This window comes from Pinus tabuliformis, chromosome 5_1 (assembly GCF_031772625.1).
Source record: "Pinus tabuliformis cultivar Carrire ecotype Pingquan chromosome 5_1, CPIR1, whole genome shotgun sequence".
In the NCBI taxonomy this organism is placed as follows: domain Eukaryota; kingdom Viridiplantae; phylum Streptophyta; class Pinopsida; order Pinales; family Pinaceae; genus Pinus; species Pinus tabuliformis.
The window spans coordinates 203608986-203897343 of NC_142305.1; the positions used below are offsets into that span (position 1 = coordinate 203608986).

Consider the following 288358-nt stretch of genomic DNA (forward strand, 5'->3'; position numbering starts at 1 on the left):
CCCTAATAAACCATGTGGGGTGGTAATTGAAGTAATAAAGGGTGGCGTATGAGGATGGGTTGTTGCTGGCTGGTCTTACTCACTAGGATGGCTAATGAAGAAGGGGGAGGTGGCCGGGGATGGTAATTTCTACTTCATGAACCTGGCCTATCGGGGTGGTAGATTCTACGCCAAACAGTGGTAATTTCAAGAGTGAAAAGGTAGCTATTTTAGTGAACCTTCAAAGAGCGAGCAGGTTAGGTCCGGTCAGGTGCGAGGGTAGGTAGGTTCATTATAGAAGAAAGCCAGGCAATAGAGATGGGGAAGAAAGCTAGGTTTCCTTTTTGTTCGCTGCATAATAAGGAGTTTGCTTTCCAAGGCAGATTCCAATTAGCATATTTGATTATGCCGAAACCAGTCCCAATGCTCTCCATACCCACCAATACAGTCGAGGGCCCAAGACATGGGGAATTTATACCGAGGGGAGACAATACGAGGGCAGTCCTATGCTTACCGAGAGCTGGCATGCATACCGAGGGATAATGCCCCTTACTTTACGTTCGTGAAATACGAAGTAGTAGTGCGTAATGACATATATATATATAATGAGATCTCTATTTTATTGTATACGATATTATGAACATATTGACTCTACTAATTTCGGTAACTAGATATAATAAAGAGAAAACATATTGCTCAGTAAGGTGCTCCGCTATAGAGAAAGAGTGCTGGGCCAACCATAGCGTAAACCCGCCCGGAACAAAACTAAAGGTAACACGCCCGCTATTTGGCTAGGTAGGAAAGTCTTGTTCTTCACCCGGCCACACACTGGAATATTTCCTTGGCCCTCTATACTATATATATATGCTATTGATCCTGCAATCTCTCTCTTTTTCTACCTGGATTATTAGACAGTATTCAGCCTCTTGAAGGAGCATATTTAGGTACTTAGACTTATGTTATATAGATGTAGACAGTTACATATTTTATGAAATTGAAAGAAGTTCATTTTCTGTACATCTTTTTGATTTTTGTTGGGGCATGTAGTATGTAAGGAATATTTGTTGGTAGATCAAGCCAAGATAGCAGTTATAGTGGACTTACCTCCTCCCACTTCTATGAAAATGCTACACGTGACACTGGGGCATATTGGGTATTACTAGAAATTCATAAGGAACTATGCTAGAATCACCACACCATTAGAGAAGCTGCTCAAGAGGGATGCTCGGACACCAGACTTTCAAAAAGATTTTGATACATTGAAGGAGAAGTTAGTGACTGCAACTATTTTTATATTCCTAGATTGGCCCCAGCTCATTCTTCCTCCTAACCTCTACCATGATATTATCAGACACCATTCGAAGTTGGGCAGGGGACAGATGAAAAGGCTAGTCCTCATTCAAGAATACTTCCTCCTCTTTCATTTATTCCTCCTTTCCCATCATTCCCCATTATTATACAGCTCAACAACGAATTCGTTAGATTTTCTCCAGAAATGCCCATTATTCTTAAGATGGGAGGGCCTTCTTCTTCTTTCATCTCGGAATTAAGGCTTCGCCCTCTATGAAATGCTTTATTAGGGGGTGGAGAGAAAGATTTCACGGACGGAGGAAATGGTTGGTTTATCACTCACTCGATCAGGGGAAAGGGAAAGGATTTCTACTTCTTCTGGAGGGGCCCGGGGAAGGGAAAAACGAGTGTTTTAGTTATATAGTCTATTTCTTTATTGAGAGTGCGACAAATAGTTGGTTCCCATTTCTCGTTGCACAGGCCCCTCTTATGAAAAACATTTCAACCGCCTACTCGAAGAAATCTGGAACGACTCAATCTGCTGCTCTGCAGAGCCCCGTAACATCCCGGCCTCCCTATAGTGGTGACTTGCTAAAGTGAAAGTGAGGTGTCAACTCTAGAGAAGTTGATCAATTGAATTCATGGAGATTGTTCCGGAAACGAGATATGGTATAGATGCGTGCATGCCGCGAGGAAGAGTAACAAATTCTACAGTAGATCTAGTAGCAGCAGAACTCTTCATTGGAGATACAGGTCCAGTTCACCGAGATGATGAACAACCATGACCCGGATGCTTGAGCTGCGGTTCAATACATGGTTTTCCCCATAGAAAGAAATAGCGCTTCCACACTATATATTAGTGCCTATCCGATTCATCACTATTCAATAACCAGGCGCGCACCAACCTTACCACCTGTGGGCTTTGTTCACTGGGAGTGAGACTCCATTTACTTAGGAAATTGACAGGTTATGGCCGATAATCACCCGAGACTATTGAACCGAAGGAATTGACCAGGTTATGATAGCGAGTAGATTCATCATAGGCATGATAGGTAGAAACAAAAACTAAGGTGGAGGTAGTAGTGTAACCATGTAAAGATGAAGTTCCAGATGATACAGAGGCAAAGGCTGCACCTCGCCTAGTGTACCTTCCATATCGAAACCCTAAAGCGGGGAGGGTAGCATGGCTAACAATAGTAGAGGTGGAGACAGGAGAAGCTAGGGTGGAGGCACCGTGGTTGCATTTGACCGAGTGGTTGACCTTAAATCAGAGGCGAAGGGAGCAAAGAGAGCATTGGTTTTGATTCAATCTCCACCGCAGCGACAGGACCAGGTTCAGGTTATACGGATCCAGAGCTACCAGCATCATATTGAGATCCCTTGCCATTAGTTTGACCGCGTAGCAGAACCGGTCCTAAACCCTGAATAATTACTGTTTGCTTTGCTCACATCGCATTCGTGGGCTTAATAACGAAGCTAGGCAACTACGGGCAGTGAAAGTTTGATCAGCAGCATCTGAGCCAGGTACATATCTAGATGCGGAGTCTGCATCCCCGCCAGTTCTACTATTGCACTTAATATCTAACATACTATGCCATGTCTGGTGCTTCTAAGATAAGGTCTTCATGGGTTGTTGGGCATTCATATCCTGATGAAGCGGTAAAGAAAGTCAAGAGTAAGGTCGAATGATCAATATATCAGAAAGGGAAGGAAGGAGACGAGGAATAGAAGTAGGGGACCTATATACCTTACCTTGTTTCTACCCGCTCACCTGCAAGGGAGCCCTAGACCAGGAATGCACGTAGTTAGGAGAGAACGTTATGAGCCCTTACCTTAGAAGCAATGAATGGGATGAGTTGATACCTTACCTTATGTCTAGAAACGTCATTCACTGTTTGCCATATGCCCTAGTGTAGTGGTGTTCCCTTATCCTTCCCTTACTGCCCCACACATAGCGTAGTAGAACCATCACGTAGCAAGTACATGTTTTCACACAGATGCTTGATTAGTTGCCATTCCTCACCCTATCAGCCCTATCTGCGCTTGATTAGTGCCATCCATCTATCTAGTTTGCTCATCCACATCCTGGGGTAGGGGGCCCCTATCTGTCTGCCATCCCCCTTACCCTATTAGTTCCATCTATTCAAACAATCTTACCAATCTGCAATTATCCACCTGCTCGAATGAATAGGGCTTGAACGAACTATCTGTCTGCCATCCCTTACCCTATTAACTCCCATCAGATAGGTGAACCATATCCAATATTGATTGGCCTTTCACCCCTAGCAGCCACGGATTCATCCCCGTCTTTTGTCACGTACGTGGGTTCGGTCCTCCAAGGCATTAAGGAGCTCGCTTCAACCTCTCCCTATCGGTCGTGCACTCTGTTCCTATCACACGGCTCACTAACTCTGCCCCAAACCCAGAACTACTCAGTCTGCTGTCGCTCTCTGCACTTCGCTCGTCTTTGGCTAACTAACCCTGCCTCAACCACGGAATGGCTCACTAACTCAACCCCAACCTAAGAACGGCTTTGACACGGTTTCCCTATCAGAGGATATCCAGGGTGGATCACGGACGGTATATCCCATTTACTGCTCTAGCTCTAGGTTCTCCAATGAATCGTTATTACATACGTAATATGACTTGCTCCCATTCACTCATCAGCCGTAGTCATTCGTATCATAGACATATTGATACGACTGACTTAGTTCGCTGTCGCTAGGGGTCTCCTTTTCCTGGGGCCCCAAAGGCGAATTCGGTCATCATCCATGCTGTTTTCTAAGAAAGTAATGGTATCAGCTACTACGGCACTAGCTTCGAGGAAGAAAGAATCCCTTTAGGGTGGCCGGGAAGGAGTTCAACAGGTAGGCCTCCTATCATGATCCGGGTAGTTAGGCTTAGGTTCTTATCTTCCATGATCCGGATTCGTGTAATAGATCGGGATGGTTATTCCATGATCCGGGTAGTTGGGCTAGGGAGATCAGTCTTCATGATGGATTATAGGGAGATTAGGATTTATTCCACTAGGCCAGGGAGAATCACTAAACACTGAATTGATTCCGATCAAGTATTGTTACTCACACAGATTGATTCATGGAGAGAAAAACATATCTAAGGGAAGGAAAAGGTCTACTTTAGAGGAATACTTATTTTCTCTAAGGGTAAAGGATCTTTCTTGCTTTGGGATGTGAAAAAAAACTGGCATTGGGTTTATTCTATCCTAACCCACTGGTTGATATCTTATATATCAACTTGACAGGAGCAACTTGACAGCTACGGATTGCATGCCGGATTACAAGGGCTCTTCCCCTTGGGGCTTCCTTTACTCCTTTCGAAAGCCACTTGCCCACTTCAAACTGACTGCCTGATAGACCTTGCTGCCTGCTGATACTGCCTGACTGCTGCTTTCTTTGACCTTGCCAATTTACTGCTTAGATATAGACCTTGCCAACTAACGACTGCCAAGACCTTAGATCTGACGACCTGCCTTCATCGAACTTCGACCTGACCTGATATCGACGACCTCGATTGATACTCGAATCTTGCTACCACCCGTATCTCTCTTCTTGTCACCTGACTTCGATATCTTTTGCGACCTTACAACGATGAAATAACTTTACGGAGCTGGCTTGCTTTGATGCTAGACCCTCCACCCCGGTTGGTTATTGCTTTCTTACTCGCCTTAGCCCACCAAATGATCATATACAATCACCAAATAACACCGTGGATTGCCCCCCCCTAACTCCACCTGGTTTTTGTTTGCTAGCAGCTATATTTCTATGTCGGGAGGACGCTAGATCTCACCTTTATTCTTAATGATCACGGGGATTATCCACAAAGATTCCTCGATAGGGAAGACAAGTCCTGCCTTCAACATCTTATAAAGCTCTAGTCTGTTGACATCGAATTCATTCAAGTTCCCGAAAGGTCTTGCAATCCCCATTCTGAATCATCAAAATAGCCTATTTGATTAGCACTTTCGTATCTCATTCCCCCTGTCCCCTTTGCCCAATTGGACAGCTTGGTGAGATCGTTGAACTGCCCGACCGATTCATTCTCTACAGCCATAACTTCAGAGACACGACTGGTCAAACTTGGATTTAAGAATACTTTTCGTAGCTTCCCATGCTCTCCCAATTCTGGATGGCACGACTGGCTGGATGGTTGAGTAGCCCATAGTTTTTTCCTTTATAACAATTCTCATGCTGGATAGATGGATGCCCACACCGTGCCTTGCTGAAGCCAGGAATACTTAGTAGAGGGGGGGTAGCCCTATATTCTCTTTTTCGGACAGGCCAGGATAGTCTATTTAGGATTTATTACGGCATTGCTAGAATCTTTAGATGCTGGATTCATCTTTGTGCCATGCTACTAATCACCTGGGCTTTTTACTAACATAGACCGGCTGACCTAAACTTAGATAGATATTTGACAGGCTTGCTTGGCTGGGTGGGCACGAAGAACATTGCTATTTACTTTAGATACCTACGTTTACTATGTTAGTCCCTTCTTGCTACTAACCACCTGTACTATTTACCATAGGCTCACAGACCTGAACTTAGAGATTGCACCGATTTCCCGATCCACCTCTTATCTTTACTTTAACTCCCTCACCTAACTTTGTTATTTGACACGTTGGACAGGCTCACTTACCTTAACTTTTAGCATTGTACGAGCTTGGGTCGGCACTTACAGCATTCGTATTGACCAGCCTATACCAAGACTTTCTGTTCGGACCTATACCAACAACCTGGCGTCTTAACAACCCTTTCGGCAGGCTCACTTACGAAACTTAGAGATTGGGCTTGGAAACAAACCACTTGCACGATTATTACTTAGCGGAAAGATCATCCCAGAAGCCCGCCCAGGAGCATTGTTTGAATAGGTCCTCCCAGAAGCATAGTCCCAGTATTAGTTAACCCTATCTGGGAAGGTTATGATCCACCAGTTAGTGCCCTAGCGGGAAGGGCAGAACCAGTTACCTGGCGGGGGGATGCCTTCACACCACCCATAGAGAGCTTTAACACAGATTGATTCTCTTTTATTACGATTCAAGGTACAGATCCGTGCATTTGTTGTTTGTTTGAGGGGAATAAAGAAAGCATTTCCTATCTATTTCACCGCCCACGAACCTAATTCCTATCACCTTCCCCTCCACGGGTGCCCACCTGACTACTCTTTTCCCCTACCTGGATAACCGCCACCTGGATAACTCCTTCCTGGAGGGAAAGATTGATCTCAAGTCTTCTTTCACTCTCGTTCTCGTCTGGAACGTCTTTTGTGAAGTTTTTTTCACGATGAAATCAATCTTGCCCTCGCCTAGGAAAGGTACTTCGGCTCTTTCCAATTTCGAACCATAGCGCTTTTTTATGCTGCTTATGGTTGTTGAAAAGCGCCAAATTCTCCATGCACCTATCCATTCTTTTTCGCTTCAATGCTCTTATCAGATCACGAGCATTCCAGCACCAAAAATAGAAACAGAGGTACGCCACCATCTTTCTATTAAAGAAAGAAATGATATGGTTCTCTTCCTTTTGGCGGAGAGCAGCAGGAGTTCACTTTGAAAGTTCTTCTTTTGTCGGGTTATATGGCCCGGGAGGACCCATTTTTTGGATTCTGTTATGGATTCTGTCCAAGGGAGCTGTGAGATTGACGTGTCCACCCTGTTTTATCAGGACACGAATGACTAAGAATATGAAGGGTTTCCCTACTTCATATTGTTTTCTTTTCAATTTCAAACTCCTATCATGAATGGATTCAAGAAGGTGCGAAGCCGCCAGAGAAGAAATAGGAGGGGCAAGGAATTCGTTTACCTGTTGATCAGATATCTGGTTATCCCTCGGCTCAGTTGCACAGATGCCTATAAGGAGATCGTCGGCATATCGGGCATAGTGGACTTCCAGATAGGTAGCACAAAAGCGATAAATCACCAGATCAAAGGAGTGGATATAAATGTTGAGTAGCACGGGAGAGACGGAACATCCCTGAGCAATCCCTCACCATATGAATAGTGAGTGACCCCTAAGAAGTAAGGGCCCTTTCGATTCGATCGAATAGTTGTAATTTCTTCTATTCCTATCGAAAATGTCTGCTTGCAGAAACGATTTGATTATATCCATGACTCCTTGATCATCTATACAGGATTGAACTGCGGCCAACAACTTGTTATGAGTGAGGTTATCATAACATTTCACTATATCCGCTCCTATGAATCGATCAACAGGTCCCCAATCTTTCACATCCATGAATAGGGTTTCCACGCTACGCTTCTTACGGAACCCATGCGAGCTCGTCAAAAAGGTATGACGTAAGAGGTCATTAAAGACCTCGGACATAGAATCCATAACAATCACATCCAAAACATGTGGAATTGTGATAGGATGGAGTTCCCCGGGTTTGTTGGGCTTTGGTATATAGGTCCGATGCATTTCATTGAACTTGAAGGACTTAATAAGGAGAGTTTCCATTATCTCTATGGCTTGAGGTTCAGAGATCTCATATTTACTTTCATGCTCGCGGAACAATAAGATAACACGAGCGGCAACATGGGGAAGTATATCCGTGAATCGTCCGTCCTCCGCTATCCTATAATTAATAGCTGGTTTATTCATAGCTTTCTTTTTCTTGCTATTAATGTTAGCCTTCGTATGATCATGAAATGCGGCGTACCTTATATACCCATGACCCTTCGAACCAGGAAACTCCATTACAAACTTATGGTTCCCCAAGTTGAACCTAGGTGAATTCATTCGGTTTCACCGTGTTTGCATAGGTTCGTGGACAGATTGACATTCACTGCTGAGAGAGATACACTGGCCATGCATGGACAGATATCATCATCCCATCCATTCAATGCATCCTTCCATCCATGGGATCTAGGCTTCCACTAACAGAGCGGAGGAGGGAGGGAATACAGTCTAGGCTAGCAAGGGATACACTCACACTCCTATAAAGGAATTCTAGCAAGGGATACACTCACACTCCTATAAAGGAATTGAAGGAGGGATAGACCTATAACTATCAACGAATGGAATGAATGAAGCACATCTATGCTCTGTACACTGCTATCACGGGATGGATGGAAGGAGGGAGATACTATCACTATAAACGAATGAGGGATATACGAATGGTTACACAGCTACAGAGTGGGGATGGATTCTCACCCCCTCCCGAACAAATGAGAGGATACATTGTTGGTGGCCACAACTCCTATGAGTGGAGGTCCATATCTGTGTGCTGGGATACTAATTCGTATGCGAGGAATGCATTTCATAGTGATAGCCCGGGTGATAGCTGCATCTGATGAGGTGAGGGGCCTCGATTCTTATTGATTCCGATCATTCATAATACCAATCATAGATTCTGATGACTAGTGCCTCGGGATGGATCATCATTATCAATGTTGTTCTGGGGACTCTATTTTGAATTAGAACATAGTTAGAATTCCTTACACCATAGGCCCTGAACTACGTGATGGGCATATTGTTTCAAATAACTCCCATCATATATAATGCCGATGGTTAGGGTTCACAATCATAGGCTGTGATCCGATGCCGAGGCAGATAGTGAAACACACCATTATTTACGATGCCACCTTCCCCTCCCCCGTAGGGCTATCCAATTCTTTCTAGTTATTGTCTGACAGACTGCGCTCGCTTCGCTTTGGTAATGTAAATAAAAAAAAAGAAACCATATATATTCGGGATGGGTAAGATCTAACTAAGACGAACGGATGGCAGGGGAGGATCCCACTAATGGTATCAGTATTGGTATCTGTCCCACTGCATCTGTTCTACTGTCCTAATAGGTATCCGTCTGTTGCATGCAGTATGAGGAGTGCTATTGAATGGGGTATTCTAAGAGCTATTGAGATGCTAAAGGTTGATCGGTAGTGGACTGACTGTGTCTAATGCTGGGTGATTGGTTGTATCTCTATAGAGATATAATGGCATGGTATTAGTGTAGGTAGGTGAGGTATGAGATGGGGTATACTAATCACAGATGAAGGGTATACGAATGCGGGTTAATGCATCTATTCTATGGCAGGGTGAACAAATCCTATGGATAAATGGGAGCATGTTCCCTCGTAGAGGTGGTTGTTATTTGGTATCTAGTGTATAAGTTCATGTTCTTCATATAGTTTCTTGCTATATAGGAGCTGGGTTAGGGCGAGAGGCACCAGAGCACTGATAGTGATTTCACCCCTTCGCTTCGCTCGGCTTGGGTTTGATTCCCTCCGCCTCGTCTCTGGTTGCCTCTACTACGGTGACTGGGTAGCGTGGGCTGTCCTAAATATGGCAGTGCAAAGGATAAGCCCGAGGATAGCCATAAATGGGTTCAGGGCTTACAGCCTCTAGCCTAGTCCTCACCTCGTGTCAGTCAGCCACCGGCCTTAAGATAGCAGGTATCCTTGCTTTGCTTCTGTTCGCTGGGAGAGGAGAGGACCTTTATGTACTCGACCATAAGGACCTTTAGGTGCTCGACCATAGGGAGAGGATGCGTAAGCAGGCTCGACTGTTAAGGCTACCATCACCTTTAGGTGCTCGACTGTTAAGGATGCGTAAGCAGACTCGACCAAAAGGGAGAGGACCCTCACCATATGAATAGTGAGTGACTCCGTCCCTTTAGGGGGCTCGACTGATAAGGAGAGGAGAGGGAGAGGAGAGGGAGAGGAGAGGACCCTTTAGGGGGCTCGACTGATAAGGAGAGGAGAGGAGAGGAGAGGTCCGGCAGGGAGAGGTAACGAACGCTCGACTAAAAGGCCGCCATCGCTATGCTTTAGCAGAAAATGCATAATGACATATATAATATATGCTCGGAATCTCCCTCATTCAGAAACCGATATGAGATTTCATTACGCTTTGGTTGACCAGCCCTCGCTCGGTTAATTGACCAGCCCACCTCTCCCTTTTGGTCAAGCATCTAAAGGTCCTCTTCTGCCAGCCCTCGTTTTCGACCAGCTTCGAGTGATTTCGTCAAGCCTCTCCCTTATGGTCGAGCCTGCTTGCGCATCCTCGGGTTGAACCAGCAAGCGAGAACAGGCCCTTGCACTAGGACCCTTTAGGGGGCTCGACCATTAGGATGCGTAAGCAGGCTTGACTGTTAAGGAGAGGACCTTTAGGTACTCGACCATAAGGGAGAGGGAGAGGAAGCGCAAGCCCCTCCGGGACCTTGGTTCATCGACCAGCCTTTTGAATTGAGGGGAAGAAATCGATCTATCATTCATGGCATAATAACATATATAATATATGCATTCACGCTCTCTCGATCGAATAATGAATTCGATAGCGTAATTACATATATAATATATGCACTGTGTCTGCTCGAGAAAGTGTCGAAATGACGATCTAAGAAGAGCGACAATGACGTAGAGAATGGCGGAGATATCGCCAACCAAATAGAATCTCGTCATCTCGCAAATAGAATCTCGTCATCTCGCGCGGTGCATTTCTCGAACCATGTATCCACACATTTAGTAATAGCCCAAAGCGCTGGCACGAAGATCTGAGATGTCTTCCCGGGCGGGCTCATTGTCAGACGGGAAACACACCCGATCCCATACCGACCTCGATATGTGAAATCGTCTTACGCCATATGTACTGATCTTTCTCGGGAGACATGGTCAAAGCCCGCTCTGAGATCTGAAACTCAAAGGATGCGTAAGCAGGGTCGACTGTTAAGGAGAGGACCTCACCATATGAATAGTGAGTGAATCCGTCCCTTTAGGTACTCGACCATAGGGAGAGAAAGCGTAAGCATGCTCGACTGATAAGGAGAGGTCCGGCAGGGCTCGACTGTTAAGGATGCGTAAGCAGGCTCGACTGTTAAGGATGCGTAAGCAGGCTCGACTGTTAAGGAGAGGACCCTTTAGGGTGCTCGACTGATAAGGACCCTCACCATATGAATAGTGAGTGACTCCGTCCCTTTAGGGTGCTCGACCATAAGGGAGAGGAGAGGAGAGGTCCGGCAGGGTGAGCCTGTCGAACTCTCGACATATGGGAGAGGTAACGAACGCTCGACTAAAAGGCCGCCATCGCTTGACCAACCTTTAGTTACTTATTTGAGAGGGGCCACCCAATAAGCATCAAGGAAGTACGCCTATAAGAAAGCGTAATTACCTATCTCATTCAGGCAGGGAGATCGTCATGACCGTAATGACATATATAATATATGAATATGAAGGCTGCCGGCATTCGAAAGGCCCTATATTATTTAGGGGTCGCTCACTCATTCATATGGGTGAGGGGCATTTGATGCTCAAAATAGATCATACTCAAAAAAAGAGTTTGATCCTGGTTCAGAACGAACGCTAGCTATATGCTTAACACATGCAAGTCGAACGTGGCTTGCTTCCCCATCCATCCACGTGGGGGCAGAAGGGCAAGATGAATGGCCCCCTCCTAGCGCGTGCTCACTCACTCAAATGATATGCGAGTGGTGTGCTGGGCGTGGGGCACAACAAGCAAAGTGGTGAACGGGTGCGTAACGCGTGGGAATCTGCCGAATAGTTCACTCCAAATCCTGAATAATTCATAAAGCAAGCTAATTCGCGCTGTTCGATCAGCCCACGTAGTATCAGGTAGTTGGTTAGGTAAAGGCTGACCAAGCCAATGATGCTTAGCAGGTCTTTTTGGATGATCAGCCACACTGGGACTGAGACACGGCCCAGACTCCCTCGGGGGGCAGCAGTGGGGAATATTGGACAATGGGCTCACGCCCGATCCAGCAATATCGCGTGGGTGAAGAAGGGCACTGTCGCTTGTCAAGCTCTTTCGTCGAGTTTTGATCATGACAGGACTCGAGGAAGAAGCCCCGGCTAACTCCGTGCCAGCAGCCGCGGTAATACGGGGGGGGGGCAAGTGTTATTCGAAATGACTGGGCGTAAAGGGCACGTAGGCGGTGAAAAGGGTGGAAAGTGAAAGTCGCCAAAACACTGGCGGGGTGCTTTCTTGACCATTTCACTTGAGTGAGATAGGGGAGAGTGGAATTTCGTGTGGAGGGATCAAATCCTAAGATATACGAAGGAACGCCAACCACGAAGGCAGCTCTCTGGGTCCCCACTGACGCTGGGGTGCGAAAGCATGGGGAGCAAACAGGATCAGATACCCTGGTAGTCCATGCCGTAAGCGATGAGTGTTCGTCCTTGGTCTGCCTGCCTACTAGGTAGGATTAGGATCAGGGGCCCAGCTAACGTGTGAAACACTCCACCTGGGGAGTACGGTCGTAAGACTGAAACTCAAAGGAATTGATGGGGGCCTGCACAAGCGGTGGAGCATGTGGTTTAATTCGATACAACGCGCAGAACCTTACCAGCCCTTGACATATGAACAAGTGTGCCTGTCCTTAACGGGATGGTGCGAAAATTCATACAGGTGCTGCATGGCTGTCGTCAGCTCGTGTCGTGAGATGTTTGGTTAAGTCCTATAACGAGCGAAACCCTCGTTTTGTGTTGCTGAGACATGCGCTAACGGATCAATGTCATCGCCCCTTCTCAAGGGCGAGGGTGAGTAAGCGAACTCTCGGAGGCAAGCGCCTCTTTTTGATTGATGACACTCCTATGAAGGCAGGTGCGTGCTGCACTCACAAGAGACTGCCAGTGATATGCTGGAGGAAGGTGGGGATGACGTCAAGTCCGCATGGCCCTTATGGGCTGGGCCACACACGTGCTACAATGGCAATGACAATGGGAAGCAAGGCCGTAAGGCGGAGCGAATCCAGAAAGATTGCCTCAGTTTGGATTGTTCTCTGCAACTTGAGAACATGAAGTTGGAATCGCTAGTAATCGCGGATCAGCATGCCGCGGTGAATATGTACCCGGGCCCTGTACACACCGCCCGTCACACCCTGGGAGTTGATTTCGCCCGAAGCATCAGACCAATGATCACCCTATCTATATATGTTCCACTAGTGTGGCCCACTATGGTTGGGGTGGTCTTATTGGCGCATACCACGGTGGGGTCTTCGACTGGGGTGAAGTCGTAACAAGGTAGCCGTAGGGGAACCTGCGGCTGGATCGAATCCCTCTCCTGGACAGTCGAGTGTGCTAACGCACCCTCACCATATGAATAGTGAGTGACTCCGTCCCTCTCCTCTCCCTCTCCCTCTCCTTAACAGTCGAGCACCTAAAGGTCCTTAAGGTCGAGCAACTAAAGTTCCTCTCCTTAACAGTCGAGCCTGCTTACGCATCCTCTCCCTATGGTCGAGCACCTAAAGGTCCTTATGGTCGAGAAACTAAAGTTTCAATTTACTTATTGGGTGGGGGGGCTCGTAACCTCGGCCGAGTCGATGGCGACCTTATGTCGAGAGTTCGGCAAGCTCACCCTACGGGCCTGTTGTCGAGAGTTCGGCAAGCTCACCCTCACTGACACACTCGGGTTCTGGCTGAGCTTCCTATGGCGGAAAGCGGACTTCAAGCGTAAGGCAAGGGTCCTAAGGCAAGGCTCGTTCATAGGTCCTAGGGCAGAGGCATTATGTAAGAGTAGTGTAAGTCAGGTCCCAAGGAGTAATTCCAAAGGCTATTTCCCCAAGGCTGTAGGGAGTTAACCAAGAAGAGTTTCAGGAAGGTATCCCAAGGCTGAATCAGTAAGGCAGAGTTTCAGTTCCCAAGGCGTCTGATGATAGGTTCCAAAGGCTGTTCCAAAGGCTGAGTGTCAGGATCCCAAGGAGTAGTTATATGAGGCGGCCCCGTAGGTATGAGGCAGAGGGTCCCAAGATAGATAGGGATGTTTCCCAAGGAGTAGTTCTGATGCGTTACCAGGGCTAGTCCACCACCACAAAAGGCAGTAGGTATTAGGTTACCATATTCCACCCAAGGCATAGGTAATAGGCAGAGGTTCCAAAGGCGGAGTTTAAGGCATTTCCAAAGGTTGTTCCAAAGGCTGAGTGAAAGTTTCCAGGGATGAGGGCATAGGGTGTTACCAAGGCAAGTCCCGCGCAAGGCTGTATGTATGACCCAAGTAAGGCTGATAAGTATGTTCCCAAGGCTGAGTTTGATGAGGGTTCCAAGGATGAGTTTAAATCGAGAGTGTATACGTCCAGGTCCGGTCAGTGGTAACACGTCATGCCTGGTAGGGTTGTAAGGGTAATCACTTTTCCCCTTTCATTTCGTGGCTCACCCCACTCTTTATTCTGAAGATGTTGGCAATCCAATCTCTTTCTATCTCTATATATCCAACAGCTTCCACCAAACTAAGATTTCTGTTGGTGAAAACCCGCCAGTGTCTTTATTTCCCCTTTGATTCAATCAAATTCCTTCTGCCCCTGGTACTTTCCCCGTACCGTGTGTTGTCCTGTCTTGTGCTGGATGTGAGAATACGCCACTAACATAATCCCATTCATTCAATCAAAGCATGCCCCTAGTTAGCTAGTTTCGTTTAATTAAGCACAAGCCATCCATGCATTATATATGTGCATATCCCAAACAAAAATAAGCTAAGCACAACCTGACACTCCTTAACTTCTTCCGTCCCCTTTGGCCGGCCACTCCTCTGGGCCAGCAAGCATCATTGTAAGAATCCAATAAGTATTGGTGCCCCCACCTAATTCACACACTTGGTTTCTGTCTGCGAACTTCCTATGGCGAACAGAAAACGGACCTCATACTGACTTATCATACGGGCTCCAGAAAGCTAGACAGACAGATGACCGTAGACCGGTTCTTCCGTTGGATAACTGGTATTGGGATGTAGCACCTGGTGAATAAGGATCGGAATGTATTATTGGAATTGGTCCAACATCGGAACGTCTTATTAGTGAATCGGACTTGATTGATCTCATTGATTGGTAGATCGTTTCGGTGCATGGTATATAACTGAGCTCGTTGGTTTGCAGCATGGGCGGCCCAGTGGGTGGTGCGCGGGAGCAATGCGCGATCTACTTACTGGCATTAGGACCCCGCCCAGTGAAGCTCGGTAATAACCTTAGTAGGATTAGGCCTAGGTTGCGCACAGTAAGCTGATGATGGGATCCGTAGCGAAACTCTATTGTCGCGGGAATGGGTGGAGGAACCTAACTTGCCCTGTTACGAGCCATTGGACGGTCGGTTTGGAACACATCGGAATCCTGCCTGTGTCTCCGGAGCAAATGCGCTTGGCGATCGGGAATGCTCGCCTTGGTGAATCGGCGATTGGTATCTCGCTCAGGGTCGATAGCTATGCAACTGGTGTTGGATCGATCGACATCAACTGGGACTGGATATAGATCTGCGGGATCCACTTTTGGCCTTGGGCAAGTAAAGCAAGTCCCAGCAAGTTGGAGTTAGTTGGTCGTTTCCAGGCAAGCTCGTAAGCAGTTTGAGTTTGGTGGGAGTTTGAACTGAGTAACGATGAGTGTCCAGGGTGGGATGGAAAGCCAGGTCAATGCTACCTACTGGTTGGAGAGGTGGTTGCTCTTTCTGGTCTCTTCCTAAGACCTCCTAATCTGGCCACTCAGTAAGGCCAGGCAGCTCTCTATTCGTTTTCAACCCCGATCATTATGCCCTCCCTCATCCGGGGGTCCATGGGGTAACGGCATCTCTCCCTCCCGTATCGTGTGATGGTGTAAATGGGTGTTATGGCTCGATCGGTTGATTTCTTCGTCGAGCCAGTGTTCGCCTGGGGTTGGGCTCAATGGGATGGCCCGCCCTTGGTGGTATGGATGGGTGTAATCGATCTAGCAATCAATCAAAAACAAATGCAATGAGAAAAGATTGATTGATTGCAACTAGAAGATATTCGAGCAACATTTGTAAATCAAAACAAGCACATAGAAGCTCTGGGTGTAGCAACGTATGCGATGTTGTATCTTCTTCTTGGTGGGATGGTGTATATTCTCTCCTGTTGTGAAGGTTGGATTAGCTCTTTCTTGGTGGGCTTGGTGTGAGGTTGGCTCTTCTGGTTTGGGTAATCCTCATCCAGTGGTCGAGCCGCGCATCATGATTGGATTCGATGTTGCTATTATATATGTCATTATGGTATCGCTGATTGAATGACGATCTCCCTCATGTATAATGAAATGTCTCTTTGTATACGAGATTCTTTTCCAGTTTCAATTTACTTATTGGGTGGGGGGGCTTTAAGATAGAAGGGAGGCTGGCAGTACTATCTGCATCACAGGAACATTCGCCAAAGTGTCTAAGCAGATCCAGTAGATGGACCAGTTAGATATCGATACCCAGCAACATAAGTTTCACACGTAGCAAATACTAGGAGTGCAGGAGCAGAACCAAGAGCAAAGACAAAGCCAGTCGTTTACCTTTACTAAGTAGATCCAGAAGCTTATACGGGAGTAGCTACACCAATAGTAGATTCTCATGATCCAACAGCAATAAAGCACGCAGACCCAGATCCATAGCTAGCAACATACCTTCCATTTATAGAGCCCGTAGTAGCACCCCTTCTTATAGCTCCATTTCGTGATCGAGGTTCAGAGTCAGTCACTTGCCTTGATGAGCTAGATCAAAACCCAACCTTATCTGTTTACCCATATCCAGATTAAGACCCAGTGCCAGTAGTTTCTCCTGTTGATTAAGCAGTTTAACCCATTGACCCGGGAGATGTAGCGATAGATTAAGCTGTTGATTCATCAGTTGATCCAGTCAATGAACCAGAAGCATCTATTGAACCAGAAGCTAAGGTAGCTAGAGAACCACCTGTAACAGGGAAGGTAGTCGTTTCTGACCCAGCAGTAGATTCATATGTATATTAAGAAGTTGGACCAGTTGATCCACCTTAAGCACTAGTCCCAGCAGCATATCGAGATGGAGACTTCGAAGTAGCCGTATATAGAGAAGCGGCACTAATGGCAAGGGAATGAGATCCGGTACCAGTAGATCCAGTGACATAGGTAGAAGAGAAAGTGGACCAAGCATAAGTAGAGCCAGTAGCATATCCAGTAGTTGACCTTGTTCCGGGTTTATGCACATCCCTACCTATTATATAGCTAGTTACAGATCGAGATCCATACCCAGTTTACCCCGAACCAAAGAAAGCATCACTAGCAGCATAGGTATAGAGTTTCTTATTTTGACCTATAAGCAAAGGCAGCATATGTATATGAGTCAGCCGAGTAAGTTGATTCGGTTTTTTCCGTTTCAGCTGCACGAGCACTTCCATACCCAGTTACACCACCAACAGTAGTGACCGTTGTTGAATATCCGTAAGCACAAGTTGGTCCAGCAGCATCCCTTCCAGTCTTTAGTCCTTGATGCTGCAGTAGTCGATTCATTCTTTTCACCAGCAGCATAAGTAGCATTTGAACCAGTTGTCCTAGTCGAACAATCAGTTGATCCACTAGTTTACGTCGTTGAAACCTCTATCTTTGCGTGTGCCTCTGCTACTATGGGTGAGGGGACTGGATCTTTATCTGGGCGAGATGGTGGCTTTGCTAATGCTTCTGGAACTGAATCTGCTTTTGCTGGCTTGGATGCTTTCACTTATATAAGGTCCAAGATGCTGCGAATTAAGCCCTACGCCTGCACGCTATCCATGTGTTAGAGATAGAAATAGCTCCCTATTCAAGCCAACATCAAGGTAGTGCCCCGTAGTGACAAGGTTGGGGATCCGGCCCATAGAATAGTCCATGATAGCGCTACGTCCAAGCGAGAATCCTACTATACGCTCATGTTTTCTGTACAATAGAGTTCCTCGTTTGTTAGGAGTTGAACCGAAACAATCGAGCGGAGGGTTCCTGCTATGGGTAATAACATGATAGGTGTAACGCATGCTATAAAGTGTTTCCAATTTTCTCTGGTGTATTGAGAATTGCAAAAATCCAGTGAATTTGACGGGTCGTAATTCCTGTAGTTACGCAGGCTACCCACTAGCTATAAATCCATCTCCCTCAACTGAATCCACTGGATCAACCGCACAATCTGCTGGAACTATATCTGCTGGATCGAAGGCTGCTGGACCAGGAACTACTGCTATAGGATAGGATATAGGATCTACTTACCAAAGCTACAGAAACCACCACCCTTGCTAGTGCTTATGGCTCTGCTCCTGTCTTTCCCGCTGCTTCTCCCTATGTCTCTACTACATAAACTTAGGGCATATGGGGTAGCACGAAGATGAAAGCATGGTGAGCGCTACATTCATTTGGGCATACATAGCGCACTTCTTTGACCTGAGTGCTGCCTTCCTTCCACTTACACCAGAGCAGCTTCCTTACCCACCGATAGGTATTATTCTACCGCCTTTATAGCTGCCAACTATGTCTTGACTATTGACTCGGATACTGATGGTGTTGGATCAACAGATGAAACAACTGCCTCTTCTCGCGCTCGGGATTACGTATTAGTAACTGCTTCTTCCGTTGCGAGGCGATCAACCACCGGTAGTAAAGGCGGAACCGGAGCCATTTGACTTTGATCCCATTCCAAAAGCAAATCGAGATTGAGTTCCAAGTCCAGTCGTTGGCCTTGAATCAGTTGATCCCACATAGGTAGCAGCATTAGTGGTAGAGCCTGAAGCAGTTTAGATCCTTAAGCCATAGAGGCAAGAGTTTCACCATTACCAGAGATAGAGGAAGCATCTCGCCCAGCGTCCTTTATAGTTTGAGATCGAGCAGATCCAGTTGTTTCCTCGATAACTATCATCTTCTCTTCGATGTAAGTAGGACGAGTTCATACCTAAGCAGGAAGACTTGCACCTGCCCAAAGTCTGAATCTAGGAATGGTTTCCCTTGAACGAAGGAAGGCAAGAGTAGTTCGCCAGAGCTGAGAATCCTCTACCAGCCACTGAGCTCTCGAGAAAGGTAAGGAAGCCTCGCACAAGCTGGAAAGCCCCAACTTTGAGTGGGCTTCTTTCCCTCGCTTTTAGGAAGATGGACTCGTCTTGGATTTCAGTCAGCATGGAGTTCAGGTATCAGTCTGAGCTGTAGCTGCACGATAGGCTAGTCAGAATGCCAGTTGTAGGTCTTTTATGGTCGTCAATCTCCTTCCCTGATTACAGGAAAGCGCCCTCTGGGTCCTTCTTCTTCGGATTGAATTAAGCGGTAAACTACTACTAGTAGCTATCGACCAATTAGAACGGCCTCACTCAAAGGTGACTCGGCGGGGAAGAAGAGTTCATAGTGGTTGGTACCCAGCAGTATCTGAAAGCAAGTGTTCTGGAAGCTGTAAAGCTAATGGCGTATAGGGGGTACCTACGTGATGGTGTTAGTAATAAGGGTAAGGGTTGGTTGGTCGATCCATCCGTACACTTCCAGCATTAGAACATGGGGTTGCTTAGTTAGTGGCGGCGTTCACATCCCATGAGAGTGCCCTACGGGGGCGAACCAAGAGCAGAGCAGTTATGGCGCATAGCGAGCGTGGAAGAAAGAGAAAGCCATGGTTTGGTGATGATGATCCTACCGCTTGCCCCCTGGTTGGGTATTTTGAGCCAATGCTTTCATGATACCCTGCTAAGAAGTCTTCCCCTGGCTTAGCACGTGTATGTATGCTTTCATTATTTCCTTTCTAGTGCGATACTGTGTGCTAGTGCTGTAGTTGTTAGCCATGTGCCATAGTTTGCCGTCCGTTGTACCGCCCCCCAACTGGGTGGTATGTGGAACTATGGTAATTGCGCTATGGGAAGTTCTCTACTGGGGAATGGGTAGTAATTGTGCAATGTGTTTCGGGCTTAACTATGTACTTGTGCTCAGGGAATGTATTGAAGACGCCTCCTATCAGCATTGATGTCGAACCTCATCAATGAAGTGGGCTAACTTCATAAGATCCATTGTCCAACCCAACCCCAGCTTCGTTGCTAGTCCTCCGGTCTGCAAGTATATAAAGCAATGAACCATGAAGATATAGCAGCAGGTGAGAAGAATATTAAGTCACTCTGCATGCATTCTTTAGCTTGTGTATTATATATAGCAATTATGCAAAATGACTCATTGTATCATTCTGTGTAGGATAGTGTGCCTTGTGATTAGCACGTGTATGTATGCTTTCATTATTTCCTTTCTAGTGCGATACTGTGTGCTAGTGCTGTAGTTGTTAGCCATGTGCCATAGTTTGCCGTCCGTTGTACCGCCCCCCAACTGGGTGGTATGTGGAACTATGGTAATTGCGCTATGGGAAGTTCTCTACTGGGGAATGGGTAGTAATTGTGCAATGTGTTTCGGGCTTAACTATGTACTTGTGCTCAGGGAATGTATTGAAGACGCCTCCTATCAGCATTGATGTCGAACCTCATCAGTGAAGTGGGCTAACTTCATAAGATCCATTGTCCAACCCAACCCCAGCTTCGTTGCTAGTCCTCCGGTCTGCAAGTATATAAAGCAATGAACCATGAAGATATAGCAGCAGGTGAGAAGAAGATTAAGTCGCTCTGCATGCATTCTTTAGCTCGTGTATTATATATGGCAATTATGCAAAATGACTCACTGTATCATTCTGTGTAGGATAGTGTGCCTTGTGATTAGGCCCCTACCTCCCAGTGTGACCCTCCTGTTCTGTTGGGTAAGTAGTTTCTGGGTATTGTCTAATTGTGAATGGGTACTTGCATCCTGGGCCTGATGTCCTCTCGGCTGGCGTGTACCGGTGGTAATGAGGGGCAAGGTGTCCTGGGTATGGGCAAGGGGTTCTATCTCTTGTCAACCAGAAATCGGCGCTGACTAGGTCCCGATCAACTATAGTAGCACCTGGATATGCACCTGGAATGGGCTATGGCTCTCCAACGGGCACTGTATATCAATCTGTTGTATCTGCTTCTAGGTCTTGCAGCCCATTGATTAAGTTGATCCGCCACCACCTCGCTTGCTAGTAGCTTATATGCCAGTGCCGCAATAAGCATAAAAGACAGAGGCAGAGACAAGGGCAGAGACCACATAAGAAACAGAGGTCAAAGCATCAGAATAGGTAATCCCGCAACCAGCGGTTGGGGATCAAGATCAATAAGTAGATCCACCATCCCAGGCATTAGAGATAGAGGTAGTTTCAGCTGACCGAGTACCAGTAAATGATGTCAGTGACCCGGATGGAAGGGATGATTCGTGGCGTTGCCCTAGTCGTTTGGTCTATTGCCCATTTTCGATTTGACCACGCCACCCTGCTTACCTCGGAGCTTCGCTGGGCCTCACTCAACGCATTAATAACTCAGTCGGGCGGGCTCAGTTTGTAGTGTGTCCCAACACTTCTTTCTTGTTCGAACCAACGCGCCTCAAATCTTGGATCTCAATCACCAGCTGGAATCACGAAATCAAGTTTTATCCACTCCTATCCTGATATTTCTTATTCTTATTTTGGTCATTTTTATTACTAATAGGAGGATCAGGTGCTAAACGCTTCAATAATAATAGGGTGGAAATTGATTCTATTATTTATACATATACCCACACCCCCTTTCATAATGGCTCGACCGGCTGCGGGATGGATGCACAATCATCAACGATGTAACATCCATAATATGCATGCGATCACATGATGCTCCCTCCTGTTGACTTGTATGGGATAATAGTAAATGAGTTTGGGAATGGTGTACGTCGCCCGTAGGTTCCTTTTCTCATTCAGCATGCCTGATACGTTCGCTCTGAATCATTGGGGCGGATCAGATGCCTCCCTGCTAAATCAAGTTAGGGCCCTTCGTGGACACCTGCCTGATACATGTATCCTATGATGGCTTTTCTCACCGTAGGATACATGTGGCATGCTCCGCGGGACGTTATTCACAGAAAGCACCTTTGCTCGAGAATACTCTAAATAATTCATTATACTTGGCCTGAGGCTTATTATTTATTGGCCTTGGCCCGAAGTGATGTCCCTACTACTGACTGGGAAACTCTCTTCCATGAAACTGACACGTAGGTATGAGTGCAATAGAAGCAGCCCCACCTGGATCTTTTCATAGGTTTCCCTCCGACCTGAGTGATAAAGTGATAAGCAAGCCACTTACTTCTGGCAGCAGCGACCCCGTGATATGAGCCAGACCAGCCAGAAAGAAAGGGAGATCGGAAACTTTGAAGTGATAGTGAAAGAAAGAGCTCCCGGTTAGAAGCTTGCTATCCGTCTTGTTTTACTAGGTACCCCCGCTTCTCTTGCGACTGAAGCTGGCCTTGGGTCTGGGTTTCGATCTGGAACAGCTGCTACTAGTGGGGGTGCTACTAGTGAGGTTGCAGGTACTGGATCGACTGAGTCAACTGTATAATTGACTGCTGCTTATCTAGTCTTTGCTCTGGGTGTTGCTTCTTCTACTGAATATTCTACTTAATCTACTCAATCTACTGAACCATTTCAAGGGGCTTAACCGACAGAATCGACAAGATAAGCTAAATATACAACTCCATCAACAGCAGAACCAACTGAAGAATCGACTGGATCTACTACTGGTGGGTCTCTAAAAGGTAGGGATGCTGGTTATGGATCAATAGGATCTGGGAAACAAACTGCTACTGGTGCATTTTGATATCGATCTGGAATTTTCCACTTATTCATTAATGCTTTAACTATTATGGAGAGGGGGTGCTTCAATAGCTTCAATAGATACTGCTGCTAGCTTTGTTACTGATGCCGGCTCTGAAACAACAAGCATAACAGGATCACGCCCATCATCATAAGGATCTGCATCTCGGTATGGGTTGGGATCATCGGCTAAGCCGCTCTCGACATGGAACTGGAAGGTATGCTACTGATGCTATTGGTACTGCTCTTGTCATCATTGGTAGATATGCCTCTGTCTCTACTAGCGGATATGAGTGTGTATCTACTGCTGTTGGTACTGGGTAAGCTTCTGGATATGTTTCTGCTTCTACTGGTGCTTATGGATCACGAGCTGGATCGACTGCTTCAATAGGGTATGTATCTACTAGCCCTACTTCTGGGTATCGATATGGATCTGATGCTGGTGGAACTACGTGAAGGAAAGATGCCTTTGTCTCTATCTATGATGCTTGCTTTGTTGCTGGCGTCCTGATCTTTATATAGAGAAATAGGTGCTGCTGCCTCTGCTCCTTCTACCTTTGCTTCTCCTGCTTTTGGTGCTACTGCTGGGTATGGATCTTACTCTGATGCTGGTGCTGCTTATGCTACTGTCTTTGCTTATGCGACTGGGTCTGGGTAAACAACAACTAGCTTGACTACTGGCATTGGGTTTTAAGATGGTGCTGGTCAATATAGAAGGCGATGATGAAAACAGAAAGGTGGGTAAGTGATAGATAATAAAGAATCAGCATCTGGAATCTGGAAATAAGCATTATGGATATTCAATCAATCATTAAGTAGATAATAAATCCATTAAGCTATCTTCAGTAATGACTTTCCCTCCCTGGATCCCATAGTTCCGTGCATCTCTCTGTCTTTTGGTTGATTCTGAAGAAGCGGTGTGCGATTTTAGCCCGCACTGGTATTCCCCCCTGTCCGGTAGGGCTAGCTATGGGTGTTGCTTGTTTGCGGCACCATCAGCAACGTCTTTGGACCCGGTGAGATAGTGGGATGAAGGTCGTCCACGTCCTATCCTTACCCCATACCCAAATTTTCACGCTCATCCTGCACCCGCATAACTTTATTCACGCTTCACACGCTCAACCTTATTCTCATTCACACACCAACCAATCTATAGCCTCGATAAAGTAACATTCATCCAGATCGTCCATGAAATAGTAGCAACCTTACTCGTAAGCATAAAACAAAAGCTGTAGTAAATACCTATGCAGTATCCCCGGTCATGCACTCCCATACCACCGCCTCTTTATAAGCAGCGATAAGTAATCTATCAGTAAATACCAATGCCCTACCAAGAGCAGTAAGACCCGTAGCTCATGCCATAGAATAGACTCCCATAGTTACAGCAATCAGGACCACCACTATCAATATGACTGTCCCCCTGAAATCAAGCCCCTATGAGATGAGAAACAACAAGTACCGTCATTGTTGCAGCGAAAGTGAGTAAAGTAGAGTACTAGTCCTTAGGTATCAGCAGCAGGACCAGAGATGGGAGTCAGTTTGGTAGGATTAATAGCAAACCTGTCAAGTATATATTCAATATGGTGTGTGATGGATGATGTTTCCCATACTTCGATATTTCATGCTCAGTTGCTATCTTTTGGACGTAAATATGAGTGTTCAGTAGGAGTTGGGTCAGGTTTGATTGTTGTTCCAATAACTGGAATTGAAGTTACGTTTGATCATTGAGAGTGCGATCCGACCTTTATGCGTTTCCGGAACTTCCATACTCCCGTGCTAGTTACCCATTGCTTATTACTATTTGTAGGTGCTTATACGGAGCTGTACTAGTGAGCTATTACGCTTGGATCGTAGAGACTATGCGAGCTACTTATGGTGTGCTTTTCAAGGTTATCCCTTTCTCGAGCCTATCAATCTCATAAACTAGTATTATAATTGCTTTGATGAATTACTTTAGCCCCTTAGCCCCGATACATTCTAGGTACTATACAAACAAAGCTGGACCAGAAAGTGAAGCTATTGACGGGAAAAGACTATAACCACAAGACTACACCCTAAAATGATATGTACTAAAGCACTTTGTTTTTTCCATACCATCATATATGCGGCCATTGCCAATTACTGAGCCAAAATCTAGCACAATTCTAATGGCTTTATACAATAGCCAGCATGGTCTAAGCATTATGTGATAGTGTCCCTATCACTTCAGTGCATTAATACGTGTTCTTAGTAAAGTAATAGACAGCTTCAGTAGCACCAATTTCAGTAGCATTTGACCCAGAACCAGCAAAAGATCCGGTTTAAGGTGCAGAAGCCAAGGCGGAGTTATAGATATTTGAATCACCAGTGAATGTACCAGTGCGAGTTCTTTCTTCCCCGCGAGTCAAGTATGGGATCTGCACATGTTTCTATGCTCAGACTTGCCCCAGCCGTATCCATTAATTGATACCGATACATCTATATCCGTATCTGCAGCACATCCAAAAGAAAAAGTACCTACCGTGTCCAAAACACAATGTCTATCATCAGGCATAAACTGGTTATTCAATTGGATAAACTGGATCTCGACCTGGAGGGAAGGGTGCTCTACCCCGGTGGTACCTATACCTCTATCCTTGCCTTTGTTGATGGAGAAACTGCTTTTCCACCTTCTACTCCAACTGGATCAGAATCTAGCCAGAACAGGATATGAAACTACGTGTGCATATGGGTCTGTTACTGGCTATGCTGCTTGCTTTAGTGCTGCTCTCTCAGGGTCAAAAGGTTGACAAAGTACTACGTATTATGCTAGTTTTCGAAATGTCATTAGTACTGGAGCTGAAACGACTGATGCTCGGTCAACTACTCCTCGATCCATAAATGCATATGAAACCCTAACTAGTGGGGCTTGAACTATGGACTCTACTATTGGATGATTTGGATCCTGGCGAGGTGCTGTCTATTCTACTATTAGCTTCGAACCCGCGACTGGTGGTTATGGATCCACTGAATCAATGGTTGCTTCTGACTAAACTCGGTCAACTGCTGGCTATGCTCTCTATGCTACCTTTGCTTCTGTCTCCATCTCTGTAACCTTCTGTAACCTCTGCTGGGCCCTGCTCCTGCTTATGTAACTTAGTAAGCTACATCTCGAACTATTGCTGGTGGAACTACTCGCTTTGGTTCTACACATGACAAAATGGTTCCCCCCCGGAGCTACTGCTGCTGGAGATACTTTTAGTCTACTGCCGGTACTGGATCTGCTGGATATAGGTCTGGATCTGCTGGATATAGGTCTCGATTTACTGGATATAGGTCTGGATCACGCTTACTAGCAGTAGGCTCTGAATCTCGCTTACAAAAAGCATAAACTGGCGGATATCGTTCTTTACAATCATAATATCGATCTCGATCACAAGCATCATAAGTAACTGGGTCCCACTCATCATAAGGACCTTCCTCTAGAGAATCTAAGTCTGGATCTTGATCTTGTAATGCCTCTGGCTTTCGTGCTGGTGCTTTCACTGGATCAGCTACTTTACCGACTGCTTCTTCATCTACTGGACCAACCGCTGAACCATTTCAAGGGGCTACTTCTGCACCACGAATGCTGCTACTGAGGCTATTGGTGGATAAGTGGGATCTACTGCCGCTAGCTATGGGTATGGCCCTGGAACTATTGACTCTCGTACTGATGCTGCTTATATAGATAGCTATGATGCTCCTATCTCTGCTACAACTGCTGGCTTTGGATCTTACTCTTGATCTCGCTCATGAACTGGATCTCGTGTTAACGAACCTGGCTTTGCTGCTACCTTTCCCTCCTTTGCTCCTGCTTCTACCTATACCTCTGCCTTAGACGCTGGTGGCTCAACAAATTGATAGGGAATCTTCCGCCTCGATACAAAAGAGGGGGGGGGGACTGGCTATAGATGAAGTTGAGGTGCGTAGAAGAAGGAAGGAAAGGCAAAGGGCACTTTATAGAGTAGAAACGAAAGTGTTTGTATGCGAATGGAGAGTTCTTGTTCTTCGTATCGATAAGTGAATCTCGAGAGCAGACCACCGGGCTTAGCTTTCGTGCCTGCTCTGGATCCGATCATCTTGTCGCGTAAAGATGGCAGGCAGAAAGGACAAGCTTGTTCTCGTAGGGGGAAAATAAGGAGCCTGTTGCGATCAATGTAGGCGAGGATCTTAAGGGAGATCATCAACGACGATATGATATTGTTGCGAATCGATTGAGTGGGCGCTCCGCTCATACTCATCAAATAAAGAATACTCAGATCGTTGTTTCTAGCTTCCAAGCTTGTCCTCTTGCGAGTAATACCCGCCCTTTGCGAAGGTTGAGCTTCAGGCGAAGGAAAGTTGCCCCTTGTCCATGAGGCGTGCATGGCGCTGGTATATGTTCGTTTGCGCCATACATAAGCTTTTGAGGCCCCTAGTCTCCAATCCATTAGAGAGAATGAGGAGGTCGTCCATTAGCTAGCTTAAGGTAGGTGTTCGCCGACGGAGCATCTTTACCGCGTGTCGAGCAGCTACTGCGTGGTATCGGGCACGAGCACACTATTTTTCTCGATCGACGGGGGCCATTCTTAGGTTGGGTCCGTCCGTATAGAACCAACCCTTTAGGGAGCTTTTATAGGGCTTTATCCGACACGTACCGGGATCCGGTGACCGCTCTTTTTCTTGTTGATTCCCGCCCGGATTGAAGATTTCCGGATTGGTTGAACCACCTAATCTTTGCTCTTGTTTATTCGCGGCTATGGGTATTCACGCATAGGTAGCTCCGGTGGTGGGTCTAAAGTGAAATATGTTTGGTTAGGTGCGTGTCTCTTTCGGTCCGTGGTTGGGTCTCGCTCGGGGTGGTTCGATCGGTCATTCCATCCCTGCAAGTGGCTAGTTCGTCCCGCTTCGTACCTCGTCCCCGTTAGGGCATGAAATCTGTTGGCAGTGAATAACTCTCAAAGGCATATCTGTCACAATTCATTGCCCTGTCCGCTGGGCACGACACCCCGCCAGGTCTCTATCTGTTGGCTTTCAATCGTCAAAGCATCTCCGTCAAAGGTAGGTAGGACCACTCTTTCTCTTCTTGGTTAGTCCTGGCTATTGGAGGACGAAAGCGAACGGGAAGGCTGGTCAACCAAAGCGTAATGAAATCTCTCATATCAGTTTCTGAATGAGGGAGATTCCGAGCATATATTATATATGTCATTATGCTTTAGCAAAAAATGCATCCGGTCCTCTCCTCTCCCTCTCCTTAACAGTCGAGCACCTAAAGGTCCTTATGGTCGAGTACCTAAAGGTCCTTAACAGTCGAGCCTACCTCCGCATCCTCTCCCTCTCCTCTCCCTATGGTCGAGTACCTAAAGGTCCTCTCCCTATGGTCGAGTACCTAAAGGTCCTCTCCCTATGGTCGAGCCTGCTTACGCATCCTTAACAGTCGAGTACCTAAAGGTCCTATGGTCGAGCGCCTCCGGTCCTTATCAGTCGAGTCACTAACGTACCTGGGCATGGTGGTAGTTAGTTATATATGAGCATGTAGTAGTTTAGGTTCAGTATGGCGTAATGACATATATAATGATAGTGATTTCCTAGCTAGAGAGAGAGAGAAAGACCAGTCATTGTTATATATGAGCATGTGGTAGTTGCGGTAGAGATAGAGATGTGCACCTCGGCGAGATGGTGTAATGACATATATAATGAATGAATGCATAATGACATATCTCGAATGACGTAATTACGTATATAATCAATGACTGGAATCACTGGTCGAAATGAACCAAGGACCCGACAAGGGGCTCTACTGATAAGGAGAGGAACTTTAGTTGCTCGACCACCGGGAGAGGTCCTGGAGGGGCTTGCGCTTCCTAGTGCAAGGAGACACGAACTAGTCCTTCTTCTCCCCGTACGGATGGTTGAGCCTTAAAGCGTAATGACATCTATAATATATGCATTGTCTGCTAAACCGTAATGACATATATAATGATAAGATCTCTTACAATATTCTTCTATTGATGAAATCACAATAGCTATTGGGTTCAGGCCCTCGCCCGACGCGGACAAGCGACTCCGTACCTCTTCCCTCAAATAAAGCTAATCATCCCTGGATCAAAACCTCCCACTAGTTTACTCATAACCACACGCAAGACCTAACAAAGTCCGTACCTACGTCACTCAATCAAGCACCGTACCACTTTGAACCAAAAACCACGAAACGCACATCCTCACCACAGGATAATAATGCAATATACCCCAGTAGCCTCCGTTGAATGATCTCGGTCGGATGGCCTTCTTTCCTTTCACAATGCCTCTAATCCTCTCTTCTATCCATTCCCCTATCATCATCGCATTCAGCCAGCCTTCTCCCTAACGGCCATAACCAGATGCTCATCCAGCCAGCAGCCTTCCCCTTAATAGATACAACGAGAAAAAGATGTTGGTCCAGCACTACCCCCTTTAGAACATATTCCACATTATCCAACTCTTCATACTTACTCACTTCATTGCCCACATTTCAATAACTCCGTACTTCATTTTGACAAATTCGACCTTGCTCGCTTTACTTTGAACTCGCTTGCTTGATTGAGACCTTTACCTTTAGCATAATCTTGATACAATCACCACATCGACTCGACCAATCCCGTTAGGCCCAGGCGTGCATTCTCCAATAGTGCCGCGAGATATGATTCTGATTATATATATGGTTCCCTTTTTTGCAATAGGTTCACTTCTACATTGGGGTGCCGCTCGTTCGGGAGCTCGCCCCACATCGACTTGACCGGAATCTGCGGGCGGGACACTCCAAAATGGATATGGGACTAAAGACCCTGGAACTGGATCCGTTACTAGGAACTCTTAAACACTGGATGAAGCAACAAGAGGATCTGAATCTGTACTTGGAAATGGAGAAAGAGAAAATGGTTTAAGGTCCTAAGCTAAATAAACAGGTGTGGGACCGGAAATAACTGCCTGGTATCCTGCTACGCTTGGGCGCGTCTTATTACTATATACCTACAGCAGCTAGTACGTATGTTCCATACTACAGTAACACTCCGTTTCACCCTTTCACTAATTCATTTCCCAGTTTTTCTAAGTTCAATGGGCAATGAAGCATTCGCAATGCCACCTTTGAATACTTCATTTACCATCTATTGGGCTGGTGGGCAGGTCACCCTTTCACTAGTTTATTTACAACTTGGTGGATAGGTCCGATAGGTCTTTATAGGCCCTTTCCATAATAAGTGTTTTCAGACAAGTCCCTTTGCATATGAAACAGAAGATTCCGGTGGGCAGAATTAGAAACTAAAGATGAGGAGCGGAGCCAAATCTAATCCTATTTGATAAATCTGCTATATTGGGGTTGTTCCGGTCGAGAAAACCCCTCCGCGTATTATAGAAAGAAAAGATTGGTTTTGAGGGTCCTAGGCTATGATCCCCCATCTGGGGTAAATAACTAACTTTTTGTCTAAAGTAAACTGAATTCTTTAATAACTCCACTACCTTCCTAATTAGTATCTCTCCCGCCCCAAGGAACGAAGTCTGCGCTGAACTTCCTCTTGACACGTTCGTTCAGCAATAATCCCAGCCAGCAGCTGCCTTGCCATGGACCAAATAGAATGAGGGGCTGCTGCCCCTATCACTGATAGCCATCCATCTTTTCTCCTTCGAACTACCGGGCGGTAAAAAGGAGAAATCGCGGGCTCGCGAAGGAAAGAACCCCCGCTGGTTATTGGAACACACTCACATGGTAGCGCACATCCATTTCTTCTGAGGGGCAGCTATAAGCAGGCGGGTAAAGTCAAAACCTACCTCTTATATTCCAAGGCCATTGACGCACGCTGTATCCCCACTTTCAACTTCGATAGGGGTTGGGTCTCAAGCAAGCTCGAAAGTCTCTTTATAAGGCTATATTTGTACGCTGTAGCACCGACCCATTTCATAGGGTTATCCCTCTCCTATCGTCGAGAGTTCGTCCCTCACCCTCACCCTCAGACCCATCCCAGCTGTCCCAGCAATCCCAGCCGTACCAGTAAGCAAGACCTCGAGCCATCCATCTCAGCCAGCGTTCGAGGAACCTTCCAGTTCTGCTTGCGATTGATTGATTGACGGCCTACCTAGTTGGGGGGGAGCACCTTCCCTTCGACCTTGACTGCTTCTTTCACAACTGGCGTTCCTCACCTTCCCATTGAGGGTTATATTATTGATCTCCACTCTAGGTGCAACTATATTTCGCCTTGTTTCCTCTTGGACAAAGTTGTCCAAAAGATTTGAAAAAGTTCTAGTGTTATTACACATATAAAGAATGACTGGAAGAACAAATTGTTTCATATGGGGAGATACTTGTATTCAGAAACTGATTATGGATATTGGTGGGTGGGTAAAAATCATATCCATAATAAGGTTATCAAGAAGAGTCCCGTCTAATAGAATCCTCAAGGTGAGGTGGGGTGCTCGCTAAAGAATAATAAACAAAAGGCGGGTTCTAAAGAAGATCCCCATATCAAACTCCGGTTTGGGCTGTGTAAAATATATTCGTGAGTGCTGAATCAAAAACTCAACAACATAAGTACTACAGGTAGTAGTCCCGAAGCCCATAATAATAACAATATACGTTGGCTTTCTTTGGCGATTCAATCTCTCCATTGGCATAATCGATATACGTACGTGTGGCTTTCTTTGGCGATCCTATCCATGAGCTTCCCAATCTCTCCTGATGAGTATCCCGAATCCCGGCACAAGAAGCAATATCCAAGAAGCGCTATCTGGGTGTGGTGGTGTGGTCTGTGTGCTGTAAGAAAGAATCAATGGTATCCCGGGCTTCGCCCGGCCCAAAGCCCGGGAGGAATGACCAAAGGTGGGAGGAACGACCAAAGAAGAGATAATGAGGTTTTCACTACCGCTTGAAAGAAGGAAGGCCCCGCTACCAATTGTGATAATAGGAACTCCCTCCCTGAAGAGAAAGAAGCCCAGGAGCATTTTGATATGAAGGACTCCTTGAAACCCTGGAGCAAGGGAAAATAGAAACTCACAGAACCAAGCATAGTGATTACCATTCAATGTAGAAACCAAGCTTACTCCTACCAGTTCATGAAACCTTGTATGTAAAGGTCATGCTGTATTCACACCTTAATAAGCTTCCATGGAAATCATAGTATCAATAAGGTGACTCATTCTCTTAGCTCATCACCATCAAAGCAGCTTACTATCAACCTGTATCTACCCACGGGATATCGAACGGATAGATTCATTAATATGAAATAAGTTTCCTTCCTTCCATTCTAAGGAACTTATTTCCCTCACTCTTCAAACCAGTGCAACATATATAATGATATTTGGTGATTTCACTTGCCCATAGAAGCTCAGTCTGCCAAATACAAGGTAAGGTTATCACTGTCAAGATTGAGGGGAAGAAATATAGGGTGAGGGTGAGGTAACGTGTGAGGAGACGAACAACTCTCTTTTGGGGTGTTTATTTGAGTAATTCGAGATATTATATATGTAATTATGCCTTAATGTTAAGGATGCGTAAGCAGGCTTGACCAAAGGCCCGGTAGGGTGAGGGTGAGGTACGTTAAGTGACTCGACAACAGGACCCTTTAGGGGGCTCGACTGATAAGGAGAGGATGCGCAAGCAGGCTCGACCATAAGGTCCGTCAGGGGCTCGACCATAAGGGAGAGGGAGAGGACCCTTTAGGGGGGCTCGACTGATAAGGATGCGTAAGCAGGCTCGACCATAAGAATGCGTAAGCAGGCTCGACCATATTCTTTTTGATCAGCTCCCTTGGCGGAGGTTTTGGACATTCTCCCTACTAATTTGGCCATTTTAGCTTGGTGGGGGTTTTCAAGATTATCCTCTCCCTCTCCTCTCGATGACGGATCCACTGATAAGGACCTTTAGGTACTCGACCCCAAGGACCTTTAGGTACTCGACTGTTAAGGACCTTTAGGTACTCGACCATAAGGGAGAGGAGAGGGAGAGGATGCGCTGATAAGATTAGGGCGCGGAACCACTCCCCGCGCTTTTCGACTTGATCCACTGCTCAACTGATAAGGATGCGTAAGCAGGCTCGACTGTTAAGGAGAGGACCCTTTATGGGGCTCGACTGTTAAGGAGAGGACCTTTAGGTGCTCGACCATTAGGATGCGTAAGCAGGCTCGACTGTTAAGGAGAGGACCTCACCATATGAATAGTGAGTGACTCTGTCCCTTTAGGTGCTTGACCATAAGGACCTTTAGGTGCTCGACTGTTAAGGACCCTTTAGGGGGCTCGACTGATAAGGAGAGGAGAGGGAGAGGAGAGGGAGAGGAGAGGAGAGGATGGAGACGGAGGACGGAGATGAGACGGAGGACGGAGATGGAGACGGGTCCACTGATCAGGATCCATTCCCCTTTCTCTCTCTCAGCCTAACTGGATCCACTCCCCGCGCTTTTCTCTGAACCGACTGGATCCACTCCCCACGCTTTTCTCTCTGACTGGCTGGATCCACTAGATGCGCTTAACTGATAAGGCGCTGACGCTAGCGCTTTCTCTCTGAACCGACTTGAGCGCTGATAAGATTAGGGCGCGGAACCGACTGGATCCACTCCCCACGCTTTTCTCCCTCTCTGAACCAACCGGTTAGGGCTTCGCGCTTAACCGACTGGATCCACTTAGGGTTACGGAAATAGCGTATATAAAGACACGACGTCGAAATCAAAATTCGTGCGGCTGGTTAGTGACTCGACCGTAAGCCCCCCACCCAATAAGTAAATTAGTTGGGACGTAGTCGCTTGTCCGCATCGGGCAAGGGAGAATGTCCAAAACCTCCGCCGGAACATAAAGCACCTGGACTTGAACCAGGATTTCCCACCCCGATGAGCAGGATTTCCCGATGAGGGGGTGTCTTTCCATTTAGACGATGCCTTAATCGGCGGACCCTCAGCTCAGGGGTCCTTATAGGCAACTTAAGTCTAGGACTTAAGAGAGAGGACCGGTAGGGACGGAGTCACTCACTATTCATATGGTGAGGGGCTCACCATTCCGATGGTGAGGAAACAACCGCCTCTCTAATCAAGACTTTAATGACCGCTGACAATGCATAATGACATATGCCCATAGCAGCATTCACTCTCTATCGATCGAATCTGGGAGTGGTGGAATTCCTTGCCCCCCCGGAGGAACAAGCGGCTTCGCACCTTATTATTGTCCTTATTAATTTGACAACTTGAAGTGGGCTGGTATTACAATTAAGAAAGCGGGACAGGTAGCTTTCCCTACATATGTCACACTCCGACCCCCCGTTTACCTTTTTTCTACGCAGCAAGGAAGCATAAACTGACAGCCTACCGGACAGAAGGATTGCCTGCTCAGTATGTTTCCAGATCGATCGCGCATCATACAACACTCGGTGGTACCGTTTGACTCCACTTCAGCTGGCACAGAAATGTGTATTAGGGCCCACACTTCAAGCTTAGAGCCATATAAAAAGTCTTCCCCATCAATGAGAAATAATCATACTTCTGATCTATGCCAGATAGGTTATCCCCTTTCCGGAGCGACCGTTGAAACCAAGTCAATCAGCCATGCGACGAATTCAAGAATGCCATAACTTGTTACAGTACTACCAAAATAGCTAGTTAGTCTTCCCATTTCCAGATGGATCCTTTCCTTATTCAGCGGCCGTTGGGATCTTTCCAATTCGTCATTCATTCTCATCACGCCATTGACTCGTGCCGCTCCATCTATCATGCATGTGCCGAAGGTCAACCTTTCCTATCCATTCTACACGGATCTTTCCTTCTCTGTATGGTGACCCATGGTAGTAACAAAATGACCAAAATTCCATCTATGTTTCCCATCCCTCGCGCTCTTTACTCTGTGTACCAACAGCTCGCACTCTTAAGTATTGAGCCGCCTTCACTTCTTTTTTCAACTTTGTACCTCCAACCCATCCACTCTTTGAACCATTCAATCCTTTTATTTCACTCTACTCATTCGACCCACTCCACTCCAGCCTTCTCTACTTCACTTTGCTTCGATATGGTCCCATATATCTCTGGACTCAGTTACCATCGGGGTGTGAGTGCAGTGAACCGAGCCACCCAAACTGGTTATGTAAGTCGATCGGGCAGTACTCTTATCGTGGTTGTTCTACATAGGATGGCTGTGCTTCTGACCTAAGACAGAGAGAATTGATGTTCCGCAGTTTCCACACACTATAGGTAGTACTTCATGTGGCGACTCACCCAGTTTTTCTTTTCGATCCTCTCGCTATCAGATCCCTACACACGAGATTCACTAGATCTTCGGCCGTCGGCCTAAGACAGAGCGAATCGATGTTCCATTGTTCCAAACCTTTTTGCCTCATTGTTTTGACCCTTCGAAGCATTGAAAGTGGCGCCTAAGCGTGGTCATTTTCGTGCCAATGGAATGCGGTTCTGGTAGTAGAGAATCAGTCAAGAGGCAGGTTCAAATGCCTTCCCAATGATTCAAACTCCGGTTTAGGGACCTTAATAGATGCACTCAATTTTCTGGTGAGCTCAACCTTTCAGATCAGGCAGATAACATTTGATAAAGAGAAAGTAATATATTCCTTCCCACTTAAGAGCGAGAGCCGAGACCAGTAAGGTCCATAGCCGGAAGATGCGCCGCCCTTGGAGATGATGAGACCATGGCGAAAGAAAGGAGGTTTCCCGATAGCCCTTCTCAAGATCTGGGGTTACGTCCAAAATCAAAGGTATCCTTTCCTCGACTTACCGGTTGAGCGCTTGTCATGATCGAACGGAAAATAGGGGTTTGGGCGGACGGAGGGCAAAAATGAAGTTTCTCTCTTAGCTTTTAGGTCGGGCACCTTTTCACCGGCCTCTTTCGCAAATGCTTGCCCCATACTAATGTTTTTTCATTTCGTCCTGCATTGAACTAGGTTTCTCTATCACAGGCACTATCTTAAGAACCTACTGACTCAAGTGACACTATTATATATGTGAAAACCACTACTTATCCCCTCGGCCTATCAATTTGACCTACCTTATCAGGCATGTCATCTACTGAATTGAGCCGCCTATCTGTTGAGTCTTCTGAACTGGGTCTATTATTTCCGTCTTAACCTGACGTAGGGAGATTGCCCTTTCCCGAAGAATAAGATTCACATATGGAAGAAGATCATTTCTTCTTAGTAGGCATTGAACGGGCAGGTCGGTTGCTCGAATGTTCTTTACGCCGTTCGGGTTGTTTTCCCACTCCCCTGCAATAGGAACTTCCATCAGATCCCCGAAGGGTGGATACCAATCGATCGGGTGAGAACGTCATAGAGCCCTCGAACCTTCCAATACGGCTTTCAGAATAAGCCAACAACAAAGTGTTTCACCTTCCTATTGATTCAGGGGTGCGGCTCCCAGATAGCCCTTACGTAGCTTCCCCGATGGCTTGAAGATTGAGGACAGAAATATTCCTCTCCGATTGCCCGGGACCCAGCCCTCAATAAAGGATAGTTCTTCGAGTGACCCTTAATTGATAAGAGTTGACAACTTGAAACCCATTTCCCCGCATTTCCCCGACTTTCTCTGCGGGTACATCTACCGCAGTGAGACACCTTAACTAGTTGGTCAACCTTGACTAATTCTCTTTCGGGAGTGATTCTAGCCTTGAAGTCTGAAAATCTTGTTCTGCTTGGGCTTAAGAAGAGCCTGCTTTCTCAGGTGGGGAAACGGGGGGCTTGCTCCCTTCCATCAAGATATTGATTCCTTCCAGCCGTTGTTTCGGTTCTGGCGGAGGTTTTTCAAGATTCCCTACTATTATAGCATTTTCAGGATGCACAAGCAGGCTCGACTGATAAGGATCATTTAGGGGGCTCGACTGATAAGGATGCGTAAGCAGGCTCGACTGATAAGGAGAGGACCCTTTAGGGTGCTCGACCATAAGGGAGAGGAGAGGAGAGGAGGCGGAGGTTTTCACATATTTCGATGGCGGCCAGTCGAGCATGCTTACGCATTATACTAATTTGGCCATTTTAGCTTGTTAGATAAAGCGCCCGTAATCATAGGAGCAACAGCGAAGGTGGCAACAACCGGGATGGAATATGATTCAATCGTGGAAATGTAATGTCAGGTGCACCTATAATATACTGGTAAATTCATATACCTACGTCGGCCAACAAGGTAGCGCATAAGACGGGTTCCCGATCCCGCTATTAATGAGTAATTTTGCCTACTTCCTTACTTATTCACGCTAAGCTCCGATCGCACTATGAATCCATAATTCACCGGCACTAGAGGTTCATAGAGGGATATGGATACCCAACTGCACCTACCTACGAAGGCCCTCATATATACTGCTAGCCTGCACCAACTAGATTCCCTGCTATCCTTGGATGCTTCTACCATTCATCGGTCGGGACGGGGACTTCGTCGTCGCACCAGTTAGATCGATCCTGCTTCCATGCTTAGGAAGCCGTAGACCAACTAATGCAACTCCGCAATATTCACAAAGTTTTACGTCAATGTCGCCGCTTTCCCATGTTGGAACCTAGCCAGTCGCTAAGACCAAGGTAAAACGTAGCCCATTGTACGCATCCTACATACATATCTGATTCGATTCGGATGTCACGCATATGCCACGCCAAGCTTCTCAGTCACCAGCTAGTGTCCTATAGTTGCGACTCGCACCACCTGTTACAGAATGGAAGCCTTACTTACTACGTCCAACCAACACCGACGAGGGGGTCAAGAACGGAAAGCATGGGAGATTGTATCAAGATCCTTTGTATACGATATTATGCTTACTTCGATCTTATCTCTTGAGACCCATATTGCTCTCTTCTTGCGAACTTCCGGCAATCAACTTCGTATTTGTTGGTTGGAGGTCGACGGCGTATCAGGAACGATAGGATGAGGCAAGCTTAGGAACGGTGGTGGGATACCCCGAAGATAGCAAATTACACTATTCACCATTACTGCTTCCCTTTAGACTGTTTTGGGGTGCCCGAGGTTGCCCCTTCTGTAGGGGGCCGGGAATACCTTCTCCGTTTTGTTACCGGATCGTAGGTATAGGGCACGCCTGTCCAATCGACCTTGCTCCCCTCGGGGCTTTTAGGCTTTCGATCGGGGGAACGGGTTTCGCCATCATGGTTAGCGGTGGATATATTCATTCCCAATATGACGAGATCATATTGAGTCAAAGTTCTTCTGCGAGGAAGATTGAGGGGCTTCATCTGTCCAGCCATAGTAATAGTAGTTAGGAGAGCGGGAAGGCCCGATCTAGGTTCTGTTCTCCCCAAGTTCGCGTCCTACCACAGGCTACTGCACGCTGTATAGCCACTCCTAACTTGCCTAATGAATAGGTCTCAGTTAAGCTATGCATTCATGACTGGAAGAAACGAATGGCAGAAGTGAGCGAAATCGATCTATCATTCATGGCATAATGACATATATAATATATGCATTGTCATCGGTCGAGTCCCTCACCTTTCTTAGGTCAGGTGAGCAAGAAATCCCTCACACATATGAATGTATGAGTCGATGGCGGCCTTCTTCGCGTTCCTCTCTTTTGGGGGAGGGGCCCCCGCCATCAACTTGAAGAACTAAAGGCCGCCATCGCTCGTGGTGAGGGAAAGACTTGTTATTGCCGAGCGGGAGGCAGATAATGCATATATTATATATGTCATTACGCTTTTCAATTGACTTATTGGGTGGGGGCGTTGCTCAATATTGCAAACCTCCGCCAAGGGAAAATGGCTAATCTCGTAGGGCCAAAGCATCAAACCTCCGCCAAGGGTGAGCCTGTCGAACGGGAGAGGCAAAACGCCAAATGGTCAAGGTTTTTCAATATCTGGTCACAAAAACAAACAACGACTGGGCTTGGGGCTCTTGGCATGACCACCCTTACTTACTTACTCACCTCACTCACGAACTTACTGGGCACGTAGTAACATGGTCCTCAACACCGACAACCAATAGTAGGGTAGAAATCAAATCCCCATCTAAGAGGTACTTATAAGAGCGATGGCGGCCCGATAGAATAGCACGGATAGGGCCTTTCGCTGTCGCTCGGGGACTTAAGCTGAGCGAGACGGGGTGAGTAGTAATATACATAATATTCCAGATGGGCATGTGAGTTAGCTGTGTTAGTGAACCAGCCTAATTATAGGTGGGGTTAGCGGTGGTTGTACCAGTGCTAACATACGTGCATGTCGTAGGGTTGGTCGGCTGTGTTAGTTGTTAGCTAGGTTAGTGCACCAGTCTAGTAGCAGTGGTTAGCAGCGGTCGTACCAGTACTTTATAGATGTGCATGTGGTTAGCTAGCTTAGTAGCATTGGTTGGTTGCCCCAGTGCTAACATATACGTCAGTCAATTCGCTAGATCAGGCTTAGTTCTAAGCTTACATACGCACATGTGTCTCTTCCTTTCCCTTGCAAAGTAGCTTAGTTAGGTTCAGAGTGTTTGGACCTTATATATTTGCATGTGTCCCTTCCTTTCCTTTTAGGGTAAGACCAAGTCCTCAGCCCTGGCTGAGCATGCGGGGAAGACGATGCATCATGTATGTATAGAAGAGGATCAAGTCATTGCCATAATGAGGTCGATAGCGGTAATATAAGCAAATACGACTTTGTTAATAAAGATCTAATATATAAATGCAATAATTTAAATAATGAAGTCGATAGTCCGAGTGATGAATTTAATAAGGTAGATTGTAATTCTAGTGGTAATAAAGGGTTAGATGGGATAGATAACCTTAATTGTAAGGTTGGTATTAATGGTCTGTCGGTGGGTAGTTCTAGTTCCCTCCCTCAGGAAAATAAGGTGGTGAATTTGTCTAGTTTTTCCTTTCCGCCTGCGGTTTTTAGTCTCTTAAGGAAAGGTCTTAATTTTGCCTTAGCACCCAGAAAAATCCCTGTTGAAGACATCATTTGCGATGTAGAATATGGCATTAAGAACCTTCCTGATAAGATTAAAGACACAATTAGGCAGGATTGTGCCGTTACCCTGAGGAGGGCTAAGCCTCCCCGTAGCAATATCAGCAAGGTTGAGTTTGAGGCTTTGAAGAGCTTAAACGAAAATCGTGACGTAGTGGTCTTAAAAGCTGATAAAGGTGGGGCTGCCGTTATCCTGGATAGAAAGGATTACAGAAATAAGATGCTTGACCATCTCTGTAATAGTGGGAGTTATAAGAAGCTTTCGAAAAATCCCCTCAAAAAGGTTTCTAGAGCGGTCGCTCTTGCGATTAAGTCGTGCAATTCCACGATTCCTCTAGCCCAGAAACTTATTGAGGGAAACCCCATCACTCCTAGGATTTATGGTCTTCCTAAAATCCATAAGGATGGGGTCCCCCTGAGACCCATTGTCAATACCATTGGTGGTCCGACTTACCTCTTGGCCAAGTTCCTCGCTGCAAAGTTGAGACCCTTGGTTGGGCAGACTGAGTCCTTTGTCAAAGACTCAGCTTCTTTTATTGAGGATCTTAAGAGAGTTAATCTTGAGCCCGAGGACATTCTGGTAAGTTTCGACGTGGTCTCTCTTTATACCTGCATTCCTATCAATGAGGCCATGATGGTGATTAATAAGCTAACTGACCCTGATACGGCTAAGTTAGTTGAGCTTTGCCTTACCTCCACCTTTTTCAGCTTCGAGGGAGAATTCTATGAGCAGACTTGTGGGGTTGCCATGGGCTCCCCCCTGTCCCCTGTCGTCGCCAATCTCTTCATGGAAGAGTTTGAGTCTAAGGCTTTGGCCTCCTCTCGTCTCTTACCGAAGCTTTGGAAAAGATTTGTTGATGATACTGGTGTTGTCTGGTCTCATGGTCCTGACGAGCTGGATCGTTTCTTCAATCACCTCAATAACCAGTCCGCCGCCATTAAATTCACGATGGAAAAATAAGTTAATGGTTGTCTTCTGTTCTTGGATGTTCTCATCTCTAAGAAGGCGGATGGTTCCTTTTCTCATCAGGTGTTTAGAAAGAAGACGCATACTGAGCAATACTTGCATGCGTCTTCGCATCATTTCCCAGCTCAGAAGTTAGGGGTTCTTAGCACGCTTGCCACCCGTGCTGTTAGAATTTCGGATAAGGAGAACCTGGAAGCGGAGAAGACCCATCTCCTTGATGTCTTTGAGAAGAATGGTTACAATAGGCACCTTGGTCGAAAAGCCTTCCTGAGGGCCAGGAAGGAGCCTTCAACCCAAAGGGTTCCTAAAGATCATATCTCGGGTGTAAACCTCCCTTACATCCAAGGGACCACACACAGGATTGCAAGGATTCTGAGGAAGTACAATGTGCCCGCCTCTTTTAGGCCTCTCATCACTATCCGTGGCTCCCTCAGGTCTGTGAAAGACCCTATTGACCCTAAGGACATGAAGGGCGTCTATGTCATTCCCTGTTCTTGTGGGACCCCTTATATTGGTGAGACTGGTCGCTCTATCAATCAGCGGATTAGTGAGCATTCGGCAGACTTAAGGCATGGTAGGACCAAGTCCTCAGCCCTGGCTGAGCATGCGGGGAAGACGATGCATCATGTATGTATAGAAGAGGCTCAAGTCATTGCCAGAGTAGCGCAGTTTCACCATCGCAAATTTAGAGAGGCCCTGGAGATTGAGAAAAGGCCGAACAATCTTAATAGGGATGATGGCTGGAAGATTAGCAGTTGCTGGGTCCCAGCCTTGTCTTCCTAGCCTCCTCATTCCCCTTTTGTTAGGTTTTAGGGTCTCTGTCTTCCCTCTCCTTAAGGTGTGTTTTTGGCGGATTAATCCTATTATTATGGAGTGTATGGGTTATTAATTAGTTATTTAGCATTTTCGGGCTAAGTATTTTCCTTATCCCGTTTATGATTCTAAGGGGTTTATTTCCTTTAGATTAGATTTTTTCTCCATTTTTATGCAATTTTATTTATTTCTTCCATTCCTTTAAAATTTCCCTTTATCTAATTTCTTATTTATTTGACTTTTAAACCCTTTTTTAAACCTTATTAGTAATAATCTATTTACCTAATGTCATAGTTATTCTTAATATCTTTTTAGTGAATTAATATTACTTATTTAATGAATATAGATTATTAATATAAATTTTAAGAAATAATAATTTGATATAATTATATGATATACCTATAATAGTGAGTGAGTTTGAGTGAGTTATATTTTTTGGATAATCTATTATGGTATTTACCTAGCGTAACTAAATAATAAAAATTTAACAAGAATGCGAATTTAAAAATATTGGAATTATAAAGATTATTTAATAAACATAAATTACTATTTTATTTTCGAATGGGCCATTTTGATATAATTAATTAAAATAATATATTTTAGGGTTTACCTTTGGACCTTAGCTTTAAACAATTAGTATTAATTTAATACACTATTCACCTATATTCTATTATTAATAAACATATACTTTAATTATGTATTTACCTAATGTAACTGTATAGTAAAAATTTAATAAGAATATTAAATTAATGATATTAGAATTATAAATTATATAGATGATTTGATTATTACTTTTATAATATATTGAAGTTTACCTTTTTTATTAAATCAATACACAACTTACCGAATGTAACAAAATTTCTTAATGTAATAATAATTTAATACTAAATAACATTAGAATGATATTATTTAATTAAATATGAACGATTATACATACCATTATGTTTAAGAATGGATTATATAAATATTATATTATTCATACTCAAAATTAACATAGGAACTCTCTTAGTATATAAGTTAATAATAATAATAATAATAATTAAATATAATATTATTATAATATTAATATAATATTTATAGAATTATATAATAATATATAGAAATAATTTTGTTGTTAATATTTGTATACTTATTAATAATATTTGGTTATAATATTATAGTAATATTATATTATTGTTATATTATTATTATAATATATAAGTATAATTATTATTATAATATAGTATAATCAATATTATTATAATAAGAACAATAAAGAACAATTATTTATTATTATTATTATGCTTTAGTATTTTAATATTTATGTTAGGGCTCCAGATCTCTTCCAGGCTCGACTGCGGCTCTATTCCTTTGGTCTCGGCGGCTCTCTGCGGGACTGTGGCTCCAGAACTCCTCGCCCTCGTCCTCATGTTAATGCTTTGTGTTAAAAACTCATATCCATTCCACACGTTTCTCGCAACAAAATGAGGAAATGAGACAGCCTCCTGCGCAGCCGGTTCAAGCTTGTTGCAGTGTGTTACGCACGGCAAATCTCACGTGCTTCTGTGTATTGGAAAATAAGTATCCCTGGCTTCTTTACATGTCCGACATCGACCCAGATCTAGCGAAGGCTTTGCCTGGAAAGTGCAAATTAAATCCTTTTACTGGATGTTACCTGAAAGTTGACCCTGGGAATTAGGTTTTCATTACTGATCATCTTGATTTGTCTGCGTTTTCTGTAATGTGTGGCGTGGCTCGATGTGGCAATTTATGCTGTAACGTAGATTGTTTTTCTCTAACGCAAGAGCAAGCTCGGTGCTCTGCTTACATATAAAATCAGATCCCAGATCCCTGATCTCAGAAGTCTCGGTTCCGCGGAGATAAAAAGATTTACGTGATTCATCTTGAAGTCAGATCTCAGATCCGCGGATCAGATCTCATAAAGTCTCGGTTCTCCTCTTATGCGCATCAGATCTCAGAAGTCTTCGGTGGCTCAGATCTCAGAAGTCTCGGTTCTCCTTTTCCTCTTCTGCGGATCTCAGAAGTCTCGGTCGCTCAGATCTCGGCATTTGAGACAGCTATATATTCTTGACTCCTCTCCAGCAGCGCTCCTTTTCTCCTCTCTTGAGAAGTCTCGGTTCTCCTGAGCAAGTAAAATATGGCTCCGAGCTTCGCAAAAATAACTGGTGGCTCATCCGCCTCTGAAGGGCAATCTCCTGCCCATATCGTGAGTGAAGCCCCAGCTCCCACTATCCAAGTGGTCCAGGACTCACTCGATGAAGCTTTGAAGTTCTCCGAAAGTGCCCTAATTTGCCGGTTCAATGGTTTTTGGCCGCGGCTGATAGCACTCCACAATTGGATCTCGGAGGTATGGAAGCCTATAATTTCTGATGAAATTAATATCTACCCCTGTGCTAGAGGTTTCTTTATAGTAGATTTTGAAAATCCTGAAAGCAGACAATGTATTCTAGACTCCGGCCCTTGGTTTTGGGAAAAATCAGGCCTATTCATGAAGCCATGGAACCCATCATTCGATCCCTCTACAGCAGTGATAACCTCAGCACCAGTTTGGGTGAGATTGCCAAGCCTACCCTTGCATCTCTGGAATCTCTCCTCGCTAAAAGCCATCGGAAATGCAATTGGGAAATTTTACTGCAGGTGCCCAGAAACAGAAGAATATGCTAGAACCACCTATGCACGCATCTGTGTGGAAATGGATTTCAGCGCCGGATTCCCAGCTGAAATAAACCTAACAAGTAAAGACTATGTGTGGAACCAGAAGCTTGATTACGAAAGTGTCCTCTTCAGATGTCGATCGTGCTTTGAGACGGGGCATCTAGCAAAAAATTGCCCAAAAGCCTCTGAAAAAAATTTTGCTAGAAAAAACCACCACAGATCTACATGGTGGGAAGGAGCACAAAAAGAACACTACACTGTCATCAAAGAAGAAGAATATTCTAGAGAAAATGAGTCACAAGAAATCAAGGAAGAAGGAAGCAACTCTCAAAACAAGCAAGGAGAAAGCCCGCCCCAACAAATCAACAGTTATGAGGATTTGAATACCGCAGAAAATAAATCTTCATCTAACAGCAAAGCAGATCTCCTAAACCAAACTTCTTCTCCGACTATTTTCAAAAGAACGAACACAATAGATCGCGAAGCTAAGACACCAATGTCCCAAGAACCAGAAGAGATGAAGGAGATGCAAGACAAAGGAAGTTGGAAGACTGTAGAGAAAAGAAAGAAAGCTACAACACCAATCTCACCAAGAAAGACGAGGAGCCAGACAAGTAAAAATTAAGAAAATTGTAGGTCCGATAGACCAATTTGGTCTGAGTGGACGTTAACCACCATCATCATCATCATCATACATAGAGTTAATTATTAGCAGTATTTAGGATTATTAATAAATATCTAAATATTACCAAAAGGTTTTAGAATAATTAATAACTATACAAATAATAACAACTATATTATTATATAATTATATATTTGTGATTATTATATTAATATTATTATAATAATATAAACTAGTACTATTATTATTATTATGCTTTAGTATTTTTAATATTTATCTTAGGGTTTGTATACATAGGGTCAGTATTTAGGATTATTAATAACTATATAAATATTAACAAGCAGATTATTTATATATATTACTTTATAAATATTATATTAATATGATAATAATGATATAAACTCCTAATATATATTAATTAATAATAAGAATAGCTCATAATAATATTAGATTATCATTATATTATTTAAATAATTTAATAATATAAAATAAAAAAAAATTAATAAAAATTATATTCTATTATAATAATAATATAATCAATATTATTAGGAGTTTATATTATTATTATAATATTAATATAATAATATATAGAAATAATCTCGTTGTTAATATTTATATATTTATTAATAATATTTGATTATAATATTATAATAATATTATGTTATTATTATATTATTATAATAATATACAAATATAATTATTATTATTATAATAATATAACCAATATTATTATTGAATGTCGCAGTCATCCAAAGGGAGGAATGAACCTTGCCCAAAAGAAAGAGTTATATACGATTTTGTAACCGGACCCGAAACCTTATCAAACGTAACCAATTACCTTATCGGGTCCGTAAGGTAATCAGGGATCAGTGCATTCAAGTGGAAGGGGTCTCGCTGAAGGAAGTGTCGATTGCCGATGGCCCGATACTCCGATGGCCGATATGTAGTATATTGATATGCCGATAGTGATAGGAGCGATCAGGTTTTGGAGGTCGGAGCACTGCGGAAAAGTAACAAAGCTACGGACTCGACGATTCATAGATTCGAGTTCATAATATTTAAGATCCGGCTTTGTGTTTCGGCCGATTTTTCCTTTGAATTTCCCGTATTTCTGTCTGTTTTCGATATTTTGTTGTCCCGGAGGGTTTTTAAAGGAAAACCGAAATATTAATGCTCCCGATAGTGTAAAAGGCTCTCACAGGGTTATATGGGCATGTTTGTGAAGTCCGATAGTTAATCACATGTCGGGTGTGGAGGAGGTGTGTATTATTGTGAACTGTGGAGGAGCCAATACCCGATTGCGATAAAGGTGGAACCTCAAAAGACGTGCAAAGGTCGTATAAAGAAAAAAGGCATGTTTTGTGGCATTTTCTTTGTAAAAGGTTTTATAAGGAAAATAGTGCTGATAGAAGATTTTATGCGATAAATATATATTAACCAAGCCTAAAGAAAGGAAAGGTTATATATATGCGGGTAAAGAGATAATGAAGGTTATGAGGAGGTTTAAAGTCCCGATAGGAGGTTTAAGCAGGGTGATTGAGTTCTGATATAAAGGAACTGATGAATAGGGCCTTAACCATTCATGGTTGAAGATTTGACTCATTAGAGAGTTAAATTCCTGGGAAAAAAAGGTGTCCATGCATTTTACATGCATACTGTGGGTGTAAGCGGGGGTAACCCTACCATCAAAACCCCAAGGGATTATGAACCGAAGAAAATAATGTTAAACCCAAGGGACTAATATTATAAACCCAACATTGGTAAACCCTAATATAAATATTAGAAAGACAAAAATAAACATGGTTTATTTTCATGGTGAGAGAATCCTTGTCACAATGTCACATTCAACCATGGTTGGCCATGGTTGCCTATGATTGACAATGGTTGACCATGATCGATATTATAAACCTAAGCGAATAATAAACCCAAGGCATTGATATTATAAACCCCAAGGAATAATAAAACTAAGGTATTAATACGAAAACCCCAAGGGATTATGAACCCAAGGGAATAATATTAAACCCATGGGACTAATATTATAAACCCAAATATAAACATTACAAACACTAAAATAAACATGGTTTATTTTCATGGTGAGTCAATCTTTGTCAAAATGCAACATTCAACCAAGGGACTATTATTATAAAACCAACATTGGTAAACCCAAATATAAATACTATACTAAAATAAACATGGTTTATTTTGACGCTGAGACAATTCTTGTCACAATGTGACATTCAACCATGGTTGACAATGTTTGGCTATGATTGAGAATGGTTTACCATGATTTATATTATCAACCAAAGGGAATAATAAACCCAAGGGATTGATATTATAAACCCAAATAAATAATAAACACAAGGGATAAATACAAAAACCCAAGGGATTATGAAGCCAAGGGAATAATATTAAGCCCATGGGACTAATATTATAAACTTCACATCAAGTAAAGGCAAATATCAATACTACAAACACTAATTATAAACCCAAATTAATAATAAATCGAAGGGAGTAATACTAAAACCCCAAGGGAATATGAACACAAGAGAACAATATTAAGCCCAAGGGACAAATATTATAAACCCAATATTCGTAAACCCAAATATAAATATTACAAACACTAAATTAAACATGTTTTATTTTCACGGTGAGACAACCTTTGTCAAAATGTGGCATTCAAGCATGGGACTAACATTATAAACCCAAGATTGGTAAACCCAAATATAAATACTACAAACACTAAAATAAACATGGTTTATTTTGATGGTGAGACAATTGTTGTCACAATGCGACATTCAACCATGAATAACCATGTTTGGCTATGATTGACAATGGTTTACAATGATTGTATTACAAACCAAAAGGAATAATAAACCTAAGGGATTGATATTATAAACCCAAATGAACAATAAAACATGTTGGGTTGTGTTATATTCTTTCCACGTAGTTAACATGGGGTTTGAGGGGTACCCGTAACCCCACTTTATGGGGTCTGAGGCAGTGCCCTGGAAAATTTTGATTTTGGACCCTATGTTAGGTTGGGCAGACCCACCTAAGGTTTTGTGCATGATTTTTGCACATGTGTTTTGGACGCGATGGTTTTCTGGTCCATGGTATTGGACGCGATAGTTTTCGGTCCATGGTATTGGATGTGATGGTTTTCGGTCCATGGTATTGGATGCTTCGGCATGTATAAGTATGTATTATAACATTGAAAGGAACATAATGAAAAATCAAGCTAGTAGTCCCGGTTTCGGGATCCAGGGGAAAATCTCTGTGTATATGTGTTTTATGTGTTATGGTCTTGCATTGTTTATTTTCTGTGCTTTAGAATTCGTATGGAGGTAATTTCGGTACAGGATTAAAACCTACATTTGGTATCAGAGCTATTTTGGCTTCAAGGGGATGCCTTTGTTGCTGAGGGGTTTCGCTCGGGCCTGTGGTAGACCCTATTCAGTGTGAGATCTACGAGATCGATTCTGGTGGTGAAAGAAGATGGCAAACAGTGGAAACATAGAGATCGAGAAATTTAATGGTCAGAGTTTTGAGTTGTGGAAGCTCAATATGGAGGATCTGTTGGTGGATAAAGACCAGTGGATCATGGTAGATCCAGGTACTAAACCAACAGGAGTGTCCGATGAAGAATGGAAGAAGTTGGATCGAAAGGCAAAGAGCACAATAAGATTGTGTGTCTCAGATTCAGTATTGCTAAATGTATCAGGGGAAGCTACGGCGAAGGCTTTGTGGGACAAGTTAGGGACTTTGTACCAATCTAAGTCTCTGGTGAATAAAATTTTCCTGTGGAAAAAGTTGTATAACCCGAGGATGAAAGATGGAGACTCGGTGACAGAGCATATGAATGCATTTAATACTGTGGTAAGTCAGTTAGCATATGTTGATATTAAAATTTCAAATGAAGATAAGTGCATCAGTTTGTTGTGTTCTCTACCAGATTCGTGGGATAGTCTGGTTATTGCAATAGGTAGCAATGCAACTGCCTTGCATTTTGATGAAATAGTCTCATCCTTATTGACGAAGGAGATGAGACAGAAAAATATGGAGAGCCAGAATGGTGATGCCTTGTCTGTACGAGGACGATCCCAGAACAAAAACAAAAATAAGTCATCGAGTGGGAGATCTAAATCTAAAGGGAGATCTAAATCTCCACGAAAACCTGTAGAGGTGGTGTGCTGGAAATGTGGAAAGGGAGGGCACTACAAAAGGGACTGTAAATCCAAAGCTCCTGATAAAGGAAAGGGATCTGATGAGGCTCCTTCTGCAGGGCGAAAACCACCTCAGATGAAGGTGGGGATGTGTAGTTGGCTTCTTCAAGTACACATGTAGATCATGAGGCATGGTTGATTGACTCAGGTGCATCCTTTCACTTCACTCCCCATAGAGAGTGGTTCTGCGAGTATGAGAAATATGATGGTGGTGATGTCTTCTTGGGGGATGACAGGAAGGCTATAATTGTTGGTCGCAGAAAAGTAAAGTTGAAGTTGCAAGGTGGAAGGGTTAGAACACTTCCAGGTGTTCTACATATTCCTGCATTAGCCAGAAATCTAATTTTTGTTAGCAAGCTGGATGATGCAGGTGTAAAAACAGTGTTCGAGAAGGATACCTGCAAGATGGTTTGAGGAGCACTGGTATTGATGCGGGGAGTTCGAATTGGAGCTCTGTACAAGCTGCAAGGTAGCACTGTTATTGATGGGTGCAATAGTTCTGTGGTTCCTGAAAGTGGAGAAAAAAATTTAGTGGTCTCTGGAGAGAAGACCATGTTGTGGCATCAAAGGCTTGGACATATTGGAGAAAAGGGCCTTTGGATACTTCATGGTAAAGGTATGGTAGAAGGTATGAGTAATAGCTCTTTGGATTTTGATTTCTGTGAAAATTGTGTATATGGGAAGCAGAATCGGGTGAGTTTCCCCTTTGGTAGTAAGAGGGTGAAATAGATATTAAAATTTGTTCATAGTGATGTGTTTGGACTTGTGAAGGTTTCATCACTCGGTAAGTCTGTGTATTATGTATCATTTATAGATGACTTCTCAAGGAATACATGGATATATTTCCTTAAGAAGAAAGCTGAAGTCTTTGACAGGTTTAAAGAATTTAAGGCTCTGGTGGAAAACCAGATAGAGAAGAGGATAAATGTGCTGAGGACAGATAACGGTGGAGTTTTGCAGTAAGGAATTTGAAGAATTCTGTAAGAAGTGTGGTATAGCACGACAGAAGACTACTCCATATACACCTTAGCAAAATGGAGTTGCAGAAAGAATGAATAAGACGTTGATGGAAAGGACAAGAAGCATGCTCAGTGGTGCTCGGTTAGGATAGGAATTCTGGGCAGAGGCGGTGGATACTGCATGTTACCCAGTCAACAGGTCACCTTCATCACCGTTGGAGGATAAGACTCCACAAGAGGTATGGACTGGTAAGAAACCCTCTCTTTCACATCTGAGGGTATTTGGATGTGATGCATATGTACATGTTCCAAAGAAGAAACGAACCAAATTGGATAGTAAATCTGAAATGTGCATCTTTATTGGGTATAAGGATGGTTTAAAGGGTTATAAGCTTCGGAACCCAGTCACATGAAAGGTTTTGTACAGCCGAGATGTGGTGTTCAGAGAGGTGAAAGATGTTATTAAACAAGAAGTGCAACAAAAGGAACATGAGAAGATAGAGTTTGAGCTAAAGGAGGAAGAATCAGACTCTACAGTAGAGGAGAAATCATAAGATGAAGAGCCACAAACTCCGGCTGTGAGAAGATCAGTTCGAGAAAGAAGGCAGCCTGAAAGGTATAGTCCATCTGCTTTCTGTTCAAATTTTTCTTTATCTATTACTGATGATGATCCCAGAATTATGAAGGAAGCAATAGATTCAAAGGATGGAAAACTCTGGAAAGAGGCCATGGTTGATGAAATGGCATCTCTACACAAAAATGAGGCTTGGGATTTGGTGGAGTTGCCGGCTGGAAGGAAACCCATTGGCAGCAAATGGGTGTTCAAAAAGAAGACAAATGCAGAAGGAAAAGTGGAGAAATACAAAGCTCGGTTGGTAGCAAAAGGTTATTCCCAGGTGTCGGGAATTTATTTTGGTGATATTTTTTCTCCTGTTGCCAAGGTAACTTCTATTAGATTACTTGTATCTGTTGCTGCTGCTTTTGATTTTGAGGTAGAACAGATGGATGTGAAGACAACATTTCTTCATGGGGATGTGGAAGAGGAAATCTACATGAAGCAACCTGAAGGCTTTGTAGTGAAGGGTAAGAAAGAACTAGTATGCAAGTTAAAGAAGTTTCTATATGGGTTAAAACAGTCACCAAGGATGTGGTATCAAAAATTTGATACATTTATACGGGGACTTAGCTTCACCAGAAGCAAAGATCTCTGTGTATATTTTAAATTAACTGGTGACTGTGTTATTTATCTGGTCTTGTATGTGGATGATATGTTGTTGGTTGGAAATGACAAAGAAATTATCCAGGATTTGAAGACCCGATTGTCCTCCAAATTCGACATGAAAAATCTTGGTGTTGCAAACTATATTTTGGGCATGGAAATTAAAAGAGATGAGGCAAAGAAGAAGCTCTAGTTAAACCAGAGGAAGTATGTCAAGACAATACTACAGAGGTTTAATATGCAGGATAGTAAACCGGTGAAGGTTCCTATTCCTGTAGGTGTGAGGCTATCTGCTGAACAATGTCCCAAGACACAAGAAGAGGAAGAGGACATGTCCTGTGTTCCATATACAAGTGCAGTCAGTAGCTTGATGTATGCAATGGTTTGTACTAGACTAGACATTGCATATGTAGTGGGAGTATTGAGCAGGTTTATGTCAAAACTAGGAAAGGAGCATTGGACAACAGTGAAGCGGGTTTTCAGGTATTTGCGTGGCACTAGTGATTATGGTCTATGCTACCAAGGAAGACTAGGATTGGACATAATGTTGGATATTCGTGGCTTTATTGATGTAGACTAGGCTGGAGATCTGGATCAAAGAAGATCTACAAGTGGGTATGTGTTTAACCTATTTGGAGGTGCAATCAGTTGGATGAGTAACAAACAATCTATAGTGGCACTATCAACTACAGAGGCAGAATACATGGTAGCCACTCATGCAAGCAAGGAAGCAGTTTAGTTGCAGAGATTGTGTTCAAGTATGGGGTTAGTACAGGAAGCTATAAGGATAGCCTGTGATAGCCAAAGTGCAATTTTCTTGGCAAAGAACCCTGCATATCATTCAAAGACAAAGCACATTGATGTTCAGTATCACTTTGTAAGGGATATGATAGAAGACAAAAAGGTGTTACTGGTAAAGGTGGACACTTTGAAGAATACTGTAGATGCATTGACAAAATTTGTGAGCTCTGAGAAGTTCTCCTGGTGTAGAGAAACAATGGGTGTTTCAGGGCTGGAAAAATTACTAAGCTTTCCTGTGGCCCCCTGTGGAAAGAAAACAACAAGTGGGAGAATGTTGGGTTGTGTTATATTCTTTCCGCGTAGTTAACAAGCGGTTTGACGAGTGCCCATAACCCCACTTTATGGGGTCCGGGGCAGTGCCCCGGAAAATTTTGATTTTGGACCCTATGTTAGGTTGGGCGAACCCACCTATGGTTTTATGCATGATTTTTGCACATATTTTTTGGACGCGATGGTTTTTTGGTCCATGGCATTGGACCCGATGGTTTTCGGTCCATGGTATTGGATGTGATGGTTTTCGGTCCATGGTATTGGATGCTTCGGCATGTATAATTATGTATTATAACATTGAAAGGAACATAATGAAAAATCAAACTGGTTGTCCTGGTTTTGGGATCTAGGGGAAAATCTCTGTGTATATGTGTTTTATGTGTTATTATCTCGTATTGTTTATTTTCTGTGTTTTAGAATTCGTATGCAGGTAATTTCTGTATAGGTTTAAAACCTATAAAACCAAGGGATTAATATTGAAACCCCTATGAACAATAAACCCAAGTGATTAATACTAAAACCCCAAGGGATTATGAAACCGATGGAATAATATTAAACCAAAGGGCCTAATACTATACATCCAATAATCATAAACCCAAATGTAAATATAAATATTACAAAGACCAAAATAAACAAGATTTATTTTGATGGTGAGACAATATTTGTCAAAATGGGACATTCAACCATGGGACTAATATGGTAAACCCAAATATAAATATTACAAACACTAAAATAAACATGGTTTATTTTCATGGTCAAACAATCTTTGTCAAAATGCGACATTCAACCATGGGACTAATATTATAAACCCAAAGCTGGTAAACCAAAATATAAATACTACAAACATCAAAATAAACATGATTTATTTTGATGGTGAGACAATCCTTGTCAGAATACGAGAATCAATCATGGTTGACCATGATTGATATTATAAACCTAAGGGAATAATAAAACCAAGGGATTGATATTATAAACCCAAAGGAATAATAAAACTAAGGGATTAATACTAAAACCCCAAGGGATTATGAACCGAAGGGAATAATATTAAACCCATGGGACTAATAATATAAACCCAATATTGATAAACCCAACTATAAATACTACGAACGCTAAGATAAACATGGTCTATTTTGATGGCGAGACAATCCTTGTCACAATGCAACATTCAAACATGGTTGACCATGGTTGGCTATGATTGACAATGATTAACCATGATTGATATTATAAACCTTAGGGAATAGTAAACCTAACCTATTTACATTATAAACCCAAATAAATAATAAACCCAATGGATTAATACTAAAACCCCAAGGGATTATGAACCCAAGGGAATAATATTAAGCCCAAGGGATTAATACTAAATCCCTAAGGGATTATGAACCCAAGGGAATAATATTAAGCCCAAGGGACTATTATTATAAACCCAATATTTTTAAACCCAAATATAAATATTACAAAGACTAAAATAAACATGATTTATTCATGGTGAGACAATCCTTGTGACAATGTGACATTCAACCATGGTTGACCATGATTTATATTATAAACCTAAGCGAATAATAAACCCAAGGGATTGATATTATTAACCCAAAGGAATAATAAAACTAAGGGATTAATACTAAAACCCCAAGGGATTATGAACCGAAGGGAATAATATTAAACCCATGGGACTAATAATATAAACCCAATACCCCGGATGCGGGTGATTAATGGAGTATTTAATGACGGTGGTACAACACTGCTCATCTGGGCAGGCAAGTGGTATGGTCACATGGCCACCCGCGTTGCTACCAAGACGCTCACCACCATTATTTATGGCATTTTAATGCTACCTGAAAGCGAAAATACTTTAATGATGGGAGAGAGCCAAGGCTACCTACTTCTGATCCTTAAGATGGAGAATGCAGATTACCTTCCCCTTGTGCTACCTCCTTTGGCCTGTAATTGCCTCCCCGCTGCGGTAGAGCTAAGCTCTCGAACAACCACGGGGGGAAGATGCCAGCTCTTGTGCTGCATAGAGATGATTGAAGGTGCCCACTTCTCTCACAACCCACTTCGCTGCTACAGAATTGCCTCTTTGGCCTTCAATTTCACCTCTTGTAATCAAATTCCTCACTCTCCTATCTCCATGAGCCATTCCATGCCATCTCCTGCTCCTCCAAGCACTCGACGTAATGAAATTCACTAAGCAAATATGCCCCACTTGAGGCACAAAATGAGAAGTCGCAGGGGTAGCAGCAGAGGGAGAGCAATTTTCCCTCCCTCGATGTCCTCGTCTGACTCAACTCAAGCGGACTCCTCTTCCCCATCAACTGCTGCTCAAGGCACAGATCAGTATCCCAACACTCGCAGTGGCAGAGGGCATACCCAGGCGGCTGGCCCTCGGAGTGATGCGGAAGCCTAGCATTCCCTTGATGACTCTGTGCTAATGATGAATCCCGTTCATTCCACCCAGTTCTAGTTCAGGTGCACCTTGGAACACCCCTGTATTATCGCCACCATTTTTTCACCTTCAGAGAGGAGCCACAACGCACTGTCATCCCAGCTAGCATCACTCCGGATAGGACTGGCGCTAGTTGGCAGAATACTCATCATAGAAGCTCTCAGGGTGATGCTCTGAACAGGACAGATGCTGCTCACTTTGATCCGGAAGCTCTAAACAAGACGAACAACACTCCAGGTGGTAATGGGAAGATGGTAGCCGAGACGAGCACTCCAGATGGCAAGGCGCAGATGGAAGCCACGACAGGCGGACAACAACAAGATGCTGAAGATTTGTATGCTTACGGGTGTCTCATCGTGGAAGAACCTCTGCCACCTACTAACACGTAGCAGGCTTTGGTTCATTTTTAGGTTCTTAGACACCCGATCACCATCTCTGGAGTCTTTTTTGTAGTTTTTTGTTGTATGTGTTGTTATTTGGGGTCATTTTTTATTTTTGTTTTGCTCAAAAAACTCTCAAACATGGGCTTTACAGGCTGGTTCCCCTGCGTGGGCAGCTCACACCATGATTTTTGGACTGGTTTCCCCTTGAGGGCAGTCTCCTTTTCAGTTATTGTTTGTTAATACTTTGTAAAAACTCTGAGACAGGTTCAGCAAAGGCCGATGCCTCCATGTATCACTATTTTTTGTATCTTCAATAGATTTAGTCTTATTCAGAAAATAAATAAAATAAAAAATAAAAAATAAAAAATAAATAAAATAAATAAATAAATATATATATATATATATATATATATATATATATATATATATATATATATATAGATATAAACCCAATATTGATAAACCCAAATATAAATACTACGAACACTAAAATAAACATGGTTTATTTTGATGGTGAGACAATCCTTGTCACATTGCAACATTCAAACATGGTTGACCATGGCTGGCTATGATTGAAAATGGTTGACCATGATTGATATTATAAACCTAAGGGAATAATAAACCCAACCTATTTACATTATAAACAAAAATGAATAATACTATTTGTATCCTCAATAGATTTAGTCTTATTCAGAAAAAAAATAAAAAATAAAAAATAAAATAAAAAATAAATAAAAAATAAAAATAAATAAATAAATATATATATATATATATATATATATATATATATATATATATATATATATATATATAAACCCAATATTGATAAACCCAAATATAAATACTACGAACACTAAAATAAACATAGTTTATTTTGATGGTGAGACAATCCTTGTCATAATGCAACATTCAAACATGGTTGACCATGGTTGGCTATGATTAACAGTGGTTGACCATGATTGATATTATAAACCTAAGGGAATAGTAAACCCAACCTATTTACATTATAAACACAAATGAATAATAAACCCAACACATTAATATTAAAAACCCAAGGGATTATGAACCCAAGGGAATAATATTAAGCCCAAGGGATTAATACTAAAACCCCAAGGGATTATGAACCCAAGGGAATAATATTAAGCCCAGGGGACTATTATTATAAACCCAACATTTGTAAACCCAAATATAAATATTACAAAGACTAAAATAAACATGATTTATTCATGGTGAGACAATCCTTGTGACAATGTGACATTCAACCATGGTTGACCATGATTTATATTATAAACCTAAGGAATAATAAACCCAAGGGATTGATATTATAAACCCAAAGGAATAATAAAACTAAGGGATTAATACTAAAACCCTAAGGGATTATGAACTGAAGGGAATAATATTAAACCCATGGGACTAATAATATAAACCCAATATTGATAAACACAAATATAAATACTACGAACACTAAAATAAACATGGTTTATTTTGATGGTGAGACAATCATTGTCCCAATGAAACATTCAAACATGGTTGACCATGGTTGGCTATGATTGACAATGGTTGACCATGATTGATATTATAAACCTAAGGGAATAGTAAACCTAACCTATTTACATTATAAACCCAAATGAATAATAAACCCAACGGATTAATACTAAAACCCCAAGGGACTATGAACCCAACGGAATAATATTAAGCCAAAGGGATTAATACTAAAACCCTAAGGGATTATGAACCCAAGGGAATAATATTAAGCCCAAGGGACTATTATTATAAACCCAACATTTGTAAACCCAAATATAAATATTACAAAGACTAAAATAAACATGATTTCTTCATGGTGAGACAATCCTTGTGACAATGTGACATTCAACCATGGTTGACCATGATTGATATTATAAACATGAGGTAATAATAAACCCAACAGATTGATATTATAAACCCAAATGAACAATAAACCCGAGGGATTAATACTAAAACCCCAAGGGATTATGAACCCAAAGGAATAATATTAAACCCAAGGGACTAATATTATAAACCCAACATTCGTAAGCCCAAATATAAATATTACAAACACTAAAATAAACATCATTTATTTTCATGGTTAGAAAATCCTTGTGACAATGTGACATTCAAGCATGGTTGACCATGGTTGGCTATGATTGACAATGGTTTACCATGATCGATATTATAAACCTAAGGGAATAATAAATCCAAGGGATTAATATGAGAAAATGATAGGAATAATAAAATGAAGGGATTAGTACTAAAACCCCTAAGGGTTATGAACCCAAGGGAATAATATTAAACCCAAGGGACCAATATTATAAACCCAACGTATATAAACCTTAAGAAAAAAATTATAAACATTGAAATAAACATGATGGACCATCATTGATTTTCATATTGAGACAAACCTTATGACAATTCCATGTTGGACCATGGTCCACATCATAATAAACCATGTTTGACTTAGGAATAATAAACCCAAGCTATTGATATTATAAACCCAAGGGATTAATACTAAAACCCCAAGGGATTATGAACCAAATGGAATACTATTAAACACAAGGAACTAATAATATAAACCCAAGGGAATAATAAACCCAAGGGATTGATATAATAAACCCAAGGGATTATTATTTATTTTCATGGTGAGACAATCCTTGTCACAATGTGACATTCAAGCATGGTTGGCTATGATTGACAATGGTTTACCATGATCGATATTATAAACGTAAGGGAATAATAAACCAAAGGGATTAATATGAGAAACTCGAAGGAATAATTAAACGAAGGGATTAATACTAAGACCCCAATGGATTATGAACACAAGGGAATACTATTAAATCCAAGGGGCTAATAATATAAACAAACCATCATTGATTTACAAATTGAGACAATTCTTCTCAGAATTCCATGTTGGGTCATGGTCAACATTATAATAAACCATGTTTGACTCAAGAATAATAAACTCAAGCGATTCATATTATAAACTCAAGGGATTAAAACTAAAACCCAAGGGATTATGAACCTAAGGAAATATTATTAAACAAAAGGGACTAGTAATATAAACCCAAGGGAATAATGAACCCAAGGGATTGATATAATAAACCCAAAGGAATAGTAAACCCAAGGGATTGATATAATAAACCCAAAGGAATAATAAACCCAAGGCATTAACACTAAAACGTGAAGGAATTACGAACCCAAGGGAATAATATTAAACCCAAGGGACTAATATTATAAACCCAACATTTGTAAACCCAAATATAAATATTACAAACACTAAAATAAACATCATTTATTTTCATGGTTAGAAAATCCTTGTGACAATGTGACATTCAAGCATGGTTGACCATGGTTGACTATGATTGACACTGGTTTACCATGATTAATATTATAAACCTAAGGGAATAATAAAATCAAGGGATTAATATGAGAAACAAAAAGGAATAATAAAACAAACGGATTAGTACTAGAACCCCAAGGGGTTATGAACCCAAGGGAATAATATTAAACTCAAGGGACCAATATTATAAACCAAACGTATATAAACCCTAAGACAAATATTATAAACATTGAAATAAACATGATGTACCATCATCGATTTTCATATTGAGACAATCCTTATGACAATTCCATGTTGGACCATGGTCAACATCATAATAAACCATGTTTGACTTAGGACTAATAAACCCAAGCGATTGATATTATAAACCCAAGTGAATAATACTAAAACCCCAAGGGATTATGAACCAAAGGGAATACTATTAAACAAAAGGGACTAATAATATAAACCCAAGGGAATAATAAACCAAAGGGATTGATATAATAAACCCAAAGGAATAATAAACCCAAGGGAATAATAAACCAAAGGGATTGATATAATAAACCCAAAGGAATAATAAACCCAAGGGATTATTATTTATTTTCATGGTGAGACAATCCTTGTCACAATGTGACATTCAAGCATGGTTGGCTATGATTGACAATGGTTTACCATGATCGATATTATAAACCTAAGGGAATAATAAACCCAAGGGATTAATATGAGAAACCCAAAGGAATAATAAAATGAAGGGATTAATACTAAGACCCCAAGGGATTATGAACCCAAGGGAATAATATTAAATCCAAGGGACTAATATTATAAACATTAAAATAAACATGATTGACCATCATTGATTTACATATTGAGACAATTCCTATCACAATTCCATGTTGGGCCATGGTCGACATTATAATAAACCATGTTTGACTCGGGAATAATAAACCCAAGTGATTGATATTATAAACCCAAGGGATTAATACTAAAACCCCAAGGGATTATGAACCTAAGGCAATATTATTAAACAAAAGGGACTAATAATATAAACCCAAGGGATTGATATAATAAACCCAAAGGAATAATAAACCCAAGGGATTAACACTAAAACCTCAAGGGATTATGAACCCAAGGGGATAATGTTAAACGCAAGGGACTAATATTATAAACCCAACATTCGTAAACCCAAATATAAATATTACAACCACTAAAATAAACATCATTTATTTTCATGGCTAAAAAATCCTTGTGACAATGTGACATTCAAGCATGGTTGACCATGGTTAGCTATGATTGACAATGGTTTACCATTATCAATATTATAAACCTAAGGGAATAATAAACCCAAGGGATTAATATGAGAAACCGAATGGAATAATAAAACAAAGGGATCAGTACTAAAACCCTGAGGGGTTATGAACCCAACGGAATAATATTAAATCCAAGGGACCAAATTATAAGCCCATCGTATATAAACCCTAAGACAAATACTATAAACATTGAAATAAGCATGATGGACCATCATTGATTTTCATATTGAGACAATCCTTATGAAAATTCCATGTTGGAACATGGTCGACATCATAATAAACCATGTTTGACTCAGGAATAATAAACCCAAGCAATTGATATTATAAACCCAAGGGATTAATACTAAGATCCCAAGGGATTATGAACAAAAGGGAATACTCGTAAACAAAAGGGACTAATAATATAAACCCAAGGGAATAATAAACCCAAGGGATTATTGTTTATTTTCATGGTGAGACAATCCTTGTCACAATGTGACATTCAAGCATGTTTGCCTAAGATTGACAATTGTTATGTAACCAGCTCAAGAAAAAGATAGAAAAGATAGATCAATGCCTTAGAATTCAGCCTCTTCGAGGGGGAAACCTCCTTTACATTACATAAATGAACAATTCTTCGATGATTCAAATGACAAAACATCCTTTGTATATATAGGAGTCTAAGGAGTCACAATATAACCCAGCCGACCTAACAATAATAATATAAAGTCACAAAAATAACAATAGAGGGATTCAATGGGGCACAGTAATAACAATATGGGGACAATAGGGGCACAACAATATTAATAAGGGGTATAACTACAATACTAATGGGGTAATCACTAGTATTATAGGGACCCAGCATGCCCCTCTCCTTCAAAAAAGTGTTTTCCTCAACGCTTGAGTAGTTCTGGATACTTCTGTATAAAATTCTCATCCTCCCATGTGGAATCTTTAGCGGATAAGTTCTTCCACTTGATAAGATACTCCAAAATTGATCGATTTCATAGCTGTCGAGTTCTTGTTTCTGTGACTGCTTCCAATTCCAATACAATTTTTTCTTCCTCGTCAAGTTCTGGCAATATAGTTTGAACTGGAAGCTTGTCACCTATAACCTTCTTTAAACATGAAACATGGAAAACTGGGTGCAATCGAGAAGCTGCAGGAAGCTCCAATTTGTATGCCATAGTACCAATCTTTTGCAACACCTTGTATGGACCATAATACTTTGGTGATAATTTATTATCCTTATTAGCTTGCTTGATGGACATTTGCTTATATGGTTGTAGCCATAGGAATACCTAATCAGCTACATCAAAACTTCATTCGCTGCGATGTTGATCTGCTTGTTGTTTCAATCTATTCTGTGCCAACACGAGGTTATCCTTTAAGAGTTGGAGGACTTGTTGTTGATGTTCAATGAGATGTTCCACTGCCTGAACCTTAGAATTTTCTCTTAAATATGATTTGATGGATGGTGGCTGATACCCATAAAGTGCCATAAATTGGGTCATTTTTGTTGCTGTATGGAAGGAAGTGTTATACCACCATTCCTCCAGAGGCAACCATTTGACCCATTGTGTCTATTTATCAGATACAAATCAACGAAGATATCCTTCCAAACATTTGTTTACTATCTCAGTTTGCCCATCAGATTGAGGATGATAAGATGAGCTATGAGCTAACTGAGTACCAAGACAAGAAAATAATTTTGTCCAAAAATTTCCAGTGAAAATGGGATCTCTGTCACTTACAATAATCTTTGGGTTTCCATGTAGCTTTTGAATTGTTTCCATAAATGCAGTAGAAACTGTACTGGCTTTAAATGGATGTGATAATGCACAAAAGTGTGCATACTTGGTAAGTCTATCAACTACCACCATGATGACACTCTTTCCCTCAGACTTGGGTAAACCTGTGATAAAATCCATTGAAACCTCCTCCCAACGTTGGCTTGGAATGGATAAAGGTTGTAATAGACCCGGTGTCTTAATTGTTTCAACTTTATTTTGTTGGCAAACCAAACATTCCGCCACAAACTTTTGAATATCTAATTTAAGGCCATCCCAAAAAAATTCCCTCTTAACCCTGTGGTAAGTTTTTAAAAATCTTGAGTGCCCTCCTAAGGGAGAAGTGTGCAATTCCATAAGAATTTTTTTTTTTAGTTGGGAATTCTTACAGAGGTATAAGTGATCTTTGTACCATAATGAATCATTTTGCCAGCTAAATGTATCAGACGTACTGGAATCTTGTTGTAACTTTCGAATAAGTGCCCACACTTCTTCGTCATTCTTCCATTCCTCCATTGCTTCGTTTATCCAATCTGGTTGGATAATAGAAATGGCACACAACAATGCTTCCACATCCTCATCCTTTCTTGAGAGTGCATCTGCCACCACATTTTGCTTCCCTTTTTTGTAGATGATTTCAAAGTCATAACCCAACATCTTTGTGACCCACTTTTGTTGCTCTTCAGAGGATAATCTTTGTTCTAAAAAGTATTTAAGGCTATCATGATCCGTTTTTACCTTGAAGTGTCTTCCCATTAGGTAGGGTCGCCATTTCTTAAGTGCATGGAGTATTGCCAACATTTCCTTCTCATAAATAGCTTTGTGTAAAAACTTTCCCTTGATTGGACGACTTTCAAAAGCAATGGGTCTTTCATCTTGCATTAGAACAACACCAATTCCATTTCCTGAAGCATCACATTCCACAATAAAGGTTTTTGTGAAGTCCAGTGTAGCTAAGACCGGTGCTTGGCACATTGCCTCTTTAAGATGTTCGAAGGCCTTTGTTGCTTCCGGAGTCCATGAAAATGCATCTTTCTTCAATAATGTTGTTAGAGGTGCTGCTATTCTCCCATAATTCTTAAAAAACTTGCGATAATACCCTGTCAACCCGAGAAATCCTCGCAGATGCTTTATGGATGTGGGGATTTTCCATTCCTTAATGGCTTTAATTTTTCTAGGGTCTACCTTAACTCCTTCATGAGATACAATATGACCCAGATATTCCACCTCTTGGACTCCAAAGAAACATTTGGATCTTTTTGCATATAATTGTTTCTCCTCCAATAGTTGTAGCACCCTGTCAACATGTTCAACATGATCCTTCCAAGACTTGCTGTAGATTAGTATATCATCAAAAAATACTAACACAAATTTTCTAAGGAATGGTTTGAAAATTGAATTCATCAAACCTTGAAATGTTGAAGGTGCATTGGTAAGGAAAAAAGGCATGACCAAAAATTCATAATGACCCTCATGAGTTCTAAATGTTGTTTTCAGAATGTCTTCAATCTTCATTCTGATTTGATGATATCCTGAACGAAGATCCAACTTGGTGAAGTAAATTGATCCATGCAATTCATCCAGTAATTCATCAATGACAGGAATGGGAAACTTATCTTTAATAGTGAGCTTGTTGAGCTCCCTATAATCCGGACACATGCACCATGATCCATCCTTCTTGTGCACCAATACAGCTAGAGCAGAGAAAGAACTTTGACTCGGTTGAATTATACCAGCCTCTAGCATTTCTGCAACCATACGTTCAATTTCACTCTTTTGGGCATAGGGATATCTGTACGGCCTGATGTTTGGAGGAACACTTCCTGGAATCAGATGAATAGCATGATCATGATCACGCATAGGTGGGAGACCTTTGAGAGTCTCAAATACCTTGGAATGATTGTCCAGGACTTTTTGGAGATCTTGAGAAATAGATGATTCCGATGTGGAAGCATCTAGTGAACATAATTGTGCAATTACACCTCCTTGTTCCTTTTTTTGAAGCTTTGTCATACCATTAGAGCTGATTATCTTTCCTAGTTTCCCTGCAATACCCCTTAATTCAACTTCCTTTCCTTCCGCTTGATGAAAAGTTCTTGAAAATTAAAAGCTATTGTACCCAGGGATTGTAGCCATTGGACTCCTAGTACAACATCACACCTCCCATTGGAATGGAAAGCATTGGGCTAGTCAATACATATTCTCCCATGGATAGCTTGATATTATGGCACTTTCCAGAGCAATTTATTGTTCCTCCATTTGCAATCATCACTTGACACTCTGGTGCTGGATATAGGAAGCAATTCAATTCTTTTGCTACCTTACAATGAATAAAATTGTGGGTGCTTCCTGAATCAATCAACACTATTGCCTTTTTCTTCTTGATTTGTCCTTCTATCTTGATGGTTTGAGGAGTGGTAATTCCAGCCAATGCATTACAAGATATGGTCAGATTCATTTCTTCTTTATCTAGGCTTTTTTCTTGGAGTATATCCTCTTCTTTTGACCTTTCTTGCTCCTTTTCTTCTTCCTCTTCACAATCTATGTAGAATAATTTCTTCTCAACACACTTATGACCTTTAGTGTATTTGCTATCACAATTGTAACAAAGTCCTTTTGCTCTTTTCTCTTCCAATTGTTGTGCTGTCAACCTTATAGGTTGTGGAAGACTAGGGGCAACAACACTTCCGTCTTTATAGTTGTGAGTGTTATGCTTCCTGGTTACCATAATTTTGCTTTCCATTTTTGTTGCTAACCTGAATGCCTTCTCTAATGAATCAGGTTCCCAAAGGCGAACATCATGTTGGATATTATCCTTTAAAGACCCTATGAACACATCAATCCTATGCTCCTCTGGAATATCTTTTACCCTTATGTTCAATTTTTTGAACTCCTCAATGTGCTCCATTATTGAACCCTTTTGTTTGAGACTTATCAATTGACTAAAAAAAGTGTTGCTTTTTGTATCCTCATAATGTGCTATCGATTCTTCCGTAAAAATTGCCCAAGTGATAAATTGTTTACTAGAGCAAAGCCATTGATACCATACAAACTGATTTGGTTCCAAATATAAAGTTGCAATACGTACCTTTTGTGTGTTATGCACATTATTGAGATCGAAAAATTGCTCCATCGGTAATATCCATGTTGCGGGATCCTTGCCATCAAACTTCCTCATATCGATTTTTGGAATATGGTGGGTCTTCGATCCAACATTAGAGTCTATGGAATCATGATTAACATTTCTTTTGTTGTCATCATGAGTTTCCTTTACTACCCTTTCACCATTAGTGACCATTTCTTGTAGCAACTTATTCATATTTATCTTCAATTCGTCCATGTCTGTCTTCAAATCTATCTTCAAATCGTCCATCTTAGCTTCTACGCCTTTCTTTAAACCATCCATATTAGCTTCTACATCTTTCTTTAAACCATCCATCTTAGATTCTGTTCCTTTTTGTGCAAGTGATAATTGTTGCACTTGGTCTCGTAATTTTGATATATCATGTTGCATTTCTTCCTCTTCTTCATGGGTCATGCTAGAACTTTCAGGTTGCCTACTAGGTGTTTGCATTTTCTTTCCTCGGGGCATCAATTACCAATAATAATGCTTTACTATGCCCTTTGAATTCCTTCAAACTAATTTTTCAAACCAATCTTATGCAAAATTTTAAAAAAACTACACACCTTTTTTCACTTTGTAGGTGCCTGATATTGAATCTGTTGTATCTCTGTAATTTCGGATCATCCAGTCCTAAAATTACGATTTGTGGTAGCCCTCTTTGTCCTCTTTCCAATGCCACCAGTCTGATCCAAATTGGATTATCCAAGGAAGAGTTATACGAAATCTCCCACAGTGACCAGATTATAGACTAGTTCAGTAGAGCGAACTTGTATGACGTGCCACGAGTCACAGTTTCAACCTGTAGCTCTAAAAAACATCTAGAAGAAACTACAGTCCGTTCTCTTTCTGCACCTTCTTACGAAATTTCAATCCAATTCTCAGAGAAAAGGTTATGACGATTTTCCCCAGGTCACCTTTTTGGAATGCAATTCAGGAGTCTACAAAAAGCCCAACTTCCTCAGATCATATCTCCACAAATATAGCGCAAAAAGCTCTGAAATTAGGACCTGAGATTTAGCACGATGTCTTCTCAAATGGGTTTTTTTTCAACTTCTGAAACGTCGCAGAAAAAAAGTTATAGCGAGAATGCCATGATGACCTGTTTGGAGCAGCGAAACCCTAGAATCCAAAGCTCTGATACCAAATGTTATGTAACCAGCTCAAGAAAAAGATAGAAAAGATAGATCAATGCCTTAGAATTCAGCCTCTTCGAGGGGGAAACCTCCTTTACATTACATAAGTGAACAATTCTTCGATGATTCAAATGACAAAACCTCCTTTGTATATATAGGAGTCTAAGGAGTCACAATATAACCCAGCCGACCTAACAATAATAATATAAAGCCACAAGAATAACAATAGAGGGATTCTATGGGGCACAGTAATAGCAATATGGGGACAATAGGGGCACAACACTATTAATAAGGGGTATAAATACAATAGTAATGGGGTAATCACTAGTATTATAGGGACCCAACAACAATGGTTTACCATGTTTGATATTATAAACCTAATGGAATAATAAACCCAAGGGACTAATATGAGAAACCCAAAGGAATAATAAAACAAAGGGATTAATACTAAGACCCCAAGGGATTATGAACCCAAGGGAATAATATTAAATCCAGTGGACTAATATTATAAACATTAAAATAAACATGATCGACCATCATTGATTTACATATTGAGACAATTCCTATCACAATTCCATGTTGGGCGATGGTCGAAATTATAATAAACCATGTTTGACTCGGGAATAGTAAACCAAAGCGATTGATATTATAAACCCAAGGGATTAATACTAAAACCCCAAGGGATTATGAACCTAACGCAATATTATTAAACAAAAGGGACTAATAATATAGACCCAAGGGAATAATGAACCCAAGGGATTGATATAATAAACCCAAGGGATTAACACTAAAACCTCAAGGGATTATGAACCCAAGGAATTTTTAATATTAAAAAGTTGAAGAATGAAGAAAACCAATAATTTGATATTATAAACCATTGGGAATTAATAAACCCATGGGAAAAATATTAGAAACCAAAGGGATAAAAAATGGAAAGGGATTAATAGGAATTAATTTTTTTAAAGCGAACAGATTGATCAACCCACGTGACTATGAATATTATAGACCTAATGGATCAATAAACCCTAGGGATTGTTAATATTATGAAAAAAGCACATCAATAAATTGAAGGAATAGACATTGTAAATGTAAGGGATTAATATTAAACCTTATGACTATTATTTAAACCTTAATATTGGGGATTAATAAAACAAAGGGAATAAATGATAAACCGAAGGAATTATTAATATTACAAACTTAAAGAACAAATAAACCTAATCATTTAATATTATAAACCCAAGGAAATAGTAAACTAAACCTAAGCCCTAAATCCATGGCATCAATATATAAACATAAATAATGCTATAACACAAAAAAATAATAAAAAACATAAATGAAAACCAATATAAGAAGCACATTGCAAACCATAAAGCACTAAAACATGATAAATCATCATTACATTAATAATAACACATTTATATCACTACATTATAAACAATAAATAGAATTTAAGCCATAAATACATTGATATCAATACATGAATGTACTAATAGTATAAATCTCAAGAATATTACATGAAATCCCAACAATAATATTATAAATTAAAACCGTGAAGAAAACTCCAAACCCATAGTGGAAACAATGAAAATAGCGTAAAGTCAAAGTAAAAAAGGGACGAGCGGAGAAGTGAGGCATTGCCGCATAGTAGATCTCAGTGATCAATGGTCCATATTAAACAACAGAGTAACTTAAAGGAACTATCGGAACCGTCTGATGGAGTAGATCGACGGTCATCGCATATGGAAAAGCGTAGGAGTTAAAACAATAAAAAGGTGGGTTTATAACCTCGAGTGGTATTTCGGGCAGCAAAGCAGTAGTAAGTGGTATCAAGATTTTTGTCTCTGATTCCACAAATCAGAGGACACGTAGCAGCGGAGGAGTGTGGGGAAACCGCTTTATCAGGTGGTTAACCCCCGTGTGTCTTGTCAACCCAAAATCTACTGTGAACCGTTGGATCTTTCGGGAGAAGATCAACGACAGAGAAGTAATGCGACATACAAAGGAGCGGACCCGACGGTATTATATGGTGTAGTTAATATGTTTTGAGTTCCGAGGTTAATTGCATATCAGAGGAGATGGGAACCACATGTTAATGTGACCACAGACTATGGAGTTTAGCGATAAAGATGGAACCTCAAAATTCATCCGATGGAGTAGATCGACGGTCATCGCATATGGAAGAGTGTAGGAGTTAACATAGTAAAAAGGCGGGTTTATAACCTCGAGTGGTATTTCAAGCGATAAAGCAGTGGTAAGCAGTATCGAGAGTTTTGGCTCCGAGTCCAAAAATCAGAGGACATGTAGCAACAGAGTTGTGGGGAAACCACTTTATTGGGTGTTTAACCCCCGTGTGTCTTGTCAACCAGAAATCTACTGTGAATTGTTGGATATTTCGGGAGAAGATCAACGACAAAGAAGTAATGCGACATACAAAGGAGCGGACCTGATGGTATTATATGGTGTAGTTAATATGTTTTGAGTTCTGAGGTTAATCACATATCAAAGGAGATGGGAACCACATGTTAATGTGACCATAGACTATGGTGATTGCGATTAGCGATAAAGGTGGAAGCTCGAAATTCATGCAGAGGCCGTATAAAGCGGAAAGGTATGTTTTGTGGGCATTTCCTCTGTAAAAGGTTTCTAAAGGAAAAGAGCGCCGACGAAAGGTTTATGTGTTTAAACATATATAACCAAGGTATAAGAAGGAATGGTTATATATATATATATATATATATATATATATATATATATATATATATATATATATATATATATATATATATATATATATATATATGGTTAAGGGGTAACGAAGGTTTAGAAGGGTAAAGAAAGTCCCGATATTAACATATATAAAGGTTAATGAGAGGATTTTAGATAGGAAGGATTTAAAAGAAAGGCTTTAATAAAGTCTTATTTGAAGGTTAAGGGGTGATTAAAGTCCTGATAAGTGAACATTGTATGTTGGTTAGCGTATTTTGATTAATAGGGCCTTAACCATTGGAGGTTAGACATTTTGACTTCTTAGAGGGTTAAAATACCTGGGACAAATGGGCTGATGCATTTCACATGCATACTGTGGGTGTAAGCAGGGGTAACCCTGCATCACCTTGTGACAATGTGACATTCAACCATGGTTGACCATGATTAGTATTATGACCTAAGGGAATAATAAACCCAAGGGATTAATATGATAAACCCAAAGGAATAATAAAACGAAGGGATTAATACTAAGACCCCAAGGGATTATGAACCCAAGGGAATAATATTAAATCCAAGGGACTAATAGTATAAACATTAAAGTAAACATGATCGACCATCATTGATTTACATATTGAGACAATTCCTATCACAATTCCATGTTGGGCCATGGTCGACATTATAATAAACCATGTTTGACTCAGGAATAATAAACCCAAGCGAATGATATTATAAACCCAAGGGATTAATACTAAAACCCCAAGGGATTATGAACCTAAGGAAATATTATTAAACAAAAGCGACTAATAATATAAACCCAAGGGAATAATGAACCCAAGGGATTGGTATAATAAACCCAAGGGATTAACACTAAAACCTCAAAGGATTATGAACCCAAGGAATTATTAATATTAAAAATTTGAAGAACGAAGAAAACGAATAGTTTGATATTTTACAAACCATTGGGAATTAATAAACCCAAGGTAAAAATACTTTATTAAAGCCTTGCTTTAAAATCCTTCCTATTGGGACTAAAACCCTCTCATTAACCTTTATAAAACCTTCGCTAACCCTTTAGCCACACATATATAACCTTTTCCTCTTAAAACCTTGGTTACATATATATTTAGTGCATAATCTTTCTATTGGCGCTATTTTCTTAATAAACTATTTACAAAGGAAATATACGCTTACCACACCTTTTCCGCCTTGGTACCGCCTTGGCACGCTTTTTGAGATTTACCTTTTCTCTTATTACAATCGCGATTCGCCACTGGTTTTGTTAACAAAGACCTCTATCGCATCCGATATATAATAATGTGATATCGTATCTCAAAACTTATTAACTGTGCCACGTAACACCATCGGGATTGCTCCTTTGTATGTCGCATTAATTCTCTGTCGTTGATCCTCTCCCGAAAGATCCAACTATTCACATTGGTTTCGGGTTGACCACACACACAGGGGTTAACCACCCGATAAAGCATTTTCCCCACTCCAACTCTCTGCCACACGTCGTGATATGTATGGAATCAATTGATCAACGCTCAAACCATTTACCATCTTGTCCTCGCTCGAAATATCACCTAAGGTTATAAACCCACCTTTTCTTTGCATTAACTCTTGTGCTCCTTCATTGTGCGATGATTGTCGTCACATTGTTGATCTATAAGATCCAATGGTTCCCGTATACTGAAACCACACTTCTTTGTTTGTCCCTTTAAATTGACTTCAATTCATTCTTCAATGTTTTCTCTGTGTTTTTGGTTTTCCTTCAGGGTTTATCTCTTCAACTATTCTACTGCTCAATTCTCTCAATCCTTTGCAAATTCCCACTTCACTTCCTCTCTAGAGCTTCGTCTGATTCTTCAGCTAGATTCCAAGATCCCTAATGACTCCTTTGAATCATTCTCTCCTCTATTGGGACTTTAGCGCTGGAACCAGGGGCACTAAAGGGTAGAGCTCACACTGTAAACATTTTTAAAAAGAACAAAACTTCATGTATAAGTTCTGGGACTTGAGGGCTGGAACCACGGGCACTAAAGGGTAAAACTCACACTGTAAGTATCTCGAGATGAGTGGTCTGGGCTTACAAAACCTTTAAGTTTTTTTAACAAGTTTAAGATTATCAATAGAAATATGTTGTATTGTTCAAACTAAACAATGATTAATAAAATTATAATTTTATAACATTTTTAAAATAACGATAAAATAACCTAGAAAGGTCTTCTATTTATTAAATCATCTTACAATAACAATATTTTCATGTGTCATGCCTATGTTGTATAACTCAAACATGAAACCTTGAAAGAAAAATCATGTTAATGATAGTTATTAAGTAGGCATTAATATGCATGCACTGACTAGTCAATAAGTATTGCTTTTAGCGATAACGATTACTTTTACTTTTACTATGAGCATGCATAGAGAAATTGTCATCGTATTTTATGAAAAATAATAATAAATGAAAATTATTATTATACATGTTTAGATTGATAATAAAAAAAGGAGAAAATTCATAAACACAAGAAGGTTAGAAGAAAGAGACGATCTAACATAAACATTTGAATTTTACATACAATGTTTAATTCATAGACTCCCACTCTGTAGAGCTATACATTCCTTGGTTTATCAAGATGCGTCATCTCATTCAATAAATTAATAGAGAATTGAGCGCTTTCTAAACCGAAGTCAATTAATAAAAAATATACTGAAACCCTAAATGTTTTATAAAGTGAACCTTTAGAGAAAACCTAAAATGTTTGACAAAGAGATGGTGTCCACCATTGTTAAACAATGACTATGGGTAAAGAAACTGTGATCAATACCTAACAATTCATTGCCGAAAGAGCTGCGTAAAAAAATAGGCCCAGATTTCACTAAAGTCAGGTGGCTACTATTGTTAACCGCTGAAACTCTTTCACACGAGGGGCACATGGTAACGGTTGACGCAGGCCTGAGAGGTGGCGACATTTTTAAAGCTTTCAGTTTTTCCAGCTCTATGTGAAGTTTTCTGTTCTCATCTGTAAGTGCCTCATTATATCTCTTCAGAAGCTCGCAGTCCATTTCCGTTTTCTTAAGCTTCATCCTGAAACAAATTCATAACATTTAATTAACCTATAACATAAATGAGTCAATAAAACTGTCAACACAATAGGATCTCCATCGGATCAAAAGTTTTCCGAACTATAAATTTGCACAACAATTGATTTCCAAGTCATTCTTCATAGTTACAGGCCAAATTATGTAGCTGTTGATTCCAAAATGGAACTTTCCATATGAATTTTGACATGCAAAATACAATGAATCAATAAAGTACTGGAGCTAACCTTGCTTGCCTATTCTAGAACCACACCTCAACTTGTCAATGGTAGAGATTCAACTGTAAGGCCAACGCATGCTTTTCCTTATGCTGAAGAAGAAGAAGAAGTTACATCAGCCAAAAGCATGATGAAACACAAATGATAGAGTAGTAACCTGTAAGTGAATACTGTGTATAGAAACTTACAGGTTCAGGCACCCTGTTCTTTCTGAAGCTTTCTTCCAAAACAACACATTGTTCTCTGGACAGTCTAAGCTTCTTCTTGGAACAACCCTCCTCTTCTACATCGCTAAGCACCCTTGACCAAACTCGGTCATTCTCCAACTCCTCGCCATCATCCCATCTTCGCTTGATCTCCGCATAGCCGTTCCCGAGGTTAATCGCCTTGGAATCCACGGTGTTGTTGGGCAACGACACATCAATGCCGCCTGCATCTTTGTTGGATAAACAGGACACTGCGCATTTGCTCGCATCGGTTCAGCATGACATTGAAACATCTGCTTGGAGGAGGCCAATTGAAACGGTAAGTGATGGCTATATGAAATTGAAACTGTTAGTGATTGCCACGGTAAATCAATGCCTTACATCCCTCTGGACACATTTTGTATAGGAGAATTGAAAGGGTGAGTGATGTTAGGAAGAATTGAAACTGTTGGTGTTCCTAAGGTAATTGAAATGGATGGTGATGGTGATTTGTACATTTCACAACCATTTTTAATCTTTCCACTTCGTCTTAATCATAATAGGTGGCGATTAACAAATGGTATGGTAAATTTTTAATCATGGTATGGTAAAAAATTAATTTAAGTATGCTTTAAACAAGTGATTTAGACATTCAAGTTAGTGGTGTGAATTCTATCCATTGATATAGTGGCAACCATGAGAATATACTGGCATCTTTCAATTTAGGCCATCCGAACGAAAAGATTAATTAAGAAAATGATTATAGTGGGAAACTCCAATAGGAGGGACACCTATCAGCGTAATTAAAAAATTAAAAAATATATATTTGTCAACTAATATATGTATATGCAAGAGATGAGATGTTGTACATAAAGTTACTTTAAATAAATAAATTATTTTTTCTTTATATTTGTAATTTAAAAGCAAACTAACTCAACTATAAAATTAGTAGGAGTGAACAGTGTTTATAAATATTGGGTAACTTATAATATTGTAATATTATATTTTATGTAATATTTTCCCTCACCCAATTCACATTTTACAACCAAGTATAGGGCACATGTGTACATGTAATGTAAGTAAACATTTGTAATGTCGCCTCAATTGTAATCAATATATTTGTAATAATTAATAGATTTGTTTCATCTATAAATTTAATTAATAAGTCGATAAAAACTTAATATTTAAAATATGACAAGATTTTTAATCATGAATATTTACAATGGATATTGTTAACTTCTAAGTAGGTTGTTTTAAATTACCATGGGCCATCTAGAATTTTTCTTATTATGTTATGGATCTAGCCTTCTAATTATTATGTTACAATACCATGTATCATCAATACCACATGCCCAAAAACCATAATTTATTTCAAAAAAATCAAAATATTTTACAAATAATCTATTTTAATTTATATATACATATGTGAAATTTATATAATATAAATAATATCATAAATAAATAGCATAGATGATTTAACCAAGGATCTAAGCAAAGTGAGAAAGCAAAGTGATTAACGATGATAGGTGAAAGATAGTGCACGATTCTTTTAAGCTTTTTATTATTGTATTTTCTTTAACATGATTTATCCAAAATATAGGTTTAATATTTTACAACCAATTATGTTTTTTTTTTTTAAATTTAGATACTTTATTAAATACAATACAATGGGATCATCTTTAGGAAAGAGAGTGAGATGGAAGGGCGAATAGAATGGGGAAGAGAGACATAGAGGTGGGAAAGAGAGTGAAAGAGAGAAAGGAAGAGAGAGAGGAGGGGAGAGAGGGAGGGAGAGAGATGGATTTGGAGGGTTAAAGAAAGGGAGTGAAGAACAAAGACATTGAGAGATAGGCATGGAGAGAGAGAGGGAGTGATAAGGGAGAGATGGAGATGGAATGAGGGAGAGAGGGGATGAGGGAAGAGAGAGAAAAGGAGAGGATAAAGATAGGGAAAGAAGGGGAAGGGAGAGAAAGGGAGACATATATATGGAGGGGGAAGATATTTTCCAGTAGCAACAATGTATGTAGTGTGACTTTCCTCTCATTAATGTCCTTCGGGATATTTGCCTTGCCTCAGCGCAGAGGAATGTATTCAGGAAGTTTAGAGATAGGGTCTGACCCCTCAACGTCAATGTCTTCTGCTCCCATGTCAATATCTTCCCCACCCATATTCATTTCTTCAACATCCTCTTGAGGTTCCAGGTCGACTACCTTGCCCTTCTACTGCATGGTGAGATTTTCCTTCTGCAGGTGTTTTCTGGGTGATGCGCGCACCGATGGTGTCACTTTCTGCTTATCTTTCTTTGTTCTCGGACCCTCCTTGATCGGCAGAGGCCATGGCCTGGGCGACCTCAGTGATTTGGGTACCTTTGCAGTTTCTTCGACACTTGTGACCTCTAGGGCAACTCCCTCAGCTTCTATTGCTACCTCCGGGCCAACCCCATCAGCTACCATTGCTTCTCCATCATTCACAGTTTCTGCGAGCACTGACATGATGCTAGTAAAAAACTCCTACATTTCCTTTAGAAACCTCTCAAATGATGAAATCATTATCAAAGCTTCAAAGTAATCATGGTTCATACATGCCTAAGAGCTCAACACCTCAATTCTCAAAATGCCAAGTGTTTTTTGTTGGGAAGCCATCTGTAATTTATAGGCATTTTCAAATTCAAATCCGACCCTTCCCCCTAAAATTTGTTCATAAATGCTAGATTGGCAGTAGATTTTCAACGATATTTCCCTTAAATTCTGACTTAAATGTCACCCCCCCACTCTATTTAGCCATTTTTGCATTGTCAAATCATGAACAGTGACCGTAAGGGTCACTTTCCGACTACCTTATGTGGTACCTTATTCTATAGTGCAGCTCCCTGCGCGTTTCTTCTGACATTGTGACATTCCTTCGTTCTGTGCAGTTCTCCAATCATGTAGTTCCATAACCCAGGCAATGTAGTTTATAGTCCTGCACCTCCTTTCAACTGCCTAGAGTGCTAAGATTGTGCTCCCATCATGTAGTCATCTAGCCAGCTTGTCGTTGTATGGTTTCAATCAGCTGCCATTCACCTTCCCTCGGAAGGGTTCTCCATTTAACTTTACCAACTGAATTTCTCCACCGTTAGTAATCTCCTTTATGACATATGGCCCTAGCCAATGCATCCTAAATTTCCTAGAAATTTGTCAAAATTGCAGTCATATAATAAAAATAAATTATTTACCTTGAAGGTGCACAGTTTGTGTTAACACCCAGGTTGTTCCCTATGACTCCCAAGGGAATACGGCCGAGGTAACCACTAAACAATCTTTGGGTTACAGTTTCTAGCCAAACTGTAATCAGAGAGGGCTCTCTCTTTATGATTTGTCTCTGTTCTGATAGTATTTTAGGCTAGCTATGATGTTCAAGGTTTTGTTTTTGGAATGTGTTTGGTGATGATTCCAGTCAATATATATAGGTGCTTACTAGCATGTCTTAGTCCATTGGGCATGGAGTCAGTGGTCCTTTAGTTTGTTTGATGTGCTGTGTGGTGATGAAGTGATGCTGCAGAGCCAGATTAGTGTCTGAGAAACAATTTTTTTAAATGGTGATTGAATGTGGTGTGTCCAGTTTATGCAAGGCAATTAAGAATCTTACAATAAACTGCTAAAGAAAGACAGTGAGAATATTATTCTGGAAGCAATGAAGAATTTCTAGATAACATTCATACTTATAGAATTAATAGAAACATGAGCAATTAAGAATTCATGTCCATGGTTAATTCTGAAGACAAACATTTACAGCAGTAAAAATTGAGCGCAAGGTGTAATAAAAAAAATCCTGCACTATTCTTTTTCTTTACTTCTAGTTTAGTGTAACATGAGTATGATTTAATAAACATAAGAAGACAAGAATAGAGATTGAGGAAAACTTGTTATTTCATCAGGCAGCACAGGAATTCTACATCAGAACTCATAGCATCATCCAGACATCAAATATTTCAGGAAATCACTGAGCTGGTCCAGCCCTTTGTATTAGATAAACTGAAAGTATACAATAGATTTGCCTTAGAGTCAAAATCACCAACCCCTAATGCATTGCCAAGGGGGGTATATATACAAAATTTACATAAGAAAAATATTAGAGAATGAGTTAACGGCTCATTTATGTTATGCCAACTCCTGGAACATTGTAGCTAAGAGAGTTAATGCTGAAATAACTCTTTAGTGCCTTAGCTGTCAAAAATGGTCAGAAGCAGTTAGTTTGGCGGCTGTTGGAGTCGGCTGAGGATACGCTGTCAAAATTTGCGTATTGTCTTATCCCTTAGGCTAGCTGTCATTTTCCATGTGCTGAGTCACCTTTCAGCTTCCTTTAATGCTGACTTTGTCATGCTGTTTGTTTTGTAGTGACCTGGAGCTGGCAGTGGCCGAACAACTGAGGCTACCGTGGCAAAATCTGAAGCATTGCTTGCCACCAATCCTCCTTAGGCATTTGATGTCTCCGAATCTTTATCAAGGTCTCATCGGCTTCTGTATATCTATAAAAGTTAGGAGGAGTTTCAAAAAGATGATTTACCTCATTTTCAATAAAGAACAGGCCTTCAAGTTTGTCATATAAGCTCTGTCCTGTAGGAGGCCCTGTTTGCTCAGATGCACTGCCAGATGCAGTGATCTGATTTTCAATGAAAGTTGCCATTCTGTTGGCAAATTGATCTCGGGAGATCAATCTTCCTGCACCGCTTAGGAGGCTAGGCAGGCCCTTTGCTTGCAGCACTGCCATCTTGAGTTTATATTCCTCCACATCACCCTGTATCTCATAGCACTTCCTCTCCACTGTTTGTACATAATTCCTGAGAGTTAGTACCTTCTTGGCAGTGAGGACAACCTCTGTTCTGTTGGCAATGCCTATGGCTGCCAGTTCCTCCTTTTCTTGCCTGTTCAGGAAGTCTATCATTCTGTTGGCCTGTTCAGGTCTGTCTCCCAGTAATGTTTTGGCCTTATGGAGTTCTGCTTGTGCTTGGCCCATCAAGTCCATCTGCTCATGTATTGTTTTGATTGACCTCCATTGTTGAGTGATGGATTGGCCAATTTTGGCCCATAGAATTCTTTTTATATCAGCCATGGCAGTTTCTAGATTTAGCTCCTTCTCTAAGGCCTTTATCTTTTCTTTTAGGGCCTTTATTTCTCTGCTTTGCTCTGCCACAGTCACCTTTGATTTATCATACTTGGCATCCAGTTCTGCCAATTTTTCCTTGGCCTTCTTTATCTCATTTGCCTGGAGCTCCATTTCCTTGATGGCCTTAGTCAATTCTTCTACACTTGTGCTGGCATCTGGAGCTGTTGTTGTTCCTGCTGCTTTTGTTGTGGGGGCCACTGCTGCCCCTGTAGTTGTTGCTGTTGTTGAAGCAGTTGGAGGAGCTTGGGATGTGGATTCTCCCTGTTTATCTTGTAATGCTCCTTCCAGCTCTTTCTCCAAATCCAGGACCCTCTGGTTTAGCTGCATTATGAGGTCTAGTTGTTCATCAACCTGTTTTTCCTTCTGTAGCTCTGCCGTTTGAGGGTGCTCTGTTGGCAGCAACTTTAACCTCTTCTTTAATGCATTTAGGTCATCTTCTTTCTTCTTCAGAAGGGCCTTTACACCCTTTGGATCACTAGGATCATGTCCTAGATCAATAATGATGTCCTCAAGTGACTTTATTCTATTGTCTTTGGCCAGGGAGGACATTCTCTCAAAATCTAACTGTGTGTTGGTATTTTTCAGGGACTCCTTTAGCTCATGGGCCATGGTTGCCCTCTCCACCAAGGTTGCATAAACCATCTCTCTAGCTTGCTTGTGGAGTTCAATTTGGTCCATGGGATGGATGTCTTTGGCCATGACCTCCACCCTTGTCTTCACAAAATCTGCAGCTGACTTAGGCTGCGGTATTGTAGGCTTAAAGTGACTGAGGATGAGTTTTTCCTCTTTAATGTCATATACAGACATTAGCCTTTCTTGCTGGGCTGGTGTTGCATCTAGAAATTGTTTGTACACCTCTACCCCTAGCAAGTCATTCTGTGCCTTTATTTGCTTGAAAGAAGCCTTAGTGCTTTTAGGCTTCTTGCTCTGTTGAGAGGAGGAAGACACCTCCAAACCAAGTTGCAATCCTTGCTCCTCCTGAAAGGAGCTTGTCCCTGTGTGCTGTCTACCCTCCCTGTTTTTCCTTGAACTGTCAAGGAATTCTTCAATGATGTCTTCTACCTCCAGGGAATCAGCTCTTGGCCTCTTGGTCTGGGGTTGCTGGGAGGATCCTCTAGCAGGAGTGGACTCTTCTCTGGCTCTTTTCGTACCCCTCTCCTCATGTGCTAGGGTCTGCAAAATTGGAGTAGCCAATGGCTCAGTTTGTGGAGGTGGAGTTTGCATTGTTGGAGCTGCCGGTAGCTCCGTTTGTGGAGGAGCAATCTGCTCCTGTTGCTGTTCTGTTTGCTGCCCTTGTTGGGGCTCTTGCTTCTGCTCATTTGAAGGGGCAGTCTTTTCTTTCACTGTTTCTTCTTCTGCACCCATTATCCCTTTGCCTTTGTCTGTAGCTGGTGGTGCTGTGGAAGGTGCCTGTGCGACTGGTGCAGTCCTTGAGGCTGAGGTCCCTTCTCCTGCTAAATAAGGCCGTTTGAAAGGTACCTGCTGCACAGAGTCTAGGTCAATAGTTTTTTCAAGCTCTTTTACATTCTTTAGCATTGTCTCTTCTTTAGTTAGCTTTTCAACTAGAGTACCCTGCTGCCATTCTTGCTGGTTGGCATATCTTTCAATGTGTGGGTATTGACAATGCCTATAACCTAGAAGCCTGTACTTGGTTCTTCTAGTAGTAATGAAGCCTTGAGGGTCATAAGGGACCCACCGAAAACTATATGACAGCTTGTATTTATCTTTGAGGATTAGGTCGGCATCTTCCCATCCTTCTTTCTTATTCATGATGAAGGGGCCCAACTGGTGTTTGAACATGAGGTGGGCCTTCTTTTTGGAGCTGTGGAAGTGGGTGAGGTCGGACTGAATCAACTGCCTGTAATACTCCAAGGCAAATAACCTCATAGGCACATATTTTGGGAGCCTGTATGGACAGAGCTCACAACCATAGACTCTGATGACTGTATGATTCTCATATAGGTACCAATCACCTATTTTGTATTTTTTGGAAAGCTGCAGAGCTTTCTATATCTCAGTTGATATTCTGGGAGGAGGGGACCTCATCAATAGGCAAGAGACTGGGTATACAAATTGGTCAACAAATTCACAATAGGAATAGGGTGAATTTGAGACTTTGTGATAGACAGAGGTCCAGAAGATAACAGATCTTCTTTCCCCTCTATAATCCAGCTTTTTGATGTAGCAAGGAAAAACCTCAGACTGATAGTACATGAAAAGGTGGTAGATATAGGCCGAGTACTTGAAGACACCCTATCTATCCACTCTGCTTAACTGATCATGAATCTTGTTAGCTATGAACTTAGCAAAGTTGTACTTGCGGGCAGGGGGCTGGCCTGGGCTGTAAGCAGCTAATAATACCAGCATTGTTGCATCCACATGCTCACTGGTTTTGTACCCCAACACATAGGCAATCATGTCCAGCAAAAGCCTGCCTACATCAGTGAAAAAGACATCCAGGTAGGGAGGTGGCCCTGTGGGCTGGCACTCAGGCCTCATAAATGTCTTGGTGATTCTTTGGATCTCTTCACTTGTCATCTTGGCGCCATTGTCCAGCAGATAATTCATGGAAAATGGGAACAACAACTCAGTTTGATCAAAGTGGAGCATCTTATTGATGGTTTCAGGATTGATGTGAAAGAGGATGCTCCCAGATGGAGACTTAATAGCTCTTTGCTGCACATCATAGTTCTCAGAACATAGGCGAATAATCTCCGGAAAAACATTTACAGAGGGGAGACAGTAGTATGGCAGGTTTGACTCCCATATCCCATATGTATCATGACCATTCAGGTAGTCCTCTCTTAACTTCCTGAAGGTCTGCAGAAAGTCCCTGTTACCCACAAAGTCTTCAATGAGGTAGTCCTTGTCAGCAAAGGGCAAGGCTTCCAGGTCTTTATTAGGTGGATTTAATGGAGCTACACTGAGGGCTGAGGGTGCAGGGGCAGCCATTGTATAATCTGATTTTGAACAAGGTGAGTGCAATGGATTGCAAGGTTCCTCAGAGCTTAAGTGATAGACTCACTGTAGACAATGTTTGAAATGTTTTTCTCAGTGGAAAAGGCAGGCTTGTTTTTGCAGTTTTTGGTAAATTCACAGGGATTGTGAATTGCTGGGGGTAAATTGCAGAGGGTATGTGAGATGTACTCTGGTAAGAAGCTGCAGCTGGTCTACACCCGGCAAAAGGGAACAATGTTGGGCACCTGGAGGACAAATTTACAATTTTGGTCCGCGAATTGACTGTTTCAATGTCGAATTATAGTGCTGGGGCAATGCAGGTTTCTTTAGCTCTCATTTAAGTAGCAGACAATGCTTAATTATGGAACTTGACAGGTGTTATAATGGTGAATTTGCAGAGAAATGGTATGCATGGGCGAAATGGGAGAATTATGGTGAATACCTGTATAAAATCGCTTAGAAAGCCTGCGGGCCGAACTGTGAAGGTTGAATGTAGCTGAGTTGATGAGTTGGCACGGTCGCAAGTTTGAATTTGGAGGTCTGGAGGCGATTTGGCAGTGAACCAGCGGCAACGGCTATGTATTTTTCGCTCGAAAATGACATAAAACGACCCAAACCGTGACTTTTAATGACGAATTCAGAAAAAATGAGTAATTGGCGCCTTTCCACCGATGACGTCAGCATGACATCATGGCGGGCCCGGGTACGGAGGGTGACGTGGCTGCTGAGGTGTAGGCCAGCGTGGCCGGACACGGTGGTGGGCGGATAAGGTGGCAGGGCTACGTGGAGGGCCACACGGCGCGGGGGCGGGAGATGGTGCTACTTCATGATGACGCATGAATGACATAAGGGGGAGGTGGTAATGGGGATGGTGGTAAGCGGTTTCCCCGCACCACCTTTGGGCAAAGGCGGTATCGGGGAGGGGGGCTCCGAAAAACCCTGCCGCCTACCACACGTCCCATGTACGAGGCGGAAAACCACCGTTCCCCGGACGCTAAAGGTCGGCAGATCCAAATCTGAAAATACCCGCCCACCGTTGGATCGGGGGTGGCAGATGACGGACGGCTGGCGGGCCTCCCGACGGATCGTGCATGTTGGGGGGGTCCCGCCGGCATATTAAAATATTCAAATTAATATTTTGGGCGTAGAACTTTAGGTTTAAGGCTTTTTTGTGGGTTTTTCGGGGCAAGGGTTAATATGAGGGGGGAAGAAGGGTTAAAAAGTGGGTTTTAAGCAGAGGGAAGGGATTTTTGTGGAATTCTTGAGCAGAGGTGAGGTGAGGGCTTAGGGGGAGGTTATCACTCCAACCAGAGGTTAGAGCAATCCCATGACAGGGTTGACCATAGTCCCTGGTGGACTAATGTCTCCCTTTAGACAAACTTATTTAGCTATAGTGCTAAAAAGGGAGGATATTTATACAAAGCTAGGGATTTATACACCATGGTGTTATAATAGTAGGGAGAAGGTAACATAGGGGATTTAGATAATAGAAGTAAGGGGTTAGTATGGATGGAAAAGGTGAATGAGGAGTGAAATCACTAAGTTTATGTGCAGATAACTTAGCTTAGGGAGTAGATCAAAATAAAAGGATTTTTAGACAAGAAATGTGGCTTTTACAGGAGCAAGAACCAATCATAAAACCTTAAATTCTTCCATGAATCTGTAATAATGAAGGGATGTTAGTAAATGAATGTGAAAGGGGAAAATGGGAAGTTAGACATGCTCCTTTGTTTTGCTGCAACATGATGGAGAAGAGAACCTTCTCAATCCACTGATATTCCTTTGCAAACATGTTATCAAACACTCACTTGAAAGGAATGAGATTTCTGCAACCCCATTTACTTACCCATCTATTTCCTAGCATTTTTTGTTACTTCCTGGAGGGTGCACTTAGACTTGCAGACCCTTATGTGCCTTTTCTTTTCTTTGGCTTTTTCTTTTGATTTTCTATCTAGAACTACCCTTATTGCTTCCAAGGTCCCAGATTAAGCAGTTGGGAACCTTACTTCTCTACCTAAGCTACTTGTCTGCCAAGGTTAAACAGTTTGGACAGACTTCTTTCTCTATTTTACAACAGAAAATTGAAATATGGTATGATCCAGATTAGGCTGTTGGACCACCCATCAAAATTTAGTCAACCTCAAGCTATGTACACACATTGTTTTCTCTTGGAAATATGGGATCTTTGCATCACCAAAGCAGAGCATATTTGGACCTTTCTTTGCCAATCATGAAATATGAAACCTATTGGTATAGGTAGCTTACAGTTTGAAGTGTCGATCGTGCCAAGCCTTTTCGCGCCCCTTTTGAACTTGTTGATGGAATCTAGCTAGAAATCTATCATCTTCAAGCTCTATTAGCTGCATGAGACTCTCCTCCAGGGCTCCACGATCTTCCATTCCTGTGAATTCCACTATGCGCGGACTAGGTACAATGTACTCCATCGGCATCATAGCTTCTACGCCATAAACCAGCTTGAACGGTGTTTGTCAAGTCAACTTCTTATAAGTCATTCTATAAGCCCATATCACCTCGAGTATGCGCACATCCCAATCATTCCTTTGAGAATTGCAAACCTTTGTCAGCGTGCTCTCCAAGATTTAATTAAATGCTTCCACCGTCCCATTAGCCTACGGATGATAAGGTGTACTTTTTTATGGTAAACCTAAAATTCCTCCGTCAACGCGCTGATCGTTTCATCAAGAAAATGTGTACCATGATCACTCATTAAGTTCTTTGGATACCCAAACTTGGTCAGCACATACTCAAAAATAAACTTTGTTGTTGTAGCACTTGTACAATCCTTCACAGGCTGTGCCTCTGCCCATCTGGTTAAATAGTTGGTCACGGTGATGATGTACCGTGCACTTGTCTTCTTTCCTGAAAGCTGAATCAGTCCCACGAAGTCAATCGCCCATTTATCGGAGGCCTGCAATGATATTTGTGGATTTAGCGACATTTCATCCCTACAAGAGGGTCTGCCAGTCCTTTCGCTTGCATCACATGCCCTAAAATACACCTATGAATCCTTATGCAGTGTCGGCCACCACAACCCAGTGCGTAGAATTTTTTGCATTGTTGCTTTTCCCACATAATGTCCTCCCACGGCTCCTCCACGAGCCTTAGTGAGGATGTTGTTGTTCAAACTCTGGCACATAAGGTTGCAGTATTTCATCTGATCACATTTTGTACAAGTTCCCTGCTATGACAGAAAAGTCTACCACGTGCACCACCAATTCCTTCTTTTGTTGGTTATTATATCCTTCTAGGGTCGCTTCCGTTGTTACGAAGTGTATTATATCTTCAAATTGACTATCTTTGACGTGCATCACAAAAAGTTGCACGTCAGGTAGTACTTCCTCCAAATTAGTAGGCTCCTCTCCTGTTTCAATGCGCGACAGATGATCTGGTCCAACATTCAAGCATCTTAGTTTCACAATAACTTCAAAATCTTATTCTTGAAACAACAACATCCATCTACATATTTTCCCCCCCAATAGAGGCTTGTTGACTAGGTATTTTAATGTAGAATGGTCTATATACATATTGAAATATCTGCCCAACAAGTAGTGCCTAAACATCTGGAGCATGTATACCATAGCCAAACCTTCGCACTTTGTCATTGAATAAATTTTCTTTGCTTTGGACAGCTTCCTACTTTCAAATGCTATAGGATGATCCAAGTACCCCTCACTCGCTTCTGTCAGTATTGGCCCCAGTGCAATACATGACATGTCCACATGCACATGAAATTCCTTCTTCCAATCTGGGAAGACTAGGATCGGTGTGGTGACCATTTTTTCATTTAGCACATCCAAGCTCTTCTAACATTCTTCATTCCAATAGAACATAACATCCTTATTTAACAGTGTTTCCATTGGCGTGGTGATCTGGGCATAGCTCTTGATAAATTTGCTATAGTATCCTATATGCCCCAGTGTTGCGCGCAACTGTTTCACACTCCTTAGTGCCTCCAAATTGATTATGACAATGATCTTCACAGGGTCTACCATCAAGCCTTGTCTACATACCACATGACCCAGCAAGATCCCAAAAGGGACACAAAACAAACATTTCTTTAGATTGAGCGCCATTGGGTACCTCCGACATGTATCTAGCATCAAGCACAGACTTTCCACATGGCCCTTTACCAATCCAAACACCATCCATTCTTCAAGTTATAATTCCATAAATTTATGAATGAAGTCCTTGAATGTTGCGATGACTACACATGAAAATATCATTGGCGCATTCTTCAACCTAAAAGGCATTACAATATACTGGAATCATCCCCATTCAGTCGTGAAGGTTCTCTTACTTCTATCCTCTGATGTGATCCTGATATGTTGGTATCCTGAGAACCAATCAGTAAACAAATATGCTTCTTGGCCACCAACATTATCCAGCACCTCATCGGTGAATGAAGTTGGGAAGGGATCATGCATGTAGGCATCATTGAACTTCCTGAGATCTACGCATATCCTTATTTCATCCTTCTGTTTCTTTTCCTGAACTATTATTGGGCTCACCCAATCAGATTCTTCCACTGGTTCAATAATACCTGTCGCAAGCATCTTATCCAACTCTAACTGGACCCTTTCTTTATATGTCAAACTAAGGCGATAAGGCCTTTGCTTAACTGGCTTTACATCTGGTTTTAGAGTGATCTTTATGACACCCAAGTCCCCTATTATCCCTTTTAGATCTGAAAACTTTGTGGGAACAAATATTGATATTCACAAGGTAGTTCAGCGACCTTATCTACTGTCACGTCGTCCTAGTAATCCCCAATCTTCGTAAACTTTGGTTTTGCCTCCATGCCAATGCTCACCTGTCTCGTTTTTAGTGGATCGGTTATGTTTGGGTCCTCTAGTTGCGGTCCCTCAACTTTGCGATGACCTTCAGTCTTTGTAATATTAATATTCCTTGGATCTTCGACTTCTTCTTCCGATGTTACATTGTAGGCTGTAGCACTCCAGCATGTGGCTCAACTGGGTAGTCCAATCAGGCTTAATCAAATCTAGAGGATCTTGTAGTATCCTGAGGATCATTGTCTTAACCTCCTGCAATGCTTTGTCGATACATTCAAACCCATCCTCAAAGCTAAACTTCATAAAAAATCCTTGGCGCAAAGCATCCCAGTCTTCAGGGCCATGGCAGATTTTTGTCTCCCAGTACCAATTCATCTGTATAACATCAAAGGTATGAAAAAATAGATGGACCCACTTTGGCTGAGGATTCACTCCATACACTTCAGTCCATTTGGCCAAATCGTCGCGTGGACCATTTCTCTTGTCATACTTTTATGTTACCCCTACCTTCGGATGACCAAAGCGTACCCTCAGCATCCTCCTATATTCACGCCAATCATCAAAAATATCTTTTTTTGTACCCCACCATATTGTGGGCATAGCGCGCAACACCCGATCTAAGGCCTAAAAGCGATGCTTCTCTGGCACTTCTCTTTCAAAGGCATCAAAAAATGCATCAACATCAGTCAAACCATCATAATATGGAATATTTCTTACCTTTGATGATACACAGTGCAATGACTTGGTCATCATATTACAGCACAACATAGACACTTCATGGAGTCGATTATGTTAGTGCTCCAGTTCTTTATCTGAATCTAATGTGCAGGAACTCTCGCGGTCCCATGCAATACGTCTGTCTACTGTCGGATTCACCCAATTCCGATCTCACGTCGTTATCTTGTAAATCTGGTCCAAATCATCATCACTTTCATAATCGCGTATCGGTTTAGTATAGCGCGGTCCTTCTGTAGGGTCCAGTGGCACCACTACGCAGTGTGATTTCTTCTCATATATCATCTTTCACTTCTTTAGATTGATCACCCCATTCATGTCAATGCCCCAATCGATCGCAAGGAGCACAGGGTAGGGATTGCTGTCATCCATAATCTCTATCACTTCAAAATCAGCTAGTGTGCATGCGCCTTCAATATCTACAGTTACCCCCTAAAATCTCCCCATTGGGATGATTTTTAGTTGATTCACCATCCTTAACTGAATCAGAGACCACTATAGTGCAAGTCTCCCCATTCTCTCCCATGTTTATTTCGGCAAAACGTTCATGTCCGACCCCAAATCTAAAATAACTTGATCCATCGCATATTCACCTATCTGCGCAGTAAACCACATCTCATGCCCCATTGTCGTCTTATGCCTGCCAATCGTTCTGACTACACACGGTCTCTCAGTAGCATTTTCCTTCCCAGCACACCTATTGATAAGCTCCTGTAGTCCCTTCACAGCCTTTCTATTGCATAGGAGTTTCATGCAAGTCTTTAAAAACGTGGTAATCAGGGATAGGTCCATTTCTTCAGTAGGCTTCTCCGGAATTCCTGAGGTAGAGGCCTCAACAATTTTTTTTTTCTCTTCCATAAATGTTTCTTTTGCGCATTGTAGATCAAACCTGGTCTCCCTTTATGGCAATTTATGGACCCATTCACCTTTCTTAGGCTGCTTCCCCTTATCTTCACCAGTCGTTGCCCCACTTCGCAACACAATATTTACCTTAGGATCTTGCTCACGAGGCTCAACCATCATCATTTGTAGGTTCTGAGTCGGCTGCTAAGGGCGTGCCCCTCTTTCGCATGTCTTAGCTAGAAATATAGGGCAATCCTCCATTGCATGGTCAAACTAAGTACAATAGCGGCATGACATATGTGTCGGATTTAGGCAGTCTCGCGCGTCATTTCCTGATCCTATAGAATTGTAAGAAATAACTTGCCCTCGACCTCTACTAGGTCCTCCTCCACCTCGGCCTCGTCTGTGCCCCTGATACTCACCTTGTGCTCCTCTAGCACCTTGGTCTAGAGGTTTCGTTTCTGCCTGCACCCTGTATGTAGGTGTCTTGTCTATTATTAATTTGTAACTCCGTAAATTGTGCTGATCATGACCCATCGATTGACAGAACTTGCAGAAGTTCTGTTGCGGTGTCTGTACGAATTTTTGCAGAAAATGGAAGTTGTGTGTCACATTTTTTCCAGCTACCTGACAGATAGCACACCATAGCGTGGTCCCTATATTTGGCCCTTCTACAACTTTTGGCCTCAGAGGCATCATTCCCCCTGCTGTAACATAGTTTGCGAAAACTGGACAATGATCATTGTCACGCCCCTGGCTTTTTCACTTTAGGCACCAAACTTCTTCGCCCACCTCTGGCCAAACTATTCTATCATTCTTCAAACTTTTCATCTCCAGGAAAAGGTTCTGCAACTGCGTGTGAATCTGTTGAAACCCTATATTATCATCTTGCATCGGTGTTTCATGCAATTTCATCACAATCTCGAGAGCTTCCGCTTGGGTCACAATCTTGTGTTGTGATAACGCAACCCTTAGACCAGGAAGGAGTGTAGCCACAAACCATTTGTGGTGCTTGGTGAGCTCTAGTATTGCAGCAATGATGCTGCAACTCTTGGGACTCCCTTCTTTACTTTTATCAACCCAGTTGTTCGTAACAAACTTGGAAGCGACCGTGCTATATGCACAAGTACTAGCTCTTGCCGCAGGATGTCACTTGATCAGCTGGCACAAGTCCGCTAGGAGCTTAAGCCAACTTATATGAGCTCTTAGAAGAAGCTTTTAACTGTGATGGATGAAAGATAACTCAAAAGAGGCTAGTCTACTTGCAGAAAGAAGCTGAAAGATGAAAGGAAATGCAAACCCTAGCAAACTCTAGTTTTACCGACTAACCCTACTGGTGCAAGAAAAGAGATGAAAGCTGCGGAAATGGATGCCATTAACTCTTGGAAAGGTAAAATGTAGGTGACTAAGCTACTTCTGAAGGAGAATATGAAAAAAACATCTTTTTGTATTTTTGAGTAATTTTGCAGAATCATTATGCATGAGCTTTAACTATTTTTGACTGCGCAGAGGTTTATTGGCGAAATGAAATGGAGTGGGGACTTGCAGGAGGTTGGGAAGGTGAGAAGAGGACCTAAGGTGTCCCTAGCATCCTTCCAAAGAGTTTCATAGTGATCATATCTCGAAAAACTTCTCACGTGAACTTCTACAGGAAGTCTGCAGGGGTTCTACAGGATGTTCTACAGGAAGTTCTACAGGAAGAGCCGAAAGAGGATTTTAGAGGGTTGATGGTGGAAAATGGTGGGAAAGTGGAAATGGAGGATGGATGAGGATGTGAAGGGGTCTAAGACCTGGTAAATGAAGCTAAGTAGTGATGAAGGTGGTTAGATTTGTTCAGGGATGGAGGGAGCAATGCTGCACAAGAGTGTAGAAATTAGGGAAAATTAGAAAAGTGTGGCAAATGAAGGGAACAAATCTTGGATTAGGGGTTGGAGCAGGTTGTATGATGGAGGAAGGATAGGCAGGGATGTATTACAGGTGTTCTGCACATTATTTTCCAAAACTGATCGAACAAAAAGACTAGAAAAACCATAGATCTATCTATTTTGACCTAATCTGACCTAAAAACCAAAAACATGATGAACAAAAGTTCATAGACAGGAAATCATGCAAGATAACTATGGAAAATAAGTAATAATAGATCTAAACATGCAAGTACAACTGGTATCAACTTTTCCAACTAAAAATCTAACACTAGCAATTGCATGGAAAGGCAAAAACAATGTTTTTTGTGGCAGCAAGTATTCCTTGGTCTCAGCTCATGGTCCCAAGGAGGGAGAGATGAGATCAAGGATTGCTTGATGGCCTTTTTTCAGATCTTTTCTATTACCAAACTGTCAAATCAACTTGAAGCATGAAAAGCTATTTTAATCATCAAAAACAACCTAAGTAACAAAGCAAGACCTTAACCTAAATAACAGAAATTATTCTATGAATGCAAGGAAAACACATAAAAGTACACAAAGGAGGTACTAGCACTTGGGTTGGGCCCAACCCCAAGAGCTACAGCCTCCTAAGAAAGCTCAGAGCTGGTGCAAAGTGAAATTTATCTCCATTACTCAAAAAATAATCATGTCACAAAACTGTTTATAACAAGCGCTCGAAAATGAGCTGATATGCAGAGCTGCACTAAAGTGCGAAAAACAACTATTCAATAGCTAAACTACCAAGGCTTGAAGCCTTCCTACTTATGCACCACGAGGACTCCCAACAGTCCTACTTAACTTTAGGAGCTTGGCTGCTCAAAACTGTAGTTAATCAGCCACTTCAAAAAATCTTCTCAGCTGCCTCTTGAAATCATCTTTGGTGGGCTGTTGCACTCCAAGCTGATGGTGGAGAACTCAAGGAAGGGGTCATTTAGTGTAGGAGACACCCTTCCTACAAATCCTCAGCCTTGTTCCTTCGTATTTGGCTGTCAACTTGCTCATAAATGCTTGACCTTGGTCCAAAAGATGTCCAAAAATTTGCAATAAGCACGTATTAGACTTTGTGGTCAAGTGACTATTCTCATTCATTCAATTAACATAAATATATTCAAAGGATTGCATAAAACTATGAAGAATGGTGGATTAATTGAGAATAATAGGCAAAATGAGCCAAATAAGTTACCCATTTTTGGGGCTCGTCATCACCCCCCTGCTGATTGTGTTGCACATCCTCTGAGCAACTAATCCAACTCATCATCTTTGATTGCTTTGACTGCCTCTCTGACATCCTAGGCTTCCTAGGTGATGTCCTCTTATCGATCATGAAGCCCTACTTTTCTCTCTACTTCCTCCTATTTCCTGTGTTCTTCTTCTTCTTTGACCGCTTCTAGCAGTCCCAAAAGCAATGGAGGACTGAACTTTAGGCCAATCTAGTTGGCCTTCAGATTTTGCATTGACTGTTTGTAAAGTGGTACTCTGGCCAAAGCCTCCCGCATCCTTGTTGGGGAGTGGTACTCTCTTATTTTCAGACTGTGGGACAATGTGTTCCATCTCCTTGTGTAAGCATGAATGCAGTTATCACCAAACAGTCTTTCCATGTCCTCAAAGTGAGCAATGGCCTGAGCTTGCCTTTCAATGTAGTCTGGGAGAACCTGAGGGTTGTTGCCAAGTGCTGATGGGCATACACTAAAGCTGAGGGATCTTCTGGTTTTGCTCTGATCTTGAGTGGCTCACTTAGCTCTCTGTCCATAACATTCCAAATTTCTGCTGCCCTCTTTTCCTCATGGTTTAACCAAGAGGCCATGGCCATGAGTTGCACATCTCCCAATGCAGCATTGGGGTCCCATAGATTCATGTTTGGAAGTACCATGTTGTGTAGATAGAATTATGCTAACTTGGCCTTATCTTTAACTGAGCTACTATCAAACAAATACATGAACTGATTGTAATTCTGGAATGGAATGGTGCCCCTTTGGGCCAGTGTGTTAATTTGAAATTGCAACCATTGATCTTTAAGATATAATGCATATGACTTAGCAAGTTGCCTACATTGTATGGCCTCTACTGCCCAGTTGGCCATGCAGGCCATTTGCGCTTCTTTCTCTTACACCTGTTGTTTTAAAGCTTGTATTTCTTCTGCTGCCTGTGACTCCTTTTCCTGTAGCAGTTTTGTCAGCATCTCAACATCAGCTTGCAACTTTTCCTCTCTCTGCTGTTCCTCGGTTGTTTCCTTGTCTGCTAGAGGTCCTTCTTGCTGCTGCTACTCTCCCACAATGGACGGCCTATCTTCCTTATGACCTTCCTGTAGCTGCAACTGCTTTCTCAGCAGCTCATTCTCTTCCTGTAATTTGGCTCTTTGACTGCTTTCCATGTGCCTCACCATGGCCAACTCTTTTCTTGATTCTTTTAGCTGTTCTTCCAGGTGGCCTATGTCTACAACACCCTTGGATTTGGAAATCCTCATCCAAGTGTGAGTCCTAACCCATTCTTGTTCCAATGCAAAGAAAAGTGGTACAACAAACTTTTGTGGGATGATCTTCCCACCTTCTAACAGGTTGTAATATGAGCCCAAGCTAGGCTGAGGGCTTGGTTCCAGTATCTCCTCGGTCTTTTATTCTCCCTGTGATTGTTTGGCTGCCTTCTCCTCCAGTTTCTCAGTCTCTTTTAACTTAGCTAGAGTTTCCTGTAGAGATGTTTCAGCTTCCTGTAGAGCTATCTTTGAGTCCATCATCCTAATTCTCTCTCTCTAGGTGGAGGTTTTTGGGCTTCCTCTTTCATAGGTGATAGATATCTTTGAAGGAGACTCTTCTTTCAGTTTAGTGGTTGTGTCCTCAATGACAATTGGTTCCTTTGATTGTGGCTAGGGCTTGCCCACTTTGATCCTTGTGCTTCTCCTAGCTTTAAAGTACATGGAGGTTTTCCTCTTTCTCTTTCCTTTTTGTTTTGTAGGTGTGCTTAATGCAACAAGCACAACTGCTGCCTCCCTTGCCAACATCTCAGGGGATTTCTCTTCCTGCTGGTCTTTTTCTTCGCTTCCTGTAGAAATCTCTGTGTCCATTGTTTCTGTCTGTATGACTGATATCTCAGGGTGTGCCTTTCCCTTTTCTTTCTGGGTGCCTGCTTTGGCTGTGGCAGCCTTCATTTGGGTTTTCTCGGCCTTTTCCTTTCTACTTTGTATCCTCTTTTCCCTTGTTGTTTTTGCTGTTGTTTCTTCCTCTGTTTTAGGCTCAGCAGTCTTGCCAAATTCTTGTTTTCCTTCCTCTGTTTTGCCCTCTGCTTGAATTTCCTGTGCTCTCTTATCATTGTTTTTCTCAATTTCTTCAGTTTTCTCCCCCTCCTCACTGCTAGATGGGGTGATGTTTTTAGCCAAAGTTCTAATGTTATCATCCCTGGACATGTTTCTGAAGATTTCCCAAAATATGGGGACAATATAGGTGTGTAAAGCATCTTCCACCAATAGTTTGATGAGCCCATGGTGGGCCAACTGATCTGGGATCCCTTCATTTAGCTTTGCACCACATTAAATTAAGGACTGAAGAAGGAAATATGGGATGCTCAGTTTCTTGGCTAGAGGCAAGTCAATCCCATGCCTTAATTCATGTAACAACCTGAAATGATATCCATAGATGATGCTAAACCTCCCTTCACATGTGATGTACTTCATAATTTGATAACTAAATTCACTCCAGAGATGAGGCAAGCTTGTCCTTCTAACTTAGTTTTTGTCTTCTACAGGATGCTCCTTGGGTAGGAAAAATGTTTTCTTAGCAAGCTGTCCCAATGATCTCTCTTCATTGCTCCAAGGGAGCCCCATTGGTAGACCAGTAATTCTACTAATGAGCTCAGGGGTAAGTTCTAGGGTTAAACCCCTAAAACTAACTGTGGCATGTGTCTTTGAATGTGGTCTTAGGGACATTAAAAACTCTTCAGTTATCTCCTCATCATAACCCTGAATTTTGTCAAAGAAGGATATCCAATTTGCTCGGGTGAAAAGGTCCACCACCTCAGGGTGCTCGTGCAACTTGCTAGAGTCTGAGGGTTCTTTCCTTATGAATCCTCCTGGCATGGTGTTGAGTGTTATTTTTATGTTTTAACCAGAAGAGAAAATGCTCATGAAAAAAAACAACCAATCACTGAAACAAAGGATAGCTGAATCTGGTTTCTTCTGAACCCAAGAAGGAATTTCTCGTGTGTTCCTTACAATATCAAATAGCAATAATTCCCTTGTTTTAAGACTATTGTCACCCAAAATTTGACTGTCTGTTTATGAAAAGAAGAATTTTGTTTTTACAGAACAGAGCATAAGGACACAGGTTCTCTTCTCAGCACATAGATAGATATGTAAATTCATTTTTTTCACACACACAGGCTGGCCTCTACTGCTGCATGTATCTTCCTTACAGGAGAATTAAAAATGATGAGGAGATTTCAGAATGCAGAGGAAGAACTGGGTAAACTCAGTGAAATATGCAGGCAAACTTTCACGTTTTTTCTCAATGCACAGGCAGACTTTTACTCTCGTTTTTCAAACTGATGTCGTTCAATTCACCACCTTGCACAAACAAATCATGCACAGAGAAGTTTTCTTGAGCCTACCTCGTTTGGAGCTTGAAATTCGATGAAAATTATAGGTTTTCCTTCTGCAGAGTTGTTCTCTGCCTTTTCTGTAGAACCCTTCCTGTAGAATGAAACTGTGCTTCCGATAGAGCCCGATAGGCAGGAGATTTTCAAAACCAGGCAGAAAAATTGGTGGAGGATGACTGGTTAACTGTTCTGGAAGTGGTGGATACGTACTCCAATCGAGAACGTTGTGAGTGCAGAATGAACAGAGGGTGGTGCATGTTTTGACTGAGCATCTTTTAACTGCAGCATGATTTGTGGTGAGGGGATGAGGTGGCCAAACCAGACCGTTGATCCAACATCACAGCCATAATGTTTCTGCATGTTTCTAACCATCATCACCTCCTTTCTCCCGTTATCCACTGCCACCACGACCAGTCCCGACGATTTCTCCCTGAATGGACACTCCACACGTGCTGGCCGCACATCTAATCGGCAATTTTGAATGTAATGGGGCTCATTTGGATTCCACGAGGATATGTAACTAGCCGAGGCTGGCCATTTGACTAGCCACCGATTCCACTCAATCCAAACCATTCCCATAGTCATGCAGTTTTAAAATATGATTTATGCAATTGAAGAATGAGTTTAGGCACTTACCTGCGTGGTCGCGGCCGTGTTATGCAGATTTCGGGTTTTTGAACCCATTCCTTCATTTGTTGTTGCCGTATGCACACTGCATGTTTGGCCTCAGCTATTGTTGATGTTCATATGTTCAAGTAGAGCTCCATGCATGTCTCTTCTACCATACTTTGTTGTCCCTGTCTCTGGAGTATGTCTTTCAGAGGGATCAGCTGCTACAGGATTCCTGTAGGATGTCCTGTAGCTGCTTCTCCTCCTGGAATGCAAGCTAGAATGAGCAGGGCTATACTGCTGACAAGGGTCTCAGCTGATGAGGAGTCTAGATGGAGGGTAATAGGTATGGTGAGTGAAAAACTGCTGCTTGATTTGTCATTAAAAAGTTTTTGTTGGCAGTATGAAGAAAACAGGATTTCTGTGTGTGACTGTGCAGGAACATAAAAAAATGAGTGCAATGGAGGTGTACAGAGATGGAAAAAGAGTGACATATGGCGATGGATGGAAATAAGGAGGTTTATAGGCCTCATAGATAGATTCCCAACCTTCAGTTCCTCTTCTGAGATCGATTTTGGCTTGTCTGTAGGTTCTATAGGATCTTCTTGTAGAAGACACAAAACTTTCTGTAGAAGGTGAAATCTTAGCCCGAATGAGACCAAATCTTAGGAAAGGGTAGTGGTCATGGAGGAATGGATTATGAAGGATGCTTGCAGCCTGGTGGTGACCTCTGCTTTTGTTTTTTGCGATCCTCCTAACCTACAATGTCCTTCCTGCAACCTGCAATTTATTCAACAGAAATTAGGTTTATTTTTATTTTTTTTTTTTATTTTTTTTTAGTCTGAGACAGCTGGGGCGCCTCCAGGAGGTTTTCACCCTCACTGTCTGCCCTAGGCGCCTCCAAGAGGTTTTCACCCAAGGATCTTTTATTCTTTTTCTTTTTTCTGTTTTTTCCTTTTTTTTCTTTTTTTTTCTTTTTTGTGTTCAAGGTGTGGGTGGAGTGGAGACAGGGGCCTGCTCAACTACCAACATTGATTTATCTAGAGTTTCAATGAACTTCTACTTAGAAAGGGGCTTCTTGTAGATTTTCAATCGATGCCCATTGACGAGCATGGGGATGGCTTCTTCATCAATGGTCCTAATAAGGACTGAACCATTGTCGTTGCATTTCTCCACTGTATATGGTCCCAGCCATCTTGTCCTCAGCTTCCCTTTGAAATCCTTGTATGTTGAATCATATAACAGTGCCCCATCTCCTAGCTGAAATTGCTTTTCTTTAAGGTGACGGTCATGCCATATCTTCCTTTGAAGTTGGACCACCTCTGAGTGAAGAAGGGCCTGCATTCTTTGCTCATCAAGTCCATTCAGTTGAAGTAATCTTTCCTGTTGTGCATTGCTAAGATCTAGGTCCAGCTGAGCTACCAACCTCAATGTGTTATATTCAAATTCTATGGACAACAAAGCCTTCTTCTCGTAAACCAGTTCATAAGGTGTGAAACCTGTTGTAGTTTTCCAAGTAGTGTTGTAGGCCCAGGTGGCCTCAACCAAGCGATCTACCCAAGCTTTTCTGCTGCTGCTCACCACTTTAGTCAAAATCTCTTCCAAAGCTCTGTTAGTGACTTCCACCTGTCCATTTTCTTGCGGATGATAAGGGGTGGAAGTTCTATGCTTAATCTTGTGATGAGCAAGCAGGTCTTCAATTAGGTTAGAGGTAAACTGACTTCCTTGATCTGTGACTAGTTCTTTGGGGTAGCCAAACTTGTAGAAGATATTTTCCCTCAAAAACTCAGCCACTTTTTCTTTTGTTGCTGCCTTGATTGCCTTTGTTTCTGCCCACTTGTCAGGTAGTCCATGCACACAATGATGTAAGACTTTTGTTTTGCAGGAGGGTTGATAGGACCCATAAAGTCCATGCCCCACTTCTCAAATGGCTCGAAAGTCACTTGAGGTTGGAGGGGCATTTCATCCCTTGGAGTCGGTTTCCCCATCCTTTGACATCAGTCACATTGGCTGATGTATCTCCTAACATCTTGATGAAGAGTGGGCCAATAGTAGCCTACCTGTAGAATTTTGAAGGTGGTTCTTTTTGTTGCAAAGTGGCCTCCACAGGGCCCATCATGACAGGTTAGGAGGATGTCAAAAACTTCCTCCTCCCTGACACAATGCCCCAAAATTTGATCTGGGCCGAGTTTAAATAGGTTGCCCCCAATCCAAGTGAATGGGGTGCTTTTCCTCACGATCTTGCTCTTCTCTTTTGAGGATATGTGTGGCGGGAACTGTACTGAAACCAAGTAATTTGCTATATCAGCAAACCATGGAGAGAGTACTGAAATAGCAAACAGGTGTTCATCTGGCATTTGATCATCCACCATCCCTTCTTCACTTGTAGACAAATCTAGTCTAGACAGAAAATCAGTAACAACATTTTCCTTACCTGGCTTATCAACAATGGTCAAATCAAATGGCTGCAATAAAAGTAACCATCTAGGGATACGAGCATTTACATTAGGTTTATTCATCAAATACCTAATTGCAGCATGATCAGTGTATACGAATGTTTGATAACAAGTTATGTAGTGTTTGAACTTATTTAGGGAATGGACTACAGCTAGGAGCTCTTTCTCGTTTACAGTATAGTTTAACTCTGCCTTGAGCAGGTTTTTACTGACAAAATATATGGCATATGGTAGCATCTCTTCAACTTGTCCTAAGGCTGCTCCTATGGCCTTGTTCAAGGCCTCTGTGTGAATGTGGAAAGGTAGGGCCCAGTTTGGACCTCTCAAGATTGGGGTAGTTACCAACTTACCTTTCAACGCATCTAGAGCCTCTTGATAGTTTTTAGTCCATATAAACTCAACATCTTTCCCAAAAAGACCAAACAATGGAGAGGCTAGCTTACTGAAATCTTTAATGAATCTTCTATAATATCCTGCTAAGCCTAGAAAACTCCGAACATCTCTTACCTTTTGAGGAGGTGGAACCATTTGGATGATAGCAATCTTGTTGGGATCCACCTGTAATCCTTGCTGAGAAATTGTATGACCTAGCACGGTCCCTTCAGTCATTAGGAATTCACATGTTTCAGGACTGAGGGACAGATTCATTTCAATACACTTGGTTAAAACATTTCCCAGGTTAGTCAATGCTTCTTGGAAGTTGGACCCATAAGGAGTAAAGTCATCCATATAGATTTCCACCGAATCATGAACCAGCTCAGCAAATATGCTCAGTACTTCTCTCTGGAAAGTGGCAGGAGCGTTGCATAACCCAAAAGGAAGGACACGGTAGGAAAAGGTACCCCATGGACAAGTGAAAGTGGTCTCATCTTGGTCTTCCGGGCTGATTTGGATCTGATTATACCCGCTAAACCCATCTAGGAAGGAAAAGAACTTCTTCCCTGCCAGGCCATCTAACACTTGATCTATGAAAGGCAAAGGGAAATGGTCTTTCTTGGTGGCTTTGTTAAGTTCTCGACAATCTACACAGATTCTCCACTTCCCGTTTTTCTTGGGCACAAGCACCAGAGGAGAAACCCACTCGCTGTCAAAGATGGGGTAGATGAATCCTGCATCCAGCAACTTTTGCAGTTCTTCTTTGATAATGTCCTTAAGGGCTAGATTCATTCTCCTCTGAGGCTGCCTGACTAGTTTACAATCCTCTTTAATGTAAATGTGATGGGTACAGACTGAAGGGTGGATTCCTTTCATCTCCTTATAGCTCCAAGCAAAAGCATCCAAATGGTGGTTCAATAAGCTACACATCTCCTTCTCCTGAGAGGGGGATAGGGACGAGTTGATCTTCAAGGTTATTTTAGGGTCAAATTCCACATTCTTAACTCGGGGAGAGGTCAAATCAGCCACACAGAGATCCACTAAAGCACTAGCTTGGGTGTCTTCTACCAACACTTCTAATGGCAGCACACTGGGAGGTGGATTCTGAATCAAATTCTTAATAAGGTCATCCTTGGTTTGAGGACCTCCCCTGGTGGCTTCCACTATGCACAATGGTGCAGAGTAGACTTCATCCTCATCTTCCTCCTACAACCAAAGAGGTAAGTCATGTTCTAGTAGAGGTTGGGCAAGAGGATATAGGACTAGCTGTTTGGACATAGGCCCATTCTTGATGGTCATGCTCCCAGCTTGACAACTGATGTAAGCATCTGCAGTATCTAACCAAGGCCTTCCCAAAATGAGAGGGTATCTGGTGAGCTTTGCCTTTGGCTGAAGGACCAAGAAGTCCACAGGGCACTCCCAAGAATCAATGGAGACCATGACATCTTCCACAATCCCTTCTGGGGTCACAGTGGATCGGTCTGCTAACTACAGTACTATCGAGGTATTTCTTAGGGAACTTTGAAGGTTGAGTTTGAGCATAGTGCCCCTGGTCATCACATTAATGGAAACCCCTAGATCAATCAGGGTTTGGGGGATTATGGTGCCATTGATGTGGACATCGACTACAAGACTCCCAGGGTCTAGATATTTTGGACATATTACTTGTCCCAACATTAGGTCAGACAGTTGTCTTATGACATTGATAGTTGGGGCATCTCTCTTGCGCCTGCCTGGGTGCCTGAAACACGTCTCTTTGATTAATTTGTTGTAGATTGGCACATCTTTTATGGCCTGGAGAAGTGGTATTTTCACACATAACTGTTTAAGCTCACCCAGAAGTTCAGTCTCTTCTGGGTTTGGTTGTGTGGTTCCAGTTAGTCTCTCAGGAAAGGGTAGAATGGGTTTGGGCTCACTTTCCTGGTTCTCTTCTTCATCCTCCTTAGGAGGAGGTTGTCTATCTGGGAGGACCTTCCCAGATCATAGGTTGATCTCCTGAATCTCCACAACATAGGTAGGGCATGTTGTCTCTCCAGTATATACCTGCTAGCCCTGTCTGTTATTGGGGTTCGGGTTCAGTTGAGCAGGCATATGGGGTTGTCTCGGAGGAGTAGGAGGTAATGGTTGTGGTTGAGCAGGTGGTGGAGGCAAAATAGCGGGAGGAGAGTTGTATTGGGGCCTCTGCCCCTGTTGAGGCGCATTCCACTAAGGTTGTCGCTGAACATGAGAATGAAACGAATGAGCAGCAAGTTGAGTATGGTATTGAGATGGATATGACCAAGGAGGGGGTGCGGACCAAGAAGGATGAGCAGGGGGACCCAAAAAAGGTATGTGAGTGGATTGGTTAGGGTTGTAATAAGTTTGGGATGTCCCTTGCATCCCCTGCTAGTAAGGTCTGGATCCATGTGGCCTCCTTTGGTTTAGGAAGTAGAGTGGTTCAGTGGCTCATTCAGCCCCTTGGTACATAGCTTTAAGTCCGGGCAAGGTTGGGCACTGGTCTGTAGGGTGGTCTGCCTCACAAATGAAACATATCTCTACTGAGTGCAATGGACACTCGTTTCAAGGATGCTTCCTTATACATCTGGGACAAAACATGGCCAAAGCCCTCTCAGCTTCCTCTTTCTTCTGTTGGATTCAGAAAGTATCTAGTTGCATGGCAATGGCCTGTCTCATCTCACTTTTAATGTCTTCCATCTGATTTGAAAACTCATGTTTGGAGAAGGTGGCACTGGCTGAAAGTTGACTCCCCCTACCTATTTTCCGGGCTGCCCTAGAATGGCTTCTAAACACAGTCTTTATGTCATCGTAGGGTAGCTGGTAGATGTCTCCTCCAGCCAGCAAATGGAGGATATCTAGAAGGTCTTCAGGGATTCCTCAGAGCAGAACCAGCTTCAGAGATTCAGGTTCAAGTGTGCACCTGGCGCTTTTATAACTGAGTTAGAACCTTTCTTCATAGTCTTCTAAAGATTCATCACTTCCCATGGTCATCCGAAAGATTTCTCCCTTCATTTCCTTTGACCTATAGTAATCCTGGTATTTGTTGTTAAAGGCTTGCTGCATCTGAGCCCAAGTTGTGATACTATTTTCAGGTAACCCTATGAACCAGCATAGTGCTGCATCCTTGAGGGTAGAGGGAAAGAGTTTCAAGTTTTGCTCGTTTTCTGCATAGTCATAGGTTTGACAAAGGATAAAAAACTCAAACAAGAAGGTATCAGGGTCTTCAGTGGTGAATCCATGGAAGTGAGATAAGGCTGAGGGACTTATGTTTTTCATTTTTGTGTCCCCATTGGTCTCTCAGATGGGAAAGGCACCTTCTAGTCTCTCCTCATCTCCTATACTGTTTCTGTGTTTAGCCATGGTCTCAGGAGGAATGTTTTCTTGCTCTTCTTCTATTAGAGGATCTTCGTATATCTTTGGAGGTTCACTGCCACCGAAGAAGAGAGAAGGGTGACTCAGTGATGTGGTGGGCATGTTGGGTAAGAATTTTCCTGAATGTCTCTATTCCTACGAGGCATGAAATGAAATTTTTTGGTTGATTTTTGTGTTTTTCTCTGCTTGTACCTGCAAAAATGAAATTGATTGAACAACAAATTGCAACTAACTAAAGTAAACTTTGCTGGAATGAAACTTGTAGAATTGAAATGAAAGCAGGAAATGACTAATCTATGATGCTGAAATGCTAAGCTATGCTTGCAGAATTGAAATTGCGGAATTGAAAGGCTAATCTACAATTACAGAATTGAAATTGCGGAATTGAAATGCTAATATACACTTGCATAATTGAAATGCTAGTCTAGTAAAGCAGGAAATGTCTAATCTACTTTTGCAGAAATGAAATTGCAGAATGGAAATGAAACAACTACTATACTCTTGCTGAAATAAACTATTTAGAAGAAGGTTGCAATAAAAAATAGAAGAAAAGCAGCAATCACAAATGCTCTGACGCTTCCTCGACAGTGGTACCAAAAAGATGGCGAGCCCCAATATTGCAGCAATGATGCTGCAACTCCTGGGATTCCCTTCTTTACTTTTATCAACCCGGTTGTTCGTAACAAACTGGGAAGCGACGATGCTATACGCACAAGTACTAGCTCTGGCCGCAGGATGTCACTTGATCAGCTGGCACAAGTCTGCTAGGAGCTTAAGAAAACTTCTATGAGCTCTTAGAAGAGCTTTTAACTGTGATGGATGAAATCTAACTCAAAAGAGGCTAGTCTACTTGCAGAAAGAAGCTGAAAGCTGAAAGGAAATGCAAACCCTAGTTTTACTGACTAACCCTATTGGTGTAAGAAAAGAGATGAAAGCTGTGGAAATGGATGCCATTGACTCTTGGGAAGGTAAAATGTAGGTGACTAGGCTACTTCTGAAGGAGAATATGAAAAAAACATCTTTTCGTATTTTTGAGTAATTTTGCAGAATTATTATGCATGAGATTTAACTATTTTTTACTGTGCAGAGGTTTATTGGCGAAAGGAAATGGAGTGGGCACTTACAGGATGTTGGATGGGTGAGAAGAGGACCTAAGGGGTCCCTAGCATCCTTCTAGAGAGTTTCACAGTGATCAGATCTTGAAAAACTTCTCACGTGAACTTCTACAGGAAGTCTGCAGGGGTTCTACAAGATGTTCTACAGGAAGTTCTACAGGAAGAGCCGAAAGAGGATTTTAGAGGGTTGATGATGGAAAACGGTGGGAAAGTGGAAATGGAGGATGGATGAGGATGTGAAGGGGTCTAAGACCTAGTAAATGAAGCTAAAGAGTGATGAAGGTGATTAGATTTGTTCAAGGATGGAGGGAGCAATGCTGCACAGGAATGTAGAAATTAGGGAAAATTGGAAAAGTGTGGTAAATGAAGGGAAGGAATCTTGGATTAGGGGTTGGAGAAGGTTGTATGATGGAGGAAGGATAGGCAGGGATGTATTACAGGTGTTCTGCACACTATTTTTCAAAACTGATCGAACAAAGACTACAAAAACCAGAGATCTATCTATTTTGACCTAATCTGACCTAAAAACAAGAAACATGATGAACAGAAGTTTATAGACAGGAAATCATGTAAGATAACTATGGAAACTAAGAAAGAATAGATCTAAACATGCAAGTACAACTGGTATCAACTTTTCCAACTAAAAATCTAACACTAGGAATTGCATGGAAAGGCAAAAATAGTGTTTTTGTGGCAGCAAGTATGCCTTGGTCTTTGCTCATGGTGCCATGGAGGGAGAGATGAGATAAAGGATCGCTTGATGGTATTTTTGCAAATATTTTCTGTTACCACACTGTTAAATCAACTTGAAGCATGAAAGGCTATTTTAATCATCAAAAACAACCGAAGTAACAAAGCAAGATCTTAACCTAAATAACAGAAATTATTCTATGAATGCAAGGAAAACACATAAAAGTACACAAAGGAGGTACTGGCACTTGGCTTGGGCCCAACCCCAAGAGCTACAACCTCCTAAGAAATATCAGAGTTGGTGCAAAGTGAAATTTATCTCCATTACTCAAAAAATAATCATGTCACAAAACTGTTTACAGCAAGCGCTCGAAAATGAGCTGATATGTAGAGCTGCACTAAAGTGCAAGAAACAACTGTTCAATAGCTAAACTACCAAGGCTTGAAGCCTTCCTACTTATGCACCACGAGGACTCCCAACAACCCTCCTTAACTTTAGGAGCTTGGCTGCTCAAAACTGCAGTTAATCAGCCACTTCACAAAATCTGCTCAGCTGCCCCTCGAAATCATCTTTGGTGGGTTGTTGAACTCCGAGCTGATGGTGGAGAACTTGAGGAAGGGGTCATTTAGTGCAGGAGACACCCTTCCTACAAATCCTCAGCCTTGTTCCTTCGTATTTGGCTGTCAACTTGCTCATAAATGCTTGACCTTGGTCCAAAAGATGTCCAAAAATCTACAATAAGCACGTATTAGACTTTGTGGTCAAGTGACTATTCTCATTCATTCAATTAACATAAATATATTCAAAATCATGCATAAAACTATGAATAATGGTGGATTAATCGAGAATAATAGGCAAAATGAGCCCAATAAGTTACCCATTTTTGGGGCTCATCAGTGCTGTCCATCTATCAGATTCATGTTAGCTTCACGGATCTTGCATTTCAATCTTTGATTGAGCTCCTAGGGTGTCTCACGAGCCCTCATCATGATTTCCTTGAATCCAACGATTGATTGTGCTTTAGAATTAGTTATGTTGAATTCCTTATATAGCGTGGTCTGGATGTCTGCCAACGTAGACATCGGGTTATCAGTGTAGTACTTAATGTACCATGTTAGTGCGCGTTCCTGCAAAGAACTAACCAACGTTACCTTCTTCATTTAATCATCTGTGATACCCTGAGCTTCCCATAGAGCCTTCACGATGAACCAAAATTGGTTCGGATCCTCATTTCCCAGGCCCTTGAACACAGGCACCTTTACTGAATTTCCCATACTGAACAGTGGTGGAGGTGGCGGTGGTGTGGGCCAGGGTGTAAGTGGGGGAGGTGAAGATGGAGGCGGCGTGGATGGATGTGGTATTCGTGGGAATCCTTGCTCTATCAACTAAACAACGCTCTGTGGAGATGCTTGTGCTGCTTCCTCGTCAATACTCAAAGGAGGTTCAATCAGTGGGCTATATTCAGGGCATGTTTTCCCTCCATTCCTAAAAGTCCTTCCACTTCGTGTAGCCCCAAAAATCAAGGCAACTGTATAACCCACTTTTCACACAATAGCATCTTAATACAAGTATTTAAAGACCTTAAATACTTACCTCACGACCCTTTGAAGAAGCGCCGCTTTGGTTTGCTATGACTGACCGAAGTATCGACTGTGAATTTTGTCACAAATCCACCTATGATGGATTGAGCCAATGATTCACAACATGCGTGGTCTTATCTTTAGAGGCTTCCAATCTCCGCACTAACTCCGGAGTCCAGACAATCAGACCGCCAAGCATCCACCTCCCTCGGTCATCTGCCAACTTCGCGATCCACTCATATAATTCAACTGGGAAGGAATAGAAGAAGATTTTGTGTATCTATGTTTATAGATATCTGTCCAACCACTATTCTTTCGTCAATTCCCGGATCTCTCTATCCAACCAGTCTTTGATTTATTTCTTAGTTGAATTCCAATCATGTGACATCACACATCTCATTTATGCAGATCTCGGTCCCAGCAATAGAACCATTTGTTCGCTTGATGGGCCCTTACTCAGGTTCAACATTAGTTAGCCAAGAAAATCCCTACACTACTGGCTCTTTTGGCATCAATCTGCAAAGCACGGACTGAAGTCTCACCCAAAGTAGTATGGTGGGATACAGGAACCAAGTTTCCACACCTTGAGATGGTTTTGATGTTGTTTTATACCCTCACTCTACCTTAGCGCAGGTCGATAAACCCTTTAGGTCTTATCAAAGTACTTTTCTTATTCGGCTTTAAAACCTGCGCGAAAGCCTTCGATTGTCCTTCGTGGATAATAAATTGTCAATTCAGACACTTACGTGCCTATCTAATTACCCTTACTTTTGTGTCTAGCCCGATTAGCTTAAGTATTGGTTGACTTCACAGGCATCATGATTATCTTCACATAAACAGATATTCTTACTTGTGTTCATATGACAAAGTAAAATACATAAATTTTCGCATCAATATAGCATTAAATCATAAACCCAATATTCAACATAACATAATCGCAACATTCATAATAGAAGAAAAATAACTCATACATAGATATCTCGAGCATAATTCTCTTTATTGATGGTTCATATCTCAATACAGACTCTAACTTCCCTGCACACACAGCTGTACGGGGCCGTGCACTCAGATGCGGACTTCTACCCTAGGCCAAGATCACACGGAATGAGTCGATCTTGCGGACAAGATAGACCTTCCTAGAATCTAAAAATATCTGGTGACAAGCAAGCCAATCAAAAACTAATTTTCTCTAAATATGCATTTATAAACAAAGGCAAACAAGTGTTTTAGGCCTACCTTGGGTCCAATGCAAGTTTGTGGAAGCCTCGCTCGTTTGATCCAAATGAGCTCCCTTGTAGCAAATCTGCAAACACAAACAAGCAAACAAATTAAATAGCACCTGAAAAGCCAATATCATAAAGCATACTTAACATGATGATCAAGGAATTCATGAAACAAATGACATAAGACACTTTATTGAGAAAAATGAATCTGATTGTATTAATTCAAATGAAGAAGAACTTTACAACCTGTGCCTTGATGCTGTACAAGCTCCTCCCAGGGTCCAAGAAGAAGTCTCCTCTAATTTGACAAGTTTCACTCTCTTCCCAATGAAGCCAGAAAGGTATGTGATCTCTCCTCTCAAGCTTAACTAGGAAGTCTCAATTTCACCAGCATTTACCCTAAAAAATGTTCAGCTTCTAACCTCCCTAGCAACTGGCCCAATGCCTTAATTTATAGTGCAATGGAGGGAAGTTACTAGGTCCTCCTTCAAAGGGATAGCTCCTCTCATCAAGGGATTAGCTCCTTCTCTTTTGGGATGCATGAACCACCTAGGAGCGAACAATCCACATCAAAATTCCTTCTAGAATCATCTAGAATTAACCCAAAGTGATTTTTTTAGAATAAACTTGTGCCTTTTTGACTTTCATAGGGGTCCGCACCCATGCCTTTAGGGACAGAGCTGGCAGGTCCGCAGTTTTTCTGAACAGGGGGTGCGGGACCGCAGGTAACAGTGAGAGAGAGTGCGGAACCAGAGCTTTGTTGATTTTTAATGTCTTTCTCTCATTTTCAAAGCTTGACTTGAAGAGCTGAGGTCTGAGACTTGCTTAGGAGGACAGTATAAGTGTTGATAGACCCATACTGACTGCAGATAGTCATGGTGACGATATTTTTGTGTAACAGATTGCCCCCTAAAGTGCGAAGTCTGTAGTAGATGAGGATTTCATTTATCATTTAGGAAGAGTGAAGTACTTTATCATTTCGAGGATCATCTTGCGGAGAACCCGGTTGGAACCTGCAAAAACATTCAATGCAAAATATATATATGAGATCATATCATCGCTGAGGTAGGCATTCCCATACTGAGATCAAAACTAACTAGAAAACTATCTACTGCTCTGATATAGGAATGATCTTGTAATACATCATAAGTATAGACACATGTAGACACAGTATGGACGCAACCATCTGTTTATGAATAGTCCACAGTATAATGAATACAAAATTCCTCGCAGCCTGGATGGTGGAAACTGGATCCAAGGTCTTCATTTCTACTTCCCGAAATAGTATGATTCTATCCATGCGAATAAATGTGTTGAAGTCGAACATGGTAGAAACCACTTGATTACCAGTCAATGCTGTAAACTGTTAACAAGTGTGAGAGAAACCACCAGTGATGTCAATGGCTCTCAAAGTAGCCAGTACAATCCATGAGATGTGAATAGATGTGTTGATGTCGAACATATCACGGAATCCTTTGATCGAAGGTCAATGATGCAACCTGTCGTCAAAGGCAAGAAACTTGCCGTTGAGGTAGGCAGATCCCAAGGTACTAAAAATTTCTAAATCATCTTTCTAGATAATGAGCTGAAGTCGATAGAAAGCGATCCGTCACAGGCAAGCCCACAACACGAAATCATAGATCAAGTTGAAGAAATTTAGTTGCAAGGACTGACTCGGGGATGGTCAAGATGGATGACAGATATTTTGCAGATGAATGGCTTCATTGGCAGTGACCTCTTGAATACATAATGACACAACAGATGGTTTGGTGACAATTGACCCAAATCTAATAACCAGAAACCGGCTGAAGACTTTCAATGTGGTTTGATCAACTGTTAGGCAAAGGATTTCCCAACCCAGGTGAATGAAAGTGTCGTGTTCAAGAGTGGTTACAAAGTATGACAAACAGGCTCATTTGTCTCATTTTTCCCCCACCATTTCTGGCAAGTACCTCTTTATTTTTTACAAGCTTGAGGAGGATAACATTTGCTTGATTATAAGCTCATCCTTTGGATGAGTCCAACTTAGTTTAGATTCGAACCCTAAGAAGGAGTGGTTCGTTCCTGTTTGTAATTGAACAGGTCCTTTACTGTGGAATTTTAACGAGTCCAGTATAGGAGAAACTCGGCGTTTTTCAATTTTAGAGAGTCTGAAAAAACTTAAGAAGACTCCAGGGTTGACCTTTTTCGTAAATTTGTGTCTCCCAAGCCCGAAAAAGTATAAAATAATGCTTGAGAGAACCGCTTGATCTTTACGACCAAGGATTACTTTTCGTAATTAGTGCCCCTGATCTGAAAAAGTAAAAAAGCGATCAACAACATGTCGTTTCATAACCAATATCGAATTTGAAATGACAAAAATCCGACAATCTTTTCATGTTTTTACTGTTAGAAAAGAGTTGTAAGTGGACCATCTTTTTAGTTCCATTTTAATGAGTTTAAAAAGAAAAAACTTGGCGATGTTTTCATGTTTTAGGAGTCAGAAAAGAGCTTAAAGGTGACTCTAAATGTTTTTCCTTTGAAAATGATAGATTTCGCTTGAATAATCCGTTATCCTGAACAAAAATGCAAAAATTACTCATACCTGTTTGAAATGCATAAAAATGCTGCCAAAATTACCTTTCTAAAGTGAAACATAAACAAATTTGCAATTCATTTACTCAAAAAACTTATAAAAAGGGCTTTCATCAATTCATTTTTACCGTTTGAGATTTGGGTGAGAAAATAGTGCTTTTGCTCAGAAACTTCCCGTGAAGACTGCGGAAAATCCAACCATCGGAATCGAACGCCATCTTCTCCAGGTAATCCACATCATCCTACTCTTCAATTTTAACAGTTTCATTTTTTGTTTTAGGGTTTTATTTGATTTTTTGGAGGGTTTTTAGGCTAAAAACCCGCGCGCGGGGGCCCGCAGGTGTAACACTGGTAGCCCGCGGACCCCGACTTTTCCTCAATGGGGAAAAAGTCAGGGGTCCGCACCTTCCATGAAGGCAAGGTGAAAAGCCACACACTGTCTCTAAAGCAGAGGGTGCATACCCCGCGGCAAGGGTTTTTAACCCAAAATTCTCAAAATTGACTCAAACAATTTAATTTCTTTCATTCTAATTTGCCTTTTTGTTGGATGTAGAGTGTACCTCATGCTAGATTGGCGTGAACGGGAGCATGAGGACGTGGATCTTGCCGCGTTGAATCACCAACCCTGGATTGATGCATTGAAGGCATGCGGCTTGTACATATTCTAGGCCATACCTGGCATGAGGGCCCAAGTGGATTTCTTACAGTGGCTGGTAGACAGGTGGAGCATACAGGACCAGTGCTTCTTCAATGGTGGCCACTAGCTCGAGATTGAGCCGGCAGATATATACTTTTTGACTAGTTTGCCTAAGAGAGCCGAAGACTTGACTCTATTTGGGACTAGGCCAGGTGGCCAGTCTGTCGATAGCCTCCGGCTAGAGTTTTGCAACAGCCAAGCTAGAGACAAAGGGATAGACATAAAAACCATATCCTGTCCTGAACTCATGGTGATTGCATTTACTGTCACCAGACTTTGCGGGAGTGCCGCATTACATATTGCCACCGGATCCCACATGCGGATGGCAATTGACTGCTTTCGAGGCACCGTCTTCAACTAGTGCGATGCTATGTTGGCTAATGTAAAAGGCCAACTGACTAGAGCCAAGAATGGACAACTAAAGACCTTTAGTTATGGGGCTTTGGTTGTGAGCTTTGGTCTGGAGAGGGTACCAATGTTGATCCCACAGCACCTTACTGTTGGAGCTGGGCTTCCTCGAGAGCCCAAACTGATGCGATGGGTTGCAGTTATGGCCCGTCATCCGGATGAGGGGACAGAGGTTGTTCGATTCAAACCTGAGTATTTCCAATGGTTGGAAAACCAGGTTTTTTCTATTCAGGATTTCCCTTACGCTGGGGTAGATTTTTGTGGTGACCCAGACATGGCTCTTCCACCAGGAGAGCAATGGGATGACTCAGGTAAAATCATTTTCAACATTTTCCTATTTTAATTTTTTTTTTTATGTCATCCCAAAACTGATAGTAAAAGTTTCAAATGCAGATGTCGGTCCACAGCGACCAGCCGCTCTCTGGCCTTACGAGAGGAAACAACCAGCTGCAGTCGCGCCAGCCCCACAGGACGAATCAGCAGAGACCTTGGCCGAGTTGGAGAGCCATCTAGAGCGATTGATAGGAGACATTCCCGAGACCGGCATTGATGACATTCCTCGTCGACTTCAATCCTATGTGATTGGGGTCCCAGGACCTTTTAGGAGGTTCCTTTGCAAAGTGGCCCGTGCAGTGGTTTCTTATCGAGATCATCACCAGTGATAGGATGATCGCCTATGTAGGTACATATGACATTTTTGCTTTTTGTACTTATCATTTTTGCCGATCATAAGGTGTTTTTCAACCTATGATCGAGGACGATGTATATTTTGACACACTCCTATATTATATCACTATTACCGGCTTATCTTGTTAAACATGTGTTACGAAATGTTTTTAAATTTACATGTATGATTATTGCAAATGTCTACTTAACATTCGAGAAGAAATTGCATCTGCTAATGTATTTAAAGATCTTGGAATATGCTGATATTCAATATAATCAAACTCACGTTCCAAGAGACACACTCTCAAAAATAATCTCAATAACACTGGATTTCTAATGGTATATATTCTATTAAGCTGTGATACAACGAGTTCAGAATCTAACCTCACTATCAAACTCCGAATCCCAAATGAAATAGATTCAGATAATAACTCAATCACTGCACTATACTCGGCAATGTTGTTCATTGTTTGACCGAGGCTTACCCCATGCATAGATACCAACTCATCAGAGGGCGAATAAATAACCCAAGCTGCGGAAGAAATGTTTCGTGTATTACGACAAGCACCATCAGCAAATCCAATGTATGTTTGGAGAGGCATCGACATCTGCAATATCAAGAGTAAAACCAAGATAAGCAGGAATAATGACGAAAAAACACTCTCTAAGCTAAGCACACTTTTTAAACTAAAACACACTAGCTAGAAAGAAAAAACTAACCTAACTAAAAATCTCCACACCCAAATTTTAAGCATAATACCTCTTCAAGTAAAGACCATTTCTGGGTTTACCTAAACAGTCCCCATCAAAGTTTACCAATTCATAAGCCCCTTTTGCTAGCTTTCGCTTGACAACATAGGGCCCATGCCACATAGGAATGAATTTTTCAGCGCCTAATTTATCATTAGCTTGATAGTAAAATAACACTAGGTCTCCTTCCGAAAAATTTTGAGGGGTCACATTTCGATCATACTGAGCTTTCATACATTTTGCATGAGTTCCGATTGCTAATGCAGCTTCACGTCGATTCTCATATAATTGAGCCAAGTATAACAAACATATTTCCTCTTTGGACGTAGCTGGAAGTAACTCGATGGCCATTTGCAGTGACAGGATTTCACACTCAATGGGTAACACAGCTTCCAGACCATAAACTAGTTGGAAAGGAGTGAACCCTGTTGATGTTTTCACTGAGGTTCGATACGCCCAAAGCGCTAAAACTAGCATGTTGTGCCAATTCGATCAATGAATCCCAATGATTCATCAGATCATGACGACTAGAACTTTGTTGATAGACTCAACCAGACCATTAGCTTGTGGATAATAAGGAGTTGAACTATCGTGACACAAGCCAAGCTGGCCTGTAAGTTCTGTCATCATAACGTTTCGAAAATGGTGCCCATGATCAGTGATAATCGCTTGTGGAACACCAAACCTAGCAATTATATGATTGAACATGAAAATTGCTGCTGTTTTACCGTCTGCCTCAAATGTAGGCATCGCCTCGGCCCACTTGGTAAAATAATCTACCGCAAGGATGATATACGCATGCCCCCCGGCCGAGTGAGGGTTACATGTAATAAAATTGATACTCCATTTTGCAAATGGACCGATGGCAATTATAGGGTGGAGAGGAGTAGGTGGAGCACACATCTTTCGATCAAACACTTGACAGTTGTGGCATTTTCGGACCGCGTTAATACAATCTTTAAACAAGGACGGCCAGAAGTAGCCAACGCGCAATATCGTTTGGGTTGTGGCATACCCAGACATATGACCACCACATGCTCCAGAGTGACAGTCATTTAGAACCATTTCAGCTTCCTCATGTGTTAAGCAATGCTGAAAAATAGAGTCTACCCCACGGCGATAAAGAGTATCTCCAATAATTCTGAATTGTTGGGACTGGAATCGTATTTTTCGACGTTCTGACCTTGAAATTTCTGGCCGAAAGGATTGGGTCTGGAGATAGACGATGATATCCCCATACCACGGATCTAAAGTGCTGATTAGAAACAAGGATTCGTCCGCAATGGGCTCCTCTGCCACAATTTCTGTGTCAGCACGCGGGAAGTCACACATTAACTCCGCAAAAACTAAAGATTTCTTAGACTTAGATTTTTCAAACTCCAAGTCGAACTCCTGCAGGATCACAATCCATTTGGAGTACTTGCCCCCTAGCAATTTCTTGGTCAAGATATAGATCATAGGGTTGCAATCATAAATTACTGTAGTTTTACGTAGTAAAATGTAGTGACGAAAATGTTGGACAGCTTGAACAGCTGCCAATGCCAATTTCTCCACATGTGAGTATTTTAGCTTAGTTGGATTTAACGTTCGACTAAGGTAATATATCACATGCTCACTTCTGAATTCATCTTCCTGAACTAACACCATTCCAATGGTGGAATGCGAAGCTGCGAGATATAAGAAGTAGTCTTGGTTGTAGTTGGGAGGATGCAACAACGGTGCATGGGTCAACGCGTGTTTTAGTGCATCAAAAGATTTCTCAGCTATCTCATCCCAAAAGAATGGAGTGTTCTGTTTCAACAATCGGGTAAAACCCTTAGTGACCTTGGCGTAGTTAGGAATGAATTGACGTAAAAAGTCTGCTTTCCCTTGCAAACTTTGGAGTTGGCGAAGACTCGAAGGAGGAGGCAATTTGATAATAGCTTCAACCTTCGAGGGATCAACGCGAATGCCGGCTTTTGAAACAACAAACCCCAGTAACCGACCCGTTTCTATACAGAAAACACACTTGTGTGGATTCAACCGAATCCGATAATGCCTACACCTCATGAAGATTACTCGTAAATGGATGAGATGATCAGCTCAATGTAATGAATGAGCAGGCAAATCATCGAGATAGGGTTGCACAATGTGCTTGATGTCATGAAATGCATAAGACATGGCCCTTTTAAAAGTTGCCCCGGTGTTCTTAAGCCCAAAAGGTAATTTGCAATAAGCAAATGTCCCCCATGGACAAATGAAAGCCGTTTTTGGTTGATCAGCAGGTATAATATTGATTTGATTGTATCCGGAAAAACCATCCATGAAGGAAAATATTTCGCTGCCGGCACAATCATCAATTATTTGATCGATATAGGGAGTTGGGTAATTGTCCTTTGGACAGGCTCGATTAATGTCCCTATAATCGATACATATTCTTATTGTCCCTTGCTTTTTATTCATAGGAACAATATTCGATACCCAATCCGTTAACGGGATCGGATAAATGAAACCTGCTTTGAGTAATTTTTCAACTTCTTCTTTAATGGCAGCAGCTTTTCTCGGGTGAATCTGACGCAAACGTTGCCGGACGGGTTTAGCGTCCGGGTAAGTTTTGATTTCATGAACAACAATTGCGGGGTCAATTCCTGGCATTTCCTCATATGACCAGGCAAAAACGTTGCGGAATTCTTGGAATAGGGCCTTACATATTTGAATTTCATCTTCTGTACACAAGGCACCTATATGAATGTTCTCAACAATTCCGGGCTTAACCGAAATGTCAATAGAAATAGTTCGAGAAATGTTTCCCAAATTCAACTCTGAATCGAGATTTTTCATTGGATTCTGAGGTTCCTTGACATATTCAGTCGTAAAAATTGATGAAAAATCATTTTCAAAATGATCACCCTTGGGTAAAAACGAAGATCTATGATGGAGATCTTCCCATGGTAAGTCATCGACACATAGGATTTCACGAATTTTCTCATCAGTTTGAACAAGTTCAGAAAAAGTTGTTGAATCCGAGTTTGATGTGAAAAGTGATTCCTCATGGACCACATTCATTAAGTCAATTTTGGTTGAATTTGAGTCGGAAAATGACTGCACGGCCTGATACGCAATTTCTTATGGACTCAAAGGCATAGCATCACCAAATGAGTCTATCTCAGATTTGAAAGGTACGATCCAAGGATCATCATAAAAAATGGTGTCTGATGTAATCATATGAATGGTTGCAATAGAAGACGATGCGTTGATAGGAGGAAAAGGAAAAGTTCCCAGTAAACCGGCATCTTTAACTAGTCCGACTCCAACATCCTTATACGGGATCGTCGTTTTTCCGACAGGCTGAATGCTTTCAGCAGGGGCTGGGTCGGACGAAAAGTAAGTCAGCTGATCTATTGTTACGATCTTTCCATTATGAGGGAATTTTATAATCCGAAAGACCGATGAGATGACAGCTATCATAGCGTAAGACCAACCACGACCCAAGAGAAGGTTGTAATCTAGAGGGGCATCAACCACCTCCACATCTAGATTAACGGTTTTTCCCTCAACCCCTATAGGTAGATCCTGCAAAATGCCAAGAGGATGAAACCCACGACCATCAAAGGCCTTTAGAATCATTGGGGATTGATTTAGCGAAGGAGAACCAAGCGATCTCCAACACTGTATCGACATAATACACATTGAGGCTCCCTCATCAATCACAGTCCTATGAACAGGTCTGTTTTTTACTATCACTGGGATCTGGAAAGCCATTTGATGAGGTAAGCGCGATGTACTTTTTTCTAGATCGAAAATTATGAGGTTCGAGTCTTGAACGTCAACAGCTCCTATAGCCGACAAAAGTAATTTACGTTGTGCTGGACATGATTGTAGCACCTCCAAAGCCGACATTGCTAAAGGTGAAATAGCTAAATCTTCAACAATGTTATAGTTCTGGGCCGCTCACGCATGTGGATTGAAAGCAGACTTTCGAAGTATACCCTTGGCGGGCGGTTTGATTAGTAAGTCTGGGTTAGGTTTCTCGATCTGTAGTGGATCGGAACCGGGAGTTGAGGTTGATGGGTTCAAATGAGAAGATTCTACTTCTTTCCCATCAACAGGACTTTTACTACCATAATCATGTGATCGAGTCGCAATCCTAACATGGGACATCATCATTATAGGTTCCTCGGAGGCATTTGAGGACGAACCTATCATCTTACTATCTTGACTTGGAAAAGGATCCTTCAAAAAAACAGGAGTTTGGGAACCTTTGACAATCTTCGCAACCTCTGCACGATGAGGGAAGTCTCTTGTAAAATGTTCTTCATCACAAATGAGACAAGGATAACAAGGTTTGCGTTTTTCATCATTTGATTCCGCTTTTTCTGGTTTCTCTTTCGAATTTTTGTCTGTTTTATTTTTCTTCTTCCCTTTCTTCTTACCACCGGATTTTGATTTGGCTGTAGATGACTCTACAACATGAATATCGGCAGACATTTCTGCGGAAGATTCTCCTGTCGGGGAATCTGGCAAGGTTATGATAGGAGAAGAATTCTTGGAAGACTTCTTCTTACTTTTGGTGTTAATCGTACCAATCATACCATCAGCGGCATGAGACCCTGAAGGAGCTGCAGTGATTTGATTTTGCTTGGGAAGATCGGGTATTTTCTCGTGTAACGTACCCCACTGAGTATAAACTAAGTCAATGTACTGTGCTTGAGCAATTACTTGCTCCTCAGTAACAACTCCGGCCTTAGCCACATCTTCAGTGATCATTGGCAACAAAGATTTTACAAACCATTCAGCCAAGATCTGATCCGGAATAAAAACCTTCACTAAACGTCGTTGACGTCTCCATTCATGAATGTGATCTAAAATGTAAGTGGACTTCGACTGCTTTAATGAAGTTAATAATTCCGTGCCATTGTCATATCTGACTGGCAACTGAAAATGAGTTAAAAACGAGGTAGCTAACTGACTAAAATTATAAAAAGTGCCTCGCAGTAACTCAATGTACCATTTGGCCGCAAGACCAATTAGAGTGCGCTGGAAAAGCCTTAGATGGATTGAATCATCTGAAATGGAATTAGACGCACACCATAGGTGATAAGTCATCACATGGTTCGACGGGTCCTCTCCTGATTTGCCTTCAAACTTAGCAATATCACTAAGAAACTTATTCGGCATTGGCGACCAAAACGGAAGATAATTAATTGGATCGTTCGTAAGGCGCGACAAGTCAGGCAAGTCCAAAGTTGCGATAAACGGTAACTAACAATTAGGGTCCCTAAAACTCTGGGTCATGAGACCAGCCCCAGGAGGAGGATATCCAGGATAACTAGGAATTGGAATTGCATTTGGGATATTGTATCCTCCCGGAAAACCAGGATTAACCAGACCGTACTGGGGTTGTTGAGGTTGTTGATATGTGTACCCAGGGTATGGTTGATACTGATAGACTGGCTGCTGCACAATAGGACCGAATTGGTACTATCCCTGGTACGGTTGATAAGTAAATTGAGGTTGACTAGTGACAACTGTACTTGAACCAGGTTGTCCTACAGGCATCTGAACCAAAGTTTGAATTGTGGGTCCAGACTGAGGTAAAGATGCCTGAGGAGTTGATACAGGAACAGTAGAAACCGGAGCTGTCGATACTCCAGAAGTAGGTGGGGTAGATTGAACAAATGTTGCAGCAGTTGCAGCAGCCATTTGAGGCGGAGTACGAGGCATACTAGGCCCAGGCTGTGAAACTACAGAAGGTGCAGAAGTTTGAATAGTAGACTAGATGGGTTGCTGGGGTGAACCAGAAACCAAGGGTTGTCCAGTTTGAGATGACAACTGCACATTCGGTTGCAAGACCTGTTGAGATTGAGATGGATCCCACACTAAGTTCATTCCGGGGTACGGACCCATAACAAGTTGAGGATATGGAGGACCATAACCAGGTTGAGGGTAAGATTGATAATTCGGAGGCACATTTCCAGTTCCTTGAACATATGATTGACTGGAAGGTGGTTGGAAAACTGGGTTCGAGTACTGACCTTGGGGTTGAAAACCTTAAGGCACGTACTGATACTGGGGTTGACCTTGAGGTACATATTGATACTGGGGTTGACCTTGAGGTACATATTGAGGCTGGGGTTGACCTTGAGGAACGTACTGACCCGTAGGTATGTACTGTCCTTGAGGTTGCCCCCCAGACACAATTTGGGTACCTTGAGGTTGCCCCCCAGGCGATATTTGAGGACCTTGAGGCTGCCCCCCAGGCGGTAACTGGCCACCTTGGGGTTGCGGATTAGGAATAGCACCTGACATCATTAGAATATCTTCTACACTCAACGGTTTTTTACCATTATTTCCAGTTAATAACCCTTGTTCCATGGGTTGAGGAGATGCTCCCGAAAAAGTACCAGTTAATGACTGATACCCAAAGGGAACAGAAGGACTGCCGTACAAAAAGGTTTCTGGAGATTGAGAAAACATGGACGACTGGTTCAACATATTTAATGGAGGATAGTAACCTCTAGGTGTTGGATGATAAGGAATACGAGGTGGTGAAAAACTTAACCCTGGGTTTTCCAAAAAATTAGTCAATGAAAGATAGCAAGAACTGCTCCTAGGTGGACTGTAAAAGATCGATTCACGCTCCCTAAGTTCTATATTGGTTGATTTTCAGGGATAGGGATACCTTCTTCCGGAGTAGCAAGTTCTTCAATAGCTATAAGTCCAGAAGGAAGATTTTGGGTAATTACTCTTTCTACCCTAGGTGAATCAGGACCACTGGAAGCTAGAGAGGCAAACCCCGATGTTGGAGTAACAGGTTCAGATATCTCAGGTTCTTCACCTATATCACTAGCAGATGAAAAACTACCAGCAAGTTTGGAAACTGAAATAGATTGCGGATTATAATCTATTACTAGAGCTTGATAATCAGGATGTACAACCAATGAAGACTCTCCTTCTTCAGGTGACCCAACTCTACTGCCACTAGGAGTGACAAGGGCTCACAGCCCTTCAGGTCGGCTTGGTGAAAACTCAGGAGGTTTGCCCCGAAGTCTACGGGACTTCCTCGGTAATTCAGCCATGATTAAATACTTAATCTACTTCACATGCAAACAAAGTAAAATCTCAATGAAAACCACCTAAAGCCTCTAATGAACCAAACAAATTTGAATCACACGCCTAAAGAATCTAGGAGATCAAACACACACAAACAATAACTTTTCATACTGAAAACACTAGTTGGTTATGAAATCCAACATTGTAGAGTTCAATACAGAAATGGCGGTTGGAACAGTTACCCCGACAACCTGCTTAATGAATAGACTGGCACAAGTTCCTCCACTAAACTGTCTCGAGTGAAGAGAACCCCCCAGAAAATCCAAGTGATTCTAGCCGACGTCTGCTCCAGGTACAGTGGGATCTTCCCACCACTATCACCTTAGGAAGAATCCTAAAGAATATGGTCACTAAGGTTACCAACCGAAACAAATATACCTGGGGGAATAGTCTACGATCCGATACACACGCAAGGGCAGAGTAACAAGCTCAATCCCCTTGAAGGCTCCTTGACATAATCCAAGGTCTACCAACAAGTGACCCTAGGCTCCTCGAAAATGGTTAATCCGAGGTTTACCGTTTTTAATACGTGAATATCTGGCGTCGTTCCCAATGAGGAAGGATTGATTCCCACACTGGTTCGGACACGATCTCGTGCTTCTCCTTTAAGAGGAGATTTCCCAGAGCATAAATGCAACAATTGGATTTCTTCCTATCGCAAGATACAGCTACTTGTTTGTTTTACTGTCTTGGAGAGTTAATTACTCCCTACTCCAAGACACTAGCCTAAGCTATATTGGTGTATCAGAGCCCTAGAAATAAAAATATTACTAGATAGATTTTACTTTAAGCGTTATTTTTATTGGTTTTTGTTTAAGTCAATAGGTGGCAGAGATGAAACTTGTGGTGTAAAGACTCGACTCATAATCACTAAAAAATGCACTTAAGATGATTAAGCAATCTTTTCCCTTCAATGAACTTCTAGCTAGGAAAGAGTTTGAGAATGCAAATAATTGTAAACACAAATCTTTCTTAACAAACAAATTAAAAGAAGAGCTTTTTGTCTTTTCCAAAGCACTCAAAACGAGACAACTAGTTATTTTCACAAAAATTTCCCTTTTTTCTCAAAACACTCAACCACTACAAAAACAAACCTTTTCCAAAAGTTTTTATTTTTATTTTTTATAAAACACTCAAAACTATGGAAATAACTAATCTTGAGATCTATAAACTATAAAAACCTATTTGAAGTCAAAGCTTACAAGATGTCTTTTTCAAGGATGTTTTACTTAGCTATATGCAAACTAAGGACCAATTTATGCAGAATCACAAATCAGTCAAAAAACAACCAATTTTCGTTTTCTTTTCTAAAAATGAAATCCAAACTTTTAACACAAGCTTTTCGAAGTTTCCTAAAGAGAAAACACAAGGTGGATTCCTCAACAAATGTAGACTTTGCAAATGGTCAGACTCATAAGAAGGCTGGTAAAAACTAAGGTGATCTGAGGCTTCTATAGCTTCTAAGCTTAGAGCTACTACAAGACCAAAATGAAAACCACACCCAACAATCAAAACTTCTAGGAATTTCACCTAAAACCCTAACACCAATGAAATTAACCTAAGGAAAGCTTCTGACAGGTTATATGCAGGTCTGGGCAGTGGATAATAACATCTAAATAAAAACTAAGCTGACTAACAGAGAAAATCTTAGGTTTTCCAAAATTTTGACAGGGTCCGCAGGCCCACAGTTAACACAGGTGCGTTACCGCTCTGTGCTAAAAGACAAAGTGCGGATAGGTCCGCACTGTGTCCCAAGCCGAGGGTGTGGTCCTCTCCCAAAGTTATGAAAAAAAAAAATCCTGGATCTACTAAATCTACCCAATTCCACACACAACAAGCCAAAAACAGAAACAAAAACACAGTTTCTCAGGTCAAGGTAAAAACAAGGAAAAAATCAAGTCCCCAGCGGAGTCGCCATTTTGTCACACGGAATGAGTCGATCTTGCGAACAAGATAGACCTTCCTAGAATCTAACGATATCTAGTGACAAGCAAGCCAATCAAAAACTATCTTTCTCTAAATATGCATTTATAAACAAAGGCAAACAAGTGTTTTAGGCCTACCTTGGGTCCAATGCAAGTTTGTGGAAGCCTCGCTCCTTTGATCCAAATGAGCTCCCTTGTAGCGAATCTGCAAACACAAACAAGCAAACAAATTAAATAGCACCTGAAAAGCCAATATCATAAATCACAGTTAACATGATGATCAAGGAATTCATGAAACAAATGACATAAGACACTTTGTTGAGAAAAATGAATCTAATTGTATTAATTCAAATGAAGAAGAACTTTACAACCTGTGCCTTGATGCTGTACAAGCTCCTCCCAGGGTCCAAGAAGAAGTCTCCTCTACTTTGACAAGTTTCACTCTCTTCCCAATGAAGCCAAAAAGGTATGTGATCTCTCCTCTCAGGCTTAACTAGGAAGTCTCAATTTCACCAACATTTACCCTCAAAAATGTTCAGCTTCTAACCTCCCTAGCAACCAGCCCAATGCCTTAATTTATAGTGCACTGGAGGGAAGTTACTAGGTCCTCCTCCAAGGGGATAAAGCCCTCCTTCAAAGGGATAGCTCCTCTCATCAAGGGATTAGCTCCTTCTCTTTTGGGATGCATGAACCACCTAGGAGCAAACAATCCACGTCAAAATTCCTTCTAGAATCATCTAGAATTAACCCAAAGTGATTTTTTTAGAATAAACTTGCTCCTTTTTTACTTTCACAGGGGTCCGCACCCACGCATTTAGGGACAGAGTGGGCAGGTTCGCAATTTTTTTGAACAGGGGGTGCGAGACCATAGGTAATAGTGAGAGAGAGTGCGGAACCAGAGCTTTGTTGATTTTTAATGTCTTTCTCTCATTTTCAAAGCTTGACTTAAAGAGCTGAGGTATGAGACTTGCTTAGGAGGACAGTATAAGTGTTGATAGACCCATACTGACTGCAGATAGTCATGGTGACGATATTTTTGTGTAACAGCACTTAGTTGCAAAGACTCTTCCTACACTAGGACTCTTCGCTCTTAGCTTCTATAGACCCCAAAACTCACTTATAAATCTACGAAAAACTGCCTTAGACTCTTCTAAGACTTCCTTTTTATACATTCCCATTACCCACGGACCAAGGACGGATCTGATCAAGCCGACACAAACTATCTAGAACAAGGGTTGAAAACCTTTTTCACTATTTACATATTTGCGCTCTGCGACCATAAAATGTGGAGAATTTACATTCTTTATACAAAACTTGGGCCTTTAGCCCCAAGACATGAGCTCCTAACCCCAAAATTGACCCCAGGGGACCCATTCCCAACCCCAACAACGATCTTTGATGGTGATATCAAACTCCTGCAAAAGAAATAGCCAACGAGTCACTCGACCACTTGTAATAGGTTTGTTAGCTAAATACCTGATGGTGGAGTGATTAGTATACAAAAAAACTTGATATCGAGTTATATAATATCTAAATTTTTTTATGGCATAAATGACAAGTAAGAATCCCTTTTCTGTTACTGTATAATTAAGTTCAACAGTAGTAAGAATTTTTTTGATATAAAATATAGCATAAGGTTTTCTACCCTCCTCCTGGCCGAGGACAATGCTTATTGCTGCATCTGATGCATCCATGCAGAATTGAAAGGGAAGCTCCCAGTTAGGTCCACGTAATACTGGTGCCTTCGAAACTAGTTTCTTTAAATCTATAAAAGCTGTGTCACATTTGTCAAACCATTTAAAGTCAACATTTCCAGTTAAAGAATATAAACGTGCAACAATTTGTGAAAACTTTTTGATAAACCTGCAATAATAGCCTTCATATCCAAGGAAGCTACGTACCTCGGTCTAAGTACAGGGTGTAGGCAGTAAAAGAATTACCTGTATCTTTGTTGGATCTACCTGTATCCTTGCTGCAGAAATGTAATGTCCTAGGATTACGCCTTCGGTCATCATCATGTGACACCTGACATTGGTTAAACACAGCCTGGTAGCAATGCATCATTCCAAAACCTTTTCTAATGTTTTTAGCGCTTGATCGAAGTCATCCCCATATGGGTTAAATTCATCCATCTAAACTTCAAGTCCCTCATTTATCAGATCAGAAAAATTGTTTAGTATTGCTCTTTGAATCGTATCTGGGGAATCGCATAAGCCAAAGGGTAACACTCTGTAAGCAAATGTACCCCACGGACAGGTGAAGGTTGTTTTGTCTTGGTCTTCAGGGGCGATTTGAATCTAATTCTATCCGCTGAAGCCATCCAAGGAGGAAAAGAACTACTTCCTTGCCAGGGTATCAAGGACTTGATCAATAAATGGAAGAGGGAAGTGATCTTTCTGTGTTTCCTTGTTCAATTCCTTATAATCCACACAGATATGCCACTTCCTATTTTTCTTGGGGACAACTACCAATTGAGGGACCCATTTTCTATCCAAAACGGGATAAATAAAATTCACGTCCAACATCTTCTATACCTCTTCTTTTACAATGTCCTTGAGATGTGGGTTCAATCTTCGCTGAGGCTTCTAGATAAGACGAGCATCCTTTTCGCTATAGGTATGATGCATACATAACTGTGGGTCTATGCCCATCATGTCAGGATAGTCCCAGGAAAAAGGCCCTTTATATTTTTGCAGGACCTAAATGAGATTTTTTTGTTGGTCACTATCGAGGCTATCATTAATGTTTAAAGCCTTGTCTGGTTCAATTTCAACAGGCTTGCTCTTATAAATAGCAGTTTTCTGGATATGATGATCATCAATATCCTTCAAAGGGTCTTCCAAGGCTTCATTATCAATAATTTCTTTTAAGATTTGACATTTGACATTGTTCACATTAGCTGGCTGGTTGATAAAGTTGTTGATAACATCATCTTTAGTTTGATCCTTGAATTCAAGTGCCTCTACTACTATGAGTGGTGAATGAATTCTTTCTTCTAGGTATGCGGGTGGTTGTTTACGTATTTTTAAAATGGGCATACTTGGTTTCGCAAGAGGATGTAAAACAAGATTTTTTATAGCATCCCCTTTAGCAATGGTCATGCTACCCTCTCGGGAGGCTATGTAAACATCAGCTATTGCCAGCCACGGTCGGCCTAAAATCAGAGGGTGCCCATCCAATCAAATCTTTAGGTTTATAATAATAAAATCTACTGGATACTCCCATGAAGCAACAAAAACCATAATATCCTGTAAAGTTCCCTCTGGACTTACCACCGAACGATCAACAAATTCTAGCAGGGTGGTGGTTGGTTCTAGAGCTATAATACCAAGTGTCTGATAGGTTTCTGTTGTTACTTGATGTTAATGGTTTCACCTAGATCAACTAGTGTGTTTGGAAAGGAGCAACCATATATTTGAACTATAACTATGGGATTCCTAGGATCTTCATATTTTACCAGAGTTTCCTCTCCCAAGAGAAAATTAGATAAGTCCCTACAACATGAATGGTGGGTGAAGTTTTTTCTTTCCTGACAGGCTTCTTTACACATAGCTCTTTAATCATTTTAGCGTAAATAGGAATATCTTGGATGCCCTGGAGGAGAGGAATTTTAATACAAATATTTTTTAGTTCCCCTACAATATCAAAATCTAGATAAACAATTGGTTTAGGTATTGTTAACCTTTCAGGGAACGAGGGATAAGTGACTATGAGTTTCTCATGGTATTTATGCTGATCTATATCTTCTCCTTGTTTTATTTCTGTGTCAATCACAATTGATGGTATATGTATTGGTGGGGTTTCTAACTCAATCAATGGTTGGTCTCTGTTTTCCTCAGGGGTGATAATGTTTCCTTACCTCAATCTAAGTTCATTACATTCTTTTTGTTCAATCTCATAGCCCAAGATTTCAAAAATATTCACCAGCTAAACCAGTCTTCTATTGGGGTTCAGATTCGGTTGAGCTGGAAATTGAGGATGCAAAAGGGGCTGAGGATTTTTTTTGTAATGGATATGTGTTAGGCCCCTATACTACTAGTGTAACCCCTTATTTTTATTAGTACAACCCCCTTATTATATTGATGTACCCATGTAGTGACCATATTGTTACTATTGTGCCCCATAGAAGCCCACTATTGTTATTATTGTGCCCTTACATTATTATTGTTATGTCAGATGTGATTGTATTATGACTCCTTAGACTCCTATATATAGGAAGGAGGCCTTTTCATTTTTATCATCCAAGAATTGTTATTTGTGTAATGTAAAGGAGGTTGCCCCCTCGAAGAGGTTGAATTCTAAGGCGTTCAACTCTCTTTTCTATCTTTTTATGAGTTGGTTTCATAACATTTGGTATCAGAGCTTTGGATTCTAGGGTTTCGCTGCTCCAAATAGGTCATTGTGGAATTATCGCTATAACTCTTTTTCTGCAACGTTTCAGAAGCGAGCAAAAAAAACCCATTTGAGACAAAATTGCGTAGAACCTCGGGTCTGAATTTCAAAGCTTTTTGCACTATATTTGCGGAGATATGATCTAAGGAATTTGGTCTTTTTGTAGACTCCTGAATTAAATTTCAAATAGGTCATATTGGGAGATTGTTCATAACTCTTTCTTGGAGAATCTAAATTTGATCAGACTGGTGGCATTGGAAAGAGGACACAGAGGGCTACTATAGGTCACAATTTCAGAACTGGAAGAACCGAAATTACAGAGTTATAGTCATTTCAAGATCGAGCTCCTAAAATCAAGAAAAGGCGATATGAGGAAGTTTGATGGCAAGGATCCGGTAAATTGGATACTTCAGATGGAGCAATATTTTGATCTACATGGTGTACCACTATTACAAAAGGTATGTATTGCATCTTCATATTTAGAACCGGATCAATTTTTATGGTATAAAGGGCTTTGTTCTCATAAACAACTTGTTACGTGGTCAATTTTCTTGGAGGAAATGATAGCACATTATGAGGATACAAAGAGCCACACCTTCTTTAGTGCAACACCACAACAATTGGAAAGAGTAAAAGGGCTTTGTGATATAATGGAAAGTAAAATTATGGCAACAAGGAAGTCTACCCCTCACAACTATAAAGATGGAAGTGTTGTTTCTCCTAGCCTTCCACAAACTACAAGGGTTACACCACACCAATTGGAAGAAAAAAGAGAAAAAGGGCTTTGTTACAATTGTGATAGCAAATACACTAAAGGTCATAAGTGTGCTGAGAAGAAATTATTTTACATAGAGTATGAAGAGGAGGAAGAAAAGGATCAAGAAACATCAAAAGAAGAGGATATACGCCGGGACCCAACCCCAGAGAAAGAAGAAATGAATTAGACCATATCTTGTAAATCATTGGCAAGAATTACCACTCCTCAAACTCTTAAGATAGAAGGACATATCAAGAAGAAAAAGGTGCAAGAAGTGAAAGATCACATCGAGAAAGAAGAAATGAATCCAACCATATCTTGTAATTCATTAGTCGGAATTACCACTCCTCAAACTATCAAGATAGAAGAACAGATCAAGAAGAAAAATGTTCAAGAAGTGAAAGATCACATCGAGCATCAAGAAATGAATATGACCATATCTTGTAAAGGATTGGAAGAAATTACCACTCCTCAAACTCTAAAGATAGAAGGACATATCAAGAAGAAAAAGGTTCAAGCAGTGAAAGATCACATCGATCATCAACAACAAGTTCTCCAAATTTTAAAGGATAACGCCACTTTGGTGCAAAATCAAATGAAATAATAGGTAGATCAACATCGTAGTGAAAAATGTTTTGATGTAGGTGATTGGGTATTTTTACTGCTACATCTCAAGCAAGCTATTTATGAGAAGGAAATGTTGGCAATACTACATGCACTTGAGAAATGGCGACCTTACCGAATGGGAAGACACTTCAAGGTAGAAATGGATCATGATAGTCTTAAATACTTTTTAGAACAACTATTATCTTTAGAAAAAAAGAAAAAATGTGTCACAAATATGTTTCGTTATGACTTTGACATCATCTATAGAAAATAGAAGCAAAATTTTGTTGCAGATGCACTCTCAAGAAAGGATGAGGATGTGGAAGCATTGTTTTGTGCTATTTCTATTATCCAATCAGATTGGATAAATGAAGCAAGGGATGAATGGAAGAAGGATGAAGAAGTATGGCCACTTATTCCGAAGTTGCAAAAGATCCCAATTCAAACTATGTTGCCAGAAATTGAAGAGGAAGGAAAAATCATATTGGAACCTGGAGCAGTCAAAGAAACAAGAACCCGACAGCTACGAAATCGATCAATTTCAGAGTATCTCATTAAGTGGAAGAACTTATCCGCTGAAGATTCCACATGGGAGGACAAGAATTTTATACAGAAGCATCAAGAACTACTCAAGCATTGAGGACAACACTTTTTGAAGGAGAGGGGCATGTTAGGCCCCTATGCTACTAGTGTAACCCCTTATTGTTATTAGTACAACCCCCTTATTATATTGATGTACCCATGTAGTGCCCATATTGTTACTACTGTTCCCCACAGAAGCCCACTATTGTTCTTATTGTGCCCTTACATTATTATTGTTATATCGACTTTGATTATATTATGACCCCTTTGACTCCTATATATAGAAAGGAGGTCTTTTCATTTGTATTATCGAAGAATTGTTCATTTGTGTAATGTAAAGGAGGTTTCCCCCTCGAAGAGGCTTATTTCTAAGGCGTTGATCTATCTTTTCTATCATTTTGTGAGCTGGTTTCATAACAATATAGGGCTGATAATGCAGGTTGAGGTTGAGGACCTATTCCCATAGGTGTAGTGGACATCCGCAAAGGTCGCTGCCAATTCGGAGAATAGTTCGATTTTTGAGAAGTAGAGGCAAACCACTGGGATGGATATGGATTACCTTGCCAAACAAGAGTAAAAGGAGAATTTGACTAGCCATTACCCAGAAAGGACTGAGTTGGCCAAGGTGTCATAGCAAATGGCTGGGATTGCCAATTCGAGTAAGGCAACTGGCCTTGTCATGCTACCCCGGAGTTCTGTTGCTGATTAAATGGTGAAGAAGGAAAGAACTAGGATGTGTCTTGTGACATACCTATGGTTTTTGCCTACTAGTGTCGACACTGGTTCATTAAGTATACTGGTTTTGTCTATTCCTCTACTTCTTTGAAAACTAATTGTAGCCCTAGAAGTGATGGACACTACTCAGTGGCATGATCCTTGGTGTAGATGGTGCATGTATGGACCATGTCCAATGGACACTCTCATTGATTATGCTTCTTCCGGCAGCGTGGGCAGAAAACGACCAAGTTTTTTTCTTCTAAGGCTTGTTTCTGTTGAGCCTGCATGAGGTCTAATTGCGTTGTGAGGGTGCCCAGGATGTCTATCTTGAAGTCTTCTAGGAAATTACTGGTTTCCATTCTTGTTACACCTCCACTATGTTGTTTTCTTCCTTTGGTCATAATATCTTGGCTTCCTGACCCTATGTGTATGCTTCCTCGCAAAAACCTGATACACAAGTGAATGATTTCATCATAATATTCTTGAGATATATCTTCCTTCCCCATCAAATTTATAGTTTCTATCCATTCTTCTTTCATTCCCTTAATTAAGACATCTCTCAGGACTTCTTTTAGTAAAGTGGTGTGAGGGGATCTCTATAAATTATATTGAAACTATTCGACATATTCTTGTCGAGTTTCATTGTCATTTGCGACCATCTTAAAGATTTCATCTTTTAATTACCTAATCATGCAAAACTCCTGGTATCTTGTGAGGAAAGATGTTTTCACTTTATCCCAAGACTTAATAGTACATCCACCTAGACCCATGAACCATCTCAAGGCTGCTCCTTTTAGAGTAGAAGGGAACAATTTTACTTTTTGAGGGTCAGTGGTATAGTCATATCCTCTACGAGGGATGTCAAACTTGAATAAGAAGGCATCCGGATCCTTTGTGATCGTCCCATGAAAAGTTGGGATGATTTGCAAGGGAATAGCTTTCATCGCATCATTGGCCACTTGGTCAACTATGGGGTATTCTAATGTCGATGTCTGACCTTAAGGTGGTAGATTCTCCATTTGGTAAAAGATGTGCCAATATCCTTCAAGAATTTCAGGGGGTGCTATTTGAGTAAGTAGAGGATTCACAATCCGAGTTGGATTTGCAGCACTCACTAGATCTCGAATCACAGGAGATCATTGTTCATATAGCTAAAGTCCTGCCTTAGTAGTTCCATTGGTTTCTCCCTCTCCTTCTCTTAAGTTGCACGATTTTCTCTCTTATAGAGGATGGGAATGTAAATTTGTTGTAACCTGGAAACTCTATTCATATCCTCCAATTTCGCTTCGAATCTCAGCGTAGGCTAAAAATGGTGAGCCTGCTACCTGAGGGGTTATAGTAGGGATTTTTCCAGAGACACTCTAGAATCTTACTGATGCTTGAGACACTTATTTTCTTATGATTTTGTTTATAAAAGTTGTTCTCCCAAGGCTCACCGATCCCTTGGGTTTTGTGGATTTAGGTGGGGGTTCCTATCTTTTTCTATCTTTTTATTCCTAGTCATTCATAGAAAAATATTCCTATTTAACCTCTATGGAGTTGTTGACAAGCGGGCTGGTGAGCAAGCGCTTTACTTGCTAGTTACGCAGGTTCTTACCTCCCAGTTTTAAAACCCAATTCTTTTACATCAAGATAAAATGAAATCACTTTGAAACACTCTTCCCGGAAACAACGCGAAAATATTAGTGCACTAAGATGTTTTATTACAAGAAATCTTAATACCTACATTAATCATCAACCCAGGGCAAGTATTTTTATTTCAAGTGTGTCAGCACTATATATGGAGTGAATTCAGAGGTAAACTTATAATGCAAGAAGTTGGAATCATTTCAATTGTTAATGTCTATCTTTCTAAATTCAATCCAAACAACTCTGAAAGGAATTCATAACACACTTGCAATTCTACTTAATCTATTCTACAAGCAACTGCATCAGAATGCAAATAGAAAGAATCACACTTGGCAATCTTAGGTGGTACTGAAACTAACTCATTTAACATGAAGGAAAGCTATAACAATTGAACAACAAATAACCATATAAACATCTCATGGAAATCAATTAGCTCTAGCTAACAAATCTATGATAATGTTACTTAGAATCAACTGCAATCTAATGTTGGAATTAACATAACCAATTCAATAAAGAACATCACGCATATGTGACACACAATTAAATCTAGAAAAACAATGTAATCTTTGAAACGGGAACTATAAACTCAAAACAAGAACTCTAGCCCAAAAACTTCCAAAAAACATGAAAAATAGTGCTAAAAACGAAAAGTGTTGATGCTGGAATAACACTTTTTTTTCTAGGGTAAATTTTCAACATGTTTTAAAAATGGTAGTGAAAACCGATTTTCTGTGCAAAAATTGTGCAAAAAACACACTCAAAATGAAAAGTGTTGATGTTGCAATAACACTTTAATGGCGTAAAAGATTGTACCAAAGCTGCAAAAAACATTAAAATTTCAAAAGAATATTGAAAACATAAAATTAAAAATAAAAACAAAAATTAAAACAATGAAAAAAAAATAACATAATGTAAATAAAAGTATATATTAAAAGCAAAACATAAAAAAAAAAAAATATCAAATATATAAAAAAGACAAAAAAAATCAATCTTAAAAATGTTAAAAGACAAAAACAAAATTAATCTATAAAAGATAAGAATTAAAAAACTAAAAAGAAATTAAGAAAATATAAAGAAATAAATAATAAGAAAAACATATTTTCATTTTTTTTTATCTTGTAAACCATACAAGGATTTGGAGAAAAAAAAACAAAATTTAAAAAACTATAAAATTAAGTACAAAAAAATTTACAAAAGCATTAACAAAAAATTAAAATAAAAATTAAAAATAAAAACAAACTAGACTAAAAAAAATTAGAAAATTAACAAAAAAACAAAAAAATAAAAAAAAACTACTAAAATTAAGATTAAAAACATTTAAAAAAAAATCTAAAAAAAAAATGTACTCAAATTAAAAAAAAAATAACCAAAAAACAATAAAAATGTAATATATATATATATATATATTCGATTTAAAAAAAAAACATTTAAAATTTCTAACAAAATATATATTTTTGATTAAAAAAATAAAAAATATTGCGCTCTGTTGGGCGCGCCCCCACGGGTGGCCGATTGGTGGTAGGTCGATTCTGAGAATCAACCTGCCACCACCGATGGGGGTGCTATCCAGGCAATGGTAGGTCGATTCTTAGAATTGACCTGCCACCGCTTGGTCGCCCAGGCTGTGGCCGCATGGGTGGCTGGGAAGTGGTAGGTCAATTCTGAGAATCAACCTGCCACCACTCGACCACTCGTGGGAGTGTCGCCCGGGTGGCTGGGCGGTCATAGGTCGATTCCAGCCGCCCGGGTCATGCCCCCATGGGTGGTAGGTTGATTCTCAAAATCAACCTGCCGCTGCCCGCTCGCCCAGGCCGCGCCCCCACGGGTGGCCGAGTTGTGGCAACTTGATTATGGGAATCAATCTGCCACTGCCCGAATGCCCAGGTTGCGCCCTCATGGGTGGGTAGGCAGTGGAAGGTTGATTTTGGGAATCGACTTGCCACCGCCTAGCCTCCCATGGGGTCCAGGCGCTGACAGGTTGATTCTCGGGATCAACCTGCCACCGCTCAGGTGGCCGGGCGATGGTAGTTGGATTCTGGGAATCGACTTGGCACCACCTGGCTGCCAATGGCGGCCAGCTCCGCCGCCTAGGGACATGCCCCCACTAGTGGTTGGGTGGTGGTAGGTCGATCCCATAATCAACCTACCACCACCCGACCACTAGTGAAGGCGCAGCCCGGGTGGTCAGGCGATGGTCGAGCGGTGGCAGTTTGATTCCCAAAATCAACCTGCCACCGCCCGACCATTTGTGGGGGCGCGGCTCGGGTGGTCGGGTGGTGGCAGGTCGATTAAATGAATCACCCTGCCACTGCCTGGCCACCCGTGGGGGTGCGACTTGGGTGACCGAGCAGTGGAAGGTCGACTCTGAGTCGTAAAAGTTATTTTTTTTAATAAAAAATATACATTTTGTTAAAAATTTTAAATGTTTTTTTTTTAAATCGATTATATTTATTTTATAAAAAAATTCAATTATTATTTTTTTTAAATCTAAAATATATATTTTTATAAAAATTTAAATTGTTTTTTTTTAATATATATATATATATATATATATACATTTTTTTTTTAAATTTTTTATTTTTTTTTTGCTTTTTTTTTTATTTGAATATATATATATATATATATATATATATATATATATTTTGTCTTTTGGTTTTTTTTTTTTTTTTTGGTTGATAAGTGGGGGAATCCTGAAAATCATGCTTAACCTGTGGCTGAGAGGCCACGACTCAGGGGCATCTAAGCCATCAAAGTCACCTAGGGATCGCATCTAAGTCGTCAAAGTCACCGGGGGATCGCACCCGGCCTGAGCCACACCAGCGAAAACCATGTTGGATTTTTGGTATCGGCGAGACTAAAACCAGTGATCTTTGCTTACAGAGTGCCTTAACAGTGTGCTCCTTCACCGACTGTTCTATATCTCTTTGATTGGTTTTTTTTTTTTTTTTTCTCAAATTTGAGTATGTTTTTACTTTTTAAAGTTGTTTTAAATGTTTTTAATCTTAATTTTAGTACTTTTTAAATTTTTTTTGGTTAATCTTTTATTTTTTAATCTATTTTGTTTTTATTTATTTATTTTTTTGTTAATGTTTTTTTTTTTAATTTTCTATTTTTACTTACTTAAGTTTATAGTTTCTTTTTTTTTTCCAAAATTTTCTTATGGTTTATGAGATATTTTTTTTTTTTACAATTTTTATGTTTTTTTTTTGTCTTTTTTTTTACATATATATTTTTACATTTTATTTTTTAAGTAATCAACATTTAAAAAAAAAAATAAGACAACTAGAAAATTTGTTAAGTAATTATGATTTAAAAAAAAATTGGGCATAAAAAAATTTAAACTGTCAAAAAATGTAACATTTAAAAAAAAATATCCTCACTTAATACATTAAAAAATTTAAAGTGTCAAAAATAAGCCCTCTAAAAAAAAGATTGATGCTGCATCAACACGTTTCAAAATGAGCATGAAAATCACTAACATTTAAATACAAATATTTATATTTGATACATAAGAAAATTTAAAGTGTCAAAAATATGCTCTGAAAAAAAATAAGTGTATTATGCATCACTAGTTTTCAAAATCGGTTGAATTTTTTGCTACCTCAATGAAAAGGGTAATCGTATTAATTCCCATTCCAAAGTTTACATTGTTGAATCTTGATTGAACACCAAACGCAAATTAGAATCATCAATCCTCATGGTAATCAGAATGATAATAACTTTACAAACTAACAATAATAAACCATGAAGAATGAACATAAGTGATTATAACACAATTGAAGAAGTAGATCTTCAATTGACTGGGCCGAAAGTCTCCAGAAGTCCCCACTGTTAGATATTCAAAATACGATTATGAATGAAACACAATCTTCTTCATTAAAATCAATAACAGAATTACAACATCACCAAGATGAAAGTATTATATGTCCAAAAGAATAGTTACAATCTGCGAATTCCTAACTAGATGTTAAGTTCTCCTTACGTCTTTATATAACATTTGAAAAAGTGAATAGATAGAAGTGAATCTTCAGGATCAGGGGAACCTGAGGCTTTCGCAACACTCGATCTGATTTCATCATAAAATAGCATCGGTCCTTCTTGTCTTCTGTTGTCTTCCATACTCAGGATGTTGTCTTTTTCCTTTACTGGCTGTTGTTGTTCTGTTGATTGAACAACAATCGTCCAATCCGCGTCCTTGCATATAAAGATAGTGAAAGTCAATTTTTCATGCCCAAATTTACCTAATTTGTTACTAATCGATTTTACCCATCTTCTACTATTATTTCCTCTATTCTTATCCATAAAACGAAGATAAACATGTGAAGACAAATGCTTAATTAATCTGTTTATGATGAGAAAACATACCTTTTTCTCAGCCCAACAGTTATCATGCATGCAATAATTATTATAGTTTTGTATTATCATTTTGATTCATGCTTTATGTTTGTATATTGTTTTTATTACTATATATTTTTATAATCTGGACTGACTTGTGCAGATGTAATACCCTCCCGTGAGACACATTGAGGTATGATTTTGATTATGTCTTCTATTTGGTTTCTCTAACGTGGTATGTTTATCGGATAATAGAAGACAAAATATGAAGAGAAAAATGTTGGATTACAGTTCAAATGACTCCTCATATAGGCTCAAAGTGAAATTAGTGGAATGGGAGAATTGAGTACAGTAGTAAGGAGAGGAATATTCTCTTGATCTAGTGGATAAATTAAGGAGTCTAAGGGCGATGGTAGTTGGATTCTGGGAATCGACTTGGCACCACCTGGCCGCCAATGGCAGCCAGCTCCGCGGCCTAGGGACATGCCCCCACTAGTGGTTGGGTGGTGGTAGGTCGATCCCATAATCAACCTACCACCACCCGACCACTAGTGAAGGCGCAGCCCGGGTGGTCAGGCGATGGTCGAGCGGTGGCAGTTTGATTCCCAAAATCAACCTGCCACCGCCCGACCATCTGTGGGGGCGCGGCTCGAGTGGTCGGGTGGTGGCAGGTCGATTCAATGAATCACCCTGCCACTGCCTGGCCACTCGTGGGGGTGCGACTCGGGTGACCGAGCAGTGGAAGGTCGACTCTGAGTCGTAAAAGTTATTTTTTTTAATAAAAAATATACATTTTGTTAAAAATTTTAAATGTTTTTTTTTTAAATCGATTATATTTATTTTTTTTTAAAATTCAATTATTTTTTTTTTAAATCTAAAATATATATTTTTATAAAAATTTAAATTGTTTTTTTTTAATATCTATATCTATATCTATATATATATATATATATATATATATATATACATTTTTTTTTTAAATTTTTAATTTTTTTTTTGCTTTTTTTTTTTTTTATTTGAATATATATATATATATATATATATATATATATATATTTTGTCTTTTGGTTTTTTTTTTTTTTTTGGTTGATAAGTGGGTGAATCCTGAAAATCATGCTTAACCTGTGGCTGAGAGGCCACGACTCAGGGGCATCTAAGCCATCAAAGTCACCTAGGGATCGCATCTAAGTCGTCAAAGTCACCGGGGGATCGCACCCGGCCTGAGCCACACCAGCGAAAACCATGTTGGATTTTTGGTATCGGCGAGACTAAAACCAGTGATCTTTGCTTACGGAGTGCCTTAACAGTGTGCTCCTTCACCGACTGTTCTATATCTCTTTGATTGGTTTTTTTTTTCTTTCTCAAATTTGAGTATGTTTTTACTTTTTAAAGTTGTTTTAAATGTTTTTAATCTTAATTTTAGTACTTTTTAAAAAAAATTTGGTTAATTTTTTATTTTTTAATCTATTTTGTTTTTATTTATTTATTTATTTTTTTGTTAATTTTTTTTTTTTAATTTTCTATTTTTACTTACTTAAGTTTATAGTTTCTTTTTTTTTTTTCCAAAATTTTCTTATGGTTTATGAGATATTTTTTTTTTTACAATTTTTATGTTTTTTTTTGTCTTTTTTTTTACATATATATTTTTACATTTTATTTTTTAAGTAATCAACATTTAAAAAAAAAAATAAGACAACTAGAAAATTTGTTAAGTAATTATGATTTAAAAAAAAATTGGGCATAAAAAAATTTAAAATGTCAAAAAATGTAACATTTAAAAAAAAATATCCTCACTTAATACATTAAAAAATTTAAAGTGTCAAAAATAAGCCCTCTAAAAAAAAGGTTGATGCTGCATCAACACGTTTCAAAATCAGCATGAAAATCACTAACATTTAAATACAAATATTTATATTTGATACATAAGAAAATTTAAAGTGTCAAAAATATGCTCTGAAAAAAAATAAGTGTATTATGCATCACTAGTTTTCAAAATCAGTTGAATTTTTTGCTACCTCAATGAAAAGGGTAATCGTATTAATTCCCATTCCAAAGTTTACATTGTTGAATCTTGACTGAACACCAAACGCAAATTAGAATCATCAATCCTCATGGTAATCAGAATGATAATAACTTTACAAACTAACAATAATAAACCATGAAGAATGAACATAAGTGATTATAACACAATTAAAGAAGTAGATCTTCAATTGACTGGGCCGAAAGTCTCCAGAAGTCCCCACTGTTAGATATTCAAAATACGATTATGAATGAAACACAATCTTCTTCATTAAAATCAATAACAGAGTTACAACATCACCAAGATGAAAGTATTATATGTCCAAAAGAATAGTTACAATCTGCGAATTCCTAACTAGATGTTAAGTTCGCCTTACGTCTTTATATAACATTTGAAAAAGTGAATAGATAGAAGTGAATCTTCAGGATCAGGGGAACCTGAGGCTTTCGCAACACTCGATCTGATTTCATCATAAAATAGCATTGGTCCTTCTTGTCTTCTGTTGTCTTCCATACTCAGGATGTTGTCTTTTTCCTTTACTGGCTGTTGTTGTTCTGTTGATTGAACAACAATCGTCCAATCCGCGTCCTTGCATATAAAGATAGTGAAAGTCAATTTTTCATGCCCAAATTTATCTAATTTGTTACTAATCGATTTTACCCATCTTCTACTATTGTTTCCTCTATTCTTATCCATAAAATGAAGATAAACATGTGAAGACAAATGCTTAATTAATATGTTTATGAGGAGAAAACATACCTTTTTCTCAGCCCAACAGTTATCATGCATGCAATAATTGTTATAGTTTTGTATTATCATTTTGATTCACGCTTTATGTTTGTATATTTTTTTTATTACTATATATTTTTATAGTCTGGACTAACTTGTGCAGATGTAATACCCTCCCGTGAGACACATTGAGGTATGATTTTGATTATGTCTTCTATTTGGTTTCTCTAACATGGTATGTTTATCGGATAATAGAAGACAAAAGATGAAGAGAAAAATGTTGGATTACAGTTCAAATGACTCCTCATATAGGCTCAAAGTGAAATTAGTGGAATGGGAGAATTGAGTACAGTAGTAAGGAGTGGAATATTCTCTTGATCTAGTGGATAAATTAAGGAGTCTAAGGGCAGAGATTAGAAGTTGTAAATCATATAATAAAAAGTTGCTTAAAGCATAGGAAAGACATGCAAAAGCTAAAGAAAATAAATTTGAATTCAATGTAGTGATTATTCAAAGAATTTTAAACTTAAGAATGTAGGGATAGATGGTGATCAATCATGGGGATTGATAGGAGGAAATGACTAATTGGGAATATGGTAGTAGGCCTCAGAAAAGGTACAGGGTGCACCCTAAAGACATAGTAAAGGGTGGTAGATCCTTGTGTACATATGGATTTTATTTTAGATCTTGTTATAAGAGAAATCATCGTCATCATTGCTAGCATAATAGGTTGAGCAGTGACTTTACAGAGTATTTCACGAAATCCAAGCCTCTTACTTTTGATGTGGAAATGAAGAAATAAGAATATGGAGAAGCATCGATGCTTCGGATGAATAAAATTTTCAGATTGCATGACTACTCAGAGAACATGAAACCTAAGATAACTACCTTTAGTCTTAAAGGAAATTCAGATATCTGGTGCGAAGATGTTAATAATGTCAAAGGAATCATAGAAGAGAACATGACAGGGATGATCTTGAAAGACTCCTCAAGAAGAATTATGTGTTTGAGAGGTATTATGATGGAAATTCCAAGAAATTGAATGAGCTAATGATGGGTTCCATGACATACAAAGAGTACAAAACCAAATTTCTAGACTTGTTAAGATATGTTCCCTATCTCAAAGATGAGAAATAAAATATCCAAACGTTCATCAGTGGATTTCCATTATCATTCAAATACTGGTCGAGTTTGATGAGCCTCTGTCATTGGAGGAACCCATCAAGAATTTTAAGCATTGTTATCATTCATGAATAGTCTAACTGCAAACATCAGTCAAGCATGATTGGAAGGGTAATGAGAAGACTAAAGGAAAATGGCCCAAGAAGTGAAGAATAGCTCAAGATAAAAGTTAGAAAGAATATGTGGTTCCACGTAATAAGTTTAACGCAACTAACAAAGTATATGGGTCTCATCTTGGAGAGCAACAAAATGAAGGCAGTGGAAAGAAACCGTTAAACTGTTGTCTTGGTGGTAAAGATCATTGAAATAAATATTTTCCATTGTATTAGGGTGGTAGGCCACATATCTATAGTGCTAAGGATGCATAAACAATTGGGGATGTAGGTTAGAACATTCTATGAATCTGTGTAGCACTTGATAACAATTAGTGTTGATGATGCTAGACATGCCAACATTCAAGGCGTCTCCCTGAGATGTGGTCCCAATTAGACCTCACACCACTTGGGACAGTAGCCCCACCCGGAGTATGACCCATTTGCCAGTTTCTTAAATATTTTCGTTGGCTCTAACTGTTATCAAGAGAGAGGAGTGTAAATGTGCCTTTGAAAAGAAAGTAAGTGTGCCTGGTGAGTGCTTGATTGTATATGTGTCAAGGTTTTTTCTTTTGCAGAGGGAAAGTGAAAGTGAGCCTCTAAGAGAAATGTAATGATACCACTCTGATAAAAACACACACAAACAAGAGATATCTATCTAAACTCTAGCGGAATAATCCACAAATATGCTATGTAAATTGCAACCGTTACACAACATTCTCAATATGTTATTCTCAATATTATAACACTAAAATAACCAAAATAATTCAACTACTTTAGTATAGGTGAAAAATAAACATGAATCATACACATTCGCATAAAATTCTCAGAAAAATTCATAATCCATGCATGAAGGACATGTTGGCCATCATGCTTCATACATTTAGTAAATGTGACACATGTATACATTGAACACAATTATCTCCAATCGTGGAGCCTTGGAGCCACCACTTGCTTCTCAAAAGAACTAGCTTGTCTCTCTAATGCCTTATGGGAGGATCCAAGGTGAAAATTCCCTTGCTCATACAATGAGGGTGTATATATAACCAATGGGGTGATGCTTCACCTCACTTGTGACTCTTTCACTACCCTCATGATTTTTTGATTTCTTTGACTACTCTTAATAGTAAATTCTGTAATCCATAATAATGATGTGTTATATGTTGACTCATGACATGACACTGCTGAAATGGACTTCTTGGTGACATGACAATATAAAGCCATTGTTGTTGCTTCTTGTTATGTATCTTCTTATGAATTATCTCCTATCCATGTCCATATGGTTTAGAGGTAAGGAGTCTTCGGTGATATCAGGTCTTGAGCTCCAGTCACAAATTGGTGTCCCTTTGCTTTCTCTTATCAGCTCGCGTAATCATCTACAAAGATGTATTTCAGCATGTTTCTCTTCTCCATTTCCTTCTTCATCATCTTGTCATGATATGATAGATTATCTGCATTTGTAACTCACTCATGACAAGACAACATTAGTCTAACAAACCCCTAGTGTATGATGTTGTATGTTGATCCATTGACCGAGCCAAAAAATGGGTTGCAAGCTGAGGGAGAGGCTCGGGGACTACACAATTGCGTAGCTTAGGAAGATAAGGGTGAAGCTTGAGCCTTGAATCTACTAAATGCATTGTTCAGGCTGGAATAAGGAAGCATATTGCATAGTTTTGGAGGTCAGTGAGCCAGGCTCAAGTGTTTGAGCACTAATTTTTCATACTACACAGTTTTTGAAGGAAAAGAAGACCTAGAGATTGCACAAATTTTCAATTCCAGAGCTCAAGAGATGGGATTGAGATTAGAGACTATGCAATGCATAGTTGAGGCTAGTATAGAAGGCTAAATTATACAATTTTGGAGGCCAAGGTCTCGTCTTGAGAACTAAAATTGTGTAGTGTGCAGTACTGGGAGGTAGGAACTACGTATTGCATAGTGTCAAGAGGCAGGGTTGCAGTTTGAGGGTTGGAATTGTGTAATGCACAGTTTAGGAGGGATGGATGGGGCTAAGTTGCTCGGTTGGATTTTTTTTTTTTTTTAAATTTGACTTTGGGATTGATGAAGATGGCTTCAACAATGATGAGACCCGACAATGATCACACACTTAGAACACTTGATGATACAACAACATATATCATCCACGACACATGAACAACATACTTCCCTCAGTGAGGCAAATTTGCAATGACCTATGAGAAGGGAACCACTAAAGATACACTTTGTGATGATCCTCATGACACTCATGCAATAGTACTTAATACTTTTGGAATGAGTGAGAAATATGTTTACATGGTAATATCAACTCATTTTCATAAATATAACCCCTTGAAACCACTAAAATAATCTTATATACATCATGCGACATTTAACATTCAAATATATGACAATTTTCTTTTACCACAATAGGGACCAAAACACTTACAGAAAACACATGGAATAGATTTCAATGTTTGTGACAACAATATACAAGACTAGCGTAGGCTCTAAAATTTGGTGGAGGCCAAAATTGTGGAGGGTTTTGTAGTAGTGAAAACACTTGGCAACACACTGGTACAATTCTAGCTCCTCTGTCTTGGTTGACTCCTTTGTGGAGGGTCTTAGCTCTTCAGGGATTATTTATTCATCCTGTAGATCACTTTGGCCTCCCCACTTATCCCATGAATGAACATGTCCCTTTTGTACCTCCTCGGTTGAACACAATCATAATATTCATTAATATCGCAATGTTTCAAATTGGAAGGGGTAGTGTAGTTCTTGAGCTTTAGATTTTCAGAGTATAGTTTTTTATCTTCGGTGTTTCTCCACTACTAGTAGGCCTTGAAAACACCCCAATGGACTCACTATAGGAACAAAAGCATTTCTCCACCACCAGTAATCATCAACAATGCCCCAACATAGTTGCTTCCTTCAGCTCTTTGTGTATTTATATATTTAAGGAGGATTGTGCATTGGTACTTATTTATTTTATGGGAAAAATATGGATCCTGACTTATTGATAGTAGGAGAGGTTTGTTAGGATATTCCGACACATAGGATATAGTTAAGTTCAACTTGGTCTAGCATAGAGTTAGGTTAGAGTTAGGTAAAGTGTGTTTCTTTACCGTTGTACATTTTGTAACTTACAATCCGACGGTCACGATATGTAGTGATCCGACGGTTCACTCTCACCTCGGTATTACCGACACTTGATCCGTGGCTTGACACCCGATTGGTCCATGAGTTCTATTTAAAGCGCATGGAGGGTCATTGTTCGGGTAATCCGTGCATGAGAGAAGCTTATGTAAATTTTCATTCTTTGATTAATAAATTGTCTGTACCCACGTTGGGACAGGCCGTGGACTGTTTCCCTCCTTGCACTCTGAGGGTTTTAACCACGTCAAAAATACTGGTGTATTGATTTGAGATCTGGTTGTGAGCGGTGTCCTTTTGGTATTCTTTCTGAGGAACTTACCCTGTAAATTCCTACATGGTATCAAAGCTATTTGAGGGCCGCGTCCGTTGGTGATCCAAATCTGAAGCCGGTAGAACTGCATGCGGCTGTCGTTTCCTAGATCTGCTGTTTCTGACTGCTTTCGGGCCGAGAGGACTGCTCTGTTGCGTTCGGAGCATCTGTTTCAGTGAGGAACCCCTTTCGTTTCACGCGAAAAGGTTTCCGGTAGCCCTAGCTGCGTCATTTTTCAGATCGGGAGGTATACAGTGTTTTTTTTTGCAGTTTACTGTCATTTTCTCTCTGCTTATTTCGGTTTCGGTTTATTTAGCCTTTTTTTTTCCCGGATCTATACCTTTCATTTCTGCGTATGCTCTTTGCCCTGCGACTCTGTGCGATCTGGGCAAATCAGAAACAGAAAGAAAGGATTTTTCTCATGCGTATGCTCTTTTCCCTGCACCTTAGTGTGATCTTGGAAAATCAGAAACATTGAGAAAAATATTTAGTTTTTCGGTTAAAAGCTAACTTTGAGATTTTTTTTAAAAATTCTAGTTTTTTGGCTAAAGCTAACTTTGAGCCGTAAGGTTCGTTTTTCTTTGCATATTCGTGTTGGGTTTTGTGTTTTGTGTTTTGTAGGGGAAAAGAGCCTTCCCAAGGCAAGCACGCAAATCGAGGCCCCCCCCCCCCCTCGCTCTCTCTCTCTCTCTCTCTCTCTCTCTCTCAAATATTTTGTATAGATCAATTGGTTCAAAGACTTTTTAAGAGAGTAGAGGTCTTGGGTTCAAGTCTCCATTTTGTGGGGGCGGATTTTTTCATTCCCGCACATTCGCGCACTTTGCCGGCAACGTCAACAATTTTTTTTCAAAAAGCCATATCTTCTTCATCCGGAAGCCTTTTTCAGAGCCGTTTTTTTTAAAACCGCCTATTTTTTTGAGATCTATCCATTGGACCACTTACTTTCAGCATCTTCAGCTTCAGGATTTTTTTTCAAAAAATGGAAAGTCCATGCCAAGTCATTCTTGACAGCACTAACTACTTCCAATGGGTAGCCTACATGGGAGATTTACTTAGAAGTAAAGGTCTCTTCAGAATAGCCACAGACCAAGAGAAGAAACCCAAAGATGAAGACAAGGCCGAAAAATGGGAAAATAGACAAGATCAAGCACGTGGTTTGATAGGAATGTCTGTTTCTCCTGATCTTAGATTCCACATTGCAGAAATTGAAACTCCTCATGAAGCATTAGAAAAACTTGCTAAAGTTTTTGGGATTAAAAATGAAATTAGAGCCCATCAACTTGAGAATGAGTTGCTTACTTTGGATCCTAATAATTTTTCTTGCATTGAAGATTTCTTGTCCAAATTCAAGACCCTTAGATATCTCTTGGAAGGTGTTAAAGTTAAGAAAGAAGATGGTAACCTTATTTATTCCATCCTTACTAAGTTGGGACCAGCCTACTCTGTATTTGTTTCCACTTTCCATTCTACAAGGGAAGCTTTCATTTGTCAAGGCAAAGACTACAAACCCCCTTCCTTTGACTCCTTTTGTGATTCCTTAATAAGAGAACAAGAAAAACTCTTACACCTTGGTCTATTTAATCTTGGAAACTCTTCCTCGAAAGCGTTAGCCGCCCAGCAGCAACCAAATTCAAAGAATCCTAAGAAGTCTTATCCTCAAAGGAATGGTCCTAAACCAACTCAGCCTCAAGATGAAAGATCATTTCAGCAAAATGACAAGACCAATAAAAACAAATGGAAGAGGACTGACAGACATTGTAACTTTTGTAATCGAGATGGCCACTTAGAATCTAAATGCTTTAAGAAGATGGAAGCCTTGGAAGCCGCAATGAAGAAACATAACATCCATCTGGAGCCTACTTCAACTTCAACTTCCGGAACGACACTTTCTGCATGTCATCGTCAATCATCTCAGTCTGGTTATGCATTAAATGTATCTTCTTCTTCTTCTCATTCTCATGAGTGGCTCATTGATTCTGGAGCCTCTTGTCACATGGCCAAAAACCAAGCCATGTTTTCTTCTTTAAATGATTGTAACACCAAAAATATATATGTTGGTGATGATAGATCTCTTAATGTTGTAGGGACTGGAACTGTTCATCTAGACAATGGTCAGTTCAATGATGTATTATGTGTTCCAAACTTATCCTGCAACCTTCTATCTGTCTATCAGATAACTCATTCAGGTGAAGGTAAAATTGTTGAATTTTCACCTCATGATGTTGTAATCAAGGATCTAAAAGATCCTAAACAGATTCTAGCTACTGGTCTTGCTGATGATTCCAAAAGGTTGTATAAGTTTCACAACTTTGGGTCATCCCATCTTCCCTCAGTGTTTGTTGCTCATAATGATGAAGTGAGCAAACTTTGGCATGAGCGGTTTGGTCACTTAAACTATCGCTCCCTTCAGCATCTATGTAAAGAAAATATGGTGACAGGTCTTCCTATGGTATCTTGCAAAGATGGTGTTTGTTCCGGATGTGTACTCGGAAAACATCATCGGGACAGTTTTGACAAATGTGCCTCTTGGCACGCCTCAGCCCCTTTACAGCTTGTGCACAGTGATTTATGTGGTCCTCTTCCTGTTGCTTCATTCTCTGGCTGCAAGTACTTCTTAACTTTCATTGATGATTTCTCTAGACGCACTTGGGTATACTTCTTAAAACTCAAGAGCGAAGTATTTAGCACTTTTTTGGCCTTCAAAGCATTTGTTGAAAAACAATCTGGACATCAAATTCTTAAGCTAAGAACTGATAATGGTGGAGAATATGTTAAAAACGCATTCATCAACTTTTGCACCGAAAATGGAATTCAAATGCAACATACTGTTCCATACACTCCACAACAAAATGGTGTAGCTGAAAGGAAAAATCGCACCTTAAAGGAAATGGCTAATTGTATGCTGCAATCTAAAGGACTCAGTCTTAGTTTTTGGGCCGAAGCAATTAATTGTGCAAATTATATAATCAATCGCACTCCTACTAAGGTTCTAGAGAATATCACTCCAGAAGAAGCTTGGAGTTCCATTAAACCAGATGTAAGTCACTTTCGTGTGTTTGGAAGTGAAGCATGGGCCCATATTCCAGATGAAAAGCATAAAGCTTTAGAACCTAAGAGTGAGAAATGTACTTTTGTTGGATATTCTGAAGATGTAAAAGGTTATAGACTTATTCCATTTAAGTCCAAAAATGTTATCATTAGAAGAGATGTAAAATTTGATGAAAATAAATCGGCCTGCGAGCCTAGTCCGGCGGATGTGCCACCTCTTCCTATCTCTTCTATCTTTGAAAACATTTCTTCTTCTGATGATGAAAGCGAGGATGATAATCCTCCCCCACCTTCTCAGGATCCTCAACTTCCAAGATGGGTCCGTGCTACTCGGGATGCAGCAGGTGATCTTGCCGGTGATCCTACAGATCAGCGACGTACACGTTCTCAGTTTGAAAGAGCCTCTTCTTTACTGGCTCAAGCTCCAGTAAATCATGATCCTGACACTTTTGCAGAAGCTTCAGGCCATCCACATTGGGAAGCAGCTATGAATGAAGAATATCATTCATTGATGACAAATGATACATGGGATCTTGTTCCTCTACCAAAGGGACGCAAACTTGTTAGATGCAAATGGGTTTACAGAACCAAGTATGGACCAGATGGGAAAGTTGATAAACATAAGGCTCGTCTAGTTGCTAAGGGCTTTTCACAGGTTGAAGGCATTGACTACACTGAAACCTTCTCTCCAGTTGCCAAAATGAACTCTATCCGCCTTGTTCTTTCCCTTGCTGCCTCTTTAAAATGGGAAGTCCATCAAATGGATGTTAAATCTGCCTTCTTGCATGGGGACTTGCAGGAAGAAATCTATATGGAACAACCCATTGGCTTCATACAAACAGACTCCAGCCTCGTTTGTCGACTTAAGAAATCCCTTTATGGCCTCAAACAAGCTCCTCGGGCTTGGTATGCCAAAATGGATAGCTTTCTTTTAGAATCTGGCTTTTCTAGGTGTCATTCTGACAATACTGTCTACACCAAGAAAGTGGGCAACTCTCTTATCATCCTTGTTCTTTATGTTGATGATCTTATTCTTACTGGTAGTGATCCCAACCTTATAAACCATGTGAAGTCCAGCCTTAAAAAGAAATTTGAAATGACAGACTTAGGACACTTACACTATTTTCTCGGTCTTCAAGTCTTGCAATCCCAAGAAGGTATTTTCCTTTCCCAGTCCAAGTATGCTTGTGATATTCTTCGTCATTTTCACATGGAAGACTGTAAGCCAGCCCCTTCTCCCTTTCAGTCTGGAGTCAAACTTTCAGTCTCTTGTACTTCTCCTGAAGTTGATGCTACCTTATACCGTCAACTTGTCGGAAAACTCTTGTATTTAACCCATACTCGTCCTGATCTTTCCTTTGTTGTTGGCCTTGTTGCTCGTTTTATGCAAAACCCCCGTGAAAGTCATTGGAAAGCAGCTAAAAGAATACTTCATTATGTTCGAGGTACAGTACAGTTTGGGATTCATTACAGTGCCAAAGCAGCTCCTCTCTTAGTTGGTTTCACTGATTCTGATTGGGCTGGTGACCTTGATGATCGGAAGTCTACTGCCGGTTATGTCTTCACTCTTGGTTCAGGACCTATTACATGGGCTTGTAAGAAACAGGCTGCCATTTCTCTTTCGTCAGCAGAAGCAGAGTATCGTGGTGCCGTGGAAGCTAGTAAGGAAGCCTTGTGGCTTCGTCAGATCCTATCCAAATTTGGCTTTGAGCAGCAGCATCCAACCACACTTTGGTGTGATAATCAAAGTGCCATTCAGCTATGCAAAGATCCAGTCCAGCATCAGCGCAGCAAACACATTGAACTACACATGCACTTCATCAGAAAGCTCATTCATGACCATGTTCTTGAAGTGCAATATTGTCCAACGGATGATCAGGTTGCAGACATCTTCACAAAGGCTCTCACAGAGGCGAAGTTCACTAAACTTCGATATATGCTTGGAGTTCAGGAAGTTGTCACTAAGGGGGGATAGGCTCTAGTGCCTCCTTCCTTCTCCTATTGTGTCATATTTGTAAATCCTTCAATCCTATCCCAAGTTGTTCTTAAGGGGGGATGTTAGGATATTCCGACACATAGGATATAGTTAAGTTCAACTTGGTCTAGCATAGAGTTAGGTTAGAGTTAGGTAAAGTGTGTTTCTTTACCGTTGTACATTTTGTAACTTACAATCCGACGGTCACGATATGTAGTGATCCGACGGTTCACTCTCACCTCGGTATTACCGACACTTGATCCGTGGCTTGACACCTGATTGGTCCATGAGTTCTATTTAAAGCGCATGGAGGGTCATTGTTCGGGTAATCCGTGCATGAGAGAAGCTTATGTAAATTTTCATTCTTTGATTAATAAATTGTCTGTACCCACGTTGGGACAGGCCGTGGACTGTTTCCCTCCTTGCACTCTGAGGGTTTTAACCACGTCAAAAATACTGGTGTATTGATTTGAGATCTGGTTGTGAGCGGTGTCCTTTTGGTATTCTTTCTGAGGAACTTACCCTGTAAATTCCTACAAGGTTGTTCCTTTATAGAAGCATATAGAGACCTATGATTTAGGTTTTCTCATTTATATTTTCCCCTTTTACTCTTCTACTAATTGCATAAACGTGGAAAACTTGAAAGATAAAGAATTGAGTGTGGGCATAAGGTTCCCTGAATAGACACAAGTAACATGGTTTGACCAAAACTCTCCTTATGGATGGATCATATTTTCCTTCGAAACCTTATCGACTAAAAGATGTAACCCGCATAAGTAAATAGGACCGAAGGTTAGCCAATTTTTTTGGTGTCAAAAGGCTCCTTTCAATTCAGCCACATGCAAATAAGTCAGAAAACACATTCACACATGACGCTTATTTACATAAAAATACAAAACACAAGACCAAACCAATAAACAAGGAAAGAAACTAACTACATAGGGTAGGGCACAACCCCAAATATTAATTCAAAATAATGTTTCAAGTCTTGGTCACTAACAAGAAGAGAGTCAATCTTTTCTTCTAGTGATTGAAGATGACATGTGTGTTGGTCAAGCTTTTCATGTATGGTGAACAATCCAATCCATACGTATTGGAACTTAGTCTGTTTTCCTTTGTCCTCATAGTCTTTGTCCTCATGGTCTTTGTCCCACTTTACTACGAGGTCACTCACACCAAATTCATTTTTCCCTATAGATGTCTTGTCGAACCACCTCTTGATATGACTTTTTTGAAGAGAAAAAAATTATTTTTCTTTTTGTCTTTCTTGCTACAACTTGTGAAGGGTGTCTATGCTACATTGAACCACTAATCATCACTTGCCCTAGGATTCTTGTGAAAGCCGAAGGGAAGTAAAGTAGATGTTTGGGTGTAACATGGATTATTTTCCATACACTAGGAAGTAATAAGACATATTTAGAGAAGGTTCTGGAATGACCCAGTCAAGCCATAAGGAATTCACCAATGAAGGGTGCCAATTCCTTTGTTCAAAGAAAATGGTCTTGTTAATAATGCAAATTATATTTTTATTTGTAGACTCAGTAAGAGTATTTCCCTGTGGATAATGATTAGCTGAATGTTTCAATATAATTATTTTTTTGAATGCAAAATCATATAATCTCAACGATAAAAAACATGTTTCATTTTAAAATATAAGTGAATTAGGACTGTTGAAACTAGAAATAAGATTATGTTTAAGGAAGTTTATGGCCTCCTAATCGTTCACCTATTTGAGTGTATCTGATTCTTCCCACCATGTCAAGTATTTTATAGCAGCGAGAATGTAATGGCGTTGCTTTGATTAGTGCGGGAAAATCTCAGCAATCACATCTAGGCTGCATTGTTGAAATGGTTTTGTTATCACTTAGATTTTCCCAGAAGTTGTAAGAAGGTGAAAGGGGTCTGAGGTAACCACAAACCAATATTTTAGATACAGAATCTAGCCAATCTGTGTCCAGAGAGGGTTCTCTCTTTAAGTTTTAACTTTTTTTTTAAAGATATTAGGCTAGTTGTGAAGTTTAGGGGTTTTTTTTGAGTTTGGGTGGTGAGATTCAATAGTAGAGGGTAGGACTGACTAGTTTAGGCCATTGGGCTAATGGAGTCAAAGAAGATGGCTTAACTGGACTTGGTTTCTTAACAAAGGATGGTTTCACAGGGAAAGATAATCAAACAGGGAACAAATAAAAACTTGGAATAAATGGAATGGTTTCAAAAGAGGTGAAGGGCAATTAAGAATCCTTCAACATACTTAAGAAAACAAAACGTGACTAACCATCAATAAAAAGAAATTAAAAATTCTTTACTAAATGATTAAATGAAAGAACTAGAAAGCATAAGCAATTAAGATTTCACTATTTATACTAATTCAGAAAAAAACATAGGGAATAATAACGATTGAAAACAGAGTGCAATTAAGCATATTCTGAATTACTCATTTTCGTTTATCATTCAGATGTGAAACATAGATGATATAATAAACAAGGAAAACTTTGAAACACAAGGTATAGAGGACTTATTGATCCGGTGTTTGATTCAAGAAATCTGAGAAAAATCCCTTACATTAATTCTTTGTCCAGCAAGCCATGCAAAAGTTGAGTCCAACAACACTTTATTCCAAATAATCAATATTACAACAATGTCTCTGAATCCACACTCAATACTCCAATTGAGGGGGTATTTATACAAAAAAATTTACAAAACGTATCTCATAACAGATTGAGATATATTCTAGGATGACTAAGAATAAGTTACAAGAAAATAGAGATAACTAGTCTCGAAGATAGGAGAAAGGTAAAATAATGTTGTGTTGTTCCTTTTCTTGCTGAGTGTGCTGGAGGCAGGCCCTATGATTGGGCTTGTTGCTGTCTTCTTTAGTAATTCTGTGCTAGCTACCCTGTTTTGACTGATACTCTTTACCTTTTCTGATACGCTTCGACCTATTTGATCCCTATTCATCTTTGTTTATCTTACTATGCTAAATAGCCCAAAATTTACATTTTTCTTAAGATAAATTTACAAAATTTCTAACATGTCTTCCCACCATTTTTGCTCTGGCAATTTCTGCCTCTTAAGTTTCCTCAGGGTCTCATCAGTTTCTGTATATCTGAAAAAGGTAGGCTGGATTTGGAACAAGTGCTTTATCTCATGCTCAACATAGAATAAGTTCTCTAAGCTGTCATAGAGAACTTGGCCTGTGGGGAGTGCTTTTATTCCTGATGCACTTGTTGATGAACTAGCCTCATTGCCAGCATACTTATTGAATTTCTCTACATAATCTATATGCTTCATTAATCTGTCATTAATCGCCAAAGGACTTGGTAGCCCTTTATTATGCAAAATAGTGAACTTCTCCATAAAACAATTAATTTCTACCTGCATATCCTGACATCTTCTCTCTAAATTCTACATTAAATTTCTCTTGGTTAGCACCCTTTTGATTTCCAAAATAGTTTATGTCCTGTCTGAGATGCCAAGTTCTTCCAGTTGTTCCTTATTTCTGTTATTCAAAAAGTGTATAAGCCGGTTGGCTTCATCTGGCATTTGTCCTAACAAAGCTCTTGTCTTCTGAATTTCTCCCTGTGCTGCTTTCACTAGATCAATCTATTCAAAGATCACTTGGATGGATGGCCAAACATCATTTATAGATTGAGTGATGTTGGCCCAAAGGATTTTCTTGATCTCTGCCAGAGGCTTGTCAAAAGTGAGATCTTTTTCTAATGATTTTACTTTATTTTCTAAAGCTTTGATCTCCCTTGTTTTTTCCACAACGTTTATCTTTGAGATATTATAATCTGTTTCCATTTTAGCCAATTGTTCTTTTACCTGTTTTAATTCTGAAACTTGTAGCCTCATGTCTTCCATTGCCTTTATCAGCTCTTTTGTGCTCAAATTTGCAATACTGTCTTGTGTAGTTCCTGCTGTAACTGTACCTGTGAGCACCTCTGTTGTGGCTGTTGGGATGTTTGGAGCTAAGACTGACCCAAGTGTAGAGGGGACTGCTGTGGAGACCATGGGAATTACTTCAGGAGGCTGAGAGGTCGACTCTCCCTGCTTGTCCTTCAGTGCTTTTTCTAATGCCTGCATTGTATCATTTAATCTTTCATTGAGTTCCCAGAGTAGGTCCATCATCTCTTCTTCAAATTTTTGTTTTATAACCTCAGCAGTCTGTGGATGCCTTGAAGGGTGTAGCTTTAGCTGTTTCCTTAGGGTAGCAATGTCTTCTTCTTTCTTCTTGATGAGTGCTTCTACCCCTTTAGCATATTAGGGATCATGTCCCAATCCAATGATGATTTTTTCTAATGATTTTATTATGTTATCCTTGGCCAAGGAGGAGGCTTTCTCCAATTGTAGTTGGGCAGTTGTATTGTCCAAGGAATTTTGTAGTTTGTGGGCCATCATTGCTTTTCCAGCCAATGTGTAACAGATGATTTCTCCAGTTTGCTTGTGAAGTTCAAATTGATCCATAGGATAAATATCCTTAGCCAAGACCTCTAAGTTTGTTCTGATGTAATCTGCTGCTGACTGAGGTTGTTGCACCTTTGGCTTGAAGTAACTCATTATCATCTTGCCTTCTTTAATGCCATAGGCTGACATTAGTCTTCGCTGATTCGTGGGGGCCATTTTTAAATATTGGTTGTACATTTGAATCCTCACTGGGTCATTCCTAGCCTTTATTTCTGTGAATGTCTTCTTGATATCTAAGGCCTCTTTACTTTGTGGCCTGAGGGATGACACTTCTGCACAGTGTTGTCTTTCTAACTCTTGCCTGTGTGAGCTAGTGGATGTTCCTCCCACTATAAAAGTTTGCTGGCTAACTTCTCTTTCTTCTCTTTGGCTGTCTACAGTCTCTTCAATTATTTCCTCTTCTGACAGAGGGTTCAGTCTTTGTCTTTTGGCTCCAGGCTGTCGTGTAGGTCCACTAGTAGGGGTAGTGGTTTCTCTGTCCCTCATTTTATTTCTTTCCTCATTTAGAGGAGTTTGCAAAGCTGGACTTTCTACTCCATTAGCTTGAGCTGGAGGAGTTGGCCCTTGACCCTGTTCTTTGGAAATTCCAGGCTGATCTGACATTGTAGGCTTTTCTGTGGTCTCTACTTCCTTGCCTTTGGATGTTCTTGTGGCTGGAATATTGATTTCCTGTGGAGGCTACTGAGAGGTTCCAATAATGGATGCACTAAATGCTGACTTTTGAGATAGCTTGAATGGTACCTGCCCAAAAGAATCCAGGTCAAGGGTTTTCTCAAGATATCTCATAGCATTTTCTATATTGACCTCCTCAATAACATCTTCTACTAGGGTCCCCTCTATCCATTCATCCAAGTTTGCAAACTGCTCAATTTCTGGGACTCTATGGTGAATATATGGGGATAACCTATTCTTCATCCTTCTGTCACATATAAAACTATTGCGGTCATATGGTACCCACCTAAAACTCTTTCTTAGTCTAAGGTGATCTTCTAAAATTATTTCAGCTTCTTTCCATGCATTCCTATTGTTGATGATAAAAGGGCCTAGTTGGTTCTTAATTCTTAGCTGAGCTTTCTTATTGGAACCACAAAAATGGGCTAAATCTGCATTTATGATCTGCTTGAAATACTCCAATGCAAATAATCTCATGGGAGCATACTTGGGTAACTTAAAAGGGCAAAGTTCACACCCATACATCCTGATTTCTGTGTGATTTTTGTATAAGTACCAGTCACCTATCTTATACTGCTTAGAGAGCTGGAGAATTTTCGTCATGTCACTATTGATCCTAGGAGGGGAAACTCTTGTCAACATAGTGGTTGCTGGATGTACAAATAGGTCAATGAACTCACTATAAGTGTAAGGGGACTCAATGGTATTATGAAATATTGGACTCCAAAAGATAACAGACCTTGGATTTCCTTTGGTGTCAAGTTTCTTGATAGGGAAAGGAAAGTTATCTGACTGATAATATAACATAAGATGGTATATGAAAGAGGTGTATTTGAAGACTCCTTCCCTTTCCAAATGTTGGCATTATGATTCTAGTTTGGCTCTATGGTACAGGTGTTGTACTTGATGGCAACTCACTCAAGTGGCAAAACTCTGTTCAGGCTCTCAAAATGATGAAAATTACGAGGTTCACAGGTGAATGGTTCAAAAGGTGCGGACCCGCGGGTTCGTCGTTCATGAAGTGCGGTCATACTTCCAGGTTACCCGTTCAGAAAGTGCGGTCCCCCAGTTCACTCACTTCAAGGCAGAGAAGTGCGCTCACGTGCAGTTTCTTATGTTTGGCCCGTGTTATTTAACCTGTCGTTCATGATCCTATGGTTTTGGCCCGTGGTATAGGATCTAATTTAACCCCTGTTTGGATCCCTTGTATTGGTTATTAATGGTTTTGTCCCATGGTGTGAATAAGGGCTTGACTACAAATAGGGAAGGAGATCACTTAGCTGAGATATCTTTGAAAGTTGAATATCTTAAGATCTGAATTTTGGGTTATCAGTTTTAAAAGCTAGATCTAAATCAAGGTAAAATTTAAAGGCGAATCTATTGCTAAGTCGTGATCTCTCGGGCGCATGATCAGATCTGTGGATCTGACTATCTATGGTACATTGGAGGACTGTTAATTTGGCCCTAATTAGAGGTTCGCAGGCGATCTACAGCATGAGTGCGGGGGTATGCAGTACAGAGGAAGGTGCAGTGCGGGTATACGAAGCGCAGTTGAAGGTGCAGTGTGGGGTACGCAGTACAGAGGAAGGCGCAGTGCATGTATACGCAGCGCAGCTGAAGGTGCAATGCAGGGTACGCAGTACAAAGGAAGGCACAGTGCGGGTATACGCAGCAAAGCTGAAGGCACAGTGCGGGGTACGTAGTACAGAAGAAGACGAAGTGCGGGTATACGCAGCACAGCTGAAGGTGAAGTGCGGGTATCCGCAGGCTTATTTTGGTGAAGTTGCTGACCTGTTTTGAAATATTTGTTATTTGCTGTTGTGTTCTGGTTTTAGGTTACTGGTGTTGGTTTTCTGTTTACAGCATTCTGAGAAGTTTGGGTGGCTCATTGGTTTGATTGTATAAGGAGATTGGTTGATTCACATGTACTTGATGTCTATTTGATGTTCTTGGATCCAGTCTGAAAATTAATGAAAAGTGGTCCTTGAAAGAAAAGAAGTAGGGGGTTGTAGCTCCCTTCCAGGAGAGACTGGAAAACGAGAGAGAGTTGTAGCTCTCTGAAGGTTGAAGCCTGCATACTGGTAAAGGACTGCACCAGTACAAAATCATTGTAAAAGGAGTTTCCAATTGAAAGAAGATAGAGACATATTGCAGTAGGTGGTTTTCACCCACATTGGGTTTCCACCTTATATCTGGTGTTCTTTGGTGTGACTATCTGGTTTTTTCTTGTTCATGCTCATTATTTTATGGTACTAACATACAATATCTGAAGAATAATTCAAAGTATAAATATATTGAAAAGAATTTGATAATACTGATTCACCCCCCCTCTAAGTATTATTTCCAACAATTGGTATCAGAGCAGGTCCTTCTGAAAGAGCTTGATCGCTTGAAGGAAGATCTTTCATCATGAGAAACTACGAGAGGGAAGCATCAATCAGGCCACCGATTTTTGATGGGACAAACTTCGTGTATTGGAAGGTAAGAGTTACTGCCTATCTTCAATCTTTGGGTACAAAAGTCTGGGACATCATAGAAACAGGGTATACTTTTCCATCAGCTACTCATACAAATCCAGCTGAGAAGAAGAAATATGAAGCAAATGCAAAGGCAGTCAATACTCTTCTAGGATGTCTATCTCAATCAGAATTTGTGAAAGTTATGCAGTATAAATCCGCAAAAGAAATATGGGACAAGATTGTTCTGAGCTATGAAGGAGATGATCAGGTAAAACGTGCAAAACTTCAAACCCTTAGGATTCAATATGAAAATCTCAAGATGTATAATGATGAAAGTGTGGCTAACTATTTTCTTTGTGTGGATGAGATTGTTAATTGTATGAAAAATTTGGGTGAAGAAATAAAAGAGGCTGTTGTGGTTGAAAAAGTTCTAAGATCTTTGTCCCCTAGGTTTGAATCTAAAGTTTCTACTATAGAAGAAAAGGAGAATCTACAACATCTTAAAATGTCACAACTGCATTGAATTCTAACTGCTTATGAAATGAGGAAGGGAGGTCCATCTGACAGGAGAGAAGCTGCCTTCAAGGCTTCAAGAAAAGGAGAGTACTATGAATCAGGACATGGGTCCAAAGAAGAAGAAGAATCAAATTTTCTCAGAAATATTCAACGGGGTGCTGGACAGTTCAGAGGTAAGTTACCCTTCAAATGCTTTGCTTGTGGAAGAGTAGGTCACTATGCTGCCAAATGTCCTCATAAGGATAAGATCAACAAGGAAAAGGAACCTATTAGATGGAACAAGAAACAGAATGCGAATAAGAAAAGCTACTACACTCATGAAGACAGTGATGGTCTATCAAATAGTGATGAAGATGAACGAGGTAATAACTATAAACTTTTAATGGCCTTGAAGATGATGATTACATGGATGCTATAGATGTGGATAGTTTCTATGAAGAGATTTCTAGACTCAAGACATGTATAGAATAAAAGAATGTGATCATTGATACTCTCCAATTTCAAATTGATAAAAAAGAAAAATTTCTTGAAAAGTTAGAATGTGAAATTGTTGGCCTTAGAAAAGAAATTGAGAAAACAAAGGCTATTAATCTTAGGTTTGTCAAAGGATCTGAAACTCTGGATGAGATCATCAATGTACAGCATTCTCCGCTAAACAAGACAGGTCTGGGGTATAATGGAGAATCATCTCAAGCATCCACCTCAAAGAGTTATCTTGATGCAGCAAGAAGGAATAAGCAAAAGCACAATGGAGATCACTAGGTAAAGCAGGGACGAATTACATCAAGAACAAACAAAGACTACCAGGTAAACCAGGGGCAATCTGTCTTAAGGATGAACAAAAGCTACAACCAGCCTCAGGTAAAATCTTCTCAACCTGCTTCAAGAATGGATGACAATAGAAATTACAATCATTTGCCTGGTAGTTTTGATAACCGCAGAAGTTTCTTCAATGGCCAATGTTTCTCTTGCCATAACTTTGGTCACAAAGCAACTCAATGTGTTGCATATAAAACAATCATGACTAGAGAAGCTCAAAAACAAAGAAGTATGACTGGGATTACAAAAAGGACCTATAACAACTTTTCGACTCTTGAAAATGAAATTGAATGTTCTATTTGTAATAACTTCGGTCATGAAGATTCTAAATGCAGGAGCAGGTTTCAATAGACAAAGGAACAAGCCTCAAGCACCAGAACATGGAGAATAAAGGAACCACAATCAGAAAGATGTGGGATAGCCTTTTATGCAGAGGGACATGAAAATCTATGGTACATCGACAGTGGATGTTCGAAGCATATGACAGGTGATAAAGAAAAACTTGAATCATATTCTACTTTAGAAAAGGGAAAGAAAGTTTCTTTTGGAAATGATACTCCTGCAACTATAAAAGGAAAAGGCATAGCTCAGCTGAAAGAAAAGGTCAAAGCTGGAAATGTTTTGTATGTTGATGGCTTGAAACATAACCTTCTGAGTGTCAGTCAGATGTACGATCAAGGAACCGAGGTAATATTTCGATCAAATGGATGTAGTGTTCGTGATCTTGATACAGGGAAAACAATGATCAAAGGTAGAAGAACTCCAAATAATCTATACATATTTGAAGAAGGACAACAACAATGCCATTTGAGCAAGGATGATGAACATTGGTTATGGCACCGGAGGTTGGGGAATCTAAGCTTTTCACAAATAAGGAAGGCATGCAAATATCAGGCAGTTCGTGGTCTTCCAGATATCAAAATTCCAGACAACACCATATGCAAATCATGTCAGTTTGGTAAGAAAACCAGAACCAACTTCCCAGAGAAGGAAGGATCAGCCAGCAGGCCTCTTGAATTAGTCCATACAGATGTATGTGGTCCTTTCAAGACAAGGTCACCACGAGGAGAAGAATACTTGATATTATTCATTGACGATTTCTCCAGGTTTGTTTGGTTAGGAATTTTGAAGCACAAAGACGAAGCATTCGAAAAATTCAAATCCTTCAAAGCCTTGGTTGAAAATGAATCAGGTCCTCAGGTCCGACAGAGGTGGGGAGTTTACCTCAAATGAATTTTTCGATTTCTGTGAAGAACATGGGATAAGAAGGGAATTCTCTACAGCTAGAACACCTCAACAAAATGGAGTGGTGGAAAGGATGAACAGAACAGTCCAACAAATGGCTCGTGCTATGCTTGATGAGTCTGGAACTCCCGCAACTTTCTGGGGTGAAGCTGCATATGCTGCGGTTATTATTCTCAACAAAACAAATGTCCGAGTAAACAGCACTCAAACTCCTCATGAGCTCTGGTATGGTGAGACTCCTTCGGTAAAGCATTTCAAAACTTTTGGGAGCAAATTCTATATTAAGAATACTAATGAGAAACTTGGCAAACTTGAACCTAGAGCAGATGAAGGTATTCTTCTTGGTTATTCTCCACACAGCAAAGCATATAAGTGCTTCAATAAAAGACTTGGAAGAATTGTTGACAGCATTGATGTAGTGGTTGATGAAAAAGGATACATTCCTAGGCAAGTAAATCATGAAAATATCGAAGAAAATGAAGACTACCCTCAAAGACAGAATGATGAAGAAGAAGAACCTCAAGGAGCACCAGAGGAACAGATAAGGATAGAAGAGAAGACTCCATCCAGGTACGTTCAGAAGAATCATCCAGAATCTCAGATTTTGGGGCAGAAAGAAGCAGGTGTACAAACAAGAAGAACAATTGCAGAAGCTTAAAGCTATTTGGCATTACTCTCCTCCATTGAACCACAAAATGTAAGAGAGGCATGCAAAGATGAATGTTGGGTCAAATCAATGGATGAAGAACTTGAGCAGATCGAAAAGAATAACACTTGGGAGTTGGTTCCTAGACCAAAGGATAAGAATGTTATAGGGACAAAATGGATCTTCAAGAATACGTTGAATGAAAATGGGGAAGTAATTAGAAACAAGGCCAGACTTGTTTGTAAAGGGTATGCCCAGCAAGAAGGAATAGATTTTGAGGAAACTTTTGCTCCTGTTGCAAGACTTGAGGCCATCCGAATGTTCCTTGCTCTCTCAAGCTTTCAAAAGTTCAAAGTATTTCAAATGGACGTGAAATCAACCTTTCTGAATGGAGACTTAGAAGAAGAAGTGTACATTGAGCAGCCAGATGGTTTCATTCTTGGAAATGATCCAAATCTTGTATGCAGATTGAAAAAGGCTCTCTATGGTCTTAAACAAGCTCCAAGGGCTTGGTACTATCATTTGGACAAATATCTTCATCAACAAGGTTTTTCAAAAGGATCAACAGATAGCAATCTTTATATAAAAATTGAAAATGACAAATTGCTAATACTTGTTGTGTATGTAGATGATATTATCTTTGGCAGCAATGAAGAAGCTATGAGTCAAAGCTTTACCTTGGTGATGCAGAAAGAATTCCAAATGTCGTTGCTTGGAGAACTGACATATTTTCTTGGATTGCAAATCCAACAAAATGAAGGAGGGATCTTCTTGTCTCAAACCAAGTATCTCAAGCAGATTTTGAAGAAATATGGTATGGAAGATGCAAAACCAGTATGTACACCCATGGTCACAGGATGTAACCTCAATGCAAATGATGAATCAACAACAGTGCATCAACCAACCTACAGATCTATGATTGGAAGTCTACTTTATTTGACAGGTACCCGACCAGACATCATGCATGCAGTGGGAATAGTTGGAAGATTTCAGGCAAATCCAAAGGAAACTCATCTTCAAGCAGTGAAGAGAATTTTCAAATATCTTCAAGGGACTCAAAACTATGGCTTACGGTATCCTAGAGATACAGATCTCACACTTCATGCTTATACAGATGCAGATTGGGCCAGAAGCGTGGATGACAGGAAAAGCACAAGTGGTGGTGCATTCTTTATGGGGTCTAGATTAGTATCTTGGTTCAGCAAGAAACAGAATTCAATTGCTTTGTTTACAGCTGAAGCAGAATATGTGGCTGCTGCATCTTGCTGTACTCAACTCCTTTGGATGATGCAAACCTTACAGGATTTTCAAATCACTTGTACACCACCTATCACCATCTTATGTGATAATACAAGTGCAATCAGCATTTCAAAGAACCCAGTCATGCATTCAAAGACCAACCACATATCAATCAAGTATCACTTTCTCCGGGAACAAGTGCTTGAACAAAAGGTCAAGTTGGAGTATGTTCCTTCTAAGGAACAAGTTGCTGATATACTCACCAAACCATTGCCCAGGGAGACCTTTGAATACCTCAGGCAAAAGCTGGGGGTTGTTGATACATCATCTTGTTGTTGACTCTCTTCTGATTGTTGGTTGTACGCAAGGTTCATCTGGGGTATATGCGTACATTTGCTGAGTTGCGGATTGGTCGAAGATCGAATGGCACAGGTTCAGGGGGAGCATATAATGCATTGTTGGCATTATGGAGGAAGTACAGAAGGAATATTGCTGCAATATGTCTCTATCTCTTTCATGGTCATTTATGGTGTTTGGTGGATTATGGTTCTTCTTGAAGAAATTTCTTTCCTTTGTAGATCTGGTCTATAGTCAGGGGGAGCATGCTCTTAGGGGGATCATAACCCTTTGCCCTTGATGTCAAAGGGGGAGAATGACGTTGAGGATCTTGAGGTTGCCATCAGTCCAAAGGGGGAGATCGTTGGCATTATGATTCTAGTTTGGCTCTATGGTACAGGTGTTGTACTTGATGGCAACTCACTCAGGTGGCAAAACTCTGTTCAGGCTCTCAAAATGATGAAAATTACGAGGTTCGCAGGTGAATGGTTCAAAAGGTGTGGACCCGCAGGTTCGTCGTTCATGAAGTGCAGTCATACTCGCAGGTTACCCGTTCAGAAAGTGCGGTCCCCCAGTTCACTCACTTCAAGGCAAGGATGTGCGCTCACGTGCGGTTTCTTATATTTGGCCCGTGGTATTTAGCCTGTCGTTCATGACCCTATGGTTTTGGCCCATGGTATAGGATCTAATTTAACCCCTGTTTGGATCCCTTATATTGGTTATTGATGGTTTTGTCTCATGGTGTGAATAAGGGATTGACTACAAATAGGGAAGGAGATCACTTGGCTCAGATATCTTTGAAAGTTGAATATCTTAAGATCTGAATTTTGGGTTATCAGTTTTAAAAGCTAGATCTAAATCAAGGTAAAATTTAAAGGCGAATCTATTGCTAAGTCGTGATCTCTCGGGCGCATGATCAGATCTGTCGATCTGACTGTCTGTGGTATATTGGAGGACTGTTAATTTAGCCCTAATCAGAGGTTCGCAGGCGATCTACAGCGTGAGTGCGGGGGTACGCAGTACAGAGGAAGGCGCAATGCGGGTATACGCAGCGCAGCTGAAGGTGCAGTGCGGGGTACGCAGTACAGAGGAAGGCATAGTGCAGGTATACGCAGCAAAGCTGAAGGCACAGTGCGGGGTACGCAGTACAGAAGAAGACGAAGTGCGGGTATACGCAGCACAGCTGAAGGTGAAGTGTGGGTATCCGCAGGCTTATATTGGTGAAGTTGCGGACCTGTTTTGAAATATTTGTTATTTGCTGCTGTGTTCTGGTTTTAGGTTACTGGTGTTGGTTTTCTGTTTCAGCATTTTGAGAAGTTTGGGTGGCTCATTGGTTTGATTGTATAAGGAGATTGGTTGATTCACATGTACTTGATGTTTATTTGATGTTCTTGGATCCACTCTGAAAATTAATGAAAAGTGGTCCTTGAAAGAAAAGATGTAGGGGGTTGTAGCTCCCTTCCAGGAGAGATTGGAAAACAAGAGAGAGTTGTAGCTCTCTGCAGGTTGCAGCCTACATACTAGTAAAGGACTGCACCAGTACAAAATCATTGTAAAAGGAGTTTCCAATTGAAAGAAGATAGAGACATATTGCAGCAGGTGGTTTTCACCCACATTGGGTTTCCACCTTATATATGGTGTTCTTTGGTGTGACTAACTGTTTTTTTCTTGTTCATGCTCATTATTTTATGGTACTAACATACAATATCTGAAGAATAATTCAAATTATAAATATATTGAAAATAATTTGATAATACTGATTCACCCCCCCCCCTCTCAGTATTATTTCCAACACCAAATTCAGGAATTGGTTATGGATTATGTTGGCAATATAGGAGCCATAGTCATATCTGATAGCGGGGGGCTATCCTGGAGTAAAGATTGATAGTAACACTAGGGTGATATCATCAACATATTCACTAGAGTTAAACCCCATAATCAGGGATATCATATCAACAATAAGTCTTCCAGTTTCAGTGAAGAAAGTCTATAGATAAGGAGGTGGACCTTTGGGCTGGTGCTTTGGTAACATGAAGGTTTGGGTGATACGACTTATTTCTAATTTGGATAACTGAGATGCTTTTTCAAGTAAATATGCCATGGAAAGAGGGGTGAGGGGCTGACTAGAGTGGAATTGTATCATTTCATTGATGGACTGAGCAATTATGTGAAAAAGGACTGTTTGGCTTGGGGACATAACAACTCTCTGGTTGAGATCATAATTAGCACAACATTGATGAACTATGTCTGGGAAAACATGGACTGAGGGGAGATAATACATAGGAAGGTTAGATTCCCATAGTCCAAAAATGTCAGACTTATTCAGATAACTGTCTTTGGTTTGGCAGAATGCTTGAAGATGGTTTCTATCCCAGATAAATCTTTTATCTGAAAATCTTTATCAGCCAGAGGTAGATAATCTAAGTCTTTGTGGGGGGCATTCATGGGTGCTACATTCAGGGCTATGGGGGTTTCCATCTTTGGTTCTTGTGGATTCAAAGATGGAATTGGGGAGAAATTCTGTGAAAAATAGCCAAGACAGTAGGTTGGGAACTTTGTATGGCCAACACAAACTTGGAGTAGACCTGAATTTGGCCCTTTCTCGTAGAATTTTAAGTAGAAAACCAAAATTATAGGGTTTCAGTGCATCTTGGATAAATACCTATATCAAGAATGTGAACAGTGCCAAGATGGAAGGATGATAGGTTCTGGGCAGCGTCGCTACAGGTTTCTTAACCAAGTGGTGGTCTGAAAGCTCGCACAATTGACTTGGATGTTGTTTTGCATGGGAGCACGGTTTGCAGCGTATGACAGTGAAAATGACATTTTGTTCGTCGTATTTAACAAAACCAAGGTTGGCAGGGATTTTTGGATTTATTGGGTGGACGACGCAAGCGGAGAAATGAGGTTTTGTCATTTGTGGAGGGTGGTAAGCGGTAAGTGATCACACTGCTTTTGGAGTTAAGCGGTATCGGGCGGAGAGCGAGTGATCACATCGACTGCGTGACGCGTGGCGGAGGTACGGGCGGAAAACCGCCTGGTGATCGCGAGTTAAAGTGTGGTCACCAGGGGGGGTGCGATATTGATATCGACCGTCAGATGGTGAAGGGACGATCGGACGGTGGACGGGCGAGGGATACGGCGGGGCTTTACTGCGGCGGGCCCGGTTTATTTAATAGTTAATTTAACTATATCGGGGTGATCATGATTGGATAGGTAGGTTATTAATTAACCAAGAGGGTTAACTAATCCCGTTAGTGTGGCAGGGAATTAAGGTTCTTAATGAATTATGGATTAACTCATTAATCCTTTTTTAAACACTGATTATGGCTGTATTCAACCGGGGCAAGATATATAGTAATTTTGGGGGTTTTTATGTATATTTACATATTACGGGAAAGGGTAAAATAAAGTAGGATTTATATAATATGTGTTAATAGTTAATATGACTATGAAGTGTAAAAGCGCCAAATTAAAACATTTCACGTATATATTCAAACTTAGGCTAAAGAGAAAAAGGGGGTTTTTAAGTGATATTGTGTATTTTCCTAAGTAAAGTAGGATTTTTATTTAGGAAATGAGTTTATGAAATCAAATGAACGATTTGTGGATGATCCTAAGTACTTAGGCTACTAAATCATTGGGCCGAGGGTCCGGTCACTCCAAAAGTCAGAGAAATGCTCTGAGCCCCTTTAATTTTTAAAGACCTTAATACTTTAGGGGAAATTAGTGAAATCTTTAGGGAAAAATGTGAATGGAAGTTAGTTATTTGACCTTGTTTTGCTTGAACTGCATCAAGTGTAATGTCTGCCTTGCACTTGTGATAAAAGTAAAAATTAACGCACTTAGAGACATTATCCATCACAAGTAATTCTGCAACACCATCTACCTACCCTACCTACTTTAGCCTGACATTTTTTCTTCTTTATTTGGGTGCACTTAGACTGGCAAACCCTTATCAATCTTCTTTTCCTTTTACATGGCAAGCCTACCTAAGTCTGGACTTATTATATCCAAGGGCTTAGATTAAACTGTTGAGCTCCTTTTTATTTACTCTACCTATCTACTTATATGCCAAGATTACACTGTTTGTTTAGATATTTATTCTCTATTCTACAACGTGAAATTCAAATATGAACTAGCCAAGTTTAATTTGTTTGACTATTCATCAATTGTGGCATAAGTTAACAAGTTGCACACAATTGTTTATTGTACAAGAGTAAAAAGTAGTGGCATTTAGACTTGCACACTTTCCTGGTCTATTTTTGTTTGGGGTTCATTTCTTTCACTTTTTTGACCATTTTATTCTTTTCACCCTTTGATTTTTCTTTTAGGGTATACCCTCTTTACATTTTTTAAATTTTTTGATTTTTTGAAAATATGGAAAACCTTTGCAACAAGAAAAGGTATGAACATATTACAGAGCTCATCAAGTCAATCATGAAATATGACACCTATTGGTATAGGAGCATAACACTGGCTCCACTTGGGGATGGTTTTTCCTGGTGGAAAGTCAAGAATAGCAGGTCAGATGGCCTTGTGAATGACTTTGACTATGCTTTGAAATCTTCTTCCGCTGGTTGCTTTATTGTATGTATGACAGTACCACTTGTGAAGCTTAGGGCCTTCTCTTCAGGCTTCAACTCCAACAAGTTACTATCCAATCCAAACTGTGACATTACCAAGGATATAGTATATACATGTTAAAATCAGAATACATTAAAAATTTGGATCAAAGTAATGTTTCAGCATTCGACCATTAACTGGTCCTTCCTCTGTATCTGTACCATCCAGGTTCTTCAGATAATAAGTATTGTTTCCTTGTAAGGCATGAATAATAAAAGGTCTTTCCATAGGGAGTCAATCTTCCCATGTTTTCCCTTATCCTCTCTCCTGGAATCCCATCTTAAAACTTTGTCTCCAAGGTAGAAATCTTCTGCCTTGGTTCTTTTATCAAATATTTTCTTAAGTTTCTCTTGTAATACTTGGGATCTTTGATACACTTCTTCTCTGGTCTGCTGTAGATGGATGGTCTGGTTTATTCTCCTTTGAATATCATTGGGTTCCACTTGAGATTCTTGAAGTAATTTCATTACAGGAACTCCTAAAGATGTAGGAAATACAGCCTCCATGCCATAGACTAATTCATAAGGACTAGTCCAAATAGACTTCTTGGTAGTAAGTCTATCCACCCATAGTGCATTAGTAAGTTTCTTGTGCCAATTTTTCTTGTTTTCTTCCAATAATTTTTTAATAATAATAATTAGGCTTTTATTGGAAGACTTAGCTAGACCATTACCTTGAGGGTAATAGGCTGTGGAATGGCCTAAAGTGATATGGTATTTGTTACAAAAACTTATCATTTTCTTGTATTTGAAGGCAGCAGCATTATTAGTTATGATCTTTTCAGGACAACCAAATCTAGACAAAATGTTGGTTTCTCATAATCCTATGATAACTGTGTCATCGTCTTGTCTAGAAGGAATGGCTTCTATCCATTTGGTGAAATAGTCTGTGGCAGTTAAGATCCATTTATGTTGGGAAGAAGAGGGAGGATGGATTTCTCCAATGAAGTCCAAACCCCATTTTTTGAAGGTCTTTTCAGTGGAAATTGGTCTCAAGGGTAAAGGTAATAGTTTCCTCTTGCCCTACAAACTTTGACATTTATGGCAAGCAGTGACAAATTTCTTTACATCAGCGAGCAAGGTTGGCCAATAAAATCCAGCCCTTAGGATTTTGTCTGCAGTTGATTTCCAATAAAGGTGTCCACCATAGTCTCCTGCATGAAATTCTTTGAGAACCTTATCAGCTTCTTCTTTTAACAAACAATTCAATAGAATACCTTCATGATTTTTCCAAAAAAGAACATTATCTCAAATACAAAACTTTAAAGCTTTCATCTTTGAAAACCTTTTCTTTGTTTTGGATAACCCTGGAGGAGCTTGCAGGTTTAATAGTACATAAATTATATCAGCATACCAATGTGAGTCTAAGAAGGCCCAGCTAATTTGTGGAGTTGTTATCTCCTGTTCATTATCCAGTTCATTAATATCCAGGACTTGGTAATTTTTTTCAGACATGAGCTTAGCTAATCCTTGTCCTTTTATAAGCTTTGTGGATTTTATTTCAATATCATACTCCAATATAGTAGGTATCCATTTTCCTCTTTTGCCCTCAATTCCATCCTGGGTCAAGATGTCTTTGACAACAACATTTGGCACATAGGCTATTACATGGGAGTACAATATGTAGAATCTGAAGTCTTTAATAGCTTTTACAAGTGAATAAACTTGTTTTTTCATGATTTTGTACTTTAATGGTGCATCCCTTAGTGCTTTACTAAAAAAGGCTATGGGTTTCTCACATCCTTGATCATCCTTTTGTAGTAGAACAACTGCTATAGTGTGTTCTGATGCAAATGAAAATATTATGAAGTCTCTATCAAACTTTGGACTTGTCAGGACTGGTGTTCTAGTCAAAGCCATTTTAATTTCTTCAAATGTTTGTTTGGCTTCTACTGTCCATTCAATCCTTGAATCCTTTTTCAACATATTATTAAGAAATCTAATTAATTCAGTTAAGTTAGATATAAATCTTCTTAAAAAGTTAATCTTTCCTAGGAAAGCTTGAAGTTCTTTGACATTTCTAGGGTGGGGTATTTGTAGAATAGCTTCTATTCTAGCAGGATCAATTCTAATGCCATCCTTGGAAATGATATGGCAAAAGAGTTTGCCTTCCTCTAGACCAAACAAAGACTTCTTAGGATTTAAAGAAATACCATATTTTCTACATTTTAAGAATACTTGTTTCAGATGATCCAAATGTTGTCGATCTGATTTAGAAAAACAGTCAAATCATCTAGATATATTACCAGAAAGTCATGAATTTATTTTGCAAATGCTATGTCCATTGCTCTTTGGAAGGTTGCCCCCGCATTTTTAAGTCCAAATGGCATTTTAACATACTTGAATGTTCCCCATGGTGTTGTAAAAGCAGTTTTTTGCTGGTCATCAGGATGAACTAGAATCTGGTTATAGCCTAAGAACCCTTCCAAGAGTGAAATCCTAGAGGCACCTACTACCCTTTGTAAAGTATGATCCATCTTAGGTAAAGGGTAATTGTCCTTCAAAGAAACCTTATTTACATTTCTTAAATCAACACATAATCTAATTTCTCGCGTTTTCTTCCTTGTAGGCACTAAATTAGATACCCACTCTGAAAACCTAATAGGAGAAATTATCCCAGCTTCATACATTCGTTTGATTTCTTTTTCAATTAAGGGAAGCAATACAGGGTTAATTCTTCTGAGCTTTTGTTTGAATGGTTTTTGGTTTTCCTTCAGAGGTATTGTATGTTGGATTATGGAGGTGTCATAAGATTTCAGGTCTTCATAGCTCCAGGCAAAAACATCATGGAATTCCCTCATTAGTTCAACATATTTGAGTTTTTGATCAGGGGGAAAGATTTGGATAATTTTACCATTTTCGGATTTTATTCAGTTCCCAAGTTATAGTCTTCAATATCTGCTTTTAAGGGTTCCATCTTGGGTTTCTTTGGAATATCGTTGAAATCAAAAAGATCTTCCAAAGTGGTTAATCCTTTAGGCAAATGATTGTCTTTTAAATTGATAATTTCAAATTCTCCTTCAATAATTTCATCAATATCCATTTCTTTGTTGGTAAATTTTGTTGGGTGAAGCATTTAAGTTGGACTTTCTGTTGAAATGTCTGTTTCTATCTTATTTATTTGATCAAACTCACTAAATGTGTCTAAATCTATATTAATGCTAGAAAATTCTTCCTCTAAGGTTAAGAAATTGTTAATCTGCTTATCACTGTCAAACGCCTGCCAATTCTTCAAATTGTCAAGTATGACTGGTCTGTGTCTAATCTCAGCTGTGAACTGATGATTGGGTTCAAATGGTAATTTACAGGTACTAGCAAACATTGCCGGGCTATGAGCTTGCAAGTTATGTTTTCTTGGGATTCTGGCAAGCTGAGTTTCCAAAAATGTATTGAGAATCTCTATCACGGTTCCTCTGTAATATCTTAATCTGGGATCATTTGTCAGAAACTTCCCTTTGATCCGTTGAATGATTAAATCAGAATCTCCTAGGACATATACCCTAATTGCCCCTAAACTTTTGACCAGTTTAAGACCTAGCAACAGAGCTTCATATTCTGCCATATTATTGGTGCATTTAAAGTTTAATCTATAGGCATGGCCTTCGGCATGATCATTCTCAAGATTGTTCACCCAAACTCCTGCTCCCGCTCCTAATTTGTTAATTGAACCATCAAATTCTAAGTGCCAAAGAATTTCATGTTCATAATTGGTGTCAGGAGTCTCAGGAATCTATTTAATAGGGAGATCTAGTTCTTTGGTTTCTTCCGGTTTCTCTGGGATGTCTGATGTTTCATTGTTCTCAAAAATTTCTTGGATTTGAACACTAGACTTTGCATTTGTAACTTCTTTTGGTTCTGTTGCTAAAACTTCTACTTTGGTTGAGGGATCACTTTCAGCATTGTAAAGAATGAAAGAATCCATATCAGAGTGTACTGAGTAGATAGGGAAATTTTGGTGTTTTTCCTGACTACTTACCACATATTTCATTAAAGTATCTCTGTACAGTTTCTTAGGTTGACCAAACACTGAAATAGTAGCATAAGACATGTCCAATTGTAGAGATCCTTGAAGCTTTGCACCCCAAGATCTAGACAATAACATGCCATACTTTGGTGGAATATCATCTACTACTATGTCCATTAAGATTGTTTTGGCAGGATATTGAACTAATGATACACATAAGTCTTTGATCAATCCTAGACATCTGACCTGACTTGAATCAAAAGAGAAAAGATCTTTGTATGGCCTGGTGATGTCTAGTTCTAGTTTGTCCATTACAGATTTAGGCATTAAGTTATGAGATGCACCAGAATCAAACATGGAATTATGAAGTATTTTATCATGTATGTTCAAACTTACATAGAAATGAGGAACTCCTCCATCTATTGTTTTTCCATTTACTTCAGGGCCAAAAATCAATTCAGGCTGATCATCAAAAACATTTACTGAATATTCATTCACAGAAATTTGGAGTGATCTATTGATTTGACTTCTGTAGACATCATGTTTAGCTAATTCTGACAATGGAACAACTATTTTTAATTTGCCTACTTCAGTCTCAAGATTAAAAGGTTTTTCAGTTTGAGTTCTTGGATTTCAGACAGTTGGATTCTCTTTTTCCGTTGTATTCTCTATGTTTCTCTCCTTTTCAGGAGTAGGGTTATGGGCTGAAGTTGTTTCCAAATCAACTTCTATAGGTTCTTCCAAGTTTCCTTTGGAAGGAATAGAAGTGGAAACTTGTCTGTTATTTGTTTGATTATCAGATCCATCCTCAATAATTACGTTATTTGGATTAGGATCTGTTCTGGAAAGAATATGTACAGGGGTGGTATTGATCTTACCTTTATTAGGCTGCTCTGTATCTTTCTGTCTATTGATTTCAGGGACATCCATTTTTCTACTCCTCAGATTATATTGTTTGTGGACTTCATAAATGGCTGTATCATATCCCTCCCTAAAGTCAAATGATTCACCCGACTGAGTTTGGAATTGTTTAAGAATATGAGCTTCTTGATCCTCTTGGGTCAAGAAAACTTGTTGTTCATTGTTGAGTCCCATCAAATTAATTTGAGTGTCTTCTGTTGGTTCATCAGAAGTTGAGGCTTCAACATAATTTTCCTGGAATGGGGGCCTAATGTTTTGGTCAGGTCTAGTTTTTCCAGTGTTAGGGTTTTGGTTCTTCCTGAAATTTGGATTTCTACCAGTATTGCTTGGTTGACCATCCCAAGGGGATTTCCTCTCAATGGTTTCTACTCTATCTCCCAGCCTATCCATTCCTTTAATAATGGCATCTAATTTCTGTTCAAAGGCCGAAGGTTCTTCTTTCAAAGGTATCCTCCTTTCAGCTCTGGCTTTAGCTCATTTGGATATCAGGTTGGCTTCAACACTGACAGCTATACTTTGCATATCTTCTAAGGTTCGAGGAGCTCTTTCCCTAAGTTGGTATGCCATATCGGAGTCAAATCCATCAGGGAATTTGATCAATGCCAAATTTGGAGGAGGTCTGAGATTTTGAGGAATAGCACTGTAAACATTATTAAACCTAGTACAGTAATCTTGGACAGTTTCCTGTGTACCTCTTTTCAAATTTTCATATTCTGATAAAATCTGGAGAGGATCTTTTTTCTTTTCCCATCTGTTCAAGAATGTCTGATAAAGAGCTTGTAGGTCATTGATACTATTTGCAGGGAGGGCTCTAAACCAAGTTCTAACATCTCCTATCAAACTTTGAAGAAATACCCTCATTCTAACATCATCAACATCAACCTCATATATTTCAAAATAGTCGGTCATTTTTTTGGTATGTTGTTGAGCTGTGTAAGTACCAGTGCCATCAAATGGGGTGATTTTACTCTGATAGTCTTAGGGCATAGCACCCAAGTTGGCAGGTAAGTGCAAAGGAGTGTATCTATTTGCCATTGCAGTAGATTGGGTTGAAACAACAGCTGGGGTTGGTCTTGGAGTAGTAGATGGAGGGGTAGAAGGGGTGGCTTGAGGTTGGGAAGTCTGAGGTGTTGATGATGCACTTGGAGAAGCAGTAGTGATTACAGAAAGGTTTGGTGTTCGTTCAGAGGTAAGCTCGGATTGAATGGAGTTATGCAAATGTCTGTCAAGATGTGAAGTTACAAATTCAAGTTGTAAGTTTTCAATAAATATGGGATCATGAACTGTGTGGACTAACCAAAAGTCCGAAAAGGTTACAAATAAAGAAGTTTCAAAAAATTCATCAAAGGTTCGTCCTCAAGGTAAATCCACTTCACAGGACAGGATCTTGATCTGTACAGAGGCCGAGAACTAGCAGAACTTTCTTGGCTCTCTTGTCTTCTAAGAATCCTAGGAATCAGATTAGGATTTTCAAACACAGGTGGTGGATTTGGATCAGGATTAGATCTGGTATAATGAATCCTTTCTGAAGCCAGGTTTCTAGGTGTATTTTTGGTTTTTTCTCTAAATGGGTTTTAATAATACAACTTCAATGGTCTCTTTAAGAAGCTTTAGATATGGGATTTGAACTTTCTTAAAGACTTATTTGATAAGAGGGACTGATCAAGTATTTGGAACCAAAGTCCAATCTATAAACTAGACTGGAGATAGACTGAAGTAGCATTCATTTACTTTTGCAATTGCAAAGCAAGAGCATTTCAAAGGCTACCTGACTAACTTTAGGCTCTGTCTGTAGCTTATAAAGTAGAGAATAGTAACCAACAAATTATTCAGGTCCCCAGCAGAGTCGCCAGTATGTTATCACTCAGATTTTCCCAGAAGTTGTAACAAGGGGAAAGGGGTCCGAGGTAACCACAAACCAATCTTTTAGATACAGAATCTAGCCAATCTGTATCCATAAAGGGCTCTCTCTTTAAGTTTTAGCTTTGTTTTGAAAGATATTAGGCTAGTTGTGAAGTTTAGGGCGTTTTGTTTGACTTTGGGTGGTGAGATTCAATAGCAGAGGGTAGGACTGACTAGTTTAGGCCATTGGGCTAATGGAGTCAAAGAAGATGGCTTAACTGGACTTGGTTTCTTAACAAAGGATGGTTTCACAAGGCAAGATAATCAAACAGGGAACAAATAAAAACTTGAAATAAATGGAATGGTTTCAAAATAGGTGAAGGGCAGTTAAGAATCCTTCAACATACTTAAGAGAACAGAACGTGACTAACCATCAATAAAGAGCAATTAAAAATTCTTTACTAAATGATTAAAATGAAAGAACTAGAAAACAGGAGCAATTAAGATTTCACTATTTATACTAATTCAGAAGAAAACATAGGGAATAATAACGATTGAAAACAGAGTGCAATTAAGCATATTTTGAATTACTCTTTTTCGTTTATCATTAAGATGTGAAACATAGATGATATAATAAACAAGGAAAACTTTAAAACACAAGGTATAGAGGACTTATTGATCTGGTGTTTGATTCAAGAAATCTGAGAAAAGTCCCTTGCATTAATTCTTTGTCCAGCAAGCCATGCAAAAGTTGAGTCCAACAGCAATTTATTCCAAATAATCAATATTATAGCAATGTCTCTGAATCCACACTCAATACTCCAATTGAAGGGGTATTTATAAAAAAAATTTACAAAAAATATCTCATAACAGATTGAGATATATTCTAGGATGACCAAGAATAAGTTACAAGAAAATAGAGATAACTAGTCTCAAAGATAGGAGAAAGGTAAACTGATGTTGTGCTGTTCCTTTTCTTGCTGAGTGTGCTGGAGGCAAGCCCTATGATTGGGCTTGTTGTTGTCTTCTTTAGTAATTTGGTGCTAGATGCCCTATTTTGACTGATACTCTTTACCTGTTCTGATACACTTCGACCTGTTTGATCCCTGTTCATCTTTGTTTATCTTACTATGGTAAATAGCCCAAAATTTACATTTTTCTTACGATAAATTTACAAAATTTCTAACATGTCTTCCCACCATTTTTGCTCTGGCAATTTGTGCTTCTGAAGTTTCCTCAGGGTCTCATCAGTTTCTGTATATCTGAAAAAGGTAGGCTGAATTTGGAACAAGTGCTTTATCTCATGCTCAACATAGAATAAGTTCTCTAGGCTGTCATAGAGAACTCAGCCTATGGGGAGTGCTTTTATTCCTGATGCGCTTGTTGATGAACTAGCCTGATTGCCAGCATACTTATTCAATTTCTCTACATAATCTATATGCTTCATTAATCTTTCATTAATCACCAAAGGACTTGGAAGCCCTTTATTCTACAAAATAGTGAACTTTTCCATAAAAGAATTAATTTCTACCTGCATATCCTGACATCTTCTCTCTAAATTCTGCATTAAAGTTCTCTTGGTTAGCACCCTTTTGATTTCCAAAATAGTTTTTGTCCTGTCCGAGATGCCAAGTTCTTCCAGTTGTTCCTTATTTCTATTATTCAAAAAGTGTATAAGCCGGTTGGCTTCATCTGGCATTTGTCCTAACAAAGCTCTTGTCTTTTGAATTCCTCCCTATGCTGCTTTCATTAGATCAATCTGTTCAAAGATCACCTGGATGGATGGCCAAACATCATTTATAGATTGAGTGATGTTGGCCCAAAGGATTTTCTTGATCTCTGCCAGAGGCTTGTCAAAAGTGAGATCTTTTTCTAATGATTTTACTTTATTTTCTAAAGCTTTGATCTCCGTTGTTTTTTCCACAATGTTTATCTTTGAGATATTATAATCTGTTTCCATTTTAGCCAATTGTTCTTTTACCTATTTTAATTCTGAAACTTGTAGCCTCATGTCTTCCTTAGCCTTGATCAGCTCTTCTGTGCTCAAATTTGCACTGCTGTCTGGTGTTTTTCCTGCTGTAACTGCACCTGTGACCACCTCTACTGTGGTTGTTGGGATGTTTGGAGCTAAGACTGACCCAAGTGTAGAGGGGACTGCTGTGGAGACTATGGGAATTACTTCAGGAGGCTGAGAGCTCGACTCTCCCTGCTTGTCCTTCAGTGCTTTTTCTAATGCCTACTCTGTATCATTTAATCTTTCATTGAGTTTCAAGAGTAGGTCCATCATCTCTTCTTCATATTTCTGTTTTATAATCTCAGCAGTCTGTGGATGGCTTGAAGGGGGTAGCTTTAGCTGTTTCCTCAGGGCAGCAATGTCTTCTTCTTTCTTCTTGTTGAGTGCTTCTACCCTTATAGCATCTTAGGGATCATGTCCCAATCCAATGATGATTTCTTCTAATGATTTTATTCTGTTATCCTTGGCCAAGGAGGATGCTTTCTCCAAGTGTAGTTGGGCAGTTGTATTGTCCAAGGAATTTTGTAGTTTGTGGGCCATCATTGCTTTTCCAGCCAATGTGGAATAGACCATTTCTCCAGTTTTCTTGTGAAGTTCAATTTGATCCATAGGATGAATATCCTTAGCCAAGACCTCCAAGTTTGTTCTGATGTAATCTGCTGCTAACTGAGGTTGTTGCACCTTTGGCTTGAAGTAACTCATTATCATCTTGCCTTCTTTAATGTCATAGGCTGACATTAGTCTTTGCTGATTCGTGGGGGCCATTTTTAAATATTGATTGTACATTTGAATCCTCACTGGGTCATTCCTGGCCTTTATTTCTGTGAATGTCTTCTTGATATCTAAGGCCTCTTTACTTTGTGGCCTGAGGGATGACACTTCTGCACTGTGTTGTCTTTCTAGCTCTTGCCTATGTGAGCTAGTGGATGTTCCTCCCACTGTAAAAGTTTGTTGGCTAACTGCTCTTTCTTCTCTTTGGTTGTCTACAGTTTCTTCAATTATTTACTCTTCTGACAGAGGGTTCAATCTTTGTCTTTTGGCTCCAGGCTATCCTATAGGTCCACTGGTAGGGGTAGTATTTTTTCTGTCCCTATTTTTATTTCTTTCCTCATTTAGAGGAGTTTGCAAAGCTGGAGTTTCTGCTACATTAGTTTGAGCTGGAGGAGTTGGCACTTGACCCTGTTCTTTGGAAATTCCAGGCTGATCTGACATTGTAGGTTGTTCTGTGGTCTCTACTTCCTTGCCTTTGGATGTTCCTGTGACTGGAATATTGATTTCTTGTGGAGGTTGTTGAGAGGTTGCAACAATGGATGCACTAAATGATGAATTTTGAGACAGCTTGAATGGTACCTGCCCAAAATAATCTAGGTCAAGGGTTTTCTCAAGATCTCTCATAGTATTTTCTATATTGACCTACTCACTAACATCTTCTACTAGGGTCCCCTCTATCCATTCATCCAAGTTTGCAAACTGCTCAATTTCTGGGACTCTATGGTGAATATATGGGGATAACCTATTCTTTATCCTTCTGTCACATATAAAACTGTTGGGGTTATATGGTACCCACCTAAAACTCTTTCTTAGTCTAAGGTGATCTTCTAAAATTATTTCAGCTTCTTTCCATGCATTCCTATTGTTGATGATAAAAGTGCCTAGCTGGTTCTTAATTCTTAGCTGAGCTTTCTTCTTGGCACCACAAAAATGGACTAAATCTGCATTTATGATCTACCTGAAATACTCCAACGCAAATAATCTCATGGGAACATACTTGGGTAACCTAAAAGGGCAAAGTTCATAGCCATACATCCTGATTTCTGTGTGATTTTTGTATAAGTACCAGTCACCTATCCTGTACTGCTTAGAGAGCTGGAGAATTTTCCTCATGTCACCATTGATCCTAGGAGGGGAAACTCTTGTCAACATAGTGGTTGCTGGATGTTCAAATTGGCAATGAACTCACTCTAGGTATAAGGGGACTCAATGGTATTATGAAATATTGGACTCCAAAAGATAACATACCTTGGATTTCCTTTGGTTTCAAGTTTCTTGTTAGGGAAAGGAAAGTTATCTGACTGATAATATAACATAAGATGGTATATGAAAGAGGTGTATTTGAAGACTCCTTCCCTTTCCAAATTCAAGAATTGGTCAAGGATTCTGTTGGCAATATAAGAGCCATAGTCATATCTAACAGTGGGGGGCTGTCCTGGAGTAAAGATTGATAGTAACACTAGGGTGATATCATCAACATATTCACTAGAGTTAAACCCCATAATCAGTGATATCATATCAGCAATAAGTCTTCTAGTTTCAGTGAAGAAAGTCTGCAGATAAGGAGGTGGAGCTTTGGGCTGGTGCTTTGGTAACATGAAGGTTTGGGTGATACGACTTATTTCTAATTTGGATAACTGAGATGCTTTTTCAAGTAAATATTGCATGGAAAGAGGGGTGAGGGGCTTACTGGAGTGGAATTGTATCATTTCATTGATGGACTGAGCAGTTATGTGAAAAAGGACTGTTTGGCTTGGGCACATAACAACTCTCTGGTTGGGATCATAATTAGCACAGCATTGATGAATTATGTCTGGGAAAACATGCACTGAGGGGAGGTAATACATGGGAAGGTTAGATTCCCATAGTCCAAGAATGTCAGACTTATTCAGATAACTGTCTCTGGTTTGACAGAATGCTTGAAGATGGTTTCTATCCCAGATGAATCTTTTATCTGAAAATCTTTATCGGCCAGAGGTAGATAATCTAAGTCTTTATGGGGGGCGTTCATGGGTGCTACATTCAGGGCTATGGGGGTTTCAATCTTTGGTTCTTGTGGATTCAAAGATGGATTTGGGGGGAAATTCTATGAAAAATAGGCAAGACAGTAGGTTGGGAACTTTGTATGGCCAACACAAACTTGGAATAGACCTGAATTTGGCCCTTTCTTGTAGAATTTTAAGTAGAAAACCAAAATTATAGGGTTTCAGTGCAGCTTGGATAAATACCTGTATCAAGAAGGTGAACAGTGCCAAGATGGAAGGATGACAGGTTTTAGGCGGCGTCGCTACAGGTTTTTTAACCAGATGGTGGTCTAAAAGCTCGAACAGTTGACTTGAACATTGTTTTGCATGGGAGCATGGTTTGCAGTGTATGACAGTGAAAATGAAGTTTTGTTCGTTTTATTTAACAAAACCAAGGTTGGCGGGGATTTTTGGATTTATCGGGTGGATGACGAAGGTGGAGAAATGACATTTTGTCGTTTGTGGATGGTGGTAAGTGGTAAGCGATCGCATCGCTTTTGGAGTTAAGCGGTATTGGGCGGAGGGCGAGTGATCACATCGAGTGTGTGACGCGTGGCGGAGGTACGGGCGGAAAACCGCCTGGTGATCGCGAGTTAAAGCGCGGTCACCACGGGGGACGCGATATTGATATAGACCGTTGGATGGTGAAGGGACGATCGGATGGTGGATGGGCGAGGGATATGGCGGGGCTTTACTGCGGCGGGCTCGGTTTATTTAATAGTTAATTTAACTATATCGGGGTGATTGCGATTAGATATGTAGGTTATTAATTAACCAAGAGGGTTAACTAATCTCGTTGGTGTGGTGGGGAATTAAGGTTCTTAATGAATTACGGATTAACTCATTAATCATTTTTTAAACAATGATTATGGCTGTATTCAATCGGGGCGGGATATATAGTAATTTTGGGGGTTTTTATGTATATTTACATATTACGGGAAAGGGTAAAATAAAGCGGGATTTATATAATATGTGTTAATAGTTAATATTACTATGAAGTGTAAAAGAGCAAAATTAAAACATTTCACGTATATATTCAAACTTAGGCTAAAGAGAGAAAGGGGTTTTTTAAGTGATATTGTGTACTTTCCTAAGTAAAGTAGGATTTTTATTTAGGAAATGAGTTTACGAAATCAAATGAATGGTTTATGGATGATCCGAAGTACTTAGGCTCCTAAGTCATTGGGCTGAGGGTCCGGTCCCTCCAAAAGTCAGAGAAATGCTCTGAGCCCCTTTAATTTTTAAAGACCTTAATACTTTAGGGGAAATTAGTGAAATCTTTAGGGAAAAATGTGAATGGAAGTTAGTTATTTGACCTTGTTTTGCTTGAACTGCATCAAGTGTAATGTCTGCCTTCCGCTTGTGATAAAAGTAAAAATTAACACACTTAGAGACATTATCCATCACAAGTAATTTTGCAACACCATCTACCTACCTTACCTACTTTAGCCTGACATTTTTTTTTTATTTGGGTTCACTTAGACTGGCAAACCTTATCAATCTTCTTTTTCTTTTACATGGCAAGCCTACCTAAGTTTGCACTTATTACATCCAAGGGCTCAGATTAAACTGTTGAGCTCCTTTTTATTTACTCTACCTATCAACTTATCTGCCAAGATTACACTGCTTGGTCAGATATTTATTCTCTATTCTACAGCATGAAATTCAAATATGAACTAGCCAAGTTTAAGTTGTTTGACTATTCATCAATTGTGGCATAAGTTAACAAGTTGCACACAATTGTTTATTGTACAAGAGTAAAATGTAGTGGCATTTAGACTTGCACACTTTCTTGGTCTATTTTTGTTTGGGGTTCATTTCTTTCACTTTTTTGACCATTTTATTCTTTTCACCCTTTGATTTTTCTTTTAGGGTATACCCTCTTTACATTTTTTAAATTTTTTGATTTTTTGAAAATATGGAAAACCTTTGAAACAAGAAAAGGTATGAACATATTATAGAGCTCATCAAGCCAATCATGAAATATGACACCTATTGGTATAGGAGCATAACAGGTTCTTCCATTATAATAGGCTCCAGTGGGGCCACTGACTTATTTCCTCTGCCAGCATAGTTTCGATAGACCGAACACTTGCAGGCATAGCCATGAGGATATTTGAATAATGTGGGCCAATAGAAACCATCCCGCATAAGTTTATTCTTTGTTGTGTCACCTGCAAAGTGTCCCTCAGCTAGTACATCGTGGAGATCACATAGTACTTTATATGAATCTTTCTCTTCCAAGTACCTGAGAAATACTCCAATATGGTGCTTTCTGAAAAGAACCCCATGCACCAACTGGTAAGAATATGATTTTAGTTTAAGTCCCCTCTTTTGTCGTGTGGGCATCTATGAGGAAAATGTGTTGTGCTAAAGATACTAGTGGATGTCAGCGTACCAAGAGTTTGCAATAATAGTGGCGGCATCTTGCTCAACATTATACATTAGTATTTCTTTCTCCCATCCAGATGAATATTCTTCTTTTTGTTATAGACATTTTTGGGCACTGCAACCCCAATCATAATGTCCATAAACCAAAGGCTCCTAAGTCCCTAAAGGTGTTGTTCCAACCCTTAAAAGAACAAGGTCAACTGATTACAACATCTCCCAGAAGTTCTTCATGAAAAGCTACTCAGAACTAGTCAAAATTGGACCATCTCACCTGCTCCACGGTCAAAGTGCGCTGCATCCCACCTAAATGCGCACGGGAGGTGCGATGCATACTGAAAAGCCCTTCAATGGGGTGTGATGGGCGAGAGTGGACAAATGGCAAAGTCAATTTGCGAGGTGGAAGATCATGGAATCTTCCATAAACTTCTCCTGTGACACTTGCCTCTCTGCATTCTCCCAAGGATGAGTAAGAGATCGTCAATCTCCAAGTGGAATCAAGAACTATCAGAGAGAGGACACTAATCAAATCTCAGAAGCTGACTCACCCCCCTTGCAAACATCTATATATGGATCCCTCATCCCAGAGATCCAGAAGCTGGAATTTTGTATCTTGTAAGGAAGTGTTGTTGGTTTCTTGGTGTAACATCATAGTGTTGGGTGATCTAAGCTTTTCATAAGGTGAAGAAGGGATTTCTTGCAGAGAGGATGACGGTGGGCCAGAATAATTGGTTGTAATCCTCTTCACTATTCTTGATTATTAATAAAGCTATTCAAGTTTTCCTCCACATTCTTGTATGATTGATGATTTATGCATTTGTGTGGTCAATATATATCTGGTCCTCTATTGTTTATGATAGTAGATATATGTTCTTGGATAGTGTTATGTTGCTTTGATTCTACAGGTGCTCTTTGAAGCTGGGTAGACGAGGAAGCGAGTGGCAAAGATCTACCAGAAAGGAGAGGAATCAAGCAAAGAACCAAGCGCAAGACAGAGGTTGGTCTCCTTTGTTCCCCTCTTATCTACTTCTCATAAAGGAAAACGAAAGTGGTTTTAGTTTGTTTGTTTCTAAGGTAGCTACCAGCCTTACTGGGACTAGCAGCTCTAGATAGACACTAGATTTCCCGATAACAAAATGGCGACTCCACTGAGGAGCGAATAGATTGTTTGTTTGTCTATATCTGTTTAATTTATAAACTTACAGACGGAGCCTGAAGTCAAGCCCGCTAGCCTTCGAACTGCATTTGCTATGCAAGTGCAAAGTAGATCAATGCTGCTTTAGTCTATCTCTAGGTTTTGTTTATGTATTGAACAATTGATTTACAAGCTCTCTAACTGCCCTTGTGGTGGCTCTAGTAACCTCGTTAGATCTACCCCTGTGATTCATTTACTGATTACCACTTGCTCGGCCTAAATCCCTGAACTGAGCTGCAAACTGTGACCCAGAACCCAGTTGAAGTCTCGTCCCTGGACCATCGCACTGTCTCTTCTTTGGAATCTGGATGCATCTCACTTCCTGAGTGTAGTAGGTGCGCTGCATCTCACTTTCCCTGTGTTACAGGTGCGCTGATCAGACAAGACCTCTTCTGCTCTTAGATTTTGGTTTTTGTGTTTACTCTTTTCAGCTCTATTCAGGAGTTTTGCTCTCTGTAGTCAGTATACCTCTGTTGGAAACCCCCTTCCTTGCCATTATTCCGCCTCCATTGTGCAAAGAACTGTAAATGTTTTCATGTATTTTGAGTCATTTTTAGTTCTCTTTTACAAAGAAGTAGCGTAATTGAACTGTCGTTTCTTGATTTGGAAGTGTCGCAAGTGTCGTTTTCAGTCATAGAAGAGAATCTGATTGTTCTTGATAGTTGATTACACTGTTACTCTTGTATTTGATTTGAATTGGTAGTTTTTCAAGTGTCGAAAGCAAGTTTTCAATTCCAAATCGCAAAGTGTCATCATTGTCTTCATTTTGTCTTGAAAAGAAGCTTGTTAGTAATTGTCGCTTTGAAAAATAATTCAAATTTGTGCTTAGCTTTCTTTTTATCATTCACACATTAAGAAGGCTGAAAACAAATACATGCATGTGCATTTGCATTTAGACTGTTTGTTGGTTTGATCTAGGACAGTGCATATAGTGTGTGCTCTCTGCTCTATGTTGAAAGAATATCATCTCTCTTTCCTTAGTAGCTAGGATTTTCATTTCAAAAAGAAGATTAAACGATTGTTTATCATCTTAGATTGCATTTTAGGAATTGTATATCTACATCACGCGGTGAACCTGAAAGGAAAATTTTTTAAGCAAGATCAACTATAAAATAAATTTAATGAATCTAAAAACGCTTTGGAACCTAACGCACAACATCTAGAAGTCTAGGCTAGAGACATATTCCGGCGTCGTAAAGCCTGGTAACTGTTGTTTTCATTACTGGTTGGGTGATTCCTCCACTTTGAGACGACAAGTGCTAGTAAGGACTTGTGCTCCCACGTACCGTCGAGTATATATTGGGAGACCACAATAGGCTTTATCCTTTATCCATAGGAAGCCATGTCTGCTGCCATATCGATCGCAATGCATTGAACACAGCATTCGGGAAGATTGACTTCCGTACTATAAAAAGTATTCTGCAGTTTTGCGATTGGTTTGGTAATCCCTCTGTCTAGATTTCCAGAGCAGTCTCTTTCGTTCCTTTTCAGACGCCTTAAAGGAAAAGGTCCATCTGAGCACTTGTCACTTCAAGCTTATTAAAAATTGAAGGCCACTAGAGTCATCTTTTGTTTTTTCTCGACTCTTAAAAATTGAAAAAACAAGTTGTGTCAAAGCGTCTAAAATTCATTTAATTCGGAAACATATTTCCCCTTGATTTTTAGTTGATCGAGTAATCCGCAATCGTGGAAGAAAGTCAATTGAAACCCCATCGTTCGCGGAGGCTTACGAGTCAACCATCTTTCTCTCCAGAATCAAAACTGTTACGGACGAAGCGAACTCATTTAACCGGTTCAAAATCCCCTGGTAAAGTTAGAACAAGTGTTCCAACACCATCGGAGACTCCGGTTACTCCAAACATTTCTGGTATCCCTACCTTTACAGAAGAAGTTCCGTAGCCACCAAAGGACAGTAGGGCTGATCCTAGTGTGGAAGTAAACACTTGTATTACTGAATCGGCCATCTACAGCTGATTCGGAACGTGTTATTCCCCAAATATCTATCTCTGCGGATTCAATACCTTCTTCGGCACCGGAAATATTTTACAGACCTGACAGTCTACCTCTTCCACTTGGTCTGATTGCTATAGAAGAGATTGTGGAAGATCCTCCATCTAGTACTCCATCGCAATTTGGAGTCGGTATCACCCTATATCCTTCTTCAACAGAAATTAGTCTACCGTCATCAGAAGCTCCTGTAGAATCACTAGGAAATCTTTTGGATAGACTAGAAATGTCTGAACAACTGTCGACATCTAGGACTGTGTCATCTGACATAGCGACAGCAGAGCTTCCAGATTGTTCGCCGGCATACAATCTATCCCAACCAGCTCTCAATCGCTAGATGGGGCCCACTCAGGGGCTATTTGGACAGTATGGTCTGTTCCCGTTTGTTCATCCGGAATAATATCTGGGAACTCTTATGTTGAGTCTCAGCAAATTGATCCTTCACGGTGTCAATTTGGGTAGTTCGGTCCTCAAGGGCAAACCATTCCTTTAAGTACCGGATTACCGCCGTATGGAGGGCAATATACCCTTTCATTGTCTCCTCCGGGAGGACAACCATACGAGAGTTCACAACAAAATTCAGGTTATGCTAGAATTACATCTAGTGGTTGGGTGCCAATACTGCCTCAACAACCAAGAGTTTTATACTCAATGCAACAATGTTTACCTATGTCAAATATACAAACTACGCCGGCTATTGTGACGGTGTCGCAAGTACAAGCGTTGCCTATTGTATGCCAACCTCAGGTTTCTCAGGTTGTAATGCAACAGCCTATTGTCCCTACGACTCAACCAAAATCGCCAACTAGTGGAATGACACAGGCCCAAATGGGTACAATTACCCCTCATCTTGGTCAAACAGTCAATATTGGACAACAACACATGGTTTCACAACCATGGCTGGTGTAATATCAACAATCGCAATTCCAACAAGTTTACCAAGGATCTGAGCAGCAAATCTTTGCAAATAATGGGCAGCCATATATTCAAAACGGTCAAAATCAACCATTCTACAATGGGTATGCCCATCAACCTTACCAGAGTTACCAGCATCAAATGCATTATGCTGGTATGCAAAGGCCAACTGCCCAAAAAATTCCATCTTATCCTGGGTATGCTTCGCCAAACCTGAATCAGCAGTTACCCTTCGTGGTGACTTTAGTGTTACCGGATCTAAATCGACTAACGAACGATCCAATTGCTTACGCCCCTTGGTGGCCAGCGATTCCGCATAAACTTCCGTCAGATATTCCTAAATTTAATGGAAATCCGAGTGAAGACCCGTCGAATCATGTGATGACCTTTCATCTATGGTGTTCTTCAAACACCTTAAACGATGATTCGATTAGGCTTCACCTTTTTCAGAGAACGTTAACTGGTCCAGCAGTGAAATGGTATATCGAATTACCCAGAGCTTCATTTGATAACTTCAGTACCCTAGCCACAACCTTTTTAACCCATTTTCAATTACCCATAAGGTACAAAATAGGAACAAAACTTCTTACCAATTTCAAGCAAACGATGGCCACTCACATATCTGATCATATTCATGAGTGGCGACATCGTCGTAGAATGGTAAAAACATACGTTCCTAATCAGCTTTTAGCTGAATGGTTTGTTAAGTCATTATTACCTTCCATTATAGAAGATGTGGCAAAGGGGGGAGTCGTCACTGAAGAGCAAGTTATTGCTCGTGTGCAATATTTAGACTTGATTTACACTCAGTCTAGCACGCTCTACGATAAAATCCCTGACGCTCCCAGACCGGAATTTTCCGTTCCTCCTCCTCCTAAATCGAACAATGACTCTCATGCCGGCGATGGAGTGATTGGTACGATGGACACGAAATCGACAAAGGCTACATCTAAAAAGGCCCATAAGATTTCTAGTCAAAAAGCGAAAGAAGAACTTCTCGCCTCGGAAGTAAATGCCATCTCAACAGACAAAGGCAAAGAAACCAAACAACCAAGAGGCAAGAAGAAAAACAAAGGGAAGAAGAAGAAACAGGAAGAATCATCACCTGAAAAATCTTCTGCAAACCCTTCTGGAGATAAGAAACCAAACCGTCCATGTCTTATATGTGATGAGGATCATTGGACAAGAGACTATCCATATAAAGCCGAGCTTAGAAAATTCTTCAAGAATTCAAAAACCTCGATGGTATTAACTGATCCGTTTCCAAATCTAGGAACAAATCTGGTTGCCAGTGATAATGCTTCCCCGTCCCAAGTACTGATGTTGTCGGTTTCGAAACAGCAAAATGATGCTTTGATAATGACAAGGAATAAAGATTATGGGAATCCACAGCTATCGAACAACAAGGATAAAGATCAACCTAGTAGTTCGACAACAACTTCGACAGAAGTTGTGCCGCCCATCATTCCAGAACTGACAATAAAATCACCAAAGCGAGTAGTACCCAAGTCAACATTTAATCCGCGTGCCAAAGCAGCACAACATTATAATATAGTGGAAGATCTGGCCCAATCGCCATCTGCTATGTCAACACTTGAGGTACTGCAAAATTGCCCCTCCCAAAAGCAGGCTTTATTATCAACAATAGGTGGGATTGACCCAAATGATTCTAATCTTGTGTCCTTTAATCACAAAGGATATGACCCTCAGTTACCAGCTCAACTAGCTTTCCTCATTCAAGTGAAAGCCCTCAACAAAACTGTTCATCGAATAATTATTGATGAGGGGGCATCTACATGTATTATGTCGATGAGTTGCTGGCAAACATTAGGATCTCCAACCTTGTCGCGATCTTCAACGACATTAAAAGCATTTGATGGATGAACATATACCCCATATGGGATTTTAAGTAACTTGCAAGTTGAACTGGGGGGAAAAACAATACAAATAGATGTTGAAGTAATCGACGGAAACCTCGATTACAACATCCTACTGGGAAGGCCCTGGATATATGCTATGGCCGCCGTTGTGTCAACTTACTTTAGGAAGATTGCATTTCCCTTTCAGGGAGGAATTACAATCATCGACCAACAAATATTTCTCCCCAATAGTTCCCAAGTTACGGGAAGCATTCCGATGATCCATGGAAGCCCCCATTCGCTTCAAAATATCAGAGTAGACCCACTAAAAGACCCTATATTAATGGGGACTTTTGCCCTCCCGCCTCCAATCAATCTGGAGGAAGTGGCGACACTAGGATCCTGCAATATGATATCTTCTATTCAAAAGATCTCAGAAAACGATGTTAACATGGATCATCTGCAGTTATTTCCTCCAATCCCAATAGAAATATTGTAGCAATCAATGTTTTTGGCATGGGAGGCAAACCCAAATCAATGCTTATCAAGCATTCGGATAGATAGGTCTAAGGAATATGGCACCCCTTTAGATCCTTGGTCGCAAGTGCATTACACCAACAAAGGAATTGTTCAGTCAATGATAACTGACGGGGCGCCATGGGAAGACTACCACCATCGTTCCCATCTTCCGGATTGTCAAGAAGATACTCCTGATGACCTTCATCATCCTTCAGTTTTTTATTTCCTATCAAATACTGTAAACACGGTGGATTCCGAGTGAAACTTGTCCAATATTGAAGAGACTATCGCCATAAATATCTCGACCAAAACAGATGTTGTAGAGAATATTTATGTTGGCAAATGTTGTTCTCCTTCAGAACTGGAAATATATAACGCTCCTTTTCGAAAATTCAGAGATGTCTTTGCTTGGTCATATGATGAAATGCCAGGCATTGACTCGAGTATAGTTGAACACGAAATCAAGATGTATCCAGATGTCAAACCAGTACGACAACGACTATGGCAGGTGCACCCCAAGAAAGTCGCTGCCGTCAAGGTAGAAGTTGAAAATCTTCTCCATGCTGGTTTCATTTACCCGGTTCCTCTAACCGATTGGGTATCGAACATTGTTCCTGTAATGAAAAAACAAGGAACGATTAGAGTGTGCATCGATTAGAGGGATGTAAATCAAGCTTGTCCAAATGACAACTATCCTACACGCTTTATTGACTAGATAATTGATGAATGCGCCGGATGTGAAATCTTTTCATTCATGGATGGATTCTCCGGGTATAATCAAATAAATATCCGCCCACAAGACCAGTCAAAGACTGCATTTATTTGTCCGTGGGGCACATTTGCGTATCGCAAGTTACCCTTTGGTTTAAAGAACGTAGGGGCAACATTTCAAAGGGCAATGAATTATGCCTTCCATGACATCAAAAACATCATTCAACCATATCTCAATGATCTTCCACCTCATTCGCGAAAGCGGACCGATCATCCACAGCATTTAAGAGCGATATTTCTACGTTGCCGACACTACAAAATACGACTCAATCGACACAAATGTGTGTTCTGTGTCAGTTCTGGTCGTTTACTTGGCTTTGTAGTCTCAAAGGATGGGATTAGTATCGACCCATCTAAGGTTCAGGCAATCATAAATTTGCCTCCACCTTCAAATTTGCTTAAGATTCAGAAACTCCAAGGGAAAGCAAACTTTCTGAGGAGGTTCATTCCAAATTACACAGAACTTGCTAAAGGTTATACACGTCTATTGAAAAAAGAAGTACCCTTTGTCTAGGATCAAGTTGCGCAAGCTTCCTTTGATGCTTTAAAGGAATCCTAATGAAAGCATCATTAATGTACGCTCCTGATTATCAAAAAGATTTTAAACTGTATCTCGCTGCAACAGATACAACCATAGCAATGGTTTTAGTACAAGAAGACAATGGAATTGAACATCCTATATATTATTTGAGTAGAAACTTAAATGATACAGAAAGCAAGTATTCCTATGTTCAAGCGATACAGATATTTCGACACTATGTCCTCTTTCGAAAAACTACCATTTTGTCAAATTGCAACCCCATGACTTATATATTTTTGCGACAGTTGCTGGGGGGCAAATACTCAAAATGGACAACAATTCTTCAAGAGTTTGATCTGGAATTTGTAAAATCCAAATTGAAGAAATCCTTAGTTTTTACAGAATTACTATGCGACCTCCCATCATCGTCCAACACTGAAACATTCGAAGAAACCATCGTGGATGAATCTTTGTTTTTGATATCTTCAAGCAATACGTGGTATAGAGATATAATCATTTATCTCCAAATCCAAAAATATAGGCCTAATACCTCTCGCTCGGAACAAAAACATATTCAATACCAATCAAAAGACTACATGATTGTCGGTGATACGCTTTACCGTCGTGGTGTCGATACAGTTCTGAGGAGGTGCCTCACCCATGAGGAGGCCGAAAAAGTCCTGAATGATTGCCATTCAGGCGCGTGTGAGGGGCATAAATCTGGTTATGCTACAGCGCAAAAAATTTTACGAGCAGGATGCTTCTGGCCAACAATGTTCAAAGATTGTATAACCGCAGTCAGAAATTGCCATGCATGTCAAATTTTCGATAGCAAAACCAGAAGACCACCCGCACCCCTGCAGCCAATAGTTGTTGTTGGGCCATTTTCCAAATGGGGCATAGATTTCATGACATGTAACCCCACCTCGACGGGGGGGCATGGGTATATCATAGTCACGGTAGACTATTTTACCAAATGGGCCGAGGCGATGCCTACATTAAACAACACCGGCGAAACGACTACCCTTTTCTTTTTCAATCATGTAGTCGCAAGATTCGGTGTTCCACAGGCCATAGTCACAGATCATGGATCTCATTTCCGCAATCACATGATGGTTGAATTGGCTGCCAAATTGAGGTTGTCCCACAACAGCTCTACTCCATATTACCCGCAGGCCAACAGACAAGTTGAAGCAATCAACAAGGTCCTGAAGCGAATGCTGCAAAGGATGATTGGAGTCCACAAAAGGAGTTGGCACCTGATCCTGTAATCAGCCTTGTGGGAATACCAAACATCGGTAAGGAATGCAATTGGGTTTACACCCTTTCAACTGGTGTATGGCCTAGAAGCAATCTTACCAGTTCAGTGTGAAATCGCGTCCCTCAAACTCGCAGTCGACCTTCTCCCCGGAACTTCAGAAGAGGAGGCTCGTTTCTTGGAACTAATCCAATTGGATGAAACCCATCATGACGCCACTTTGGCTAACGAAGCCCATAAGAAACGAGTCAAGGCGCAGTTCAACAAGAATGTCAAACCCCGTGTCTTCTCAGAAGGTGACTTGGTCTTACTTTACGACCAAGAATCCGATAAATTGGGAGCAGGTAAATTCAAGTCTTTATGGATGGGCCCCTATATTGTTAAACGTGTATTAACAAAAGGAGCCTACGAGTTAATGGATTATGACGGGATTCCACTGGCGGAACCCCGTAATGGGTTGTACCTTAAGCGTTACTATGCATGATTCAGTGTAGTAACCCATATGATTTTGTTACATTTTTGTTTTCGCTAAGGGTAATTGTTTTGGTCAAGTAATCCACTTTTTACATTTGTTGTAGATGTCCAACCTATTGAAATCATTTGTTGAATATGCCGACAGGGCGAGTCGTAGTTCGCGGAACCTATCTTCTGCGGCCTGGGCCATTTTTGATCCAAGTGGCGAGTTAGTAAGTTTCAGAGGGGTATGTATTGCTCGATCAACAAATAACATCGCTGAATATAGTGCGTTGATAGAAATTCTCTCTGATGCCATCACACATGGCATACACCGACTTGTCGTCAGGCTAGACTCATAACTCATCATACTACAACTCATTGGTATCTACTCTGTCCAAAATCCAGCTATCTATCACATGTTTCTAAGGGTCAAGATTTTGGAAAGGCAATTTGATTTTATTCAATATCAGCATATTTCTAGAAACTTAAACACATTAACAGACTCATTGGCAACTTATGTGTTAGACAGACATTTGCAACATTTATAAAAAGAAGCATTTCATCAATATTTGCATCAGGATCATGTAACTTAACCAAAATAAAACTCTGAAAATCAAAAATATATATATAACTGTTCATGGTTTACACATAATGTTCTATAACCAAGAAAAAATTGGTCAAATGACCCAAAAATCAAAATGCTAGGGGGCACCCTAGTCTAATGATGCTGGTGATAACAAGTCACCGCCTGTGCAATCATGCGTAAAAGCCTAGTCCATCGACTTGGCACGTCGGTAGTATGTTGCTGCAACCTCAGAGGTAGCTCGTCAGTCCTCACATCTGGAATACCAAGAGTGAGGCCCTCGACCTGATCCTGTAATGCTGAAAGAGTCTCGGCCACATCGAGGTCGCGAAGGATAGCCCTTCCCACAGCCTCTCCTGCTGGAGCGGCAGCTGGCACTCTCAGGCATACGACTGGCCGAACTGGTCCGACATTTGCACGAGCACATGAGTTTTGATTAGTCTTGATAGAAGAAAGCACAAGAACATTATAAAGAGAAATGATAAACAGAGATATGGTCAAAGAATTTGACAATGACACCCCACTGCTCGCCAACCGGCAGTACCAAATCCGGGTCACCCCGGAAATCCATACCAGCATATGGATACTCGGAAAAAACCATCTCCTAACGATTGAACCACTCGAAGAAGATATCAGAAAAGGAAACCTGAGACTGACCAGCATGTCTGGACATATGGTCGACCCATCTCTGCATCTGTGGCTCAGTCGGTGGAGGTAAACCAAGTGAAACATACTGCAGCTGCATCATCGGGATCTTTTCCAAGGCAAAAGCGGTCAAAATAGAACCATATCCAAAGTTCTTCAATCTTCCATTTTTCACCTTGGTCAATTGTTCTTTCATCACAGAGAGTACTGCATCACACCAGTTGAACACCTTTGGTTCAAGGGATTCTAAGGCATACTGCATATAAGACTTGTTGGCCACATGAAGAGCCACATTACCAACCAATCTAGCAAAAGTGAACAAAATGGTCCTCAAGGAGCTATCAGTGACATCTCGGATATTGATCTTGCCATCCTTACTCAGCTGAGATCCCTCTCTGCAATACCTGCGAATGTAATCTCTCACGGATTCACCCCCATGGGCCGAACCTGATAATGAGATAGGGGCACCCTGCCTCGATAAGCCGGTCAAAATATAGATGTCCACGACAGTCAAGGGAATAGATTTGCCCCTAATCTAGAACACCTGGCTGGTAGGATCCCATGCCTTGAGAAAATATTGCAACAATTTGATTTGTTGCCTCATGCTAGAGATGCGGAAAAACTTGAATAGGCCACAGTTCCGCAGTGCATTTACCATAACCGGATCATGTAAAGCAAGCATGTCCTCTTCTTCATGCTCGTGTTCTCGCCATGTAACAGGCATTTTGCTCTGATGAATCTCTTAAAACAAACAAGAGAAGAGTCAGATCCTGATTTGGTGAAAAATAGGCAAAAATTTCCATGAAAAATTGTGCACAAATTTCCCTCCTTGCGCCCATCGCACCCCCAACAGTGTTCTGGGTGGGATGCATGCTAACTGGCCAATGGCCAAGCCAACATGCATCGCACCTTTCAATATAGAAAGGGTGCGATGGAGCCAGGGCGAGTTTTTCAAACCCTAGACGCTCAGAAAAACCAGAAACATGCTCAGAATTCAAAAAGGAAAGAATGAAACTGAAGAGCTCAGGTTTAGCTCCTACCTGGTCTAGACGGCGCCAAGAATCATCCACATAATCTCCCGAAATCAGCTAGTGAAAATCAAGGGGGAAAGCACCTCCAAAGCTCCAACAAACCAAAGTTCAAATGAAATGGTAAAATGAGAGGTAAAAAAACCACTTTTAAATTACTTTTCACGTAATTCAAGTAAAATATTAGTGTTTTGACTCATTTTTCAAACATATATTGTTTGTTTCTAACTAGTTTGATGAAGCAATTGAACAGGCAGTACAACCATTGAAAGAACAAGGTTGTCGATGGTAAAATCAAGATAATCAATGACCATTATATCGAGCAGTTTTAACGCGGAATTCAAGCTCGTTAAAAAATAAACATAAGCAACGAGCAGTTTTAACATGGAATTCAAGCTCGTTAAAAAATAAACATAAGCAATGAGCAAATGTTTCCTCCAGAGTTTAAGCTCATTAAAAAATGAACCTATTTCCGGTAACTAACCATCGTGAATGTATTATCATCAGCCTTTGAAGCCTTGGTCGTGTTCTCATCATCACCTCCACTCTGTATTGGCCGATCACTCACCTCCATTTGATTGTTTACCCTTTTCGAGGAGCAGCTGCAAAGAGTGATCCTGTTAGCCATCCTTGTGACACTGTCGTGATTGGAAAATTCCAAACCTTACCTGGAATTAGTTGCTACCCGAATTTATCACTCGTTCCTCGAAAAACGAGTCTCATTTAAGCTCTTTTCATCTGACTCGTAAAATATGAAAAGATTGCCGAGCAATTGGCCTCTCCAGCTTGTTAAAGTGACTGGAAGTGCTATCCCTCCTTTAGATTTTAATCTTTTTGGACCTGAGCGATTATTACACAAAAAAATCGAGTGCTTGCTTTGTTCGGCTCGTTAAAATTACCGAAAATTCATCCCTTTTGTATTATTTTATACTTTTTCGGACTTAAGGGATTATATGATGAAAAAGGATTGTTGGAGTTTTCTTTACGTCCCTTTTCAGACTCTCTAAAATTGAAAAGGACCGAGTTATCTTTGTCGTTAAACTTGTTAAAACCGAATAGCGACAAACTTGTCCATACAGACAAGAACGAGTTTCACTATCGCTAGGCTCGTTAAAACATAGCGATGGGTTTTCCCGCAGGGTAAATTATAGAACAAGCATATGTTATCCTCCTCAAGCTTGATAAAAATAAAGAGGTACTGGTTAGCAATGACTGGGGAAAAATTGGGAAGAGAACTTGAAAAAACTTTGTTGGTAGCAAGTTGCTCTTGAACATGACACTTTCACTCCACATCCGAGTCGGGTTGGGTTGTTCCGCTCACTGGTCATATCACCATTGGTCCATCACACCATCCATATTTTGAGGTGATCTAAGCTTTTCATGAGGTGAAGAAGGGCTTTCTTGCTGAGAGGATGATGTTGGGTCAGAGCAATTGGTTGTAATCCTCTTTTCTATTCTTGATTATTAATAAAGCTATTCAAGTTTTCCTCCACATTCTTGTATGAAGAATGTGTCAAGAATTGGAAATATATAATGCTCTTTTTCGTGAATTCAGATATGTCTTTGCTTCGTCATATGATGAAATTCCAGGCATTGACTCGAGTATAGTTGAACACGAAATCAAGATGTATCCAGGTGTCAAACTAGTACGACAACGGCTACGGCAGGTGCACCCCAAGAAAGCCACTGCCATAAAGGTAGAAGTTGAAAAGCTTCTCCATGCTGGTTTCATTTACCCGGTTCCTCTAACCGATTGGGTATCAAACATTGTTCCTGTAATGAAAAAACAAGGAACGATTAGAGTGTGCGTCAATTATACGGATGTAAATCAAGCTTGTCGAAAAGACAACTATCCTACACCCTTTATTGACCAGATAATTGATGAATGCGCCGGATGTGAAATCTTTTCATTCATGCATGCCTCAATGGAAAGTTTCTCACTTCCGGCAACAGGTTTACATCAATGGCCTTCGACCGAAAGATTTTGTGTGGTGTTCGACGCCAAGTCCCTTATTCACACCACGTGAATTGTACTGTAGTACCTTGAGGGTCATCATCATTATCGGTGATTCCTCTCGCGCCTGTTAACAGCTTACATACCAATAAGCTCAACACCCCATCATACCAGTAATCACTAGCAGCATAACACTATCCACTGGTTTCGGAGTCGCCATTTTTTTATTGGGAAATCTAGTGTCTATGCAGAGCTGCTAGTCCCACTAAGGCTGGTAGCTACCTTAGAAACAAACAAACTAAAACCACTTTCGTTTTCCTTTATGAGGAGTAGATAAGAGGGGAACAAAGGAGACTAACCTCTGTCTTGCGTTTGGTTCCTTGCTTGATTCCTCTCCCTTCTGGTAGATCTTTGCCACTTGCTTCCTCGTCTACCCAGCTTCAAAGAGCACCTGTAGAATCAAAGCAGCATAACACTATCCAAGAACAGAGATCTAATATCATAAGCAATATAGGACCAGATATATATTGACCACACAAATGCATAAATCATCAATCATACAAGAATGTGGAGGAAAACTTGAATAGCTTTATTAATAATCAAGAATAGCAAAGAGGATTACAACCAATTGTTCTGACCTAGCGTCATCCTCTAAGCAAGAAACCCCTTCTTCACCTCATGAAAAGCTTAGATCACCCAACACTATGATGTTACACCAAGAAACCAGCAACACTTCCTTACAAGATACAAAATTCCAGCCTCTGGATCTCTGGAATGAGGGATCCATATATAGATGTTTGCAAGGGGGGTGAGTTAGCTTCTGAGATTTGATTAGTGTCCTCTCTCTGATAGTTCTTGATTCCACTTGGATATTTATGATCTCTTACTCATCCCTGGGCGAATGCAGAGTGGCAAGTGTCACAGCAGAAGTTTCTGGAAGATTCCATGATCTTCCACCTCGCAAATTGGCTCTACCATTTGTCCACTCTCGCCCATCACACCCCATAGAAGGGCTTTTTAGTATGCATCACACCTCCTGTGTGCATTTAGGTGGGATGCAGTGCACTTTGACCATGGAGCAGGTGAGATGGTCCAGTTTTGACCAGTTCTGAGTAGTTTTTCATGGAGAACTTCTGGGAGATGTTGTAATCAGTTGAACTTGTTCTTTTAGGGGTTGGAACAACACTTTTAGGGACTTAGGAGCCCTTGGTTTATGGACATTTATAATTGGGGTTGCAGTGCCCAAAAATGTCTATAACAGTTGCCCCCTAAAGCATGAGGTCGTTAATATTTTGATGTCGGGTGAAATGCTTTATCATGAGGATCCGAAGTTTTTTCAAGCTGGAAGGCGACCTGTAATAAGATACAATACAATACATTATCTTCATAATATTTTCATGATCTAACTGAGGCGGGCATTTCCCATGCTCAACTTTATAAATTCATTTTCATGTACATAAGACAGACAATCGTCTGAGTGCAGACTGATGATTCTGGTAGAGCCATCATCCCTTAGATTGGATGATTATCTATGCAGCAATGATGTACATTTGATGTCGCTATTTTCCTGAATATATATCGCAGCCAGGATGGATGAAACTAGATCCGGGGTCTTCAATCTCGTTCATTCTTCACTCAAAGTGCAAGTCGATCCATGTGAGAGATGTTCTGGAGTCGAGCATGGAAAGACATCGCCTGATTACCAACCAATGATGTAAGATGTTAACAAGCATGAGAGGAATCACCGATAATGATGATGACCCTCAGGTACTATAGTACAATTCATGTGGTGTGAATAAGGGACTTGGCGTCGAACACCATGCAAAATCTTTCGATCGAAGGCCATTGATGTAAACCTGTCACCGGAAGTGAGAAACTTGCCATTGAGGCATGCAAGCTTCAAAGTACTGAAAGGGTTGTTCCTAGATCGACTTCCTGGATAATGAGCTGATGTCAACAGGAAGCGATCCATCATAGGAGGGCCTTAGTGAATCCCACATCAATGACAGAAAATGGAGCAAATGATTTTAATGGAGGTGAAAACAATCTGATGACATAAGGTTCAGGGTGGCGGTCATGAAAGAATGGAGCATGAAAGTATTGCAGCGGATGAGACACAAGTGAATTCTCTGAGTGACTTCTCTTGAACATATCGACGGCACTGACATGATGGATCGGTAGCGTTAACCCCAAAATATGGATGGTGTGATGGACCAATGGTGATATGACCAGTGAACGAAACAACCCAACCCGACTCGGATGCGGAGTGAAAGTGTCATGTTCAAGAGCGACTTGCTACCAACAAACTTTCTTCAAGTTTTCTTCCCAATTTTTCCTCAGTCATTGTTGACCAGTACTTCTTTATTTTTGTCAAGCTTGAGGAGGATAACATATGCTTGTTCTATAATTTTCCCTTCGGGAAAACCCATCGCTATGTTTTAACGAGCCTAGCGATAGTGAAACTCGTTCTTGTCTGTATGGACAAGTTTGTCGCTATTCGGTTTTAACGAGTTTAATGACAAAGATAACTCGGTCCTTTTCAATTTTAGAGAGTCTGAAAAGGGACGTAAAGAAGACTCCAACAATCCTTTTTCATCATATAATCCCTTAAGTCCAAAAAAGTATAAAATAATACAAAAGGGATGAATTTTCGATAATTTTAACGAGCCGAACAAAGCAAGAGCTCGATCTTTTTGTGTAATAATCCCTCAGGTCCAAAAAGATTAAAATCTAAAGGAGGGATAGCACTTCCGGTCACTTTAACGAGCTGGAGAGGCCAATTGCTCAGCAATCTTTTCATATTTTACGAGCCAGATGAAAAGAGCTTAAAGGAGACTCGTTTTTCTAGGAACGAGTGATAAATTCGGGTAGCAACTAATTCTAGGTAAGGTTTGGAATTTTCCAATCATGACAGTGTCACAAGGATGGCTAATAGGATCACTCTTTGCAGCTGCTCCTCGAAAAGGGTAAATAATCAAATGGAGGTGAATGATCGGCCAATACAGAGTGGAGGTGATGATGAGAACATGACCAAGGCTTCAAAGGCTGATGATAATACATTCACGATGGTTATTTACCATAAATTGGTTCACTTTTTAATGAGCTTAAACTTTGGGGGAACATTTTCTCATTTCTTATGTTTATTTTTTAACGAGCTTGAATTCCGCATTAAAACTGCTCGTTGCTTATGTTTATTTTTTAAGGAGCTTGAATTCCGCATTAAAACTACTCAATCCAGTCATATAATAAGGATGTCTCATCTAAGATGCCATTTTTTATGGAGCTTGCACCTTACAAAGCTTTGCCCCAGAGCCTTTCTTTATGCAAGTTAGGAAACGTCCAATCCTACGAGTTTAAATGGTTAGAGGACCTACAAATTTAAAAAATAAATGATCTCTCTTCGCTTGCATGCCAAAATGTTTGCATGCCCCCAGGTATAGCGAAAAATTTCCAGGTTACCAAAGATTGTTTTATCTATACTGCAGACAAAAACACTTCCTCGGCGATGTCTACCGAAATAGACAAAGGTGAGTGGCGCAGATGCCTCCACTTACATAACTTTGACGATGGAATCTTATTCCAGCCTAATACCATTTTCCTAAACAGACGGGTGTGTCAGACTAGTCATATATCCTCCGCAGAAACCTACCATATACCCAAGGTTTTCCTGCCGAAACAGAGGAGGGTGCATGCCCCCTGGGTTTCAGTCATGTCCTCCGAATCACTTGCGCTCATCAGGTGGACGGACTGGGGATTGATGAGACATTCCTTGCATGAAAAGACCATTCAAGGATGGTATATGACTATTTGCTATGTGTGAACCGGGGAATTAAAGCTGGTCTACAAGCTTGACCACTCTTCCTTCATGCGGAAAACACATTACTCTAAAGAGTGAGGAGACAATGGCTCCCATGCAATAAATATAGTCACGTCCAAGGAGTAGATTATAATCCAGGGGTCCTTGGACTACCATTATGTTCATGTGAATGGTTTTCCTTCTCAATGTTATCAGCACATTGGGAAGGATCCCTAACGGTCGACTGGTTCCTTTGTCAAAGCCTGTTAGATTTCTCATTTCAGGCAAAAGCGATGGCGAACCAAGCGCTTTCCAAGCTGTTGAGGAAAGGATACTCACAGAAACCCCTTCATCTATGATGGTACCGGCCATGACCATTCTATATACTTGAGCAATGATTCGAAATGGTACACTAGCTGGTAAACGGGGTCTGCCTAGTAGATTCCAATCGAGGGAAACAACTAGGTTGCTTAGAGGTGGGACCGAATAGACGGCCGGATACGATTCTGACGAACTTCCTTCCTACGGTAAAGGAACGGGTAGATTGCGCCCATGTTCGTCGGAGTGTGTGCTTACAAAGAGAATTTGAACAGTGTCATTCTGGTTCTTTCCGGTGACTGTATCATCTGAAGATGGAATTTCTGAAGGAAACACCGGGTCAACTGCCACCTCAACCTTTTGATTTTCGTCTGGTGTGGATTCAGATGGTTTATCTTCAATGATAGATGCTTCAGCTGACCACAATAGCGTGTCAGCCAGATTTTCAACTATTGACGGACTCGGCAAGAGTTTCTTATATCCAGGAGGAAGCCGTAACGGTGAAACTGGACGGTCGTCCAAAACTCTTTTAGCCTCATCTAAGAAGGGACAACGGTGGATGGCGTGATCGCCTTCACACAATTTACAAGGAAATTTATATTTTCCTTTTTGTCCGGGGGCTTCACTTTCACTAGTTGACGGTGTATGCTCAACATGATCATCAGAGGTTGATGACACCGGATTGTGCAAACGAGGAGACCAGTCCCTTAAGATCCGGGGGATGCAAGGACAATCTCGATGATAGTGGTCTCCTTTGCAAATGACACATGGTGATTTAGGCCTGGACGGTGCAGTGTGTGGATTTTCGCTAGATGATGCCTAGTCGCCCCTTTTCGCCTTTGGCTCCTTCTTCTTCTTCTCTTTCTTCTTCTTCTCCTTCTTCTTCTCAGTTACTTGATTTTTGGCTTTACCAGCTTCATCAAGCGAAGAGGAAGGAGGAGAGGGAGAATTGGATGAAGTAGAAGGTTTGGGGGTAACTCTGGTATCATTTAGCTACTGACTTGATTATTCAGGAATCACGGTGTTCTGAATGACAGAGGTCGAGAAGAGCCATATGGGCAAGCCAATTGTCAATCCTAGAAGAGACAATGTGGCCATATGGGGTGCACCAACATCTCCCCAAGAGGAGAAGGGACTAGGATTTCCTCCAAGGGGAACTCCTTGGTTGGTGGACTCCATTTTTCTCAACCTAAGACCAACGTAGGAAAGGTGATATTTATTCCGATTAAAATAAATTTTAGACGCTTTGACACAACTTGTTTTTTCAATTTTTAAGAGTCGAGAAAAAACAAAAGATGACTCTAGTCGCCTTTGATTTTTAATGAGCTTGAAGTGACAAGTGCTCATATGGACCTTTTCCTTTAAGGAGTCTGAAAAGGAATGAAAGAGACTGCTCTGGAAATCTAGACAGAGGGATTACCAAACCAATTGCAAAACTACAGAATACTTTTTACGGTACGGCAGTCAATCTTCCTGAATGTTGTGTTCAGTGCATTGTGATTGATAGGGCGGTAGACACGGCTTCCTATGGATAAAGGATATAGCCTATTGTGGTCTCCAAATATATACTCGACGGTACATGGGAAACAAGTCCGTACTGGCACTTGTCATCTCAAAGTGGAGGAATCACCCAACCAGCAATGAAAACAACAGTTACCAGGCTTTACGACGCCGGAATACGTCTCTAGCCTCCACTGGGGATCGAATAGATTGTTTGTTTGTCTATATTTGTTTAATTTATAAACTTATAGATGGAGCCTGAAGTCAAGCCAGCTAGCCTTCGAACTGCATTTTCTACGCAAGTGCAAAGTAGATCAATGCTGCTTCAGTCTATCTCCGGGTTTTGTTTATGAATTGAACAATTGATTTACAAGCTCTCTAATTGCCCTTTTGGTGGCTCTAGTAACCTCCTTAGATCTACCCCTGTGATTCATTTATTGATTACCACTTGCTCGGCCTAAATCCCTGAACTGAGCTGCAAACTGTGACCCAGAACCCAGTTGAAGTCTCGTCATTGGACCATCGCACTGTCTCTTCTTTGGAATCTGGATGCATCACACTTTTTGAGTGTAGTAGGTGCACTGCATCTCACTTTCATTGTGTTACAGGTGCGCTGATCAGACAAGACCTCTTCTGCTCTTAGATTTTGGTTTTTGTGCTTACTCTTTTCAGCTCTATTCAGGACTAGATATATATTGACCACACAAATGCATAAATCATCAATCATACAAGAATGTGGAGGAAAAATTGAATAGCTTTATTAATAATCAAGAATAACAAAGAGGATTACAACCAATTGTTCTGACCCAGCGTCATCCTCTCAGCAAGAAAGCCCTTCTTCACCTCATGAAAAGCTTAGATCACCCAACACTATGATGTTGCACCAAGAAACCAGCAGCACTTCCTTACAAGCTACAAAATTCCAGCCTCCGGATCCCTGGGATGAGGGATCCATATATAGATGTTTGCAAGGGGATGAGTCAGCTTTTGAGATTTGATTAGTGTCCTCTCTCTGATATTTCTTGATTCCACTTGGAGATTGATGATGTCTTACTCATCCCTGGGCGAATGCAGAGAGGCAAGTGTCACAGGAGAAGTTTCTGGAAGATTCCATGATCTTCCACCTCGCAAATTGACTCTGCCATTTGTCCACTCTCACCCATCGTACCCCATAGAAGGGATTTTCAGTATGCATTGCACCTCCCATGTGCATTTAGGTGGGATGCAACGCACTTTGACCATGGAGCAGGTGAGATGCTCTAGTTTTGACCAGTTCTGAGTAGTTTTTCATGGAGAACTTCTGGGAGATGCTGTAATCAGTTGACCCTGTTCTTTTAGGGGTTGGAACAAAACTTTTAGGGACTTAGGAGCCCTTGGTTTATGGACATTTATGATTGCGGTTGCAGTGCCCAAAAATGTCTATAACAGTTGCCCCCTAAAGCATGAGGTCGTTAATCTTTTGATGTCGGGTGAAATGCTTTATCATGAGGATCCGAAGTTTCTTCAAGCTGGAAGGTGACCTGTAATAACATACAATATAATACATTATCTTCATAATATTTTCATGACCAAGCTAAGGCGGGCATTCCCATGCTCAGCTTTATAAATTCATTTTCATGTACATAAGACAGACAATCGTCTGAGTGCAGACTGATGATTCTGGTAGAGCCATCATCCCTTGGATTGGATGATTATCTGTGCAGCAATGATGTACATTTGATGTCTTTATTTTCCTGAATATATATCGCAGCCCGGATGGATGAAACTGGATCCGAGGTCTTCAATCTCATTCTATCTTCACTCAAAGTACAAGTCGATCCATGTGAGAGATGTTCTAGAGTCGAACATGGAAAGACATCGCCTGATTACCAGCCAGTGATGTAAGCTGTTAACAGGCGCGAGAGGAATCACCGATAATGATGATGACCCTCAAGGTACTACAGTACAATTCACGTGGTGTGAATAAGGGACTTGGTGTCGAACACCATGAAAAATCTTTCGGTCGAAGGCCATTGATGTAAACCTGTCGCCGGAAGTGAGAAACTTGCCATTGAGGCATGCAAGCTTCAAAGTACTGAAAGGGTTGTTCCTAGATCGACTTCCTAGATAATGAGACGATGTCGACAGGAAGTGATCCGTCATAAGAGGGCCTTAGTGAATCCCACATCAATGACACGGAACGGAGCAAATGATTTTAATGGAGGTGAAAATGATCTGACGATATAAGGTTCAGGGTGGTGGTCATGAAAGAATGGAGCGTGAATGTATTGCAGCGGATGAGACACAAGTGAATTCTCTGAGCGACTTCTCTTGAACATATCGGCGACACTGACATGATGGATTGGTAGCGTTAACCCCAAATATGGATGGTGTGATGGACCAATGTTGATATGACCAGTGAACGGAACAACCCAACCTGACTCGAATGCGGAGTGAAAGTGTCATGTTCAAGAGCGACTTTCTACCAACAAAGTTTCTTCAAGTTTTCCTCCACGTTCTTGTATGATTGATGATTTATGCATTTGTGTGGTCAATATATATCTGGTCCTATATTGTTTATGATAGTAGATCTATGTTCTTGGATAGTGTTATGCTGCTTTGATTCTACAGGTGCTCTTTGAAGCTGGGTAGACGAGGAAGCGAGTGGCAAAGATCTACGAGAAGGGAGAGGAATCAAGCAAGGAACCATGCGCAAGACATAGGTTGGTCTCCTTTGTTCCCCTCTTATCTACTTCTCATACAGGAAAACGAAAGTGGTTTTTGTTTGTTTGTTTCTAAGGTAGCTACCAGCCTTAGTGGGACTAGCAGCTCTGCATAGACACTAGATTTCCCGATAACAAAATGGCGACTCCATTGGGGAGCGAATAGATTGTTTGTTTGTCTATATTTGTTTAATTTATAAACTTACAGACGGAGCCTGAAGTCAAGCCAGCTAGCCTTCGAACTGCATTTGCTATGCAAGTGCAAAGTAGATCAATGCTGCTTCAGTCTATCTCTAGGTTTTGTTTATGAATTGAAAAATTGATTTACAAGTTCTCTAATTTCCCTTGTGGTGGCTCTAGTAACCTCCTTAGATCTACCCCTGTGATTCATTTACTGATTGCCACTTGCTTGGCCTAAATCCCTTAACTGAGCTGGAAACTGTGACCCAGAACCCAGTTGAAGTCTTGTCCCTGGACCATCGCACTGTCTCTTCTTTGGAATCTAGATGCATCGCACTTCCCGAGTGTAGTAGGTGTGCTGCATCTCACTTTCCCTGTGTTACAGGTGTGCTGATCAGACAAGACCTCTTCTGCTCTTAGATTTTGGTTTCTGTGTTCACTCTTTTCAGCTCTATTCAGGAGTTTTGCTGTCTGTAGTCAGTATACCTCGGTTGGAAACCCCCTTCCTTGCCATTATTCCGCCTCCATTGTGCAAATAATTGTAAATGTTTTTATGTATTTTGAGCCATTTTTAGTTCTCTTTTACAAAGAAGTAGCGTAATTGAACTGTCGTTTCTTGATTTGGAAGTTTCGCAAGTGTCGTTTTTAGACATAGAAGAGAATCCAATTGTTCTTGATAGTCGATTACACTGTTACTCTTGTATTTGATTTGAATTTGTAGTTTTTCAAGTGTCGAAAGCAAGTTTTCAATTCCAAATAACAAAGTGTCATCATTGCCTTCATTTTGTTTTGAAAAGAAGCTTGTTAGTAATTGTCACTTTGAAAAATAATTCAGATTTGCGCTTAGCTTTCTTTTTATCATTCACACAATAAGAAGGCTGAAAACAAATACATGCATGAGCATTTGCATTTAGACTGTTTGTTGGTTTGATTTAGGACAGTGCATATAGTGTGTACTCTCTGCTCTATGTTGAAAGAATATCGTTTCTCTTTCCTTAGTAGCTAGGATTTTCATTGCAAAAAGAAGATCAAACGATTGTTTATCATCTTAGATTGCATTTTAGGAATTGTACATCTACATCACGTGGTGAACCTGAAAGGAAAATTTCTTAAGCAAGATCAACTATAAAATAAATTTAATGAATCTAAAAACGCTTTGGAACCTAACGCACAACATCTAGAATTCTAGGCTAGAGACGTATTCCGGCGTCGTAAAACCTGGTAACTGTTGTTCTCACTGTTGGTTGGGTGATTCCTCCAGTTTGAGACGACAAGTGCCAGTACAGACTTGTGCTCCCATGTACCGTCGAGTATATTTTGGGAGACCACAATAGGATTTATACTTTATCCATAGGAAGCCGTGTCTGTCGCCCTATCGATCGCAATGCACTGAACACAACATTCAGGAAGATTGACTGCCGTACCATAAAAAGTATTCTGCAGTTTTGCAATTGGTTTGGTAATCCCTCTGTCTAGATTTCTAGAGCAGTCTCTTTCGTTCCTTTTCAGACGCCTTAAAGGAAAAGGTCCATCTGAGCACTTGTCACTTCAAGCTCATTAAAAATCGAAGGTGACTAGAGTCATCTTTTGTTTTTTCTCGACTCTTAAAAATTGAAAAAACAAGTTTTGTCAAAGCGTCTAAAATTTATTTTAATCGGAATAAACATCACCTTTCCTACGTTGGTCTTAGGTTGAGAAAAATGGATTCCACCAACCAAGGAGTTCCCCTTGGAGGAAATCCTAGTCCCTTCTCCTCTTGGGGAGATGTTGGTGTACCCCATATGGCCACATTGTCTCTTCTAGGATTGACAATTGGCTTGCGTGTATGGCTCTTCTCGACCTCTGTCGTTTAGAACACCATGATTCCTAAACAATCAAGTCAGCAACTAAATGATACCAGAGTTACCCCCAAACCTTCTACTTCATCCAATTCTCCCTCTCCTCCTTCCTCTTCGCTTGATGAAGCTGGTAAAGCCAAAAATCAAGTAACTGAGGAGAAGAAGAAGAAGAAGAAGAAAGAGCCAAAGGCAAAAAGTGGCGACCAGGCATCATCTAGAGAAAATCCACACACTGCACCGTCCAGGCCTAAATCACCGTGTGTCATTTGCAAAGGAGACCACTATCACCAAGATTGTCCTTCCATCCCCCGGATCTTAAGGGACTGGTCTCCTCGTTTGCACAATCCGGTGTCATCAACCTCTGATGATCATTTTGAGCATACACCATCAACTAGTGAAAGTGAATCCCCTGGACAAAAAGGAAAATATAAATTTCCTTGTAAATTGTGTGAAGGCGATCACGTCGTCCACCGTTGTCCCTTCTTAGAGGAGGCTAAAAGAGTTTTGGACGACCGTCCGGTTTCACCGTTACGGCTTCCTCCTGGATATAAGAAACTCTTGCCGAGTCTATCTCTAGTTGAAAATCCGGCTGACACACTATTGTGGTCAGCTAAAGCGTCTATCATTGAAGATAAACCATCTGAATCCACACCAGACAAAAGTCAAAAGGTAGAGGTGGCAGTTGACCCGGTCTTGCCTTCAGAAAGTCCATCTTCAGATGATACAGTCACCGGAGAGAACCAGAACGATACCGTTCAAATTCTCTTCATAAGCACAGACTCTAACGAACATAGGGGCAGTCTACCCATTCCTTTACCGCAAGAAGGAAGTTCGTCAAAATCATATCCGGCCCTCTATTCGGTCCCACCTCCAAGCAACCTAGTTGTTTCCTTCGATTGGAATCTACTAGGCAGACCCCGTTTACCAGCTAGTGTACCATTTAGAATCATTGCTCAAATATATAGAATGGTCATGGCCGGTACCATCATAGATGAAGGGGCTTATGTGAGTATCCTTTCCTCAAAAGCTTGGAAAGTGCTTGGTTCGCCATTGCTTTTGCCTGAAATGAGAAATCTAACAGGCTTTGACAAAGGAACCAGTCGACCGTTAGGGATCCTTCCCAATGTGCTGATAACATTGAGAAGGAAAACCGTTCACATGAACGTAATGGTAGTCGAAGGACCCCTGGATTATAATCTACTCCTTGGACGTGACTATATTTATTGCATGGGAGCCATTGTCTCCTCACTCTTTAGAGTAATGTGTTTTCCACATGAAGGAAGAGTGGTCAAGCTCGTAGACCAGCTTTCATTCCCCGGTTCACACATAGAGAATAGTCATATACCATCCCTGAATGGTCTTTTCATGCAAGGAATGTCTCATCAATCCCTAGTCTGTCCACCTGATGAGCGTGAGTGACTCGGAGGACATGACTGAAACCCAGGGGGCATTCACCCTGGTCTGTTTCGGCAGGAAAACCTTGGGTATACGGTAGGTTTCCGCGGAGGATATATGACTAGTCTGACACACCCGTCCATTTAGGAAAATGGGATTAGGCTGGAAAAAGATTCCCTCATCAAAGTTATGTAAGTGGAGGCGTCTGCGCCACTCACCTTTGTCTATTTTGGTAGACATCGCCGAGGAAGTGTTTTTGTCTGCAGTACAGATAGAACAATTACTCGAAGAAACTAGTAAGGAGAACTTATGCACTGCATCGTAATGCTCAAGAACTCCGCATCTGAGAGATAAAGGCTACTCAGATCCCTAGCAAGCCTTCAGATTCTGAACAAAATGGCGACTCCGCTGGGGAGCGAATAGATTGTTTGTTTGTCTATATTTGTTTACTTTATAAACTTACAGACGGAGCCTGAAGTCAAGCCAGCTAGCCTTCAAACTGCATTTGCTATGCAAGTGCAAAGTAGATCAATGCTGCTTCAGTCTATCTCCTGGTTTTGTTTATGAATTGAACAATTGATTTACAAGCTCTCTAATTGCCCTTGTGGTGGCTCTAGTAACCTCCTTAGATCTTCAGATTATCACTTGCTCGGCCTAAATCCATGAACTGTGCTGCAAACTGTGATCAAGAACTGGAACAAAAGTCTCGCACTATACCATTGCACCCTATCTTCAAGGATATCAGTATGCGTCACACCTCCCATGTGCTATAGCTGGGATTCATACTGGAATCCCTGTGTAACAGGTGCGCTGATCAGAAAGGGCTAATTTTGCCTCCAGACTTTGGTTTTTCTTCATTTTTTTCAGCTCTATTTAGGAGTTTTGCTGTCTGTAGTCAGTATACCTCTGTTGGAAACCTCCTTCCTTGCCATTTTTCTGCCTCAATTGTGCAAAGAACTGTAAATTTTTTTATGTATTTTGAGCCATTTTCAGTTCTCTTTTACAAAGAAGTAGTGTAATTGAACTGTCGTTTCTTGATTTGGAAGTGTCGCAAGTGTCGTTTTTAGTCATAGAAGAGAATCTGATTGCTCTTGATAGTCGATTACACTGTTACTCTTGTATTTGATTTGAATTGGTAGTTTTTCAAGTGTTGAAAGCAAGTTTTCAATTCCAAATCGCAAAGTGTCATCATTGTCTTCATTTTGTCTTGAAAAGAAGCTTGATAGTAATGTCGCTTTCAAAAATAATTCAGATTTTCACTTAGCTTTTGTTTTATCATTCACACATTAAGAAGGCTGAAAACAAATACATGCATGTGCATTTGCATTTAGACTATTTGTTGGTTTGATTTAGGATAGTGCATATAGTGTGTGCTCTCTACTTTATGTTGAAAGAATATCATCTCTCTTTCTTTAGTAGCTAGGATTTTCATTGCAAAAAGAAGATTAAACGATTGTTTATCATCTTAGATTGCATTTTAGGAATTATATATCTACATCAAGCGGTGAACCTGAAAGGAAAATTTCTTAAGCAAGATCAACTATAAAATAAATTTAATGAATCTAAAAACGCTTTGGAACCTAACACACAACATCTAGAAGTCTAGGCTAGAGACGTATTCCGGCGTCGTAAAGCCTGGTAACTGTTGTTTTCATTGCTGGTTGGGTGATTCCTCCACTTTGAGATGACAAGTGCCAGTACGAACTTGTGCTCCCACGTACCGTCAAGTATATATTGGGAGACCACAATAGGCTATATCCTTTATCCATAGGAAGCTGTGTCTGCCACCCTATCGATCGCAATGCACTGAACACAGCATTCGGGAAGATTGATTGCCGTACCGTAAAAAGTATTCTACAGTTTTGCGATTGGTTTGGTAATCCCTCTGTCTAGATTTCCAGAGCAATCTCTTTTGTTCCTTTTCAGACTCCTTAAAGGAAAAGGTCCATCTGAGCACTTGTCACTTCAAGCTCATTAAAAATCGAAGGCGACTAGAGTCATATTTTGTTTTTTCTTGACTCTTAAAAATTGAAAAAACAAGTTGTGTCAAAGAGTCTAAAATTTATTTTAATTGGAATAAATATCACCTTTCCTACGTTGGTCTTAGGTTGAGAAAAATGGAGTCCACCAACCAAGGAGTTCCCCTTGGAGGAAATCCTAGTCCCTTCTCCTCTTAGGGAGATGTTGGTGCACCCCATATGGCCACATTGTCTCTTCCAGGATTGACAATTGGCTTGCCCGTATGGCTCTTCTCAACCTCTGTCGTCTAGAACACCGTGATTCCTGAACAATCAAGTCAGCAACTAAATGATACCAGAGTTACCCCTAAACATTCTACTTCGTCCAATTCTCCCTCTCCTCCTTCCTCTTCGCTTGATGAAGCTGGTAAAGCCAAAAATCAAGTAACTGAGAAGAAGAAGGAGAAGAAGAAGAAAGAGAAGAAGAAGAAGGAGCCAAAGGTGAAAAGGGGCCACCAGGCATCATCTAGAAAAAATCCACACACTGCACTGTCCAGGCCTAAATCGCCATGTGTCACGTGCAAAGGAGACCACTATCATCGAGATTGTCCTTGCATCCGCCGGATCTTAAGGGACTGGTCTCCTCATTTGCACAATCTGGTGTCATCAACCTCTGATGATCATGTTGAGCATACACCGTCAACTAGTGAAAGTGAAGCCCCTGGACAAAAAGGAAAATATAAATTTCCTTGTAAATTGTGTGAAGGCGATCACGCCGCCCACCGTTGTCCCTTCTTAGATGAGGCTAAAAGAGTTTTGGACGACCGTCTGGTTTCACCGTTACAGCTTCCCCCTGGATATAAGAAACTCTTGTCGAGTCCGTCACTAGTTGAAAATCCGGCTGACACGCTATTGTGGTCAGCTGAAGCGTCTATCATTGAAGATAAACCATCTGCATGCACACCAGATGAAAGTCAAAAGGTCGAGGCGGCAGTTCCCCAACGGAGTTCACAACAAAATTCAGGTTATGCTAGAATTACATCTAGTGGTTGGGTGCCAATACTGCCTCAACAACCAAGAGTTGTATACTCGATGCAACAATGTTTACCTATGTCAAATATACCAACTGTTATCACTCAGGTTGTTCCCTCTGACTCCTAAGGGAATACGGCCGAGGTAACCACAGACCAATCTTTGGATCACAGGTCCTAGCCTACCTGCAATCAGAGAGGGCTCTCTCTTTAGGGTTTAGCTTTGTTTTGATAATGTTTTAGGCTAGTTATGATGTACTGAATTTTGTTTTAAATTTTTGGTTGAATGATGTCTTCTAGCAGTTGAGATGAGATCTTCAGAAGTTTCAGTCCATTGGGCAATAGAGTCCGTGATTATGTGTTGTTTGAGGTATTGAGTAAGAGTGATGAAACTACAGGGCCATATAGATGCTCATGAAACAAACTTCAAATTGTAAAATATGAAATATGTTCAGCCGGTGAGAGGCAACTAAGAATCTTTCACCGAGTTGGTGATGGGGGGAAAGGAAATATCACTCAGGAGCAGATTAGAATTCCTGAACAGTATTTACTATGAAAGATTTAGTATGAAAGTGAGCAACTAAGAATTACACATTCATAACTAATTCTGAAGAAAACATTCATAATAGCATAGATTGAGTTTAGGGTGTTCAATGAACAAATCCTGAACTATTATTTTTCTGTGCTATTAAACCTGTGAAATATAGAGCATGAGTGGATTATGAAGAAACGAAACACATAAAAAAATGGTTCAGAGGACTTATTGAGACCTGAGACAGCGTAGGAATCATGTAGCAGCAAGCAAGCACACCATAACACCTCAAAACAACTCAGAACTTTAGAAATTCCATTAGCTTCCTGTATTAAAGTATGAAATTACAGCATAGCTTCTCCAGAAGAAAAATCAACAACCCCAGCAACTTCATGCATGGGGATATATATACAATCGTTTTACAAAATATCTTAACACTGAGTCATTTGCTCAATAACTGCGTTTACCAACTTTCAAAAAATATTAGAGACAATAGTTATTGCTACTTTAACTGAACAATGAATGCCTTTTCAGCTCTGTCAGAAATTCTTTGAATTTTGGAGGCAACTGGGTTGGTTGGGTAATTTGTATTGATTCTGAGTGATACGCTCTTTATTGCTCTGTCGAGGCACGGCTATCTCAGCCCCGTCATCTGCATCTGTAGTTATTTGCTTTTGCTGGTCAAGCTGGATTGCTGAGTTGGCCTTTTCAATTGTCTTCCCAGTCATAGCAAACACATATTAACTTTCTGAAATCGCTGACTTTGTGATAAAAATACAAAAATATGGTGAACAATCTGTTTTTTACAGCAGTGTTTGTATCATGCCTGTCCACCATTCCTGAGTAGGCAATTGGTGCCTTAAGATTATGCCTAGAGTTTCATCAGCCTCAATATATTTGTAGTAGTTTGGAGGCACTTCAAAAAGATGTCTGATCTCATTCATAATAAAAAACAAATTCTCTAGTTTGTCATAGAGATCCTGCCCAGATGGAGGCCATGTTCCCTCTGAGGTACTTGCTGCTGCAGTGATTTGATTTTTGGCATATGTGTCTACCCTCTTGGCATAGTTTTCATGAGAAAGTAACCTTCCTGCACTCGTTACTAAGTTGGGAAGGCCTCTATTATGCAATGCTGTAATTTTTTCAATGAATCTGTTCACCTCTGTCTGCATCTCATGACACCTTCTGTCCAATGTTTGCACATGATTTCTCAGAGTGAGCACTCCGTTCACAAGTAAAATGGTATCAGTCTTGTTAGTGATACCCATTGCTACCAACTGAGGGCCAGTGCGGTTGTTCAGGACATTGATCATCCTATTACCTATTTCAGGCATATTTCCAAGAGATGCTCTCGCTCTTTGACTTTCTTTTTGGGCCCTGCCTATTAGATCCATATGCTTATGGATAGTTTCTATGTATTGCCACTGGTCTGTAATTGATTGACCAATATTGGTCCACATGATCTTCTTAATTTCAACCACAATTTCATCAAGAGAGAGTTCCTTTTCCAATTCCTTTATTCTCTTCTCAAGAGATCTTACCTCTCTTGTTTTTTCAGCTACACTTTGCTTGGACTTATCATATTTCTCCTCAATGGCAGCCAACTTATCCTTGGTTTCTTTGAGTTCAGCCATTTGTGCTTCTAGAGCTTCCAGCTCCTTCATCATGTTCTGCATACTTAGGCTGGGTCCTTGATCTGGTGCTGTTGCTGGCGCTGATGTTGAAGGACCAACCTCTGATGTCTGTCCTGTGGGAGGTGCTGCTGTAGTAGTGGAAAGTGGCACACCTTCAGTAGATGCAGATGTCTGTGTTGGTTGCATTGGTGCCTCACCTTGTCTTGATTTTAGTGCCACCTCTAGTGCACTCTCTGTTTCCATTAACCTCTTGTATAAACTCAGGAGTAGGGAAACTATATCCTGATCCTTATTCTGCTCGGCTACTTCTCCAGTTTGAGGGTGAAGACCAGCTGGCAGCTTGATGTGCTTTCTCATAGCTGCTATGTCTTCATCCCTTTTCTTCAATAATGCTTGCACACCCTTAGGGTCCTTTGGATCATGACCCAAATCTATGATGATCTCTTCCAAGGACTTGATTCTATTGTCCTTGGCCTGGGATGATGCCTTCTCTAATTCCAGTTGAGCAGCAGTGTTGTGTAGAGAATTTTGTAGTTGGTGTGCCAACAGGGTCTTATCAGCTAAAGTGGAATATATCATTTCCCCTGTTTGTCTGTGTAGCTCAATTTGATCCAAGGGGTGGATATCTCTGGCAAACATTTCCAGATTAGTTCTGATGTAATCTGCAACTGTTTGAGGTTGCTGCATGGTAGGCCTAAAATGACTAAGAGTCATTTTTTGCTCTTGAATGTCATAGGCAGACATTAATCTCTGCTGATTTGTTGGCGCCATTTTCAGGAGATGGTTGTAGATTTGGTTCTTGAGGGGTTCATTCCTTTTCTTTATGTCAATAAACTGTTGCTTGATGCTGGAGTCTGCCTTTGATTTCTGCCTAGAAGAGCTGACCTCTGTCCCATGTGGAATGTCCTGCCCTTGCTGTAAAGAACTGGTTGATGTTTCGATACTAGGAGGGGGCATGTTGTCAATTGGCCTCTCTGGAAATTCCTCCTCAGAAAAAGGGTTTAACCTTTGTCTCTTTTCTCCTTGCTGGTCCATAGAGGTGGTTAGAGGAGTGTCCTCTTGCCTGTCCCTCTTCCTTGTCCTGTCCTCATTAACAGGTGTTTGTAATACAGAGGAGTCAACTATTACCTCCTGCCTTGGAGGAATTTGTTCATGTGTTTGCTGTTCTGTGTGGGCAGGTTGTTTGGTTCTGCTTTCCTGCTGCTCTGCATTTGGAGGTGTTTCTTCTTGCTGCATTGTTTTACCTTTAGTCATGTCTGCTGCTGGATTAGCTGTTTTGGCAGCTTGCGGAGGAACGGTGGACGAAGAGGCAGCTTCTCCGCGATGCCGAGAGCCTAAAGACCGGACCTGTCCAAAATATTCCAAGTCAACTGCCTTTTCTAAAGTTTTAATGGCCTTCTCTGCTATTTCTTCTTCAGTATAGTCTTCCATTAATGTGCCTTCTTTCCATTCTAATTGGTTAGAATATTTTTCAACTTCTGGAATGCTAATGTGGTCATATGTGGCAAGCCTATGCTTGATTCTTCTGAGGCTTATGAAGTGGTTAGGATCATAGGGTACCCAGTAGAAGCTTGTCTTGAGCTGGAGGGCTTTTAGCATTTGGTCTGCCTCATCCCAAGCTTCTTCTCTCTTATTAAAGATGAATGGACCGAATTGATGCTTTATTTTCAGCTGGGCCTTCTTGTTTTTGCTATGGAAATGAATCATATCTGCATTGCCGAACTGTCTGAAGTACTTTAGAGCAAAGAGTCTCATGGGGACATATTTTGGTAGCCTGTATGGCTCTAACTCACAGCCATATATCCTGATCACTGTATGGTCTTGGTAAAAGTACCAATCCCCTATGCTATAGTTCTTGGACAGCTGAAGGATTTTCTGCATATCATCAGTGAGTCTAGGAGGATGGGAACTCTGCAGCAGTGACAAGGTTGGATGGATGAATAGGTCAATAAATTCACAGTAGTTGTATGGTGAAAAATGAATGTGATGACATACTGATGTCCAAAATATTACAGATCTTCTGTCTCCCTTTGCATCCAATTTCTTGAGGGAAACAGGGAAGCTGTCAGGCTGATTGTGTAAAAGCATATGATATATGTAAGAGGTGTACTTGAAAACCCTCTCTCTCTCCAATTTCAAGAACTGTTCATGAATTTTGTTGGCTATAAATGAGGCATAGTCATACTGGACAGCAGGGGGCTGTCCTGGAGTAAAAATAGATAGAACCACCAGTGTTGTCTCATCTACAAATTCACTGGTCTTGAAGCCTAGGATGGAAGATATAATGTCTACCAGCAGTCTCCCTATGTCATTAAACCAGTCATGGAGATAAGGGGGAGGCTGTAGAGGCTGGTACTCTGGGCGCATGAATAGTTGACCAATTCTTATGATTTGTGAGTTGGAGAGCTTGGCACCCTACTCTAACAAAAACTGCATGGAAAGAGGAACCAGTGGTCTTGTAGGTTTGAACTGCAGCATTTGGTTTATGGCTTCAGGAGTAATATGGAACGAAACAGAGCCTGAAGGACTCAGAATAGCTCTTTGATTGGGGTCATAGTTTGTGCAGCATTGGTGGATCAAGTCAGGGAACTCATTGACCTGAGGAAGATAGTAAATTGGCAAATTGGATTTCCATATTCCTAGGAGGTCTGTACCATCTCTATGCTTCTTTCTCAACTCACGAACTGTCTCTATGTGATATGTGTTGGTCCTCTCTAGAGTTTCTCTCATCTGAAAATCTCTGTCAGCCAGGGCTAACCACTCCAGGTTCTTGTGTGGGTCATTTAATGGGGAAATGTTCAATGCCACTGGAGTTTCCATGTTTTTAGTGCTCCTCAAGCAGAATTTCACTTAGGAGTGTAGCCAAATGCGGCCTTGCGCGGCAAATTGAGGTAAAAAAGGATTTACAGTGAAAACAGGGCAGTTGTGCCGTAAAAGGGGCACAATTGGTCACTCTTGGAAGAAAATGAGTCACTTGCAGGACAAGGAAGCTTGAGTTTCAGGAGAAAATGGCAGTTCCGGGCGTTTTTTTACAGTGAAGAACAAACTGAACCAGGTGCAGGAAGAATTGGTAAATACCTGGTCACGACGCGATGGGTGGAGGCTTATCCAAGCTGAATTCTGGGCGGCCACGGCTTTGAAATCAATCTCTGCAAGTTGGCGGCGAGAACGTCGTAAATTTTCATGCAGGAGGCACAGTAGCTTTTTGGTAAAAATGCAGAAAAACGTGATTTTGGGCAAAAATATGGAAAATTTGGGCTTTGGCGCCTTTTGTCAGATGACGTCAGCATGACATCATAGGTGGGGTCAGGTACGGCACGATGACGTGGCGGCCAGGGAGCGACTCTACGTGGACAGGTGACATGGCGGACAGCTCGGAGCAATGGCGGATGGGGCGGCAACGTAATGCTAGGCAGCAGTGACGTAAGGGTGACATGGAGGTGACGTATGGTGGAGATAGAAAGGCGGTAAGTGGTAATTTCGGACCGCTTATAGTACGGGAGCGGTTTTGGCAGGAGGCCGCCCGATACAACCTGGGAACGACGCGTGTCCAAGCCCTGACGTCATGCTCTGACAGATTTCGGGTGCTATTGTTCAGGCATCGGAGGTGGTCCGATATTGTTGTGGGCCGTCGGATGGGAGTGCCCAGATCCGACGGTCGACGGGAGGGCAAGCCACCAACACGATACGGCGGGACCCGACGCGTTTATTAATAATTTTTCGTTATTTGGCATAGCGCGCCGAGAGATAAAAAACTTTGGATATATGAAATTTGTGGGTTTTTTGTAAGGTTTGCAGAACAAGCGGGTAAATGATATATCCCGTTATAAAATGCGCTAGGGCTATTAAACCAACCGGTTGTTTGTTTAACTCCCAAAACAAAATATGAACACAAATTTACATTATTGCCCGACTTTTTTGAAGCTATAAGGCTATATTGCCTAGGGAATGGGGAATATATATTTTTGGGGTTTTTTATATACAATGGTAATATAATAATAGGGAAAGGGGGAAAATAGGGAATTAAGTAATGATATGGTTAATAGTTAGTATGGGAGGGAGATATAAATGAGAGGTAATAGACACTAAGTTTCTAGGGAGCAAATTTAGTTTTGAGAGTAGATCAAAATGAAAAGATTTTTGCACAAGAAATGTGGTTCTACTCTATAACAAAGTGATATTGGGATGTTAGTAAGGAGTTTGATAGGGAATGTTTGGGAGGTTAGACATGCTTCACTTTGATACCACCAAAATGCTGAATAAGAGAATCTACTCTGGCCACCATGGGTTTCCTTTGCTAGGCCAGCAATATGAGAGAAGAGATGCTTTTGCAACCCTACTACCTACCCATCTTAGAACCTAGCATTTTTTGTTTCTTGAGGGAGGGTGCACTTAGACTTGCAAACCCTCATATGCTCTTTTCTTTTTGCTGCCCTCCTATCTAAATCTACCCTTATGTCTTCCAAGGGCCCAGATTAAGCTAGTGGGCTCCTTTCTTTCTCTATCCAGCTAATCATCTGTCAAGCTTAAACTGTTTGAACAGGTACTCATTACCTACTCTAAAACAAGCAATTTAAAAGATGGCATGGCCCAGCTTGAATTGTTGAGCCATACATCAAGATAGTGGTGGCATTTTGATTGGCCACTTTCCTGGTCTTTCTTTGGGGTTCATTTCAATTCTTTTTTCTTTTGACCAAATCGTTTTCTTGCCCTTTGATTATTCTTTTAAGGCATAACCTCTTTACATTTTTTAACTTTTTGCTTTGTTCACCAAAAATGGAACCTTTGTTTCATCAAAGATGATCATTTTTAGCATTTCCACTGTCAATCATGAAATATGAAACCCTATTGGTATAGGAGGCTAACAGTGGCTCCACTTGGGGATGACTTTTCCAGATTAAAAGTCAAGATCAGCAGGTCAGATTGCCTTCTTTTCCACCTTTCTGCAGTTTAATCTTCCCTTTTGTTGAAGACTGAATATGTAAATCCATGAAACTTTCTTGCAATACTCCTTAAGCTGATGTATTCTGAAATTACAGCCCTGTTTTTGCCTTGCTTCTCTGATCATTTCTCATCTTCTAGATAATTTCCAAGTACTTTCTCTCATTCTCCTATGCCAAAGTGAATAGTATTTATCAAAATAGTGCAGCACCTTAGTTCTTCTCAAACTCTCCTTCATTTGGAGCTCTATCTATCCGCTGAAAATAAACATACTGAAATACAAATTTATGTACAATATACAATTGAGCAATGCTTGATCAGAGGGGATCAAAGTAATGCTTAAGCATCCTCCCATTGACTGGTCCTTCCTCAGTGTTTGAGCCATCCAATCTCTTTAGAAAATAAGTGTTATTACCTTGTACAACATAAATCACATAAGGTCCTTTCCATAAGAAATCAAATTTCCCATGTTTTCCTTTGTCCTCTCTTCTGGAATCCCATCTTAGCACTTTGTTTCCTATAGAGAAGTCTTCAGCTTTGGTTCTTTTGTCAAATATTCTTTTGAGCTTTTCTTGCAGTACTTGGGTTCTTTCATAGACTTCCTCCCTTGTTTGTTGTAGGTGAATTGTCTGATTGATCCTTCTTTGAATGTCATTTGGCTCAGCTTGTATTTCTTGCAGCAACTTGATTACAGGAACACCTAGAGATGAAGGGAACCTTGCCTCCATTCCATAAACTAGTTCATATGGACTTGTACCAATAGATCTTTTGGTAGTTAGCCTATCTGCCCATAGAGCATTCATTAACTTCTTATGCCAATTCTTTTTGTTTTCTTCCAAAACTTTTTTGATGATGTTGATTAGGTTTTTATTGGAAGACTCAGCTAGGCCATTGCCTTGAGGATAATAGGCTGTGGAATGACCTAAGGTCATATGATATTTGTGACAAAAGCTGATCATTTTTTTGGACTTGAAAGCAGCAGCATTGTCTGTGATAACTTTGTTTGGACAGCCAAATCTGGACAAGATGTTGGTCTCTAGCAATTGTATGATAATGGAGTCATTGGCCTGCCTACAGGGAACAACTTCTATCCATTTGGTGAAATAGTCTGTAGCAGTCAGAATCCACCTGTGCTGGCCAGAGGATGGGGGGTGAATTTCACCAATAAAGTCTAGACCCCATTGCTGGAATGGTCTCTCAGTTGAAAGAGGTTTGAGTGGTAAAGGCAACAGCTTTCTCTTCCCTTCGAAGATTTGACATTTGTGACAAGATATTACAAATTTTCTCACATCAGTAAACAAAGAGGGCCAATAAAAACCATCCCTTAGGATTTTATCAGCTGTGGATTTCCAGTATAAGTGTCCTCCACAGTCACCTGCATGAAATTCTTTGAGGACATTGTCAGTTTCATCCAATGTTAAGCAATTGAGTAAGATTCCTTCATGATTTCTCCAAAACAAATCATTGTTAATAATACAAAATTTTGATGCTTTCATTTTCAAGAACCTTTTCTTAGTTCTGGACAACCCTGTAGGAGCTTGCAGGTTTAACAATACAAAACATATATCAGTATACCAGGGGGATTGCATAAAGGCTTGGTTGATCTGTGGAGTCGCCATCTCCTGTTCATTGTCCAGTTCATTAATGTCAAGAGCTTGAAAATTGGTTTCATCCATCAACTTGGACATACCCTGTCCTTTTATCAGTTTGGTAGGCTTGATTTCCATGTCATATTCTAAGATTTTGGCAATCCATTTGCCCCTCCTACCTTCAATTCCCTCTTGGGTCAAAATGTCTTTCACTACTGCATTTGGGACATAGGAAATGATGTGGGAGTACAGGATATAGATTCTAAAGTCCTTGATTGCTTTCACTAGTGCATAGGCTTGCTTCTCCATGATCTGATATTTCAAGGGAGCATCCCTAAGAGCTCTGCTAAAGAATGCAGTAGGTTTTTCATAGCCTTGATCATCTTTCTGTAGTAGAACAACAGCAATTGTATGCTCAGAAGCAAAGGAAAAAATGATGAAATCTCTATCAAATCTAGGACTTGTTAGGACTGGAGTGTTTGTCAATGCTTTTTTAATATCCCCAAAGGCTTGTCTAGCTTCTAAGGTCCATTTGACCTTGGATTCCTTTTTAAGCATGTTGTTTAACAGTCTTGTGAGCTCAGCCAAATTTGGAATGAACCTTCTCAAGAAGTTGATTTTTCCTAGGAAGCTTTGGAGTTCCTTGATGTTTCTTGGATGTGGTACTTGTAGGATGGCTTGAATTCTATCTGGATCGATCCTAATACCATATTTTGAGATTATATGTCCTAGGAGTTTACCTTCCTCTAGTCCAAACAATGATTTCTTTGGATTTAAAGATATCCCATATTTTCTACAAATTGTGAAAACTTGCCTCAAGTGTTCTAAGTGTTCTTGGTCTGATTTTGAGAAGGCAGTTAGGTCATCCAGGTAGACCACTAGAAAATCATGAATTTCCTTGGAGAAGGCTATATCCATAGCTCTTTGGAAAGTAGCCCCTGCATTTTTAAGCCCAAAAGGCATTTTGACATATTTGAAAGTTCCCCAAGGTGTTGTAAAGGCAGTTTTGTCTTGGTCATTTGGGTGTACTAGAATGTGATTGAATCCTGAAAAACCATCTAATAATGAGATCCTCGAGGCTCCCACTACCCTTTGCAGGATATGATCCATTTTTGGTAAGGGGTAATGGTCTTTGAGAGAGACTTTATTTAAATTTCTCAGGTCAATACACAGTCTGATTTCTCCTGTCTTTTTCCTAGTAGGCACTAGGTTTGAAATCCATTCTGAGAATCTGATTGGAGCAATAATTCCTGCTTGATACATACGTTTCACCTCCTTTTCCATGAGAGGAAGGAGCACAGGGTTCACTCTTCTGAGTTTTTGTTTAAAAGGCTTTTGATTTTCTTTCAAAGGTATAGTGTGCTGGATGACTGATGTATCATAAGACTTGAGGTCCTCATAGCTCCAGGCAAATACATCTTGGAACTCTTTAAATAACTCAATGTATTTCAGTTTCTGCTCAGGTGGTAATGCTTTGGATAAATTTACCATTTTGGGATTTTCTGGAGTCCCAATGTTACAATCTTCTATTTCAGCATTCAATGGTTGCATTTTTGGTTTTCTTGAGATATCATTTGAATCAAACAGATCCTCCAAAGGGGTTAAACCTGTAGGCAAAAAGTTATCTTTCAACTCAATTACCTCTGTTTCTGTTTCAGCCAGTTCATCTTCATCTATCTGACCCAAATTTTGTATACTTTCGTTATTGAAGGTGGTAGGCTGCAAAACCAGATTAACTGTTTCAGCTGATATTTTCTGTGTATTGATGTATGCTTGTGGTTGATCATCTCCAGTGATTGAGTCAATGTTAATGCCAGAGAATTCCTCTTTTAGAGTGAGGAAATTATTTATCTGAGTGTCACTCTCAAAGACTTGCCAGTTTTTGATGTTGTCTGGAACTGCTGGTCTGTGTTTGATTTCAGCAGTGAAAGTATGATTGGGTTTGAAAGGCAGCTTACAAGTGCTGGCAAAAGTTGCCAAGCTGTGAGCATGAAGATTGAGTTCTCTGGAAATTTTAGTCAACTGTGATTGTGAAAAGGTGTCAAGTACCTGAATAGCTGCTGCCTTATATGCTCTCAACCTTAGAACATTTGTAGTAAAGTTTCCTTTAATTTGTTGTATGATTAGATCTGAATCCCCTAAGATTGAAATTTTAGTTGTACCCAAATTTTTTATGAGTTTGAGACCTAGCAAAAGGGCCTCATACTCAGCCATGTTGTTTGTACATCGGAAGTTGAACCTATATGCATGACCCTCAGCCTGGTCATTGTGCATATTATGGATCCAGATTCCTGCCCCAGCTCCTAACTTGTTTACAGAGCCATCAAATTCTAAGTACCATAAGGTTTCGTGTTCAAGACTTGGATTTAGATTTTTAGAGAGTTGAATCATAGGTGGATTTATTTCCTGCAGATTGGTTGATACATTGTATTCTGTTGTTGCCTCAGCTATTCCTACAGTCCTTTGGTCTTGTAGAGCATATTGTTCATTTGATTTCTCTGCCTCTGCTGCTATTAATAGTTCAGAATAAGCCCTGCTGCAGATGTCAGCATTGTAGAGAATAAATGAATCCATGTCAGAGTGTATTGAATAGATTGGGAAGTTTTGGGGTTTGTCTTGACTGCTTACCACATATTTCATCAAAGTTTCATGGTATAATCTCTTTGGCTGCCCAAAGACTGAGATGGTTGCATAGGACATATCTAATTGCAAAGATCCTTGGAGTTTGGCCCCCCAGGATCTGGACAAGAGCATACCATACTTAGGAGGTATGTCAGCTACCACTACATCCATAGAGATCGTTTTGGTTGGGTATTGGACCAGGGAGACACATAAGTCTTTAATCAATCCTAAACACCTGACCTGGCTTGAATCAAATGAGAACAGATCTTTATAAGGTCTAGTGATGTCTAAGTCGAGCTTTTCCATTACAGATTTGGGCATTAAGTTGTGTGAGGCCCTGGAATCAAACATTGCATTGTGTAGAACCTTATCATGAATGTTTAAGCTGACATAGAAGGGTGGAACCCCTCCATTTTCTGTTTTTCCATTAACCTCAGGGCCGAACAGCAACTCTGGTTGGTCATCTAGGACATTCACAGCATCTTTATTGTCTGATACTTGGAGTGACTTGTTAATCTGCTGTCTATATACTTCATGTTTGGCTAATTCCGAAAGAGGAATTGATATCTTGAACTTACTTATTTCTGTCTCCAAGTTAAAAGGCTTTTCAATTTGCATCTTGGCATTGAGTGCAACAGGTTTTTCTTTTTCAGCTGGGTTATCAATGATCTTTTGTTCATGGTTGGTATGATCCTGAGTAAAATTGGTACCATGTTTGCTTCCAAGGGAATTATTTGACTTTATTTTTGCTAGATGAAGTGGGACTAGCTATTTTTCAGATGTCTGTTGTTCTGAAATATCCTCCACGATGACTTCCGAGGAGTGTGGGTTTGAATTGCCAGCTGATTGTGGGAGAGTACTCTTATCATTGATCTTTTTTGACTGCTTATTGTCCTTTGATTTAAGAGTGTCAGGTACATCTATTTTTCTGGTCCTTAGTTTATACTGTTTGTGTACCTCATACACAGCTGCATCATAACCTTCTTTGAAATCAAATGATTCTCCTGACTTAGTGTGGTATTGATTGTCATTGTAAACCTCTTGATCTTCTTGTGTTAAGAATACTTGATGTTCACTGTCCAAACCCATTAGGTTGATGTGAGGGTCCTCATTTGGTTCACTAGATGTTGAAGCCTCAACATAATTTTCTTGGAAAGGAGGTCTGACATGCTGGTGAGGATCAGTCCTTCCAACATTGGGATTTTGATTCTTTCTAAAGTTTGGGTTTCTAATATTGCTTGTTTGACCTTCCCATGATGACATTCTTTCTATGGTTTCCACTCTATCCCCAAGTCTATCCATACCTTTGATGATTGCATCTAGCTTTTTCTCAAATGATGAGGTTTCTTCCTTAAAAGTAGTTCTTCTTTTAGTTCTTGCCCGGTTTCTCTTAGCAATCAGATTTGCCTCTACACTTACAGCTATGTTTTGCATGTCTGACAGGGTTGCAGGGGCTATTTCTCTTAGTTGATATGCCATATCAGCATCAAACCCATCAGGGAACTTAATCAATGCTAAATCTGGTGGAGGCCTAAGATTTTGAGGAATGGCATTGTAGATAGTGTTGAATCTAGTGCAATAGTCCAAAACAGTTTCTTGAGGGCCTCTCCTTATGGTGTCATATTCGGATAGAATGTGTAGAGGATCCTTTTTCTTTTCCCATCTGTTGAGAAAGGACTGATAAAGAGCACCTGAATTAGGTATAGAATTTGCAGCAAGTGCTCTAAACCAAGTTCTTACTTCACTTGTCAGACTTTGTACAAAAATTTTCATTCTCACATCATCATCATCTATCTCATATTTTTCAAAGTAATCTTGCATTTTCTTGGTATGCTGTAAGGCAGTGTACATACTGGTTCCATCAAAATAAGTAATCTTACTTTGGTAGTCCTGAGGCATAGCCCTTGGATTGCCAGGTAACTGAAGCGGAGCATAACGATTAGCCATATTTGGAGGAATAAGTGGGACAACGGGTAGAAGGGGAACAACTGGAACAACAGGGACAGCAACAGCAGTTTGTGTGTTGGGTATAGACAATATGTTTTGTGAAGTGGATGAGGAAGAGGGGGAAGAATGAGTTATATGAAGGTGGACTGATGGTTTAGCAGGGGTTGGGATAAAACTTTGCTGAACTTCCTCAGGGCTGGATTTAGGAGATTGTTCTGGTTCCTTCTGGTTCCTAAGAGTCTTAAGGATCAAATTAGGGTTATCAAAAACAGGCGGAGGATTTGGGTCAGGATTTGACCTGGTATGCCTAGTTCTCTTTTTAGGAGCCAGCTTCTGAGCTTATTTTTGGTAACTTTTGAGAATATTTTCAGAATGGTCAGGGGAATGCTTAAATTTTCGAACCACTATCTAGAGCAGACAGCATTTGACACATTAGTACGTTCCCCAGTGGAGTCGCCAGTTATGTTATCACTCAGGTTGTTCCCTCTGACTCCTAAGGGAATACGGCCGAGGTAACCACAGACCAATCTTTGGATCACAGGTCCTAGCCTACCTGCAATCAGAGAGGGCTCTCTCTTTAGGGTTTAGCTTTGTTTTGATAATGTTTTAGGCTAGTTATGATGTACTAAATTTTGTTTTAAAGTTTTGGTTGAATGATGTCTTCTAGCAGCTGAGATGAGATCTTCAGAAGGTTCAGTCCATTGGGCAATGGAGTCTGTGATTATGTGTTGTTTGAGGTATTGAGTAAGAGTGATGAAACTACAGGGCCATATAGATGCTCATGAAACAAACTTCAAATTGTAAAATATGAAATATGTTCAGCCGGTGAGAGGCAACTAAGAATCTTTCACCGAGCTGGTGATGGGGGGAAAGGAAATATCACTCAGGAGCAGATTAGAATTCCTGAACAGTATTTACTATGAAAGATTTAGTATGAAAGTGAGCAACTAAGAATTACACATTCATAACTAATTCTGAAGAAAACATTCATAACAGCATAGATTGAGTTTAGGGTGTTCAATGAACAAATCCTGAACTATTCTTTTTCTGTGCTATTAAACCTGTGAAATATAGAGCATGAGTGGATTATGAAGAAACGAAACACATAACAAAATGGTTCATAAGACTTATTGAGACATGAGACAGCGTAGGAATCCTATAGCAGCAAGCAAGCACACCATAACACCTCAAAACAACTCAGAACTTCAGAAATTCCATTAGCTTCCTGTATTAAAGTCTGAAATTACAGCATAGCTTCTCCAGAAGAAAAATCAAAAACCCCAACAACTTCATGCGTGGGGATATATATACAATCGTTTTACAAAATATCTTAACGCTGAGTCATTTGCTCAATAATTGCGTTTACCAACTTTCAAAAAATATCAGAGACAATAGTTATTGCTACTTTAACTGAACAATGAATGCCTTTTCAGCTCTGTCAGAAATTCTTTGACTTTTGGAGGCAACTGGGTCGGTTGGGTACTTTGTATTGATTCTGAGTGATACGCTCTTTATTGCTCTGTCGAGGCACGACTATCTCAGCCCCGTGATCTGCATCTGTAGTTATCTGCTTTTGCTGGTCAAGCTGGATTGCTGAGTTGGCCTTTTCAATTGTCTTCCCAGTCATAGCAAACACATATTAACTCTCTGAAATCACTGACTTTGTGATAAAAATACAAAAATATGGTGAACAATCTATTTTTTACAGCAGTGTTTGTATCATGCCTATCGACCATTCCTGAGTACGCAATTGGTGCCTTAATATTATGCCTAGAGTTTCATCAACCTCAATATATTTGTAGTAGTTTGGAGGCACTTCAAAAATATGTCTGATCTCATTCATAATAAAAAAAAAATTCTCTAGTTTGTCATAGAGATCCTGCCCAGATGGAGGCCCTGTTCCCTCTGAGGTACTTGCTGCTGCAGTGATTTGATTTGTGGCATATGTGTCTACCCTCTTGGCATAGTTTCAATGAGAAAGTAACCTTCCTGCACTGGTTACTAAGCTGGAAAGGCCTCTGTTATGGAATTTTGTAATTTTCTCAATGAATCTGTTCACCTCCGTCTGCATCTCCTGACACCTTATGTCCAATGTTTGCACATGATTTCTCAGAGTGAGCACTCTCTTCACTAGTAAAGTGGTATCAATCCTGTTAGTGATACCCATTGCTGCCAACTGAGGGCCAGTGCGGTTGTTCAGGACATTGATCATCCGATTAGCTATTTCAGGCATATTTCCAAGAGATGCTCTCGCTCTTTGACTTTCTTTTTGGGCCCTTCCTATTAGATCCATATGCTCATGGATAGTTTCTATGTATTGCCACTGGTCTGTAATTGATTGACCAATATTGGTCCACATGATCTTCTTAATTTCAACCACAATTTCATCAAGAGAGAGTTCCTTTTCCAATTCCTTTATTCTCTTCTCAAGAGCTCTTACCTCTCTTGTTTTTTCAGCTACACTTTGCTTGGACTTATCATATTTCTCCTCAATGGCGGCCAACTTATCCTTGGTTTCTTTGAGCTCAGCCATTTGTGCTTCTAGATCTTCCAGCTCCTTCATCATGTTCTGCATACTTAGGCTGGGTACTTGATCTGGTGCTGTTGCTGGCGCTGATGTTGAAGGACCAACCTCTGATGTCTGTCCTGTGGGAGGTGCTGCTGTAGTAGTGGAAAGTATCACACCTTTAGTAGATGCAGATGTCTGTGTTGGCTGCATTGGTGCCTCACCTTGTCTTGATTTTAGTGCCACCTCTAGTGCACTCTCTATTTCCATTAACCTCTTGTATAAACTCAGGAGTAGGGCAACTACATCCTGATCCTTCTTCTGCTTGGCTACTTCTCCAGTTTGAGGGTGAAGACTAGCTGGTAGCTTGATGTGCTTTCTCATAGCTGCTATGTCTTCATCCCTTTTCTTCAATAATGCTTGCACACCGTTAGGGTCCTTTGGATCATCACCCAACTCTATGATGATCTCTTCCAAGGACTTGATTCTGTTGTCCTTGGCCTGGGATGATGCCTTCTCTAATTCCAGTTGAGCAGCAGTGTTGTGTAGAGAATTTTGTAGTTGGTGTGCCAACAGGGTCTTATTAGCTAAAGTGGAATATATCATTTCCCCTGTTTGTCTGTGTAGCTCAATTTGATCCAATGGGTGGATATCTCTGGCAAACATTTCCAGATTAGTTCTGATGTAATCTGCAGCTGTTTGAGGTTGCTGCATGGTAGGCCTAAAATGACTAAGAGTCATTTTTTGCTCTTGAATGTCATAGGCAGACATTAATCTCTGTTGATTTGTTGGCGCCATTTTCAGGAGATGGTTGTAGATTTGGTGCTTGAGGGGTTCATTCCTTTTCTTTATGTCAATAAACTGTTGCTTGATGCTGGAGTCTGCCTTTGATTTCTGCCTAGAAGAGCTGACCTCTGTCCCATGTGGAATGTCCTGCCCTTGCTGTAAAGAACTGGTTGATGTTTCGATACTAGGAGGGGGCATGTTGTCAATTGGCCTCTCTGGCAATTCCTCCTCAGAAAAAGGGTTTAACCTTTGTCTCTTTTCTCCTTGCTGGTCCATAGAGGTGGTTAGAGGAGTGTCCTCTTGCCTGTCCCTCTTCCTTGTCCTGTCCTCATTAACAGGTGTTTGTAATACAGAGGAGTCAACTGTTACCTCCTGCCTTGGAGGAATTTGTTCATGTGTTTGCTGTTCTGTGTGGGCAGGTTGTTTGGTTCTGCTTTCCTGCTGCTCTGCATTTGGAGGTGTTTGTTCTTGCTGCATTGTTTTACCTTTAGTCATGTCTGCTACTGGAGTAGCTGTTTTGGCAGGTTGCTGAGGAATGGTGGACGAAGAGGAAGCTTCTCCACGATGCCGAGAGCCTGAAGACCGGACCTGTCCAAAATATTCCAAGTCAACTGCCTTTTCTAAAGTTTTAATGGCCTTCTCTGCTATTTCCTCTTCAGTATAGTCTTCCATTAATGTGCCTTCTTTCCATTCTAATTGGTTAGCATATTTTTCAACTTATGGAATGCTAATGTGGTCATATGTGGCAAGCCTATGCTTGATTCTTCTGAGGCTTATGAAGTGGTTAGGATCATAGGGTGCCCAGTAGAAGCTTGTCTTGAGCTGGAGGGATTTTAGCATTTGGTCTGCCTCATCCCAAGCTTCTTCTCTCTTATTAAAGATGAATGGACCCAATTGATGCTTTATTTTCAGCTGGGCCTTCTTTTTTTTGCTATGGAAATGAATCATATCTGCATTGCCGAACTGTCTGAAGTACTCTAGAGCAAAGAGTCTCATGGGGACATATTTTGGTAGCTTGTATGGCACTAACTCACAGCCATATATCCTGATCACTGTATGGTCTTGGTAAAAGTACCAATCCCCTATGCTATAGTTCTTGGACAACTGAATGATTTTTTGCATATCATCAGTGAGTCTAGGAGGAGGGGAACTCTGCAGCAGTGACAGGGCTGGATGGATGAATAGGTCAATAAATTCACAGTAGTTGTATGGTGAAAAATGAATGTGATGACATACTGATGTCCAAAATATTACAGATCTTCTGTCTCCCTTTGCATCCAATTTCTTGAGGGAAACAGGGAAGTTGTCAGGCTAATTGTGTAAAAGCAAATGATATATGTAAGAGGTGTACTTGAAAACCCTCTCTCTCTCCAATTTCAAGAACTGTTCATGAATTTTGTTGGCTATAAATGAGGCATAGTCATACTGGACAGCAGGGGGCTGTCCTGGAGTAAAAATAGATAGAACCACCAGTGTTGTCTCATCTACAAATTCACTGGACTTGAAGCCTAGGATGGAAGATATAATGTCTACCAACAGTCTCCCTATGTCATTTAACCAGTCATGCAGATAAGGGGGAGGTTGTAGAGGCTGGTACTCTGGGTGCATGAATAGTTGACCAATTCTTGTGATTTGTGAGTTGGAGAGCTTGGCACCCTGCTCTAACAAAAACTGCATGGAAAGAGGAACCAGTGGTCTTGTAGGTTTGAACTGCAGCATTTGGTTTATGGCTTCAGGAGTAATATGGAACAAAACAGAGCCTGAAGGACTCAGAACAGCTCTTTGATTGGGGTCATAGTTTGTGCAGCATTGGTGGATCAAGTCAGGGAACTCATTGACCTGAGGAAGATAGTAAATTGGCAAATTGGATTTCCATATTCCCAGGAGGTCTGTACCATCTCTATGCTTCTTTCTCAACTCACAAACTGTCTCTATGTGATATGTGTTGGTCCTCTCTACAGTTTCTCTCATCTGAAAATCTCTGTCAGCCAGGGCTAACCACTCCAGGTTCTTGTGTGGGGCATTTAATGGGGCAATGTTCAATGCCACTGGAGTTTCCATGTTTTTAGTGCTCTTCAAGAAAAATTTCACTTAGGAGTGTAGGCAAATGCGGCCTTGCATGGAAAATTGAGGTAAAAAAGAATTTGCAGTGAAAACAGGGCAGTTGTGGCGTAAAAGGGGCACAATTGGTCACTCTTGGAAGAAAATGAGTCACTTGTAGGACAAGGAAGCTTGAGTTTCAGGAGAAAATGGTAGTTCCGAGCGTTTTTTTACAGTGAAGAACAGACTGAACCAGGTGCAGGAAGAATTGGTAAATACCTGGTCACGGCGCGATGGGTGGAGGGTTATCCAAGTTGAATTCTGCGTGGCCACGGCTTTGAAATCAATCTCTGCAAGTTGGCGCCGAGAACGTCGTAAATTTTCATGCAGGAGGCACAATAGCTTTTTGGTAAAAATGCGGAAAAACGTGATTTTGGGCAAAAATATGGAAAATTTGGGCTTTGGTACCTTTTGTCGGATGACGTCAGCATGACATCATAGGTGGGGTCAGGTACGACACGATGACGTGGCAGCCGGGGAGCAACTCTACGTGGACAGGTGACATGGCGGACGGCTTGGAGCAATGGCGGATGGGGCGGCAACGTAATGCTGAGGCGACAGTGACATAAGGGTGACATGGAGGTGACGTATGGCAGAGATAGAAAGGCGGTAAGTGGTAATTTCAGACCGCTTATAGTACGGGAACGGTTTTGGCAGGAGGCCTCCCGATACAACCTGGGAATGACGCGCGTCTAAGCCCTGACGTCATGCTCTGACAGATTTCGGGCGCTATCGTTCGGTCATCGGAGGTGGTCCGGTATTGCTGTGGGCCGTCAGATGGGAGGGCCTAGATCCGACGGTCGACGGGAGGGCAAGCCGCCAACACGATACGGCGGGACCCGGCGCGTTTATTAATAATTTTTCGTTATTTGGCATAGCGCGCCGAGAGGTAAAAAACTTTGGATATATGAAATTTGTGCGTTTTTTGTAAGGTTTGTAGAACAAGCGGGTAAACGATATATCCCGTTATAAAATGCGCTAGGGCTATTAAACCAACCGGTTGTTAGTTTAATTCCCAAAACAAAATATGAACACAAATTTATATTATTGCCCGACTTTTTTGAAGCTATAAGGCTATATTGCCTAGGGAATGGGGAATATATATTTTTGGGGTTTTTTATATACAATGGTAATATAATAATAGGGAAAGGGGGAAAATAGGGAATTAAGTAATGATATGGTTAATAGTTAGTATGGGAGGGAGATATAAATGAGAGGTAATAGACACTAAGTTTCTAGGGAGCAAACTTAGTTTTGAGAGTAGATCAAAATGAAAAGATTTTTGCACAAGAAATGTGGTTCTACTCTATAACAAAGTGATATTGGGATGTTATTAAGGAGTTTGATAGGGAATGTTTGGGAGGTTAGACATGCTTCACTTTGATACCACCAAAATGTTGAATAAGAGAATCTGCTCTGGCCACCACGGGTTTCCTTTGCTAGGCCAGCAATATGAGAGAAGAGATGCTTCTGCAACCCTACTACCTACCCATCTTAGAACCTAGCATTTTTTGTTTCTTGAGGGAGGGTGCACTTAAACTTGCAAACCCTCATCTGCTCTTTTCTTTTTGCTGCCCTCCTATCTAAATCTACCCTTATGTCTTCCAAGGGCCCAGATTAAGCTAGTGGGCTCCTTTCTTTCTCTATCCAGCTAATCATCTGTCAAGCTTAAACTGTTTGAACAGGTACTCATTACCTACTCTAAACAAGCAATTTAAAAGATGGCATGGCCCAACTTGAATTGTTGAGCCATACATCAAGATAGTGGTGGCATTTTGATTGGCCACTTTCCTGGTCTTTCTTTGGGGTTCATTTCAATTCTTTTTTCTTTTGACCAAATCATTTTCTTGCCCTTTGATTATTCTTTTAAGGCATACCCTCTTTACATTTTTTAACTTTTTTCTTTGTTCACCAAAAAATGGAACCTTTGTTTCATCAAAGATGATCATTTTTAGCATTTCCACTGTCAATCATGAAATATGAAACCCTATTGGTATAGGAGGCTAACACCAACTACGCTGGCTATTGTGACGGTGTCGCAAGTAAGCGTTGCCTGTTGTATGCAAACCTCAGGTTTCTCAGGTTGTAATGCAACAGCCTCTTGTCCCTGCGACTCAGCCACAATTGCCAACTAGTGGAATGACACAGGCCCAAATGGGTACAATTACCCCTCAACTTGGTCAAACAGTTAGTATTGGACAACAGCACATGGCTTCACAACCATGGCTGGTGCAGTATCAACAACCGCAATTCCAATAAGTTTACCAAGGATCTGAGCAACAAATCTTTGCAAATAATGGGAAGCCGTATATTCAAAACGGTCATAATCAACCATTATACAATGGGTATGCCCATCAACCTTACTAGAGTTACCAGCATCAAATGCATTATGCTGGTATGCAAAGACCAACTGCCCAGGTGATTCCATCTTATCCTGGGTATGCTTCGCCAAACATGAATCAACACTTACCCGTCGTGGCGACTTTAGAGTTACTGGATCTAAATCGGCTAACAAACGATCCAATTGCTTACGCCCCTTGGTGGCCAGTGATTCCGCATAAACTTCCGTCAGATATTCCTAAATTTAATGGAAATCCGGGTGAAGAACCGTCGAATCATGTGATGACCTTTCATCTGCGGTGTTCATCAAACACCCTAAACGATGATTCGATTAGTCTTCGCCTTTTTCATAGGACGTTAACTGGTCCGGCAACAAAGTGGTATATCGAATTATCCAGAGCTTCGTTTGATAACTTCAGTACCCTAGCCACAACCTTTTTAACCCATTTTCACTTACCCATAAGGTATGAAACAGGAACATAACTTCTTTCAAGCAAACAATGGCCACTCACATATCTGATCATATTCATGACTGGCGACGTCGTCGTAGAATGGTAAAAAAGTACGTTCCTGATCAGCTTTTAGCTGAATGGTTTATTAAGTCATTATTACCTTCCATTACAGAAGATGTGGCAAAGGGGGGAGTCGTCACTGAAGAGCAAGTTATTGCTCGTGCGCAATATTTAGACTTGATTTATGCTCAGTCTGGCACGCTCTATGATAAAATCCCTGACGCTCCCAGACAGGAATTTTCCGTTCCTCCTCCTCCTAAATCGAACAATGACTCTCATGCCGGCGATGGCATGATTGGTACGACGGACATGAAATCGACAAAGGCTACATCTAAAAAGGCCCGTAAGATTTCTAGTCAAAATGCGAAAGAAGAAATTCTCTCCTCGGAAGTAAATGCCGTCTCAATAGACAAAGGCAAAGAAGCCAAGCAACTAGGAGGCAAGAAGAAAAACAAAGGGAAGAAGAAGAAATAGGAAGAATCATCACCTGAAAAGTCTTCTACAAACCCTTCTGGAGATAAGAAACCAAATCGTTCATGTCTTATATGTGATGAGGATCATTGGACAAGAGACTGCCCATATAAAGCCGAGCTTAGAATATTCTTCAAGAATTCAAAAACCTTGGCGGTATTAACTGATCCGTTTCCAAATACAAGAACAAATCTGGTTGCTAGTGATAATGCTTCCCCGTCCCAAGTACTGATGTTGTCGGTTTCGAAACAGAAAAATGATGCTTTGATAATGACAAGGAATAAAGATTATTTGAATCCACAGCTGTCGAAAAACAAGGATAAAGATCAACCTAGTAGTTCGACAACAACTTCGACAGAAGTTGCGCTACCCATCATTCCAGAATTGACAATAAAACTGCCAAAGGGAGTAGTACACAAGTCGACATTTAATCTGCGTGCCAGAGTAGCACAACATTATAATATAGTGGAAGATCTAGCCCAATCACCATCCACTATGTCGACACTTGAGGTACTGCAAAATTGCCCCTCCTAAAACCAGGCTTTATTATCAGCAATAGGTGGGATTGACCCAAAGGATTCTAATCTTGTGTCCTTTAATCACAAAGGATATGACCCTTAGTTACCAGCTCAACTAGCTTTCCTCATTCAAGTGAAATCCCTCAACAAAACTGTTCATCGAAGAATTATTGATGAGGGGGCATCTACATGTATTATGTCGATGAGTTTCTAGAAAACATTAGGATCTCCAACCTTGTCGCGATCTTCGACGACATTAAAAGCATTTGATGGACGAACATATACCCCATATTGGATTTTAAGTAACTTGCAAGTTGAACTGGGGGGAAAACAATACAAATAGATGTTGAGATAATCGACGGAAACCTCGATTACAACATCCTACTGGGAAGGTCCTGGATATATGCTATGGCCGCTGTTGTGTCGACTTACTTTAGGAAGATTGCATTTCCCTTTCAGGGAGGAATTACAATTGTCGACCAACAAACATTTCTCCCCAATAGTTCCCAAGTTACGGGAAGCATTTCGATGATCCATGGAAGCCCCCATTCCCTTCAAAATATCGGAGTAGCAATATTGCCTCCAAGCCCAATAGAAATATTGTAGCAATCAATGTTTTTGGAATGGGAGGCAAACCCAAATCAACGCAACTTGTCCAATATTGAAGAGACTATCGCCATAAATATCTCGACCAAAACAGATGTTGTAGAGAATATTTATGTTGGAAAATGTTGTTCTCCTTCAAAATTGGAAATATATAACGCTCTTTTTTGCGAATTCAGAGATGTCTTTGCTTGGTCATATGATGAAATGCCAGGCATTGACTCGAGTATAGTTGAACACGAAATCAAGATGTATCCAGATGTCAAACCAGTATGATAACGGCTACGGCAGGTGCACCCCAAGAAAGCCGCTGCCATCAAGGTAGAAGTTGAAAAGCTTCTCCATGCTGGTTTCATTTACCCAGTTCCTTTAACTGATTGGGTATCGAACATTGTTCCTGTAATGAAAAAACAAGGAACGATTAGAGTGTGCGTCGATTACAGGGATGTAAACCAAGCTTGTCCAAAGGACAACTACCCTACACCCTTTATTGACCAGATAATTGATGAATGCGCCGGATGTTAAATCTTTTCATTTATGGATGGATTCTCCGGCTATAATCAAATAAATATCTGCCCACAGGACCAGTCAAAGACTGCATTTATTTGTCCGTGGGGCACATTTGCATATTGTAAGTTACCCTTTGGTTTAAAGAACACAGGGGCAACATTTCAGAGGGCAATGAATTATGCCTTCCATGACATCAAAAACATTTTTCAACCATATCTCGACGATCCTCTGACTCATTTGCGAAAGCGGACCGATCATCCGCAGCATTTAACAGCGATATTTCTACGTTGCCGACACTACAAGATACGACTCAATCCACACAAATGTGTGTTCTGTGTTAGTTCTGGTCGTTTACTTGGCTTTGTAGTCTCAAAGGACGGGATTCGTCTTGAACCATGTAAGGTTCAGGCAATCATAAATTTGCCTCCACCTTCAAATTTGCTTCAGATTCAGAAACACCAAGGGAAAGCAAACTCTCTGAGGAGTTTCATTCCAAATTACACCGAACTTGCTAAAGGTTATACACGTCTATTGAAAAAAGAAGTACCCTTTGTCTGGGATCAGGTTGCGCAAGCTTCTTTTGATGCTTTAAAGGAATCCCTAATGAAAGCATCATTAATGTACGCTCCTGATTATCAAAAAGACTTTAACTTGTATCTGGCTGCAGCAGATACAACCATAGCAATGGTTTTAGTTCAAGAAGACAATGGAATTGAACATCCCATATATTATTTGAGTAGAAACTTAAATGATACAGATAGCAAGTATTCCTATGTTGAAAAGTTCGCTCTCGCAGCTATTCAAGCGATACAGAGATTTCGACACTATGTCCTCTTTCGAAAAACTACCATTTTGTCAAATTGCAACCCCATGACTTATATATTGTCGCGACAGTTGCTGGGGGGCAAATACTCAAAATGGATAGCAATTCTTCCAGAGTTTGATATGGAATTTGTAAAATCCAAATCGAAGAAATCCCTGGTTTTCGCAGAATTACTATGCGACATCCCATCGTCATCCAACGATGAAACATCCGAAGAAACCATCGTGGATGAATCTTTGTTTCTGATATCTTCAAGCAATCCGTGGTATGGAGATATAATCATCTATCTCCAAACCCAAAAATATAGGCCTAATACCTCTCGCTCAGAACAAAAACGTATTCGATACAAATCAAAAGACTACATGATTGTCGGTGATATGCTTTACCGTCGTGGTGTCGATACAGTTCTGAGGAGGTGCCTCACCCATGAGGAGGCCGAAAAAGTCCTGAATGATTGCCATTCAGGCGTGTGTGGGGGGCATCAATCAGGTTACGCTACGGCGCAATATTTTCTACGAGCAGGATACTTCTGGCCAACAATGTTCAAAGATTGTATAACCACAGTTAGAAGTTGCCATGCATGTCAAATTTTCGATAGCAAAACCAGAAGACCACCCGCACCCTTGCAGCCAATAGTTGTTGTTGGGCCATTCACCAAATGGGGCATAGATTTCATGACATGTAACCCCACCTCGACCGGGGGACATGGGTATATCATAGTCGCGGTATACTATTTTACCAAATGGGCCGAGGCGATGCCTACATTAAACAACACCGGCAAAACGGCTGCCCTTTTCTTTTTCAATCATGTAGTTGCCAGATTCAGTGTTCCACAGGCCATAGTGACAGACCATGGACCGCATTTACACAATCACATGATGGTTGAATTGGCTGCCAAATTGGGGCTGTCCCACGACAGCTCTACTCCATATTACCCGCAGGCCAACAGACAAGTTGAAGCAATCAACAAGGTCCTGAAGCGGATGCTGCAAAGGATGATTGGAGTCCACAAAAGGAGTTGGAACCTGATCCTGTACTCGGCCTTGTGGGCATACCGAACATCGGTAAGGAATGCAACTAGGTTTACACCCTTTCAACTGGTGTATGGCCTAGAAGCAATCTTACCAGTTCCGTGTGAAATCTCTTCCCTCAAACTTGCAGTCGACCTTCTCCCCGGAACATCAGAAGAGGAGGCTCATTTCTTAGAACTAATCTAATTGGATTGAACCTATCATGATGCCGCTTTGGCTAATGAAGCCCATAAGAAATGAGTCAATGTGCAGTTCGACAAGAATGTGAAACCCCGTGTCTTCTCAGAAGGTGACTTGGTCTTACTTTACGACCAAGAATCCGATAAATTGGGAGCAAGTAAATTAAAATCTTTATGGATGGGCCCCTATATTGTTAAACGTGTATTAGCAAAAGGAGCGTATGAGTTAATGGATTATGACAGGATTCCACTCGCGCAACCCCGTAACGGGTTGTACCTTAAGCGTTACTACGCATGATTCAGTGTAGTAACCCCTATGCTTTTGTTACATTTTTGCTTTCGCTAAGGGTAATTGTTTTGGTCAAGTAATCCACTTTTTACATTTGTTGCAGATGTCGAACCTATTGGAATCATTTGTTGGATATGCCGACGGAGCGAGTCGTAGTTCACGGAACCTATCTTTTGTAGCCTGGGGCATTTTTTATCCAAGTGGCGAGTTAGTAAGTTTCAGAGGGGTATATATTGGTCGGTCAACAAATAACATCGCTGAATATTGTGCATTGATAGAACTTCTCTTTAATGCCATCACACATGGGATACGCCGACTTATCGTCAGGCTAGACTCACAACTCGTCATACTACAACTCACTGGTATCTATTCCGTCCGAAATCCAGCTATCTATTGCATGTTCCTAAGGGTCAAGATTTTGGAAAGGCAATTTGATTTTATTCAATATCAACATATTTCCAGAAAATTAAACACATTAACAGACTCATTGGCAAATTATGTGTTAGATAGACATTTGCAACATTTATAAAAAGAAGCATTTCATCAATATTTGCCTTAGGATCATGTAACTTAACCGAAATAAAGCTCCGATAATCAAATATATATATATATATATATATATAACTATGGTTTACACATAATGTTCTGTAACCAAGACAAAATTGGTCAAACGACCCAAAACTCAAAACGCTAAGGGGCACCCTAGTCTAATGATGCTGGTGATAACAAGTCACCGCCTGTGCAATCATGCGTAAAAGCCTGGTCCATCGACTCGGCATGCCGGTAGTATGTCGCTGCAACCTCAGAGGCAGCTCATCAGTCCTCACATCTGGAATACCAAGAGTGAGGCCATCAACTTGATCCTATAATGCTGGAAGAGTCTCGGCCACATCGAGGTCGTGAAGGATAGCCCTTTCCACAGCATCTCTTGCTGGAGCGGCAGCTGCCACTCTCAGGCATACTACTGCCCGAACTGGTCTGACATCTGCATGAGCACGTGAGTTTTGATTAGTCTTGATAGAAGAAAGCACAAGAACATTATAAAGAGAAATGATAAGCAGAGATATGGTCAAGGAATTTACCGATGACACCCCACTGCTCGCTAGCTGGCAGTACCAAATCCGGATCACCCCGGAAGTCCATACCAGCATATGGATACTCGGAAAAAACCATCTCCTGACGGTTGAACCACTAGAAGAAGGTATCAGAAAAGGAAACCTGGGACTGACCAGCATGTCTGGCCATAAGGTCGACCCATCTCTGCATCCGTGGCTCTGTCGGTGGAGGTAAACCAAGTGAAACATACTGCGGCTGCATCAGCGGGATCTTTTCCAAGGCAAAAGCCGTCAAAATAGAACCATATCCAAAGTTCTTCAATCTTCCATTTTTCACCTTGGTCAATTGTTCTTTCATCACAGAGAGTACTACGTCACACCAGTTGAACACCTTTGGTTCAAGGCATTCTAAGGAATACTGCATATAAGACCGGTTGGCCACATGAAGAGCCGCACTACCAGCCAATCTAGCAAAAGTGAACAGAATGGTCCTCAAGGACCTATCAGTGACATCTCGGATATTGATCTTGCCATCCTTACTCGGCTGAGATCCCTCTCTGCAATACCTGCGAATGTAATCTCTCATAGATTCACCCCCACGGGCCGAACCTAATAATGAGATAGGGGCACCCTGCCTCGATAAGCCGGTCAAAAAATAGATGTCCAGGACAGTCAAGGGGATATATTTTCCCCTAATCTAGAACACCCAGCTGGTAGGATCCCATTCATCGAGCAAATATTGCAACAAGTTGATTTGTTGCCTCATGCTTGCTATGCAGAAAAACTTGAACAGGCCACAGTTCCGCAGTGCATTTACCGTAACCGGATCTTGTAAAGCAAGCATGTCCTCTTCTTCATGCTCACGTTCTCGCCATGTAACAGGAATTTTTCTCCTATGAATCTCTGAAATCAAACAAGAGAAAAGTCAGATCCTAATTTGGTGAAAAACAAGAAAAAATTTCCATGAAAAACTGTGCACAAATTTCCCTCCTTGCACCCATCGCACCCCCAGCAGTGTTCTGGGCGGGATGCATGCTGACTGGCTAATGGCCAATCTAGCATGCATCACACATTTCGATATAGAATAGGTGCGATGGAGCCAGGGCGAGTTTTTCAAACCCCAGAGGCTCAGAAAAACTAGAAAACATGCTCAGAATTCAAAAAGGAAAGAATGAAACTGAAGAGCTCAGGTTTAGCTCCTACCTGGTCCAGACGATGCCAAGAATCGTCTACAGAATCTCCCAGAATCAGCTAGTGAAAATCAAGGGGGAAAGCACCTATTAAGCTCCAACAAACCAAAGTTCAAATGAAATGGTAAAATGAGAGGTAAAAAACCACTTTTAAATTACTTTTCACGTAATTCAAGTAAAATATTAGTGTTTTGACTCATTTTTCAAACATATATTGTTCGTTTCTAACTAGTTTGATGAAGCAATTGAGCAGGAAGTACAAACTTTGAAGAAACAAAGTTGTCAATGGTAAAATCAAGATAATCAATGACCATTATATCGAGCATTTTTAACGTGGAATTCAAGCTCGTTGAAAAATAAACATAAGCAATGAGAAAATGTTCCCCCAGAGTTTAAGCTCATTAAAAAATGAACCAATTTCTGGTAAATAACCATCGTGAATGTATTATCATTAGCCTTTGAAGCCTTGGTCGTGTTCTCATCATCACCTCCACTCTGTATTGGCCAATCATTCACCTCCATTTGATTGTTTACCCCTTTTGAGGAACAACTGCGAAGAGTGATCCTATTAGCCATCCTTGTGACACTGTTGTGATTGGAAAATTCCAAACCTTACCTCGAATTAGCTGCTACCCAAACTTATCACTCGTTCCTCGAAAAATGAGTCTCCTTTAAGCTCTTTTCATCTGACTCGTAAAATATGAAAAGATTTCCGAGTGATTGGCCTCTCCAGCTTGTTAAAGTGACCGGAAGTGCTATCCCTCCTTTAGATTTTAATCTTTTTGGACCTGAGGGATTATTACATAAAAAGATCAAGTGCTTGCTTTGTTCGGCTCGTTAAAATTACCGAAAGTTCATCCCTTTTGTATTATTTTATACTTTTTCGGACTTAAGGGATTATATGACGGAAAAGGATTGTTGGAGTCTTCATTACATCCCTTTTCAGACTCTTTAAAATTGAAAAGGACCGAGTTATCTTTGTCGTTAAACTCGTTAAAACTGAATAATGACAAACTTGTCCATACAGACAGGAACGAGTTTCACTATCGCTAGGCTCATTAAAACATAGCAATGGGATTGCCCAAAGGGCAAGTTATAGAACAAGCATATGTTATCCTCCTCAAGCTTGAAAAAAATAAATAGGTACTGGTCAGTAATGACTGGGGAAAAATTGGGAAGAAACTTTGTTGGTAGCAAGTCGCTCTTGAACATGACACTTTCACTCCGCATCCTAGTCGGGTTGGGTTGTTCCATTCACTGGTCATATCACCATTGGTACATCACACCATCCATATTTGGGGTTAACGCTACCAATCCATCATATCAGTGTCGCCGATATGTTCAAGAGAAGTCGCTCAGAGAATTCACCTGTGTCTCATCTGCTCCAATACATTCACGCTCCATTCTTTCATGACCGCCACCTTGAACCTTATATCATCAGATCGTTTTCACCTCCATTAAAATCATTTTCTCCGTTCCATGTCATTGATGTGGGATTCACTAAGGCCCTCCTATGACGGATCACTTACTGTCGACATCGGCTCATTATCTAGGAAGTCGATCTAGGAACAACCCTTTCAGTACTTTGAAGCTTGCATGCCTCAGTGGCAAGTTTCTCACTTCCGGCGACAGGTTTACATCAATGGCCTTCGACCAAAATATTTTTCATGGTGTTCGACGCCAAGTCCCTTATTCACACCACGTGAATTGTATTGTAGTACCTTGAGGGTCATCATCATTATCGGTGATTCCTCTCGCGCCTGTTAACAGCTTACATCACTGGCTGGTAATCAGGCGATGTCTTTCCATGTTCGACTCCAAAACATCTCTCACATGGATCGACTTGTCTTTGAGTGAAGATCGAATGAGATTGAAGACCCCGGATCCAGTTTCATTCATCCGGGCTGCGATATATATTCAGGAAAATAAAGACATCAAATTTACATCATTGCTGCACAGATAATCATCTAATCCAAGGGATGATGGCTCTACTAGAATCATCAGTCTGCACTCAGACGATTGTCTGTCTTATGTACATGAAAATGAATTTATAAAGCTGAGCATGGGAATTCCCACCTCAGCTAGATCATGAAAATATTATGAAGATAATGTGTTGTATTGTATCTTATTACAGCTCGCCTTCCAGCTTGAAAAAACTTCGGATGCTCATGATAAAGCATTTCACCCGACATCAAAAGATTAACGACCTCATGCTTTAGGGGGAAACTGTTATAGACATTTTTGGGCACTACAACCCCAATCATAAATGTCCATAAACCAAGGGCTCCTAACTCCCTAAAAGTGTTGTTCCAACCCCTAAAAGAACAAGGTCAACTGATTACAACATCTCCCAGAAGTTCTCCATGAAAAACTACTCAAAACTGGTCAAAACTGGACCATCTCACCTGCTCCATGGTCAAAGTGTGCTGCATCCCACCTAAATGCACACGGGAGGTGCGATGCATACTGAAAAGCCCTTCTATGGGGTACGATGGGCGAGAGTGGACAAATGGCAGAGTCAATTTGCGAGGTGGAAGATCATGGAATCTTCCAGAAACTTCTCCTGTGACACTTACCTCTCTGCATTCACCCAGGGATGAGTAAGAGATCATCAATCTCCCCAGTGGAATCAAGAACTATCACAGAGAGGACACTAATCAAATCTCAGAAGTTGACTCACCCCCCTTGAAAACATCTATATATGGATCCCTCATCCCAGAGATCTAGATGCTGGAATTTTGTATCTTGTAAGGAAGTGCTGCTGGTTTCTTGGTGTAACATCATAGTGTTGGGTGATCTAAGATTTTCAAGAGGTGAAGAAGGGATTTCTTGCTGAGAGGATGACGCTGCATCAGAAAAATTGGTTGTAATCCTCTTTGCTATTCTTGATTATTAATAAAGATATTCAATTTTTCCTCCACATTCTTGTATGATTGATGATTTATGCATTTGTGTGGTAAATATATATATCTGGTCCTATATTATTTATGATAGTAGATCTCTGTTCTTGGATAGTGTTATGCTACTTTGATCCTACGGGTGCTCTTTGAAGCTGGGTAGATGAGGAAGCAAGCGGCAAAGATCTACCAGAAGGGAGAGGAATCAAGCAAGGAACCAAGCGTAAGACAGAGGTTGGTCTCCTTTGTTCCTCTCTTATCTACTCCTCATAAAGGAAAACAAAAGTGGTTTTAGTTTGCTTGTTACTAAGGTAGCTACCAGCCTCAATCTCTCAGAGAAAAGAATTCAAGCTTGCCTTCAAGACCACAACAGCCTTACGAGCATGCATTTCGAGCAGTTATCGGGAAATCTAGTGTCTATGCAGAGCTACTAGTCCCACTAAGGCTGGTAGCTACCTTAGAAACAAACAAACTAAAACCACTTTCATTTTCCTTTATGAGGAGTAGATAAGAGGGGAACAAAGGAGACCAACCTCTGTCTTGTGCTTGGTTGCTTGCTTGATTCCTCTCCCTTCTGGTACATCTTTGCCACTTGCTTCCTCGTCTACCCAGCTTCAAAGAGAACCTGTAGGATCAAAGCAGCATAACACTATCCAAGAACAGAGATCTACTATCATAAACAATATAGGACCAGATATATATTGACCAAACAAATGCATAAATCATCAATCATACAAGAATGTGGAGGAAAACTTGAATAGCTTTATTAATAATAAATAATAGCAAACAGGATTACAACCAATTGTTCGGACCCAACGTCATCCTCTTAGCAAGAAAGCCCTTCTTCACCTCATGAAAAGCTTAGATCACCCAACACTATGATGTTACACCAAGAAACCAGCAGCACTTCCTTACAAGATACAAAATTCCAGCCTCCTGGATCTTTGGGATGAGGGATCCATATATAGATGTTTGCAAGGGGGGTGAGTTAGCTTCTGAGATTTGATTAGTGTTCTCTCTCTGATAGTTCTTGATTCCACTTGGAGATTGATGATGTCTTACTCATCCCTGGGCGAATGCAGAGAGGCAAGTGTCACAGGAGAAGTTTCTGGAAGATTCCATGATCTTCCACCTCGCAAATTGACTCTGCCATTTGTCCACTCTTGCCCATCGCACCCCATAGAAGGGCTTTTCAGTGTGCATCGCACCTCCCGTGTGCATTTAGGTGGGATGCAACGCACTTTGACCATGGAGCAGGTGAGATGGTTCAGTTTTGACCAGTTCTGAGTAGTTTTTCATGGAGAACTTCTGGGAGATGCTGTAATCAATTGACCTTGCTCTTTTAGGGGTTGGAACAACACTTTTAGGGACTTAGGAGCCCTTGGTTTATGGACATTTATGATTGGGGTTGCAGTGCCCAAAAATGTCTATAATAGTTGCCCCGTAAAGCATGAGGTCGTTAATCTTTTAACGTCGGGTGAAATGCTTTATCATGAGGATCCGAAGTTTTTTCAAGCTGGAAGGCGACCTATAATAAGATACAATACAATACATTATCTTCATAATATTTTCATGACCTAGCTGAGGCGGGCATTCCCATGCTCAGCTTTATAAATTCATTTTTATGTACATAAGATAGACAATCGTCTGAGTGCAGACTAATGAATCTGGTAGAGCCATCATCCCTTGGATTGGATGATTATTTGTGTAACAATGATGTGCATTTGATGTCTTTATTTTCCTGAATGTATATTGTAGCCCGGATGGATGAAACTGGATCCGGGGTCTTCAATCTCATTCGATCTTCACTCAAAGTACAAGTCGATCCATGTGAGAGATGTTCTGGAGTCGAACATGGAAAGACATCGCCTGATTACCAGCCAGTGATGTAAGCTGTTAACAAGTGCGAGAGGAATCACCGATAATGATGATGACCCTCAATGTACTACAGTACAATTCACGTGGTGTGAATAAGGGACTTGGCGTCAAACACCACAAAAAATCTTTCGGTCGAAGGCCAATGATGTAAACCTATTACCGGAAGTGAGAAACTTGCCATTGAGGCATGCAAGCTTCAAAGCACTGAAAGGGTTGTTCCTAGATCGACTTCGTGGATAATGAGCCGATGTTGACAGGAAGCGATCCATCATAGGAGGGCCTTAGTGAATCCCACATCAATGACATGGAACAGAGCAAATGATTTTAATGGAGGTGAAAACGATCTGATGATATAAGGTTCGGGGTGGCGGTCATGAAAGAATGGAGCGTGAATGTATTGAAGCGGATGAGACACAGGTGAATTCTCTGAGCGACTTCTCTTGAACATATCGGCGACACTGACATGATGGATTGGTAGTGTTAACCCCAAATATGGATGGTGTGATGGACCAATGGTGATATTACCAGTGAACGAAACAACCCAACCCGACTCGGATGCGGAGTGAAAGTGTCATGTTCAAGAGCGACTTGCTACCAACAAAGTTTCTTCAAGTTTTTCTTCCCGATTTTTTCCCAGTCATTGCTGACCAGTACCTCTTTATTTTTGTCAAGCTTGAGGTGAATAACATATGATTTTTCTATAAGTTTCCCTTCGAGCAAACCCATCGCTATGTTTTAACATGCCTAGCGATAGTGAAACTCGTTCTTGTCTGCATGGACAAGTTTGTCGCTATTCGGTTTTAACGAGTTTAACGACAAAGATAACTCGGTCCTTTTAAATTTTAGAGAGTCTGAAAAGGGATGTAAAGAAGACTCCAACAATCCTTTTTCGTCATATAATCCCTTAAGTCTGAAAGAGTATAAAATAATACAAAAGGGATGAATTTTCGGTAATTTTTAACGAGCCGAACAAAGCAAGCGCTCGATCTTTTTGTGTAATAATCCCTCAGGTCCAAAAAGATTAAAATCTAAAGGAGGGATAGCACTTCTGGTCACTTTAACGAGCTGGAGAGGCCAATCGCTTAGCAATATTTTCATATTTTACGAGTCAGATGAAAAGAACTTAAAGGAGACTCGTTTTTCGACGAACGAGTGATAAGTTCGGGTAGCAGCTAATTTATTATGAAACTAGCTCAAGAAAAGATAGAAAAGATAGATCAACGCTTTAGAATTCAACCTCTTCGAGGGGGCAACCTCCTTTACATTACATAAATGAACAATTCTTGGATGATTCAAATGACAAAACCTCCTTTCTATATATAGGAGTCTAAGGAGTCACAATATAATCTAGCCGACCTAACAATAATAATATAAAACCACAAAAATAACAATAGAGGGATTCTATGGGGCACAGTAATAACAATATGGGGGCAATAGGGGCACAACAATATTAATAAGGGGTATAACTACAATAGTAATGGGGTAATCACTAGTATTATAGGGACCCAACATGCCCCTCGCCTTCAAAAAAGTGTTGTCCTCAATGCTTGAGTAGTTCTAGATACTTCTGCACAAAATTCTCATCCTCCCATGTGGAATCTTCAGTGGATAAGTTCTTCCACTTGATAAGATACTCTGAAATTGATCGATTTCGTAGCTGTCTAGTTCTTGTTTCTATGACTGCTTCTGGTTCCAATATAATTTTTCCTTCCTCGTCAAGTTCTGGCAATATTGTTTGAACTGGGAGCTTGTCGCCTATAACCTTCTTTAAACATGAAACATGGAAAACTGGGTGCAATCGAGAAGGTACAGGAAGCTCCAATTTGTATGCCATAGTACCAATCTTTTGCAACACCTTGTACGGACCATAATACTTTGGTGATAATTTATTATCCTTCTTAGCTTGCTTGAGGGACATTTGCTTATATGGTTGTAGCCGTAGGAATACCCAATCACCTACATCAAAACTTCTTTCACTGCGATGTTGATCTGCCTGTTGTTTCATTCTATTTTGTGCCAACACGAGGTTATCCTTTAAGAGTTGGAGGACTTGTTGTTGATGTTCGATGTGATGTTCCACTGCCTGAACCTTAGAATTTTCTCTGAAATATGATGTGATGGATGGTGGTTGATACCCATAAAGTGCCATAAATGGGGTCATTTTTGTTGTTGTATGGAAGGAAGTGTTATACCACCATTCAGCCAGAGGCAACCATTTGACCCATTGTGTCTGTTTATCAAATACAAAGCAAAAAAGATATCCTTCCAAACATTTGTTTACTATCTCAGTTTGCCCATCAGATTGAGGATGATAAGATGAGCTATGAGCTAACTGAGTACCAAGACAAGAAAATAATTCTGTCCAAAAATTTCCAGTGAAAATGGGATCTCTGTCACTTACAATAATCTTTGGGTTTCCATGTAGCTTTTGAATTGTTTCCATAAATGCAGTAGAAACTGTACTGGCTTTAAATGGATGTGATAATGCACAAAAGTGTGCATACTTGGTAAGTCTGTCAACTACCACCATGATGACACTCTTTTCCTCAGACTTGGGTAAACCTGTGATAAAATCCATTGAAACCTCCTCCCAACGTTGGCTTGGAATGGATAAAGGTTGTAATAGACCCGGTGTCTTAATTGTTTCAACTTTATTTTGTTGGCAAACCAAACATTCCGCCACAAACTTTTGAATATCTGATTTAAGGCCATCCCAAAAAAAATCCTTCTTAACCCTGTGGTAAGTTTTTAAAAATCCTGAGTGCCCTCCTAAGGGAGAAGTGTGCAATTCCATAAGAATCTTTTGTTTTAGCTGGGAATTCTTACAGAGGTATAAGCGATCTTTGTACCATAACGAATCATTTTGCCAGCTAAATGTATCAGACGTACTGGAATCTTGTTGTAGCTTTCGAATAAGTGCCCACACTTCTTCGTCATTCTTCCATTCCTCCCTTGCTTCGTTTATCCAATCTGGTTGGATAATAGAAATGGCGCACAACAATGCTTCCACATCCTCATCCTTTCTTGAGAGTGCATCTGCCACCACATTTTGCTTCCCCTTTTTGTAGATGATTTCAAAGTCATAACCCAACATCTTTGTGACCCACTTTTGTTGCTCTTCAGAGGATAATCTTTGTTCTAAAAAGTATTTAAGGCTATCATGATCCATTTTTACCTTGAAGTGTCTTCCCATTAGGTAGGGTCGCCATTTCTTAAGTGCATGGAGTATTGCCAACATTTCCTTCTCATAAATAGCTTTGCTTAAAAACTTTCCCTTGATTGGACGACTTTCAAAAGCAATGGGTCTTTCATCTTGCATTAGAACAGCACCAATTCCATTTCCTGAAGCATCACATTCCACAATAAAGGTTTTTGTGAAGTCCGGTGTAGCTAAGACCAGTGCTTGGCACATTGCCTCTTTAAGATGTTCAAAGGCCTTTGTTGCTTCCGGAGTCCATGAAAATGCATCTTTCTTCAATAATGTTGTTAGAGGTGCTGCTATTCTCCCATAATTCTTAACAAACTTGCGATAATACCCTGTCAACCAAAGAAATCCTCGCAGATGCTTTATGGATGTGGGGATTTTCCATTCCTTAATGGCTTTAATTTTGCTAGGGTCTACCTTAACTCCTTCATGAGATACAATATGACCCAAATATTCCACCTCCTGTACTCCAAAGAAACATTTGGATCTTTTTGCATATAATTGTTTCTCCTCCAATAGTTGTAGCATCCTGTCAACATGTTCAACATGATCCTTCCAAGACTTGCTGTAGATTAGTATATCATCAAAAAATACTAACACAAATTTTCTAAGGAATGGTTTGAAAATTGAATTCATCAAACCTTGAAATGTTGAAGGTGCATTGGTAAGGCCAAAAGGCATGACCAAAAATTCATAATGACCCTCATGAGTTCTAAATGATGTTTTCGGAATGTCTTCAATCTTCATTCTGATTTGATGATATCCTGAACGAAGATCCAACTTGGTGAAGTAAATTGATCCATGCAATTCATCCAGTAATTCATCAATGACAGGAATGGGGAACTTATCTTTAATAGTGAGCTTGTTGAGCTCCCTATAATCTGGACACATGCACCATGATCCATCCTTCTTGTGCACCAATACTACTGGAGCAGAGAAAGAACTTTGACTCGGTTGAATTATACCAGCCTCTAGCATTTCTGCAACCATACGTTCAATTTCACTTTTTTGGACATAGGGATATCTGTACGGCCTGATGTTTGGAGGAACACTTCCTGGAATCAGATGAATAGCATGATCATGATCACGCATAGGTGGGAGACCTTTGGGAGTCTCAAATACCTTGGAATGATTGTCCAGGACTTTTTGGAGATCTGGAGAAATAGATGATTCCGATGTGGAAACATCTAGCGAACATAATTGTGCAATTACACCTCTTTGCTCCTTTTTTAGAAGCTTTGTCATACCATTAGAGCTGATTATCTTTCCTGGTTTCCCTGCAATACCCCTTAATTCAACTTCCTTTCCTTTTGTAAAAATTTGATGAAAAGTTCTTGAAAATTAAAAGCTATTGTACCCAAGGATTGTAGCCATTGGACTCCTAGTACAACATCAGCACCTCCCATTGGAATGGAAAGCATTGGGCTAGTCAATACATATTCTCCCATGGATAGCTTGATATTATGGCACTTTCCAGAGCAATTTATTGTTCCTCCATTTGCAATCATCACTTGACACTCTGGTGCTGGATATAGGAAGCAATTCAATTCTTTTGCTACCCTACAATGAATAAAATTGTGGGTGCTTCCTGAATCAATCAACACTATTACCTTTTTCTTCTTGATTTGTCCTTCTATCTTGATGGTTTGAGGAGTGGTAATTCCCGCCAATGCATTACAAGATATGGTCGGATTTATTTGTTCTTCATCTAGGCTTTGTTCCTGGAGTATATCCTCTTCTTTTGACCTTTCTTGCTCCTTTTCTTCTTCCTCTTCACAATCTATGTAGAATAATTTCTTCTCAGCACACTTATGACCTTTAGTGTATTTGCTATCACAACTGTAACAAAGCCCTTTTGCTCTTTTTTCTTCCAATTGTTGTGGTGTCAACCTTATAGGTTGTGGAAGACTAGGGGCAACAACACTTCCGTCTTTATAGTTGTGAGTGGTATGCTTCCTGGTTGCCATAATTTTTCTTTCCATTTTTCTTGCTAACCTGAATGCTTTCTCTAATGAATTAGGTTCCCAAAGGTGAACATCATGTTGGATATTATCCTTTAAAGACCCTATGAACACATCAATCCTATGCTCCTCTGGAATATATTTTACCCTTATGTTCAATTTTTGGAACTCCTCAATGTGCTCCATTATTGAACCCTTTTGTTTGAGACTTATCAATTGGCTAAAAAAAGTGTTGCTTTTTGTATCCTCATAATGTGCTATCAATTCTTCCGTAAAAATTGCCCAAGTGATAATTTTTTTACGAGAGCAAAGCCATTGATACCATACAAACTGATTTGGTTCCAAATATAAAGTTGCCATACGTACCTTTTGTGTGTTTTGCACATTATTGAGATCGAAAAATTGCTCCATCTGTAATATCCATGTTGCGGGATCCTTGCCATCAAACTTCCTCATATCGATTTTTGGAATATGGTGGGTCTTCGATCCAACATCAGAGTCTATGATATCATGATTAACATCTCTTTTGTTCGCATCATGAGTTTCCTTTACTACCTTTTCACCATTAGTAAGTATTTCTTGTAGAAAATTTGTCAAATCTGTCTTCATATCTGTCATGCTTGTCTTCAAGTTTGTGTTCAAATCTATCTTCAATTCTTCCATGTATGTCTTCAAATCTGTCTTCCAATCATCCATCTTAGCTTCCACGCCCTTTATCTTAGATTCCATGCCATTTATCTTAGCTTCTGTTAGCTTTTGTGAGCGTGACATTTGTTGCACTTGTTCTTGTAATTTTGATATATCATGTAGCATTTCTTCCTCTTCTTCATGAGTCATGCTAGAGCTTTCAGGTTCCTTACTAGGTGTTTGCATTTTCTTTCCTCGGGGCATCAGTTACTGATAATAATTCCTTCAAAATAATTTTCAAACCGATCTTAAGCAAAACTTTAAGAAAATCTACACACATTTTTTCACTTTGTAGGAGCTTGATATTGCCTCTAATGTATCTCTGTACTTTTCAATCATCTAGTTCTAAGTTTGTGACCTGCAGTAGCCCTCTGTGTCCTCTTTCCAATGCCACAAGTCTGACCCAAATTTGATTCTCCACGCAAGAGTTATGCGAAATCTCCCACAGTGACTTGATAATAGACTAGTTCAGTAGAGCGAACTTGTACGACGTGGCACGAGTCACTGTTTTGACCTTTGGATCTAAAAAATGCATACAAGAAACTAGAGTCCGTCCTCTTTCTGTACTTTCTTATGAAATTTCAATCCGATCCCCAGAGAGAAAGTTATGATGATTTTCCCCAGGTCACCTATTTGGAATGTAATTCAGGAGTCTGCAAAAAGACCAACTTCCTCAGACCATATCTCCGCAAATATAGCGCAAAAATCTCTGAAATTTGGACCCAAGGTTCAGCGCGATTTCTTCTCAAATGGGGTTTTTTTGCAACTTCTAAAACGTTGCAGAAAAAAAGTTATAGCGAAAATGCCACGATGACCTGTTTGGAGCAGCGAAACCCTAAAATCCAAAGCTCTGATACCAAATGTTATGAAACCAGCTCAAGAAAATATAGAAAAGATAGATCAACGCCTTAGAATTCAGCCTCTTCGAGGGGGAAACCTCCTTTACATTACATAAAGGAACAATTCTTGGATGATTCAAATGAAAAAACCTCCTTTCTATATATAGGAGTCTAAGGAGTCACAATATAATCCAGCCGACCTAACAATAATAATATAAAGCCACAAAAATAACAATAGAGGGATTCTAAGGGGCACAGTAATAACAATATGGGGGAAATAGGGGCACAACAATATTAATAAGGGGTATAACTACAATAGTAATGGGGTAATCACTAGTATTATAGGGACCCAACATATTTCCAGGTAAGGTTTGGAATTTTCCAATCACGGCAGTGTCACAAGGATGGCTAACAGGATCACTCTTTGTAGCTGTTCCTCAAAAGGGGTAAACAATCAAATGGAGGTGAATGATCGGCCAATACAGAGTGGAGGTGATGATGAGAACATGACCAAGGCTTCAAAGGCTGATGATAATACATTCACGATGGTTATTTACTGGAAATTGGTTCATTTTTTAATGAGCTTAAACTCTGGGGGAACATTTTCTCATTGCTTATGTTTATTTTTTAACGAGCTTGAATTCTGCGTTAAAACTGCTCGATATAATGGTCATTGATTATCTTGATTTTACCATTGACAACTTTGTTTCTTCAAAGGTTGTACTTCCTACTCAATTGCTTCATCAAACTAGTTAGAAACGAACAATATATGTTTGAAAAATGAGTCAAAACACTAATATTTTACTTGAATTACGAGAAGATAAGAGGAGAACAAAGGAGACCAACCTCTGTCTTGCGCTTGGTTCCTTGTTTGATTCCTCTCCCTTCTGGTAGATCTTTGCCACTTGCTTCCTCATCTACCCAGCTTCAAAGAGCACCTGTAGAATCAAAGCAGCATAACACTATCCAAGAACAGAGATCTACTATCATAAACAATATAGGACCAGATATATATTGACCACACAAATGCATAAATCATCAATAATACAAGAATGTGGAGGAAAACTTGAATAGCTTTATTAATAATCAAGAATATCAAAGAGGATTACAACCAATTGTTCTGACCCAGCGTCATCCTCTCAGCAAGAAAGCCCTTCTTCACCTCATGAAAAGCTTAGATCACCCAACACTATGATGTTGCACAAAGCAACCAGCAGCACTTCCTTACAAGATACAAAATTCTAGCCTCTGGATCTCTAGGATGAGGGATCCATATATAGATGTTTGCAAGGGGGGTGAGTCAGCTTCTGAGATTCGATTAGTGTCCTCTCTCTGATAGTTCTTGATTCCACTTGGATATTGATGATCTCTTACTCATCCCTGGGCGAATGCAGAGAGGCAAGTGTCACAGGAGAAGTTTCTGGAAGATTCCATGATCTTCCACCTCACAAATTGACTCTACCATTTGTCCACTCTTGCCCATCGCACCCCATAGAAGGGCTTTTCAGTATGCATCGCACCTCCCATGTGAATTTAGGTGGGATGCAACGCACTTTGACCATGGAGCAGGTGAGATGGTCCAGTTTTGACCAGTTCTGAGTAGTTTTTCATGGAGAACTTCTGGGAGATGTTGTAATCAGTTGACCTTGTTCTTTTAGGGGTTGGAACAACACTTTTAGGGACTTAGGAGCCCTTAGTTTATGGACATTTATGATTGGGGTTGCAGTGCCCAAAAATGTCGATAACAGTTGCCCCCTAAAGCATGTGGTCATTAATGTTTTGATGTCGGGTGAAATGCTTTATCATGAGGATCCGAAGTTTTTTCAAGCTGGAAGGCGACCTGTAATAAGATACAATACAATACATTATATTCATAATATTTTCATGACCTAGCTGAGGCAGGCATTCCCATGCTCAGCTTTATAAATTCATTTTCATGCACATAATACAGACAATCGTCTGAGTGCAGACTGATGATTCTGGTAGAGCCATCATCCCTTGGATTGGATGATTATCTGTGCAGCAATGATGTACATTTGATGTCTTTATTTTCCTGAATATATATTGTAGCCTGGATGGATAAAACTAGATCCGGGGTCTTCAATCTTGTTCGATCTTCACTCAAAGTACAAGTCGATCCATGTGAGAGATGTTCTGGAGTCGAACATGGAAAGACATCGCCTGATTACCAGCCAGTGATGTAAGATGTTAACAGGCGCGAGAGGAATCACCGATAATGATGATGACCCTCAAGGTACTACAGTAAAATTCACGTGGTGTGAATAAGGGACTTGGCGTCGAACACCACGCAAAATCTTTCGGTCGAAGGTCATTGATGTAAACCTGTCACCAGAAGTGAGAAAATTGCCATTGAGGCATGCAAGCTTCAAAGTACTGAAAGGGTTGTTCCTAGATCGACTTCCTGGATAATGAGCCGATGTCGACAGGAAGTGATCCATCATAGGAGGGCCTTAGTGAATCCCACATCAATGACACGGAATAGAGCAAATGATTTTAATGGAGGTGAAAACGATCTGATGATATAAGGTTCAGGGTGGCGGTCATTAAAGAATGGAGCGTGAATGTATTGCAGCGGATGAGACACAGGTGAATTCTCTGAGCGACTTCTCTTGAACATATCGGCGACACTGACATGACGGATTGGTAGCGTTAACTCCAAATATGGATGGTGTGATGGACCAATGGTGATATGACCAGTGAACGGAACAACCCAACCAGAATCGGATGCGGATATGACCAGTACCTCTTTATTTTTGTCAAGCTTGAGGAGGATAACATATGCTTGTTCTATAATTTTCCCTTCGGGCAAACCCATCGCTATGTTTTAACGAGCCTAGCGATAGTGAAACTCGTTCTTGTCTGTATGGACAAGTTTGTCGCTATTCGGTTTTAACGAGTTTAACGACAAAGATAACTCGGTCCTTTTCAATTTTAGAGAGTCTAAAAAGGGACGTAAAGAAGACTCCAACAATCCTTTTTCATCATATAATCCCTTAAGTCTAAAAAAGTATAAAATAATACGAAAGGGATGAATTTTCGGTAATTGCCGAACAAAACAAGCGCTTGATCTTTTTGTGTAATAATCCCTCAGGTCCAAAAAGATTAAAATGTAAAGGAGGGATAGCACTTTCGGTCACTTTAACGAGCTGGAGAGGCCAATCGCTTGGCAATATTTTCATATTTTACGAGTCAGATGAAAAGAGCTTAAAGGAGACTCGATTTTCGAGGAACGAGTGATAAGTTCGGGTAGCAACTAATTCCAGGTAAGGTTTGGAATTTTCCAATCACAGCAGTGTCACAAGGATGGCTAACAAGATCACTCTTTGCAGCTGCTCCTAGAAAAGGGTAAACAATTAAATGGAGGTGAATGATCAGCCAATACAGAGTGGAGGTGATGATGAGAACACGACTAAGGCTTCAAAGGCTGATGATAATACATTCATGATGGTTACTTACCGGAAATAGGTTCATTTTTTAATGAGCTTAAAATTTGGGGGAAAAATTTTCTCATTGCTTATGTTTCTTTTTTAATGAGCTTGAATTCTGCGTTAAAATTGCTCGTTGCTTATGTTTATTTTTTAATGAGATTGAATTCCGCGTTAAAACTGCTCGATATAATGGTCATTGATTATCTTGATTTTACCATTGACAAATTTGTTTCTTCAAAGGTTGTACTGCCTGCTCAATTGCTTCATCAAACTAGTTAGAAACGAACAATATATGTTTGAAAAATGAGTCAAAACACTAATATTTTACTTGAATTACGTGAAAAGTAATTTAAAAGTGGTTTTTTACCTCTCATTTTACCATTTCATTTGAACTTTGGTTTGTTGGAGCTTTGGAGGTGCTTTCCCCCTTGATTTTCACTAGCTGATTCTGGGAGTTTCTGTGGACGATTCTTGGCACTGTCTGGACCAGGTAGGAGCTAAACCTGAGCTCTTCGGTTTCATTATTTCCTTTTTGAATTATGAGCATGTTTTCTAGTTTTTTTGAGCCTCTGGGTTTGAAAAACTCACCCGGGCTCCATTGCACCTCTTCTATATCGAAAGGTGCGATGCATGCTGGCTTGGCCATTGGCCAGTTAGCAAGCATCCCGCCCATAACACTGCTGGGGGTGCGATGGGCGCAAGGAGAGGGAAATTTGTGCATAGCTTTTCATGGAAATTTTTGCCTGTTTTTCACCAAATCAAGATCTGACTCTTCTCTTGTTTGTTTCCAGAGATTCATATGAGAAAAATGCATGTTACATGGCGAGAAAATGAGCATGAAGAAGAGGACATGCTTGCTTTACATGATCCGGTTACGGTAAATGCACTGTGGAACTGTGGCCTGTTCAAGTTTTTCCACATCTCTAGCATGAGGCAGGAAATCAACTTGTTGCAATATTTGCTCGATGCATGGGATCCTACTAGCCAGGTGTTCCAGATTAGGGGAAAATCTATGCCCTTGACTGTCATGGACATCTATTTTTTGACCGGCTTATCGAGGCGGGGTGCCCCTATCTCATTATCAGGTTCGGCCCGTGGGGGTGAATCTGTGAGAGATTACATTCGCAGGTATTGCAGAGAGGGATCTCAGCCGAGTAAGGAAGGCAAGATCAATATCTGAGATGTCATTGACAGGTCCTTGAGGACCATTCTGTTCACTTTTGCTAGATTGGCTGGTAGTGCGGCTCTTCATGTGGCCAACCGGTCTTATATGCAGTATGCCTTAGAGTGCCTTGAAGCAAAGGTGTTCAACTGGTGTGACGCAGTACTCTCTATGATCAAAGAACAATTGACGAAGGTGAAAAATGGAAGATTGAAGAACTTTGGATATGGTTCTATTTTGAATGCTTTTGCCTTGGAAAAGATGCCACTGATGCAGCCGCAGTATGTTTCACTTGGTTTACCTCCACCGACTGAGCCACGGATGCAGAGATGGGTCGACCTTATGGCCAGACATGCTGGTCAGTCCAAGGTTTCCTTTTCTGATACCTTCTTCGAGTGATTCAACCATTAGGAGATGGTTTTTTCTGAGTATCCATATGCTTGTATGGATTTTCGGGGTGACTCGGATTTGGTACTCCCGGCTGGCGAGCAGTGGGGTGTCATCGGTAAATTTCTTGACCATATCTCTGTTTATCGTTTCTCTTTATAATGTTCTTGTGCTTTCTTCTATCAAGACTAATCAAAATTTATGTGCTCATGCAGATGTCGAACCAGTTCGGCCAGTAGTACGCCTGAGAGTGCCAGCTGCTGCTCCAGCAGGAGAGGCTGTGGGAAGGGCTATCCTTCGTGACCTCGATGTGGCCGAGACTCTTTCAGCATTACATGATCAGGTCGCGGGCCTCACTCTTGGTATTCCAGATGTGAGGACTGACGAGCTACCTCTGAGGTTGCAGTGACATACTACCGGCGTGCCGAGTCGATGGACTAGGCTTTTACGCATGATTGCACAGGCGGTGACTTGTTATCACTAGCATCATTAGACTAGGGTGCCCCCTAGCGTTTTGAGTTTTGGGTCATCTGACCAATTTTGTCTTGGTTACAGAACATTATGTGTAAACCATAAACAATTATATATATATTTTTGATTTTCAGAGTTTTATTTTGGTTAAGTTACATGATCCTGATGCAAATATTGATGAAATGCTTCTTTTTATAAGTGTTGCAAATGTCTATCTAACACATAATTTGCCAATGAGTCTGTTAATGTGTTTAAGCTTCTGGAAATATTTTGATATTGAATCAAATCAAATTTCCTTTCCAAAATATTGACCCTTAGGAACATGCAATAGATAGCTGGATTTCGGATGGAGTAGATACCAGTGAGTTGCAGTATGACGAGTTGTGAATCTAGCCTGACGACAAGTCGGCGTATGCCATGTGTGATGGCATCAGAGAGAAGTTCTATCAATTCGCTATATTCAACGATTTTATTTGTTGACCGACCAATACATACCCCTCTGAAACTTACTAACTCGCTGCTTGGATCAAAAATGGCCTAGGCCGCAGAAGATAGGTTCCGCGAACTACGACTCGTTTCGTCGACATATCCAACAAATGATTCCAATAGGTTCGACATCTACAACAAATATAAAAAATGGATTACTTGACCAAAACAATTACCCTTAGCGAAAACAAAAATGTAACAAAAGCATAGGGGTTACTACACTGAATTATGCGTAGTAACACTTAAGGTACAACCCGTTACGGGGTTGCGCCAATGGAATCCCGTCATAATCCATTAACTCATTGGCTCCTTTTGCTAATACACACTAACAATATAGGGGACTGTCCATAAATATTTGAATTTACCTGCTCCCAATTTATTGGATTATTGGTCGTAAAGTAAGACCAAGTCACCTTCTGAGAAGACACGGGGTTTGACATTCTTGTCGAACTGCGCCTTGACTCGTTTCTTATGGGCTTCATTAGCCAAAGCGGCATCACGACAGGTTTCATCCAATTGGATTAGTTCCAAGAAAGGAGCCTCCTCTTCTGAAGTTCCGAGGAGAAGGTCGACTGCGAGTTTGAGGGATGAGATTTCACACTGAACTGGTAAGATTGCTTCTAGGCCATACACCAGTTGAAAGGGTGTAAAACTAGTTGCATTCCTTATCGATGTTCAGTATGCCCACAAGGCCGAGTACAGGATCAGGTGCCAACTCCTTTTGTGGACTCCAATCATCCTTTGCAGCATCCACTTCAGGACCTTGTTGATTTCTTCAACTTGTCCGTTGGCCTGCGGGTAATATGGAGTAGAGTTGTCGTGGGAAAACCCTAATTTGGTAGCCAATCAACCATCATGTTATTTCAAAAATGTGATCCATGATCTGTGACTATGGCCTGTGGAACGCTGAATCTGGCGACTACATGATTGAAAAAGAAAAGGGCAGCCGTTTCACTGGTGTTATTTAATGTAGGCATCGCCTCGGCCCATTTGGTAAAATAGTCTACCGTGACTATGATATACCCATGCCCCCCGGTCGAGGTGGGGTTACATGTCATGAAATCTATGCCCCATTTGGCGAATGTCCCAACAGAAACTATTGGCTGCAGGGGTGTGGGTGGTCTTCTGGTTTTGCTATCGAAAATTTTACATGCATGGCAACTTATGACTGCAGTTATGCAATCTTTGAACATTGTTGGCCAGAAGTATCCTGCTCATAAAATCTTTTGCGTCATAGTGTAAACAGATTGATGTCCCCCACACGCGCCTGAATGGTAATCATTTAGGACTTTTTCGGCCTCCTCATGGGTGAGGCACCTCCTCAGAACTGTATCGACACCACGATGGTAAAGCATATCAGCGACGATCATGTAGTCTTTTGATTGGTATCGAATACGTTTTTGTTCCGAGCGAGAGGTATTAGGCATATATTTTTGGGTTTGGAGATAGATGATTATATCTCCATACCACGGATTGCTTGAAGATATCAGAAACAAAGATTCATCCATGATGGTTTCTTCGGATGTTTCATCGTTGGACGACGATAGGAGCTCGCATAGTAATTCCGCGAAAACCAGGGATTTCTTCGATTTGGATTTTACAAATTCTAGATCAAACTCTTGAAGAATTGCTATCCATTTTGAATATTTGCCCCCTAGCAACTGTCGCGACAATATATAAGTCATGGGGTTGCAATCTGACAAAATGGTAGTTTTTCGAAAGAGGACATAGTGTCGAAATCTCTGTATCGCTTGAACAGTTGCGAGGGCCAACTTTTCAACATAGGAATACTTGCTTTCTATATCATTTAATTTTCTACTCAAATAATATATAGGATGTTCAATTCCATTGTCATCTTGTACTAAAACCATTGCGATGGTTGTATCTACTACAGCTAGATACAGGTTAAAGTCTTTTTGATAATTAGGAGCATACATTAATGATGCTTTCATTAGGGATTCCTTTAAAGCATCAAAGGAAGCTTGCGTGACCTGATCCCATACGAAGGGTACTTCTTTTTTCAATAGACGCGTATAACCTTTAGCAAGTTTAGCGTAATTTGGAATGAACCTCCTCAGAAAGTTTGCTTTTCCTTAGAGTTTCTCAATCTGAAGCAAATTTGAAGGTGGAGGCAAATTTATGATTTCCTGAACCTTACATGGGTCGAGACGAATCCCGTCCTTTGAGACTACAAAGCCAAGTAAATGACCAGAACTGACATAGAACACACATTTGTGTGGATTGATTTGTATCCTGTAGTGTTGGCAACGTAGAAATATCGCTGTTAAATGCTGCGGATGATCGGTCCGCTTTCGCGAATGAGCCGGAAGATCGTCGAGATACAGTTGAACGATGTTTTTGATGTCATGGAAGGCATAATTCATTGCCTTCTGAAATGTTGCCCCTGCATTCTTTAAACCAAAGGGTAACTTGCAATATGCAAATGTGCCCCACCGACAAATAAATGCATTCTTTGACTAGTCCTGTGGGCAGATATTTATTTGATTATAGCCGGAGAATCCATCCATGAATGAAAAGATTTCACATCTGGCGCACTCATCAATTATATGGTCAATAAAGGGTGTAGGATAGTTGTCTTTTGGACAAGCTTGATTTACATCCCTGTAATAGATGCACACTCTAATCGTTCCTTGTTTTTTCATTACAGCAACAATGTTCGATACCCAATCGGTTAGAGGAACTGGGTAAATGAAACCAGCATGGAGAAGCTGTTCAAATTCTACCTTGATGGAAGTGGCTTTCTTGGGGTGCACCTGCTGTAGCCATTGTCGTACTGGTTTGACATCTGGATACATCTTGATTTCGTGTTCAACTATACTCGAGTCAATGCGTGGCATTTCAACATATGACCAAGCAAAGACATCTCTGAATTCACGAAAAAGAGCGTTATATATTTCCAGTTCTGAAGGAGAACAACATTTGCCAACATAAATATTCTCTACAACATCTGTTTTGGTTGAGATATTTATGGCGATAGTCTCTTCAATATTGGACAAGTTGCGTTGATTTGGGTTTGCCTCCCATGCTAAAAACATTGATTGCTACAATATTTCTATTGGGCTTGGAGGTAATAACTGCAGATGATCCATGTCAACATCGTTTTCTAAGATCTTTTGAATAGAAGATATCATATTGCAGGTTCCTACTGTCGCCACTTCCGCCAGATTGATTGGAGGTGGGAGGGCGAAGGTCCCCATTAATATAGGGTCTTTTAGTAGGCCTACTCTGATATTTTGAAGCGAATGGGGGCTTCCATGGATCATCGGAATGCTTCCCGTAACTTGGGAACTATTGGGGAGAAATGTTTGTTGATCGACAATTGTAATTCCTCCCTGAAAGGGAAATGCAATCTTCCTAAATTAAGTCGACACAATGGCGGCCATAGCATATATCCAGGGCCTTTCCAGTAGGATGTTGTAATCGAGGTTTCCGTCGATTACTTCAACATCTATTTGTACTGTTTTTCCCCCCAGTTCAACTTGCAAGTTACTTAAAATCCCATATGGGGTATATGTTCGTCCATCAAATTCTTTTAATGTCATCGAAGATCGCGACAAGGTTGGAGATCCTAATGTTTTCCAGCAACTCATCGACATAATACATGTAGATGCCCCCTCATCAATAATTGTTCGATGAACAGTTTTGTTGAGGGATTTCACTTGAATGAGGAAAGCTAGTTGAGCTGGTAATTGAGGGTCATATCCTTTGTGATTAAAGGACACAAGATTAGAATCCTTTGGGTCAATCCCACCTATTGCTGATAATAAAGCCTGCTTTTGGGAGGGGCAATTTTGTAGTACCTCAAGTTTAGACATAGCAGATGGTGATTGGGCCAGATCTTCCACTATATTATAATGTTGTGCTGCTCTGGCACGCGAATTAAATGTCAACTTGTGTACTACTCCCTTTGGCGGTTTTATTGTCAGTTCTGGAATGATGGGCAGCGCAACTTCTGTCGAAGTTGTTGTCGAACTACTAGGTTGATCTTTATCCTTGTTGTTCGACAGCTGTGGATTCCCATAATCTTTATTCCTTGTCATTATCAAAGCATAATTTTGCTGTTTCGAAACCGACAACATCAGTACTTGGGACGGGGAAGCATTATCACTGGCAACCAGATTCGTTCTTGGATTTGGGAAGGGATCAGTTAATACCGCCGAGGTTTTTGAATTCTTGAAGAATTTTCTAAGCTCGGCTTTATATGGACAGTCTCTTGTCCAATGATCCTCATCACATATAAGACATGGACGATTTGGTTTTCTATCTCTAGAAGGGTTTGCAAAATATTTTTCAGGTGATGATTCTTCCTGTTTCTTCTTCTTCCCTTTGTTTTTCTTCTTACCTCCTGGTTGCTTGGTTTCTTTGCCTTTGTCTATTGAGACGGCATTTACTTCTGAGGCGAGAAGTTCTTCTTTCGCATTTTGACTAGAAATCTTACGAGCCTTTTTAGATGTAGCCTTTGTCGATTTCGTGTCCATCGTACCAATCATGCCATCGCCAGCATGAGAGTCATTTTTCGATTTAGGAGGAGGAGGAACGGAAAATTCCGGTCTGGGAGCGTCAGGGATTTTATCGTAGAGCGTGCCAGACTGAGTGTAAATCAAGTCTAAATATTGCGCACAAGCAATAACTTTCTCTTCAGTGACGACTCCCCCCTTTGCCACATCTTCTGTAATAGAAGGTAATAATGACTTAATAAACCATTCAGCTAAAAGATAATCATGAACGTACGTTTTTACCATTCTACGATGACGTCGCCACTCATGAATATGATCGGATATGTGAGTGGCCGTCGTTTGCTTGAAATTGGTAAGAAGTTCTGTTCCTATTTCGTACCTTATGGGTAACTGAAAATGGGTTAAAAAGGATGTGGCTAGGGTACTGAAGTTATCAAATAAAGCTCTGGGTAATTCGATATACCACTTTGCTGCTGGATCAGTTAACGTCCTCTGAAAAAGGCGAAGCCTAATCGAATCATCGTTTAGGGTGTTTGATGAACACCACAGATGAAAGGTCATCACATGATTTGACGGGTCTTCACCCGGATTTCCATTAAATTTAGGAATATCTGACAAAATTTTATGCGGAATCGCTGGCCACTAAGGGGCGTAAGAAATTGGATCGTTTGTTAGCCGATTTAGATCCGGTAACTCTAAAGTCGCCACGAAGGGTAACTGTTGATTCAAGTTTGGCGAAGCATACCCAGGATAAGATGAAATCACCTGGGCTGTTGGTCTTTGCATACCAGCATAGTGCATTTGATGCTGGTAACTCTGGTAAGGTTGATGGGCATACCCATTGTAGAATGGTTGACTTTGACCGTTTTGAATATACGGCTACCCATTATTTGCAAAGATTTGTTGTTCAGATCCTTGGTAAACTTGTTGGAATTGTGGTTGTTGATATTGCACCAACCATGGTTGTGAAGCCATGTGTTGTTGTCCAATAATGACTGGTTGACCAAGATGAGGGGTAATTGTACCCATTTGGGCCTGTGTCATTCCACTAGTTGGCGATTGTGGTTGAGTCGCAGGGACAATAGGTTGTTGCATTACAACCTGAGAGACCTGAGGTTGGCATACAACAGGCAACGCTTGTACTTGCGACACCGTCACAATAGCCGGCGTAGTTGGTATATTTGACATAGGTAAACATTGTTGCATTGAGTATACAACTCTTGGTTGTTGAGGCAGTATTGGCACCCAACCACTAGATGTAATTCCAGCATAACCTGAATTTTGTTGTGAACTCTCGTATGGTTGTCCTCCCGGAGGAGACAATGAAAGGGTATATTTCCCTCCATACGGCGGTAATCCGGTACTTAAAGGAATGGTTTGCCCTTGAGGACCGGACTGCCCAAATTGACACCATGAAGGATCAATTTGCTGAGACTCAACATAAGAGTTCCCGGATATTATTCTGGATGAACAAACGGGAACAGACCATACTGTCAAAATAGCCCCTGAGTGGGCCCCATCTAGCGATTGAGAGCTAGTTGGGACAGATGGTATGCCAGCGAACATTGCCGGAGTGACAGCAGGAAGCTTTGTTGTCGCTCTGTCAGATGACACAGTCCTAGATGTCGACGGTTGTTCAGACATTTCTAGTCTATCCAAAAGATTTCCTAGCGATTCTACAGGAGCTTCCGATAACGGTAGACTAATTTTTGTTGAAGAAGGATATAGGGTGATCCTGACTCCAAATTGCGATGGAGTACTAGATGGAGGATCTTCCACAATCTCTTCTATAGCAATCAGACCAGGTGGAAGAGGTAGACTGTTAGGTCCGTAAAATATTTCCGGTGCCGAAGAAGGTATAGAATCCGCAGCGATAGATGTTTGGGGAATAAAACCTTCCGAATCAGCTGTAGATGGAGCTGATTCAGTAATACAAGTGTTTACTTCCACACTAGGATCAGCCCTATTGTCCTTTGGTGGTTGCAGAACTTCTTCTGTAAAGGCAGGGACACTAGAAATGTTTGGAGTAACCGGAGTCTCCGATGGTGTTGGAACACTTGTTATAACTTTACCAGGGGATTTTGAACCAGTTAAACGAGTTCGCTTCGTCCATAACAGTTTTGATTCTGGAGACAAAGACGGTTGACTCGTAAGCCTCCGCGAACGATGGGGTTTCAATTGACTTTCTTCCATGATTGCGGATTACTCGATCAACTAAAAATCAAGGGCAAATATGTTTCTGAATTAAATGAATTTTAGACGCTTTGACACAACTTGTTTTTTCAATTTTTAAGAGTTGAGAAAAAACAAAAGATGAATCTAGTCGCCTTCGATTTTTAATGAGCTTGAAGTGACAAGTGCTCAGATGGACCTTTTCCTTTAAGGAGTCTGAAAAGGAACGAAAGAGACTGCTCTGGAAATCTAGACAGAGGGATTACCAAACCAATTGCAAAACTAGAGAATACTTTTTACGGTACGGCAGTCAATCTTCCCGAATGCTGTGTTCAGTGCATTGCGATCGATAGGGCGGCAGACACAGCTTCCTATGGATAAAGGATAAAGCCTATTGTGGTCTCCCAATATATACTCGACGGTACGTGGGAGCACAAGTCCGTACTGGCACTTGTCGTCTCAAAGTGGAGGAATCACCCAACCAGCAATGAAAACAACAGTTACCAGGATTTACGACGCCGGAATACATCTCTAGCCTAGACTTCTAGATGTTGTGTGTTAGGTTCCAAAGCGTTTTTAGATTCATTAAATTTATTTTATAGTTGATCTTGCTTAAGAAATTTGCCTTTCAGGTTCACCACGTGATGTAGATATACAATTCCTAAAATGCAATCTAAGATGATAAAGAATCGTTTAATCTTCTTTTTGCAATGAAAATCCTAGCTACTAAGGAAAGAGAGACGATATTCTTTCAACATAGAGGAGAGAGCACACACTATATGCACTGTCCTAGATCAAACCAACAAACAGTCTAAATGAAAATGCACATGCATGTATTTTTTTTCAACCTTCTTAATGTGTGAATGATAAAAAGAAAGCTAAGCACAAATCTGAATTATTTTTCAAAGCGACAATTACTAACAAGCTTCTTTTCAAGACAAAATGAAGACAATGACGACACTTTGCGATTTGGAATTGAAAACTTGCTTTCGACACTTGAAAAACTACCAATTCAAATCAAATACAAGAGTAACAGTGTAATCGACTATCAAGAACAATCATCTTCTCTTCTATGACTGAAAACGACACTTGCGACACTTCCAAATCAAGAAACGACAGTTTAATTATGCTACTTCTTTGTAAAAGAGAACTGAAAATGGCTCAAAATACATAAAAACATTTACAGTTCTTTGCACAATGGAGGTGGAATAATGGTAAGGAAGGGGGTTTCCAACAGAGGTATACTAACTACAGACAGCAAAACTCCTTAATAGAGCTGAAAAGAGTAAACACAGAAACCAAAATCTAAGAGCAGAAGAGGTCTTCTCTGATCAGCGCACCTGTAACACAGGGAAAGTGAGATGCAGCGCACCTACTACACTCGGGAAGTGTGATGCATCCAGATTCCAAAGAAGAGACAGTGCGATGGTCCAGGGACGAGACTTCAACTGGGTTCTGGGTCACAGTTTGCAGCTCAGTTCAGGGATTTAGGCCGAGCAAGTGGTAATCAGTAAATGAATCATAGGGGTAGATCTAAGGAGGTTACTAGAGCCACCACAAGGGCAATTAGAGAGCTTGTAAATCAATTGTTCAATTCATAAACAAAACCCAAAGATAGACTGAAGCAGCATTGATCTACTTTGCACTTGCATAGCAAATGTAGTTAGAAGGCTAGCTGGCTTGACTTTAGGCTCCGTCTGTAGGTTTATAAATTAAACAAATATAGACAAACAAACAATCTATTCGCCCCCAGTGTTTTTATCTGTTCTGTGTTTTTGTTTCACGTGTTATCGGTGATACCGGTGAAGCTTTGATTCCTCTCCCTTCTGGTAGATCTTTTCCACTTGCTTCCTCGTCTACCCAGCTTCAAAGAGCACCTATAGAATCAAAGCAGCATAACACTATCCAAGAACAAAGATCTACTATCATAAACAATATAGGACCAGATATATATTGACCACACAAATGCATAAATCATCAATCATACAAGAATGTGGAGGAAAACTTGAATAGCTTTATTGATAATCAAGAATAGCAAAGAGGATTACAACCAATTGTTCTGACCCAGCGTCATCCTCTCAGAAAGAAAGCCCTTCTTCAGATCATGAAAATCTTAGATCACCCAGCACTATGATGTTGCACCAAGAAACCAGCAGCACTTCCTTACAAGATACAAAATTCTAGCCTCTGGATCTCTGGGATGAGGGATCCATATATAGATGTTTGCAAGGGGGGTGAGTCAGCTTCTGAGATTTGATTAGTTTCCTCTCCTTGATATTTCTTGATTCCACTTGGAGATTGATAATCTCTTACTCATCCCTGGGTGAATGCAGAGAGGCAAGTGTCACAGGAGAAGTTCCTGGAAGATTCCATGATCTTCCACCTCACAAATTGACTCTGCCATTTGTCCACTCTCGCACATCGCACCCCATAGAAGGGCTTTTCAGTATCCATCGCACCTCCTGTGTGCATTTAGGTGGGATGCAGTGCACTTTGACCATGGAGCAGGTGAGATAGTCCAGTTTTGACCAATTCTGAGTAGTTTTTCATGGAGAACTTCTGGAAGATGCTGTAATCAGTCGACCTTGTTCTTTTAGGGGTTGGAAAAACACTTTTAGGGACTTAGGAGCCCTTGGTTTATGGACATTTATGATTTGGGTTGCAGTGCCCAAAAATGTCTATAACAGTTTCCCCCTAAAGCATGAGGTCGTTAATCTTTTGATGTCGGGTGAAATGATTTATCATGAGGATCCGAAGTTTTTTCAAGCTGGAAGGCGACCTGTAATAAGATACAATACAATACATTATCTTCATAATATTTTCATGACCTAGCTAAGGCGGGCATTCCCATGCTCAGCTTTATAAATTCATTTTCATGCACATAAGACAGACAATCGTCTGAGTGCAGACTGGTGATTCTGGTAGAGCCATCATCCCTTGGATTGGATGATTATCTGTGCAGCAATGATGTACATTTGATGTCTTTATTTTCTTGAATATATATTGCAGCCCGGATGGATGAAACTAGATCTGGGATCTTCAATCTCATTTGATCTTCACTCAAAGTACAAGTCGATCCATGTGAGAGATGTTCTGGAGTCGAACATGGAAAGACATCACCTGATTACCAGCCAGTGATGTAAGCTGTTAACAGGCGCGAGAGGAATCACCGATAATGATGATGACCCTCAAGGTACTACAGTACAATTCACGTGGTGTGAATAAGGGACTTGGCGTCGAACACCACACAAAATGTTTCGGTCGAAGGCCATTGATGTAAACCTGTCGCCAGAAGTGAGAAACTTGCCATTGAGGCATGCAAGCTTCAAAGTACTGAAAGGGTTGTTCCTAGATCGACTTCCTGGATAATGAGCCGATGTCGACAGGAAACGATCCATCATAGGAGGGCCTTAGTGAATCCCACATCAATGACACGGAATGGAGAAAATGAATTTAATGGAGGTGAAAACGATCTGATGATATAAGGTTCAGGGTGGCGGTCATGAAAGAATGGAGCGTGAATGTATTGCAGCGGATGAGACACAGGTGAATTCTCTGAGTGACTTCTCTTGAACATATCAGCGACACTGACATGATGGATTGGTAGCGTTAACCCTAAATATGGATGGTGTGATGGACCAATGGTGATATGACCAGTGAACGGAACAACCCAACCCGACTCGGATACGGAGTGAAGGTGTCATGTTCAAGAGCAACTTGCTACCAACAAAGTTTCTTCAAGTTTTCTTCCCAATTTTTCCCCAGTCATTGCTGAGTAGTACCTCTTTATTTTTGTCAAGCTTGAGGAGGATAACATATGCTTGTTCTATAATTTTCCCTTCGGGCAAACCCATCGCTATGTTTTAACGAGCCTAGCGATAGTGAAACTCGTTCTTGTCTGTATGGACAATTTTGTCACTATTCGGTTTTAACGAGTTTAACGACAAAGATAACTCGGTCCTTTTCAATTTTAGAGAGTGTGAAAAGGGATGTAAAGAATACTCCAACAATCCTTTTTCGTCATATAATCCCTTAAGTCCGAAAAGGTATAAAATAATACGAAAGGGATGATTTTTTTGTAATTTTAACGAGCCGAACAAAACAAGCACTCGATATTTTTGTCTAATAATCCCTTAGGTCCAAAAAGATTAAAATCTAAAGGAGGGATAGCACTTCCAGTCACTTTAACGAGCTGGAGAGGCCAATCGCTCGGCAATCTTTTCATATTTTACGAGTCAGATGAAAAGAGCTTAAAGGAGACTCATTTTTCGAGGAATGAGTGATAAGTTTGGGTAGCAACTAATTCCAGGTAAGGTTTGGAATTTTCCAATCACGACAGTGTCACAAGGATGGCTAACAGGATCACTCTTTGCAGTTGCTCCTCGAAAAGGGTAAACAATCAAATGGAGGTGAATGATCGGCCAATACAGAGTGGAGATGATGATGAGAACACGACCAAGGCTTCAAAGGCTGATGATAATACATTCACGATGGTTACTTACCGGAAATAGGTTCATTTTTTAATGAGCTTAAACTTTGGGGGAAACATTTGCTCATTGCTTATGTTTATTAATGAGCTTGAATTCTGCGTTAAAACTGCTCGTTGCTTATGTTTATTTTTTAACGAGCTTGAATTCTATGTTAAAACTGCTCGATATAATGGTCATTGATTATCTTGATTTTACCATTGACAACTTTGTTTCTTCAAAGGTTGTACTGCTTTCTCAATTGCTTCATCAAACTAGTTAGAAACGAACAATATATGTTTGAAAAATGAGTCAAAACACTAATATTTTACTTGAATTACGTGAAAAGTAATTTAAAAGTGGTTTTTTACCTCTCATTTTACCATTTCATTTGAACTTTGGTTTGTTGGAGCATTGGAGGTGCTTTCCCCCTTGATTTTCACTAGCTAATTCCAGGAGATTCTGTGGACGATTCTTGGCGCCGTTTGGACCAGGTAGGAGCTAAACATGAGCTCTTCAGTTTCATTCTTTCCTTTTTGAATTCTGAGCATGTTTTCTGGTTTTTCTGAGCCTCTAGGGTTTGAAAAACTCACCCTGGCTCCACCGCACCTCTTCTATATCGAAAGGTGTGATGCATGCTGGCTTGGCCATTGGCCAGTCAGCATGGATACCACCTAGAACACTGCTGGGGGTGCGATGGGCACAAGGAGGGAAATTTGTGCACAGTTTTTCATGGAAATTTTTGCCTGTTTTTCACCAAATCAGGATCTGACTCTTCTCTTGTTTGTTTTCAGAGATTCATCAGAGAAAAATGCCTGTTACATGGCGAGAACGTGAGCATGAAGAAGAGGACATGCTTGCTTTACATGATCTAGTTACGGTAAATGCACTGTTGAACTGTGGCATGTTCAAGATTTTCTGCATCTCTAGCATGAGGCAACAAATCAACTTGTTGCAATATTTGCTCGATGCATGGGATCCTACTAGCCAGGTGTTCCAGATTAAGGGAAAATCTATCCCCTTGACTATTGTGGACATTTATTTTTTGACCGGCTTATCGAGGCGGGGTGCCCCTATCTCATTATCAGGTTCGGCCCATGGGGGTGAATCTATGAGAGATTACATTCGCAGGTATTGCAGAGAGGGATCTCAGTCGAGTAAGGATGGAAAGATCAATATCTGAGATGTCACTGACAGGTCCTTGAGGACCATTCTGTTCACTTTTGCTAGATTGGCTGGTAGTGTGGCTCTTCATGTGGCCAACCGGTCTTATATGCAGTATGCCTTAGAATGCCTTGAACCAAAGGTGTTCAACTGGTGTGACGCAGTACTCTCTGTGATGAAAGAACAATTGACGAAGGTGAAAAATGGAAGATTGAAGAAATTTGGATATGGTTCTATTTTGACCGCTTTTGCCTTGGAAAGGATCCCGCTGATGCAGCTGCAGTATGTTTCACTTGGTTTACCTCCACCGACTGAGCCACGGATGCAGAGATGGGTTGACCTTATGGCCAGACATGCTGGACAGTCCCAGGTTTCCTTTTCTGATACCTTCTTCGAGTGGTGCAACCGTCAGGAGATGGTTTTTTCCGAGTATCCATATGCTGGTATGGATTTCCAGGGTGACCCGGATTTGGTACTACCGGCTGGCGAGCAGTGGGGTGTCATCGGTAAATTCCTTGACCATATCTCTATTTATCGTTTCTATTTATAATGTTCTTGTGCTTTCTTCTATCAAGACTAATCAAAAATCATGTGCTCATGCAGATGTCGGACCAGTTCGGCCAGTAGTACGCCTGAGAGTGCTAGCTGCCGCTCCAGCAGGAGAGGCTGTGGGAAGGGCTATCCTTCGTGACCTCAATGTGGCAGAGACTCTTTCAGTATTACAGGATCAGATCGAGGGCCTCACTCTTGGTATTCCAGATGTGAGGACTGACAAGCTGCCTCTAAGGTTGCAGCGACATACTACCGGCGTGTCGAGTCGATGGACTAGGCTTTTACGCATGATTGCACAGGCGGTGACTTGTTATCACCAGCATCATTAGACTAGGGTGCCCCCTAGCGTTTTGATTTTTGGGTCATTTGAACAATTTTGTCTTGGTTACAGAACATTATGTGTAAACCATAGACCGTTGTATATATATTTTTGATTTTCGGAGTTTTATTTCGGTTAAGTTACATGATCCTGATGCAAATATTGATGAAATGCTTCTTTTTATAAATGTTGCAAATGTCTATCTAACACATAATTTGCCAATGAGTCTGTTAATGTGTTTAAGTTTCTAGAAATATGGTGATATTGAATAAAATCAAATTTCCTTTCCAAAATCTTGACCCTTAGGAACATGCGATAGATAGCTGGATTTCAGATGGAATAGATACCAGTGAGTTGTAGTATGACGAGTTGTGAGTCTAGCCTGACGATAAGTGGGCGTATGCCATGTGTGATGGCATCAGAGAGAAGTTCTATCAATGCGCTATATTCAGAGATGTTATTTGTTGACTGACCAATACATACCCCTATGAAACTTACTAACTCGCCGCTTGGATCAAAAATGGCCCAGGCCGCAGAAGATAGGTTCCGCGAACTGCGACTCGCTCCATCGGCATATCCAACAAATGATTCCAATAGGTTCGACATCTGTAACAAATATAAAAAGTGGATTACTTGACCAAAACAATTACCCTTAGCGAAAACAAAAATGTAACAAAAGCATAGGGGTTACTACACTGAATCATGCGTAGTAACGCTTAAGGTACAACCCGTTACGGGGTTGCGCCAGTGGAATCCCGTCATAATCCATTAACTCGTAGGCTCCTTTTGCTAATACACATTTAACAATATAGTGGCCCATCCATAAAGATTTGAATTTACCTGCTCCCAATATATCGGATTCTTGGTCGTAAAGTAAGACCAAGTCACCTTCTGAGAAGACACGGGGTTTGACATTCTTGTCGAACTATGCCTTGACTCGTTTCTTATGGGCTTCATTAGCCAAGGAGGAATCACAACGGGTTTCATCCAATTGGATTAGCTCCAAGAAACGAGCCTCCTCTTCTGAAGTTCTGGGGAGAAGGTCGACTGCGAGTTTGAGGGACGAGATTTCACACTGAACTGGTAAGATTGCTTCTAGGCCATACACCAGTTGAAAGGGTGTAAACCCGGTTGCATTCCTTATCGATGTTCGGTATGCCCACAAGGCCGAGTACAGGATCAGGTACCAACTCCTTTTGTGGACTCCAATCATCCTTTGTAGCATCCGCTTCAGGACCTTGTTGATTGCTTCAACTTGTCCGTTGGCCTACGGGTAATATGGAGTAGAGCTGTCGTGGGACAACCCAATTTGACAGCCAATTCAACCATCATGTGATTGCGAAAATGCGATCCATGATCTGTGACTATGGCCTGTGGAACGCCGAATCTGGCGACTACATGATTGAAAAGGAAAAGGGCAGCCGTTTCTCCGGTGTTGTTTAATGTAGGCATCGCCTTGGCCCATTTGGTAAAATAGTCTACCGTGACTATGATATACCCATGCCCCCCGGTCGAGGTGGGGTTACATGTCATGAAATCTATGCCCCATTTGGTGAATGGCCCAACAACAACTATTGGCTACAGGGGTGCGGGTGGTCTTCTGGTTTTGCTATCGAAAATTTGACATGCATGACAACTTCTGACACCGGTTATGCAATCTTTGAACATTTTTGGCCAGAAGTATCCTGCTCGTAAAATCTTTTGCGCCGTAGCGTAACCAGATTGATGCCCCCCACACGCGCCTGAATGGTAATCATTCAGGACTTTTTCAGCCTCCTCATGGGTGAGGCACCTCCTCAGAACTGTGTCGACACCACAACGGTAAAGCGTATCACCGATGATCATGTAGTCTTTTGATTGGTATCGAATACGTTTTTGTTCCGAGCGAGAGGTATTAGGCCTATATTTTTGGGTTTGGAGATAGATGATTATATCTCCATACCACGGATTGCTTGAAGATATCAGAAACAAAGATTCATCCACGATGGTTTCTTCGGATGTTTCATCGTTGGACGACGATGGGAGATCGCATAGTAATTCCGTGAAAACCAGGGATTTCTTCGATTTGGATTTTACAAATTCCAGATCAAACTCTTGAAGAATTGCTATCCATTTTGAATATTTTCCCCCGAGCAACTGTCGCGACAATATATAAGGCATGGGGTTGCAATCTGACAAAATGGTAGTTTTTCGAAAGAGGATCCCTCATCCCAGAGATCCAGAGGCTGGAATTTTGTATCTTGTAAGGAAGCGCTGCTGGTTTCTTGGTGTAACATCATAGTGTTGGGTGATCTAAGCTTTTCATGAGGTGAAGAAGGGCTTGCTTGCTGAGAGGATGATGCTGGGTTATAACAATTGGTTGTAATCCTCTTCGCTATTCTTGATTATTAATAAAGCTATTCAAGTTTTCCTCCACATTCTTGTATGAAGAATGTGTCAAGAACTGGAAATATATAACGCTCATTTTCACGAATTCAGAGATGTCTTTGCTTGGTCATATGATGAAATGCCAGGCATTGACTCGAGTATAGTTGAACATGAAATAAAGATGTATCCAGATGTCAAACCAATACGACAACGGCTATGGCAGGTGCACCCCAAGAAAGCCGCTGCCATCAAGGTAGAAGTTGAAAATCTTCTCCATGCTGGTTTCATTTACCCGGTTCCTCTAACCGATTGGGTATCGAACATTGTTCCTATAATGAAAAAACAAGGAACGATTAGAGTGTGCGTCGATTAGAGGGATGTAAATCAAGCTTGTCCAAAAGACAACTATCCTACACCCTTTATTGACCAGATAATTGATGAATGCGCCGGATGTGAAATCTTTTCATTCATGCATGCCTCAATGGCAAGTTTCTCACTTCCGGCGACAGGTTTACATCAATGGCCTTCGACCGAAAGATTTTGCGTGGTGTTCAACGCCAAGTCCCTTATTCACACCACGTGAATTGTACTGTAGTACCTTGAGGGTCATCATCATTATCGGTGATTCCTCTCACGCCTGTTAACAGCTTACATCATTGGTTGGTAATCAGGCGATGTCTTTCCATGTTCGACTCCAGAACATCTCTCACATGGATCGACTTGTACTTTGAGTGAAGATTGAACGAGATTGAAGACATCGGATCTAGTTTCATCCATTCGGGCTGCGATATATATTCAGGAAAATAAAGACATCAAATGTACATCATTGCTGCACAGATAATCATCCAATCTAAGGGATGATGGCTCTACCAGAATCATCAGTCTGCACTCAGAAGATTTTCTGTCTTATGTACATGAAAATGAATTTATAAAGCTGAGCATGGGAAATGCCCGCCTCAGCTAGATCATGAAAATATTATGAAGATAATGTATTTTATTGTATCTTATTATAGGTCGCCTTCCAGCTTGAAAAAACTTCGGATCCTCATGATAAAGCATTTCACCCGACATCAAAAGATTAACGACCTCATGCTTTAGGGGGCAACTGTTATAGACATTTTTGGGCACTGCAACCCCAATCATAAATGTCCATAAACCAAGGGCTCCTAAGTCCCTAAAAGTGTTGTTCCAACCCCTAAAATAACAAGGTCAACTGATTACAACATCTCCCAGATGTTCTCCATGAAAAACTACTCAGAACTGGTCAAAACTAGACCATCTCACCTGCTCCATGGTCAAAGTGCGCTGCATCCCACCTAAATGCACAAGGGAGGTGCGATGCATACTGAAAAGCCCTTCTATGGGGTGCGATGGGCGAGAGTGGACAAATGGCAAAGTCAATTTGGGAGGTGGAAGATCATGGAATCTTCCGGAAACTTTTCCTGTGACACTTGCCTCTCTGCATTCACCCAGGGATGAGTAAGAGATCATCAATCTCCAAGTGGAATCAAGAACTATCAGAGAGAGGACACTAATCAAATCTCAGAAGCTGAATCACCCCCCTTGCAAACATCCATATATGGATCCCTCATCCCAGAGATCCAGAGGCTGGAATTTTGTATCTTGTAAGGAAGTGCTGCTAGTTTCTTGGTGTAACATCATAGTGTTGGGTGATCTAAGCTTTTCATGAGGTGAAGAAGGGCTTTCTGCTGAGAGGATGATGTTGGGTCAGAACAATTGGTTGTAATCCTCTTTGCTATTATTGATTATTAATAAATCTATTCAAGTTTTCCTCCACATTCTTGTATGATTAATGATTTATGCATTTGTGTGGTCAATATATATCTGGTCCTATATTGTTTATGATAGTAGATCTCTGTTCTTGGATAGTGTTATGCTGCTTTGATTCTACAGGTGCTCTTTGAAGCTGGGTAGACGAGGAAGTGAGTGGCAAAGATCTACCAGAAGGGAGAGGAATCAAGCAAAGAACCAAGCGCAAGACAGAGGTTGGTCTCCTTTGTTCCCCTCTTATCTACTTCTCATAAAGGAAAACGAAAGTGGTTTTAGTTTGTTTGTTTCTAAGGTAGCTACCAGCCTTAGTGGGACTAGCAACTCTGCATAGACACTAGATTTCCCGATAACACTTTTGTATCCATCACTTCTTTTTCTAGCTGACATAGGCCATGGCCCTTAATCATGTGAAATGGTTTTAACTCCAAATCATATTTTTGAAGACCAGTCATCTAGTTCAATCTTCTCTCACCCAGCTCTTGTTGAAAAAACAATGATTTGACTATTGGGTGCGGAAAAAATATGATAGAGTGATTCTTCAAGAGATAGGACCGTACGTGCTTCACCACACTTGAGACTACATACTCTTTCTTATCACTGGTTGTATATTTAAGTTCATGTCCTTGTCGTATAACACTCATGAATCATATTGGTTGCTCATTTTTCTGATCATCCTTTTGTGCAGGCACAACTATAAGAGAAGTGTTAGAAGCAAAAGTGTAGAGTAGATATATTTCTTAATTTTTTTTTCTTTTTACAAGGCTAGTGCTTCTGCAATAGCTTGCTTGATATCAGAAAACACACACTTTTCTATCTTTTCCCACTTGTATAATGCATCCTTCCTTACCATCTCCTGCATAGGTTTCATGATCTGAGCGTAATCGGAGATGAACTTGCGGAGAACATTAATCTTCCCCAGGAAGTAATGCATAGCTTTCTTGCTCATAGGGAAGGGAATTTACGTGATGGCTTTGAGCCTTTCTAGATCTATTTTAATCCCATTATAGTGATAATGTGGCCCAAGAGATTTCTCTCGAACATTGAAAAGATACTCTTCTTGGGATTAAGCGATACCTCGAATTTCTGAGATAGCTTGAAATGTTTCTTCAAATGGCGTAAGTGGTTGGATCTCTTTTTGGAAAATATTATGACATAGTTCATATACACCACTATGCTCTTTTAGATTAGTCCACAAAATATGATGTCCATTGGAAATTGAAATGTTGAAGCTACATTGACTAGCCAAAATGGCATTCTTTTGAATGTATACGTGCCCCTGTTTGTGGAGAATGTAATTTTCAGTCTCTCAAGCTCTAGGACCAGAACCTTGTTGTAGCCCAAATAGCCATGGAGAAAGGATAACATATCTAACCCTAATACTATCTGCATTATATATTCCATAGATGGTGCAGCGTACTTATCTTTATCTGAGGTAAGATTCAAGTTTTGAGAAATCAACACAAAAGCAAATTTATCCATAGTTGTTCCTCACTAGGACCAGATTAGATACCTAGGTTGAATGTCACACATTATATATGATCTAATCATTCAACAATTTCCTCAACTCCTTTTAAATCAAGCGCTCAAGTGTCGGATATAATATTCACAACTTCTATTGAAAAGGGTTGGCCCCATCTTTGATCAGGATCACATACTGGATCACTCACGTGTCATAAGTCTTAAGCTTGTTATATGTCCATGAGAAATCATATCGGTACTACTTCAATAATATGGTAAAGGCTTGCCTCTCTTGTGGTGTGCAACAAGTACCGACACTGAAAAAATTTAGATCCTTTTATGTTCCAACATTTCTTTTCTCCTGCGACATTATTGAACTATGGGTTTCTAAATTGACTAGCCCTCTAAAGTGATTTCACAGGTCATACAAATTTTCCAATGATATCACACCCTTCGGCATGGGGTTTTCTTTATTTTCATGAGTTTCATCCTACAATACTCTTTAGTTCTCATCTTCATCTATATTTTCATCCTTGAATACATAAGTGTTTTCCATAAAGTTCAGTATTTGTTGGTCAACATTGAAAATGCATAAGTTAGTGATATTTTCAAGGATGGATGATTTATAAACAATTTCTACAAAAGACCCATCCCTAAGCGGTGATAACCGAGCAACAACATTTTATAATGCATCCGCAGTTATGTTACACATTCTTGGAACATATATAATATTGAAAGCTTGGAAATGAGAAATAAAATGTCATACATCTTGTGACAACCTTTTAGATGTGGTGACACACATTGAATAGCATTGCGTACTTGTCCTATGACGATTTCAAAATCACCTACATCTTTGAGTATCCCAACATTGAGGTCAATGGCCCTCTGTGAGCACAACATGAGTGCTTCGTATTCTGCAGTGTTGATTTTCACTCGAATCTGAAGTAGCTGGAGATCAAGTGTTTCCTCTATCGTAGCTCTACTAAAACACAACTAGCTCGAGATCCCTCCATCTTTAAACCATAAAAATACCAAATCCAAAAGTTATATGTATAAGGTCTACGCTCTACACTAGTTCTAGTACTACTATTACTATCTATTGTACAAATTCCATTTCTGCCAATTGGACTACGAAGGAGATCTGATTGTTTGTTAGGTGGGACTAGTGATGGCTGAGTAAGGTAGCACCCCAAATAAGCTTCCAAAAAGAAATTCGCAAATATTAGATCCGCGAATGCAACTGGTTCATGTATTACCTCGAAGGGTGTGACAATGTGCTTAAGATAAGGCTATGAGTTTTCTTGGACTTGGTTATTTATACCCTTATACAGAAGGAATAAATGTGACCAATCCATAGAAAAATACGCTTCTAGTTTTCTGGACTACTCTCTACTCAACACAACACCGTACACTACCAGAATGTCCACAATTACTATATTTATACACTAGTTAACACGTTGGTTAGATGATAAGAGAATAAGCATATTTATTAGTTCACCTATAGCATGGACAAGGGTCTTGTCCAGTTAAATGATCTGTTCATTTTTCTTATCCCTTTTTTCATTAATTTTCTTAGCTATGGATATGGGAATTACATTTATAGATCCACCATAATCAACTAAGAAATTGTGTAGATTATAATTGAAAATTTCGAACGTTAACAAAAATGGAGGGCAGAGTGTATTTTCATACAATGTTAAATCATTAGGTAGAGATTCCAGTGGACTAGAGCACTTACTAGAACCCTTGCATGAAGAAAGCATTGTTACTTGAGACGGATTGTTTGAGAACATGGACAAGCAATTCCTACTCGCTCACGATCCTTGTATGCTCAAATAGAGAAATGTTTGTGCGAGATTTCTTCATGTCTTTGATGATGTTATAATCAAGTGCGGGAGAGATTACCCAAGTTTCTAGAGGAGTCATTTTATCAACTACTACTAGAATGATGGCTTTACTTTTGTTGTTCGCAAAAGTACTTTTGATTGTAACCACATTTTCACACTTGCTCTGAGTGTTCTGGGTTGAGTTGATAGGCGGTGTGATCTTCCTTAGAAAATTATCTTTAAATTTCTTCTTTTTCCACTGTTGTTCGAAGACCAGCCCTTGGATTCTCAAGTTGTATTGACTATTCTTCTTTTGGGTCCGGTCCTCACTCAATGGCTTTTCTTCGACACTTCTCTTCTCAACTGCATAAGCACAAGTGAGTGTATTTACTACGGGTCCAACACTCGTAGTTTATTCAGTTGTAGAAGTTTATTCCTTTTCTTTTGTTGGCTCAGTGTTCTCGTTAGAAAGTACTATATCAATGATATACATAGCAAGGGATTTCATGTTGTGGTTCCATTTTGGGCATGCTTTTTTTTAATGATCTGCTTGATGAAACAAGCAGTATTGGTCCATACCCATACTCTCGACATCAGCACAACGTTTGAGCCCTCCATGGACTTGATCGACTGATTATTGCCATTGCTGTAGTTGACAACACTTCTCAAATTTTCTAATTTAGGATGATTACTGCTCATGGTGGTCTCGCTTGAACTTTGTTTTAACTTGGCCAACTCATTAGATAGTGACTTAATGGTGCGGGTCAAGCTCTCAAGATCGACAACTTATTTTTCGTTGTTCTAGCTTACAGAGGCCTAATACCATTTTCCCATGTCTTCGAAGTCTTTATATGGTTCATTGTATATGATGACTCAAATAGCATGCAAGTCCTTTTCAATTGTGGTTGCTTATTCATGATTTTCTACTAAAGTTTCTATCTCAGTTCTTTTCACGAAATATGCGATATTTGTTGGTAAGGAACATGTGTAGTAATCAATAGCGATGGAGTCATGAGGTTTTGTATTTGTAGGGAACTTATTTAAGATGTGATTAAACCTATGATTAAATATTTCAACTTCTATTTGTGCTCCATTCTAATATTGCCTAACTCTCTTAACAACATGGCGGGGGTTTTGGCATCAACAATTTTTTTAAGAAAAATCTTCTTAAACCCCTTCCAATTCTGGATAGATTTTGAAGGAAAACTATGGTACCATATAAATGATCTTCCATATAAGGTACGTGGAAAAATTCTAAATGCAACATCATCATAAATTACCTCTATCATTTATAGATGCAGGTAGAAGTTCTCCAAATGGTCCTCCACTTTCACTACCTTGTCAGGATCAGACTTCGTTAACAACTTCTCCATGTGACTTGGAATATTATGTAGAACAACTGATAGTGCAAGTGGTCCCTAAGAAATCTAATCAAGATCTTGGTCTACCATATCTTCTTCTCTGTGATCCTCCTCTTCTTTAGAATCTCATGGATCTTCTTCTTCTCCTTCACCGCCTAACCTGCGGAAAGTGTTGTTAGAGAGTAAAAGGTTATCTCTATCACCACCATTATAGGATGAAAGTTTCTCTATTTTTTGTGGGTTTTCTACAAACTCTCTAACTCTTCAAGAGTGACGAGAACCAAATATTCAACTATAAAGACCTTTATCTGAGTAGGAGTGGTTGGGTTCTTTTTTGGAAAATCTGGAAGATTGGGTACTCCTAGAATCAATCCAATAACTTGTGCAAAATTACCATTTATAGAACGGAGGGCTCGAATCTAGTCATAAGAGATATCACAAGTTTCTATAAATTGAAGCTCAGTAGATCCACCAACTTCAGGAATATGAGTAGGGGAGGTGCAGAGAATATTATTGCCTTGATCGAAGAAAATAGAATTAGGGTGGGTGAGGTGATTAGCCATCAAAATCTGGCGTCCCTCCTTCTAGTGCCAAAAATGTTGACAGTGTTGGGCCTGCCAAAATTCAAGGGTCCTCCCTGATATGTGGTCCCAATTATACCTTAAACTTTTTGGGATAGGATCCCCATCCAACATATGGCTCGGTTGTCGGTTTCTTAAATATTTTCCTTGGCTCTAACTGTCAGCAAGAGAGAAGAGTGCAAATGTGCCTTCGAAAAGAATGTGTGCCTAGTGAGTGTTTGATTGTAGGTGTGTCAAGGTTCTTCTACTACAGAGAGAAAGTGAAGGTGAGACTCTAAGAGATAGGTAATAGTACCACTTTGGTAGAAACACACAAAAAAATAGATATATGTCTAACATTAAATGGAACACTACATAAAGATGTGATGAACATTTCAACCATTTTAGCACATTCTCAAAATGATAGCACTAAAATCACCAAGATATTTCAACTAATTCAGTACAAGCACAAAAAAACATGAATCATAAACATTCGTATAATAGTCTTACAAACATTCATAATCCATGTACGAATAACATGTTGGCCATCAAGCTTCATATATTAAGTACAAGTTCCAAGGCACATGCATACATTGAACAACACTTGCTCCAATAGTGGAGAGTTGGAGCCACCACATGCTCCTCAAAAGAACTAGCTTGTCTCTCTAATTCCTTGCGGGAGGAACCAAAGTGAAAAATCCTTTTCTTATACAATGAGGGTCAACATATAACCAGTGGGGTTATGCTTTCCCTCCCTTGTGACTCTTTGACTACCCTCATGAATGTTTGACTTCCTATGGCTTTTCAACTTTACATGACTCTTCATATTATGTACATGTCCTTTGGACTTCCACTTTACAATACATTTTCAAATAGTAAATTACTTAATCGACAATAATGATGTGGGATATGACAACTCATGACATGACATGACATGAAATGAAACCACTGAAATGGAATTCTTGATGACATGACAATGACAATCCATTCCTGATTCTTGTTGCTATGTATCTTCTTGGGAATTCTCTTCTACCCACATCCATATGAATTAGAGGTAAGGAGTGTTCAGTGATATCAGGTCTTGAGCTGCGAACACAAATTGGTGTCCCTTTTCTTTCTCTTGATTGATCATCTTCCCTAATCATATAAAAAGTTTTCTTTCAACATGTTTACCTTCTACATATCCTTCTTCATCAAAATGTCATGATATGATAGAGTACCTATATTAGAAATTCACTCATGACAAGCATGGAAAATTTTAGGGGCTAATATTCGCAGGTGGGCTAGTTTTCCATGGTTTTTCCAAGAAAAAAGATTCACACACTTCCATTTTTTCTAAAACTGATTCGCCCAAATTTTACAATATAAAATTATTTTATCTTAAAATTCGCCAACATTATATAGAGACTATATATAAAATCATTACAAATTTGAATAATTTTACAAATATATCAATAATCATTTTATTGTTTACATCTTAGGGACTAGTAAAATTCACCAATGTTTTTAAACTTCAAGATAATTTTCCATTTTTAAAATTTTCCCTGATGTCAAGATGAAATTAGTCTGATAAACCCCTAGTCTAAGATTGTAGATTCCATGAACTTCTTTATCTTGAAACCCTTTTTTTCCATGTTTACTTCCTTTTTCCTGTCGCTATCATCCAAATAAATGCAATAAATACAAGGTTTTGTAAGGTAAACATTCATATGTCATCTTTTTCATATTTTTTTAGTATGCCATATTGTTTTATTAAAGTTTACATGCAACTACATAATTGACCAGATTCTGCAGCTAATCCATAGATCCAGAGCTACTTCTATTGTTGATAGTGTTTGAGTGCACCAACTCAGCAAAGGAGTATATTGGTAGATATGGAATGATCCTCTCATGGATTTATTCCTATTTACTAGAGCTAATCCATAAAGATTTATGCACTACAACATAGTCAACCATGATAGTCAACCATAAAATAACATGTTGGAACAGAGTCTGAGTTTCAAGAGATATTATCAATTTTCTTTTTCAATAGAAAATCGACAAATAAGCGATATAAATTGGTTTTGATAAGGATTGTAGCGCAAACCTATAGGCTTGAATTTCTCATATTGTTAATTAAAAACTCTATAAAAACAATGGCATCTCTCTGTTAATGGTGCACCGCCATATGTAATTTTGAAGCATCCTGTAGAAACTCTTTTCCATTTAATGCAAAGATCTTGGTTCATACATTTCATGTGCTATTGATTTAAAGCTACTTACTACCTCGTGGAGGGCCCCTGACTGCAGATCAGGTCTTTGATTCACTACAATTAGATTTTCTTTTGTTTAATAGATCTAATTCATGGATGCTCTGTGTTGAGGGAATAAGTACCCTAGGGCTTTGGGTTGAAACCCCAACAGAGCAAGAGCAAACTACAGTAAGAAACACTCATACAACTCAGGCAACATGCTTATATAAACAAACTATGCGATAGTGACCATAAACAGATGTCCTTTGCTTGGGTAGTTCCAGCAGGGTTCAGACCCTCTGCAACTCCTGATGATCTTCGAATCTGCAAATCAACCAATTCGAACATACATAGCAGCATATAGATAAAGAATTTTAATGAAACTAACTTTATATCATATAAGAAAATGATTAGTTATACATCAAAATAACATTCATACATGAATTACAACATTATCTAATGCATAAATAAAGTTAATCTCAGGAACAAGACAATGTTTCTTTTTATTGTAGAAAGCTATAACTAAGATGGCGAGAATTCACCTGAGTCTACTTCTTTCGGCTCCAAGCGGAACCGTCCTACAGATCCGTCCAGTCCCATTCTTCAACAGCCTCCTTCCATAATGAATACCATGATATCTCAAGCAAGTGGGAGGATATCAACACTCAAGGAAACAAGGGTTTCCTAAAACTTGGGGAAGTGCTTGAAGCACAAGGATACTTTAGACTCAGTCAGGGATAATCTTAGTATAATAATTCTATCTATTTTCCTCTTTAAGGCCTTCCCATAGAAGTCTATTTATACTTTTCCCAATTAGTTTTTAAGATGGGAAACAGTTGGGCCACAGGCATTAGGATGTAATCAACAGGTAAAACCCGTGAAATCCACCCATAATTAAGAAAAATTATTTATTTTAAGTGTTTTAACACATATATGCAGGTTGGGTACTGACTAACCCGCGTATACATGCTTTTATCTCAGGGCAAAGTAGCGTACAGGGAATAAAACACTATTTTTAAAATATTTGGACCAAGTCTGGAAGGAGGGGCTGCCTTAGGCCATAAACCAAGCATCAGAAATACCAAGGGTGGTAAATTGAGCTATAACAGATGCCCCCCAATATATGAGGTCAAAAAGGGTACATGATGGCCGAAATGTACTAAGTATATAGAAAGGAATCTTGTCGAGACTCAGAAGGACTTCACCAAACTTCAGCTTGCCAAGTCATCAAAAAGAGATCAGAAAGAAACTGCTATCTGGGGCAGGCATACCCATGCTCAGAGAAGGTAAAGCATGTCTACATATCAAGTACAAGTGGATCCACTATGTATACAAGTATAAAGAACTGAACGTACATAATGGATCATCTGATCGTGATCGAAAAAGTGCATGTCTGAATATCACATATAACAAGATGATCAATAAAGCTGAAAGATGAAACTGATCACTGATGTCAGAAACTGATCCCCATAGTACCAAATGAACATGATGGAATAAAATGATACTACATCGCATCTCAGATGGCAGCATATAAGATGTCGTTGTGAAGGACTGCAACATATAGGGTGGATGGTGCCAACTAGCAGTAAGAGGAGAAACTGACAAGTGAACTAAAACATGCTGATGCAGCTTGAGGTCTTCACCGATCGTCGTGGTACATTTCTACACAATGGGAATAAATGATCTGAAGTCGACCATTTGAGACTACTCACCAGTAATGATAATGAGAGTCAAGGTACCTAGTACAACCTAACAAGTGCGAATGAATGAGCTGAAGTTGAACACCTAGAAGAATCTATCAATCAGGGGACAATGATGGTTTCCCACTATCGATAGCAAAGGAATCTGCCACTGATGACTGCAAACCCCAAGGTACTACCAAATGGACTCTACATCTTTGTCCTAGAGTAATGGGTCATAGTCAATAGGAAAAGATTCACTAGAAGGAAGGCATTAAGGCATCGTTCATCAATCTAGTGCGAGTGTAACCCTTAGGCCAATAATGTGGAAGGAATCAGATGAAAAATATGTAGTAACCCAATCAAAGCACATTTCCGGTGTACACAAGATGCAGCTAGCGCATGATAGAAACCCTCTAAACCAACCAATAATGAAAGCTGACACAAAGGCGAGGAATCCACCAATAGGGTCAAATGGAAACCAAGGCACTACACGAATCCGAATGTGTGATAATGAAAGCTGATGTCAAACACAAGGGAAACCACTCAATCAAAGACCCATGATATTGATCGATGCTGAGCACAAGGTGACCTATGAACAATGAAAATAGGGCCAGGGTGCGGCTGTAGGTCTTCCCTCAGAGCAATATGTCGTTGTCAATAAGGAAAAGACCCGCCAACAAGAATTCAATGGAGACCTTCTCAAACTGGCACAAGAAAAGGACCAATATAACTGATGTGATGACAAACATGACACTAACAACTAGGGATGACAGACTGAAAAATAAGTCAAGAGACACCATAGAGAGGCCAACTCAGGCTTACCTCCCTTGAACAAAAGCACGACTCAATGATGACTATATGGCAGCATATGATAACTCTGTATAAGTTCATCATGCAGGAGGTACAAGCGAAATCTCCATATGATTGGAAGAGGTAACCAATCAGAGGAGAACTAACTCAATAACAAGGTTATGGCGTACCTAAGTCAAACTAAATCCTGCCCAAAATGGAGGAGATACTTTCTTTTGAGTGCTTTGTTTAAGGATGACACGACTGACTCTAGCTGCCAACAATATATGGAAATGTTGTCCCGTTCCTTCTATTTTTGGAATATATATTTTTTTTTGTCTTTTTATTTGTGCCGGAAAAAGAATAAAAGAATGCTATAGTACAGTGGAAAGAATGAGTGTCAGAGAAAGAAATGATCTAGTTCCTGGGATGGGAACAATCCTATGCTCAATGCAGGGAGGAAAAACTGGTCAAGGAAACTCAAATGTATGTTCCTTTCATGGATCAAAGGATGTGTCAAATTGCAGAAGCTAAGTGATTGCATGGTTGATTTTGCAGAAGACATGGTCAAATAAGTGGCTTAAACACGAGTCCAAGTGAAGTTGGCTCAAGGCCAAAAGGTGCAAATAGTCAAAATGTAATGCAACAGTACAACTCAACACAAAGGAGCCTCTAGGGTATAAGGCCAGAAATAAGCGTAGAAGCAAGGAGAATGTGTCTTCAACGCACAAGTCATGGCAGGACTAAAGAGGACTCCCGAGCCTACTTAGTATAACAGCATGGGCAACCAATGTCAGTAGTTCTAACTAAGATGGCCATGTAAAGGATGGCTCTACCATCGCATCATGATTTAAAAAATCAGTGAGTGAACATGGTTTGCTAACCAAGAAACGATGGGGTTGACCCTATGGATAATGTATCACTGAATGGAGGCTAGTATGCAAGATGCAGTGGAAAAAATGGTTTTCCCTAACCTATATGCTAGTGAGTGAACAATACTTGCCATGATGGGTCAGTGGTCATGGGACCGAAATGGGATCTTGAAGAAGTGTCCAAAATATCCTTAAACAATAACCCATTCTCGACAATCCAAGCCCACAATTCAAAAAATTAATGAGATGAAAAATCAAGTTTTGAGAAAAAAATTTGAAATTTCAAAGCTATATATTGACTTTTAGACTCACAAATTTTTCATTTCTATTTGGAAAAACATTGTGGATGAAAAAGGGAGCAAACTTGCCTCTGAAGAATTCGACTGTTCAAATCACGTCAAAGTTACAAGGTAACCCTAAAATCATGCTTGCAATGTTTTGTGATAGTGTTTAGAAGTTTTTATTAAGATTTGACCATGGGAATTCATCCCAAAAAATATAACTATCTATACATGCGGGTTGGCTGTGACCAACCCGTGTATACAACAGCCCTACACGCAATTGTGTGTAAAGGGAACTTGCGCGTACATGAGTTGAAATTCAAACACAAAATCTAATGGTTGAAACTCATCTTTTTTTCGAGATGACCATCACATGGAGATAGAGAGCATACTACAATTGACAATGAGGTAATGAACAACCAAAATGCACTAGATGAATTGAGAGGGTGCAGCTTGTTGAAATTCTTCAAAATGCCGAACATGAAAGCCAACACATGGTTGTTCAAATTACTGATCCACTACTGGAGTGTAGAGGATGATGCCTTCATGATAGATCAGATGCCTCTAAGGATTGAGGTGGAAGACATCTATTTTATTAAAGGTCTCTCCTGAATAGGGGAGGTTGTGTATTCAACTGGCAGGACAAGGAGTAGTCCTTCAGTAGATGACTACGTACATATATACTGTCCCGAGCATCCGGAAAAGATTGGAAGTCAGGTTCCAATCAAAGATGTGGATAGTTTATCTTTGAGGATTCTATTGTTTACCATTGCGAGGGTAAATAGATCGGCTTCACTGCATTAGGCTTCACGAGTGTCCATGACCCTGGCAGTGGAATGCCTAACCACGGTTTTTGATTGGTGCACACCTCTTCTAACCAACATGAAGAGCCAACTGACCTCCATTCAGAAGGGTCAGATGAAAAACTTTGGATATCAGACTATTTTATGCTCCTTCTTCTTCGAGAAGGTACCTAGGCTACGTCCCAAAGCATCTTTCTCCATCAGCAGCTCACGAGATCCATGGATGGGTAGATGGGCTGACTTGATGAAATGCCTTGGAGGTGGGGACATGCCGAGGATGAATTTCAATGATGAGTTTTTCGCCTGGTGGGACCAACAGATCATCACAGTCGACAACTACCCGTATGCTTGCATGGATTTCCGAGGATATCCAAACTTGATGTTGCCACCAAACGCAGCATGGGGAGACATAGGTAACAATTTGTTAAGTTTTTGTAAATTTTTAAGATTTTTTTCTTTTTTTTAAATATGAAATGAACTTAGAAATATTTTTTATGGGAAAAAATACTGACAAAATGATCATGTTCCAGATGTGGGTCCAGTGAGACCAGATGGATTCCCGATGCACAGGCATTACGGAAGAGGTGCTGAAGAAGTAGTAGCTGAGACAGAGAGGGTACTATATTAAGTCTAAAGAAACTTGGTGAGATTGACTCACGAGGTATCGTCGACAGCCATAGAGGACCTACCTGAGGAGATGTAGCGCCGCATGGTAGGAGTACCACGGGACTGGTTCTGCATAATTCGGTGTGTGGACAATGTAGTAGTTAACTTCTTAGCTGCTCATCCTAAGCCGAGTAGAAAGACAGACTGGACATGATTATAGGCATTTAGTCCCAATTTTGTATATTATTTTTTGAACACTTTATGTATACAGAGGCAGTTTTATGATATATATACAAATCCAAATTTTTGATGTTTGCTTAATTTTGTTGGCATTATGACACATGTGTTATCCTTGATGGCAACTCACTTAGGTGACAGATCACAGTGTAGCAGGTTAACAACTCATAGTTACAGATCATACTTCAGAGAATGAAGAAAGAGAGGTATATGCAGGTTAACCATTAGCCAAGCCGCGTGTACACATAGGTACACTATTTTCAAGTCGCGTATACATACACACGCACTTTCACAGAAGGAAAGGCACGCATACCTTGGAAAACTAAATTTTTGGTCCGAAGTATTTGGTCCATGGTATTGGTCCAAGGAATCTGGTGCAAGGTATTGACCCTAGGTATTTGGTCCATGGTATTGGTTCTAAATGGTTTTGGTCCATGGTATTGAGAAAAGCCTAAAACTATATAAGGAGGAGAAGATCATTAGGTGAAGTCACTCAAGTATTGAATATATAATGAAGGGTGAGATCTAGTATGCAGGTTATTGGGTAATGGTGCATTGCTAGATCTGAACCAAGGACGAACCTTAGCGCTTGATGAAGGGTAAGATCTAATGATGAATCAACATCATAAGGCTTGAAGAGAATTATCTTTATGTGGTTTGATCATTAATCTGAATAACTGGCGCATGTTGTCATCTGTAAATGTGATGATCTGGGTATGACTGAAGTGTGGAATTGTTGTAATATTTAAATCATCATTTACAAATCTGTACGCAGGTTCACTTTAGAAAAGGCGCGTACACATGCTGGTTCTGAATATCAAAACAACTTATACATCATAAATTTGATTTGCAGATCTGTACACAAGTTTGCCTTGAGGAAAGCACGTAGGTTTGACACATGGAGGTAGTGTATACCTTATATAATATGTTTTAGTTGCTTATCTTTGTTGTTGCAGTGTTTTGGGTTCTGGCTTGGTTTCTGGTTACTATATTCTAGTGACAGTATCCTGAATGATCAGATTGATAGGATTTCAAAAGATTGATTGATTCAGTTGTGGTTGGTTCAATAGGAGATTGGTTGATGTAGATATACTTAATGATTGAATGATGTTGTTGATGGATCTAGTCTGAAAATTTATGAAACGTGATCCCTGGAAGAAAGGAGAAGGTTGTAGCCTTCTGTAGGCCAGCACCTACATACTAGTAAACATATCAGCTAGTACAAGAGCTAGGGGGTTGTAGCTCCCTTCCAGTAGAAACTAGAGAACAAGAGAAGGTTGTAGCCTTTTCCAGGTAGAAGCCTACGTACTAGTATAAGGCTGAACCAGTACATAAATTGTAAACAAAATTCTCTTATTATTAAAATAAGACAAAGACGATTGCAGCAGGTGGTTTTCACCCACATTGGGTTTCCACCTTATATCTTGGTGTTTATGTGTGTTGCTTATGTGTGATGCTTTATTCTAATCTTTTTGCTGATATACTAATTAAATTTCACTACATGATAATTTGGATAAATCAAAAGATATCTACATATACGCTGGTTTCATTAAGTATAATTGTGTATACATGCTAGTTCACTACGTTGAAGTAGTGTATACAAATCAGTTCTAAAAATTAAATTATTGATATGATAATACTGATTCACCCCCCCTCTTAGTATTATTTCCAACAATTGGTATGAGAGCAGGTCCTTTCAGAAGAAACTTGATTGCTTAAAGGAAGATCCATCATCATGAGTAATCAAGAAAATGGGGGATCCATCAGACTGCCAATCTTTGACAAGAGCAACTTTGTTTATTATAAGGTAAGAACCACAACCTATATTCAATCTCTTGGAACAGATGTCTGGGAAATTGTGGAAGGGGGATATACATTTCCATCAGTAATTCCTACAGACACGGCAGGTAAAAGCAATATGAAACCAATGCCAAGGCTCTCAATACATTATTGGGAAGTCTGTAACAATCAGAGTTTGTCAAAGGTATGCAGCTCTAATCTACCAAAGAAATATAGGACAAAATCATTCTAAGATACGAAGGATACTCTCAGGTAAAATGTGCTAAACTGCAAACTCTCAAAATTCAATATGAAACTATCAAGATGCACAATGATGAAAGTATAGCTAGTTACTTCTTATGTATAGATGAGATTTTCAATTGCATGAAGAATCTGGGTTAAAAGATAAATGAATTTACTTTAGTTGAAAAAGTTTTAAGATCCTTATCTACTAAGTTTGAATCAAAAGTATATGTCGTAGAAGAAAAGCAGGATCTGCAAACTATTACTATGACATAGTTGCATGGAATCTTAACTGCCTTTGAGTTGAGAAAAGGAGGTCCATCAGATATGAGAGAAGCTACATTTAAAGCTTCAGCAAAAGGAAAAGAAGAACTCAATAAATCAGGACATATTTCAGAAGGAGAAGAAAAAGCAAACTTTGTCAAGAACCTTCAACGAGGTTCTAGAAGATTCAGAGGTAAACTACCTTTCAAATGTTTTGCCTGTGGTAGAGTCGGTCATTATGCTTCCAAATGTCCTCATAAAGATAAATATGATAAAGCGAAGGAATCTACAAAATGGAATAGAAAACAAAGTGTAAGTAAAAAGAGCTACTACACTTATGAAGATAGCGATGGTTTATCGAATAGTGATGAAGATGAAAACAATAATGACTATAGACTTCTAATAGCTTATGAAGATGATGACTTTTTGGATGCTTTAGATGAAGATGACCTTTATGAAGAAATCTCTAAAATCAAAATCTATTTAGAAGAAAATAATATGATTACAGATACCTTGACATACCAACTTATTGAAAGAGAAAAACATAATGAAAAACTAGAATGTGAAATTGTGGGTCTAAGAAAGGATCTTGAGAAAATGAAAGCTCTCAATCTCAGATTTGCTAAAGGATCTAAAACCTTAAATGAAATTATCAAAGTGTAGTGTTCTCCTCTGATAAAGATAGGTCTTGGATATACTAAAGAATCATCTCAAGTAGAGCAGTCGTCAACCTCCACTAAAAGCTATCTTGATGTAGCAAAGAGCAGTGAATAGTTTGACAATCATTAACAAAAGAATAAAGAAAACTACCAGGTAAAATAGGCTCAATTTACTTCAAGGATGAGTAGGAGCCACACCCAACCTCAGGTAAATCATACTCAATTTTCTTCAAAGATGAATATCAATAGAAACTACAATCGCCAAGTCAGTAGTTTCGATAATCGCAGGAACTTCTTTAATGGTCAATGTTTCTCATGTCATAATTTTGGACACAAAGTTGTTGAATGTGTTGCTTACAAAAACATCATGACTAGAGAAGCACAAAATCAAAGGAATGTGACAGGGATCAAGAAAAAGTTCCTATAATAACTTTTCTCTGCTTGAAAATGAAATAGAATGCTCAATTTGCAACAACTTTGGCCATGAAGAATCTGAATGCAGGAGAAAATTTTCGCAAATATCTCAATAGGAGCAAACTCCATTAAATCCCAAAAGATGGAGAAATGAAGAACCGCAAACAGAAATATGTGGTATAGCCTTGTATGCAGAAGGACAAGAAAACCAATGGTACATTGATAGTGGATGCTCAAAACACATGACAGGTGATAGAGAAAAACTACACTCATATAATGCCTTAGAAAAGGAAAAGAGTGTCTCATTTGGAAACGACACTCCTGCTATCATAAAAGGTAAAGGATCTATTTTCTTGAAAGAAAAGGTTAAAGATGGGAATGTTATGTATGTTGATGGCTTAAAGCATAACCTGTTGAGTGTGAGTCAAATGTGTGATCAAGGAAATGAAGTAGTGTTTCGATCAAATGGATGTGTTGTTCATGAGCTTGATACAGTAGAAAACGTAATTAAAGCTACAAGAACTCCAAGCAACTGATACATACTCAAACGAGGAAAAGAACAGTGCTATCTAACCAAAAATGATGAAAACTGGCTATGGCACAGAAGATTGGGACATCTAAGCTTTTCTCAAATAAGAAAAGCATGTAGATTCGACGATGTTCGTGATCTTCCAAATATCAACATTCCTTAAAATACGATATGCAAGTCATGTCAATTCGGTAAGCAAACTAGATCTCAATCCATCGAAAAGGAAGGGTCAGCTAGTAAGCCTCTTGAACTTGTTCATACAGATTTATGTGGACTGTCAAGAAAAGAGTCACCTCGTAGAGAAGAATACTTTATATTTTTCATTAATGATTTATCCAGAATGTGTTGGATAGGTCTTCTAAAGCATAAAGATGAAGCATTTTAGAAGTTCAAAGCCTTCAAAGCTCTGGTTGAAAATGACTCAGATCACAAAATCAAATGCCTCAGATATGATCGAGGAGGGGAATTTACCTCGGATGAATTCTTTGACTTCTGTGAAAAACATGGAATAAAAGGACAACTCTCCACTGCAAGGACTCCTCAGCAAAATGGATTGGTAGAAAGGATGAACAAAACTATTCAACAAATGGCTCGTGCTATGTTAGATGAATCTGGAACTCCTGCAACCTTCTCGGGTGAAGCTGCATCGGCTGCCATCACTATTCTCAACCAAGCAAATGTTCGGGTAAACAGCTCTCAAACTCCACATGAACTTTGGTATGGTAAAACTCCAACTGTAAAGTACTTCAAAGTTTTTGGAAGCAAATGTTACATCAAAAGGACTGAAGAAAAATTTGGTAAGTTTGAACCTAGAGCAGATGACGGTATTCTTATTGGCTACTCTTCCCGAAGTAAAGGATATAAATGTTGTAATAAAAGACTTGGGAAAATTATTGAAAGTATTAATGTTGTAGTTAATGAAGCATGCAAAAATCCTAAACAGATAAAAACCGAAGATCATGATAATGAATAAGAGGAGGATCATTTTCCCACATCAAATCACACTGATTCTAAAGGAGAAACCAATGAAGCACCAGAAGAAGAGACAACGCTAGAGGAAAAGACTCCATCAAGGTATGTTCAGAAAAATCATCCAGAAACTCAAATTTTGGGGGGAAAAGGGGTAGGTGTGCAGACAAGAAGAACTATTTCCGAAGCCTCAAGCTATCTAGCATTTCTATCTTCCACCGAACCTAAAAATGTAAATGAAGCATGCAAAGATAAATGTTGGGTCAAGGCTATGAATGAAGAACTTGAGCAAATTGAAAACAATAATACTTGGGAATTAGTTCCTAGACCTCATGATAAAAATATCATAGGAACTAATTGGATATTCAAAAGCAAGCTGGACAAAAATGGAGAAGTTATTGGAAACAAGGCTAGAATTGTTTGTAAAGGATATGCTCAACAAGAAGGTATAGATTTTGAAGAAACTTTTGCACCTGTTGCTAGACTTGAAGCCATAAGAATGTTTCTTGCTCTTTCTAGTTTTCAGAAATTCAAAGTACATCAAATGGATGTAAAATCTGCCTTTCTTAATGGAGACTTTGAAGAAGAAGTCTATATTGAACAGCCAGAAGGATTCATTCTTGGAAATGATGCAAAACTTGTATGTAAATTTAGAAAGGCTCTCTATGGTCTAAAACAGTCTCTAAGGGCATGGTATTACCGTCTTGACAAATATCTCCACCAACAGGGTTTTTCAAAGGGATCAACGGATAGCAATCTATATACAAAGACTGACACTGGTAAATTGCTAATACTCGTCGTTTATGTTGATGATATCTTTTTTGGTAGCAATGAAGAATCCATGAGTTAGAATTCACTTTAGTAATGCAACAAGAATTTGAAATGTCCTTGCTTGGTGAGCTCACCTACTTTCTTGGTCTACAAGTTCAGCATAATAAAGATGGTATTTTTCTCTCACAAACCAAATACCTCAAACAGATCCTGAAAAAGTATGGCATGGAAGATTCTAAACCAATATGTACCCCAATGGTAACAGGATGCAGTCTCAACTCAAATGATGAATCAGCAGCAGTGCATCAGCTAACTTACAGATCCATGATTGGTAGTTTACTTTATCTAACAGATACTCGACCAGAAATCATGCATGCAGTGGGAATAGTTGGAAGATTCCAAGCAAATTCAAAGGAATCACGCCTTCAGTCAGTCAAAAGGATCTTCAAATATCTTCAAGGAACACAGAACTTTGGCTTATGTTATCCTAGAGATACAGATCTTACACTTCATGTATATACAGATGAAGATTGGGCAGGAAGTGTTGATGACAGAAAAAGCACAAGTGGTGGTGCATTTTATATGGGTTCAAGGTTTGTGTCTTGGTTCAAAAAGAAACAAAGTTTAATTGCATTATCTACAGCTGAAGCAGAATACGTGGCTGTTGCATCTTGCTACACACAACTACTTTGGATGATGCAAACCTTGCAAGACATTCAAATGACATGTACTCCACCCATCTCCATTCTATGTGATAATACAAGTGCCATCAATATTTCAAAGAATCCAGTCATGCACTCCAAGACCAAGCATATACCCATCAAATATCATTTTCTATGTGAATAAGTGATTGAGCAAAAGGTCAAATTGGAGTATGTTCCCTCCAAAGAACAGGTTGCTAATATATTCACTAAACCACTGCCCAGAGAGGCATTTGAATATCTCAGACAAAAGCTGAGAGTAGTTGTTGCATCATCCTGTTGTTAAATCCTATCTTTGTCAAAGAAAGGTGGTTATACGCGAGTTCCATGAAATGTAGTCGCGTATATACACTGGTTTCTATGGGTAAAGTCGCGTATATGATGGTTTTTGAAAATGCAGTGGGTTAGACTCAGGAGAAAGGGGTCTGATATGCTTCAATGAATTATCTACTCTGCTTGATGGTGGTTATAGTCTATTGATAACATGTGGAAATATGTTGGCTTTCATAAGTTGTTGATAACTTGATATATATCTGATTGATAACGATGCCTAACTCTTCAGATATACGAAATGATCAGATTTGACAGTGAACATCTGACACAGGTTCAGGGGGAGCATATGCTTCTAATAATTCATAGTTGGCATTATCTTAGAGGATCTTGCTGTAGATTTTGTTTCAGAAGGAACAGGTTCAGGGGGAGAACATGGTTGCTGATCTGGATGCTAATTGACAGATACTGCTGATGATAGTTGCTGATGACTATCATGGTCTTGTTCAAGATATTTGGTCTCTGTTATATAAGTCATGTACATATTTTAATGTAAAGGTCATGAAAAGACCTAATTTTTAACCCCAATATGCATGGGATGGATGATGTAATGTTTGTGTTTTGACATGTGTAAACAATTGTATATCCCCACTTGGTTGGGTGGATGAGTCAAATTTGGTATATCACCAATTGATTGGGAGATGGATGTATGTATGAGTCTTTGGTGATAGGAAGTTCATTTTTGATGTATGTATAACATCATGTTATCTTTTTGTAGACATTGCTTGTGCTCAGGGGAGCATGGACTCGATCATAGGAGCTCAATTAGCACTTCAGCATATCAGAGAATTTAGCAGCTCCTCAGGGGGAGCATGACCCTTTACCCTTGATGACAAAGGGGGAGAGTGACTTGGTGTTGCCATCAAGTCCAAAGGGGGAGATTGTTGGCATTATGACACAGGTGTTGTCCTTGATGGCAACTCACTCGAGTGACAGATCACAATGCAACAAGTTAACAGCTCAGAGTTACAGATCAGAATTCATAGAATGAAGAAAGAGAGGTATATGAAGGTTAACCATTGTCCAAACCATGTTTACACATGGGTACACTGTATTCAAGTCGTGTATACGTACACATGCACTTTCACAGAAGGAAAGGTGTGAATACCTTGGAAACTAAATTTTTGGTCCGAAGTATTTGGTCCATGGTATTTTGATCCATGGTATTGGTCCAAGGAATATGGTCCAAGGTATTGACCCTAGGTATTTGGTCCAAGGTATTGGTCCTAAATGGTTTTGGTCCATGGTATTGAGAAAAGCCTAAAACTATATAAGGAGGAGAAGATCATTAGCCCAAGTCACTCAAGTATTGAATATCTGATGCAGGGTGAGATCTAGTATGTAGGTTATTGGGTAATGGTGCATTATTGGATCTGAATAAAGGAAGAACCTTAGCACTTGATGAAGGATAATATCTAATGATGAATCAGGATCTTAAGGCTTGAAGAGAATTATCTTTATGTGGTTTGATCATTTATCTGAATAACTGGTGCATGTTGCAATCTGTAAATGTGATGATCTAGGTATGACTGAAGTCTGGAATTGTTGTAATATTTAAGTCATCATTTACACATCTATATGCAAGTTCACTTTAGAAAAGGTGCATACACACGCTGGTTCTGCATATCGAAACAACGTGTACATCATAAATTTGATTTACAGATCTATATGTAGGTTCGACACATGGAAGTAGCGTATACCTTATAAAATATGCTTTAGATGCTTTTGTTTGTTGTTGCAGTGTTCTAGGTTCTGGCTTGGTTTCTGGTTACTATATTCTAGTGATAGTATCCTAAATGATCAGATTGATGGGCTATCAAAAGATTGATTGATTCGGCTATAGTTGGTTCAATAGGAGATTGGTTGATGCAGATATACTTAATGATTAAATGATGTTGTTGATGGATCTAGTCTGAAAATTTATGAAACGTGGTCCCTGGAAGAAAGGAGAAGGTTGTAGCCTTCTGTAGGCCGACACCTATGTACTAGAAAACATATAAGCTAGTACAAGAGCTAGGGGGGTGTAGCTCGCTTCCAGTAGAAGCTAGAGAATGAGGGAAGGCTGTAGCCTTCTGCAGGTAGAAGCCTGTGTACTGGTATAAGGCTGCACCAGTACAAAAATTATAAATAGAATTCTCTTATTATTAAAAGAAGATAGAGATGATTGCAGCAGGTGGTTTTCACCCACATTGGGTTTCCACCTTATATCTTGGTGTTTATGTGTGTTTCTTATGTGTGATTCTTTATTCTACTTTTTTTGCTGATATACTGATTAAATTTCACTACATGATAATTTGGATAAATCAAAAGATCTCTGCATATATACTGGTTTCACTAAGTATAATTGCGTATACACGCTAGTTCATTGTGTTGAAGTGGCGTATACAAATCAGTTCTAAAAATTAAATTATTGATCTGATAATACTGATTTAGCCCCCCTCTCATTATTATTTCCAACAAATTTGATGAATGATTGATATGCCAATCTAATGCTTGATTAATGATAGAGTCCGCTAATGAATTCTCAAATCGTGGAATGTGCACATATGTAATATAAACAAATGATCATTGCAACATGCTCACTCTAAAAAATTGGTGATATAACTAAGGATCCCGAACCCGATAAATGTTATTTAATTGTGACACTACCAGCTGTGAGTCAAGATAAACTACCAACGAATCAATTCCATAAGAAATAGCTTTGGATAGTAAATTAATAACGACAGTATATTCGGCAATGTTATTTGAAGTAGGACCAATACATACTCTCATCGACACCATCAACTGGCCAAATGGATAAGAAATCACCCACGCTATGGAAGCAAGATTCCGAGTGTGCCGACTAGCCCCATAGGCGAATTCGAAATATATCAAGACATCCATCAACACCTGCCAAAGCAGATCAAAAAATGTCGATATCACAAAATGTCTGACAAAATATGTAAA

At 40.4% G+C, this 288358-nt stretch overlaps 1 pseudogene; it reads left to right on the forward strand.

The window, feature by feature from the left end:
• The first annotated feature begins 11551 nt into the window (after positions 1–11551).
• On the forward strand, positions 11552–13291 carry LOC149164104 (18S ribosomal RNA; annotated as a pseudogene).
• Positions 13292–288358: the final 275067 nt, after the last annotated feature.